Source organism: Saccopteryx leptura, chromosome 3 (assembly GCF_036850995.1).
Source record: "Saccopteryx leptura isolate mSacLep1 chromosome 3, mSacLep1_pri_phased_curated, whole genome shotgun sequence".
In the NCBI taxonomy this organism is placed as follows: domain Eukaryota; kingdom Metazoa; phylum Chordata; class Mammalia; order Chiroptera; family Emballonuridae; genus Saccopteryx; species Saccopteryx leptura.
This window is the reverse complement of record NC_089505.1, coordinates 106,509,051-106,796,082: the sequence shown is the minus strand read 5'-3', so window position 1 is coordinate 106,796,082 and position 287,032 is coordinate 106,509,051. Positions and strand designations below refer to the sequence as shown.

Here is a 287,032-nt window from a genome sequence, read left to right as displayed (position 1 = left end):
CTACATGATTCCATACATTGGTGGAACATAAAAACAAGACTAAGAGACATGGACAAGAGTGTGGTGGTTACCAGGGGTGGGGGGAGGGAGGATGCAGGAGGGAAGGAGGGAGAGGGTTAGGGGGAGGGAGAGGGGCACAAAGAAAACTAGATAGAAGGTGACGGAGGACAATCTGACTTTGGGTGATGGGTATGCAACATAATTGAATGACAAGACAACCTGGACATGTTGTCTTTGAATATATGTACCCTGATTTATTAATGTCACCCCATTAACATTAATAAAAATTAAAAAAAAAGAAATAAGGTAAAACAAAAACATTCCTGTACAAAGCAGAGGCTGAGAAAATGCGTTGCTGCAGACCCACATGACAAGAAATATTACAGGAAATTCTTTAGGCTGAGGTAAAATGATCTGAGATAAAGGCACAGACTTTCGGGAAGTAATAAAGGGCACTTGAAAAGGCAAACATGTGGGTAAACATAAAACAATTGACTAATAAAACAATAATAAAAATGTCTTACAGGGTTTATAACATGGAAATGAAATATACAATAATAGTTCAAAAGGTGAAAGAGTAAATGGAGTTAAACTGTTGTCTCCTGCAGCGTTAAAACAACAGCAAACATATAATCAGTCTGTAATACTGTGATATGGACTGCAGGTTTGTATTCTTACCGCAATTCCGATGTAGCCTTTGGGAAGTAAAGGGGGATAAATGGTGATGGAAGGAGACTTGACATGGGGTGGTGAGCACACAATATACAAGTGATGCATTATAGAATCGCACACCTGAAACCTATATAATTTTATTAACCATTGTCACCTTAGTAAATTCAACTTAAAAAATTTAAAAAGCATATAAACTGGTAAGCCACAGACTTAGAACAAATATCCACAGCCTGACATGTAGTGGTGCAGTGGATAAACTGTTGTTGACCTGGAATGCTGAGGTCGTCAGTTCAAAACCCCAGGCTTGCTTGGTCAAGGCATATATGAGAAGCAACTACTACAAGTTGATGCTTCCTGCTCCTTCCCCCCTTCTCTCTCTAAAATCAATAAATAAAATCTTAAAAAAATTTTTTTTTTATTTTTCTGAAGTTAGAAGTGGGGAGACAGACAGACTCCCACATGTGCCCGACCAGGATCCACCTAGCATGCCCACCAGGGGGGCAATATTTTGCCCATCTGGGGCGTTGCTCCTTTGTGGCAAGAGCCATTCTAGCACCTGAGGTGAAGGCAATGGAGCCATCCCCAGTACCCAGGCCAACTTTGCTCCAATGGAGCCTTGGCTGCGGGAGGGGAAGAAAGAGACAGAGAGGAAGGAGAGGGGGAGGGGTGGAGAAGCAGATGGGCACTTCTCCTGTGTGTCCTGGCTGAGAATCAAACCCAGGACTTCCACACACTTGGCCAACACTCTACTGCTGAGCCAACCAGCCAGGGCCAATAAAATCTTTTTTAAAAAGAAAATATATACACAGTAATTATTTATATGTAACAAAGAACTTGCATTCAGAGTATATAAACAACTAATGCAACATTTTAAAGACAAACAATCCAATTAGAAATGGGCAAAAGGTTTGCGGTAGACTTACGCTGGTGGCACCCAGTGAGCTATGCCTCCCTGTACTCATGCCCTTGTGTAGTCCCTCCCTCACTGACTCTGGACTTGGACACATGATTTATCTTGGCCTGTGGGGCACTAGCTACCATAATCCAAGAAGATAAGCTCTTGCATATTGAGTTTTTTCTTCAAATGCTCCATCTTGGGACTCTGAGCCACCATGTAAAGTGATCTGGCTACTTCCGCGGGGAACCTGCAGAGAAATCTAGGTGGCCGGCCTCCCGCTATTCCAGCCATCCCTGCTGAGCACCAGACATGTGTATTAAGCAGTCCCTGATTTCAGCCCCAGCTTAGCTGCCGGGTGACTGTAGCCAACATTATATGGAGCAAAAGAACTGCCCAGATAGCCTAGTTCAGAGTTCAGAATAGTGAACTCTGAATAAATGGTTTTGTTTTAAGCCACTAATTTTTGCGGTGGTTTGCTACACAGTAATAGATAGTTGAAATAAGACTCGGAGAGACATTTCACAGAAGAAGATATGCAAATGACCAATAAGCGCATGAACCAGTGTTTAACATCATTAGTTGTTAAGAAACTTCAAATTAAAATCACAATGGCCTGACCTGTGGTGGTGTAGTGGATAGACTAGAGTGTCCACCTAAAATGCTGAGGTCCCTGGTTCGAAATCCCAGGATTGCCCACTTGAGCACAAGGTTGTAGGCTTGAGCATAGGACCATAGATATGATCCCAAGATCACTGGCTTGAGCCCAAAGTTTGCTGGCATGAAGCCCAAGGTTGTTGGCTTAAATCCCAAAGTCGCTGGCTTGAGCCCAAGGTCACTGGCTTGAGCAAGGGGTCACTGGTTCGGCTTGAGATGCTCCAGTCAAGGCACAGATGAGAAAGCAATCAATAAACAACTAAAGTGACACAACTATGAGTTGATGCTTCTCATCTCTCTCCCTTCTTGTCTGTTTCTCTTTCTCTCTTAAAAAAAAATCAACAAAACTTAAATAATAGTCTTGTGGGGGGGGGGGATACATTTTAAAACATAATAAATAAAGCCACAATGAAATAGCATTTTGTACTACCAGAATAGCTAAAATAAAGTTAACAATGTTAAATATTGGTGAGGATTTAGACCAAGTGGAACTTTCATTGCTGGTGGGAGCCTGAATAAGTACATCACTTCACAAAACTGTTTAACAGCTTCTTTTGTTAATTAAAAAATTTTCATTTATTGATTTTAGAGTGAGAAAGAGAAACATTGATTTTGTTGTTCCACTTAGTATTTATGCATGCATTGGTTGATTCTTGTATGTGCCCTGGCTGGGGATCAAACCCACAACCCTGGGTCGTATGGGGGCAATGCTCCAACTGAGCTATCAGGCTAAGGCTTTTAACAGCTTCTTAGAAAGTTGAATGTTTACCTAAACGGTGTTGGTGCAGTGGATAGAGACTTGAACCGGAGCACCAAAGTTGTCAATTCAAAACCTGGCCAAGGCCAACTAAGTGGAGCACTGAGTTGATTGCTTCTCTCTTTCTCTCTCTCTCTTTCTCTCTCCCCTCTCCCCCTAAAAGTCAAACACTCCTATATTTATCCAATACATGACTGAGACAGAAAATATACAAGATGAGAGAGAGAAAACACAAAAATGTGAGTAACCTAAAGATGAATACACATCACCTATAAAATTAAAAATGGAGAAAAATAGAAATTGGATTAAACCTCGAGGTTTGCCCAACCAGGCAGTGGTGTAGTGGATAGAGCGTCGGACTGGGATGCGGAGGACCCAGGTTCAAGACCCCGAGGTCGCCAGCTTGAGCGCAGGCTCATCTGGTTTGAGCAAAGCTCACCAGCTTGAACCCAAGGTTGCTGGCTTGTGCAAGGGGTCACTTGGTCTGCTGAAGGCCCACGGTCAAGGCACATATGAGAAAGCAATCAATGAACAACTAAGGTGTCACCACGAAAAACTGATGATTGATGCTGCTCACCTCTCTCCATTCCTGTCTGTCTGTCCCTCCTGTCTGTCCCTCTCTCTGTAAAAAATAAATAAATAAATAACAAAAATAAAACAAAAACAGCCCTGGCTGGCTAGCTCTCAGTTGGTTAGAGCATCGTCCCAGTACACCAAGGTTGCAAGTTCTATCACCGGTCAGGGCATATACAGTACTATAATCAACCAATGTATGCATAAATAAGTGGAGCGAGAAATCATTGTTTCTCTCTCCCTTCCTCTCTCTCTCTCTAAAATCAATCAATAAAATAAAATAAATCAACCAAAAAAAATGAGGGTCAGCATGATGGTCGCTGTTGGTGGTGAAGGGCAAAAAAGGGTATGATTGGGTGGGGCAGGTGGAGAGTTTCTGGGGTGAGATTTAGCCTCAGATACGGGTGCTTGCTTTGTTATGGTTCAATAATCTGTACATTTGCTTTATGTGGCTTTCTGTATTTTGGGTTGTTTTTAACCATACATTTTTTTTTAATCATCTAGATGATTAATATGCATATTCCTAGGCTTTAACTCCCAACGATTCTAACTCAGTGTACCTGAATGAGGCTTCTCAAACTACCCTGTTTAAGGAACTCCCAGATGGCTTGAGCAGGCAGTGAAGCAATGAATAGAGCGTCGACCTGGGACACTAAGGACTCAGGTTTGGAACCCCGAGTTCACCAACTTGAGTACAGGGTCGCCAGCTTGAGTGTGGGATCATAGACATGATCTGATGATCACTGGCTTGACCCCCAAGGTCACTGGTTTGAGCAAGGGGTCACTGGCTTGCCTGGAGCCCTCCCCCCGCCCACCCCAGCCCCGTCAAGACACATATGAGAAAGCAATCAATGAACAACTAAAGTGCCACAACAAGTTGATGCTTCTCATCTGTCTTTCTTCCCTGTCTGTCTCTCTCTCGCTAAAAAAACATAACTTCCAGATGTTTTTAGGCAGTGTCCTAAGATGCATGTTGAGAAACGTTGGTGGGAGTATCAGGAAGCCTGCGGAGGATTTCACAGAGGGATGACAGGTGAGTTTTCACTTTAGAAGGAACTCTCCGACAGTGTGGAGGATGACGCAGAGGAACTGGAGGCTGACTCATAGGTCAGAAGAGATGAGAAAGATCTGGCCATTAGAGCAGTGGCTGTAGGGAGGGGATGAGACAGTCAAGAAATGTTACAACTTTGAAAATCCTTTTCACGTTCCTAACTGATTTTATCTTTGGGACTTTAGTATGAGATATCAGAATTCCAAAAAATTCTCAGGAACTACTGGAAACATACGTTATTCTGAAGTGTTCCTAACACTTTGATGTGTTTTGAAAAAATAATGATTGACTATGATAATAAACGGTGAACATTCTTTTGTAAGAGAGTTATACTAAACATTTAAAAAGTTTTCTGTTTTAAAAATAATAATAAATGCATGGTTTATTATTATTACAAGACAATATAATATGACAAGATATCTTTCAATAACGTAAAAATGATCTCTACTTTATAAATGACATTTGATAACAAAAATCATTAAGAAGGGAAAACATTAACTCAAAGTAAAGTCCAAATTAAAATGATTTAAAAATGAATTGATAACATCACAAATGTTTATTATTTAAAAGTTATTCTTTTTTTTTTTTTTACAGAGGCAGAGATAGACGGGGACAGACAGAAAGGAACGGAGAGAGATGAGAAGCATCAATCATCAGTTTCTCATTGCGCCTTGCGACTTCTTAGTTGTTCATTGATTGCTTTCTCATATGTGCCTTGACCGTGGGCCTTCAGCAGACCGAGTAACCCCCTGCTGGAGCCAGCGACCTTGGGTCCTTCCACATCCTAGTTCGACACTCCATCCACTGCGCCACCACCTGGTCAGGCAAAAGTTATTCTTAAAATGAAAATTTAAAACACATAAAGTATTAATTGTCCTTGGTCTTTGTTTTTAAAATAAATATTTCAGACTGAGAAAAACTTATCTCATTTTGCATTGATGCTGGTCAAATTAAGAGTGTGTCCAAACATATCTTCAAGTTATTTCCTATAACCTTCCTTTTTTGCATGATGAAATATTTTGCTTTACAAAAAACTGTAGCCTATAGCAATTTTTTTCCTTTTTTACAAATGAGAGGAAGGGGGATAGAGAGGCAGACTCCCACATGTGCCCCGACTGGGATCCACCTGGCAACCCCCATCTAGGGCCGATGCTCTGCCCATCTAGGGCCATGCTTACAACCAAGCTATTTTTAGCACCTGAGGTAGAGGTTCCAGGGAGCCATCCTCAGCGCCCAGGACCAATGTGCTTGAACTAATTGAGCCATGGCTGCAGGAAAAGACAGAGAGAGAGAGAAGGAGGAGGTGGAGGGGTGGAGAAGTAGATAGTTGTTTCTCCTGTGTGCCTTGACTGGTAATTGAACCCAGGACATCCGGACACCGGGCCAATGCTCTACCACTGAGCCAACCGGCCAAGGCTTATAGCAAATATTCAAATGCTGGAAAATGCCAGTATCAACTTCACGTAAATGAATCAGGAGGCTTTGCTAAAATTATAAATGGCAAAGTTTTATTCCAGGATCTTAGAATTTGTGAATCAGAAACACTACCAGGTAACATCCAGAGTGTTCAAAAGAAAAGAGAAACATTGAGAGTTCTCATCGTAAATCGTAAGCTCTTGAGAAGAATCAGTCTTGCACTCTCCACCTCTAGATTAGTCTGCGATGATAATCTTCCACATGACCAGTGGTCTGGATAATGGATCTCCTGCAGTGTGGACACGGGAACATTCTTTCCTAAGTTCTTCATTCTTTCCTAAGTGCTGTTATAAGAATTTACATAGTTCTAGGCATTGACGCACAACTGAGAAACTCAACAGCTAAGTCCTCAGGCTAGTTAAAGTAAAATAAAACCTGTTCCTCGTGCCTCAGTCTGTTTGATCTGAACCAGTTTTTTGGCTTCCCTATACAGACCCCATTTTCAGCCAGGGTAGCCGCGATGACTTCATCTTGTCCGGCTCACTCCTTCCTCACCAGCTAACATCATTGGGTAGTAGTGGAGTAACATGCCAAAAATTGCCAATTTAGGGACTTATTTTGCTCCTAAAACCTATTATTTCTTGGAACACCACTCATAAAACTTACATAAAGCATACACATTCTGTGCGTGCAAATTTATAAATAGTCACTTTATCTGCAAAGTGGCTCACCTTTAGCAGTAGACAGGGCCACAAACACACACTGATAACATGGCCACAGCTACAAGTAAGACTGATTACAATTCTCTCCTGTATGTGCCTGTCCTGGGTCCAGGAAACGCCGACCTTGACCTTTAACTCCATGTGCCAGTATTTTTCTGCTCTAGCTTTTGATATGTCAGCGGGTTCCTTCAAACCAGGAATATCTTCTATGTTGATCGTGAAGCTTTAATTTTCACAGGAAAATCATCACAGTTTTTCCTACCCCCAGAGGTTGTTATCACACAAGCCAAGAGAGGAGAGAGCTTGCAGGACAAAGTGGTCAGCTGTGTGAGTAAGGTGGGGGCCGAGAGGTGTTGTGGACTAACTGAGAGAAGGTCAATGGCATGACCTTCCCGGGAGAACACTCTACTCTGCCCTCTACACCTTCTCCGCGGACAGCTAGGGAATCAGAGGGCTCCCCCTGCCTGGAGCCTGCTCAGACCTTTCAGAGCCTCGGGGTCTTTGCAGTGTTGTCCGGAGATATCTGTCCATAACCCTTCCAGCCATTAGGTCTCAACTTAAATGTCATCTCCCCACCATCCTCTCCACTCACTCTCTCTTTTAATTCCTTCACAGCATCCATCCAATCTCTCATTATCTGGTTTGTTTACTTGTTTAGCATCTGTCCTCTTTCCACTTCCCCATGAGGAATGGCAGCTCCAGAACAGCAATGGTTTCCTCTGTCTTATTTCCTGTTGACACACTGTTAAGTCTTCAATGAATATTTATTAAGTGAGTGAGCAGTTAAATGGATGGGGCAAACAAATGCAGGTGGTATTTTGAAGTCACCTCTCTGAACTTTCATCTCCTCCTTTGTCAAAGGGGGACGAGAACTACTCTACTCTCTATGCATTGTTGGCCTCAGACAGGATCCTTAGCAAGCAAATCCAGGTTCTCTTTGGGTGCAACACTGATAGTGACCAGTGGGTGGCAGCAAGACATTATGATTGATTGGATCATGACCAAAACTTGGGCCACCTAGAGCACAACTCACCTGAGGCTTAACTCCCAACAGCCAAGCTTATTTGTTTTCACCATCTGAAATGCAAGGCTTTCTATTGATTGTTTGATTGATTGAATTTATTAGGATGACATTGGTTAATAAAATTATATAGGTTGAAATGCAAGATTTTCTTAAACACAGTGCCCATGCCCAGGCTGCCTGGAAGGGAAAACACTAAACTGACATTTGAACTCAAACCCCTGCTTGGCCACTTAATGGCTGCATGACCCAGGGTCGTTATGTACTCACGGGATCATTATGAGACTCCAGGAGATAAAGAAACAAGGACAACAGGTGCAGTGAAGAAAAGGCTTTGAGAGCCTCAGGGGGCTCCAAGCTTTGGGGTAGCCTGCCATAAGTGGAGCCTTACGTGCTGAGACACCCATGAATTCCTCACACTGAAACAGTCTCCTACTCCCTTGACCCCACCCCCACCCACCGCACCCATTCTGCACCTGTGCCCAGCAGCTGAATATGGCTGAAGGAAAAACACCACATGACCAGCTTTACTCTTAATTGACTCCTGCAAGCCTTGAGTGGGCACGTGGGCTGGCAATGCGACCCCATTTTACTGGTCCATTTAGTCTTCCACTCTTGTGATTGTCCTGTCTCTGGGAAAACAAGCCTGTCCTTAAAACATCACGACCCCTTCAGCCTCCTCCCTCTTAGCCATGATCTTGTTTCTTCTTTCCTTGAGAAGAGAAACAACCAGAAGAGAGCCTCACATTCTCCCACCAACATGTGCCGTCTGTGTGCCCTGCCTTCCTCCTGTACCGGGAGGCACTGTCCCAGCTCCCATGTGGGGCACACCTTCCCTTCACACACTGGACACCAACGTCTCCCACCCATCCAAGAATTCTGCTTTTGGGACTCTTTCTTCCTTCATCTGCATCTTAATCATTCTCTCTAGTAATCAACCCCATGATCTACAAACAAGTCCTAATACTTCTTCTCTTAAAATAACCTCATAAGCCTACAAGAACATCTTTCAGCCACCCTCTTGATTCCCCTCCATCTACAGCACAGCTCCCCAGGAGAGGAGCCCCTGCTCCACACCCCCCACCCCTCCCCACCATCCTCTCTGGACTGCACTTCTAACAACCTTCCTTGGCACTGAAACCCTCTGGTGAAGATAACCAATGCCTCCACTTTCCCAATTCCATTCTTAGACTTTCCTTCTTAAAATGTTTCTTCTCTTAGTTTTTGTGACTTGGGTCATCTCTATGGACTCATACTTACTGGCTAAACTGGGCAGGCCCGGGGATGTACTAAGATCCATCCAGTGGGGTGATGTCACGTTCATAGCTCTCTCCCATGTTCATACCTATCTCCCATGTTCATATCTCACCTCTGCCCCAAATCAGCTGCTCATGTCTGGCTCCATTGGCAATCAAATAGGCTTCTCAAACCTGCCTTGTCCGAACTGAGCTCTTGATTTGAACCCCCTAAGCTTTGGAGCCGTTCCTTACTCCTCTCTGCTCATATTCTACATCTAACCCCTCAGCAAATTCTCTTGACTCAATCTGTACAGCCTGGTCCTTCTCACCACCAGTATTTGTGCAGGTCGGCTGGAGCCTCTCAAGTTCTCTATGCATTCACTTAATGCACTCATCTGCTCAATCCCTCCAGGACCTCCCCTCCCCCTCAGAACCACCAAAGACCTGAGTCACTAGGAGACTTGAGGATGTCAGCCCCTGGACCGTCCTCCATCCTCATCTTCCAATACCTCTCACTCACTCTGCTCACCCGCACAGGTCCCCTTGCCTCTTTTGGACTCTCTGTTTGTTTTTTTTTTAATTTTATTTATTTATTTATTTTTTACAGAGACAGAGAGTGAGTCAGAGAGAGGGATAGACAGGGACAGACAGACAGGAACAGAGAGAGATGAGAAGCATCAATCATTAGTTCTTTATTGTGCGTTGCAACACCTCAGTTGTTCATTGAATGCCCTCCCATATGTGCTTTGACCGCGGGCCTTCAGCAGACCAAGTAACCCCCTGCTGGAGCCAGGGGCCTTGGGTTCAAGCTGGTGGGCTTTTTGCTCAAACCAGATGAGCCCGCGCTCAAGCTGGCGACCTCAGGGTCTCGAACCTGGGTCCTCTGCATCCCAGTCTGATGCTCTATCCACTGCACCACTGCCTGGTCAGGCTGGACTCCCTGTTTTTAATGCTGGCGCTCTCTGACCCAGGTGACCCACAGGTCTCTGCTCACATGCCAAGCCCTCAGAGAGGCCTCCCTGCCCCTCCACCTAAAACAGCACTGCCCTCTATCTTCCCTATCCCCTGGCCCTGTTTTAATTTTTCCTCATAATACTTGCAGCTTCCACTTTATTTAGTCACTTATTTATATGTTTCCTCCTGCTCTATCTTTTCCCAGCTGGAAGGTAAGCTCCACGAGCATGGGTTGTTGCCCATCTTGTTCATGTGTCACCTAGGCCTAGAACAGTGACACACACAGACTAGAACTTCACATTTTATCTTATGACTAGATGGACAGTCAGATGGATGGATGATGGATGATGGATGATGGATGGATGATGGATGATGGATGATGGATGATGGATGGATGGATGGATGGATGGATGGATGGATGGATGGATGGATGATGGATGGATGGGTGGATGAATGGATGGATGGATGATGGTTGGATGGATGGATGAGTGGATGTGCAGACAAATCCCACAGGATAGCACTTATATGGCAAAACATAAAACACACCAACAGCTCTTGCATCGGAATGAAACTTTGTACTTGGACCTCCAGGCACCTCTGAAGGGGTAAGGGTAGATATTTCCATGCCAAATTTTTAAGGTCTGGGAGTAGAGGAATGAGTAATACATGAGCTGAAGGCTCTGTGAGTCCTCCGGCTTCCTAGGTGGCTGCAGCTCACCACATCTCCTCAGATGTCCTTCGGGAGAAATCAATAGCCCACAGATGCTAGAAGATTCCTCTGTCTTGGTTGAGTTGTGGAGGCAGCAGCAATATTGGTGGATGGGGAGAAATGTTTGCAGAAACTGGGGATCAAGGAAGTCTCATCAGGTAAAGCTTAAAAAGGACACAGGACACAGGAGGTGAGTGGTTTTGATCCCTGAGGCCCACCCCACCTTCGCTGGCTCTAAACACATGACTGGTCATTATAATGTGTTCTACCCCCACCTCTGCAAATGTCCTTCCCTGTAGGACAGCGGTTCTCAACCTGTGGGTTGCGACCCTGGTGGGGTCGCCTAAAGCCATCGGAAAATACATAATGCATATCAGGTATTTTACATTCCGAATCATAACTGTAGCAAAATTACAGTTATGAAGTAGCCACCAAAATTATTTTTTGGTTTGGGGTCACCGCAACATGAGGAACTGTATTGCAGGGTCACGGCATTAGAAAGGTTGAGAACCACTGCTGTAGGACATTCTCTTTTCAAGCTCATAACTTCTTATATATCGTTTTTAAAGTTGTAGAGAGCTTGGGAGACACACAGTAGTGTCTGTCCTACTCTAGAGAGGGCTATATCCATATCGTACTCAAGGCCAGGTCAGGCAGGCGGATGCCTGGCCCATTAGTTGTGTGGTCAGATGCTGTGCATGCTCCCTGCCGACACCCAGGCCTGGGAGGGTCTCTGAGCAGGAAGGGCCCAGCATCAGGAGCAGCCGGAGACAGGGCTCTGGACATGAATGGACCTTGAATGAGGATTTGCACTGTGTGACTTAAGCCCCTCAACAACCCTGCGAGTGGGTACTAACATCACCCTCACTCCTCAGATGGAAGAACTGAGGCTCCGACCACACTGCCAGTCTGTGGTGGAGCCTGGTTTCACGGCAGGCCTATCTGATTTCAAATCCAGTGTTCTCACCACTAGAGTGCATGTGGTGGTGGTGGGGGGGGGAGGCATAGATCATGTAAACCTTTCTTGAACATTGCAGGCTCACTAACTGGATGAAAGGAAAGAAAGGAATGTCAGGTAGTGGCCAGTTCAAGTGACTTCTCATCCCAGGATATGGCTTTCAGGGGACGCTTGTTGTCATAATGCCCGTTTCTCAGCCCTCCCCCGTGCCAGGGCACGGGTGACGAGGAGCAGGGAGAGTGGGGTCGGCTGCCCAGAGGAGCCAGCTGGGAATTCAGACGTACTTTGGGAGAAAAACCAGTTTTGAATTTGAAAAGTTGCCTCGCCATTTCAAAGGTACCCTGTGTCAGTTTTCCCTGCCCCGCCCTGCCCCGAGTTCTCCCACGTGGGCGCACCCAGGTGTGCGAAGTCCTCCATGCCACCACGATCCAGCTTAAGGCGCTGCCTCCAGCAGGCTCCTGTGGGAAGGTTGTAACTGTAAAGGTGTGTTCTAGAGCCTTCTCCACCATGTTGGGGAGTGAACCCTAGGTTAGACAGACAGGAGACCCTTGGGCAGAGGCTGTGAGGGAGACTGAGGCTGGTAGGAGAGCGGCATCTGCTGAGGGAACCAGAAAGCAGCCAGAAAATGTCACGGCAGAGTGGGAGCATGGCTGTGGGGCTAGGGTCAGCCTGGGCCACAGTGCTTCCTGCTGCTGTCCACAGGCAGGCGCCTATGCTTTAAAGATCTCGTGTCCACCCAGGTGGGCTGCCTTGGACTTACCTGGTGGGGGCAGTTACAGGGTCAACCCCACAGGCAGTCTCAAAGGTCAGTCAGACCTTTGCTGGGGCAGTGGGGGGAGTATGGTATTTCCTGGGCCCGGGACCCCAGAGCTTAGCCACCAGTTCCTTGTGCCAAGCTCAGATCCTGGTGAGTGTGCCTCCCATGCCACCTAGACACCTGAGCTCTGGTCCTATGGTGTAGTAGATGGAGGCAGGCAGGAAGCCATTGAAGGTGGAGCTCATGACCGAACTATAGGCACCCATGGAGGGGAAGATGAGCCAGTCTCCCACGTCCAGCTCGGGCAGCAGCACCTCCTCCTTGAAGAGCTTGTCCATGGCATCACACGTGGGGCCGTACAGGGTGCAGGGGAAGAGGGGCAGCTTCGAGCTCAGCTTCTGCAGGAACACAAGGGTGGGGACTCAGAGAGGAGAGATTCCGCCCTCACCCTGTCCTCCCCGCCCACACCCTAGGTCAGCAGAGCACCCCAAGGCCGCGGTGGGAAGGCACCGGCAAGGACACTGTCAGTCACCCACACCAACCAGTTACTGAGCAGTCCCTATGGGCCAGACATTATTCCTGGCCCTGCACTCATGGAGTGTATATCATTCAAGTGACCCATTTTAGCCCTGCTAATTCACAAGGCCAGATACAGATGGGGCCTCAGTTTCCCATCTATAAAACAGGAAGAGTTTAGCCAATAATCACTCAAAATATTAGGCTTCAAACTAGGCTGCCCATTGGAATCATCTGAGGAGTTCTAACCACGAACTGATGACAGACCCAATTCCCAAGAAGTTCTCATTTCAGTCGTCTGGGGCTTGGCCTAGTCATCAGGGTCTCTGTAAGCTTCCCAGATGATTCTATTGTGAAGCAATGTTGGACAATTTCTGTTTCCTAGGTCTCCTGCATCTCCAGTAGTCAAGGATTCTGGTAACACACACACAGTGCATGCAGGGAGATCACACGGAAACCCAGGGCCAAACAGATGTGCACACACCCCCACAAAGAACCATGTACCTGTACACCCACCTACCTGCACAGGTGTAAGTCAGCATGCTCACACAAAAAACGCAGGCACACAGATGTGCACGTGGAAATACAAGCAGGCACACCTGTGCACAACCTGTGCATGCACGCGGTATGACAATCTACAAAGCCATCCATTATCTAAGACCTTGTGCCTCTCCACCTCGCAGAGGGACCCCTGCCTCACAGGGAAAGGGGGCTGAACTCAGTGTTATCAGGGTCTGGAGGTGCCAGAGCCACACAAATTCCCCTTACCTTCACCACAATTGGCATCCTGGGGACAAGGTCCCTAATGACGTGGCGAAAGCTGCCGTAGTGGCCCTCGTTAAGATAGTACAACAGTTTCTGGTGGCCTCCTAGGAGCGGGGAGAGAGCAGGACAAGCGTGTGCTCATCCAGGTCTCATTACTGACCATCAACACTGCGCGCAGTTCCCTCGGGAGTGGCCCAGACCCTCTGCCCAGCACTGGATAACCCCTGTGTCCTGTTCCAGAAGCCTTCCCTGATCATACGCAAGGTTGTGCCTGTTCTCTGGGCTCCCACTGCCCTTCTACCCAACCCCTACCCATCAGAGCGCTGCTGCTGCTGCTGCTGCTACTAATAATAGTGTAACTGACATACCATGATTTACGGCCTGGGCATTGTTCCAACCTGTCTGCATGTATTACATTATTTAATCCTCCTAATGATACTCTGAATAGGGGCAATGAACACAACTGTACAGTTGAGGAAACTGAGTCTTGCTCAGCAATCCTGGGAGGTAGTTCTGGCTCATTCCCATTTTACAGGTAAAGATCTTGAGGCTCAGAGAGAGGAAGTGACTTTATCACAAGGCAGCAAAGCTAGTTTGTGGCACAGCCAAGCCCAGGTCTGTCTGACTGAAGCGCTGATGCCCTCATATTTGTAGACATGCCAAGCAGAGCTGAGCACTAAGCCTCAGGGCTGTCATGACTAGCTCCCGTGACCAACTGACTGGCTTAGGGACACCTGCGGCTGTGGATGCGGGAGGCAGGATCAGTGGTGGCAGCTGAGAGAGAGCAGAAGACAGGGGGTGGCCGACAGCAGAGCGGAGATGGTGGAGGGCAGACCCAGGGAGATAAAAATCAATATTCCGAAAGATCTGGACATCTAAATGCCCAAGTGTTATGAAATGCCCCTAATATTCACAGAAATCAATTTAAAAGATTAAAGAAATCAAGGTCCTAAGGACAGGCTAAAAGTGGTTGTTTAGAAACGGGCTTGGTAGTAGTTTGTTTCCAAAGGATCTGGGGTCGTAGGTGATCCCAGCTTAATGTGCATCAGGAGCATAAAAGTTTGCACCTGTTAGAAAAAGCTTGCTTGAAAATGTTGAGGTGTATACCACCAGCACAGGGGCATCTGTGCCCTCCTGAGCTGTACTCTGTGACTTCCCCTCCAGAAACAGATTATAAATTTATCGTCTGCTCAGGAAGAATTAAGACCCTCCTTGTCTCCCTCCCAGTCTATTTGAGAAAAACAAAATAATGACACTAACAGGTTCTTTTCTGTAGTTAATTCTAAACTTGTTTTCCTGCCAATGAGGAACCCTGGGGTGGAACCCAGGCCCTCTGCCCATTCTCTACCCCAGGGGCTGGGGACACCCCTCTCTGGACAGTGCCCTCCCTGCCCAGTGCTGGCCCACCCACCAGGCTCCAGCACAGCTTTCTTGGCAATGATGTTGACAGCGGCCATGCAGACAGATGCTGCATAGAAGGAGCCAGGCTCCGCAATGACTTCAACGCCAGTCCCCTCAGGGAAGTCCTGGGCCAGCGCAGCATTGATCGCTCTCGCCATCTGCAGGGACAGACCCCAAACCCTCTGAGGCCAATTCCTAGCCAAGGTCTTTACCTGCATCATCTCTCTTCATTCCCATGACATCACTGTGGGAAGGTATCATCATCCCCATTTTATTGGGGAGAAAACAGGTAGAAAGTGTGGCTTAGAGAGGGGCAGTTTTCCAAGGGCACAGAGGAAGTATATAGGCTGTAGTACCCTGAGAGTCTGAACTTGGATCTATTGAAATTAATACATGATCAGCAAAGAAGGACTGTTCCCTGGGTGTGGGGATATAGTAAATAAATGTCTCTTTGACTGTAGCTTAACCAGGGATAGTAACTAACATGTCTAAAGAAGGACACAGATCACTCCTGGGCTTCGGCACTAAAAAAGAACAAAAGAGAGAATGAGAGAGAAGGAAAGAAAGAAAGACACAGAGCCATACACACTCGCAGTTGCATATGTGCACAAGTCACTTACATAGAGTCAGAGAACTCTCAACAAAAACAAACCCAGCTACCTGCAGGCACATGACTCAGTTCCAGGAGCCCCCTGTACACAAACATATACTCTGTCCGCTAAACCCAGGCTGGGCTACCCGGACTCCCTTTTCTTCTCCCCTCTTACCTCTTCAAACTCAGGCTCAGAGCCCTCCATTCCGGGGAAGCCCCCTCCAATATCCAGGAGGCTCATGTCGTGCCCGACCCCACGGCCCATCTCGAACACACGGTGGCAGTCGGTGATGGCCTTTGTGAAGTCGTGGGGAGTCTGGCAGCCCGAGCCCACGTGGAAGCTGAACGCATGTCGAGTGACAGGTGGGGAATCACACAAGGAAATGCAAGGGTCTGGAGGAAAGTCTACACGTTCGGAAACCCCCACACAGGTAAACTGTGGAACCAGTGCAGACACAGACACTGTGACATGAGTGCCTACACTGGAGCTCGTGGGCACCCACAGGAGCCCGCAACCTTGGCTGTACACGTCAGGATCCCAGAGACACACATCCCACGTGGCCCTCCTTGAGTTGGAGCTCTCCTAGTTTGCAGTGGTCAGCTCTCTTAGCTGGCCCCTCCCAAAGCCTCGTGGCAGAGGCTCACCTTCTTCTCACCTGACAAAGCATGTGATCAAAACCTGGGGTCCCAGAGCTGCCCAGCAGGGAGGGCTGAGGATGCAATTAGGAGCAGGTAGGGTGAGGTGAGTGAGGCCCTCTCCTCAGGTGCAAAATGTAAGGGGGCACCGAAACACTAAGGAGTCAAGATTAGTAACATTTATGCAATATTTTTAACACAGGAAATTGATACCAAAATGTCCATGATGAGGCCCTGGCCGGTTGGCTCAGTGGTAGAGCGTCGGCCTGGCGTGTAGAAGTCCCGGGTTCGATTCCCGGCCAGGGCACACGGAGAAGTGCCCATCTGCTTCTCCACCCCTCCCCCTCTCCTTCCTCTCTGTCTCTCTCTTCCCCTCCCGCAGCCAAGGCTCCATTGGAGCAAAGATGGCCCGGGCATTGGGATGGCTCTGGTCGCAGAAGAGCGACGCCCCGGAGGGGCAGAGCATCGCCCCCTGGTGGGCAGAGTGTCGCCCCCTGGTGGGCGTGCCGGGTGGATCCTGGTCGGGCCTATGCGGGAGTCTGTCTGACTGTCTCTCCCCGTTTCCAGCTTCAGAAAAATACAAAAAAAAAAAAAAAAAAAAAAAAAAAAAAAAAAAAAAATATATATATATATATATATCCATGATGAATGAAATACATAAACTTTAAATAAAGACAAGATAGGTAATAGTAAGTGGACCACGAGGCAAAAGGAAAAAATAAAAAATGCCAATCCTGTCTTGATTTAAAATTTCGGTATTTTCTCATCATAAACTTTTTCTAAATTAATTTTTATTTTTAAAAATAATATATTAAAGGCCCTGGCCGGTTGACTCAGTGGTAGAGCATTGGCCTGGCGTGCAGGAGTCCAGGGTTCGATTCCCAGCCAGGGCACACAGGAGAAGCGCCCATCAGCTTCTCCACACCCCCCTCTCCTTCCTCTCTGTCTCTCTCTTCCCCTCCCACAGCCAAGGCTCCATTGGAGCAAAGATGGCCCGGGCGCTGAGGATGGCTCTGTGGCCTCTGCCTCAGGTACTAGAATGGCTCTGGTTGCAGCAGAGTGATGCTCCAGATGGGCAGAGCATCGCCCCCTGGTGGGCATGCCGGGTGGATCCCGGTCGGGCGCATGCGGGAGTCTGTCTGACTGCCTCCCTGTTTCCAACTTCAGAAAAATACAAAAAATAAATAAATAAATAAATAATAATAATATATTAAAATACTATCTAGAGTACAAAGTTTTTTGGTATCTCCTTAAAAGTTGTACCCAAGACCAGTGCCTGGCTGCCCCACCCAGACCCAAGAACACCCAGCCCCTCTGCTGAGGACACATGAAGCCTCAGGAGGCCCAGAGGGCCCATGCTGACCAGAGGCCACTCAGTGAGTCAAAGGCTGTGGACAGATGGTGCAGACCAGGACCCTGCCCCGCAGGGAATGTCAGTGCTCTTACCTGACTCCGACCACAGCCAGCCCCAGGTCTTGGGCAGACTGCAGCAAATGCTCACACATTTCCAGTCTGGCGCCAAACTTGGTGCTTAGGGGGCAGATGCTCTTGCTGTCCTCGGTCCATAGCCGGAGGACCAGCCTGGGACAGAAGTAGGAGGGATTCTTAGGCACTAAAGCCCTGGGGCCTGGATGCTTTACTCCCATCCAACCTCCCTCCACCCTCCTGCCCACCCTTGCCTCATTCTGCTGAACTGTCCAGCCACGAATCCCAAAAAGGAAACACATCACTACCCACAGACTTCTGCCCAGCAAGGAAAAGCAGGAAAAGGATAAAATTATAAATCTACCTTCTGACCCTGTTACAGGATCAGAGATGCTAAGCAACTTTCCCGAGACCACACAGATTTGACAGATGAACGTGAGCTCTGGTCTCCCTGACTTTAAGGTGAGTGCTTTTTCCACGAGGTTGCCTGACTCCAGAAGAATCCCTCCCCTGGTGGGCAGAGCTTCGCCCCTGGTGGGCGGAGCTTCGCCCCTGGTGGGCGGAGCTTCGCCCCTGGTGGGCAGAGCTTCGCCCCTGGTGGGCTTGCCGGGTGGATCCCGGTCGGGTGCATGCCGGAGTCTGACTGTCTCTCCCTGTTTCCAGCTTCAGAAAAATACAAAAAAAAAAAAAAGTGATGGCCTACCTCATGATGCCAGGCTCTGCCCAGTGTCTATGTAGACATGAGTAATGTGTATTTGACAGCAATGGACACCAGGGAAGGCATTGAACCACCTGACCCAAAATCTTGTACTTTGCTGTGAGCCTCTTCCCATCACTGCATGTAACAGCTTTTACCTCATTGCTGAGGCCCACGTCCATCTGTCTGAGCTGCGGGCTTGCTATCCCTTATTCCACCTGCTCCTACTTGCCTGCAACTCTGATGGTCTCACCTGGCCCCAGGGTGGTGCTGGGCCACCTTGGTCAACTCCTCCTCGCTGTCAAAGGTCAGGAGTTGTACCCCGAGACAGGCAGCATACCGGATGCTCGAGACAGGCTTACAGGGGTGGGCGTAGATGATGCGTGAGGGGGCCACTCCCAGGCCCAGCACCTGCTCCAGCTCCACCTGCCGACGGCGACAGCCAGAATAGAGAGGCTACTCTTTTGGGATGAGAGCCATGCTGATAAGGGGCTGACCTAAACTGAACCCCCACAGTGCAACTGGCATGGTGCTGGGCACATGTTGTGCTATTTAAGCTTCCAGGCGACACTAAGAAAAGTTTAACTGGCCCCATTTTAAAGATGAAGAAATTGAGACTCAGGTGAAATAGCTGGGCCAAGACAGAACGGGGTCTGTGGCTTAAAGTATGTTCCACACCAGCTCAGGCTGACTGCACTTGTCACGTAGACCAGCGGGATGTTGACCGCTCCTACTCTCTTCATTTGTTCCTTCACAGACAACTGAGCACCATGCATATCAGCCACTGTTTAGGGGTTGCTGTCGCCACTTCAGGACCCCTGGCAATTGGCTTTTATCCACCCAAGAAGTGTCAGGCCGATGAATGAGGCCACCGGCAGCAGGCCCAGGCTCACCTGGCTGGCGCAGTCGAAGCCAGTGCCCAGAGTGGCCAAGACACGCAACACCCAAGGGCTGCTGTTGCACTTCACTGCATAAAAGGGTGAGACCCTGGGCAGGGCCTGGCAGAAGGCCTGATGGCGGCTGGCCAGCACACCCAGGTCGGTCACCATGAAGGGGTCGCGGTGGTCCTGCCAAGGAGGGGAGGGAAGGAGGAAGGCTGGGTATCGCGTTGCTCCATTGAATCCTCACAGGATCTCCATGAGGTAGGTACTATCATTATTGCTAGTTTAGGAAAGAGGAAACCAAGGCTCTGAAATATGAGTCTCTTCGTCAGGGTCATATAGCAAGTACCTGGCAAAGAGGGGGTTTGAACCCTGGTCTTCTAACTCTTCCAACAGGAAGACAAGAGGGCAACAAGCCTTGTAGACTAAAATGGGGGCCAGGACAGCTCCAACCCTCAGCCAGACAGCTTGGCACAGGGTGAAATCCCAAGTGATGGTGGGGGGCTGGAAGGGGACAGAGAACTACTCCATGACCAGCACAGAACACAGCTATTCAGGGAGATCTAGTCTACTGACTTATAAAACACAAAGTTTCATTTTGTGCCCACCTAACGAGGGTCCGAGACTCACCCTCTCCACTCCCCCCCCTTCCCCCTGCCCCTCCCCTCCCTTTCCCTCTGCCTCCATACCGAGTCTGAGAGCTCCTGGATCTTCTTCAAAACCACCTCCCTGGCAGATTGCCCCGGCCTCAGGGTGATGATATCCTTCAGCAACAAACTTCCCGGGGGTCCTCTGTTCTCCTTCGGGTCCCCTAGGGTGGTGCTCATCCCTGACAGTCCACCAGAGCCCTCTCCCAGCATCCTGGAAAGGGCTTGCTCTGAGGACTCTCCTCCTCCCTCTTCCCTCCTCCCAGCTTGCCGGCCCATGGAACCAGGGTTCCTCAGCCAGTAAGGCCTCGGCCCTCCCATTCAGCCACATAGAGCTTCACAGAGCCTTGTGAACCTTCCCATCTGTAGGATGGACCGCTGGCCAGGTCCAGCCTGCTTCAGAGACCTAGTGAGGGACCAGGCAAGATGCTCAAACGCGCACCTATAACAGTGGTTGGCCTCCTCTTCCAGGCTCCACCACACACGTTCCCACTCACAGATGAGAAAAGTGACCCACAGAAAGGATAAATGCAGAGTCTAAGGTCTTTAGACTGTAGGGCTAGCTAGCACCTAGACAATAATGTAGTCCAATATCCCACTTCACACACATGGACAAGCGACCCAGAGAGAGAAGAAAAGACTTGTCCAAGGTCACCAGGTGGTCAGTCGCAGAGCTGGGACTGGATGGAATGTGGCTGCCACTACCTGCTCAGCCAAAACTCCCCAGGCCCTGGGTCACCCAGACAACAGGCCCACGGGTGAAGTCAGACTCCTGTTATAAGTGAACATCAGTGATGATCAGAGTAGAGGGACCCCAGAAACAGTCATCGACCCTTCCCACCTCAAAGATGGAAAAACCGTGGTGCCCAGAGGTCTGCCGATGTATCCGCAAAGCTGGAGCGGAGCTGGAAGTGAAACCGCAGACTCCAGAGACGGGCTGCGCACGACCTGGTCCCTCCCGCTCTGTGTCTCTGCCCTCCGCTGCGCGTATAAATGTCTTGCTGGGAGTTTCTCTGATTGGAAAAGTGAGCCTCTTGAGTCACTTGGTGTCCTGTCACATCCCCCCCCCCACGCCTTCTCCCCACCCTTTCTCCCCATATGAGTGGCTGAGATTTCACTCTGTAATCTGCTGGCCCACCCAGGATCAAGCCACCCACCACCTTGGGGCAACCCCGCCTCTGGGAGGTCATTGTTGCCTCCTGCAGGCTTACACCGCACCTCTGTGATGACCCAGAGCCTCCTCTTTCTTTTTCTGGAAGGAAGAGCAGCAAGACTCTCCTCTGCCAGCCCTGCCTGGCGTGCTTCCTCCCACCTTCCCCATCCGACCACCAGCCTCGGGCTCTGGGGGTTTGAAAGTTCGGGAAGAGGCAACAGAAAGTACCTGCATCGGAACATGGGACAAATCTATGAATTGGTACAAGTCTCTTAACCTCCAGGGGCCTCTTAAATTCCATTTCTAGAATAATGGGGGGGGGGATGAGCCAGATATGGCCTTCTGGTTTGTGATGCCAAACAAGATGATAGAGCCCATGGCTTTTATAGAGACCCACACCAACACCTGCCCCGGTAGGACTTCTCTGCATGTTTCTAAGTCTTTGGGCAGATGGCCTCACCTCTGGGAGCCTCTGTTTCATCATCTTCCAGATGGTGGGTAATGTCCACAACACCTCAACAGGTGGTTGGGAGGATAAAATAAGATGAAACAAAACAATACCTGTGAAGAGTTTAGCAACATGCCAGTAAATCATAGCACTCAGATTAGTGACAACAACAATGGCCTGTGTTACCAAACCCTATATAAGTGTCAAGCACTATGACAAGTACTCTATGTGGGTAACTCACTTGGTCTAAGGTGATAGGTTCTACCCAGGGCCAGGTACATAATCTGTGGGACCTAGGCCAAACTGAACCTGTGCTAGACTGGTAACCCCCGGGGAATCGCAACCTTGGCACCAGGATGAGCTCAGCATCTGGATTAAGGGTGGACAAGAAGCTCTTCCTGAGTCACTTGCCTGATGCACTATGGAGCTGCCAGCCCAGGGTGGGGACAGCTGCCACTCTGCCCTGCCCTAAGCTGTGGGGCCACATGCCTGTCTCCAACTTTTTGACATCAGGCAAATCCATATACTTAGAGCTGATCCAGCCCAGATATGCACAAAGCAGGGGTCCAACCTGGAAACACCCTCCCCAGACTCCCAAGTCAGGATAAGTCACTGACCCCACGTGAGTGAGTCTCAGCTACTTAATGTTGAAAAGAAGCCAGACCCAACATAATGTTATGTAATACTTTAAGACTTTATTTATATAAAATTCAAAAATAAGCAAAGTAATCTATGCTGACGGTAGCCAAAGGGTCAAGACTTCTGATGCCTAACCGGTGGTGGCCCTCAGGATAGAGCGTCGACCCAGAACACTGAGGCTGGTTCAAAAGTCTGAGGTCACCAGCTTGAGCACGGGGTCTGTGGCTTCAGCACGGATTATTAACATGATCCCAAGACCACTGGCTTAGATCCAAGGTCGCTGGCTTGAGCAAGGGGTCACTGGCTTGGCTTGAGCTCCCTAGTCAAGGTGTGTATGAGAAGTAATCAATGAAAACAAAAGTGAAGCAACTACAAGTTGATTCTTTTCACTCTCTTTCCTCCCTCTCTCTCCCTTCCTTGTCTCTCTCTCTCTCTCTCAAAAAAAAAAACAACAACAAACAAAACAAGCCTAACCAGGTGGTGGCGCAGTGGATAGAGCATCGGACTGGATGCAATGGACCCAGGTTGGAGACCCCGAGGTCGCCAGCTTGAGCACGGGCTCATCTGGTGTGAGCAAAGCTTCACTAGCTTGGACCCAAGGTCGCTGGCTCAAGCAAGGGGTCACTCAGTCTGCTGAAGGCCCACGGTCAAGGCACATATGAGAAAGCAATCAATGAACAACTAAGGTGTCGCAACGAAAAACTAATGATTGATGCTTCTCATCTCTCTGCGTTCCTGTCTGTCCCTGTCTCTGAATCCTGCTCTATCTCTGTAAAAAAAAAAAAAAGAGTTTAAAACAAAACAAAACTTCTGAGTAGGAGTTATTGACTGAGAGGAGGTATGAGGGAGCCTTCTGGGGTGCTGGAAATATTTTACATCTTGTTCTGGGCAGTGGTAATACCAAATTTATGTGTATGCATAGCTTCATCTTTTTACATATACATATAGTCATGTGTGTATATATACAGTATATATATCTACTCAACTGTACACTTACAGAAAGTATATATAGCTGTATCAGATTTCTGGTCTCACATGAAAGTTGAAGGATTGACTTTGAAAGACAGCATCCTAAGAATTGTAATGAAGACATACGGGAAGTTTCAGAAATCTCAGAGTATCTTAAACCCACAAAATCCTTTTTATCAGCATAACTAACCTTTTATCCTTGACTGATGAGGCTATTTCCAACTGTCTAAAGATATCTGTTATAAACTTTGCCAGAGGTATAAGCAGTAGCCACTCTCTTCACAGAACACCGCACCCTTGTTGCCTTGGGTTATTTAACAGAACCCCCCCCCTACTCTGGGCACCCCAATTACCAAGTCAAATGATAGGGGTGCAGGGGTGGAAAAAAATTGTTTTTTTCCCATCTTTTCTTCTCTGCTTCCCCCATTTTAGCTTTAGATAGTTATAAACAGAATAGGTAACTGATTAATCAAATATATATCAACTTGATAATGAGATCTCATTACAGTCAACAGTTGATCAAGCAAAAACAAAGGGATGTTGAACCCGCCATCATCAGGAATTCGGAGACTAATTGAAACGTACACCGGAGTGAGACACACAACAGTGGCATGCCGACCCTTGCCTGGCCAGTTTTGAGATTCTCTTCAGTGGACCCCAGGCTGTGCTGACCATCCTGTCCCAGGAAGAAACATATCAAGACCCTCAGGACCACAAACTTCCAAGTCCTGCCACCAGGACTCCCTTTGTGTCCCCTCCCACATTCCCCCTATATAAACTGGCTTTGAACAAGTTTAAGGTAAAGAGGAGATTAGGATTTTTACCTGTCACCTTCCCAGATGCTGGTTTCTGATACTGAACAGAAGTGCACTTATAATCCAATCCCTGTCTCTGTTTTTTAGCTGAGCCGTGACAGGCAGCACGAGCCCCAGACTTGGCTGACCTCTGGTTTCAAAACTAGCGGGGAAAACTGATATGCCAATATAATCTAAAGGTTTTAATTAACTCACCTTAACAAAACCTGTAGAATCTGCCTGACCTGTGGTGGCGCAGTGGATAAATCGTCGACCCAGAATGCTGAGGTCTCCGGTTCAAAACCCTGGGCTTGCCCGGTCAAGGCACATATGGGAGTTGATGCTTCCTGCTCCTCCCCACTTTCTCTCTCTCTCTCTCTCTCTCTCACTCTCTTTCCTCTCTAAAATGAATAAATAAATAAAAAAAAATTAAAAAAAAAAAACAGCTGTAGAATCTGAGTGAGAATAAAGTCTGAAGGTGTTAGACTCAAAAGGGAGGACTATCATTGAAGGTCAGACCGATTTTTCCATCTGGGCTCTTACCCATACTCTGCCATCCAGGTGCTGGCTCAAACATCTGCGAGTGGTTCTAAATGTTTGCTCTAATGATTAGCTGAATCCAAACTCAGTGGCAGCATGAATGCCATAAACTCCCTGGTTTCATACAGAGGAAGGAATCCAGAGATTTAGAAAGAATATTCAAACAGCTCGCTCACCACCTAACCACAGCATTCAGAAAACACAGCTTCTCCAAAGACTGGGAAATGCACTGAAAGCCACATCAGGAAAAGGAGCACTAGTATCTTTGAAAACACTCTATGAACCAGAGATAAAGAAGGGAAATTGTGCCCCTTTAAATGGACTCTCTGGTTTCAACGGGAAAGATGAGATGATGTCCTGGAACACTGTAGAGGCCAAGTAACAGCACTTTGTCCCAGAAGTTATACGGTTACCACAGTGGACAGCCGGCCCTGGTGGAATCAGAATGGGTAGGTTTGTAGGACTCAACAGTGTGGCCAATGGACCAGAGGCTCTCTAGGACAAAAAACAGATGTTCAGCCTACTGAGATCACATCTGATCTGTTTAACGCAACAGGAAACTGTAGGTATACCCAATGACTTTTAAAAAAATAGGCAAGCCTGACCAGGCGGTGGCGCAGTGGATAGAGCGTCGAACTGGGATGCGGAGGACCCAGGTTCAAGACCCCGAGGTCACCAGCTTGAGCGCAGGCTCATCTGGTTTGAGCAAAAAAGCTCACCAGCTTGGACCCAAGGTTGCTGGCTTGAGCAAGGGGTTACTCGGTCTGCTGAAGGCCCGCGGTCAAGGCACATATGAGAAAGCAATCAATGAACACTAAGGTGTTGCAATGCACAACGAAAAACTAGTAATTGATGCTTCTCGTCTCTCTGTTTCTGTCTGTCTGTCCCTATCTATCCCTCTCTCTGACTCTCTCTCTGTTTCTGTAAAAAATAAATAAATAAACAAACAATAAAAAATAAATAAATAAAAATAATAGGCAAAAGACAAGAACAATATTTTGTATAGTCAAACAAAGTAAGGACCGATTATTAATTTAACCAAAATTGTGATAAAATATATCAGGAGAACAGAAGAAAACAGAAAGATATAAAAGAACTAGAATTCATTCTCAGTGAGTATACGATCTTTAAAACAATAAATCCTGAAATGGCATCACAAGGTAAATACCACAAAGACCCTGCCAGAATTTAATGTGATCCCTCTGGGGCAAAGCCAAGAGGAGGGGGGTACTCAGGAGTCTGGTGTGTTTATTTTTTGTTGTTGTTCATTTTTAGAAATTAAATGTAATGGGGTCACATTGATCAATAAAAGTATTAGATAGGTTTCAGTTAAAATGTTTCTTGTTTTTTGCTTTTGTTTGTTTTGAGAGAGAGAGATGAGAAGCGTCAACTCATAGTTGCAGCACTTTAGTTGTTCACTGATTGCTCCTCATATGTGCCTTGACCAAGGATCAGACCAAGCAACCTTGGATTCAAGTCGAGCCAGGGACCTCAGGAGTCTCTTTTTGATGAACCCGAACCATATCAGGCATCATTCAGATTTGAAAGTCTTAAAAAGTTAAATGTTAAAAAATTATAAATGTCTTACAGAGGTTTGCTCTCCTTACAATTCCACTTTCCCCGGGGCAGCCAGCCCTGCAGACACCTGTAGCATGTGCTCACAATATCCCACTGTTGGACAACTTCTCAGTGAAGGGGTAGACTTCAGCCTAAACCTGGAGATAGACTTCAGCATCATTAAAAACAAGAGGACAGACTTCATGTGTCTCCTATAATGCAGTAGGGACTTGCAAATCACCACCCATAAAGGAATCTTTAGCTCTAGCTTCTAGTTTACAGAAAATATGAGAAGTAAAAAAAGGAAGTTGTACTACACCAGAAAACAACATGAGGAAGCAATCAGCCATATGTGTTTTGTGGGTTTTTTATTTGTTGTTTTTCCTTTTTATTGAATTTATTAGGGTGACACCGGTTAACAAAGTTAGCCATATTTGAAATGTAAAATCTCTACAGGATAATTGACCCAGTTTCTTCTGCAAGTCAGCAACATTGAGAAAAAATACAGGAAAGGGGACTAACATGTCAAGACAGAGTTAAAGAGAATTAGAATTCACAAAACAAAATACTATGAACGAGCTTTATTTAAATTCTGTCTCTAAGAAACCAACTATAGAAAAACATTTTCTTAGACAAGGAAATTTTAATGGGGATTAGGTGTTAAATTATATCAAGCAATTTTAAATCTTGGGTGTGATAACGACATTATGATTATGTAAGAAAATATTCTTTGTTGAAACACACCGGAAATTATTTAGAATGAATGACATCTTTAATTTACTTTTAAATGCTTTAGCAAAAAATAAACTAAACTGTATGTGGGAAGAGCGCATAGATGAAATAAGTCTGACAAACGGTTACAGTTGTCCAAAACATGATGGATTGTGAAAATTTTTATATCTTCTACTTTTGTAGATGTTTGAAAATCTTCATAATAAAGAGTTTTAAATCAACAGACAAGATAAAGGTTAATATTTTGTAAAAGATTTCTTTAAATTCATTGAGAGGAGAGAGAGAGAGAGAGAGAGAGAGAGAGAGAGAGAGAGAAGGGGAAGGAAAAGGAAGCATCAACTCCCATATGTGCCTCGACAGGCAAGCCCAAGGTTTCAAACCAATGACCTCAGTGTTCCAGGTCGAGGTTTTATCCACTGCACCATCACAGGTCAAGCTAAAAAGACATTTGCAAACAAACTAAAGCCGTAATAGTTCATCACCAGCAGACCTCACAGTAAAGAAAAGAAAGAAAATAAAGGTATCTTTCAGGCAGAAACAAAATGACCCCAGGTGAAAAGTCAAGATGCAAAAAACGATGGCGAGGCCCTGGCAGGGTGGCTCAGCTGGTCAGAGCGTCGTTCCCACACCCACAGGTTGCCCATGCGAGAATCAGTCAGTGATGGCCCCAATAAGTGGAACAGATTGATGTTTCTCTCTCTTCCTTCCTCTCTCTCTCTCACAAATCAATAAATAAAAATTATAAAAAAATGTTTTTAAAAATGAAGATAGGCCCTGGCCAGTTGGCTCAGTAGTAGAGCGTCGGCCTGGCGTGTGGAAGTCCCAGGTTCGATTCCCAGCCAGGGCACACAGGAGAAGCACCCATCTGCTTCTCCACCCCTCCCCCCTCTTTCCTCTCTGTCTCTCTTCCCCTTCCACAGCCGAGGCTCCATTGGATTAAAAAGATGGCCCGGACGCTGGGGATGGCTCCTTGGCCTCTGCCCCAGGCGCTAGAGTGGCTCTGGTCTCAACAGAGCGACGCCCCGGATGGGCAGAGCATCGCCCCCTGGTGGGCGTGCCAGGTGGATCCCAGTCGGGTGCATGCGGGAGTCTGTCTGACTGCCTCCCTGTTTCCAGCTTCAGAAAAAAAAAAAAAAAAATGAAGATAAATGAAAGTGGTAAATCTAAATTAATGTGGACTTTTAAATTTCATCATCCTGACCAGGCGGTGGCGCAGTAGATAGAGCATCAACCTGGTATGCTGAGGACTCAGGTTCCAAACCTCAGAGGTTGCCGGCTTGAGCATGGGCTCATAGACATGACCCCATGGTCGCTGGCTTGGAGCCCAAGGCTGCTCATTTGAGCCCAAGGTCACTGGCTTGAACACGGGGTCACTGGCTCAGCTGGAACTCTGCAGTCAAGGCACATATGAGAAAGCAATCAAGGAACAACTAAGGTGCTGCAACTATGAGTTGATGCTTCTCATCTCTCTCTCTTCCTGTCTCCCTGTCTCTCTGTCTCTGCCTCTGTCTCTCTCTCTCGTGTGTTCGTGCATGCACGCGCTAAAAAAATAAAATTCTCCCAAAGTGTGCAGACAAGTTTGAGAACTATTACCCCAGGTAATGAAGAGTGTGGAGCAATTATCTGCTGATTTCATCATGTCTTTCATTACAATTTTTTTTAGTTGTATATCTGTTATTATTTTCATTTAAGTTTTTGAGAAGGCAAGGAAAAAAAGCAAATTAAAGGTAAAAATGAATGCACTGCAAAGAGAAAAATCCCCATTCCCCACAGCAGCCCTTCAGAAATCTGCAGACAAGGCTCACATCACCCAGCCAGCTCTCCTTGGGGCCAAGTGCCTCCACACCCCACCCTCCCATCGCCCTGCCTGGGAGGATATGAAACATGCCCAAAGTCATAAAGAGAGAAGGTGTCACAGTCCAGAGTCACACTCCTTTGACAGACAGCAGGACAGAGACGCCCTCAGGACGAGGGCTGTAAATTCCCTATAAATGCTATGATGTCATCCCATGAGATGACCTTTCAAGGAGGCTGCAAACAAAGCCCTCCCAGAGGGATCGTCCCACACTGCCCCTGCCTAGAACATCCCACTGAAGCAGAGCTTGCTCACCCGCAGGCAGGACTTGTGTCCTGGCCTTTCTGGGGCATGTACCTGCAGATTTCAGTATCACTAAACACGAGGTATTACAACTTTGCACCAGAGCGTGGGGTGCAGGGTCAGGTGGAGAGAGATGAATGGAGTTGGCTTTAGCAGCCCCAAGTCTGTGTACCCCATCAAAGATGTACACAGTCACCGGGCAGTGGGAGGTAGGGTATTATTGTCTCTGTTTCATGAATGAGGATATTGAAGTTCAAGTTTTTAGATGACTTGCCCACGGTTCTGCAACTGCTGTGGAGTGGAGTGGGGAAGCCAGATTGCCAAGGTTTGAGCCAGCTCTGCTGTCAATCCGAGTAAGTACTCAACCTTTCTGTGCCTCTGTCAAATGGGGGCACTAACAGATGTTACTGCTTAAGGCTGTTCTGAGGATCAGATGAGCCAATACACATAAAGGGCCAAGGACATGGCCTGGCTTCATGGCTATCTCTCTGTAATTAACTCCCTTCCATCTCAGGAAGGTCAACAGATGCCTCTGGGATGGGTGTTCAGAGACAGCGTGAGCTGCCCTAGCCTTTGAGAAGCAGAAGCAGCCCTCGTTTACAATCTGGGGAGAACAGAGAAGATGCCTGCCTTGCATATGATCTCCCTTTACACAGCGAGATAAAATCAGCTCTGCAAGTCACAGAGGAGACAGAAAATAAACCCCAGATCACTGTCCTGAAAGAGTGTGGACTGAAACAGGCTAAAATAGTTTGCAGAAACTCCTCTGGTACAAAATCCTGAGCAGAGCAGCCTCCAGGTTAGGGCCACTTGGCTAGCCAGGGCTCATGTCATGGTCAGGTGAGGCCAAGGTCAGGGAGGAGGAAGTCTTGCTGCTGGCAATGCTTTTATGACCTAGCCATGTGTCAAGGACATGGGAAGTTATAGCCATTCTCATCCTGAGACAACCACGGCCTGCCCACGGTGACAACCCAAAGTGACACAGCTATGAATGGCAAAGCAGGATTTAAACCCAGCCTGACACCAGAACTTATTCTGTTGAGAGGCAGAGAGTGGGGATGGCCGGAGCTTCGGTGTTGGACCTTGGGCTCGAGTCCCTCTACCAAGTGGTGGGATTCAGCTGGTTCGCATCAGTTCGGCAGAACCAATACCTAATTTTTTGTTGAGTTCAGTGAACTGATTGTTAAAATGGCACTTGTAATCAGGGTTCTCTCTAAGGTGGGCGCCTGGGCAACCGCCCAATATGCAAATCACAAATTTACACAAATCACAAATTTTCTTACTCTTCTTTAATGTTCATCTGTGCAACAGTGTATTTATTCTAAGTGCCCGTAGTAATGTTCATTCCGTCCAGAGGTGAAAAAATTGCAAGTGAGGACGTCAATCAAGAAGCAATACAGCCCTGGCTGGTTGGCTCAGCGGTAGAGCATCGGCCTGGCGTGCAGGGGACCCGGGTTCGATTCCCGACCAGGGCACATAGGAGAAATGCCCATTTGCTTCTCCACCCCCCCCTCCTTCCTCTCTGTCTCTCTCTTCTCCTCCGCAGCCAAGGCTCCATTGGAGCAAAGATGGCCAGGGCGCTGGGGATGGCTCCTTGGCCTCTGCCCCAGGTGCTAGAGTGGCTCTGGTCGAGGCAGAGCTACGCCCCGGAGGGGCAGAGCATTGCCCCTTGGTGGGCAGAGCGTCGCCCCTGGTGGGCGTGCCGGGTGGATCCCGGTCGGGCGCATGCGGGAGTCTGTCTGACTGTCTCTCCTCATTTCCAGCTTCAGAAGAAAAAAGAAAAAAAAAAAGAAGCAATACAAAAATATCTTAAATAACAGTTTTATTGTTTTTTGTCAGGTATTATTTAATATTTTTTAATTAGTATTTTAAAACTTTCTTAGAACATAATCTAGTTCTGTGTACCTCTTTTATTGTTCTTATTTAAGTATTAAATGTGCGAAATAATAACTACCTTTCGATATATCGTCTTTTTATACTTAAAATGGTCATTAGGGCAGAGAACGGGTTGCTAAATTATTTGAATCCCACCACTGTTTCTACCCCTTTCAGTTGTATGATCTTGGCCCTCCCTGAAGATAGTCTTTGAATTTAAAACTACAGCATCTCTTTTTCTTTCACAGCAAAGTAGCTCTCCCTCTCTTATGTATTTATTTATTTATTTTGGTTCATGAAAATAGCACATGCTCATTGTGATAAATTTAAACAATACAGAAAATTAAAAGAGAGCAAGTAAAAAGCCCCTGAAAACCCCTCCCCAATAAAAACCCTGCATGTATCTATTTATGAATCTAACAAACCCAGATACTTAATTATTTCTTCACTAGGATTGCACTCTGTATTATATATATATATAATATATATATATTATATATATATAAATGTTGGCCTTTTGTTTAATAAAACAGGATCATATTAAAAATATACATTTCTTTGTGTCTTGCTATTCTTACAAGTACAGCAAGACAATTCCTCCAAATCAACAGATCTAGCTCTGACTTATCATTTTAATGGCTGCATAATATTCCACAGTGAGATCTACAATTTAGCTATGAACTCTTTCTCTCTAGATGGGCATGTATTTTGTCTCAAGCTTTTTGTTTGTTTGTTTATTTGTTTATCATGAACAGTGCTGCCAACAACGTTTTGTACTAAAACCCTCCCACGGGTGTGTTTTCACTTCTGTAGAGTAGGGTTGTTAGACCCCAGAGTGCGAACAGTTGTAATTTTAATAAATATTGCCAAATTGCTTTGGCAAATAAATATTTCCAGATTGTCTCCCTCTCCCTCTCCAAGGGGTCTCACTTTAAACATTTTTTTGCTGATGTGATGGAGGAGCAGTCAGCTCTCACCTCAAAAATTGGTCCAAACTTGCCCAGACCTGCCTCTGTCAGCTGAGTCTGTACTGAACTGAGTCCAATCAGAGAAAAACAGTTCAAACAGGTTCAAGCCAAATCAATATGGGATAAGGCAGTTCAAGTTTTAAAATCCTTTCAAATCTTAAAAGTCTCCTCCTGGTTTCCTAAAAAGCCACCGCTTGAATAATCAGCTCATGTTCCCACCACCTGGGCTTTGGGCAGCCTTACTCACGTGGGCTCCGTCCAACACATTCTGCAGCATCAGAGATCTACTGAAAGATACAGCACTGCTTTTGTTCGTTCTTTGTTCTTTGGGTTATAAGAAAACCACCTGCATACTCACACTCAAAAGAGATTTCTTGGCAAGAAAGTGGGGCATCTCAGAGAATCCAGGAGAAACAACCAAGAACTGGAAAGATGTCAGGAGCTGAGGTGGTCGCCTCTCTGATTTGTATCTTTATTCTGGCTTTACTTTGAAGTGGAAACCAAAGCCCAGGTGGGAAAATGGCTTGTTCAGGGCCGATAGTCCATTAGGAGTCCGTTAGGCGCGGTGCCACATCAGGGATAGGGGGTCCTCAGTGTAGGGGCCCCTGAGGTCAGAAGCTGATGTTGACTGGTGGGCTCTGGCTGTGACGAGTGCGCTGACCGACCAGGAAGTTCTCTGGTCGATAGTGGCTCAACTGCAGGCCTACAGCGACCTCCTTTCCTCCTGCGTCCCCTGGAGCCTTGAGAGGTTTTGTGAGGTCTAAAGCAATACAGTTTGCCTGACCTGTGGTGGCACAGTGGATAAAGCATTGACCTGGAATGCTGAGGTCGCTGGTTCAAAACTCCGGACTTGCCTGGTCAAGGCACATACGTGATACTTATGAGGTAATACTTCCTGCTCCTCCCTTCCCCTTTTCTCTTTCTCTCTGTCTTCTTTCTAAAAATCAATAAATAAAATCTTTTAAAAATACATATAGTTTGGGAAGGGGGAAATGCAAAATTTCTAATACAAAAATTGCTGTGAGGCCATCCGTGGGCTTCAAATGGGACTTAACAGTGAGTGACAGCCCTGGAGGTTTAGTTTTCATTCGCTTCATGATCTGCCTGCCTCCGGTCTACAAGCAGCAAGCAGCAGGGTCTGGAAGAAGGCCTTGGCATTCTGTGCTCGCTGCTGCCCCCTGGAGGCTAGTCCCTGGTTTCAGGGCGGAGCCTCAGGCTCCCGGGAAAGAACCCTGCGCTCATGTCTGAGGGAGGCTAGGGGAATGTGAGACAGCGTAGTTGCCGAGAGGCTTGACTGTCCCAGCCTGTGTGACCAGAGCTCAGGAGAGAAACTGGAGTCACTGGAGGAGAATGGATTCCTGATGAGGGGGAGCAGTCACTGGGCAGCCCTGGTCTGAGACATCAGCTCCAGCCTCACAGTCTGAAAACTCTCCAGGCCTTAGAGCAGGGGTCCCCAAACTACGGCCCACGGGCCACATGCGGCCCCCTGAGGCCATTTATCCGGCCCCCGCTGCACTTCCGGAAGGGGCACCTCTTTCATTGGTGGTCAATGAAAGGAGCACATTGACCATCTCATTAGCCAAAAGCAGGCCCATAGTTCCCATTGAAATACTGGTCAGTTTCTTGATTTAAATTTACTTGTTTTTTATTTTAAATATTGTATTTGTTCCCGTTTTGTTTTTTTACTTTAAAATAAGATATGTGCAGTGTGCATAGGGATTTGTTCATAGTTTTTTTTATAGTCCGGCCCTCCAACGGTCTGAGGGACAGTGAACTGGCCCCCTGTGTAAAAAGTTTGGGGACCCCTGCCTTAGAGCCTACGCAGCGGCTCTCTCCTCTGTCTTGAGAGCTTTCTCCAGCCCTGCCAAAGGATAACATGTGAGAAGTGGGGTGGGGAGCTTGAATCTGCAGGTCTGTTCCCACAAGACGTTCTCCCTCCGCTCTGCTCCCCATGCTGTTCTCAGGAGCATCTCATACCTCCCCACCTGACCCAGGCGACCCTCACCTCTTACCAGCACTGGAGCAATGCCTTTTCCCAGCACGCAAAGCCAGCTTTTTACCCATCACACCCTGTACTTCTCCACACTTCTCCTTCAGCACAATGTAACAATTTATTTCTACCAATTCTATTTTCTAAGAGATTGAACGGGGTTGATCACGGTGCACTGTTTCTTTGTGCGTTTTGTAATTTGGGATTGTGAACTCAGCTCTATCAGTGGGTTGAGAGTGTGAGTTTCCAGTAGGTTTTATTTGCTTCTGCCAGGCGCCCATCCCCAGGTTAGGACCAGCCACAGACCACTTTGTAGGCTGATTTCTCAATTTAAGGGTTTCTCAAACCACAAAGAAAATGTAAGTTCAAATTCTAAACCTTTAGCAGGGTTGGCCTGTGATTGTGAAATCTCAAAGAAGAATTTTTTTCATTTTCCAATTCAGAGCAAAAGTCGAGATGAACAAGCTTCCTTCCCTGGTATCCGTTCTTCCCCCTGCCCACTGTCTATCTGAGGTTGTGGCTCTACAGTGGTTTTGAATTCCTGTGGGAAGTCTCAGATCCAAATACCTAGCTCCTTCTAGCCAGGCATCTCATATCTAATATCCAGATGGCTATGAAAAGCCAAGCCACTTGGTTATCACCTGGGAAGCCCCAGCACAGGGTCCAGCATATAGTAGGTGCTTAATAAATCCTTCCTGACAGACATGCATCTGAAATGAGACTTTTGTTCGGTGCTCACTATGCTTGCCGTACAGGCTGTCATTGGTTTGTCTCATCCATCTGAGGAGGAATGCACTGTCACATCGTCACTTTACAGATGAGGAAACAGGCTCAGAAAACCCAAGCCCCTTGCCTAGAAACTTCATGTAAGTTTTCTTCTCTGCGCTGTAATTCTGCTCATCACCAAACTTTCAGAAACGGCCTGTAAACCGCCATGGTGTGATCTGAGCAGTGATGGGATTCAGCTGGTTTGCAATGGTTTGGTACAACCAATACCTAGTTTTTTTGTTGATTTTGGCAAACTGGTTGTTAAAATGGCACTTGTGATCAGTGTTCTCTCTAAGGTGGGCGGCTGCCCAATGTGGAAATCACAAATTTACATTCCTTACTCTTTTTTTTTTTTTTTTTTTTTGTATATTTCTGAAGCTGGAAACGGGGAGAGACAATCAGACAGACTCCCGCATGCGCCTGACCGGGATCCACCCGGCACGCCCACCAGGGGCGAAGCTCTGCCCACCAGGGGGCGATGCTCTGCCCCTCTGGGGCGTCGCTCTGCCGCGACCAGAGCCACTCTAGCGCCTGGGGCAGAGGCCAAGGAGCCATCCCCAGCGCCCGGGCCATCTTTGCTCCAATGGAGCCTTGGCTGCGGGAGGGGAAGAGAGAGACAGAGAGGAAGGAGGGGGATGGGGGGTGGAGAAGCAAATGGGCGCTTCTCCTATGTGCCCTGGCCGGGAATCGAACCTGGGTCCCCCGCACGCCAGTCCGACGCTCTACCGCTGAGCCAACCGGCCAGGGCCTCCTTACTCTTTTTTAACTTTCACCTGTGCAACACCATAGTCTAAGCACCCGTAGTAATGTTCATTCCGTCCACAGGTGAAAAAAGTTGCAAGTGAGGATGCCAATCAAGAAGCAGTATGAAAATATCTTAAATAACAGGTTTTTTTGGTCAGGTGTTATTTAATATGTTTTCATTAATATTCTAAAACTTTCTTATAACATAATCTAGTTTTGTATACCTCTCTTATTGTTCTTATTTAAGTATTAAATGTGTGAAATAATAAACTATCTTTCAGTATATTGTCTTTATATACTTAAAACGGTCATTAGGGCAGAGAACCGGTTGTTAAATTATTTGAGTCCCACCACTGGACCTGAGCTATACCCTGGGATGGTGGGGAGACCTGGAGTGATGGAGTGCAGGAAACCAGGGCAGCCCTGAGCAGCCCAGAGGAGGCAGTTAGGAGACGTGGGCTGAGGGGTGCTCTTGCTGAGCCCAGAGCCACAGGGTCCAGCTGAGGAGAGCGGGCAGGGGGCAGGTGAAAGCAAAGCACACCATCTTCCTCTCTGCACTCTCAGAATACTTCTGTGGGCAGATGTGTAGCTTTTCCTAACCAAGCAATTTCCAGTTCTCTGAGATACTAAAGGGACATCCAACATTGAACTACAAATGAACTCAACTATCTAGCTGGAGATAACCTCAGATCCCACAGATTAAGGACTTAATCCCACAAGAGCCCCCACCTCTTGACCCTAACTTTAAGATCCTCAATCACAAGTCTAGGTTGTCACCTGTGTTTCTGTCACAAAACTCAATAAAACAATTTACTTACAAGATTACCAGTTTTTTGGCCCTGGCCGGTTGGCTCAGTGGTAGAGCGTCGGCCTGGCGTGCGGAGGTCCCAGGTTCGATTCCCGGCCGGGGCACACAGGAGAAGCGCCCATCTGCTTCTCCACCCCTCCCCCTCTCCTTCCTCTCTGTCTCTCTCTTCCCCTCCCGCAGCCGAGGCTCCATTGGAGCAGAGGATGGCCCGGGCGCTGGGGATGGCTCCTTGGCCTCTGCCTGGGGCACTGGAGTGGCTCTGGTCGAGAGAGAGCAAAGCCCCGGATGGGCGGAGCGTCGCCCCTGGTGGGCGTGCCGGGTGGATCCCGGTCGGGCGCATGCGGGAGTCTGACTGCCCCCCCCCCCATTTCCAGCTTCGCGGGGGGGGGGGGGGGGATAAATAAATAAATAGAAAGATTACCAGTTTTTTATACAAGGATCCAGCTTCGGGGGGGGGGGGGGGATAAATAAATAAATAGAAAGATTACCAGTTTTTTATACAAGGATCCAACTCACCAACAGGCAGATGGAAGAGGTGCACCCCTCCACCCCCCCCAATAACCTGGAAGCTCTCCTAGCCCCTTCAGTTAGGGTGTTTTAGGGGGGGCTTCATTATGTTAGCATGGTTGATTAAATCACTGGCAGTGAGTGATTAACTCAATCTCTGAGCCCCTCTTCTCTGCCAGGAAGCGGGGGGGGGGGTGTCTCAAGGTTCTAACCCGCTTAGCCCTGGCCGGTTGGCTCAGCGGTAGAGCGTCAGCCTGGCGTGCGGGGGACCCGGGTTCGATTCCTGGCCAGGGCACATAGGAGAAGCGCCCATTTGCTTCTCCACCCCCCCCCTTCCTCTCTGTCTCTCTCTTCCCCTCCCGCAGCCAAGGCTCCATTGGAGCAAAGATGGCCCAGGCGCTGGGGATGGCTCCTTGGCCTCTGCCCCAGGTGCTAGAGTGGCTCTGGTTGCAGCAGAGCGACGCCCCGGAGGGGCAGAGCATTGCCCCCTGGTGGGCAGAGCATCGCCCCTGGTGGGCGTGCCGGGTGGATCCCGGTCGGGCGCATTCAGGAGTCTGTCTGACTGTCTCTCCCCATTTCCAGCTTCAGAAAAATACACACACACACACACACACACACACAAAGATTCTAACCCGCTTATCAGTGGTTGGTTCCCTGGCAACCAGCTACTACCTCATTAGCATGCAACCATCCCATCTTATTAGCACACAGAGAACATATCACTTTGATAATTCCAAAGGTTTTAGGAGTTGTGTGCCAAAAACAGGACAGAGACCAAATAGCTATTTCTTCTTTCTGTTTTCTTTTCAATCTATTTCTCGTTATGTCACAGGAGAGAGAACATGGGATGGCCACTCCTCCTCGATTCCCGATATTTTCTTAAGGATGGAAACCTAGATAAAAAGAAAAGAATGGGCCCTGGCCAGGTAGCTCAGTTGGTTAGGGCATTATCCCCACACGCAAAGGTTGTGGGTTTGATCCCCAGTCAGGGCACATACAGAATCAACCAATGAATGCATAAATAAGTAGAACAACAAATTGATGCTTCTCTCTCTCTCAATAACAAGAAAAGAAGTTCCCATGATTCAGGTGATAAATTACTTTGAATAATAAAAAGCAAAAGTCACCTTGTGTAGTGTTTGTCACAGGCTGGTTAGGCCTGGGTGCCCTGTGAGTTACACATACTGAAACCTGCCCCTCCTTTCCAGGCTAAGAAAATTCGCTGAAATCTGGATCTGGTTGACATGTCCCCAAAGCCTACTCCTACCCTGTGTGTCAAGCCGTACTCTGAACTCCTCATACACTCAAGCATGTGGGGGTAACCGAGACCATGTAGCAGACAAGGACTTTATGTTCTGAGATGGAATGAACTTCAGGAGAGGTTGTTGGACTCCTCCAACTCCTCTGTTACCCCAATCCGCCCTTTGTTCCCCAGGTGTCCAGGGGAAATTCCCTCTTAGCACCAGGGAACCTGGGAATGTCCGGGGACCTGGTTGAATCCAACAGCAGCAGGGACATGGACAATCAGGCTCAGCTCACACACAGGCCTGGCACGCTGTGACCTCCCTGACCGCAGGGACCATCCACAAGGCCTTGGTCAGCTCACCTCCTTAAACTTACCCCCTTTCCTAGCCCTTGTGGATGAAAAAAAAGGAGGCTCTATGGAAAAGTAGCCTCACAGGGTGACCTGATCATAAATTTCTAACTGGGCAGGTTCTGGTGGGTAGTCAGTCAGGCCCCAGGCCTATAACTTCCTTAGTGAGAGGTTTTTAAGCTCCACCCATTTTTGTGTGTAAATTAAACACACTTTTGAGATGTCAGACAGAATATTCCTCAAAGGAATAACTTTAAGAAGGTGCATAATCTTACTATTTTGTAATCTGATCCCCACATTCCTTTATCCCATCCTCAGGTAATCCTCCTTAATTCCAAATGCATAAAAGAAGCTGCAAAAATGTTCTCTGGAGCATCTGAAATCTTGCTCCCTGACACTGTCACCAGTTTGGCTCAAATAAACTTATAAAAATTCTCTCCAGGTTTGGACGTTTCTTACATCAACACCTTCCACTCCCGGGAAACCTCCTCCTATATCCAGGAGGCTCATGTCACGCCCCATCCCACGGCCCATCTTGAATGAGCAGCAATGGCCTGCATGAGACTCTGGTCATCTGGCAGTCAGAGCTCACATGGAAGCTGATCTGCTTGGTGGCAGAGAAGTGGGTCTAGCTGTATGACTTTGGACCAGTCTTTCTTTCCTCCAGTTTGCCAAGTGGCCCTTCTTTCATGCCCTTTCTCCCTGGTATAGCAGAGAACATAATCCCATGTGTTCAAAATCACCTTGGTTTACTACTCACTAACTGTGTAGTAAGGGCAAGTTATTTGAGTGCTCTGAACCTCAGTTTCCTCATCTGGAAAATGGGCCCTCGAGGGGCAGTGATGAAGATGGAGTGGAATAATATATGTACAGTGCCTCATGATTACTGCATGTATCTGTATTTGCATCTCTGATCGTAGGATCATCTCTATCAGATTATGGTGGCTTGGAGACAGGGACCACATCTACATTTCTGGGTCCCCACTGATGCACATTAGTATAAAAAAAGACTTGGCACTGAAACTTGCTTCAGTAAATATTTGTAGAATACACAAATAAATGGCTGTCACAACTAGTACATGTGAGATCTAGGATGTAGATGAAGGTCTGTCTGCCTGCCTTAGTCTAAGGGCTGTTCCTGAAGAGAAAAATCAATGGGGCTGAGCTGACAGCCCAGACACAGAGCTCAGAACAAAAGAAGTTAACACATCACTAATCACCCAAAACAAACAAACAAACAAGAGAAATTGATAGAACAAATGGTGTTGGGACAACAGATGAGTGATTGGGAAAATGAAATATGTTTGGAATCTCATTTCACACCAAAATAAATGTGACATGATTTAGAGTTAAATACAGAAAGGGGTAAAAGTGGGTTTACAGCTGTTTGTATGAAAAATAACACAATAATCAATGAATAATAATACAAGAATAAATTCTGTGTGTTGTGTACTTATAACTGTAAACCTACTTTTGCCGCCTGACCAGGCGATGGCGCAGTGGATAGAGCATTGGACTGGGATGCAGAGGACCCGGGTTCGCGACCCCGAGGTCGCTGGCTTGAGCGCGGGCTCATCTGGTTTGAGCAAAAAAGCCCACCAGCTTGGGCCCAAGGTTGCTGGCTCCAGCAAGGGGTCACTTGGTCTGCTGAGGGCCCACGGTCAAGGCGCATGTGAGAAAGCAATCAATGAACAACTAAGGTGCTGCAACGCGCAGTGAAAAACTAATGATTGATGCTTCTAGTCTCTCTCCATTCCTGTCTGTCTGTCCCTGTCTATCCCTCTCTCTGACTCACTCTCTGACTCTGTAAAAAATAAATTAATTAAACCTACTTTTGCCATACCATTGTATATGTTTTTAAACAAGCTATAGGATATATTCTAAAGTATAGAATTGATTATATGGCCTATCTTTGGGGGATGACATTTTACTCTTAAATGTGACAAAAGAGATCACAGGGTGAAAAATCAACAAATTTGATGGCTCTGGTTTATAAATTATAGACATTTGTAAATGCAGAACTTGGTTCTTTCTGGGTCAGGAGAGCTGCGAGGTGGCGCTGACCTGGGCAAGGGTATCAGGGAGGGCAGGATGACTTGAGCAAGTTGCTGCCCTTTCAGGTTTTGCCTCCTCAACTCTCACACCCAAGAAGCAGTATTATGCAAAGATTAAGGTTTTCCTCTGAATTCCAGCTCCTTGTCAAATTATTTTACCTTTCTGATCCTCCATTTCCTCGTCTGCAAAACGGAAATCCTATTAGTATATGACACTAAGGCTGTTTAAAGGATTGAATGAGATCATCCAAATAAAGATCTGAGCTCTGTGGATTGTTTCTGTGTCATAACCTGGCCCCTCTTGACACCACAGGGTAAGTACTCGGCAGATGGCTCTGACAGCTATGCCTCTCCCAGAGGGCTGTGCAGAGGTCAGGTGAGCCCGTTACTCTCGGCACAGGCTGCCTGATTATATTCTCATTTCTCCTGGAGCAGTGCTGTGAATAAAGAAACAAGTTTGAACTATGAGCGGAATTAGAATGCAAAGTGTGACTTTGGTCAACAGCTGGGGTTAGATTCTGTTAGACCCTGGAGTGGCTATGTGAACAAATGCCAAGATAGCTCAGATTTTTTGTAACTGTGCTGTTAAGGTCATGAAGCTTCAGGCATCGTGCCCACTTTCTTTTGCCTTAAATATATTAAAATTATCAGGTTTGTAGTAAGTCTAGAATCAAAGAAAGATAAATCAAGCCCAACATTTCTGTGTTTCCCATGGTTGGGTTAATGAATATTAATGAAACTCCTACTATGCATTGCATTGCATGATTTCACCATTTCTTTTAATCCTCATAACAACCTCATGAAGTACTAATTATCATCTCTATTTATGGAAGAGGAACCAGAGGCTCACAGATCTTTTTTTTTTTTCAAGTATTCTCAAGGCTCTCAGTAAGTGGCTGAGCTGGGATTCAAACAGAGGTCCGTTTGATCCCAGAGCTGAGGTTTTTGTCACTCCTAGTTAATGAACTCACTGAATTGTCACAGCAACACTGCAAAGTGAATATTATATCTGCTTTACAGATGGAAATTTGAAGGTCAGAGACGGGCAGGACCTCATCCAAATCAAATGGCTTCCGGAACTCAGAAGTCATCTCAAAGAATGACCTCAGATCTGAGTTTCATGGAAGCCAAGCCAAACTGCTCTGCCCAGGTGGCTGTTACACGGTCCCCTCCTCCGCAGTGACAGAGCGGGACACTGAGACTCAAGCAGGATCCCACAGAAAGGTGGTGAGCAGTGGCCGTCCAGTAGGAGGGGGCTCAGTAGACGGGACCCTCTCTCACACACAAACACACATGCACGCACGGTCTCCCTGGGCCGGCCCCGCACTCACCACATGGTAGATCGCCAGGGCGGTGGTGGCCATGCGCACGTTGAAGCAGCAGCAAGTCTGGCGGATGGCCGTGCTGGAAGCCATGGTGCTGCTGTCCCCTCCTCCGAGGCACTGAGGGGGAAGAAGCCCGGTCCTGGAGCAGGACAGAAAAGGGGAAGCTGCCGGCTGCCCTCCTCACTTCCTTTCTGCCCCGCAGACAGGCAGGAGCAAGGTCTTCACAAGTGGGGCGGGGCAGCTGGGAAGGGCCCGAGCACCACAGCGGGCCCCCTGCCACTGCCAGAAGGGGCTTCCCGGGAGGGCAGACCCTCACACCGTCAGCACCTACCTACCGTGTGCCAGGGCTGGGGTTAAGCAGTGTCACAGTACTGCCTACTGGACGCTCACCACCGCCCTTGGAAGCAGGGATTGTTACCAAACCATGTCCAGATAGAGAAACAGAGGTCCAGAGAGATCAAGACGTCCACCCAGCCTGACCAGGCGGTGGCGCAGTGGATAGAGCGTCGGACTGGGATGCGGAAGGACCCAGGTTCAAGACCCCAGGGTTGCCAGCTTGAGCGCGGGCTCATCTAGCTTGAGCAAAAAGCTCACTAGCGTGGACCCAAGGTCACTGACTCGAGCAGGGGTTACTTGGTCTGCTGTAGCCCCACGGTCAAGGCACATAATGAGAAAGCAGTCAATGAACAACTGATGATTGATGCTTCTCATCTCTCTCCGTTCCTGTCTGTCTGTCCCTATCTATCCCTCTCTCTGTCTCTGTCCCTGAAGAAAAAAAAAAAAAAAAAGACGTCCACCCAAAATCACACAGTAGTTAGTGCTAGTCGCAGGATTCAAACCCAGGAAGGGTTGTTCTGAAAAAAAGTCCATTGGAGAAAAGCAAGAGGTCAGAGAGGTGACGGCTTCTTATGGCTGAGTTGTGGGGTAGTCAAGTTCATGCATGGCAAGTCTGTATGCATGTATCTTTGCTTTTTGGTCCTATAACTGATGATTCTTTGCTATTGACTATTCTTTAGTTAGAGTATGTCACTGAAAAAATTCTTTCTGCAATTGACATGAAATGATATTGTGTGAGGGCTCCCTCTACTGGCCTCCCTACTCCATTTTAGCTGTTTCCTTTTATTAATTTTCACACCCTACAAGATGTAACCCAGTCTATGTCTTCCCCCTCTCCCAGTTATTCATACTGTCCTGTCTGCTCTTCTCCAAATAGTCCAAATCCCTTACAGCTTCAGGGCCTCTGCACTTGCTTGAAATTCTCTTCCCCATTTCCATGGCTGCTTCTCCTTCAGATCTCAGCTCAAATATCAACCCATCAAAGAAGCTTCCCCTAACCACCCTTACTTCTGTAGAAATCTTTCCAACTCTCCATTCCTTTATGTTCTATTGTCTTACTGTTTTGCATGATCTGAAATTACCTTATTTATTAATTTGTTGACCTATTTAATATGTTTCACCTTATTGTTCACTAAGCTTCTACTCCAACCCATCACATGAATGGCTATAATCTCCAGCACCAAGAAGATGTGAATACATGTTGAGAGGATGTGAATACAATCCAGACTTTGGGAGGATAAACTTTGGTCAGATGTTGGATGTCAGTCTAGCTTAGAGGTCAAGACACCTGAGCTAAAACCTGAAGGATTTAGGTGTGGAGAACAGAAAACACTACCCTAGCTGGTTTAAACAGGAAGAAATGTGTTGCAGTGTTATGTGTTATAAATAATCTGAAGACCTGAAAGAAACAAATGTGTTTTTTTTTTTATTCAGTGAGAAGAGGGGAGGCAGAGAGAGACTCCTGCATGCACATCAACCAGGATCCACAGGGCAAGCCCACTAGGGGGCGATGCTCTGCTCATCTGGGGCATTGCTCCATTGCTCAGCAACTGAGCTCTTCTTAGCACCTGCGGCAAGGCCATGGAGCCATCCTCAGCGCCCAGAGCCAACTCACTCAAATCAAGCCACGGCATCAGGAGAAGAGAGAGTGAGAGAGAAGCAAGAGGGGGAGGGGTGGAGAAGCAGATGGGTGCTTCTCCTGTGTGCTCTGACTGGGAATCAAACCTGGTACATCCATGTGTCGGGCCGGCGCTCTATCACTGAGCCAACCGGCCAGGGCTTGAAAGAAACAAATTTAAGGTTGAGCTTTCCAGAGTAACTCCTCAAATCACCACAGAAGAGGGCTACCATGGAAGCTGCCCCTGGCTCTAAACCCTCACCACCCCTGCAGAAGCTAGGAGGAGCAGGGAGGCCCTGTGGCTGCCACTGCAGAGCCACATCTGCCCCAATCCAGAGGCACCGCCAGTAGATCCACTGCCAGCCCCACCTCTTACCTTCCTGAACCTGGTGCCCACACCCTGGGCAGAAACACATACCTTCCAAAGGTCATGTAAGTTCCTCCAATTGGCTGAACCTAAGTCACACCCAGAACTGTAAGGAAGTCTGGGAAATATGAGTTCAGCTTTCCAGACCCAGGCAGGCCCAGAGAGGAGGGGTGAATGGATGTGGAGCGGCCTTCCATTGTATGCATCACTACGTGCATGCATGTGTGTGCTTGTGTGCACACATGTCTGTTCATGCATATGTATGTACTGTGTACATATTGTCATGTCTCTGCATTTGTGCTTGTGGACCATATGTGTGCATGCTTGTGTGCATATGTGCACATGTATGATGGGGGGAAGCTGGGAGAGTAATAGGCCATCAAGACCAGAGAAGGGGGAATTATCAAAAAGAGTATCACAGGCTGACCAGGTGGTGGCACAGTAGTTAGAGTGTCAATCTGGGATGCTGAGGACCCAGGTTCAAAACCCTGAGGTTGCTGGCTTGAGCACAGGCTCACCAGCTTGAGCAGAGGGTTGGTGACTTGAGTGTGGGATCATGGACATGACCCCATGGTCATTGGCTTGAGCTCAAAGGTCACTGGTTTGAAGCCCAAGGTCGCTGGCTTGAGCCCAAGGTCACTGGCTTGAGCAAGGGGTCACTAGCTTGCCTGGAGCACCCTGGTCAGGGCAGATATGTGAAGCAATCGATGAACAACTAAAGTGATGCGACTACGGGTTGATGTTTCTCATTTTTCTCCCCCTTCCTGTCTCTTACTCTTGGAAAAAAAAACAAAAAGAAAGGAAAAAAAAAAGCATCACAGATACTTCCTCTGTGAGGACCTGGACCAGAGCTCTGAGGGCCATTGGGCCAAGGTGGGAAAATGGGCTCTACCTGTCCAACAGTCTAATGTCACTCCTTTATTTTCCTAATGGGAAAAGCAAGGCCTGAGGAATTATGTCTCCTGCCCAAGCTCACACTGCAAGTCATGACTTTGTCTTAAAACCCAGCCAGGTCCCCCAAGGGTAAGGTTCATGTTTTCCACATGGTGGGTGACCAGGCTTCCAGGGAGGAATTCACGTGAGGGATCCTCACTGGGCGCCCAGCCGTCTGCTCGCTCAACAGGACCTGCTGCTGGTCTTTCAGCAGCCGGCCCCGTGCACTTCAGTGATGACAAACATTTACAGAAGCCTGCTCTGCCAGGCAGTGTGGCCGGTGGGAAGTGGATGAACACATAGGTATGTTTCCTCCCCTCTAGTAAATAATATCAACAGAGTTAGGAGCCCAACACAAGGGATGGGGCACTGAGGGGACATCCTGTTGTCAGTAAGGAAATTGAGACTCAAAGAGGATCCCTGACCTGGCCAAGGTTACACAGCCGATAAGTGGTTGAGCCCAGAATTTTGACCCATTATATTTGAATCCAAACCTATGCTTTTAGAATACAGGAGGCAGAACAGCAGAGAGCATGGACTTAGGTGTCCCCCAGACCTGTGCCCAAACCCTAGACTCAGCCCCTTACTGGCTATGTGCCATGGTGAGCTAACGGCCTCTCCTCGCGTGCTGTTCTCATACATGAAATGAGGCCAGACTATTTCTTCCCTGGGGAGAGGTGGGGTGCCCCAGCCACCCTATACTTCTCATTGGTGCCGGCTGCCCCGCTCTCCTGTTCAAACGCTGTCCCCTCTGCCTTGAGCACTCCTCCTGACCTGGGTGACTCCCGCCCACTCTCCAGGATCTGTCCTGACTCCTGGCCTGTGTCAGGTGCCTTCTTGGTGCGGCCTCCACCACTGCACCAACCATGACCCAGGACTCCTTCCACCCAAAAAACCCCAGTCACATTAATACCTATTTGTCATACTCACAAACGGAAGGGGTGTATGGCCTGTGGTCCGTCGTCACAACATCAAGTCAAGACCAGGCTCTGGGGCCCCAGCCAAGGGCCTGCCCGCCACCCTCCTCCCCCTGCACATCACTGTGTGCTTTGGGGGATGGGCAAGCAGTGTCATCGGAGCCCTACAACACCCGGGGGGAGGGGGGGGCCTGACATTTCCCCCCATCTGATGAATGAGGAGCCAGGGCCCAGAGGAACGGAGGACGCGACCAGAGTCCCATAGGGGCCCACGGTCTCCGTGGTTCAGTGGGGTCCAGGCCAGCTTGGCTACTCCTGAGCACGCTCTTCCCCATTCCCCGTGGCACCTGGCCCACAGCAGGTGCCAATGACCATGCAGAGGGCAGGAGAGAATGACAAGTTGCCCAGCAGGATGCTGGAGGCAGGCCAGAGGTGGACAGGACCTCAGGGACACCGGTAAGACGGCCCTCTCAGCACCCTGCCCAGCGCCACCCACCCACCCAGACTCCAGCCTCCCCACTCCTCACGTGAGCGCTGCTCTAGGCCTCCCTTCTCAGACCCCCAGAGTCTCTTTATTCAAAGCACTTCCTTCCTTTATAGCCCCCGCCCCCAGGTTCCCCCTGACCCAGAGGACACACGCTCAGGCCCCTTGTTAGTCCCTCAGCCCTGACAGTCCGTTCCCAGCCCCCACACTGGCCCCGGATGGGATAGGGGCTGCACTCAGGGTAGGGGGCAGAGAACAAGGGAGGCACACGCTCTGGCTTCTTTATTGGGCAAAGCCTTAGAGACTCGGTAAGGCACGGAGTCTAGGAAGGGGTCGGGCACCGCAGGGATACAGTCAGGAACCCCAGCGCCCAGTGCTGGGCATCCCATCATGGCAAGTGCTCCCGCTCTCTAAGCGGCTCTGAGCATTTCTCTCCTTCAGGTCCCTCTCCTGGGAAGCCTGGAAACCAGAGGCCCTTTTTTCCCCAAGAAGGTGAGTGTGGGTGACTGGGGGCAAGAGCAAGGAAGAGGAAGCCCCGTGGTCTGGGGGCTGCAGAGGGCGGGACTCAGGTGTGAGCCTGTGCTCCTCATCCTTGAAGGCACTGAGAATAAGGCACCCAGCTCCGGGGCATGTGCTGGAGGCAGGGTGGGGGTCAGCCTGGCTGAGTGTCACTGAGCCCCGCCGTGTGAGGTGGGCAGGCTGCAGGGGGCTGTCTCAGCTGAAGTCACGGTTGGGCAGGAGGAGGGGGGCCACCAGGGTCCACAGGTAGAGGAGCAGCCCGGCCCAGCTGGCGCAGATCTTCACCCACACGGCGGTCCAGGTGCTGATCATCTTCCGGGTCTCATTGGGCCTAGAACACACCATCATCCCAGTGAGCCTGGCCCCCTGTCCTGTGACCTCAGTCCTGGCTCTGACCTTAGGATCCAAGTTGTGACCCCTGACTTCAACTTTGGCTCTTATTCTATAACTCTTGTCCCCATCTCTGGCGTTTTTGACACTTGGCCTTAAGACTCTAGACATAGCTCTTAACCTTGTACCACCTACCTGACCCTGACCTCAGGCCTAGATTATTGTACTGTGACCTGACTCCTGGTCCCTGACTTTGGAACCCTGGAGCTGCAGACCTTAGTCCTGACCTCTAACCTTGACTCAGACCCTCAATCCTAAAACCCCATTCCTGACCCCTGACCTTATGACCACGGTTCTGATATCGGACCTCAATTCTGACCCTTTAGCCTGTGACCACAGTCCTGGTCCCTGACCTTGTTACTCTGATCTTAGCCCCTTGACCTGGCAGTTTTAATCCTGGCTTTATGTCCTCCTAACCCCAATTTTAATCAAATGACCAAACTTTGGACTTTCTGTGGCCTCAATCCCAACTCCTGATTTCATGACTCCTATTCCTAACCCTGCAACTTGGATTCTGACCTCCACACCCTAATCCTAACCCTCCAACCATAAATCCCAGATCTGACTCCATAACCCAAATCACCACGCCTGATCTGTAGGCCCAGTCTGCCCAGCACAGGCCCAGCCCCACCTCCTGTGATCCCCACTTTGTAGGCCCTTGGTGAAGGCACCAGGAGCTGGGTAGTCTAAGGCACTTGCAGGGAAACTGGGTCACGGAGGGGGCAGGCTCCATGGAGGCTCCTAGCTAGACACCACTAAGCCCAAGCCTTGAGCAGGCATCAGGAAAACCCCAGTGAGAGGCCAGCAGAGAGGAGATGTGTGGCATACCCCTCAGGCACTGCAGGCTCCATCCATGCCCCTCCAGCTGCACGCACCTGTACCAGTTGGTGAGCGTCATCATGATGTACAGGGAGGCGAGCACCAGGCAGATGTGGAAGAAGGAGTAGCTGTAGGTGACGCCATCCTGCTCATTGTCAAAGGCTCGGCCCTGCTGCCGCTCCGTGGTCTCCGACAGGGGCGGGCACTCCTCAGTCCGCATCAGGCTGTTCACCTGCCGGTGATCCGAGGAGCGCAGACTGCAGGGGAGGGGGGAGGGGGCACTCAGGGCTGTCGCCACCGAGGTGGGCAGGTGTGTAGTGCCAGCGGGCCTCAGGAGCCACAGCACTGGTCATAACAATGGTCACGATGGTCCCAGAGCCTTGAGAGCCAGTGACCTGGGGTGGTTAGGTCCTGGGCCCAGGAGTTAAAAAACCGCTTTGACTTCCAACTCTACCCTCACTCCTTGTAGGAACTCGGGCAAGGGACTTAACCTCTCTGAGCCTCTGATTCCTGTTTATGTAAAATCAGGGTCAACATCCTGGCCAGTTAGCTCAGTTGGTTTTAGCACCATCCTGATACACCAGGGTTGTGGGTTCGATCCCCGGTCAGGGCACATACAAGAATCAACCTATGAATGCATCAATAAGTGGAACAGCAAACTGATGTTCCCCCCCCTTCTCCCCCTTCCTCTAAAAAAAATCAATAAAATTAAAAAAAAAAAATTACAGAGTTGTTGGGAGGATTAAATGCAATAACGACGTGAAGTCCCTGCACTGTGCCCGAAACAGAGTGTAAACCAGATAAGCCATCAAATGGTTATTCATTGGCCACCCCACTAACACGCTGAGCGCCGAGCACTGCGAAGCGCCACACCAGGCACTGCATTTCTTAATAATGTTAATAATTAACAACATTCGTTTGCCATTAAGTTTTGTTTTCTTTTTACTAGTTTTAGGTAAGTGGTTTTATCAATTACTTCCCCTTTCTTCATGTTTATAATTTTAAAAATAATAATAATGATTTTTCAGTCATCGCTTGTCTATAAGGGAGGTCTTGATGTTTATAGCAGTTAACAGGTTAAGACACATACACAGTTTTGAAAATACAACTTATATTTTGAAAAACAAAAAAAGTCAAAGGAGACCTGGATTCTAGCCCAACTCCGTCAAATTGAGGTCACCGCCTTGCTGAGCTGCCGCTGACCGCACTCACCATAACACTGTGACCACGTGAGCCCACATCGGGCTGGAAGCCACCACTCGTGCTCCCTGCCCTCCTGGCTGCTTCTGCTTCTTTGCTTCCTGTGTTTTAAGAGCTAAGAACACACAGCCCCCCTGGGCTCTCAGAGGTGCTGCCCAGTGACACCGGGCCAGGGCGGTGTGAGTCTGCAGAGCACCAGGAAGCACAGGGTCCTGGTGAGCTGGGGAGGGATATGTGCCCAAGCCCCACGGCCGCTGGTGCCCACAGACTGGGACAAGTGGCCGCTCAACACTGCGTCCCAGCTTCCCCCAAAGTGGAGGTGATACGGGCCTTTCCAGGTTGGAAAAGGAATCAAAGTGACAGAGATGAGAGATGACTGGAAATTGTCCAGACTTGACCTGGAGAAAATGCTTTGAAAAAGGCCCAAACAAAACGGAATGGGGAACAGCCTCAGAATGTTCTCGCCGGGGGTGGGAGGCAGGTGTGGCACTGCCGGAGGGGCCGGGCAGAGGCTCCCTCCAGGGACTGAAGGGCAGACAGAGTGGCAACATGGAGTCTGCCAGGGTCAGTGTAAATAAAGTGACACTGGAGTCTGCCATCAGTGAGCTCACAAATACCACTCACGGCCACCTGCTGCTCAGTAATTTGCAATAAGAGCAAACACTGACTTGCCAAGTTCTTTTCTAACTGCCTTATACATAGTAAGTCACCTATAATCCTACAACAGTCCAATGAGGTAGGTACTATTTTTCTCCCTATTTTACAGATAAGGAAACTGAGGCACAGGAAGGTTAAGTCACTTTTCTGAGATCACATTGCTAGTAAGTGGCCGTGTTGGGTTCAAGCACAGGCAGTCTGGCTCCAGAGTTCACACTGATAAGCACTTGCTCAGATGGCCCCCGTTGTTGAGAGAGAGGCCAGATAATCAAGTTACTCCTGTAGGTACCCTGACCAGAGTCGAACTGGTAACCTCCACACTTAGGACAATGCTCCAACCAACGGTGCCATCCAGCCAGGGCTTCTAAAATGCCCCTTTAAAAAAGTTGTCATGTGATCTTAAGTATGAGCTGCTTTCTCTCAGGTGAGATGGTGGGGTCCCAGCCACCCTGGGCATTGGAGGTTATCACCCTCCTTTCACCGAGAAGGAAACTGAAGCTCAGAAATGTGAAGCCACTTACCCAAGGCCACACAGCAGGTGAGTGACGGAGCCTGGACCCCTTGACCCCAGCCCATGCTTTTTCCCTGACCCCACAGTTGCCTGCGCCCAACGTGGCTGGGCACACAGCAGCCCAGTATGCAGGAAAGAGCCCTGGGCCCGGAGGCCGGGTTCAGCCCCGCCTCGGCTGCCCAGTCACACCGTGCCCTCTGAGGGACGCAGTTTCCCCACCAGCACAATGCAAGAGCTGGACATGCTGCTCCCAGCCTGGTGTCTTGGCTCCCACTTCTTCCCCTCAGTTCCGGCTCTGGGCCCCCAGTCACGATTCCACCCCAGGAACCAGACCCCGCCGTACCTGATGAAGAAGGTGCACAGGATGAAGACGATGAGGCCCACGATGCTTGGGGCGTCCCACCACTGGGTCACGTAGCCTTCAGGGCCTGCCAGGATTGTCCGGTTGTCAATGTTGGTCAGCAGGTGGGGGTTGCATTCCTGGTCTGGGGATAGAAGCACAGTCACCCTCAGCCCATGCAGGCCAGATCTGAGGAGCCAGTTAGCCCTGAAGATGGGCAGAGAGCCAACTCAAATAGACGGACAAACACTCCATCCACCACCCAAGTCCCAGTGACAGATAGCACTTAGCAGACAAAACAACAGAGACAGCTCCAGAGCAGACAGGGTCCTCCCACTTCCCTGAAAGACTAAGCCTCAGAATGGGCTGGGGCTGGGATGTTCCTGTCACCTGTGAGGATCCCCAGCCCCCCCAAGGACTCCTACTAGCCAATGAACAAGACCAGGCCTCCTCCACCCCAGGCCTGTACTCACCCGGGACATTGGACAGGGCCAACCAGGTGACAAACATGGTATAGAGCGTGACGGCCGAAGCCTGCAGCAGACCCGAGTTGGGCTGGGCTTCCTGGTAAGAGCAATCCATCAGTATGAGCCCTGACAGACCTGGGGACACCCCACCCCCACTCAGCACACCCAACCAGGGGACCTCAGAAATCCCCACCACCCTCATGCCATTCTCCCCATGCCCTTTGGAAAAACACACCACCCAGGCCACCCATGGCCCACCTACCCCACCCCAAAGTGGAGTCCTAATTCTTTCTCCTAACAGATTACCCCCTTGCTCCCCTGTTGAACCCTTCAGGGATGGCATACCTCACACTCTGAATTAAAGCCTTCCTTGGTTTGTCCCTCCTTCATTTCCACCTGCCCCCCACCGCACTGTCATGCTCCTCCCTGCAGACTATGCTCCAGCCACAGTGGTCTCCTTACTGTCCATGGAATGTGCTGGACCCTGTCCCACCCCAGGGCCTTTGTACTTGCTGCGCCCTCTCCCTGACATGTTCCTTTCCATATCTCTGCACAGATGCCCCTCTTTAGCTTTCAGGTCTCAGCTCCAACAGAACTCCCAACAAGGCCCTGAAAACCCTGCCTATAGCAGCCCTGGCCCCAACTACCTTTTAATTCACACCCTCTTTTCTTTCCCACTTAGCACCCATCTATGCCCTGGCCGGGAATTGAACCCGGGACTTCTGCACGCCAGGCCGGCGCTCCACCACTGAGCCAACTGGCCAGGGCCTAAAACTACCTTACTTTGCTTGGTCTGTTGACTATTCTCCCCCATCCTTCACCACATGTACTTGAAAATACGGATCTAAACTCTGTAATTAACAGCATAAGCTCTGAACCTGTCTGCCTGGGTTCAAGTCTAGCTCCACCCATATAGCCATGTGACCTTAGGCAAGTCTCTTTAGTCCTCTAAGCCTCTAGGCAAGTCTCATTTCCTCCTCTGCAAAATGGGAATGATGTTGGTACAAGGACTAAATGACATTATAGCTGTCATTAACTGTTAGCAATTATAATTATTCTTCTTGTTCTTCCTCACAGCTGTATCCTCAACAACTAGAGGGGTGCCTGGTACCCAGTAAGTGCCCAAGAGGTATTTGCTGCAGGAATACTAATTGCTGTGTGACCTGGGAGAGAGGCATCAGCTTCTATGGGCTTTAATTTTCTCAATTGGGAAATAGAGGCTCTGACCAGAAGGGAGGGTCCCAAACTTTCTGCTAAAGACCCCCTCTCAAAGACTACATGATGGTGGCGTGGCACAGTGGATAGAGCATCAACTTGGGACACTGAGGTCACAGGTTCAAAACCCTGAGATTGCCAGCTTAAGTGCAGGCTTGCCAGCTTGAGCACAGGATCATCAACATGATCCCAAGGTCTCTGGCTTAAGCCCAAAGGTCACTGGCTTGAGCCCAAGGTTGCTGGTTTGAGCAAGGGGTCACTGGTTCGTTTGAGCCCCCTGGTCAAGGCACATGAGAAGCAATCAATAAACAACTAAAGTGACGCAACTACGAGTTGACGCTTCTCATCTCTCTCTTCCTTTTCCCTCTCTTTCTCAAAAAAAAAAAAAAAAGACACACCGCCCCCCTGCAAAGACTACCTGTTACCTTTGAAACCCCTGGTGGGCTGAGATCCCAAACTGGGAAGTACCACTGGCCTCAAAAGGCTTTCTTTCTGAAGAACAGATAATTACTTGGGAGCCCTACCTATTATCTCAAATAGTCTGGGATTAGAAACTGTGGAATTGCATCTCCTAATACCACTTCTTAAGGTGTCTAAGAATCTTAATAACAATAGCCAATGTCTGACGGATATCTATATGCCAGGCACATTATATATTTGTGAAATGTTCCAATGTGATCTCTATCCTGAGACTGACTCCAAATAGTAGGTATTATTCTCCCTGTTTTACATTTGAGATGAGAAAGACATAGAGAGGTTATTAATGTACCTTCCCAAGGACACCCAGCATGTAGATGCATGGGCCAAGACTAATCCATGCAGGCTGACCTGGGAGCCCACCCTCCTAGTCCAAGCCTCGGTGACTAGCAGCTCTGTGTCAGGTCTCCAGGTTCTCACAAGACATTGCACACACCAACAGGCCTAGTTTCAGGCCGGGCAGAGGCTGGCAAGCTCACCTGGATCTTGGGCAGGACGGAGATGATGGAGACACAGACACAGAGAACGAGGTTGAGGCTGATGAAGACCTTGCCCTCGTAGCAGGCACTGGGCTGGGTATAGTAGATGAAGAGCAGGGTCACGGCCGCAACCGACAGCGAGTAGAAGAGGAAGGTGAAGAAGAAAAGGCCTGGGCAGGAGGGCAGCAAGCAGGGGCGTCAGGAGGCACAGGGACCCCCACTCCCTCAAGGGGGCTTACTGGGCAATCCTGTCTTAGGCCTTAGCTTTATCATCCAAGGAATAACATCGGTGTCTCCTAAACTTCCATCATTCACCTTTTGTGAGTTTTTGCCCCAGCCTGAACTAAAATGATTCACTTTCCATAGATAAGGTAACCATAAAAATGAACACAATGAATCCAAAACAAGTTGTTTAAAAAGTGAACTAGCTGCGTGGTGATCTGCAGAAGCCCTGCTCTGTCGGGGGACCAGCAAGTTTACAGAGGTGTGAAAACCAGGCCCGAACCTCAGTGAGCCTTTTTTCTTTTTCTTTTTCTTTTTAATGGACTCAGAAGAACCAAAAGAGAATTGAACAGAGGCCCTTTCCACCACCGGGGTTTCAACGATCAAGTGTCATGTGAAGTTTGGTTTGGGCTGGCTGTGCCCGGCCCGGCCCGTTCTATGGGAGCCGCAGCCGCTGAACTAGACCCCTCCAGGCCTCTCCAGTCCCTCTCCTCCAATCCCTTGCTGTCGCCCCTGCCCCATACACCCCCTTCCCTCCATCTGTCCTTGACGGTTCAATTCCTGCACTAAGGCACGAGGCTGCTTGAGATGCCCTCCAGGCTTGCAACAAGCTTCAGTCCCCTGGCTTCCTCGGGTAGACCCGCCGCCCAGGCGCAGCAGCCTGCCGGTGGCACTGACCTGCGTACCAGGCCCGGGAGTCGCACTCCTCGGCCTTGCCCAGCCACTGCTGGTTCCAGGAGTGTGCAAAGTCGATGAGAAGCACCAGCTGGATGAGGATGAAGAGGAAGGAGCCCACGACACCAAAGTAGAACCAGACTGGTTGGGGAGAGGGGAGTGAGGAGAGCCCGTCTGGCCACAGGGCAGAAGCCTGGGCGCCAGGGCTCCTGGCCCAGCGGGCTCCCTGGGATTCCTGGGGCGGGCACACTCTCGCGGGCTTCCTCTCACACACACATTTATTCAGTCACCGATCATTTGTGCCACGCCAGGCATTAGGGATACAGAAAAAGCAAAGTCCCTGCCCTCAGGGAGCCCTGGCCATGCGCAGAGGTAGTGTGGCAGGGAATGGGTCCAGTTGGTCAGGGAGGCAGGCTCCCTCTGTTCCCTCCCCCACCCTGCAGCTGCCCTAACGCCCTATGGCCAAGCACCAGAGCCCTGTCCGCTGACCAGGCGCTGAGGACCCAGGGCAAAGGGCAGCCCCCGCAGCGTTCCTCTCTCTGGACACCCAGCTTCCCTCCTGGTAGCCCCAACCCTCCCCACCAAGACCGCCTACTGTTGGAGAAGGATTCATCAGGGATGTAGAAGGCGCCCACGGTGATGCCCAAAAAGACCAGGAACTTGAAGAACCAAAACCTGTGGGGGAGGTGATTAGGACAAACAAGAGCTAGGAAGGGGTCCAGGAGCAGGCCTCACTCCAGAACCTCACCCCCAAAGGGCGGGTGCTGGGGGAGGTGCAGAGGGGCTTTCCGACGTCTGAGGGGCATGGACAGTCTGTCCTGGACTTAGAAAAATCCCCAAGGGGCAGAGGAAAGGACTAAGAAGGGGTAAAGGTGGACACCTGGGTTCTGTCCCCACCAGTTGTGTCACTAAATGCTGTGTGGCCTTAGCAAATTGTTGTCTTTTATTTGCTGAGCTTTATTTCCTCATCTGAGAATGGAAAACTAAGGCAGCTGACCTCTGTGGTGGGCCCCCTGGCTTCTCGGCTCCTGAGTGTGAGGGCGGGGTCTGGAGCTGTCTGGAGACGGTCAGGGGAGGGTCTGAGTGCAGGCGGGGCCCCTCCCTCACCCGTTCTGGATGGCAGCCCTGGGGTCCCGGCTGCTGCGCACGCAGACCATGAGCAGGGCGAAGAGGAAGAAAAAGGCTGCCATGGCGAAGCACATGCGGTACACGGCGCGGTAGCCAAGCAGGGAGCCACAGTCGATGTGGCTCTGCAGGACGGGCCCCTCCTCGCACTCCCAGGTCCAGGGCAGCTGTGGAGGCAGACAGAGCAGCTTGCCGGCCCTGCCCCACCCGGAGCCCGATTCTGCCCAGGCTGCCAGGAAAGAGGCTCTCCCAGCGGGGCTGGACCAGGACAGGAGCCCGAGCCTTCCGCCTCCATCCCCACCGCTGCCCCCTCTGGGGCTGAAGTCCTAGGAGCGCCCCCACCCCAGGCAGACGGTTTAGTCACACCTTGTTACTCTGTTTATTTCCCTGTCATCACGCCCACAGCCTCAGGAACACATGGCACTGTCTAAAGCAGGATTTCCCAAAGTGTTCTCACCCCCTATACCAGGCTCCCTTGAGATTCTTGGGGAAAACTGAGGTTCTCTTTTATTTTAATTGAACTTATTCAGGTGATATTGGTTTGCAAAATAAAATAAAATAAATGCAGGTTTCAAGTGTACAACTCAATAAACATCATCTGTACATGGTATCATGTGCCCATCACCCCAAGCAAAGTTTCTCTCGGTCCCCAAACCCCCTTTGCCCACCTTCACCTACTCCCCCTTTCCTTCTGGCTGTCACCACACTGATGTCTGTGTCTACGTGTTTTATGTATATGTTTTTTGGCTAATCCCTTCACTTTCTTTCATCCATCCTCCAAACCACCTCCCCAAACTGAGATTCTGAGGCCCGTCTCCTACAGAACTGGAGTCTCTAAGGTGGGATCCGAGCCTGCATTTCCAGCACTCTCCCCGGGGGATTCACACCTTTATACCCACTAAAATGTCACAACCACTGGCCTAAATGTCCCACTGGGTCTATGCCGGGCCACGAAACACTTAGAGGAAGGGAAGACTTGAAACCCCCATACTGGGTTTGCACATTAAAGAGGGGAGAGCTTGTGTGGGCCAGCGTCTTAGGGCAATAATGATTAATATGATTTTCCAAGGAGACCTTGGTTTACGAGAACTGAGAATCCCCATGCAAGGCTCAAACTCTCCTCCCTGCTTAAAGAAACACGTGGGAACACTCCTGCCCACTTCTTGGTCAGCTGGGACTCGGGGCCTGAGCCCCTTAGCAGCTGAGCCTGTACCAGGCGCCTGGTCCCACAGGCCGCTCCCTCGGCATCCCCGCCCCCCACCCCCCAAGGCTACTCACGTTGTGGAGCTGACTCTCTACATCAGGACTCAGCAAGATGATGGACACCAGCACCCCCAGGAAGAGGAAGAACGTGAAGATGAGGCGGGTGATGGTGGAGTTGCGGCTGGAGGGGCAGCAGCCACACAGGATGCAGGGGGCAGAGCCGCAGAGGCAGGACGCCTGCAGGGACAGCAGGGGCGGCACCCTCACTCTCTGCCTCCTCTCCCCTCCACGCCCAAGCAGCCAGCACCCACCACCGCCCGTTCCATGTCTCCAAATGTGCACCGAGCTGGCCTCTACAGCACCAGCCAAGGGTGATCTCACTTAATGTTCGAGCCTGAGGGAGAGGCTGAGGAAACCAAGCTTGGAAGAGGCTGGGGCACACATGGCCACACAGCCGGCAAGGAAAAGAACTCAGATTCAAACCTGGATCTATCTCAGGTGTTACCGCGGGTCACACTGTTTCTTACTCAGGGAGAGGGAGAGTAGTAAAAAAAATAAAATAAAAATTTAAATATCCAGAAGGCTAGCTCCAGCACTGACTGGCTGTGTGACCCTATACACTCATTCAACCTGTCTGAACCTCAGTTTTCTTTTCTATAAAACAGGAATCAGAAGGGTACCTACTTCTTGCACGGCAACTCTAAGAATGAAATAGTAGAAGTTTTAAATTGTAACCTCCTCAGACTCCCTTTCTTCTTCCTTGCTTCACCTTCTCCATAAAACTTACTATCATCAGTTAAGATTCATATTTTAGCCTGACCGTTGGTAACACAGTGGATAGAACATCGCCCTGGGATGCTGAGGTCCCAGGTTTGAAACCCTAAGGTCATCGGCTTGAGTGCGGGCTCATTCAACTTGAGCATGGGGTCACTCACTGGCTTGAGCGTGAGATCATCATTATGATCCCATGGTCACTGGCGTGAGCCCAAAGGTCGCTGGCTTGAGCCCAAAGGTCACTGGCTTGAAGCTCAAGGTTGCTGGCTTGACCAAGGAGTCACTGGCTCAGCTGGAGCTCCCTGGTCAAGCCACATGAGAAGCAATCAATGAACAACTAAAGTGCTTAAAATGCATCACCTTGTAGTTGCTTCTTATCATTTCTCTTCCTTCCTGCTTCTCTGTCTCTCTCTCAAAAAAAAAATTTATATTTTACTTATGTTTGCTTCCTCCCATTTCTAGCATGTAAGCTCCACTAGGGTGGGAATTCTTGTCTCTTTTGCTCACTATGTTATTCCCAGAAATTGAAACAGTGCTCGCACATAGTAGGAGCTCAGTGACTGCTGAATGAATGGGAAATGTTTGGTGTAGTACCAGACACATGTTAAGACCTCAGGGAAGAGTAAGCTTATGATAAACACCTGGTGAATAACTGGAATGAGGAATTGTGAGCGGCTGGGATTTCCCGCTCTGGGGCTGCACTGGTTTTGGACAGCAGTGGCGGTCCAACCCTTTCCCTGGCTGGGCTCCTCTGCCCAAGCTGGTATCAGCCCTTCCCAATCTGGGGCTGACTGAAATCATTTAGGGGCTGGTGATGCCACACCATTCATAGCTGGCACCCCGAAAAAAGCCTCGCTCCTTTGGGAGCTGCATCTACCAGCCCAGCCTGTGAGGAGATAGACCCACATCCATATACGTACTGCTGGTTAACAGAGTATCCTCCCCCAAGCAGCCTCCACTCCTCACCAGGTATTTAGGAGTCTAGAGAGCAGAGTCTAGAAAGGCACAGGCCTGCCCTCGTGGAGTTTCCTAGGGCCAGAAAGACACTCAACAAATCATTACACCCATCACGGTAAGTGCTAAGAAGAAAAAGTGCAGCCCTGGCCGGATAGTTTGGTTGGTTAGAGCATCACCCTGATATGCAAAGGTCGTGGGTTTGGTCCCCAGTCAGGGCACATACAGGAGGAACAGTTGACATTTCTGTCTTGCTCTCTCTCTCCCTTCCTTTCTCTCTAAAATCAATCGTGTTGGTTTTTATAAGTGCTTGCTGCCATGAGTAACAAGGGTACACTTTCCTGACTAAGGAAAGGAAGAGTGTTCCAGACAGAGGGAACAGGGCCTGAGCTGGCTCTGGGCAGCCAGGGGTTGGGCGATGGAGGAACAAAAAGAAGGACCTTGTAGCCAGAACTTCATGACAGGCGGTGAGTGGTGAGTGGTGAGTGACGAGGTCGGCCAGGCTGGCAGGGCCTGGCAGCCCTGTGCTGGCCCCTGGTGTTTGTCCTAATAGCAGTGGCATCCACTAGGGGTGTGAAGCAAAGGAGGAGCCGGAACAGCCTTATGCTGAATGGTCAGCTTTGTGGAAAACAGGCTGAAAGGGGACCTTGCTCTTCTGAGACCCAGCCTTCTGCTCTCTGGACTGGTCACAAGGCATATGGCATACTCTGCTTGAGGGGTACCTGCCTTCCCGGCTTCCCTTCTCTCTCCCCCGACTGGAAATACCCCTGCAAGTGCTCCTTCTCACTCAACTCTCCCCTGCAAAGCCAAGGACATGAATGCTAAATGAAATGCTTGCAGGATGAAATTCTCCCTCGTGGTCCCAATCATGAGTTTACCTGTCCGGCAACCTGTGCTTGTGTCATGCAGCCCCACCCCAAGCCCTGACTGCTATCCAAGGACACCTGTTGGGGCTGAGGGGATAGGCAAAGGCCAGAAAAGTGTTTTGTAAACCACACAGAGCACTCTCTCTGGTTATCAGAGAGAGCCGGCTGTTAGTTCCTGTTCTGCAGATGAGGAAATTGAGATCAGGAAGGTTAAAAAAACTTGCCAGAAGTCGCACAGCAAGGGGACAGCAGTGCTGAGATTCAACTAATAATAATGACAGCTTTCCTTGATGCCTGACCTGTGGTGACACAGTGGATAAAGCATCCACTTGGAATGCTGAGGTCACTGGTTCGAAACCCTGGGCTTGCCTGGTCAAGGCACACACAGGCACATATGAGAAGCAACTACTACAAGTTGATGCTTCCCGCTCCTCCCTGCTCCCCTTCTATATCTCTCTCTCCTCTCTCTAAAACTCAATTTTTAAAAAGTTACCTAGTTCCAGGTACTGTGGTAAGCACCTTACCTACATTAAGCCTCACTGACACTGTGATACAAGCGTGTTATAACCTCCCACTTACAGATGGGGAAACAGACTCAGAGCGGCAACACAGCCAGTCACACAGCAAGTACGCTGAGGAGCTGGGATTCAGCAGAGGTCAGGCTGCGCGAAGGCTTCACTAACTCATGATGGCAGTCTGGTTTAATTTCAAAAGACTCCAGCATTCACAAAGAAAACCAGTTAGAAGGTGACGGAAGACAACTGGACTTTGGGTGATGGGAATGCAGCATAATCAAATGTCAAAATAACCTAGAGATGTTTTCTCTGAACATATGTACCCTGATTTATCAATGTCACCCTGTTGGGCAGATAAAATGTATTATGCTCACTTTGTTAAAGTGGCGCTGCCCACGTGGAGGCCGTTGCCCAGGTGATATTAATGTGTGTCTCTGGGCAGGCAGAATCCTTGTAGCCTGGGGCATGGTTTTGGGATTAAGCCTTTCCCACCCTTTTTGATGCAGGGCGGTACAATCCAATCATGCCTCAGAGAAGTGACTTTGTATTAGAGACTTCCCTATTTTGTATATTGGATTAAGAGTTTGGATTTCTACACTATAAAATGGGGACGGAGCGGGAGCTTGCGCTCTTGGTTCCTGGGATGATTAGCATGAGAGAGCAGAGGGAGCAGAACAGAGAGCAGAAAGAGGCCATGTGGCCAGGAGAACCAGCCAAGATGGCAGAGTGCTGAGTGAGATGCCAGTTTGTGCAGAGTTTGTATCTGGGATAAGGAAGGAGATGGGGAACTGAGGAGAATAAGGTTGGTGAGCTAGAAACCTTTGATTCTAGGAAACTCGGATAAGTCAGTAGCTTTGTGAGCACTGAATATGAGTGGGTTTTGGAGCCCAGTGTGTGTTTTTTGCTTGCCCATAGGGTGCAAGCTAGGATTAAAGACTATGGCCCATCAGCTTTTGGCTCCGTTGTTTCTTTACCGACTGTCCGAATCCAATGCGAACCTGCATGAGCCAGGAGGCTGCTTTGAAAGTGGCCCTGGCTCTGACTCCTGGCTTTACACACCCATTAAAATTAATTAAAAAAAAAAAGACTCCAGCGTTGAAAACAATCCTGTCGATGCCAGAGAAAACCAAGGGAGACCCACAGGCACGGACCTCAGGAACCAGGTGTCCAAGTGCGCGGGGGAGGGCCCAGCTCCGGCTTATTACCAGAGCAGTTTGAGACTTTGGATGCAAGAAGAGCTGCCCTGCTGCAGACAGGGAGCCTGGCCTTGCAATTCACCCTGGTTTTTAGAGATGAAAATCCACGTGTTCCTGACACCTGAAACCTCAGGAATGCCAAGGGCCTAGCCAGTAGCCAGAAAGACTAGGTCAGTGAGAGAAGGAGAGACGCCAGTCCCCCCCCCCCCCACACACACACACACTCCTTGCTACTTCCTGGAACAGTCCTGGAACGTTCATTCTGACAGTCCCTCCTACTAGAACCTCTTCCTACAGAAGGACCAGCCATGGGAGGAAGGGCAGATGAGCGAGCGCACACCTGTACACTCGAAAGTCCCTTGTGGCACTGCTTACACCAGAGAAACAGTAGGGAGAAACTGTAAATAAATGCCTAGCAATCCATCATGGTATTTCTTAAGAGGGACATCACTGCTAAATGGAGTAGATAGGGAGGGAACACTTAAATGGATATATGTAACTAAATACAATTAAATTATCCCCAATACAGTTGGTTTTATTATTTAAAAATAAAAATTTTCAATAAAGTAAAAAAACAAACACTAAAACAGGCACAAACACTTTAGGTTTTATGAGCTTATTAGAATCTCAAGAGACTGCAAATGACCTAAATGCCCAGGGGCCAGTGGTGGCCCATTTACTCCATGGATGTTATAGAGGCAGGAAAGGAGAAAGTCACCAAGCTATAGAACAAACTGGACTAATGCTTACGATGCAATGGGAAAGGACGACTATAAAACTTCACCCTCTGGGATTACCTTTCCTCCACCAAGTGCCCTCAGGGGAAAGGCAGCAACGGAAAAGCACCGGAATAATACTAGCCTTAGCAGTAGTCCAGTTCTCTGAACGGAGAACTCAGAACTTAGGAAGCCCTGGGTCTTAGAATCTTCCAGCTGCAAGGCTGCTTGGCATTCAACCAGTCCAGACTCTCTAATGCAGAACCACCAGTAAGGCAGCCGGCTATCCTCTGCTGCTTGCACCCTGTCAATGACCAGCTGCCTAGCTGGTCACGACTCTCTCTCCGGATAGTCATACCTGGTATGGCATGGTGGAAAATGGCTGTCACTGAGTCATTCACACTCTCCTGGTTATCACTGGAGACAGGGAAATAGGTTCTCAGACCATTCCTGCGGCACTGGGTGGGTGGGGTCAGCAGCTGAGGGCTGGGGCCACAGTTTAAAGCAGTTTTGTCTAAAATAAACTGGGCCTGACCAGGCGGTGGTGCAGTGGATAGAGCATCGGACTGGGATGTGGAGGATCCAGGTTCGAGAACCCCGAGGTCGCCAGCTTGAGCGCAGGCTCATCTGGTTTGAGCAAAGCTCATCAGCTTGGACCCAAGGTCACTGGCTCAAGCAAGGGGTCACTCGGTCTGCTGAAGGCCCGCGGTCAAGGCACATATGAGAAATCAATCAATGAACAACTAAGGTGTCGCAATGAAAAACTGATGCTTCTCATCTCTCTCCCTTCCTGTCTGTCCCTATCTGTCCCTCTCTCTGACTCTCTCTGTCTCTCTCACAAGAAAAAATAAATAAATAAAATAAAATAAACTGGCTCTCCATTTCTGAGTATTACTCAAAAGGACTGAAAGCAGGGACTTGGACATATATCTGTACCCCCATATTCGTAGCAGCATTATTTACAATAGCCAAAAGGTAGAAGCAACCCAAGCATCCACTGACTATTGAATATGGTAAATACATACAATGAAATATTATTCAGCCTTAAAAAGGAATAAAATTCTTGCCCTGGCAAAGTAGCTCAGTTGGTTAGAGCATTGTCCAGAAACACAGAGGTTGCAGGTTTGATCCCCCGTCAGGACACATACAGGAACAGACTGATGCCCTCTCTCTCTCTCCCTTCCTCTCTCTCTAAATCAATAAAGTAGACATTAAAAAATAAGTTTAAAAAAGGAATCAAATTCTCACACATGATACAACATGGATGAACCTTGAGGACATTATGCTAAATCAAGTAAGTCAATCACAAAAATATAAATCCCATATGATTCCACTTACATGAGGTACCTCAAGAAGTCAAATTTCTGGAGACAGAAAGTAGAAGGGGGTAACCAGGGGCTGAGGGGAGGAGATGAGGAATTCCTATTTCATGGGTAAGGAGTGTCAGTTTGGGGGAAGATGAAAAAGTTCTGGAGATGGATGGTGGTGACAGTTGCACAACATGAATGTACTTAATAATGCCACTTCATATGTTAAAATGGTACATTTCATGTTATGTATATTTTACTATAGTAAAAATAAGGAGGGGGCAGGGGGGTTTCAAGGAAGAGTAGTAAGTTAGTTAAGAGAGGAAGGGAGCCCTGGCCGGTTGGCTCAGTGGTAGAGTGTCAGCCTGGCGTGCAGGAGTCCCGGGTTTGATTCCCGGCCAGGGCAAACAGGAGAAGCGCCCATCTGCTTCTCCACCCCTCCCCTTCTCCTTCCTCTCTGTCTCTCTCTTCCCCTCCCACAGCCAAGGCTCCACTGGAGCAAAGTTTGCCCGGGCGCTGAGGATGGCTCTGTGGCCTCTGCCTCAGGCATTAGAATGGCTCTGGTTGCAGCAGAGCGACGCCCCAAGATGGGCAGAGCATCGCCCCCTGGTGGGCATGCCGGGTGGATCCCGGTCGGGTGCATGCGGGAGTCTGTCTGACTGCCTCCCTGTTTCCAACTTCGGAAAAATACAAAAAAAAAGAGAGAGGAAGGGAAAAGTATTCCCACCAAGGGACTAACAAGCAAAGCTCAGAGGAACATTGTATTTTAAGGTAGCTGGACAATAAAAGAAGCTAGGACGGTGACAGAAGTGATGGCCCTGGTCCCCGCAGGCCATGGAGTCTGGATTTTATCCTGAAGGCAAGGGGGGACCATTGCTAAAGAAGAGCTGCATCACACTTGCATTTCAGAAATACTGCTTGGTCACAGAATGGAGGACAGATCAAGGGAGTGAGTGGAGCTCAGTATCCTTGGGAACAGGGGGAGAGAGTCAGGGGTTGTTCTTACTAACGCAGGGAACTGATACCAAGGAGAAGTCAGATTCTAGAATTCTCACTGTGTGCTTTAGCCAATCTCCTGACAATACCACTCATTGAGACTAACATCAATAGGGCTGTATTTGTTAGATATCCATTTTAATATATATTACGTTTCTTAAAATAAATTACAAGTTTCTTGAAGACTTAAAAAAAAGTTAAAATAGTAAATTTTACGTTATATCTATCTTGCCATAATTAAACAAAAAACTGGCGCCAGCAAGGGTGTAATGCACTTTGGAGAATGCATGAGCAACTCCATCACTGGCTGAGCCAGCTAGAACTAGACACTCTGCAGGGAGAAGAGGTCAGCCCCAAAACACGCAAGCACAGTGACGTCCCCTGTGCAGTGCTAAGAATAGAGGGCCTATAGAGTCTTGGCTCGGCCTCCAACTTGCAGTATGACTGTAGACAAGACTCTTTTCCCTTCTGTAGGACTCAGTTTCTTCTTTCATAAAATGGACTCCTGGGTAGAAGAGGAAAGTGGCTCAGAGCCCAGGCTCTACAGTCAGACAGCCCTGAGTTCTACCGGCTTCACCACTTCCTTGCATGTGGACTAGAACAACTTACCACTCAGGGGTGTTTACAGAGTGGCCACTGCCTGCCAGCTTCATGCTAAAGCTGTTGGCATGTTCGGCTCAGTCCCATTTAATCCTCACAATATGCTGAGAGGCAGGTACCATTGTTTTCTCCACTTTACAGACAAGAAGAGAGAGGAAGTGACTGCTCACAGTCACATAGCTGAGAAGAGGCCAAGCCAGGACCTGAGTCCAACCAATCTGACCCAAAGGTCTTTTGTACTCCCTCGCATATAGAAGGCTCACCCTAAATATGTATTTGCTCATATACATATTACCATGTGCTGGCTTGCCTGGTGATTCCCACGCCTGTGGGCCCCTTCTTACTGCCTCCTGGCCAGGACTCACCTTCAGCCCAGTACAAATGCTGACCAAGAGAACCCAGCTGGCAGATGCAAACACCTGATGCTAGAAGAGCACAAAGGTCTTCCCCACCAACCCATGTTCCCTGCTAAGGATGCCTGAAAACGCCCCACTGGAACTCTACTTCTGTGGGCAAATCTCCACTGAAACAGGTTGTTACTGGTGTCCAATAGCAACCACCTGCACCATGTAACACTGTGTGGCAGAATAGACATAACATAAAACTTACTATTGTAACAGGGTATTTTTTTTTGTCTTCAAGGGGCTTGTAATTTAAGAAATACGATCTATATTAAAATGGGTATCTAACAAATACAGCCCTAACGAAACCAAACTCAATGAGTGGTATTGTCAGAAGGAATAAATATCAGCAAAAGCACACAGTGAGAATTCCAGAATCTGACTCTTCCTTGGTATCAGTTCTCTGGATTCATCTTCCCTCTCTGCTGCAGTCTGCTCATCTGAGATGGGAATAATATTAACTGCCTCATAGGGGTCATTGTGAGGAGTCAATGAAGGGATACATTGAGTGAAAGCGCTCACTACAGTGCTGGGCCTGGGCCACCACTGGGCAGCTCTGGGCGGTGAGTGTGAGGATGTAGTAAATGGTGGTTATTGTTGGTATCATTATCTGTAATAGGATAACTATGTCACAGGGCTGAGGGGGAACCAATGAAATGGCACAGGTTAAGGGCTCAGCACAGTGCCTGGTATGCAGTAGGTACACAATAAATGTCAGAAGTCAGAACCCCCAGGGGAGGCCACTAAAAGGAGGTCCCTTGCAGATATTAGATACTCACTAAATGAAACTTAATCCTATCCTGGGCCAGCCTTGTCCCTCAGGTACCCAGGATGTGGGAAGAAGCCTGGATTACAGAATCAGATTCCAATCCTGACTGCCATTCCCGTCCTTTCATGTGCAACTTTAGGCAAGTCAGCTACCCTCTCTGTGCTGTAGTTTCCTCATCCACACTGAGGGTTTGAGCCATCTTGTCAGGTGCCTTCTGGTCCCAGCATGGTAGGAATTGATGACTCAGAGACCAGCACTTGGCTCCAGAAGAAATTCTCCGCCTACCTTTCCAAGACAATAATAACCATAGCTCTCATTTAGAGCACTATCTGCCAGTCATTGGGCGGGGCACTTTTTAATCTTTCCAACATTATGAGGGACGCAGATGGGGCAACAGACGCACAGGAAATTGGTAGGTCTCCACTCAACATCCCCTACCCCCAGGCTAGCCCAGCCAGATGGAAATCCGGTCAACTCTGAGAAAAGTCTCCCTCCCCAACCAGCAAGCAAACTCTTCCTGGCCATAGCCTTGATTTCATTGGACAGGGAGGGATCTGGGACCAGTTCTTGATTCCTCCTCCTGCACACACACACACACTTCACAGATGGGGAAATGGAGGCCCAGAGAACAAGAGACAAAAGGCTGTCCAGGGACCCACTCTACAGCCTCTCTGTTCAGATATCATTCTCAAAAAAATGGCTGTAAAGTAAATCTCTAGATCCCCCAGCTCCCACCCCTACACTTCATCCTAACACACACACACATCAGGGACAAAGGAAAAGCAAGTCCCCAGATTCAGCAGCCAGGAGACCCCCCCTTCTTCTCTGCTCCTCTTTGTGTGGGGCAGAGGGGGCGGGGCTGCCTGAATGAACCTCAGATTTAATGAGGGGAAAAGGAAAAGGAAAAGAAGGCGCCTCTCAGCTGGGGTCTGGCTGAAGCTCCTCCCCTATGCTGGCTGCCCACCGGGGCCCTAAGCCTAAGCGACCAGGTAGTCCCACCTCTCACACACCCTAACCTCCGCCAATTCTTGGGTCTTCCAACCGAGAGTTGGGCCCGGCGGCAACCCTAACAGACCTCACTCAAGGGCGTTTTAGAAAGGCAGACAGGGGCTTCCTCCCACTCCCCACTTTGGCTCTGAGGCCCAGAGAGGAAGGATCTGTGGCTCCTTGGAGAAGTGCCCAAGAGTTAGCCTGACTGAATGAGGCAGAGACAAGGATGCAGAGAGACAGACTGGACAGGCGGACAGGCGGACCGACACCGAAATGTGGATAGACAATGAGATGGAGAAGCCACAGACAGACAAAGAAAGTCGGACAAACGAACGGACAGATATCAGACAAATACAAATGGACAGTCTGGGGCAAACAAACTGATGGAGAGATTGCCAGAGGGACAGAAGAACCCATGACGAAAAGGGGCAGGGACCAGGCAGGCTACACAAAGAGTCAGAGCTTCAGGGAGAGAGACAAGAGAAAGGCGCACCTCGAGGACGGCTCCAAGTTGGGCGCGGTGGGGCTGCAACGCCCTCAGCCTCCGCCTCGGGCCTCAGTCTCCCCAATTCCCGGGAGGAGCGCCCGCCGAAGGCGCTCCAGCTCCCCGCCCCGAGTGCCCCAACCGCTCCCACACGGTAACCCGAGCCCGGGACAGCAGCTGTCCCCGGCGCCCGAGGCCAGCGCTGGGGTTGGGGGTTGGGGTGGAGGGAGAGAACCGAGTGACAGGGGACCGAGGGGCGAGGAGGTGAAGTGCGGGCCCAGAAAGACAAGTTTGGAGGAAGGGAAATGAAGAAACTGTTTGGAGGAAGAAGACGGGACAAAAGTGAGCAGGCGGCGCGCGGCGGGCGCCGGGATGGGGACTCACGCAGCTGAGCAGGGAGCAGGCGCCCAGACAGGCCCCCATGACGGCGGCGGCGGCGGCTCGGACGCGGGGCGCGGGGCGCGGCAGAGGGGCGCGGGCCGGGGGATCCGGTCGGGCTTCGGGTGCCCTGGCCTGGCCCCGCCCCGGGCCCCAGTGGCCCCGCCCCGGCCCCGCCCCACCTGCCACAGCCGCTCGCCGTTTTCCGGCGTCGCTTGGCGCGCCTCCCGGGACTTACCTAGGGCAGGTGCGCGGGGCGGAACCTGTGGGGAAAGTGGGTGGAGCAGTGGTTCCGGCAGATGCGCTAGCCAGCAACAGGACCTGATTCTGGCGGGGGCTGGCGTGCTGGTCCCAAGAGAGGGTTTCGAAATCCTGATGTCTGGGTTCGAGTCCCAACAAGGCCACAATGTGACCTCACAACACTGTCCCTCTGAAGGGGTCAGAAGCCGAGAGGTGGTCACTCCTAACTCCTCTGTGCTTGGCGCCGAGCCTCTGCCCAGTACATAGGTGTTGAAGGATGAACGATATGATAAAGAACCAGACAAGTCACTTCACCTCTCTGAGCCTGTTCCTTCATCCGAACAGTTAGGAAACATACCTCTCAGGGCTATTACAACACATAATAGATGCTTAACAAATGTGAGCTCCCCGTTGTCCTGGTTCACCTAAGACCCGGGCCTTGCACTTTCAGCTGCCCTCCCCTTCATCCTCCTGTTCCTCCAGTTCTACTAACTCCTTGAAGCCACATGCTACACGCGGCTCAGAGCCACCATGTTCAGTGGCTCATCCCTCCGCAGGATGCCCAAACCCTGGCCTCCAGCTAAGAAGGTCAGAAAGAGTGGATGGGTCACATTCCTGGCAGACTGTCCAGTCCCAAAGGGGTAGGTGGGAGAGATCCAGGAACAGGCTCTGTAATTACTCAAGGTTCACCCTTCAGCCCTCTCCTCACTCAACTCCAGACAGAAAAATGTTAGAAAAGGAGATCTAGCTGCCACGCCAATGGCCCCAGGGGTAAAGGTCGGGCCTGACTGCATTCATGGGTAATTCATGGGTAATTCATGGGGACAAGGCTAAGCCATTAACTGTGCCAGGTCTGTCCCGCAAATTCTCCCCACACTTTTCCCTCCTCCATGCTTGTGCCCACATGATATCCTTCTCTATGAAAGTTCTTTTCCTCCTTATCCCTATTTCTGCCCTTTGAAGCCTTGCTCACATCTCGTATCTTCTCCGTGAAGAGAACCAGCACCACCACTCCAGACTTCCACATGGCCCCATGAGGAGTGAACGTTTCTTCAACTTCCCAGGATTTCTACAACATAAGTCTCCGTGATGGGCTCACAAACAACGCCTTACCACAAGTCTGAAGCATGTACCAACTGTTTCCCCTACACGGTCCCTTCAAGCCCCACAATAACCCTGAAAATAGATTCACCCCCCACCTCACCCCAATTTATAGATAAGAAAACTGAGACTCAAAGAAGTAAAGTTGTATGCCTACATGTAAAGTGAGCACTGAATAAATACTGTGATTGTGAGGTTGCTGTTGTTGTTGGTTAGGCTCACACAGCTCAGAGGGGCAGAGCTAGAAGACTACCTGGCCTGTCCTTGATCTCAAACCCAAGGCCTTTCCCTGTCTTGTGGCCTGTCTTGGAAAGCAGAGTTGACAATATCCAGTCCACTTCTTTTTCTGTTCCAATAATATGAGCAGTCCTTCCCTAGTCCGAGGCCCTTAGGGAAATTTGAGCTGCCCAGGGACTGTGACTCACTTCTGACACTAAGGCAGTACATGTTTGCTGAATGAATGAATGACTGAACTTTTCCCACAAGTCCAGTTTCCTCATCCCGCTGTGACTGACTGACCCTCAAATAGTCCGTGCAAGGTCCTCTTCCACCCAGTAGTCTTCTATGCCTGGAATGCCACCAAGCAGGCTTCTCACAGCCTGCCACCCCAGAATTAGCTCCTTTTGACACTTCTGCCCCAAGGGCTAAATTTTCCATCTCTCAACCCCTCCCTTTCCCATGAGCGGGTCCAGAAGAAAGCGCCTAAGACCAAGCAAAGTGACACTTGAGACTGGTTCTGTCACAGCTTCTCAAACCCTCTGCCATCCTGGGGACCACTTCACCTCTCTGTACCTCTATCCCCTCCTCTGGAATGGGGGTGGTTATCCTGCCTGATCTCGCAGAGTAGTTGTGAGCATTGAGGAAGCATGTAAGACCTAGGGAGTTATCTGAAAGGAGTGAGGGATTAACTGGACATCAAGTGTAAAGAAGATAGCCCCCTCTCCTGACCAGGCAGTGGCGCAGTGAATAGTGTCAACCTGGATGCTGAGAACCCAGGCTTCTAACCACAAGGTCACCAGCTTGAGTGTGAAATCACTGGCTTGAGTGTGGGGTCACTGGTACAGCTGGAGCCCCCCGGTCAAGGCACAGATGAGAAAGCAATCAATGAACATCTAAGGAGCTGCAACTATGAGTTGATACTCTCATCTCTCTCCCTTCTTGTCTGAATGTCTGTCTGTCTGTCTCTCTCTCTCTCTCTCTCTTGTGCGCGCGCGCAAAAAATTAAATAAATAAATAAATAAATAAATAAATAAAAAGACAGCTTCTCTTTAGAAATTTTCCAGAGTGAGGTACTGCCATTGTCCTGGCCTCACTCTGACCAAGACCGAGGTGACAGGCTCTCACGTCCCCCCACCTTGTGTCACCCTACGTGGAGGAGCCAACCGGTTCTGCAGTCACTCACTCTGTCGTCTTGTCCTGGTGACTCAGCCTCTTTCAGCCTCACGCTTCTCATCTGTAAAATGGAGAAAATTGTTTTTGCTCCAGATATCGCAAGGGGACTTTCGGGGAGATGAAATGAGGTGGTAAAGAAGCTTCATTTCTCTGTGTCCTGACCAGCTTTTCTCCCAGCCTTGGACCTCCTGCATGGGACCAGAATCCCTGTCTCTCAAACCTCTAAAGGCGAGATCACAGTCATTAGCTGTGCATTCTTAGAAAATCAGCCTCTCTGAGCCTCACTGAGGGTTGAGAATGAGGACACCACAGCTCTTCCAACCATGCATTGCCACACAAATGGTGTCCATTGAGAAAAACACACAGATGTCACCTGGTCTGTCCCCCTGTGCTCATCACCCAGCCCAGACAGATGCTCAGCTCTCCAGGACCCAAAGGAAGCAGGCTCTGGCTTCTTGGGCCAGTCGCTCCAAGGGTTCTTTAATCTGCTCTCATTGGGCCTCAGTTTTCAAATCTGCAGTATAGGAACAAGCCCCTGCTTAAGCCACCAGTGACCCCCAATAACCCCAACCCATTCTCACCCCATCCCTTCTCACCATCCTCCCGTCCATGGGGATTCAGATGCACTCTGGCTTTGAGCCTCCTGTCCCCGGGGCCTCACTCTCTGCACTGGCCTCCACTTCCCCCTTCTGATGCATTTACAGAGCAGGGCTGAAGCTATCCCTTATGAATATGCATGTGGGATAATGAGGGCTTGGGATTGCAGGAGCATCTGAGAGAGGCATTCACAAAGGCACAATCCACTCCTACCCACTTTCTCCATACACAGCCCCCCACCAAGGCTGCCCTCCTTCCCAAAATGTGCATGGGAATTTGGAGCAAAGATAATAAGAATATCCACAGGAACCATTTTTAAGTGCTGACAACATGCCAGGCATCCTGCTAAGAGCATCTTCTGTAAGGTGCTTTTAAGGTGAGAACTATTTTCCCCACTGAACAGATAAAGTTGATGCTCCAAGAAGTGAGGTAACTCACACATACACCCCATGTAAAGCATGCACAGTGGTTACATGCACAGCAAGGATGGAACCCAGGTTTTGTTGGACTCCAGAGCTGGTACTCTGAACCTCTGCCGCCCAGATACACAGGACCCTGCCTGGAGTCCTGAGCACAGGGTCATGGGGCTGCACCTGAACCCCACACTCAAGCAGATGATCTCACTGTGCTCTTAGGTGACCAAAGCTTTGGGAAAGGACCCAGGTCCTGGAATTGACTTCACCTGGAGAATAGAATGTCAGGCAGACAGCTGTGTGCACACAATGCATGTTCACACATGGGCAGACACACGCCTGAAGTATATGTGAGCATAGATGCACGCACAGTATGTGTGTGCGTGGATGTAAGCATGTGTGAAGGGGTGTCCCTGAGCGTGCCCGGTGCACGCACCATTGTGCTGCTTTTATTCCTTTCACAATCAACACTTAGACCCACTGTGTGCCAGGTGCTGCGGATGGGGTGTGAACAAGACCGACACAGCCCCTGCCCTCCTCAAGTGACAGTTTGATGGGCTTTGTGCCCATGTGCAGTAACACTCTGAAAGGAATCTTTGTGGGAGGTTTTCTTGGTGGGACATGCTAGGAGGACAGGAGACTGTGGTGGAAATGACAAAGGCGGGACAGGTGGGGTGGGGAGCTGCAGGGGAGCCCTGGTGCTTAGTCAGAAATGAGGGGTGCAGAGAAAGCCAGGATCTGGCACGGGTTCCACAGGGGTCACAGGGTTAAGTGTTTAAGAGGACTCTGGATGCTCTCTCACAGACATTAAGGGTCTGCCATGAATGCACATGTGGGCGCTGTGTGTGTGTGTGTGCACGAGTGATTCTGTGTGGCGTTTGCACATGTGGGTCTGTGTGGGTGGAGCAGTCATGTAATTTGGGGACATGGATGAGTCATATGTGGTGTGTGCACCTGGGGGTTTTGCATGTAGATGTGTGTGTGAGTGTGTCTGCAGCAGGGCCTGTTACTGTAGGGGAGTAGGTTGAGAGAAGATAGTGTCATCTGGCCCAGGCCTCACAATCATAAGCCTCAAAAATGCTTCCAAAAATGAGTAGATGGCTGGAAGGACAGATAGATGAATAGATGGGTGAGTGGATTTGAATGCATTGATGGACAGAAGGAAAGAGAGCTGGAATGAGAGATACTTATGTTATAAAGCAAATATCACAAAACATTCATCGTAGATTCCAGGCGGTGAGGATATGGGTGTTCACTGTACAATTCTTTCAACCGTTCTGAGTGCTTGAAATTTTTCATAGTAAAATGTTAAGAAACAATGTCAACTCAAAGGAGACTGGATGTCTAGACCCAAAGACCCCTGCTCAGGATGGAAAGAATAGAAAGCCCATCGTGCAAGTTTAAATTTATATCCCATTGCCAAGCACACAGCACTCTGAACTCATATTTGTTATAATTCATGTAATTATCCTCTGAATCCCTCAATTGCATTGCTTTGTTTGTGAGTGCGTGTGTTAAAGATGTTAATTTTTAAAATAAAAACATATAAAAACAACACAATTATGAGTTTTCTTCATTTTTAAGTCCTGGGAGCCTCAAAAAACAGAACTGGCGTGGGCCTCTCTTGACCCATGAGAGTCCCTGCTGTGTGAGGTGTGTGTGTGTGTGTATGCACGTATGTGCACCTATAGGGATGTGTGCTCATGTGGGTGCTCACCAGTGTTCAAGCCCACCCCGGGAGCTCAGCCTCCTCCAAGTGGCCATACGGCCAGCACTCTTCCGGGGATGAGATGACATCTTAAGGCTGAGGAAAGGCAGCCATCAGCCCCAGGGCAGCCTTGCAGGTCAAGAACTCTGTTAATCCGAGGCTTGGACACGCTCAGGCCAAGCGGCGTCCCTGGGCCAGCGGCGGGAGTGTGGGCGGCTGAAACTGAGGCGTTTCCTGGGGGAAGGTGGGGCAAAGGCAGGGTGTGCAGAGCCTTCCCGCAGCCCTGCGGCTCTTTCCTTCCTCCTGTAGGCGCATCACCACCTGTCTGGCCACTCCTTCTGCCCTGCCCCGTGCCTGTAGGCCCAAGCTGTCAGCAACCCCTCATTGTACAGATGGGGAAACTGAGACCTAGAGAGAGGGGAGCTGCCCAAACCACACAGTAAGTCAGCATCCGATCCAGCCCAGGTTCTATTCTGTCCCCACTGCCTGCCACCTGTGACTGCAGAAGGAGTCCAGGCCCAGCAGACCCAGTGGGTGAGGCCCCAGACTGCCTTCCTGCCTGTGTGAGTTACACACAAGATCCAGGAGGCCACATGGGCACCAGAAACAGCACATGGCTAGCAGGCAGCACCTGGCTCTTCTCCGCTCTGCCCTAGATCCTGTCAGAGAGACCCTGGACAGCTCCCTGTCCCTCTCAGGGCCTCACTTTCTCCATTTGTAAAATATATGAGGTGAACTACAGCTGTGGCCTTCACATAATATTCTGGAACAGAGCCCCCATGCAACCACAAGAGTTGCTGCCCTGGTCGATGTAGGGGAGGCGGGTCATCTCTGTCTTCTCGGCCTCCTCATCTGCCCTCCACCGAGAAGCTTCCCAAAGAGACTCCCACCCAATCGCAGACCCCTGGATAAGTACCAGGCTTCGACACAGAACCAGGGCCTAAGTCTGGCTGCATGGTCCCAGTCAAGGCTTTCCAAGCCTCAGTCTACTCCCCTGTAAAATGGGGGTAATAATGCCAACCTCACAGGGCTGTGTGAGGTTAAACGAGAGAATTCATGTCCAATGCTTGACACTTGATAAGTGCATTAAAACTTCAGGGAACAGTTGCTGTAATCAGTAGTTAACGCCAGAGAAGAACCACATGTGGGCCCGCTGGCTTCCCTATGACTCGCATCCATTGTTTCAGACCCCAAAGCCAGCGCATTTCGGCAGCTGCTAACCCAGATTCCTCAGTCTGTCTCAGCTGCTGTAGAACAGCTGGGCATGCGGAGGCTCTTCCGGAGGCCAGCCCCGGGGATGGGAAGCACAGGGATCCCTGTAATCAGAAGGAGCCTCAGAGCAGGGCCTGTTTCATCAGGACAACCAAGCCCCCAGCAAGCCATCATTAGCTTCCCACACCTGCCTCGCCCCAGCCTTGGCCTGGCTGCTGAAGCCCCAGAGAGAAGGAGAACAGGCAGCAGGGATTTAGCCAAAGCCTTTCATTCCCAGGGCTGCAGGGTTCGGGCTACACAAGCAGAAGGGAGAGGCTGCCGGAAGCCAGGGTCCCCACCCCCAGGCAGCTATCAGCCCCACGAAGGACAGAAACATTGGCATTGAGAATTCTACAGTGGTAGAGCTGAAGAAAGCTCAAAAACCACTCAATGTGTGTGTGTGTGTGTGTGTGTGTGTGTGTGTGTGTGTGTATCCGTGCAATGGAATATTACTCAGCCTTAAAAAGGAAAGAGATTCTGATGCATGCTACAACATGGATGAACCTCGAAGATATTATGCTCAGTGAAATAAGCCAGACACAAAAGAACAAATACAGTACCGTGTGATTCACTTAGATGAGGGTTTTAGAATAGTAAAATCCATAGAAACAGATGTAGAATGGAGGTTATTAAAAACAAACAAACAAACCCTCACAAGTAGTGTCTCTTCTTGTTTAACAAATGGGAATTGAGGTCAAGACAGGGGAAGGGGCTTACCCAGTGCACACAATGGGTGTGCTCCTTCCCAAGCACGCCCCACCCCTCCCGCAGGCTCCCCAGCTGCTGCAGCGGACTCCCAACTGGACACAAGCTTCCAGCTGGTTCTTTGGCACATCTACCTCCAGACTTTTATTTGTCTTTTGAAAAAAAAACTTTACTCTGAGTTTTATTTCTCCCAATTATACAAAATCGTACCTGTTCCATGAGAGGGGGACCACAGGATCCCATATCCCAGATTTGTGTCTGGTAGGGCATCGCACAGGTGGAGTACATGAATTTTAGGAAATTACAAAAACACAGGAATGTTTTAAAAAATATTAAGAGAAATCACCCAAGGATTCCGACCCTTAACAGCTCTGATATATGTTATTCTAATCTATTTGAACACTTAAACACTTTTCAGAAAACAGTCTGGACTCACACTATATGGCTAGTTCTGTGTCCCATCTTTTTCATGTAACATCTGACTATGAGCAATTTTTGTGCCATTAAAACTTAATTCTGCCAGTGGACACCCTCCACTCGAAAGCTACCTTCTTAGCAAGTCCTGGGACCGCTCGGTATCAGTTTATTTTCATCATGACATTTGTTACTATCTGAAATTATCGTATTCCTTTATCCATTCACTAATGTACTGTCTGTCTGGTTATTAAACTATCCACAAGGTGGCTTAACCTCTGGGACAGTAGCAACCAATCACCACTCACTGGTACCCACCATATCCTCGCCTCCCAAAAACATTCATGTACTGAATGCCAGGCGTAGTCCTAGGCTCTGGGAATAAAATGGACAAAAACCCTGGCCCTTATAGAACTTATGTTCTAGTGGGGAATGAATGAATGAATGAATGAATGAATGAATGAATGAATTTACCTCCTGTTGTTTGAATTTAGGTCAGTGCTCCTTAAACATTTCCCCTGCAGTACTTCTAATGGGCTGTAAGTAGAAAATCCCTTTAAATTCTCATATTTTATCATTAAAATAAATGTAAAGTTTGCATTCTATGCAAGGTGACCAACTTGTCTTGTCTTGCCTGGGACTTTTCTGATTTTAGCATGAAAAGTCTCCTTCCCCCCAAAAACCATCAGTTTCAGGCAAGCAGGGACAGTTGGTTACCCTAATTCTATGCCACACTATATCTATGATTTTTTAAAAAACAGTTTTTATTGCCCTGGCTGGGTGGCTCAGTGGATAAAACATCTTCCCAGTGCAGAGAGGTTGTGAGTTCAATCCCCAGTCAGGACACATAGAAGCAATCAATGAATGCATAACTAAATGGAACAACTAAGTGGAACAATGAGTTGATGCTTCTCCCTCCCCTTCTCTCCCTTCTTCTCTCCTAAATCAATGGGAAAAAATTTTAATTAGCCTGACCTGTGGTGGCGCAGTGGATAAACCGTCGACCTGGAAATGCTGAGGTCGCCGGTTCAAAACCCTGGGCTTGCCAGGTCAAGGCACATATGGGAGTTGATGCTTCCAGCTCCTCTCCCCCTTCTCTCTCTCTATCTCTCCTCTCTAAAATGAATAAATAAAATTTAAAATTTTTTTTTAAAAATTTTTTAATTAAAAAATAGCTTTATTGGCCTGACCGGGCGGTGGCACATTGGTAGAGCATCGGACTGGAATGCGGAAGACCCAGGTTCGAAATCCCGAGGTCGCCAGCTTGAGCGCGGGCTCATCTGATTTGAGCAAAGCTCACCAGCTTGGACCCAAGGTCGCTGGCTCGAGCAAGGGGTTACTCGGTCTGCTGAAGGCCCACGGTCAAGGCACATATCAGAAAACAATCAATGAACAACTAAGGTGTCGCAACGAAAAACTGATGATTGATGCTTCTCATCTCTCTCCGTTCCTGTCTCTCCCTATCTATCCCTCTCTCTGACTCTGTCTCGGTAAAATAAATAAATAAATAAATTTCATTATAAAGATTTACAACTTAAAAAAAAAAGAAGTAAAAAATAGCTTTATTGAAATACATTTCACATACCATAAAATTCACCTATTTTAAAGTGTACAATTTAGTGGATTTTAGAACATGCATAAGGTTGGGCAATCACTGTCACCACCTAATAACAGAACATTTGCAGCAGCCCCATTAAGCAGCCACTCCCTGTATTGTAGAATTGCACACTTGAAGCCTGTATAATTTTAATTTCATTAACCAATGTCATTCCAATAAATTCAATTAAAAAATTTTTTTTTGAAAAAGCAGTCATCACCTGACCTGTGGTGGCGCAATGGATAAAACGTCGACCTGGAATGCTGAGGTCACTGGTTTGAAGCCCTAGGCTTACCCATCCAAGGCACATACAACAAGCAATCAATGAACAATAAAATTGAAGCAGCTATGAGTTGATACTTCTCGCTCTCCCATCCCACCGTCTCCTCTCTCTGTAAAGTCAATAAATAAAATCTTAAAAAGAAAAACAAACAACAAAAAAAACTAGTTCCAGAATCCCATATGGTATAGAATTCCACATGTTAAAAAATATATAGCCTGGCCAGGCGGTGGCGCAGTGGATGGAGCGTCGGACTGGGATGCGGAGGACCCAGGTTTGAGACCCCAGGGTCGCTGGCTTGGGCACGGGCTCATCTGGTTTGAGCAGAGCTCACCAGCTTAGCTTGAGTGGGGGTAGAGAGGGTGGGGTCACTCGGTCTGCTGAGGGCCCACGGTCAGGGCACATGTGGGAAGGCGATCAGTGAGCAACTAAGGTGTCACAATGAAAAACTAATGATTGATGTTTCTCATCTCTCTCCCTTCCTGTCTGTCTGTCCGTCTGTCCCTCTCTCTGACTCTCTCTGTCTCTGTTAGAAAAAAAATAAAAGTAAAAAAAATTTTTTTAATTAAAAAAGCAATCTTTCTCCATTCCCCTCCCCGACAAGCCCTAGCAACAACTAATATGCTTTCTGTATCTATGAATTTACCTGTTCTACACATTTTATATAATGTAATCATACAGTGTGTGACATTTTGTGTTATCTTTCACTTAACATATTTTAAGGCTCATCTATATCATAGATGTATCAGTGCTTCATTCCATTGCCAAATAATATTTTATTATGTAAATATAGCACATTTTGTTTCTTCATTCATCCGTTGAAAGACACTGAAGTTGGCAGTTTGTGGACATCTCCTCCTCCTGAATGCCTCCCAGACTCACACGGCACCACACAGGTCTGATGAAATCACTTCTTTACAGGGACAATTTCATGGGCGTGTGACCTCTGCAGAAGGGCCCTGTACTAAGGAACTGCCTTCGGTTAGTTTGATACTCTGCTGTCACTCTGCTGTTTTAAAATTCTTAACAATTTTTTAACAGGGGATCTTGCATTTTTATTTTGCATGGGGATCTGCCAATTATGTAGTTGATCTTGCTTGTTTACCTTCTGCCTCTCACACAGGGTAATGCAATCCTCGACCTCAGGGTCTGTTCTCCCCCCACCCCCGTGCTCCCAGGGCCTGGTGAAGTCCAATGAATGAATGCCCAAAATGTATAAAGGAAATGAATGAATAGATAAAAAGGAAGGAAGGAAAGGAGGGAAGGAGGGATGGATGGAGAGAGAAAGCAAGGAAGACAGAAAGAAAAATGAAAAGAAATTAGTCTGTCTACCTTGAAGAATAAGGTAGGAAGAATTTCCAATGTTAACAAAAGTTGAAAGGACAGTCCAAGCAAAGGGAGCAGCTTGGGCAAAGACACCCATCAGTGCAAATTCCTTATGGACAGGACCAAGAGACGCTGGGAAATGTGGTGCATTCGCCTCAGCTAAACCCCCACCCAGCATCTGGGAGAAGTGGGAGGGGTGGGAGGGGCAATGCCTGGTCTCTGGAAGGAGCTGGCACAGAGAGAAAGCCCGAGAATCCAGAAGAGGAGGTGCTAATTAGTGCCCTGACAGGGGCCTCTCCTGTCAGAGGTTGGGAGAGATTAAGCCAGGAAGTTAAGAGGAACCAATGGGACAGTTTGGATCAGAGTCAGGCCATCAAAGTTGGGTGACCTCAATGATGTCAGTCAAAGTGCCTTTGCCACCACTGGGCCAGATCCCAGGACCTCTGACTCAGAGGTCAGCACTTCTGGTCCTTCACTCCCACACACCCTTGGTCCCTTTCCCCTGCTTCACCCTCCCCCCAAGCTGGATAGTCACCAGGGGACCAGTGATAACTTAGAAGAGGCCCAGAAGGGGATGCCCCAGCTGCCCGCAGGTTCAGAGAGATAATGACATTTTGGAGTTTATAGGCATAGGGCTTGGCCCTGCCCAGCTCAAAGGAAGAGACCCAGATGTCTACAAACCTCTCGCGGAGTTTTATTATATTGCCAATCAGGGCACCTCGACTCCTTCACTCACGTCCTACCGCTCTCCCTCCTTCATTCCCGCCCTCCTACCCATGGCAGCTTTCTTTCCAGTCCTTGGTAAAACAGGTTCGTTCTTGTCTCAGAGCCTTTTCACTTGCTGTACTCACTGCCTGCAATGCTCATCCCCCAGATCTAGGCATGGCTGATTCTTATTATTAGGCATGTCTTGGCTCAGACACCAGCTCCCGAGCCAGGGAATTCTGTAAGTGTCCTCTTGAGCTGGATGCAAAGCCAACCCTCTTTACCCTATGACCTTGGTTTCTTCTTCTTCTTCTTATTCTTATTTGAGAGGAAGGGAAGCAGACAGATTCCCGCATGTGCCCCAACCAGGATCCACCGGTAAGCCCACTAGGGGGGCGATACTCTGCCCATCTGGGACATTGCTCCATTGCTCAGCAACTGAGCTCCTCTTAGTGCTGGAGGCAGAGGCCATGGAGACAGCCTCAGCACCCAGGGCCAACTCACTCCAATTGAGCCATGGCTGCAGGAGGGGAAGAGAGAGAGAGGAGGGGGCAAGAGGGGGAGGGGTGGAGAAACAGATGGGAGCTTCTCCTGTCTGCCCTGAACAGTGATCAAACCCAGGACATTCACATGCCAGCCGATGCTCTACCACTAAGCAAACCAGCCAGGGCAACCCCATGGCCTTGTTTAATTCTCAGAATGCCTGGGTCAGATTTCTACCCCTATTATCAACTAGCTTGGGCAAGTCATGGAAGCTCTCTGTGCCTTCACTTCCTCACCTATAAAATGGGGATAATAGCAGCACTATGTCATGTCATTGGAAGGAGTAAATGAAGTGAGACAGGACCTGGCACAGAGTAGAGCTCCATAAATGGTAGCCATTATGCCCATCCCTGTCTGCATCCTCCAGCTCCTCTTGAGAGAAGAACTCATGTCTGCTTGCTCAGAGCTGCGACCTCAAGGCCTACAACGATGCTTGGCACACAGAAGGCCTCCCAGAAATATGTATTGACATAATTGATCTGTTTGTGTGTCTCTTGGTATTTTGACCTTTTCCTTCTATTCCCCCTCCCAATACAAGCAGATGGTCTCTAGGCAGACTAGAGGTCTCCCCAGGCTGGAAGGGAAAGGGATGAAGTTAGTGGTGAGGGCCCTGTGGATGGCAGCCAGAGCCCAAAGGGGGACCTACCAAAATGACCCCAAACCACAGTGTGACCCCCAACTCAGCAGAATGATATTTGTGGCCTTTAGTATAACCCAGAAGTGGAGAGAGATGGCCCCGCAAGGGCCACTCAAAGCAAAAGAAACAATAGCGTCACCAAAGTGATCCACGTGGACACATGACTGGGAAACACATGGGACCCCTCCCAAGCCTTAGCTCTATATAAATTCATCTCCCACCCCAACTTACACACAACCCCGGATTGAAGAAAAAAACAAGTTCTATGCGTTACACCCGGGAGTCATGGCCTGGAGAGCATACATTATTTTTGTTCACCACATGACCTCTCTGAGCCTCAGTTCTGTATCTCCATTTCACCTCTCTCCCAGGATGCTGGCGCAGGTTTTAGTCCTAGCAAAAAGCTCCCAAGGCCCTGGCCAGTTGGCTCAGCGGTGGAACGTCAGCCTGGTGTGCAGGAGTCCAGGTTCGATTCCCGGCCAAGACACACAGAAGAGGCGCCCATCTGCTTCTCCACCCCTCCCCCTCTCCTTCCTCTCTGTCTCTCTCTTCCCCTCCCGCAGCCGAGGCTCCATTGGAGCAAGGATGGCCCGGGCGCTGGGGATGGCTCTGTGGCCTCTGCCTCAGGCGCTAGAATGGCTCTGGATGCAACAGAGCGACGCCCCGGATGGGCAGAACATCGCCCCCTGGTGGGCATGCCGGGTGGATCCCGGTCGGGCCCATGCGGGAGTCTGTCTGACTGCCTCCCCGTTTCCAGCTTCGGAAAAATGAAAAAAAAAAAAAAAGTTAAAAAGCTCCCAAGGATTTGGCGTGCCATCTCATTTAATCTTCCACGCCCCGTGAGATAAGGATTCTATCATCTCTGCTTTACAGATAAGGAAACTGACGCACAAAGAGCCGTGAACCTGGTCTGAGGCTAAGCAGCTGACTGGAGCCCACCTTGGGTAACCCCAGTCCCAGCCTCTTCTCCATGCAAACAAAGCAGGTAAGCGGAGAATGCAAAAACGATTCCATAACCACAAAGACCTGTGCTGATGACAGGGGGCGGCGGGGAAAATGGGGGCCCCTGGTCAGAGCAGGGATGAGGTAGGGTATGGGTCAGCACTGGCTGGTGTCCCAGGGAGAGGTGCGATGCCATGCTAGCCAGGGGTGAGGCTCAGAACAGCCTAACCCAGGAGGTCCTCCACTGAGAGCTGTAGATCCTGAAGGGACGGAGAAGCCGTGATCTCAGGCCACGTTCAGCCACCCAAGGACAGCTGCACTTACCTGAGGAGTGTCAGGAGGCTCGGGTCAAGTGCCAGCTCTGCCTCTGGCTCTCAAGGTGACCTCAGCAAGTTCCTTTCTTCCTAGGGCCCGGGATTTTCTGTCTGACCCAAGTAAAGGTAAACCAAGGCTGGAGGCTCAGTGAGCTGACCACTCTCCTATGTGGCTCTTTAGTGCCCCCTCGTGGGCCAATTGGTGCATTCCTCCACCGGCTCTGAGACAGGACCCCCGCAATCGCCCTTCTCCTGTGTGTTGACCCCACCTTGTGAGTACACCAAGGAGGCACCACAAGCCTTCAGGCCTCATGAGAAGGGGGGGTGGTCCTGAGGAGATCTGGGTTTGCCAAGAGAATTTCTGGCCCCCTCACTTGCTGAGTTTGTGCTCAGCTTCCTCTCTCTAGGCATGTTTCCCTGACTCTAATAAGGGAGTTAATAGGATGAATCTTGATCTTGGAGGCATAAAGCTTGGTTTCTCTCCTGTTCGTGAGCTGTGTGAGCTTAGGCAAGCACCTGCCCTTCCCTCAGCCTCAGTTTGCCCATCTGATGGGACCAAATGGCTTCAGACACCTCTGGCTCTGACTCAGGATTCCAAGTGGGAACTACACCTTTAATGAGATTAAGAGGAGGTGTAAGGAGCCCCAAGAGGAGCCTTCTTGAAGTAAAGACTGGGTCATAATCAGCTCATGGTGTTGAACACATATTCAGATTTTTAAATTTGATGTATTTATTGAGAAAACTCTCAGTGCTAGGAGGTGACATGTGATTAAGATGAAAAAGAATATAAAAGGCACTGCACTTTTTTAAAGATCTTATTTATGTATATATATTTTACAGAGAGAGGAAGGGGTGGGGGAGGAATGAGAAGTATCAGCTCATAGCTGCTTTACTTTATTAGTTGTTCGTTGACTGCTTGTTATATGTGCCTTGACCGGGCAAGCCCAGGGTTTCAAACCGGTGAGAACTCAGCACTCTAGGTCGACACTCTATCCACTACGCCACCACAGGCCAGGTGGCATTAGATTTTACAAAACTAAACAACTTTTCCTGTCATATTGACTTATGTGAAAATATTAATCAGTGAAAATTCTGCCTCGCCCTGGAGAAGAGGACAAGCAAGTTGTGATGTGGATGGAAAAACCTAACAAACAAGAAGGGCTGCCCTCAGGTGCCTGGAGTGAAAACAGCCAACCACTGACCATCATGAGTGGGGTGAGTCTCGGACACAGAGTCAGGCCAAGGGTCAGGATGTCTGTTGAGCACTTAATAATAAAAAATAACAATCTCACATTTTGATACGGAAGAATCAAAATGGTCATGCCAAACTAGCTATGTTGATGTGTCCTGCCCTTGAATTTGATAAAGTCATTGCTTCAAGTTTCTCCCTCTCCTCCCAGGCACAACCCTGCTCAAACTTTCCCAGAGCAAAGAACTTCACCACAGTCTCTCTGGTCAGGGTGTCTTTTGTTGACATTGTCCCATGGGATGCCTTGGGGTAGGGACAAGTCCAGCAGTGCTCCAGAGCTGGTTCACAGCAACTCACAAGAGCCAGTTGCTGAAGTTTCAGAAATTTTGCATACCAGTTGTTGAATAGTCATTGTTAAAAAAATTTTTTTAATTCATTTTTAGAGACAAAGGAGAGAGAAAGAAGGGGAAAAGAGCAGGAAGCATCAACTCCCATATGTGCCTTGACCAGGCAAGCCCAGGGTTTTGAACTGGCAACTCAGAGTTCCAGATTAACACTTTATCCACTGTGCCACCACAGGTCAGGCCAAAAATTAAATTGCATAAACTTACAATTAAATTATATTAAAATAAAGATAATACTCAAAACTCCAGTAATCTGCATCTACACTGCTCACAAAAATTAGGGGATATTTTATCACTTCATATTCATTTTGAAGTATCCCCTAATTTTTGTGAGCAGTATATTATATCTGTACGGTGGGACTTGGACATAGGGAGCGCTTCTGCACGTATCTTCCCAACTCTGTGTGCAGAACTTGACTTTTTATTGTTTTGTTGAGTTTCTAGACTAACAAAAGCGATGGACAAAATGTTAATATTGCAGACTAAGTGAAATGCTAAAGCTGAAAGAGGTTTTAGTTGAATGAATATACATATTTGTAGGAGAGTGAGAACTAGTGTAACAATAAATTGTGAATTAGATTTAATGGCAGTAAATGTACTGGGAAAAGAGTTAGTAAGCTGGAATGCAACTCCATTTTAAATTTTTGTTGAATTACAACCATACGTTGACCCCATGGATACAAGAATTTGGCAAAAACTAACAAAAGCATTTTGTGAAAACCAATTGGTTATATGAAATTTACAAATAAAAAATTCATACACTGTTATTTGTAAATTGTGTTCTACACATCCTTTATGTCAGCAGAATTTATAATAAACAGACGTACATCTCTAATGTAATACATTTGGATTTCTGAAGAACCAGTTGACAAACATCTGCCAGCACACCAAGAGACAAATCCAAGTTTAATAACCCTTTTCTAAGCAAAACTTTTCTTGGAAAAACCCTCTCCACTAGGCAAAGTATTTTCAGGACAAAGTGACAGATGACCTCATGCCTCCGTTGGGGACACTCCCAGTACTCAGTTCTGTGCTTTGGGACATGTCACTTTCAATAATGACAATAAAACCAACACATTCAGGGGCTTGGTGGTACTTCCTTTCCTTTGACGTTTTTCAGTTTGAGTGCCTTCAGTAAGGCTATTGACTGCAAGTAGCAGCAATTTCTTAGGCCAACTGAAACAAAACTAGTACTGATCCGAAGGATAAACGTATGGGAGGAAAAGCAGTCGTGGCCATCACCAGAAGCACGGCCAGCTCCTCTCCTCTTTTCCACGTATCATTTCATTGCTGATTTATTCTTCTCTTACCCAGTACACAGCTTCCTGCTTCTTCTTTTGTGCAAACAGCAGTGAAAGTGAAGGCAGCTGCTTAAGAGTCAACAGGTTTACCTGGCTTCTTAGGTCAGGGACCAGCAGGATCCACAATCCCCAGACTAAGGATCTGATTGGCCCGCTCGGAACAGGTAGGCATTCCTGGACCAATCAGTCACGGCCGGGCTGGAGGGGCGGGGTCACAGGATACAGATTATGGGCCACACCCAGTGTAGAGGGGCAACTCTGGGAGGAGGTTGGGCCTGAGCAGGACAGCGCTCCCCAGGTCTGTGATATTCAAAGAGATCACACACGAGGCCAGCTGGATGTCCAGGACTCATTGGCTGGGCGGGTTTTCTTCATTCTCATCAGTGACAAAGTCATAACCCAAATCCATGTGGACTATCCATTATCTAACCATGTCCACTGTCGCCAGTGAAAATTTCTTAATTATATATTTAATGTTTGTAAAAGATAAAGAAATGTGTCTCTCACTTAGATGTCTTCTAAATATTGAGATGATAATAAAAGACAATTGCCTCTATTACTGCAGTGTGGTGACCAGCCAGAGCCCCTGGGGCTGTCCGTGGGTCTCAGTCAAGGTGATGCTGCAACATAATCATCTTTATTTTTCATTTCACAAGCAGCCCTGAGTTGTCAGGGGCGGGCCCTGGGAACCACGGGTCCCCAGTGCCTGCCACACTCCTGGTACTGAGCCACTGCAACAACCGACAGAGGAGGCTCTCTGGAGTAGACACTCTGGGTTCAAATTCCAGCTCCCCTACTATCTATGTGATCTCAGACAAGTGATTTAACTTTTCTGTGCCTCAGTGTCCTTATCTGTAAAACAGGGATAAATTACAGTGCCAACCTCATGCCCTGGTGGGGACAGCTGGGCCTGCCCAGCAGGGAGGGGTCAATCTCCCCTCTTCCCAGACTAGGCTGTTCCCTGAACCTCTCCATCATGACTTCCCATGAGGGAAAGTTAGTCAGGAGTCCTGGTCCTGATTCTGGCTCTGCCTTCAACCCATTCTGGGACCCTGGACAATTGATTGCTCCTCTGGGTCTCAGTTTCCCCATTTGTAAACCAAAAAAAATTGGATGTTATGACCCCTAAGTTCCCTTCAGCACTGGTAACCTACCTAACAGTTTCTCCCTGCCTGCTCCACACAGCGGGACTCTGGCCCTGGGCCAGCTCCAGGCCCTGCTCTACTCTCTGATTCCAGACAGTCACTGACTCCTGGATCTGGGAGCATATTGTCCCTTTAGACAGATGGGGAAAGTGTGGCCCTGAGAGGGGCCAACACACCCCAACTTAGGAGTAGAGCCCAGGATCAAACAAAGTCCTCCTGCCAACCCCGCCCCACCCTAGCCCACCCCCTCCACACCTGATGCTGTGCCCACCATCACTGCCTCTTAACTACAGGCAGGATTCTGTCTCTCTTGGGAAACTCAGCACCCACAGCACAAGCTCCTCTCGCCTCCCCCAACTTTCCTCCAGTCACAAATGAGAAAGGGATATCACTGTGCTCGTCCCTCATTGTACCGATGGGGAAACTGAGACCTGGATTGGTGCAGTGGCTGCTCCAGACCACTTAGCCAGGTGGCCAGGAGCCTTCTGACTCCAAGTCCCATGGTTTCCCTCATTTCTCCTTTTATCCTTCTACTCCAAGCTGTGCTAAGCTCCCAGGGGCCCTGGAATCTGGGGGCCTGTGGTGGGACCACTGTTTCTTCATGGGTGGTGGGTGGTACCCAGTCCAGGAATAGAAGGGCAACTGGAGAGGGACTAGGCCTGTATGCCTGCTCTTTGCCACAGCTGCTTGGATACCATCCCCCCACCACCTTGCCCCCCTGCCCCCCTAGCCTGCTGCAGAAAGAAAGGCCAGGGTGGGGCGGCCAGGTCTGTGGAGGCCCAGAGATCCGTTCAAGCCCCAGGACCACACAAGTAGATTCCAGGCTGGCTTCCACTGGCACGGCTCCCTTTTATTTGTTTCACCTCCTGGACTTGCCCCTAAGAATGTGCTTGAAGACAGGATTCTCTGGTGTAAAAATAGTTCTCAAATCACAGCTCCCCCCACCCCCCATAATACTCAGATGGGGTAACGGCTCTAGAGGACAAGCTGTTTGTCGTAGGTCACAGACCAAGGCAAGGAGGGCTGCTTGCGGGAATCCAGTCTCCTGCCGCCCAGATGCATTGCCTTTTCCCCAAAGCTGCCTTTCAGGTCTTCCCCTGAGCAGGGCCAGAGTGGGGGCTTCATGAAGGCCTGGGCAGGGGGCTGACTCTGGGGTTCAACCAACAAACTCTGACAGCCAACCTGGGGGCCTATGCCATGCCCTGGGAAGGGAACAGAGTGGGGAGTTAGACACCGTGCCTGCCCTCGGCAAACTCCCCACTGGGGCCTGAATAGGAGAAGAATGGGTCTCTCCCAGTGCTGGGATTCAAATAGCTTAACAACCAGTTCTCTGCCCTAAGGACCGTTTTAAGTATAAAAAAAAACAACGATATGCTGAAAGGTAGCTTATTATTTCATGCATTTAATACTTAAATAAGAACAATAAAAAAGGTACACAAAACTCGATTATGTCATATGAGTTTTCAAATATTAAATAATACCTGACAAAAAACAGTAAAACTGTTATTTAAGATATTTCCATATTGCTTCTTGATTGGCGTCCTCATTTGCAATTTCTTTTCACCTGTGGACGGAATGAACATTACTACGGGGGCTTAGAATACGCTGTTGCGCAAATGAACATTCAAAAAGAGCGAGGAATATTAGTTTGTGATTTCTACATTGGGTAGCTGCCAGGCGCCAACCTTAGAAAGAACCCTGATGACAAGTACCATTTTAACAACTGGTTTGCTGAACTCAACAAAAAGTTAGGTATCAGTTCTGCTGAACTGGAGCGAACCGGCTGAATTCCACCACTGGTCTCTCCAAATCTAACTCTAGACACCTCCTCCTGCCCTTTAAGCTTCTTGTTTCCCCCGCCAATGAGCCCTCAATCTTACCACTCTGCCTTTTTCCTGAAGTTGCTGTATCTCCCCCCTCCTCCCACCCTAATCTTTCTGGGCTCTTCTCCTCTCTTTCCCAAGTTAGCTCTATCTCATCCTAACAGCCTGGGAAAATGCCAGATGAGGAAGACAGGACAGGGCAAGTGGCTTAGCAGGACGGTGATGCTGCCCCTCCCCCGGAGGGGTGGGCTGTCATCTTCTGCCACCCATCCCTCCCTGGCGCTCAGCCCTGCAGGTGCAGCACCATTCCAGAGCCAGGACTAACACCTAATTTTTTTTTAAAAAAATTTATTTATTGATTTTAGTGAGAGAGGAAGGGTGAGAGAAATAGAAACATCAATATGTTCCCGTATGCGCCCTGACCAGGGATTGAACTGGCAACCTCTGTACTTTGGGAGGATGCTCTAACCAGCCGAGCTATTCGGCCAGGGTCTAACACCCAATCTTTGCAGTCACGTGGAGGAAGACGGGAAAAATTATCTCCAGCTTCCACACAGGAAGACCCAGATTGAGAGATGGGCAATGGTGGCTGGAGGCCTGGGGTCACACAGCCGTTATCAGTCTGAGCTTGGCTTCAAGTACCCTTGACTCAAAACTAACCTCCCCTTACTGCTCCTGGGAGAGCTACTGTCCTGTGAGAGAAAGGGGTTGTGGGCTGCGCTGCCTCTGAAACGTCTAGGTCCGGGGATGTCTTTCCTCAGGCCGCTTATTCTTGAGTTTCCTCTAAAATCAACCTTTCTTTGCCCAGGACCCCCATGCCCTGCTCCCAGCACCTTCCGCCTCAGCTAAACCCTTGGTTTAAGGGATGGGGGCTGAATAGTCCCGGCTGCCCTACCCATGCTCCAGCCCTCATATGGGTGCCCCAGCTCTGCCAGCGACTCAGGTAGTCACTGTCCCCAGCACACCCCCTTCTCTTGGAAAACAAAGACAGCTCTGGGCCTCAATATATGCCAGGCTCTCCTCTAAGACTTGCTGTGTTAGCTCACTGTACTCTCAGGTGAGGCCACGGAGGCATGGAGAGGGTAAGTGACCTGCCCACGTAACCGGTAAGTGGTAAGGCAGGACTTAAACTCAGGAAATCCGATTTCAGAGAGAGACTGTTAACCACTGTGTCAGAGACCTCCGCGCTCTCCTCTTTTCTAGACTAACAGGCAGCCCCAAATGATGACCATGTTTCCCAACCTCACTTGCAGCTAGATGTGGCTGTGTGCCGAGAGAGAGGAGGTGTGTACAGCTGCCAGGTCACGCCTTTGATTAGGACAGGTGAGCCCCTCCCCTGTTCCCCACTTCTGGCTGCAGGCATGGGCGAGCAGGCTGGGACAGCTGCCACAGCCTCCTAACCGGTTTCCAGTCCAGCCTCCACACAGCGGCCAGAGAACTCTTTCCATAACGTGAGTCAGATCACGGTGTTCCCCTGCCCCAAGCCCTCAGTGACTCCACATTGCCTTCAAAGATGGGCAAGGTCTTTTCTTGTCTGGTCCTAAACTACCTTCCCAGTCTCCTCCCTTGCCACTTTTATCCTCTGTCCTCATCCCAGATCAATCGTCAGGAAAATCGCATCTTTCCTTAACAATCCTTTCTTCCTCTGCCTTCCCAACTCCTCTTCCCACACCTGGCAGACTGCTAGGTATCCTCTGAGACCCAGCCCAAAGTGGTATCTCCTGTGTGCATTCTTTCCTGACCCTGCTAGCAGACTGAGCTGCTCTGTCCTCTGGTCCTCCATGGTCCGTGTATAGCCCTCTGGGATGGTGACAGCCTATCTGTACTGTCATGGTCTGGAGACGCATCCATCTCCCATCTTTATAAGGGTGAAACCAAGTCTGGGTTATCTGTTGGTTGTCAGTACCCTGCACGGGCCCAGGCACCAAGCCAGCAGCAGTTAAGTTCAGTGAGTGATAGATAGAGAATGAATGTAAGTGTGTGTGAGTGCGTGTATGTTTCCTGGGTTGGCTGGAGGTCCAGGCAAAGGAGACAGGGAGGACATCTAGAAATAGCCTCTTCCCGGGCCCGAGACCAGACCTGCTGCCCAGATAAACTGGCCCTGAGGAGGACGTGGGCAGAGACGGAGGTGTGGTTCAGGCAGCTGTGACCCTGATGCCCTCTGGGGTCAGCTAGCCAAGGCAGATGAGTCCTGCCTGACTTGGCAGCCAGTCCTGGCAGTCAATCCTCAATGACCTCAGTGACCAGGGAGTATTTCAGGCTGGGGCTGAGTGTCACCTGCTCCCTTGGCCCCACAGCTTATAGGGCAAAGGGGAGGCTGCCAGTCTACCCACTGAGGAGGGGGCAGGGACAATGGAAAAGTTTGTTCTCTCTCCTTTCCGGCCCCACCTCATTCTCTTCCCCACTTGGAAGTTCTCTCCCTGAACTACCAAATGCCAAAGTTTTAAGGTTTAAAAGGACCATCTGGCCCAAACCCTTCTATGGAGATGGGACCAGTGACAGGAAGCAACTGGCCCGAGGTGCAGAGCAAGGCAGGCCGAAGATGATCACAGGGAAAGGCAATGTGGAACAGCGAGTGGTAAGCCATGCAAGATCTAGAGCCAGTCTTCCTGGGTCTAAATCCTGGTTCCCATCAATAAATTGGGGATGGGGACAGTAGTGCCTACCTCACTGTCACTGTCAGGATTGTAGGAGTTGTGAGACAGAAAGCTGCCAAGTCTAGCCCAGCACTTGGTAGGGGCTGTATTGATGAAAGCATTCCTTTTCTGTACCACACGGTGCAGCTTACAAAGCTTCTCAATGCCTGCGATCTCATTCGTCCCTTCTGACAACCCCGAGAGGTACATCGCTATCCCCTTCACACAGAGGAGGAGATAGGCAGAGAGACTGACTGGCCGAGTTCACGCAGCTGGTATCAGGTCTCTCAACTAGCCTGCCCGGGGTCTTTCCAGCTCCTCCTGCCTGCCAACGACAGCTCATACACTGGATCCTCAAATGGAGACGGGGGCCAGAGAACCAAATGGAGAGCCGGCACTTGGGTCCTGATGTCGTCCTGAGCTCCTCTTATCCCTACACTGGATGACTCCATTGCAGAGAGGACAACATTACCCATCTGACATCATCCCAGCTTGACTCAGATCTCATTCTGCTGATCTCTTGGTCTTCCCACCTCCCACCCCTAGAAGGGAAAATCTCTCACCATAGGCTCCAGTCCTAGTTATCCCGGTCCTTCCTGTAAATGACTCCTTTCTTTTCCTATCTAGTGCTTCTGTTTACTACAGTGCCCAGGGGTGCTTCCCCCCACAGACCCCCAGCCACCCCCCATACCACAGGCCCCTGAAACAGCTCAAGCCAGGCCAACAGCCTTGGCTCTGCACCTGCTTCCTGGAACACACCTGGCCCCAGACTCCTGAGGCCGAGATCCACTCCCTGCCAGGCCCCTGCAGGCCTGCCAACTCGCCTCACCTAAAGACACACAGTGGCCACCTGTCCCCACCAACCAGGCTCACCAGGTCTCCTGGAAATGCCTCAATCTTTCCAGAATCTGGAGTAGGCTGCTGCTGAATGAAATGCACTCTGGGGAGTGACCATTGAATGATTTGTTCCAATCATAGTTTAGTTTAATATTATTTGTATCCTTGCACAGGCAAATTTTTCATTTAATGTCAAAGTTTTTTTGTTTTTTTTTTTTTAATTTTTATTTATTTATTTATTCATTTTAGAGAGGAGAGAGAGAGGGAGAGAGAGAGACAGGGGGGAGGAGCTGGAAGCATCAACTCCCATATGTGCCTTGACCAGGCAAGCCCAGGGTTTCGAACCTGCGACCTCAGCATTTCCAGGTCGACGCTTTATCCACTGCGCCACCACAAGTCAGGCCAAATTTTTCATTTGATAGAGCAGTAGTTTGGGAACGGAGCAAGAGGCAGCCCCAAGTCTAGGACTTGGTTTGAATACTTCCTGGGAACAATCCTGTCCCCAGAGCTCTCATTGAGAGCTTGTTTGGAGATTTTAGCAGGGGAGCGCAGCTACCTGTATACCGTCAACTGAAGACCAGTCCTCTCCTCTATCTGAGAAGGCTGTCCTCTTCACACAGGGAGCAGTGAGGAAGGGGACACCTGCCTAGCCAGCCGGATCAGCCGAATCAACCCTGGCGATCAATGGGGTGACAGATACTGCAGCCAGATCGCCCTTGCATCCTGAGAGCTTCCATTGAGACTCAGGCTACACCTATGTGCCCAGAAAGGCAGCTCTCACCTGGGACTACTTGGGGCCTCACCGCACACCGGAAATGGCCCAGTCTCACAGCCCACATGGAGGACTGAAAAAGAGGACATGAGAAAGGATACTTTGTCAGGAGGAAAGCTGAGAATAGTAGCAGAATTTTCAAACAGAAAAAATACTGAAGAGGACAAGTGGCTTTCTTTGCTCTAGAAACTGTCCACTCTACAAATCCATGTGTTGGGTAAACCAAAAAAAAATTTTTTTGACAGAGATAGAGAGAGAGTCAGAGAGAGGAACAGCTAGGGGCAGACAGACAGGAAGGGAGAAGAAAGAGAAGCATCAATTTTTCGTTGCAACTCCTTAGTTGTTCATTGATTGCTTTCTCATACATGCCTGGGGGGGGGGGGCCATAGCAGAGCAAGTGACCCCTTGCTCAAGCCAGTGACCTTGGGCTCAAGCTAGCAACCATGGGGTCATTCATGTCTATGATCTCATGCTCAAGCCAACAACCCCACGCTCAAGCTGGTGAGCCTGCGCTCAACCCAGCGACCTTGGGGTTTCAAACCTGGGTCCTCTGCGTCCCAGTCTGATGCTCTATCCACTGCACCACCGCCTGGTCAGGCAAACAAATATTTTTTTAAGTTTGTTCATTTGTAGTGGGGCAGCGCCATGTGTGTACAGTCTATGGAAGGCTGCGGGTGCTTGCCCTCAGGGCGGCAGATTGCGCATTGCGGATTGCCTTCCTGCCTCTGTGGGAGGGGGCTGGAGGGGCGATTGTTTGCTGGAGAAGGGTTTTTTCCCCAGCCTGTTTTGCTGGGGAGTGCTGAGGCTGGTGGGGGCCTGTGAGGTGCTTGGGAACCCTGAGAGAAAGGGAAGCGGTCTTCCCTGCCTGTTTGCTCCTCCATCATTATGAGACTCTAATAAACAGAATGGCTCACCATCCTCTGGCTCCACAGTTCCTTTACCTTCTGCCTGAATCCAATAAGCACCTGCATTGCCACCATGGCAGTGGCCACCGACCTTACACCAAGGTCCGGGTTCAATCTCCAGACAGGGCACATACAAGAATCAACCAATGAATATATAAATAAGTAGAACAACAAATAGATGTTTCTCTCTTGACTGGGTTGCTCAGTGGATAGAGCATCATCTCAGCATGCTGTGGATGCAGGTTCAATCCCCAGTCTGGGAATGTAGGAGAAGCAATCAATGAGTGCACAAATAAATGGAACAACTCAGTGGAACAATGAGTGGATCCTTCTCTTTCTCTCCTCTGCCCTTTCCCTCTCTTCTTCTCTTTCTCAAATCAATGGGAAAAAAAAATTTTAAATAGACTAAATAAACCTGACCCAGTGGTGGCACAGTAGATTAGAGCATAGGCCTAGGACACTGAGGACTCAGGATCAAAACCCCAAGGTCGGCCTGACCTGTGTGGCGCAGTGGATAAAGCGTCGACCTGGAAATGCTGAGGTCGCCGGTTCGAAACCCTGGGCTTGCCTGGTCAAGGCACATATGGGAGTTGATGCTTCCAGCTCCTCCCCCCTTCTCTCTCTCTGTCTCTCCTCTCTCTCTCTCTGTCTCTCCCTCTCCTCTCTAAAATGAATAAATAAAAAAATTAAAAAACAAAAACAAAAAGGCCCTGGCCAGTTGGCTCAGCGGTAGAGCGTCGGCCTGGCGTGCAGGGGACCTGGGTTCGATTCCCGGCCAGGGCACATGGGAGAGGCGCCCATTTGCTTCTCCACCCCCACCCCTCCTTCCTCTCTGTCTCTCTCTTCCCCTCCCGCAGCCGAGGCTCCATTGGAGCAAAAGATGGCCCGGGCGCTGGGGATGGCTCCTTGGCCTCTGCCCCAGGCGCTGGAGTGGCTCTGGTCATGGCGGAGCGATGCCCCGGAGGGGCAGAGCATCGCCCCCTGGTGGGCAGAGCGCCGCCCCTGGTGGGCGTGCCGGGTGGATCCCGGTCGGGCGCATGCGGGAGTCTGTCTGACTGTCTCTCCCCGTTTCCAGCTTCAGAAAAATGCAAAAAAAAAACAAAAAAACCCCACAAAAACCCAAGGTCGCCGGCTTGAGCGTGGGTTCACTGGCTTGAGCACAGGTTTGCCTGCTTAAGCATGAGATCATAGATATGACCCCATGGTTGCTGGCTTGAGCCCAAAGGTTGCTGGCTTGAAGCCCAAGGTCGTTGGCTTGAAGCCCAAGGTCACTGGCTTGAGCAAGGAGTCACTGGCTCAGCTGGAGCCCCCTGGTCAAGTTACATATGTGAAAGTAATCAATAAACAACTAATGTGCCACAACCATGAACTGATGCTTCTCATCTCTCTCCTTTCTTGTCTGTCTCTACATGTCTATCTCTTTTGCAAAAAAAAAGAAAAAAATGACTAAAAAATGTTAACTAAAGAAGTAATGGCTAGGGAGGAAGAGTATTCTAGGTAAACAGCAAGTGAGAAACATGGTGCCCCTACAAGTACTAAAGGTTGTAGTGACCTATAGAGGTGGGCCAGAGCCAGAGGGCCATGGGGCAGGGGGTGGGGGTTTTAGGCTGATGGCCATGGACAGGAGGCTGACAAGAGAAACAACTAACCTTTGTATTGCATGCCCAGGCTTACCTTACCTTATCTTCCAGAGGCCTTGGTAGGTCCCATGGGTATTTTGCAGATAAAATTAAGACTCAGAGAGAGATAGTGATTTGCCCAAAGACACAGCTGGTATGGAAGTAACAGAGGCAGACTAAAACCCAAATGAGTCTTACTCCAGGGCGAGGCCCTAAAGCCAGAGAGATGAATAGATCATTCATTCATTCATTCAACATCCATTTATGCCTACTTTCGGCCAGGTACTCTTCTTTTTTTTATTTTTATTTTTTTTATATTTTGTATTTTTCTGAAGCTGGAAATGGGGAGAGACAGTCAGACAGACTCCTGCATGCGCCCAACCGGGATCCACCCGGCACGCCCACCAGGGGGCGATGCTCTGCCCCTCCGGGGCGTCGCTCTTCCAAGACCAGAGCCACTCTAGCACCTGGGGCAGAGGCCAAGGAGCCATCCCCAGCGCCCGGGCCATCTTTGCTCCAATGGAGCCTCACTGCGGGAGGGGAAGAGAGAGACAGAGAGGAAGGAGAGGGGGAGGGGTGGAGAAGCAGATGGGCGCTTCTCCTGTGTGCCCTGGCCGGGAATCGAACCCGGGACTTCTGCATGCCAGGCCGACGCTCTACCACTGAGCAAACCGGCCAGGGCCACCAGGTACTCTTCTTGAAGCAGGATTTCAGTAATAAACTAGACCAGTGGTCAGCAAACTCATTAGTCAACAGAGCCAAATATCAACAGTACAACGATTGATATTTCTTTTGAGAGCCAAATTTTTTAAACTTAAACTATATAGGTAGGTACATAGTTATTAACTTAATTAGGGTACTCCTAAGCTGGCCTTTGAGTCACACTCAAGGGCCCAAAGAGCCGCATCGTGGCCACAGTTTGCCGACCACTGAACTAGACCACTGAAACAGATAAGACAAAGCTAAAGAGTTTGGGCTTTATTCTGTCAGCAACAGGAGGTCAGCTGGTTTCCAGAAGGTAGCGGTGACTGTCCCTCCACCCTGAGCTGCAGCCCCTCCTCCCAGAGCAGGGAGAGCCATTGTTTTCTTTCCAGGGAGCATTCAGCCTCAGGCAGCAGCTTCTGGGAAGCCAGGCAGTGTTGCGCACACCTTTATCTTTCACCATCTTTTGTCCTCTCAGACCCACAGTATCTAGAACTCTTGGGGAACTAGGAAGCGACTTCCTAGTGGCAGCAAGAACACTCCATTCCACCCACAGTGGCTGCAGTCCCCCTGCATTGTGAGCTCAGGGAGGTGTGGACAGAAAAGGGGTTCTCTTGAAGTAATCTCACAGGGTGATCTGATCATAAATTCCAAACTGAGCAAGTCATGTGGGTAGTCACACCCCATATCTTTGCCTTAAGCAAGCCCTGTCCATTGCTAGTGTGCATCTAGGTTAATGCCTCTTTGAAATGCCCCCTTCCAGACTCCTTTTTTGTTTAATTTATTTTTTTGTGACAGAGATAGAAACAGAGAGAGGGACAAATAGGGACAGACAGAAAGGGAGAAAGATGAGAAGCATCAATTCTTTCTTGTGGCACCTTAGTTGTTCATTGATTGCTTTCTCATATGTGCCTTGATGAGTGTGGGGGGGGTTTTATAGCAGAGCGAGTGACCCTTGCTCAAGCCAGTGACCTTGGGCTCAAGCTGATGAGCCTTGCTCTAACCAGATGAACCCGCGCTCAAGCTGGCGACCTCGGGGTTTCAAACCTGGGTCCTCCACGTCCCAGTCCAATGCTCTATCCACTGTTCCACCGCCTGGTCAGGCCAGACTCCTCATTTTAATGCATAATCACCCTCTCAGACCCCTATTTCCATTTTTTTAAAAAAATTATTATTTGTTGATTTGAGAAAGGAGAGAAAAGAGGGAGGACCAACTCATAGTAGTTGCTTCTCATATGTGCCTTGACCAAGCAAGCCCAGGGTTTCAAACCAATGACCTCAGCATTCCAGGTTGATGCTTTATTTTTTTTAATTTATTATTATTATTATTATTATTTGCATTTTTCTGAAGCTGGAAACGGGGAGGCAGTCAGACAGATTCCCGCATGTGCCTGACCGGGATCCATCCAGCATGCCCACCAGGGGTTGATGCTCTGCCCCTCTGGGGCATCACTCTGTTGCATCTAGAGCCATTCTAGCGCCTGAGGCAGAGGCCACAGAGCCATCCTCAGCGCCCGGGCAAACTTTGCTCCAATGGAACCTTGGCTGTGGGAGGAGGAGAGACAGAGAGGAAGGAGAGGGGGAGGGGTGGAGAAGCAGATGGGCGCTTCTCCTGTGTGCCCTGGCCGGGAATCGAACCTGGGACTCCTGCACGCCAGGCCGACGCTCTACCACTGAGCCAACCGCCAGGGGCCCAGGTTGATGCTTTATCCACTGCGCCACCACAGGTCAGGCAGACCCCTATTTCTAAAGCATGACAACCTTCAAGAAAGCACACAATCTGCCTGACCAGGAAGTGGCGTAGTGGATAGAGCATCAGACTGGGATGCGGAGGACCCAGGTTTGAGACCCCGAGGTCGCCAGCTTGAGTGCGGGCTCATCTGGCTTGAGCAAAAAGCTCACCAGCTTGGACCCAAGGTCACTGGCTCGAGCAAGGGGTTACTCAGTCTGCTGAAGGCCTGCGGTCAAGGCACATATGAGAAAGCAATCAAGGAACATCTAAGGTGTCGCAACAAAAAACTGATGATTGATGCTTCTCATCTCTCTCTGTCCCTGTCTGTCTGTCCCTATCTATCCCTCTCTCTGACTCTCTCTCTGTCCCTGTAAAAAAAAAAAGAAAGAAAGCACATAATCTTGACTATTTTGTGATCCCATTCCCTCCTTCTTTCTCCCACCTCTATGTAATCTTCCTTATGTTCCCTCCTTAATCTCAAATGCACAAAAGAAGCTTCAAACTTATTCTCCAAAAGCATTTATCTCAGTCTGCTGAAATCTTGCTTCTAGGAGTAGCCTCTATTTGGCACAAGTAAATTTTTGTAAAAATTCTCTGTAGGTTTGGACATTTCTTACATTGAGAGAGGGCAGGGGCCATGGCTCTCCTGTTTATGCTGGATTGCCACTGTGCCCAGCACAGTGCCTGGGCATAGGAGGTGCTCCACTAAGATTGGTGGAATGCATAAATTATTTAAAGAGAGAGAAAGGGAGAGAGGACGATACTCCTCTGCAGTATCTGAAGGCACTCAATGACCTCAGTGGGGAGGAGACTTACTTAGCTCATTCTGTGCACCGCTGGGACAAATGCCCTGGGAAGGAGAGCCAAAAGGGAGGAGGAGGGTTGCCATTCTTGAGTATTAGTGTATGTTAGGCTTAGTGTATGTTATCTCTTTTCATCCTCATAACAGCCCAGAGAAGTAAACGGCCTTCCTCCATCTGGAAGGAAAGGAGACTCAGAAGGGGGAAGGGACTTGCTTGGGTCTGTCGCTAGTAAGTGGCATGCTTGGATTTAGAACCAGGCCTCATTCCAAAGATACTGCTTCTGAATACACCATGTACCAAGGGAAGATCTGGAGGATGTGGAGAAAGCTGACGATTCTGTGGCAGGCAGACACACAGAGCTCCACCACCAAAACCAATCAAAGAGAAAAATTCCCAGTACTTGCCAGAGGGGTGGGGGTGGTCAGCATTCACAGTCTCAGGCCCTGAAGGGGCAAAGGGGGTCTTCCATGTCCCTGGGTCAGTGGAGCCTCCAGCTCAGATTCTTTGGCCTTTATATCTGGCATCTCTTCCTGTGCCAGCAGCACATCCCCCAGTGGAGGCATCCAGATGGCAGGGAGGGTCCAGGGAACAGCTGAAGATGCTGAGTAGGCCTCTCTCCCCCCTCCCTATGGCCCCATGGATCACCCGGTGCTGCCGGCCCATCTCATTGGCTCTCTCCTGGTTACTCATCTCTCCTCTTCTCCATCTTCCCAGCCTGTGGTTGCCATGGAAATGGAGAACAGTGACATCACTTTAGGGCAAGGGCTGGGAAGATGCTGCTCTTGGCAGGGATTGGTTTTGCTGCCTGCCAGATGTTACATCCACATCTGGACCTGCCAAAGACAAGAATCGGGGACAGGGCTCATATTCCCTACCCTTGTCCCTCTTTCCCCAAATGTAGTGAGCATAACAGGGCAAGAAGGATACAGGTAACCGGAGGGATGAGAAGACTGTACATACTTAAAAAGGAAGATGAGTACCAGGTGGAAAGGAGATAAGGTGTGGCTTAGGAGTCAACTTTGGTGACTCAGGTCAGCGTGTGGTGGGGAGAAGGGGGTAGGACAGCAAGAATAGTGGGTCTCAGGTTTGTCTAGAGTTCCTCAAAGCACCACGCTGTCAAACACAGACAGGGCCCAAAAGAGGAGCAAAAAGATTTTCTGGCAGTATCCCCCTCAATCATCCCAGAGGTCTCTATAGCCCCTTCCTCACAGCTGCAGCAGTTTCTAATTCTCTCTCAGAAGTAAGAAAACTGAGGATCAGGAAAGCAAAGCCGTCTGCCTTGGGTGGCCCAGCAGGTGACAGAGCTGTGACCACAGCCTTAGGACTCCTGTACTATCCATGGAGGTAACAACAGCAGCAGCAGCAGCAGCAGCAGCGCAGGAGTGAACATAACTTTTAAGTCTACCGTGCTCAGTATTTTAAAGGCATCGTCTCATCTGATCCCCAAACACCTCTACGAGATAGTCATCAGCTCCATGTTCAAGATGAAATGGAGACTTGGAGTGGCTTAAGTGAACTGCCCACAGCCAAAGAGCTAGAACCCAGTGGAATCAGAATTGAACAGAGACCTCCTGCCAGCCTCAGCTCTCCACCCCTGCCGTATAAAGACATGTAGGGAGACAGCGCTGGTCCCTGTGTCTCCAGCCGCTCTGAGGGAAGATGCCCTGTGTCTAAAGGCTGTGACCTTGACTTAGAAATCATAGCACTCCTCCTCCCTGGGCACCTGCTCTGGCAGTGAGGTCACCAAGGCTCCATGCCCAGCCCTGAGGCCTGTCCCTGCAGCTTTGGCAGAAATAGGGCCCCTCGTCTTCTGGCAAGTGGACCTATCCAAAATAACTGAGACCTTGAGGGGGAGAGGGCTCTTCCTCTCTGGCCTCCTTCCCAGACAAGGAAAGGGAAGTAGGGGCAGATGTTCTCCATGAAACAGAGGCCCAACGAGGGGGGTGGGGTCCTGCCACACTGTAAATGTGTGGAAGAGCTGGCAGGCGCCCAAGACTACTGGGCCTGCAGCTCCTGCATGTCCCCCCAGGTGGACCTGTGCTGGCTGAAGTTGTTAGGCACCACTCCCTTAGGCTGGGCCTCCTTCTATCAGGAATTTCCTTACACCTCCAGGTCTCTCGGAAGTCTCCCCTGAGCCCCCAGAGCAGGCCAGGCTTCTCCTTAAAGCCACCGCATTAGTTTTGTGTCTGCGCACCCAAAGGTGAGCTCTGTGACTGTGTGTCTTATTCATGGTTGTCTCTCCAGAACCTAGCCCAGGACCTGGCACAAAGTAGGCGCTTTAACAACCAAAATGAGTGGCTCCTCTTAAGCTTTCGTTTGCTCCTCTGTAAAACAAGAATAATATCTACATCATGGACTTTGTTTTCAAAGTTCAGTGAGACAATGTACTCAATGCCCTCAGCATGCCATAAACATCAATATAACATAGGTCTTGTTAACGGTGCTTGTGAACTGTAAAGTGTCAAACAACCACGCAGCATTCTCCTTAAATGAGGTGCCTGCTTGTAGGTGTGCCGAGGTCAGAGAAGGGCAGCAGGTGGAGGTTCCAGCAGTCAGGCAGGTGAGGGACAGAATTTCTGAAGAAGGCTGAGTGGGAGAAGGACCGCAGCATTTGCCCCGAGCTGTGCGTCGAGGTCAGAAAAGCCTGGAGCATTGGCAGAGTGAACCGGGAGCTGGACTGTTGGGTGGAAAGGCGCGCGCAGGACATTCCTCAGGGAGGGGCGAGCACGTGTGGGGCGGGCATGGCGGGTCGGGCCAGGCTGTCGCCGCCGGAGCAGGCGGAGGGCACGGAGATGGCTCAGCCACCGATGGTGCCCTGGTGACTCTCCCCGCCACTGGGCAGTGGGGAGTGGTAGGAGAGCGCGGGTTCCAGAGTCAGCTAGACCAGGCTTGCATCCTGGGCTGCAATTCACTCATTTCCTGCGACCTTGTCAGTTCCCCTCTTAGTCTCCTCACCTGTAAAATGAGGAGCAAGATGCGTGCGCCGCGAAGAGTCAGCCTGAGCTTTCCCTTCGTAGGCACCAGACCCAGGGCAAGTTTCTTTCCTCCTCTAGTCCTCATCTCTGCTCTAACTCCAAGCTAGGGAGGAACTGGGGGGTGGAAGACGTCCGTGGCGCGCGCCCCACCTCGCGGGCACCGTGCCCCTAACAGCTTCCTCCTCAGATTCCAAAGAAGGCGTTGAGGCCGGGGAAGGGAGCCGGTACTGCCAGCCCGGGCCAGGGACTCGGAGGCCAGGCACCCGCGCTGACGCAGGCAAGCCTGGCGCCACTGGCTGCCCCCTCCGCTTCAGCATGCTGGGGGATGGGCGGACAGCCCCTGAGGGGAGAGCTGCCAGCCCGGGGCTTCCTATTTCGGGAGGAGGGGGTGTGGGCCACGCCTCGTCACGTGATGCAGGAGTTATTTAAAGCGGCAGCGCGGGCTGGGAGCCTCGGATCCCGAGTCTTTCAGCGCCGGCTTTCTCGCTTCTTTTTTCCTCAGCCTAGCCCAGCCTCACCATGGTGGACGCCTTCGCAGGCACCTGGAAGCTAGTGGACAGCAAGAATTTCGATGACTACATGAAGTCAATCGGTGAGCAGAGCTGGGGATGCTGGGCTGGGGAGGGGCTGGCTGTTAGCCCAGCCCGCGCCGCGCTCGGTCCTGGCTGGTACCCTGCACGCCTGCCTGCTGCATCCCTCCTGGTCAAGACTGGGGAGTAAGGGATCGCGGAGAAGGTGACAGCCTGGATTAGGCATGCGAGGCTTTTTGGGAGGGGGCGCTCATGGTCTGAACCTGGCGTGCGGGATTCCCAGGTATTGAGGCTCAAGGAAGCAGATATGCCAGTTGATGTGGGGGTTGAGAAGTTCCTTCAAGGAAGAGGGGTCTGTGTTCTGGAAGGTTTGGATAAAAAGAGCATTGATCGAAGGGGTGGGAGGCCAGCTAGGGGAGGAAAAGAACAGGAGCACGAATGGTTTAGGAATTGGAAATTGTGAACACAGAAAGGAAATGGTGTGGGTAGGGAGCGCAGTACGGCCTACAAAAATAGGGAATTCCCAGGAAGGGGAAGATGGAAGAGTGGGTAACCCAGGCAGTGGGATATGAGGAGGTGAGACAGAAACCCACATGGCCATAACTTCTGCTTCTCCTTGTTGGGGTCAGGAAAAGGATTTCCCCTAACCTAGAGGATGCCCTTTCTCACCAGCCAGTCTCTGACTGTCCTGCAGTGGTGTGTAACCAGGCTTTAATCTTGTCATTGAGCCAGTGGTAAGGTAGGGTAAGAGGCCCCAGCAGCAGCTATAACCCAAGGCTTAGCCACTCACTGGGGAGTTGTCTGGTGGGAAAAGCCATTGGACTTCAGGGTGCAGCAAAGGATCTTGGAGCAAGGCCAAGACCTGTTAAAGGCAGGGAGAGGCTTAGGAGGGTGTGGTGTTGGGATGTAGAAGGGTAGAAATTCAAAGAATATTATCAGTGAGATCCTTGGAGATCCCCATACCTTGCTTAGTTCAATAGATGGAGAAACAGACCCAGAGAAAGTAGAAACTTGTCACAAAAATTCCACAGCAGAGCAGAAAACCTAGATTTCTAGATCTGCAACCTAGATCAGTTTTCCATGTGGGTCCTATGGGTGGGAGTGGTTGGGACCGCTCATCTACTGACCTCAACCCTTCCCCTCCTGGTATGTGCTTCAATGGAGAGGGTAACACCATGACCTGAAAACCCCCAACTACGAGATTATCCTTCATCTCCAGGCTGGGAGACAGGGAAAACTGGAATGTTGTTTGTGGCTAAGCAATGTTCCATGCCTTCGTTCCAGGGAAGGCGGGCTGGGTTATGGCAGATACCAAAGAAAGGGGGAAATAGCTGTTCCAGGCACCTCTGACCTCTGTTCCTAACCCATTCCTGAAGTAGGGACTGCAAGTGTTGGCTCTTGAGGGCTGCCTTAATGCTGGGCACCATGTTCAGCAGCTCCTGAGCCCCTGTTGGGAAAGTTGGAATACCCAGGGTTAGTTCCTCCTCCCACACCTCCCACAGCAGACATTCAACTGAAAACCTGGTCCCTGAAGTGACTGCTACATCCTTACCACAGCTGCTCCCTTATTTTGCCCCAACTTGGGCTAGGGGGCAGAGTCCATCCAACTTGCTTTTCTCATTGTACTGATAGACTGAGGCCCATCGGGGAGAAAGACTTCTCTTTAGCTCTCAGTAAATAGATTTAACTTCATTTCTAAGTAAAACCTACCTCTTCCCAAGTCTTCTAAATTCTGTCCGCCCAGTCATTCTCAGTTCCTCCTGGCTTAGTCCCTTCCGCCCTCTCCAGAGGATTCCTTCCTCAAACACTCCACCCTTCCAGGTAGGTCCTATGCAAACAGAACCTGTATAGTGATAAGGCCCAGCTCTATAAGGCCCAGCTCTCTGCTGAGTGGAACTGGCCTGACTCACTGACAGCAGGGGGTGAGGCCAAAGTCCCTAACTGGCCAGGCCGGGTGGGCCAGCTGCAGGGTAGCTGCAGAGGCTGTGCCCATTGGTTTGCCCAAGGGCTCTCAGGGGGGCAAAGAGGCCCAGCCTAGATAGTGCCATTGATCACAGGAGGCAGAAGGGCCTAGGAGGAATAGAAAACTGTTTTGGGGCCCTGGCCAGTTGGCTCAGTGGTAGAGCGTCAGCCTGGCGTGCAGGAGTCCCGGGTTCGATTCCCAGCCAGGGCACACAGGAGAAGCGCCCATCTGCTTCTCCACCCCTCCCCCTCTCCTTCCTCTCTGTCTCTCTCTTCCCCTCCCGCAGCCAAGGCTCCATTGGAGCAAAGTTGGCCCGGGCGCTGAGGATGGCTCCGTGGCCTCTGCCTCAGGCGCTAGAATGGCTCTGATTGTGGCAGAGCGACGCCCCAAGGTGGGCAGAGCATCGCCCCCTGGTGGGTGTGCCGGGTGGATCCCTGACTGCCTCCCTGACTGCCTCCCCTGTTTCCAACTTCAGAGAAATACAAACCCCCCCCCAAAAAAAAAAAAAAAAAAAAAAACAAACCACAAAACTGTTTTGGAGCCTTAGATTTAAATCCAGGTCAATTCCTTACTCTTTGACTTTGGGCAAATCACTTCACTCTCCAAGTCTGTTTTGTAAAATGTGGATAATAAAACCCACCGTCAGGAGCACTAAAGTACAATAACCCATGGAAGGCGTGGGCTAAGTGCCTAGCTGCCAACAAGCTCTAGTGGCCAGACACATTTGAGGACATTACACACACCACCTCGCCACACTGGGCTGTCCCTGCCTTGCCTCTGCCCTCAACATAGACTGCTGTGGGCAGAGGGGCCAGGCAGTGATGGTGGGAGGTTGGAGACAAAAGGAGAGATCACAGGGACACACTTTAGACTTTGCCTAAGAGCTTTGTTCCACACTCTTGCAGTTTGGGTACCTTGGGCTTTGCCCAGCACCGAGGGAAGCCATGCTTGGGTCAGGAGGGGTGTCCCTCTAGGGCCTTGAGCTGGGAGCCAGGAAACCTACAATCAAGTCCTAGCCCTACCACTTTAGGCCTCTCCTAAATCTGTACAATGAGACAGACATGCCCTTCTGCCTAACTCCTAGATCTCTGGGATAGGAGGCTTTGAAAATGTCTCAGTGCCATATATGGGGGACAAAAATACTACTGCATCTCTGGGTAAAACTTCCAAAGATGGGACACTCTTATCCCAAAGCCTTGGAAGGCAAAGTCCACGTTTCTTTCTTTAGCCTGCAGCTTGCAAGCTGCTTAGGTGCCAGGTAAGGGAGCCTGTGCTCCAGCCTTGCTGAGCATTTGAGCTCTGCAGTCACAACTCAGATTTGTGACCCTAGGCTTCTGCTCTCAGATTTTGCATCTGTAAAGTGGAGATAATAAATCAACCCTTCAGGAAGACTGGAAGAATTGAATGAGATAACACATGTATACTTCTTACCACAAATAAAGCACTTAATAACATTCTAATTTCAGCTCTGGCACCGACTTGCTGTGGCATGCCTGTCCCTTAAGTTTTCATCTATCCAATGGGATCAGTAGTATCTCTTCAGCACATAAGACTGAATTTAAAATGGCCATGCAAAATCTTGGAAAGTTCTCATTCCTTTCTGATATCCAGCCCAAGTTGTTCATTGAGTTTCTTGTACCCTGCCTCTGTGTGGGCTTATATACACAAAACCCTCTCTCTGCCCTCAGGTGTGGGTTTTGCTACCAGGCAGGTGGCTAATATGACCAAGCCTACCACAATCATCGAAGTAAACGGGGACACTATCACCTTAAAAACACAAAGCACCTTCAAGAACACAGAGATCAAATTTAAGCTGGGAGTGGAGTTTGATGAGACAACCGCAGATGACAGGAAGGTCAAGGTGAGTCAAGGAATGGGACGTGGGGAATGGAGGACATGGAGACCCTGAAGGGGAATACGCTGTTAGTGTTGCTTCCTGTTGTACCGAGGGGTAGAGTGTAATGGGGAATTGAAATGAATAAGGGCCATAAAGCCTGTACAGTGATGGAATGTTCCCGTGCTAACTGCATGTTATTCCTGTCCCCTGGTTTTCCTCCATTCCTGGGAAGCATCTACCAGCTGCCTCTGAGAGTAGGCTGCACAGAGCCAGGATGTTCTTCTGACCTCAGTATCTACTCCAGCTCTAGCTGGGTGACCTTGTGCGTGGCATGTGATAACTCTTGGTTTCTTTCCCCTTCCATGGATGGGGAAGTGGTGTGGCCATAGCTGTTATACCTCAAGTGCTTTAGGAAAGATGCCCAGATGTCAGGCCCTCCACTGAGTTAGCAGGTCATCCTGGTCTTCAGCAGTAACAGAGGCAGCTGCGGACAAGAAGTTGAGACCTACTCAGACGCTTCCTCTCCTCCAACTTCCACCTTCCAGGCTTAGACAATGACCCTGAGGAAGCATTTCCTTTTTTTTGAGAGAGAGAGAAGGGGAAGAAATGGGAAGCATCCACTCATAGTAGTTGCTTCTTATATGTGCCTTGACCGGGAAAGCTCAGGGTTTCAAACCAGCAACCTCAGCATTCCAGGTCGACACTATCCACTGCGCCACCACAGGTCAGGCTGAGGAAGCATTTCCCGTGCTGCCATCCACAGGCAGGACAAGCTATGATCTGGACAGGGCATTGTCTTGGGTATTTGTAGTGTCTTCTAAGCCTTAGTTTACCTCCTCCCAGGGAGGGAGAGGACAGCTATTCCCCAGTTCTCCCTTGGGCTAGGCATGGAAGAGAGAAAACTAAGGGGCTTTGACCTCTATAGGGTGTCCCTACAGTGGTAACCCCCACCAGACCCTATCATTCAGCTATTTCCTCTTCCTCAGCTGGTCCTAGGAAGAACAGGGGAGGGTCTGGTCTCTTCTTTGTGGAGGAAGCTGGAGCCCAGCCCAGGATCACACAGGAGGCAGGCAGGAGAGCTGGGATGATGCCCAAGGATGGCAACCTACCTGGGAGAGAGGTGGCTGACCCTACCACATGCCTGTACCTCCTTGAGTTAGCCCACCTTCTTGAGGGACAAGAAGCCCAACTAAACACAGCATTCATTCTCTGGGATGCCTGGTTAAAAATAATTTGCTCTGAGTGGGCAAACACTAAGAGAACAGGAATAAGGGGTTAGGTAGTGGTTAGGCTGCCCCCTGCCCCCTACCCAACCCCAAACACGTGTACACGTACCCTTCTCAGATTCTTCTACTGAACTTGCTGTCAGGGTCCCTTCGTCTGGCCTCGAGCTCCCAAATTCCTAGAGGAGACCTGGGAGAGGTGCCAAGTGAGAACCAGCTGATGCAGGCTGGTAGCACCCAGAAGACCATGTGGGCATTTGGCCAGGGCTGTGGAACACTCCAAGGGCACCCAGTCCTAGGACCTGGCAGTTGCTGCCCGCGTGTCAGCTGAAGGGGTCACATGATGTGGTGTGGACCAAGAAGAGGGGCAGGAAGTCTAATTTTCTAATACTCTTAATCCCAAAGGGTCTTTTAGACATCATGTATGATCACCACTAGGCCAGAGTCTCAGGACTCTCCTTCTCACCAGTCTTTCCCAGGGATATATGTACATGCCCCTTACATCTTAGGGGCACTGGGGCTGTGGCATCACAGTACAGGATAAATGCCAGTCAACACTGGTGCCGCTTCTCAGAGCCAGACTGTCTGGCTCTATTACATTGCCTGCCTCTTCCAACATGCCCAACACCTGAAGGCCCCTCCCCCAGCCAGGCAGCAGTGGAGCAGAGACTGATGGTGAGCCAGACATCCTGCAGGGCTAGGTTGGATGTGGGCTGCCTGAGCTCTGGGCCTAGCAGCATGATTAGTTTGGGCCAGAGGCTGAGGCCTCCGTGGCCCAGTGACCAGGCCCCATGCTGTCCCTCAATCCTGGCTCAAATCACAGCTCAGGCCTCTACCCTCTTTCCACAGTCCCTTGTAAAGCTGGATGGAGGCAAACTTGTTCACCTGCAGAAATGGGACGGCCAGGAAACAACACTTGTGCGAGAGCTCGTTGATGGAAAACTCATCCTGGTAAGGACAACTCTCGTGAATAGCTGCCCCTTCAGCCAAGCCTGCTGTAGAAAGCCAAGGTTTTCCCCTGGTGACACTGGAATCTGGGGCCATGGAGGGTGAACAGGTCAGGGTGGTGTTAGGTGGGGATCGTTTCTGTAGTGCTTTGGGCTCACATCTCAGGCCTAGGTTCAAATCTCAGCTTACAGACTGTGTGACTTTGGACAAGTCACCTGCAAGTCCAACTGTAAACATAGGCTCTGATAACACAACTCGGTAGGCTGCTGGGAAGTCTGAATGAGACTGTGGACACAGAGCACAAAGCATTACTGACATGGGAGGAAGATGGCAGGTGCGCACAGCTGTTCCTCCGGGGTTGCGGCCCTGTCTCACCCAGGGGTGTGGAAAGCAGGGCCAGATCTGACCCCAGTCCGTAGGAAAGGCTCCTGTTCCTGTCACAGAATTCCCTCCTCCCTCTCCTCCCTACGCCTGTACTGCCACATGTGAAGCCTTCCGGCACTGACAGGCTGGTGACTTGTGGGACACTGACTGACAGACGTTACAGTCCTTTCCACCTCATTCCAGCCCCGCCTCCTCTGTCCTTCTCACACCTGGCCTCTAGTGCAAGTTCCTGAATACAGCCTGGGTAGGAAGTGATGACCAGGCTAGCAGCTCTGTCTGTTTAGAAACAAATTTGGGGACTTGGAAAATGTAGACCGAACACCACCAGATCCAGGGGCAAAGGGGTGTCAGCTACCCGTGGTCTCTACCTCCTAAGGCCGCTGGGCCTCAGGTTTCCATGTCAGCATCTTCACGGCAGACCTTGGGTCAGCGTAACCTGCTCGCCACAGTCTTGCACTCACACAGAGCAGGGGTCCCTGTAGAGCTAAAACTGAGGTGCCTGCCCTGGGGAGAAATGTGGTACACAGGACCAAATGCTCATTGGGCAGTCAGCTGGGTGAGAACATGATGCCAGGCTGGATGGTAGTGGCTCAGGGCTCTGACCGGGGACCTCCCCAAGTTAGGGAAGGAAAGGGGAGGTAGTGGCTTGCATAGTCCTTCTCTAAGAGTCCCTGGATATTTGTATTCACCTATTTGTCTACTGTGTGCTAGGCACCATCTTGGGCATTAAGGATGAAGGGAGAAGAATGGTGCAAGGGGAAGAGAAACTCTGGAATCTTGACCAAGATACTTCTTCTCTCAAAATTCATTTTCCTAAATCTCTAAAAGAGGGATTATATGCATAATTTAAAGATTTGGTATAAGTATCAGAAAAAAAAATAGATGTAAAGTACTTGGCACATAGTAGGTAGTCAGTAAGTGAAGATTATACTGGGAAGAAGGTAGAGAGCTCTCCCCATCAGAATGGAGTGCTCCCAATATGCCTGTGCTCGCACCCTGCCCTAACCAGACTCTCTTTCCTTCCAGACACTCACCCATGGCAGTGCAGTTAGCACTCGCACTTACGAGAAGGAGGCATGACCTGCCCACCCTTTCACTGTCTGCTCCTCTGCCAACTGGCTACCCCCGGACTCAGTACCAGACTGCCTCATTTTTCCTCTGGAGTTTTGTATGAATCAGCTTGGCTGGGGAAATTCTTCTGGGGTCAGGTGCACCATCCTGAATACAGTTCCAGTTCCCATTGTGTTTGCTTTTTTAATTGCATCCAAAGGGTGCTCTGAGGTTAATAAAGCAGAGCCACTTGCCTTTTTGCCTTTGGTGACATAACTCTGGGAGTCTTTTTCCCTGTGTCAGAGAGTGACACAAACACCCACCTGAAGGTCACTCAAGAAGAAGCACTGGACGAGACTGAAATGACCAGTCTCGGGGGACAAATGGTAGCTGACCACCTTATGCATACAATAATACAACTGTACTCACACCTTCCTCTCCATGGCCAAATGAGCTAGTCCAACCTGGAACAATGATCAGTGGCAGGGCTTCTCCAGGCTTGGCCGCTGAACTATCACCTCTGGCCCATCTGTACTGAATGCCCTTGGGCCTGGACTTGCTCTTCTCTGCAATGCTGTGGTCTCTCTTTCTAGAATGCAGGTTCAGGACAAAGAATCCAGGCTTATGCCATGATGGTAGGAGAAAATGCCCATCAGCCAAGATGATTACTGAGCTCCCATCTATGCCCAGGGCATCACTCACAGTTACAGATTCTCACTGCTTCTCTAATCAGCTCTGGGACAAGAGGTCATCTGATTATTACAGAAGGGAGGGCTTAAAAGTGATCTAGGAAGGCTGCGACCTGCTAGTACATCTGACTCTGCACCTCAGCTGGGCCTCTCTCCACTGTCTAAGGTGACATATTAAATGTTTTTCTGTCGACGCATGTAGACGTGGTGACCTTTAAGTCTGTAAGTTACCTGGGAAGAGGCATTACAGCAATAAGAACTTTCAGTAAGTTTAAAACCAAACACGCTTCCATTTAGTGCCAGGAATTTAAGCAGAAACATGAAATATAACCGATTAACTCACAGTAGTAAACACAAAGCAATGATCTTGGCTTGAAGTGTCGTTTCGTGATCTGGCAGAATGTCACACACAAGCTCAGTCACTGCAAACAATGGTTTTTGGCTGTCACTTCTAGCATAGTAGAATCACGTTAGGGGGAATGGAAAAAGTGAGCACCACTTTTTACCATGTTCTCCCTCAGATGCCAGTCTCCCTCCACCTGCCCTGTGTTGGATGCAACAGAGATCACCCACAAATTAGCACAGGGTAAACCAACAGGGAGAGGACAATCTCTCAGTTCTCCAACTACAGCCAGACTCACCTCCACAGCAGTAACTGTGGCTCTAGCCTGGACTCCTGGACAGGAATCAGGTTCTGGCAGTGGCAGCTGGAGAGGGTAATAGGACCTCCTACCGAATGAAGGAAGTTGTATGAATGGATGGGTAAGCTGCAGGGGTCACTTGCAAATGGACCAGGAGTAACAAGGAAACAACTCGTTCAGGCAGATGCCTTTGATATCTAACTCCCAAACCTGCCTGCTGCACGAGGGAAAGCCATCTCCCATGGGAGACAAGTCATGGGGTGGGAGGCCATAATCACTACCGAGTCTGTCTAGGAGCCAGGGCCGCAAGGAGTCCTGGCTCCTCCTCTCAGCCACCCCCTCTACTCTGCACTCTCACTCCTTGTGCTTCTTCTTGTGCTTCTTCTTCTTCTTCTTCTTCTTTGCTGCCTTGCTGTCTTTTGATGAGCGCCTTGCCCTCTTGCCTGAATCACTCTCAGAGTCTGAGCTGTCAGAGTCAGATGACTTCCTGTCTCTATGTTTCTTTTTCTTCTTTTCCTGAAAAGAAAATTTAAAAACTCAACATTGTATGTGTGTATTTGCTTTAGAAAAATCATGACAATCAATAGGGGACCACTTAATAAATTATAAAACAAAAAGAATTAAATCTTCAAGCATTAACAAGAAAAAAGCACAAAGCAAGTAAAAGGATGAAGTCTCACATAATAGTATATATCCTAGTGAGTTTAACATGTGTAACTTCTAAGCACGCATACCATACAATGTGTATGTATACATATATTTACATATACTTGTACATATCTTTTAAAATGTATTCATTGATTTTAGAGAGAGAGGAAGGGAGAGAGACAGAAACATTAATCTGTTCCTGTATGTGTCCTGACTGGGGACCAAACCTGCAACCTTTATTGGCTGGCACGCTAACCAACCAAGCCAGCCGGCCAGGGCCTATACCTGTTCATATTTAAAAATACACAGGAAACAATGGAAGGGACACAAAGTGGTAACAAGTATAACTTTGGGAATGTATTAAATAAGGAAAGACGGGTTTTCTCACTTTTTTACTTCACATAATTCAGTCCAGCCCTGACCAGGTACCTCAGTTAGTGTTGTCCCGATTCACCAGGTTGTGGGTTTGATCCCTGGTCAAGGCAGAGAGAAGAATCAACCATTGAATGCATAAATAAGTAGAACAAATTTATGTTTCTCTCTCTTTCCCATCTCTCTCTAAAATAATTTTTTAAAGTTCTGTTCAATTTTATTATTCAACGTTTATTTATTGGTTTTAGTGAGAGAGGAGGGAGAAAAAGAAATAGGAACGTTGATCTGTTCCTGTGTGTGCCCTGACCAGGGAAACCTCTGTGTTTCGGGACAATGCTCCAACTAACCAAGTTATCCAGCCAGGGCCAGTTTGATTTGTTAAAATAAGCATTCATTACTTTTCTTTTTCTTTTTTTAGGTGAGAGGGGGGGAAGATAGTATGTGCCATCAATTAATAAGGCTCTACCTACTGCCTTTGAATATTTATCATTTCTAACCTTCACAACCCTAAGAGGTTTTATTAATAAAAAAGTTCAGAAAGAACTTCCTCAAAATTACCCACTACACCATGCTGTCAGAGTAACAGTACAAAATCATACAAAGGATGGGAGGCAGATTCCTAGGCTTCTGTGGGATGCTCTGGGCAGTTTTCAAGTTTTGCATAAACACCCTTGAATTATAATTGTCTATATTACTTTGGTAAAGTTTCTAAGAAGAAGGAGAAATTATGGGAAGAGAAAGAAACATCAGAGAAGCAGAGAGAGTGAGGCTCCTGCTCCTATAAAGCTTTCCAACCAGCATCCTGAAAGCTGCAAGTTTGTCTGAGTGATGCACCAGGCAGGTCATAGAAGCTGGCTGTGAGAAATGGTGGACAGAACACCAAACCAGGTGTTAGACACAGACTGGAGTTCTGGCTTTGCCACTTATTATTCTGTAACCTTGGGCATGTTATTTCACCTTGCCAAGTTGCCTCAAATGTAAAACAGATAAGAATAGCAAAAAGAGATAGAGGTAAGTCACATGGCTGTGATTAAGATTTAACAAGATAGTATCCGTGGCTGGAGAAGGTGAAGTCACTTGCCTCAGGACGTGGATCACAGGACTGGCACTCTCCTGACTCTTCCTCTGTAGCTCACAGCCCCTCTTCCTATACAGTGTTGGCAGGCCTCATGGTATGATGATCAGAACAACAATTTTGAAATAGGACAGAAGTTCAGATTCTAACTATACCACTTACTCACTGTGTGACTTGGAACAAGAGACTTATTAACGTTTTTGAACATTACTTTTCAGTAAATTGCAAATAAATATCTACTTCAAAAGATGCTATGAGTACTAAACAAGGTAAATTCTAAACATCATGCCTGATACAGGGTAGACACTTAGGGGTAGCCAGAAGTATTTTATTATTCTCTCATTCCAGAGAACTCCCAGAATGTTCTGACACTCTGGCTACGTATCTATGGCAGATGAGTCAAAGTTTTGAGAGGAGATTAAACCAAAATTTTTTCTTGGAGTCTAATGGAATATAGAGAGAAGAAGCTTCCCAGGCCCCTATTACCAAGCTATAGTAACCATAACTGGAAGAAGCTGAGAGTTGGCAAGTCAATGGTTTGGCTTCTGGTACTGCACCTTCCTATGTGGCAAGATCATGGAAGCCCATCATAAGCTGTATGGGCCTGGGAGTGTCACCAGGTTCTACCCCTTCAGTAAGGCAGCATCCTGGGGAAGTAAATCAGCAAATGCAGTCTGTCACTATTGCCCCCAAGTCTGGCTCAGCCTGGAAAAATAAATGAGGAAAGAGGAATAATTCTTTCTTATATTCAACTAGCTCTCTAGTTTATTAAGCTCTCTGCATCCCTTATCTTATAATAACAATTTGGTAAGGTCAAAATTCAGGAATCATTAGTCCCATTTTACAAATGAGAAAACTGCAACTCAGAAGTAAAGTGAGTTGAGCCACACTACCGTGATGAGACTGTGGTACTTTCTTACTCCAAGTCTGGTATTACTTCCACTTTGCTCTCTCTCAAAGATGCAGAAGAAGGAAAGAGAAAAACAAATCATTTGAGAACCCGGGCATGCTGAGATGTGTACTTTACTTAGCAAGGAAGACTACCAGACCTCAATCTTGATGCAAAACCTCTTTTGCAACCAATGTAAAGAAATCTAGTCCTCCAGCAGATGGCATCATTTTCATTGTGTGTCTAACATTGAGCTAGAGAACAAAGAATCACTTCAGAAGTTGTAGTTCAAAATGAAAGTTGGGAGCTGAGGTGGAAGAAGTTGGACAGCCAGAAGTAAAACTAGCTGCTGGCCGCTCAACTGCATCAGGGAGGAAATAGAGAAGACAAAGGGTAGGCCCTGGCCGGTTGGCTCAGCGGTAGAGCCTTGGCCTGGCGTGCGGGGGACCCGGGTTCGATTCCCGGCCAGGGCACACAGGAGAAGCGCCCATTTGCTTCTCCACCCCCCCTCCTTCCTCTCTGTCTCTCTCTTCCCCTCTCGCAGCCAAGGCTCCATTGGAGCAAAGATGGCCCGGGCGCTGGGGATGGCTCCTTGGCCTCTGCCCCAGGCGCTAGAGTAGCTCTGTTCGCAGCAGAGCGACGCCCTGGAGGGGCAGAGCGTCGCCCACGTGCCAGGTGGATCCGGTCGGGCGCATGCGGGAGTCTGTCTGACTGTCTCTCCCCGTTTCCAGCTTCAGAAAAATCCAAAAAAAAAAAAAAAAAATTAAAAATAAATAAATAAATAAAAGACAAAGGGTAAAGAAATGACCCAGGGGGCGAGCCCTTGGCAGACAGGCCAGGAGGGGCATGGGAAAGAAACCATTGCTCAAAGCTGTTCTCTAGGAAAGGCACAGATCCCAAGCACGTAGACTGACCCACCCATTTTTCTCTACAGTTCTGCAACAGCAGAGCAGCAGCCCAGCGTAAGAGAAAAATAAAACCAAACACTGAGAAAAGGGAATAATGGCAGCCAACATTTATTGAGTACAGGGGGTCCTCGGGTTACTACAGTCTTGACATACATTTTGAGTTTATGACACTCACTCTCATAAAAACTTTAAAAAATTGAGACATGAACATTTCAGCTTATGCTGTTAGCATCGTACCTACGGACTACATGGGTGAACTAGTGCGTAGGCAAGCTAGTTTGGTTGTGCGCGGTGGCGGAAGAATGCGCAGTGACGTGACATATGAGTGAGGCGTTGGCACCCCCCAGTATGCCTACCTATGCCATTTTGGACTATTAAAAGCACAAATGTTCCTTCTGTTTGTGTCAGGGTGTGTTATGACTTATACCCAAATTCGCGTTACATCACTGTCGTAGGAACAGAACTGTGTTGTAACCGAGGCCCCCTGTATTTCCTTTTCTACATGCTAAGCTAGGCACTTCTCACACATTCCTCATCTAAGCTTCACAGGAAATCTATTAAGTGGGTATAATTATCCCTATGTTTTCAGGAAAGAAAATTACAACTTCAGAGAGGGTGACTGAGATTAAAGTGACTTGCCCAAGTGGCAGAACCTGTATTTGACTCAGGCTGGTCACAGCGTGAATGTTCTTTTCAGCCCTGTCTAGATTATAGGCAGTATCTAACTTAGCACTTCCCAATTAAAAGGCACTAATGTGGCCAGAAATCAAGCAAGCAAGCATTTATTATTTTTATTTAATCTTAAGAATTATTCTTGAGAAATCATTGATTATTTGTTCAAGAGAATTTTGTTTATTTATTTATTTATTACAGAGACAGAGTCAGAGAGAGGTATAGATAGGGACAGACAGACAGGAACGAAGAGAAAGAGAAGCATCAATTATCAGTTTTTCGTTGCAACACCTTAGTTGTTCATTGATTGCTTTCTCATGTGTGCCTTGACTGTGGGCCTTCAGCAGACCGAGTAACCCCTTGCTCAAGCCAGCGACCTTGGGTCCAAGCTGGTGAGCTTTGCTCAAACCAGATGAGCCAGCGCTCAAATTGGCGACCTCAGGGTCTTGAACCTGGGTCCTTGGCATCCCAGTCCGATGCTCTATCCACTGCGCCATCACCTGGTCAGGTGAGAAAATTTGACTCTCAAATTGATTTTCTAGAGTAAACTTTTGGTAAATAGGCTAGAAGGTGATCCTGGATAGAAATGGCCTATAAAAGGCAACAGCTTATCATAAACTGGAAAAGGTAAGACCGGAAGAAAAAGTTTTATTAATCTCACATTTTAATTAATTAATTAAATTCACAAATGTTTACTGAACTTTACTCCCTACAAAACACTTTAGAGACTCATAATTACATACAGTGTTGCTTAGGAGATGAGAACACACAGATTTTTTAATAGAATTCACATAAACAGAGAGTAATGTTTGCATTAGTAGGAGATGCAAAATAAACACAGTTACTGAGTGGAATCTGGCACCATTTCTCCAAACCTAAGCCAACCTAACCGGGCAAGGGAAGTAATAACTCCTTATAATCATATGGTACACTTAGTAAATACTTATTGAGCACCTTCTATGAGCCAGAAATACCTAATAATTAATTTGTCTTTTCATAAATTAGGGACCAGGAGCCTTCAAGAAACAAATGATTTAATCAAGGAGAAAGACTAATTAAGATACTAGGCAGTGCATGGAAGTTATGTAAGAGAAGTACAAAAAACAGGCCACTGACACAAGGGAAAGAAATCAGTTATATCCAGGGAACTTGAGGACGGCTTCATTGAGGATATGGAAGTGTTGCGTTCTCAAAGGATGAATATGGCTTTGGCAGGTAGACGGGTGGTGGTAGTGCTGATGGAAGACGGGAAGCGAGAGCCTTCCAACCAAAGGAGACCGAATGTGGCAAATGCTTGAAAGATCTTTCGAGTGACAAATTATCCTGTGTGGCTTATTATGCACTGGATCCCATCTCTTCTCTTTTACTCAGTGTTGGTCCAGGAATTGTCCCCTCTCTTTTGCATTAATTTCCCCCTCTTTACTGGCTCATTCCCAAATAATAAACAAACAAAACCTTCCTGAACAACTATTTTAACCAGGTTGTTACCCCATCACCATTCTACCAAAACAGCTCTTGTCAAAGTTATCAATGACCTTCACAAGGCCAAATCCATGGTCAATTCTTGGGCCTCATTTAATTGATGAGTTGCATTTGACACAGCCCATTTCTCACTTCACTTCCACCACATTCTCTCACTTTTCCACTGACTTCCCTGGCTGTTCCTTTTCGGTCTTCTCTGCTGGTTTATCCTCCCTCATCGCCATATTTAAAAGTTGAAACTCTCTGTGGCTCAAGTCCTCACACTCCTTCTCTTCCCTATATTTACTCTCCAGGTGATCTTATATATGAACTTAAATACCATCTATATGTAGATGACTCAAAATTTATGTCACTTTTTTTTTAAACTGAAGTATAATTGATTTACAGTGTTACATTTGTTTCAGATGTACAATATAGTGATTGAATATTTATATACATTATAAAATTATAACTATGATAAGTCTAGTTACCTTCTGTCACCATACAAAGTTGTTCCATTATTATTGACTATATTTCTTCTATTTTATAACTCTGACCTGGGCCTCTCCTTTAACTCTAAACTATACATTTAACTGCCTACTCTTCACTCCATGTGGACATCTGACAGGCATCAACTCCTATGCCCTGCTCCTCCCAAACCTACACCCCTCCAGCTTTCTTTCCCATCTTCATAGATAGCATCTCAAAGTAAACCCCACCCCCATACTTGCTTCTACAATCCTTTTCCTTTTAACTCAAATCTTTCAGTCAGTCATCTTTATTGTTCTCTTTCCTGCCTCACATCCAATCACTCAACAAGTCCTGTCAGCTTCAAAATAGAGCCACACTTCAATTCCCTTTTCAACACCCCTACCACTACCATTCTAGCCTAAGCCATCACCTCACCTGAATTATTAACACTGGCCATCAATTGCTCCCACCCTTGCTTTCTGACCATCTAGTTTACATATAGCAGCCAAAATAATTCTCTTAAAAGGTAAGTTAGAGTCTGACCAGGCGGTGACACAGTGGATACGGTGTCAGACTGAGATGCGGAGGACCCAGATATGAAAACCCGAGGTCACCGGCTTGAGTGCAGGCTCATCCAGCTTGAGCGTGGGATCACAGACATGACCCTATGGTCGCTGGCTTGAAGCCCAAGGTTGCTATAGCCCCCCCCCCCCCCATCAAGGCACATAGGCGAAAACAATCAATGAGCAACTAAGGAGACTAAGGAGCTGCAACAAAGGATTGATGCTTCTCATCTCTCTCCTTCTTGTCTGTCTCTATCTATCCCTCTCTCTGTCATAAACACACACACACAAAAAGGTAACTTAGACTAAGTCTTCCTTCTAGTCAAAAACTCTAATGACATCCATCTCACTGGAAGTGAAAGTTGAAGTCCTCATATTCTCCTAGAGCAGGGGTCCCCAAACTTTTTACACAGGGGGCCAGTTCACTGTCCCTCAGACTGTTGGAGGACCGGACTATAAAAAAAAACTATGAACAAATCCCTATGCACACTGCACATATCTTATTTTAAAGTAAAAAAACGAAACGGGAACAAATACAATATTTAAAATAAAGAACAAGTAAATTTAAATCAACAAACTGACCAGTATTTCAATGGGAACTATGCTCCTCTCACTGACCACCAATGAAAGTGCGGCGGGGCCGGATAAATAAATGGCCTCAGGGGGCCGGCCGCATGCGGCCCGCATGCTGTAGTTTGGGGACCCCTGTCCTAGAGTTTCCTCTAACTTCCTCTTTTCTCATTCACTTCACTCCAGCTATGCTCCAGCTACACCTTACTGTTCCTTAAACACGCCAAGCTCACTTGAACATCTGGCTGTTGTACTTGCTGAAATGCTCTCTTCACTTATGAACAGCTTGCTTTCTCACTTCCTTCAAATATCCACTCAAATGACACTTTATGAGAAAGGCCTGCCCTTACCCACCCTATCTAAAATGTCACGTCATCTATCTCTCCTGCCCCCATTCCAGTACTCCCGATCTCTCATAACCAAATTAATTTTTCTCCATAAAACTTATCACTACTTGACATATTAGTATTATTTTGTATTTGGTTTACCAGTTTACCCTCTGTGACCCAATAAGTATATAGGTACGTGGAGATTGGGATTGTACCTGTTTTGTTCACTATTGTACCTGCAGTGACTAGAACAGAGCTGGGCACACAGTAAACACTATTTTAATGATTCAGGTTGGAATTCAGTGAGTGTGGGAAGGGACTGTGAGAGATGACACTGGGAAGTTGGACAGACTGTGAAGAATCTTAAAGGAACAAGACTTTATTCTACAAAAGAGGAATCACTGAAGGCTTTTGCACAGACACTGGACAACTCTCTGTGCTCGAGCAAAATGGGCTCAGGACTGCCAATCTCTCTCAGCTAGGCACCAGAAGTGGCTCTGGAAAGAGCCAGCACTGTAGCCAAGAGATGACATTCCTATTTCTGTTCTTCTAATTATAGTTCAGCAGAAAGTAATTATAGTAGTCACATCAAAAGAAAAAAATTATATTCTGGATCAAATATACCTAACTTCACTATAATCAGTGGTCAGCCTGATCCCCAAGGCACATGCCTCCTCATAATATAGCACTGCTTCAGAAAGACACATGACAGCATATGGTAAGTGAAAGAAGCCAGCAAAGCCCAGACCACAGGTTCACGGAAAAATGATCCAGGGCTTCACTTCAGAAACCTCTACTCCTATTTTGCCAACCACTTCCTATTCCATTTCCATTTGCAACACAGTTTCCTCTTGTTCTAATTATACCCAACAAAAATGACTTACAATTTTCAGACACTGGAACAAAAACTGTCATGGTACCAAATCTGTACATAGAACTAAACTAAATGCATACTCTAGAGTTTTGGGCAAGGGCATATATTCAATACATGTATAGTTAATAAAAAAAGTTGAGGGGCTCAGGGCTAGAAGATCTCTCACTCCTGCCCCTGCTCCCTTCATTATCACCTACCAGCAGCAGTGGAGTCACTCCCTATTACTCTCCAAACCGAGGGCAGGTCTCACTGAGCAATGGAACCTGAGGAGCTCCAGAGAGCAGAGATTTTTGGATTCTATCTATTCAAAGGTAGCTAGCGCATGCCTATTATGTGCCAAGCATTATTTGGACTTTCTTTATCCTGGGCCATTTCCTGGTCCCGCAACATGCCTAGCAACTTCTCCTGCCTTTGAGGCTTTATGTTAGGCATCCCCTTCCACCAGACTGCAGAAACAAGTAGGACATGAAACCCTTATGTGAAGAAACAAGGATGAAAATCTAGTAGCCCATTCCTTCTGATTCCAGTTCTGTATGGCCCACCCATACTTCACTTCCTATCGTTGGATTTCTATGATTTCTATGAGGTCCAATAACCCTTTAGAGTAGGGGTCCCCAAACTATGGCCCGCGGGCCGCATGCGGCCCCCTGAGGCCATTTATCCGGCCCCCGCCGCACTTCTGGAAGGGGCACCTCTTTCATTGGTGGTCAGTGAGAGGAGCATAGTTCCCATTGAAATACTGGTAAGTTTGTTGATTTAAATTTACTTGTTCTTTATTTTAAATATTGTATTTGTTCCCGTTTTGTTTTTTTTACTTTAAAATAAGATATGTGCAGTGTGCATAGGGATTTGTTCATAGTTTTTTTTATAGTCCGGCCCTCCAACGGTCTGAGGGACAGTGAACTGGCCCCCTGTGTAAAAAGTTTGGGGACCCCTGCTTTAGAGTGTCTGTCCTATGCCACCAGATATACTTTGGCTGTTTTTCATTCTCCCTGTGCTTGAGTGTAGGTGCTATATACAACCTTTATTTCATTGTAAGTCAGTTGTCCATCATATATGCCTTCCACACACTAGGAATTCCTGCTACCCACAATCCTATTTGGCAACATGGGATGTGGAAGCAAATTCCTTCAGACGAACCTACTTGGTTCCACATCTGGCTCCCAGAGTCAACTCATGCTGGGAACAGGTATCCGAATCTGCCACTCTTACACACTCCAAAACATCCATCTCAGGGAGAAGTTCTTACTGTTAAGGAAAGCCTAGCTCATGCTGGAATCAAAGATTTAGTGGATAAAAGAAAACAGGGGCTTAAAATCTTGATTTACGGTTGTAAACAGAATTAGGGCAAAAGATAACAAGGGTAGCTGCTGATGGCGCAAAACTAGCAAGAAAAGTGCCTTATTTGTCCTGATAACTCAGGCACCTAACACAATACACAACAGATTCGTATGAAGCATACAAGTAAATAAATAATTGAAAAGCTAAATGAATTAGTGAAGTGTGGTAAAACTGTGAAATAATACCTGCTTTGACTATCTTACAGAATTATATAAGGATAAAACAAATTAAAAATATGAAAATATTTTATAAATTGTAAATGCTAAACAAAGATAAGGCATAAAAGATAATGACAAGATTAAAAATATAAGGTGAAAAGATAACGCTAGATGATATCTTGGGAGAAAGAGTACAAATCAGAATCCTAGAACATTTTTTAAATAAAGTGAACTCATGAGTCAGAAGTTCACATACATGCAGGCATTTTTTTTTTTTTTTGTATTTTTCTGAAGCTGGAAACGGGGAGAGACAGTCAGACAGACTCCCGCATGCGCCCCACCGGGATCCACCCGGCACTCCCACCAGGGGCGACGCTCTGCCCACCAGGGGGCGATGCTCTGCCCCTCCAGGGCGTCGCTCTGCCACGACCAGAGCCACTCTAGCGCCTGGGGCAGAGGCCAAGGAGCCATCCCCAGCGCCTGGGCCATCTTTGCTCCAATGGAGCCTTGGCTGCGGGAGGGGAAGAGAGAGACAGAGAGGAAGAAGGGGGTGGGGGGTGGAGAAGCAAATGGGCGCTTCTCCTATGTGCCCTGGCCGGAAATCGAACCTGGGTCCCCCGCACGCCAGGCCAATGCTCTACCGCTGAGCCAACCGGCCAGGGCCATGCAGGCATTTTAAAAAATAATTAAGTTATGATGATTATTACTGCCATTGTTCATGGACCATTCTTCTACTAAGTGAAGAGTGATGGAGGGTAGGATAATGACTAAGCAGCTCATAAGAGATTTATACCTAGCAGATGCTTAATAATTATTTTGGTAAACTGAAATATGTATCTGAAAGCAGTTAGAAACAAAGCAATAATGAACTGTACCAAGTGTGTTAAGCAATGCAAAAACAACTTAATCAAAGACCCACAAAAGTGAGATATCCACAGAATCACTTTAGGTTACCATTTAGATTCTAAAAGGTTAAGAGAAAGAAAAATCCCTGGAATATATAAATAGAATCACAGTTAAAAATCTAGTTCTACTAAAGAAGTAAAATCACCTGTTTGCAGACATGATCTTATACACGGAAAACCCTAAAGATTCCACAAGAAAAACCTGTTAGAACTAATAAATAAATTCAGCAAAGCTGCAGGATTCAAAATCTATAGCCCCAACCAAATCAGTTGCATTTCTATACATGAACAATGAACAATCCAAAAAGGATATTAAGAAAACAATTTCATTTACAAAGCATCAAAAAGAGTAAAATATACTTAGGAATAAACTTAATCAAGGAGGCAAAAAGACTTGTACTCTGAAAACTACAAAATGCTGCGGAATGAAAGACAATACAAATAAATGGAAAAACATCTGTGTTCATGAATTAGTTAAGATGTCAATAATGCACAAAGCAATCTATAGATTTGATATGGCCCTATCAAAATCCCAATGACACTTTTGCAGAAATAGAAAATACATCCTAAATTTCATATGGAACCTCAAGGGACTTCCAAATGCCAAAAATAATCTTAAAAAAAAAACCAAAAAAAAAGTTGGAGGACTCCCATTTCCCGATTTCAAAATTTACTACAAAGTAAGAATAATCAAAACAGTGTTGCACTAGCATAAAGACAGACATTAGATCAATGAAATAGAGAGCCAGAAATAAACCCAGGTATAAGATCAAATGATTTTTAACAAGGATATCAAGACCATTCAATAGGGAAAGAACAGTCTTTTCAACAGTGTCCTGGGAAAACTGGATAGCCACAGGTAAAAAATAAGAAGTTGGAACCTTATTTATTATCACACACACACACACACACACACACACACACACACACACCCAAGACAACAAAAAACCCTCAAAACAGATTAAAAAAAAAGAACTAAAAATGTAAAGAATTAAAACTACTATAACACTCTTTTTTTTTTTTTACAGAGAGAGAGAGAGAGAGAGGAACAGACAGACAAGAACACAGAGAGATGAGAAGTATCAATCATTAGTTTTTCGTGGCAACACCTTAGTTGTTTATTGATTGCTTTCTCACATGTGCCTTGACCATGGGGCTCCAGCAGAGCGAGTGACCCCTTGCTTGAGCCAGCGACCTTGGGTCCAAGCTGGTGAGCTTTGCTCAAACCATATGAGCCCATGCTCAAATTGGAGACCTCAGGGTCTTGAACCTGGGTCCTCCGCATCCCAGTCTGATGCTCTATCCACTGTGCCACCGCCTGGTCAGGCTACTACAACACTCTTAAGCTTTGCCTGACCAGGCGGTGGTGCAGTGGTTGGAGCGTCGTCAACTTGGAATGCTGAGGAGCCCCCAGGCCAAGGTCGCCAGCTTGAGCACTGGCTTACCAGCCTGAGCAGGGGGTTGCTGGCTTGAACGTGGGATCACTGACATGACCCCATGGTCACTGGCTTGAGCAAGGGGCTTGGCTGGAGCTCCCTAGTCAAGGTATGTATAAGCATGTATGAGAAACAATCAATGAACAACTACAAGTGCCACAATTACGAGTTGATGCTTCTCATCTTTCTTCCTCTCTGTCTCTGTTTCTTGCAAAAACAAACAAAAAAGAAAACACACTAAAGATCAGCACAATCCCATTTTGAAAATTAAGAAAACAAGTGAGAGCCCAAAGTTACATAGCTGGTAAGTAGCACTAAGGGCCTCAAAACCACATTTGATGGACTCCAAGGCAGTGTGAGGTACCTGTGGGATACCAGTTAGAGATGTGGAAGTCATCAAGGCAGCTAGTCTTAAAAAGGATGTGATCACCCAAGGAAGGAACTTTCAGATTAACAAATTATTATTAATATACTTGGCTAATTCCTATAATGTTAAAATAGGCCTTTCTCTTCACCTATAAAATGAAGATAATGCCTGACCTGTGGTGGCGCAGTGGATAAAGCTTCGACCTGGAACGCTGAGGTCGCTGGTTCAAAACCCTGGGCTTGCCTGGTCAAGGCACATATGGGAGTTGATGCTTTCTGCTCCTCCTCTTTTTCTCTCTCTCCCTCTCTTTCTTTCTTTCTTTCTTTCTTTCTTTCTTTCTTTCTTTCTTTCTTTCTTTCTTTCTTTCTCTCTCTCTCTCTCTCTCTCTCTCTCTCCTCTCTAAGATGAATAAATAAAGTTAAAAAAAAAAAAAAGAACAGAAGCTCTACATTTAAAAAAATAAAAAATAAAATGAAGATAATACTTAATTTGTAGGTAACGCACACCTAGGGCAAGGACTTTATCAGTTTTTGTATTCCTAGGCTTATATGTCTGTAACAAGTTGACAGCAACAAAAGTTTGCTGAAGCGTTAAACAAAACAAAACAAAACAAAACAAAACCCCAAAACTTAGTAACTGGCCACATTTAGAAAAATACTACACAACACAAGAACCATATTTCCTGACCAAACTATAGCACAGTTTTTTCATTTCATGCACTGTTTTTCTGCACCACAATGTCTGTTTTATGAATTATTCTGCTGTAAGTAGTAGAAAGGAGAAAAATTCAGTGAGACAGACCCTCTTATCCACCGCTGGGTATAGATGAGGACCTTCCTGAAATGACAACTTGATAAAATGTATCAAGAGCCTTAAAACACTAAATCAGTGATCTTATCTAGGAATTTATCCAAAGAAAACAATAAGATACATGGCCAAAAATTTAGGTAGGAAGTTATCAAAATATCCAACAATAAAAAAATTATTAGCCCTGGCTGGTTGGCTCAGTGGTAGATTGTCAGCCTGGGTTTGATTCCCAGTCAGGGCACACTAGAAAAGCACCTCTCTGCTTCTCTACCCTCCCCCCGCTCCCCTCCCACTTCTCTCTCTCTCTCTCTCTCTCTCTCTCTCTCTCTCTTCCCCTCCTGCAGCCATGGCTTGATTGAAGTAAGTTGGCCCCAGGCACTGAGGATAGCTCATGGCCCCCACCTCAGGCACTAAGAACAGTTTGGTTGCTGAGAGCAATGGAACAACGCCCCAGATGGGCAGAGCATCGCCCCTTGGTGGGCTTGCCAGGTGGATCCCAGTCAGGGTGCATGCAGGAGTCTGTCTCTGCCTCCCCTCCTCTCACTGAATTAAAAAAAAAAGAAAGAAAAAGAAAAGAAAGAAAAATCATTAAATAAAACATCATACAGCCTGACAAGGCAGTGGCACAGTGGTTGGAGCGTTGGACACAGGTTTGAGACCCCGAGGTCTCCAGCTTGAGTGCGGGCTCATCTGGGTTCACCAGCTTGGACCTAAGGTTGCTGGCTCGAGCAAGGGATTACTCGGTCTGCTGAAGGCCCGCGGTCAGGGCACATATGAGAAAGCAATCAATGAACTAAGGTGTCAAAACAAAAAGCTGATGATTGATGCTTCTCATCTCTCTCGTTCCTGTCTGTCTGTCTCTATCTATCCCTCTCGCTGACTCTATCTCTGTCCCTGTATAAAAAAAGAAAAAATCATACAGCCAAAGGGTAGAATATCATATGCTGCTGTTAGGTTTTTGAAGAACACTTAAAGATACCAGAAAATGCTTTTGAAAAGTACAATGGAAAAAGAAGGATATAAATTATGCCTAATATGACCATAATTTTGTATTTATATATATATATGTAGTGTTATATGTATATGTGTCTGTAAATATATTACTACCTAAAAAGATTAGAATATACCAGATACTGTAAAAGTTTCCCTAGATGGTAAGATTACAGGAAGATCCTAATAAGCTTTATATTTTTTAGTATTTCTAACATATCTACAAAAAAAGTTCTTCATTTTTTTATACTTTATACTATCTATTTTCTTTTATTTTTATTTTTTATTTTTTTGACTGATTGAGAGTGAGCAAGAGAAGAAGGGAAGAAAAAGATGAGAAGCATCAACTCATAGTTACTTCACTTTAGTTTTTCACTGATTGCTTCTTATACGTGCCTTGCCCAGGGAGGGGGGCTACTCAAGCCAAGCCAGTGGCTTTGGGATCATGTCAATGATCTCTCACTCAAGCGGCCACCTTGGAGTTTCAAACTAGGGACCCCAGCATTCCGGGTCGATGCTCTATTCACTACGCCACCACTGGTTAAGTTCATTTTCACTTTAAAACAAAACAACAAAAAATATGACAAAATAAAAGCAAGAGAGTACTCACCTTCTTTCTTTTTCTAGAATTCTTAGTGGGGTCAGGCTTCTCAAACTCTGCTGACTTTGCCTCTTCCTTCTCCTCATCCTCATCAGGTATCAGAGAATATCTGGTCCCACCTGGTTGCATGAAACAATCCTTCGCAAAGTGGCCTGCAGAAGAGAGGTAGAAAAGGTAGAGAAGGAAGAAGTAGTCTTTCCACTCAGAACATGGATCTTCCCCAGTGGCTCCTGGAAGTGGCTAGCTGGTTCAGGAAGTATTACTAAGGTCATTCAGAGCAGCTATTGGATTCAGAGCAGATTTTCTGTCCCCTCAAGATGGCATTGCTTACTCAACCAGAGCCAGACTAGCAGCTGGCCCTAAACACTGCTGTGGAAACACTGGCACTGCTCTGGTAATGGCAGAAGATATGAGGATGCAGGCTGGTGCTGCCCTCTATTAGCAATAGAGCTTAATAATTTTTCAAGATTTGTAATTTATTCTTGACAACAAATGGCTGCTCCAGAGAGCAGAATGCTTCACAATAGGAGCCAAGTGGCGGGCCAAGGCCCTAAAGGAAGACAGCTCTTAGGCAGCTGGCAGGAAGGCAGCCCAAGCTAACACACAGAGACAGGCACAGTCACCCAGGGGCACTCAACAGTCAGACTGTCAGGTCTGCAAGGGCCTTAGAGATCATCAGATCCAGTAATGCATTTGCAGAGGACAGGAAGGCACAGAGTACAGAAGTAGCTCAGGAACGGCAGCAGAACTAAAACTTACCTGGGGGTCTTGTGCCTCCCTGACCTGCACTCTTTCTGCTGCATCAAAACCAACCACCTTTGGCCCAGCCTCTGCTCACTGGGCCAAAATCCATCTCTCACTATTCTTCTCTGCCTCAGGTAATAACCAGCTGTACACAGATGAAGGTAAGAAGCCCCCCCCCTCCCCGAGCCTGCAGTGCTATTGAGGGCCCCTTTATCAGATGCTACAGGGCTGGTTGTGTCTGAGCTTGCTGTAGATCCTATCTCAGGGACACAGAGAATTGGAAAAAATCATCAAAAGTAACACCTAAACTACTATGTAAGTCTGAGTCCAGAAGCTGGATGGTGCCTGGATGAGCAATGCAACATGGAGTTTTCTGAATATCTGGAATGCTCCCACAATTCCCTTGAGGAGGGAATTTTATTTTTTTATTTTCTCTTCCTCCCTCTACATTAGTAATAAATAGGGGTTTAAACACCACTACCTCAAGCAGGGCAAAAATATGCAGCAAAGCAATGTGGAAAAATCAACAAGGCTAGGGAAATGGAAGGCTAGGGAGAAGTGGTGACAAATTGAGGTCACTCTGAAAACGAGAAGTTGGCAATCCCTCTCATTATAGCTCAAATAAGGAAGTCAGGCTGAAAGAGCTCTTTAATATCTGAGTAAGACTAGAAGAAACCTGAGGAAACACAGCTAAAAGGAAATGACTAGCTTGTGTTCTTTATTACTAAAAGGATATTGTATTCAGAGCTCTGAAGTTAAAGAGATGAGCAAGAGTTTAACTTCGATCTTTATGGAATACATTTCTAAGTTGCTTAATTCTTGCAGCAGAATAATGGTTCTTGGAGATAAAACTTAAGAGTACTAATCATAATCCAACACTCTTACCTTACTGGCCTAGAACCAGGGGCCGTGCTTAAATAGGGCACCAGCTGCAGAGATGCAGGGAAAAGTGGTGATGATATATATAGTATCACTACCAGGGCCAGCAGTAGGGCTAGCATTCAGAGAAGGAAACAGAAAAAATAGCAAGCCATGAACTCTGATGTAAGTCTAGTAGGAATAACAGCATGAGGCCATCACTTGGCTTAAAGACAGGATGAATTAAACTCACTAGGCTGCTCATCCAGTAAAGGGTCCATCCACAAGGAGAGAAAGACTGAAGTGGTAGAGGCTTCACCTTACCTTTACAGCCACACTTCTTGCAGGTAGTGTTCAGGACAGCCTCGAGGGTGATCTTCTGCCCTGTGTAATCCTGGAAGGACCGCCTCCGCCTCTCTTCTTGCCTGTAACGAAAAGGATACTGTGACTGTTGGCCTTCTTAAAGATATGGCCAGAGATACTACAAGGTAATGGTGTATGTTGGTTTTTTGTTTTACTTTTGGCAGGTAGAAGGAAGAAAGAAGGAGAAGTGTTGGGCATAAGGTAATGGTGTGAAATATATAATTTTTTCATTCAGGACAAGGCTCTGAATAATTATAAATGAAATAACTTCATTTCACTGATACACAGGAAATAAAGATATAATTCCCACTTATTAAGTCCTCTACAAACCTCACAAGGTCATTCCTGGGTTTAAAAAACCTTCAAAGACTTCCTGGAAAGTCAAATCCAAATTCCTTACTTTGGTGCTCGAGTCCTTTTAGTCTGCCTCTAACCTACTTTTCCAGCGACATCTATACTTGTACAATATGTTCTAGTCAAACCAGACTATTTTACCTTCTCCAGATTTTACCTTCACTACTTTTGCTCATGCAGTTCTCTCTGAAATGCTCTGCTTCTCCTCTTCCCTCCCACCTCTCCGCCCCCAAACACTGCCAGGCTCAACTGCTCAACTCTCCTTCAAGTCTTCTTTCCTGAGCCGCTCAGCGAGAATTCACCTCTTTGCATTCCTGCAGCACTTTTAAATTTTTTTAAACTTTTGACCAAGGTATAATATACATAAAGAAAAGTGTTCATAGCATACAGCTTTACTGATTTTCACAATTTGAACATACCCAAGTAACCAGTACTCAGAAAAAGAAACAGAACATTATCAGTACCTCAGAAGTCCCTCTAGTTACTATGCCATCCCAATGGTAACCACTGTTCTCATTTCTAACAGCACAGATTAGTTTTACCTATTTTTTGTAAATTATATAAATGGAATCAGAGACTATAGACCCTTCTGTGTTCAGCTTTTTTAACTTGTTTGTGAGATCCATCCATATTGTTGTGTGTAGCTTATTCCAGTTTGCTGCATCTTCTTGCTGTTGATGTAAAGTAGTTGAATAATTTCTATATGAACAGTGCTCCTAAGAACTTTCTAGCACACATCTTTTAATGAATATATATATATATCCATGCATTTCTATTGGGAAAAAGCCTAGCCCCAGGTAGGAGTGGAACTACTAGGTTGCAGGGCATCAGCTTTAGTAGACACTTCCAGACAGTTTTCCATAGTTTTCTACAGTGATACTCCTATTAGCAGAGCCTGAGCGCCCCAGTTGTCTTAGCTCTTACTTTTCACTTTTACCTGCACAGAGAATATACTCAAAAAATGTTGAATTGAAGAGTATCACCTCGATCACTCACTCTTTCAAGCTCTAACTGTATCCTATATACACTTCAATCCCAGCACAGATCACACTTTATTGCACCATATATTTGTGTTTCTCCTCTAGATCATGAGCCTTTTTTACAATATTTTCCTTGTGACTGTTTTCCCGGCACCTTAGTCCAAGGTGTGGCAAGCAATAGCCAGTAATAAATGTTTGTTGAAATTCTTTTGCTCTTCACCTAAAGTGTTTTTCTTTTTAAAAAAGATGTTTTTTATTGATTGATGAGCAAGCAAGCGAGAGAGAGAGAAAGAAACATCAATATGCCATTGCACCCATTCAAGCATTCATTGGTTGACTCCTGCATGTGCCCTGACCAGGGATTGAACCTGCAACCCTGGTGTATGTGGACAATGTTCCAACCAACTAAGCCATCCAGCCAGGGCTAAAAATATATTTTATTTTTATTTATTAATTTATTTAGCAAGAGAGAAAGAGAAAGAAAGAGACAGGAAGGAAAAGATGAGAAGCATTAACTCGTAGTTGTGGCAACTCAGTTGTTCATTGATTGCTTTCTCATATGTGCCTTGACTGGGGGACCTCCAGCTGAGCCAGTGACCCCTTGCTCAAGCCAGTGACCTTGGGTTTCAAGTCAGCAACCACTGGGCTCAAGCCAACAACCATGGGATCATGTTGATGACCCCACACTCAAGCTGGAAACCCCGCAATCAAGCTGGTGAGCCTGCACTCAAGCTGGATGAACCCGCACTCAGGCCGGCAACCTTGGGGATTCAAATCTGGGACCTCAGCGTCCTGGGTTGAAACTCTATCCACTGTGCCACTACCAGTCAGGCTAAAATATATTTCATTTACCTGAATCTCTTTAACTTTAAATTTCGACTTCACCTAAGATTTTCCAACCATTTGCCAGGTCTCTACAGAATCCCGCAAAAACAAAGAACTACTTTGCCAAAACAGCCAAATTACCCAGAGAAATGCAGGATAACAATATTAAAGCAGAACAAAGCTGCCCACTTCACATTATCTTAGCCAACATTTTTATGGGACATGCAGGCTCAAGAGAGGAAATGGAAAGGACAAAGATATTCCATATTCTTATCCAGTTCATTCTTTAAAATATAACTCAAATATCAATCTTCTATAAAATGCTTCCTGCTACCACAGGCAGAGTTCATTACTCATTTTGTTCAATTTGTCTTCATTTTGCCTCACTCCTTGTGCCAAGTACAAGACTTCAAAGGTAAAGTCCATATCTTATTCTTTTCTATATCTAAGCAGAGGGCATATTGTCTAGCACAACATGTTCAAACAATGAAAGTGTTCTACAAAGCTATGCCTGTGCTATTTACTGTTATGTCTGCAGTTACTAAGCACTTCAAATGTAGTTAGTGATTGAGGAACTAGATATTAAATTTATTTAATTTCAATTAATTTACCTTTTTTTTTTTTTTTTTTGTATTTTTTTGAAGCTGGAAACGGGGAGAGACAGTCAGACAGACTCCCGCAGGCGCCCGACCGGGATCCACCGGCACGCCCACCAGGGGCAACGCTCTGCCCACCAGGGGGCGATGCTCTGCCCCTCCGGGGCGTCGCTCTGCTGCGACCAGAGCCACTCTAGCGCCTGGGGCAGAGGCCAAGGAGCCATCCCCAGCGCCCGGGCCATCTTTGCTCCAATGGAGCCTTGGCTGCGGGAGGGGAAGAGAGAGACAGAGAGGAAGGAGAGGGGGGTGGAGAAGCAAATGGGCACTTCTCCTATGTGCCCTGGCCGGGAATCGAACCCGGGTCCCCCGCACACCAGGCCGACGCTCTACCGCTGAGCCAACCGGCCAGGGCCCAATTAATTTACCTTTAAATACTGGTAGCCATGTGGAGGCTACTCAGTTGGACAATAAAGACAAGCATTGATTTAGATCCTGAAAATGTCTGCTCTAATCTCTAGCTTTTGCCCCAGAAGAATCTTATTCAAATGATTGGGGTCTGGTATGAGTCATGTGAGATGGTCCTTTCAAAGAGTGAAGCTTGAGTAACAAAAAACAAAGGCAAGGGGAGTGGAAAGGGAAATGGGGAGTTCCTTATCAACAGACATAAACTCTAAGCAAGATGAGCAAGCTCTAGAGATCTAATGTACAACATTTTACCTATAATCAACAGTACTGCATGGCACACTTAAACATTTGTTAAGTGCATAGCTCTTATATTAAGTGCTCTCACTATAATAACAGAAAATGTAAAAAAAGAAAAATGGCAGGATCTTAAAGACATAACTTGAGCAATCACAAATTCAATAGCTTTCAGATGTCCTTATTTGTAGAGCTGCGTTTCAAGTGGTTGTGAGTTGCAGCTTAAGCAAAACCTCATTAAAATTTATTCCAATACTCTGTATGTAGATTCTAATATACTACAAGTCAAATCATACTTTGCACATAACAAATATGTCATTCACCACATGTCTCCCTTTCTGTCCTCACTGCCATCGTGCTATTTTAGGCTTCATTACATTTCACCAAAATAGCAATAATCCCTTCACTGGTCTCCCTGCCTCCAATTTTCCTCTTCCAATCCATACAGCACACATAGTTGAATTAATCTTTCTTTTTTCAGTTCAGCTAATAAGTTGAACCGGTGTTAGTACTAGTGATATGGGTAAGTATATTAAAATGATAGGACCTGATCCTTTTCCTCAAGAAGCTTATAGTCTAGCAGCAGAGGGAGACATATAAACTGATAATAGTGTGGTGAATCATAAATGCTCTTTTTTAAAGACTATGATATGCTGTCTAACTTAATTAGAAATTGACTTTAGCCCCTTTGCATTTGCAGAATCACTTATTAGATGACCTTGTTAATTCCTTGGGGCCTGAGGAGATGAAATATAAGAGGACGATATTTTGATGGAAAACGAAAGGCAGCTAACAAACAGGTGCTAGACAGCATGAAGACAGTGAGCATAACAGAGTAAGGCCAGAGAACGGGGTACCTGGAGGGAAGAGTCTGATCAGGAGCCTCTCCCACTCAAAGGCTTGAAACAAATTCACATTCTCTGACTGATTTACAAAGCTCTCCACAATTTTACCCCCAATGTATCTTTCAAGGCTTACATTCTACCCTCTTCTTTCCTTAAACAAGATTCCTGAATGTTCCATGTGCTATTCTGCCTCATGTCTTTCACCAGACCATTTCTTCTACATGGAATAGCATTCCTTCCCCTGCTGCCTGACAAAAAGCTTATCCATTCTTCAAGACTCAATGCTGCTGCTTCTCTGATCATCAAGGCCTTAAATCAACTCCTCCTCTTCAAGCTAATTCCTAGAACCCTTTTTAAAAACCATTCTTTTAGCATTTATTATTTGTTGCCTTGTAGTCAAGTTATTTGCATAATTATGTCATTACACTACACAATAATGTCCTACGGCAGAAACTCTGATATTGCCATTATGCCTCAAACACAGAATATGAACCCAAAAAACACTTGTTGAATAAAAGAATAAATGGATGCACTAACTAAATGACTGTTACACATCACGCACTACGGGAGATAAGAAGTGGCCCCTGTTCTCCTGGGCCATTCTTTCAAAAGAAGATAATCTCAGATATTAAAAGAAAAACAAAGAGATTTTAGAACAATAACTACAAGTAGATATTGTAAGTTAAGTTTCTACTATAGACTAGACAATATGCTAGGTTCTTTACAAACAAGATTTTATTGTAATCATTCTATCATTTCTGGGATGTAGGTGTCATTATCTCCATTTTATAGTGAAGAAGTTATGGTTCAGAGAGGGTAGGTAATCTGCTCAAAGTCATATACAGTACCACTTTGGGGCAGAACTAGGACCCTCTTTGATTCAAGTCTGACTCTAAAAGCTGTTATCATTCTACTATGCCACGACTCTTTCCTGAAAGCAGCTCTAGAAGCAGTCTACAACAAAAGTTCCTCTTCAGCCATTTGGTTATTACTAGAAACAGACTATGTATGGAAACATGTACAGCATAAACCCAGGGAGTCCTTTCCCTTCTCTACCATTGTTTTAAGAAAGGTAGCTCTTTTACCTTACTTTGTATTTTACCCATATGAGGGTGCTTTGGAAAATTTCACTGCTTTTTAATAACTCTGAATAGCTTAGAATTATTTGAAGTAGAAACAATTTATCTCAATGCAATTGGTAAATACCAGAATTAAATAACATGTCTAAGCTGTTATAAAAGATTTCTACTGTAAATGGAAAGTGTTTTGTCAATAATCAGCCCTACAAACATGTCAATAGAGTCTAAACTACAGAAATACGAAAAACTCTGTAAGTCATACGTAACAGCTAGAAGTACCATGTGGTGAAAGGGCAATAGCTTTAATGTCAGGGAGACCAAGATTAAAGATCCTAACCCACTATAATTTGCTATGTAACCATAGGCAAGTTGTTACCAAGCATCAAGCCAGAAACTAGGGATATAAAGTAAAATAGAACACCTACTTTCACAGGTTGTTACGAGAATTAAATGCATTAATATTGCATAATACCTGGCACATACTATGTATTCTAACTTCCCTTCCTTTTAAGTAAAATTCCTTCATATCCACAGTGATTTCACTGAGAATAAATGTGGGGTTTGCCTGACCTACAGTGGCACAGTGAACAAAGTGTTGACCTGGAACACTGAGGTCGCCAGTTTGAAACCCCAGGCCTGCCCAGTCAAGGCACATACAGGAAGCAGCTGCTATGAGTCTGATGCTTCCTGCTCCTCACCCACTTCTCTCTGTCTCTCTTTCCTCTCTCTAAAATCAATAAATAAAATCTTTAAAAAAATTTATTTAAATGAATAAATAGCCTGACCTGTGGTGGTGCAGTGCATAAAGCATTGACCTGGAATGCTGAGGTTGCCAGTTCAAATCCTTGGCTTGCCTAAGGCACATATGAGAAGCTACTGCTACGGGTTGAAGCTCCCGCTCCTCCCTCCCTTCTTTCTCTCTATCCTCTCTCTAAAAACAAACAAACAAACAAATGTGGGGTTTCCAAACTCTTCACCATCAAGATCCCACTCAAATAACATTTACTTTTTTTTCTTGTTTTTTAAAATTAATCAATAACATAACAGCCACTGAGAGTTACCTGCTTAGTATGAGCTAAATTTGCATGATATTTTTACCATCAAAAGCAACAAAATAATGTCATGGTTAACCTGAGGATAAATGTATGATTTTGGCTGGCTTTTTGAAACTGGAAACAGTTCATAAACCCCCAAGATTCCTTTTCAAGCGATTTTAAGGATCTAGCAATGCCTAGTTAGAAATCGCTGGTGTATATTTTCTCAAAGAAATACTTTGAGACAGATGGTAAATTCCCTGTATTACCAGACATTATCCTACATAATTAGAAAATCTTCCACTCCTAAATTAAAGGTCAGAAGAACCAATGAAAGAAGGTGGTATATTCAGAATACAGTTATCTTAAAATACAAGCATCTAAACCTCACATCTAAACCTCACTGGAACTGCTGCTCCTGATTACCTTACCCTTCCATTAGAGCTCTACCTTTTTCAGTCCCAGTGCTAGGAGAGAGGCAAATAGCAGGTACTTCATGAATGCTGTTGGCTCACCGGTTAATGGGCAGAAGCAGAAAAAGAGTAAGAATAAGGGGAAGGAAACAAAACCAGCAATGGAGCATTTCAAGTATCTTTAAGGTTATATAACTCATTAATATAACAATCTATAAATGGCAGGGTTCCCAGGTCAGCCTGATTCACTAGCAGTGGTCGGCAAACTCATTAGTCAACAGAGCCAAATATCAACAGTACAATGATTAAAATTTCTTTTGAGAGACAAATTTTTTAAACTTAACCTATATAGGTAGGTACATTGTTATTAACTTAATTAGGGTACTCCTAAGCTGGCCAAAGAGCCACACTCAAGGGGCCAAAGAGCCGCATGTGGCTCACGAGCCGTGGTTTGCCGACCACTGAACTACAGTATTCTCTGGTTTAAGAGTAGAATTTTAGTCTTTCCGAACCTTTACCTACTCAATGATAACGTTGTTGGGGTCGAGGTCCTTCCCAGTCCCTTGGTTGACAACTTTCATGGAGAGGGATACTTTTATTCTATCATTTTTTATCTGAAAAAGATAAAAGCAAAGTCACCAAAGTTTACAGTACATCATTTAGACTTCTGGTCTAGGATTATCTAAGAATCCAACTTTTTTCATTATATTTCCTTTTCCTTTGGGTCTCAGCTCACACACCACCTCGTTCTTGACTACTTTACCTAAATTTATCACTCATATTATTTGAATCCATTACAGTACTTACCATAATTTATAATTATTTTTAATTTATATAAGCTCTATAACAGCTGGAGTCATCTGTGTCTGGTTTGCCCTTGTATCCCTCAAACCTAGTGCATATTAAGCTCTCAAATACTGTTGAATAATATTTTTTCAGGCCTGTCTCCCCTGCCACCCTCTGGCAGAAGAGCAGGCCTCAGTGCATGTACATATTTCTCCTGTGGTCTGCCCACACCCACAGCCCACATGCCCTCAAGCGAGATATTAACAGGGTCCTTCGGAGCTTTCTCACTTCCCTAATGGTGCATTGTGCCAGGTATTAGGAAAAATGACTGTAAATTCTATGCTCTTTTTGCTTTGGTTCAAACTGAAGAGTACCTGGCAAGAATTCTTTAAAGTTTATGAGAAAACTATTAAAGACTAGTCCCATAGATTGTTTCCTTTTCTCCTTTTAGTTCTTTAAATTTTTTTGTTGTTGTTGTTTTGTTTTTCTTCATATCCACCATTTGGGTAGACTTCAGGGAGGGAATTTTTTTTCTTTTTTAGTTGATTTGAGAAGGTGGGAGGGGGAAAGAGAGAGAGAGAGACAGACAGACAGAGACAGATAGGAAGATAGATCTGTTCCTGTACGTGCCCTGACCTGGGATCGAACCAGCAACCTCTGTGCTCTGAAACAACGTTCTAACCCCATAATGGCAAACCTTTTTATAAAAACCACCCACTTTTGCAGTGCTGGTCAACCTGGTCCCTCCCGCCCACTAGTGGGCATTTCAGCTTTCATGGTGGGCAGTAGAAGAGTAACCAAATGGCACCACGATTGGCCCACCTTGAAAGCTGGACAGCTAGTACTTGTTGCACTACACCCCTTGTATTTCACACCATTCCTTTTGAGTTTGCAGGAGAGGCAGCCAGAAGGTTTAAACTAAGGTTAGACTATGATGGCAGGATTCAAAATAAGGTTCTCAACCACAGTAAACATATACACACTCACCACCATGAAATACAAAAAAAAAAAAAAAAAAAACCCAGCTTTTCCTAATCCTTTCTAACCAGACAGAAGTTGCACAGAACTTTACCTCACGACCAATAAGCTTCACCCATACTTTGTCTCCAACATCTACTATCTCAGAGGGCTTATCCACACGACAGGATGACATGTGAGTTCGATGAACCAGACCTGGGGAAAAGAAAAATAAATAAAATAAAGCACAAGATGTGTCTGGTATTATACTCTATGTCTGCTATATATACTCTACATAAGAAGGTAACAGTAAGATGCGAGTTGGGGATTCACTGAAAAAAATGTTCATTAATTTAAAATTGCAAATTAAAACGATTTGAGATCATTTTTTATACCTAATAACTAACAAGTAATCTTTTTTCAAATTATAAGAGAAAGTTTACAGAGGTGGTAGGGGTGAGCCAGCTTGGTATGAGCTCAGGAAACAAGTCACAGATGCAGAAGGAGGGCCCTTGGAGCTTAGATGAGAGACAGGCAAAGGGAACGCCCCAGGGGGAAGAGGAGGGGAGGGAAAGGCAAGGGCACGCTTCCCAGAGGCAGAGCAGATGAGCAGTCCCTAACAAATATTCTTTAAAATAATGCTTAATGTTAGGAAAATGTTATACAATAACTATATTATACTTATATAATATGGTAAAAATACAAGTTGGTAAAAATTTTTAGAGCAAAGGGCATAAAGATGATTATACCTTTGATGCAAAAATATCATCATTGAAATTTTTCCAAAAGAAAAAACCTCATAGGGGCAAAATCTCATGGGCATTATAAAAATACTGGCAGTATTATTACCTACAAAGGTTAAAAATTAAAATTAAAAAATAATCTAAATTACCAATAATTGAAAAATAGCTTGGTAAACTGGTAAATCTATCAAAAGCAAGAGTAAGCAGCTATTTAAGTGACAGTTACAGAAGATAAGTATGATAGATGTTAACTGAAAAAGAAATATAAATAAGGTACAATTTTTAACCTATTAACTTAGCAAAATATTTAGGAAATAATACCAAAAGTTGATAAGAGTATAGTAAAATAAGAAATATTACTAAGGCTGCCCTGGCCGGTTGGCTCAGTGGTAGAGCGTCGGCCTGGCATGCAGAGGTCCTGGGTTCGATTCCTGGCCAGGACACACAGAAGAAGCGCCCATTTGCTTCTCCACCCCTCCCCCTCTCCTTCCTCTCTGTCTCTCTCTTCCCCTCCCGCAGCGAGGCTCCATTGGAGCAAAGATGGCCCGGGCGCTGGGGATGGCTCCTTGGCCGCTGCCCCAGGCACTAGAGTGGCTCTGGTCGCAGCAAAGCAACGCCCAGGAGGGGCAGAGCATCGCCCCCTGGTGGGCAGAGCGTTGCCCCTGGTGGGTGTGCCAGGTGGATCCCGGTTGGGCGCATGCGGGAGTCTGTCTGACTGTCTCTCCCCGTTTCCAGCTTCAGAAAAATAAAAAAAATTAAAAAAAAGAAATATTACTAAGGCTAGTATAAATTTTCAGAAATCATTTAGCAACGGCTATCAAAAGGAATAAAATATTTAATAAAATTAATTTTAGAAGAATTAAAATATATAATAACTATTAAATAACTTAATAATGACACTTAATAAAATATTTATAACATATCTGCCAAGGTCCTTTCCTAGGAGAATACCTTCATTACATTCTAAAGTAATCTGGTCAGTCCGCGTAATTGGGTTGGAGCTGATCAAACCCCCAACCGTGGACACATGACACAGGCTTAGTCAGTCAATGTACTTTACCTCCTGGCCACAGTAATTGATTGGTTCAAAGACAGACAGACACAGGACACCAGCTAAACCAAATCATCTTTCTCAAGATTTGTCAGGATTATAAACCACAAGAAGTTACCAATGCCCATCTTTACCACCAGGTGGCAAGAGTCAGCCAGAGGAAAGCAAAGAAGAGCATCAGCAATCAAGAGACAAAGCCTTGAAGGTGTAAATAAAACTTGCTGGAAGCTGTGTTTATCCTGCACTCCCAGCAAAATTCACAAAACAGTCTGAAGGGGCGGTGGTGCAGTGGATGGAGAGTCGGACTGGGATGCGGAGGGCCCAGGTTCAAGACCCCAAGCTCACCAGCTTGAGCGCAGGCTCATCTGGCTTGAGCAAAAAAAAAGCTCACCAGCTTGGACCCAGGGTCGCTGGCTGGAGCAGGGGGTTACTCGGCCTGCTAAAGGCCTGCGGTCAAGGCACATATGAGAAAGCAATCCATGAACAGCTAGGGTGTCGCAACAAAAAACTGATGATTGATGCTTCTCATCTCTCTCCGTTCCTGTCTGTCTGTCCCTATCTATCCCTCTTCTCTGACTCTCTCTGTCTCTGTAAAAAGAAAAAAGAAAATAAATAAAAAATAAATAAAAATTCACAAAACATTTCTCAATTGTTTATGTCCCTGCACCAAGAGTTCTGACTAGTAGTTAATTTGATATACAATCACTTACGGAACTCTGTCCTAAGAAAATAATCTTATTGTACATAGAAAAAGCTATATGCATCTGGGAAAACAATCTACGTCAAAATATGCAAGGTAGGAGGGGCACAAAGAAAACCAGTTAGGTGATGGAATACAATTGGACTTTGGGTGATGAGAATGCAGCATAATCAAATGTCAAAATAACCTAGAGATGTTTTCTCTGAACATATGTACCCTGATTTATCAATGTCACCCAATTAAAATTAACAAAAAAAATATGCAAGGTAATTTTAAGAAAGAAAAAATTAAAAACAACCTACTATCTAGCAATAGTGTAATAGTTAAATGAACTATAGTATAGCCACTTGATAGTCCATTAAAAACGATGTTCAAAGGATTAAATAAGGCCCTGGCCAGTTGGCTCAGTGGTGGAGCGTCGGCCTGGCGTGCAGGAATCCCAGGTTCGATTCCTGGCCAGGGCACACAGGAGAAGCACCCATCTGCTTCTCCACCCCTCCCCCTCTCCTTCCTCTCTGTCTCTCTCTTCCCCTCCCGCAGCCGAGGCTCCATTGGAGCAAAAGATGGCCCGGGCACTGGGGATGGCTCCTTGGCCTCTGCCCCAGGCGCTGGAGTGGCTCTGGTAGCGACAGAGCGACGCCCCAGAGGGGCAGAGCGTCACCCCCTGGTGGGCGTGCCGGGTGGATCCTGCACTCCCAGCAATGCGGGAGTCTGTCTGACTGTCTCTCCCCGTTTCTAGCTTCGGAGGAATGCAAAAAAAAACAAACCAAAAAAACCCCCAACCATTTCTAATATTAAAAAAAAAAAAGATTAAATAAAAATATGTCAATGATTCAGTTTTAGTCCATCTTTATTAAATGCCTACTATGTGCCAAGAACTACAGGCAATTAGCATTTTTCCATGTAAATAACAAAATACAATGCAAAATTGTATAATGTGATCATAAATGCTTAAAATAGATTTTTATTTTTATAATTTCATTTAAAAATTAAATTTAACAGGGTGACATTGATCAATGAGTACACAGGTTTCAGGTAAACATTCCTATAGCATTTGAACTGTTGATTGTGTTTGTGTACCCATCATTTTCCATCACATTTGTCCTTCTTGCTTAACACAGATTTTCAAAAATTACAAAGAAATGATCCAAAATGTTAAACAAGGGTACAGGATTGCAGATTTTTTTTCTTTTGCTTATTTTCAAATGTTTTATTAATCATAGAGAAAACTACATCTATTCTGAGGAAATCAAATATAATTAATAATTATTTTAAATGAATATATACCAGGAATCAAACTAAGAAAAAAAAACTGATAAAGCAAACAAAGATTTATATTTAAAATAATCGTCCTCCCTTAGGGTTCTTGGCAAAATTATTAACATTTATTGCCCAGTCAAGGCACACACAAGCAACAAGCAAGCAGTGAACAATTGAAGTGAAGCAGCTATGACTGACACTTCTCGCTGTCCACAACCCTTTGTTAAATCAATAAATAAAATCTTTTAAAAATAAAATAAAATAAATGAAAGATGGAGAAATGTTTATAAGTCATTAAGTATAAAAACTGAGAAAAGTGAATGTATAATCTTAATCTCAATGTTAAACTTTATGTGGATATGTAATTATAAAGAAACACACTAAGCCTGTCCGGTAGTGGCACAGTGGGTAGAGCATAGAGCTGGGATACTGAGGTCCCAGGTTCAAAACACTGAGGTTGCTAGCTTGAGTGCAGGCTCATCAGGCTTGGGTGCAGGATCATCAATGTGATCCCAAGGTTGCTGGCTTGAACAAGGGGTCGCTGGCTTGAGCAAGGGGTCACTGGCATGGCTTGAGCCCCCCAGTCAAGGCACATATGAGAAGTGATCAATGAACAACTAAAATGATGCAACTACGAGTTGATGCTTCTCATCTCTCTTCCTTCCTCTCTCTTTCAAAAAAAACACAAAAAACAGAATACCAAAATGCTATCAGTGCCTATCTCTGTGTGGTCGCTTATTCCCCTTATTTTTTCATAAGCATGCAATCATAATGTAAAATGATATGTACACATTGATTGAAATTATGTAAAATTATGTCTCATATGGACACAGACAAAAGGAAATATAAAAATAGGTATACTAGAGTGTAGGAGTTTTATAATAAGGCATTAATGGCTTATTACCAAAAGGCCTTGGTTTATAGGGTCCAGCGCTCAGTTTTTAATGCAAAAGTCAGGTGCACAGCTATACATCTAAGTCTGTAGCTCAGAGGAGGCATGTGAAATGGAGATGTAAGTGGAAGAGTCTTTCAGCATGTAGATGCTTATATACTAAAATATATTAACCAGCCTGACCAGGCGGTGGCGCAGTGGATAGAGCGTTGGACTCGGATGCCAAGGACCCAGGTTCGAGACCCCGAGGTCGCCAGCTTGAGCGCGGGCTCACCTGGTTTGAGCAAAAGCTCACGAGCTTAAACCGAAGGTCTCTGGTTCGAGCAAGGGGTTACTCGGTCTGCTGAAGGTCCGCGGTCAAGGCACATATGAGAAAGCAACCAATGAACAACTAAGGTGTTGCAATGCACAACAAAAACTAATGATTGATGCTTCTCATCTCTCCGTTCCTGTCTGTCTGTCCCTGTCTAGCCCTCTCTCTGACTGTCCCTCTGTCTCTGTAAAAAAAAAAAAAGAAATTAAAAAATATATATATATTAACCAGATTGTCAGTTTAGTGATTGGTTCAAGGACAGACACGTTCACCAACTTAGTACTGTACCTAGCTAAATCTCTCTGAGCAGGCTGCCAGTCTCTAAAACTTGCCTTTTCTACTTACTACAATTGTTTTGAGAAACAAATAAGATTATAGATGTGAAAGAGATACTCCAAAAATGTTCAACAAATGCCTAGCAACATATGAAGAAAACTTAAAGCATTATATATTATATAGATAGATTATACTACTATTTCCTTTCCATGTGCCATAACTAGAAAACTCACAATGTTAGCCTTAGAGAGTAACTTGCCCTCCCCCAAATCCTAAGACCAAAGGTCAAGTGACTTGCCTAGGGTCACAGGTAAAATTTGGGGAAGACCTGGTTCCATAAGTGAACCCAAGAAGCTATACCCCAACCCTCCCTCCAAGTCAGAAAGCACCATTCTTCTGAGGTAAGGCCTGCTAAAAATCAACTGTCATTGCTTGTCTGTATTCATATCACTAAACAAAAACAAACCTTCTGCCTAAAATGTAGAGCCCGTAATTAGGATGTGGTGGGGGTGATAGCAAAGACAATGTAATGGGAAGGCTGAATTTCATGTTATAGGTTCCCACCTTGCTTCCGACAGCCTGGAATTTTGATAAAGGCTCCATAATCTGTCACCATAGCAACCTACAAAGACAAAAAAAAGAGAAAAAAATCAATGTCACAGAAATGAGACTCTCTTCTGTAACAGTTAACCTAGTCTTCCTGAATTTCCACTTGATATTGACTGCCTGTCTATCTGCTGCAAAACTGCCTAACAGTAATGTTCTGTCAAACATTCTTTCTATTCTTTTAAAAATTTACACTGACAGGCATGTGTGAACCCATTAAAAACACTAGTGAGATTGGACTATTGTCAGATGGTATGACAGTACCTAGGAATGCCTACATCCCATGCCTATTAAAATCTCAGGCCCTGGCCAGTTTGGCTCAGTGGTAGAATATCAGCCTGGCATATGGATGGCCCAATTCAATTCCTGGTCAGGGCACACAGAAGAAGCACCCATCTGCTTCTTTACCTCTCCTCTTCTTCTTCTTCTTTCTTTTCTTTCTTCTTTCTTCTTTCTTCTTTCTTCTTTCTTCTTTCTTCTTTCTTCTTTCTTCTTTCTTCTTTCTTCTTTTTCTTCTTCTTCTTCTTCTTCTTCTTCTTCTTCTTCTTCTTCTTCTTCTCTCTCTCTCTCTCTCTCTCTCTCTCTCTCTTGCTCTTCCCCAACTGCAGCCATGGCTTGACTAGAGCGAGTTGGCCCCGGGTGCTAAGAATGGCTCCATGGCCTCTACCTTGGCACTGAGAATAGCTTGGTTGCTGAGCAACAGAGCAAAGCCCCAGATGGGCAGAGCATCACTCCCTAGTGGGCTTGCCAGTTGGATCCCAGTTGGGATGCATGCGGGAGTCTCTCTCTGCCTCCCCTCCTCTCACCAAATTAAAAAAAAAAAAAGAGATCTCCAGAGAAGTATATGAATAAAAGGAATAAAGAGCAGAAAATCAGGTACTAAAGTTACATTTTATACTAGCTGGACTGAGACCTCCAATCTCAATACAGAGAACTTTAAAATTTGGGAAAGATGATGTAGGACACACCCCTTTTTCCTAAACTTCAAATCAAACCAGACCAGCCTGGGCCTTGTGGCTATTTTGGTTGAAGCGTCATCCTGATATGCCAAAGTTGTGGATTTGATCCCTGATTGGGGCATATGCAAGAGTCAGCCAATGAATGCATGAATGGGTAGAACAACAAAAATTGATGCTTCTCTCTCTCTCTCTCTAAAATCAATCAATAAATTTTTTTTAAAATCAAAGCAGACCACATAGCCTGCTCTAGTTTACTTTAAACCAGAGTGTGAGTTATATCAAGATAATCAGAGAAAAAGCCAATACATAGATATCTGACAGAAACTGAAAAGATACAATAAGAGAGAGAAAGAGTTGCCCTGAAGTCTTATACAGTCCTAAAATGGAGGGAATAGATGTTTGACCAGTCTGTATGTACTATGTAATATGTAACAGTAATAAAAGGCCCCGATCCCTGGCCAGATAAATCATTACTCCTGACTACCTCTCTCTCCTCCCCTCTCTTCTCTAGCCCACCCCCCTCACCTATGGATTGGGATTAAAGTTGTCACTACATACGATGTTTATCGTAAATTCATTATTATTTTCATAAAGTGTTCAATACAATCTTACATATATAAACTTTACTCTTTGCAGTGAGTTTAATTAGTTGTTCACTGTTTCAGCTTCACCACAGCTACAAGGGGATGTAATAAGATTACCCCTGCTGTACTGTTATTTATTAATATATACTGAATACCCACTACATGTAAAACACTATTCCAAGTGCTTTACATAATCCTCATGACAACACAGGATTTGGTACTATTATTATGCTCATCTGATAGGTGACAAAACTGATGCATTGGAGAAACAAAGCAATCTGACCAATATTCAAAGCTAGTGAGTAGCAGTGCCATGACCCAAACCCAGAGAATTCCAACTACACTAGAGCTGCTCATGGGTTCTCTTTAACCACAAATTTCTAGCAGGCAAAAGCAACATGACAGTTGGTATCTGCTCCTGGCAACAACTTTAGGAAGCATAAATGGTGGGTTCCCATGTTGCAGATGAGGTGAAACAGCATAGGTATAAAAAGAGCACAGGCTTTGGAGTGAAAGATGTGACTTCTAATCCTAGCTCTCCCACTTCTTACCCATGGGATCTTGGACACAATTGCCTTTCAGGGCCTAAGTCCCCATTGAACTCACCTCGCTTCTGCAGATAACAAGTGATGATGTACGAAAAGCGCCAGGCACTGGTATCTGGCACCCAACGTACATTTAATAAATGTTCGATTTTAATAACTTACAGTCCAAGACACTGAAGCACAGAAAGTAGTGACTACTGAAAAGGCATACAACTAACTTATATACAAGGTAGGCATAGATCCTAGGTCCCTTGACTCCTACATAGTCCAGTGCCTCCTACTTCACCAAATAGCATCATTACTCACTTAAATGTTAGGATAAAAATAGATTTTAATTTCCATTCTCATTTGTTAATGAGGATATTGAGACAGAGCACTTGAACCAACTCTCCAAGACAGAGGATTATAAATGGGTTAAGAACCAAAAGTTCGGCCCTGGCCGGTTGGCTCAGTGGTAGAACGTCGGCCTGGTGTGCAGAAGTCCCGGGTTTGATTCCCAGCCAAGGCACACAGGAGAAGCGCCCATTTGCTTCTCCACCCCTCCCCCTCTCCTTCCTCTCTGTCTCTCTCTTCCCCTCCCGCAGCCAAGGCTCCATTGGAGCAAAGATGGCCTGGGCGCTGGGGATGGCTCCTTGGCCTCTGCCCCAGGCACTAGAGTGGCTCTGGTCGCAACAGAGCGACGCCCCGGAGGGGCAGAGCATCGCCCCCTGGTGGGCACAGCATCGCCCCTAGTGGGCGTGCTAAATTCACAAAGCAATTTGTTTTCTGGAAGACAGGACCACATAGATAAAAAAGATGACTTTAAATTTTTAATTATAATAAAAGTCCCTTCTTTCTGAACCAACCAAAGGCATTTTGGCTCCAGGGTTCTAAAAAGAGGGCAAAGATGTCTCATATTGTGTAACAACATTATTGTAACAACATTATTAAAAGATATAACAATCTAATAAACTTAAAAGTAGCATCTGGAAATTGAAGCCCAAATCACATTGCTGTTGTAAATTAAGACAATCTCACTTTTCAATCCTGAAGCTCCAGTGTCACATTATGATCTTTTGAGGAAATATTTTAACAGACCTTAATTTGGCCTCTCCCAAAAGGAAAGGTTAATGTGCTCCAGAATGGATGCACTCAACTACTCAGTTAGGAAGAGGCATTCGTGACTATTTCCAGCACCAGGTGTTTCCATCACTGTGTCTCCCAGGGTACAGTCACAGTTAAAATGAACAGAACAGCACCTGCTGTAGATGATCACAGTCTGCCCTTGTGTCCCCAGATTTAGTCAAACAGCTCAGGGGGAAAAAAATTCAGTAATTAATTATCTCAACTAAACTCGGGGCTTGGCTAAAATGAATCTACCATCTTCAGATTAGAGGTTGCTTTACCCTTGAAACTAGTTATCTCCATAAAGTATATGAGAAAATGAGGCTCAAAGACATAAGTTACTTCTGCAAAGTCACAAAGTTAGAAGGTAGCATGGCCAGGCAGAGAACAAAAGGATTTTTCCTTTCAGACCAATGCAATTTCTACCTTACCAACAGTAATCTCCCCACAGCATTTATTTTCAAACACAAGGAAAGTTAATTTACAAAGCCACAGAGATAGGAAAAGTGAGCCAGCTGGGCTGCATGGGCTCAGGAAATAGTTCAAGGCAAAAGAAGGGCCCTTACTGCTTAGGAGGAAGAAAGAGAGCAAAAGTACAGGTCTTGAGGGGAAAATAGAGGAAAGACACCTGTGTGCTCTGAGCACACACCCTGGGAAGAAGAGAGGGGGAAGGCCAAACCCCAATTGCCAGTGCTATGCCTGTATCCCCAACCATGCTTAACGGACAAGAGAAAGGTGAATACTGGCCTCTCAGCTATTTGGTCACTGGGCCCCTCAGCTCTTCTCAGCCCGCTAAAGGGAAGAACTGCTAGAATATGAACTGCACCACCAATTTCTTCAATGATAACAGGACCTAAGAGACTTGGGACCAATTTAAATCAAATGTTTACTGAGTACCTATATGCAAGGTGCCATGTCACGGACTTTGAAATAAAAACAACTTAAAAGCCTGACCAGTGATGGCACAGTGGATTAAGTGTCAACCCGGAATGCTGAGGTGGCCAGTTCGAAGCCCTGAGGTCTCTGGTTCTGAGTGCAGACTCATCAGTGCAGGGTTGCTGGCTTGAGCAGAGGACAATCCCAAAACTCGCCAACTTAAGCCCAAAGGTCACTGGCTTGAGAAGGGGACACTGGCTCAGCTCCAGTCAAGGTATGTACAAAAAACAATCAATGCACAACTAAAGTGAAAGGAACTATCATATATGTTGATGCTTTTCACCCTCTCTCCCTTCCTGTCTCTCTCTCAAAAAAATAAAGACACCCAGCCTATATTAAAATGAATTTGAAGTAGCTGCCAAGATACATGAGACAACCATGACCTCTGATCTCCAGTAACTCACTCTTGGGACATACACATATATAAGTAACAATACAAGACAGACTATAATTAATGTCATCATAGGGAACAAATGACTGTGGAATAACCACATTTACCATCTAGCTTCCTCCTATACCTCAATTCGGTCAAGAGTTCTCAGGTGGGTCTTTCAGTTTCTCCAATGCATTTATGTACAGTTAAACAATCCCAGCTACAGTGGAGCAGAAAGTAGACGTGGAGAGAGAACTTTAAAATCCCAGCTTCACCATTCATTAACCATTTGGACATTACCTAACTTCTGAGAATAGTTTCCTTACCCATAAATAGAGTTAACAATTTCTTTGAAGAGAGTAAATTACAGAATGTGTGAAAGTGCTGATTTATATTAGGCTTGCAATTTTTTTTTTAATTTTAATGTAACCAGATTTTCTTTATAAATATTAGGCACTCATAGCCCTAGCCGGATAGCTCAGTTGGTTAGAGCCTTGTCCCAAAGTGCAGAGGTTGCTGGTTCGATTCCTGGCTAGGCACATACAGGAACAGATGTTCCTGTCTCTTTCCTGCTCTCTCCTTTCCCCTCTCTAAAATCAATAAAATAAACTATATATATATAATCTAACAAACACTCATTAAATGTTTGTTGGATCAATAATTTGAAAAATTTTACTTCCAATTTATCATGAAATTTCTCTATCCTTAATTCCAGTCACTTCTAAACCATCATTTTTCAAAATGTGCTCCTGAAATACTAAGCTAGAACAATAATAAAGTTCTCTTGCTACATTATCTAGCCCATCCATCCTGATAGTAAGATATAAAACCTACACTAATACATCCTTATCTTATATAAGAATAAAAAGCTATAGGTCAGGAGCCACTTGATTAGAAATCTGAGTCAGTCTGTGGAGGGCAGAGAATTCTTTCTTTTGTGCAATACCTGACAATCAGGGCTTCATGATCAGAAAAATCAATTTCATCTCCAATGTTACCACTTCCTTTTCCTGAGCCTTGTTACTTTGATCTATAGGAGTTCTACAGGCCTTAAAAGACAAAGGTTCTAGCCTGACTAGGCGGTGGCGCAGTGGATAGAGAGTTGGACTGGGACGCAGAGGACCCAGGTTCCAGACCCCAAGGTCGCCAGCTTGAGCCCAAGGTCGCTGGCTCGAGCAAGGGGTCACTTGCTCTGCTATAGCCCCCGGGTCAAGGCACATATGAGAAAACAATCAATGAACAACTAAGGTGCCGCAACAAAGAATTGATGCTTCTCGTCTCTCTCCCTTCTTGTCTGTCTGTTCCTATCTGTCCCTCTCTCTGACTCTCTCTCTCTGTCACAAAAAAAAAAAAGACAAAGGCTCTAAGAGCAGAACTGTTTACTATCTGTTAGAATTTATCACCCTTGACTGTTATATTACAAGTTGGGATCAACTTAACAGAAGCTAAGAGCCACAGTTATCTATAAACAACTGAGTCACAAAATGTGTCTTCAAAGGCTTCACATTATTAGCAGGTAAAAAACATTTGTTTTACCACAAAAAAAAAACAAAGTAAATATCAATGCTTTAAAAATGATATAGTTAAGCCTGACCAGGCAGTGGCACAGTGGACAGAATGTCGGACTGGGATGCAGAAAACCCAGGTTCGAAACCCCAAGGTCGCCGGCTTGAGCACAGGCTCACCAGCTTGAGCGTCACCAACTTGAAGCCCAAGGTCGCTGGCTTGAGCAAGGGGTCACTCACTCTGCTGTAGCCGCCTGGTCAAGGTACATATGAGAAAGCAATCAATGAACTAAGGTGCCACAACGAAGAATTGATGTTTCTCTTCTCTCTCCCTTCCTGTCTGTCTGTCCCTATCTGTCCCTCTAACTCTGTCAAAAAAAAAAATATATATATACAGTTAATACTATAGGCTCTCATTAGACTTTGAAAACAGTTTTTTGGCTGTATTTCTGCTTCAAAAGAGGGGAGATGATGTTAATGAATTACTGCCATGTCTCCGGCACTGTATTTTTATAGATGACAGCTTATTTAACCATCATGGCAATCCTATGGAAGTAGTTCTCTTAATTTAATAAATAAGAAAGCTTAGACTCAAACGTTTAAGTGACGGTATCAAGGATCACACAGTAAGTAAAAGAGCTAGGGCTGGAATCCAGGTTTTGTCTTGTTCAAAAGCCTCTACTCCAAAAACAAATAAAATGCTTTCCTCCTCAAAGTTTGTTCATTCATTTATTCATTCATTCAGTAATCAAAGATATATTGAGAACCTATTATTTTCTACCCACATACCTAGGATTAAGATAGACAACGCTGAACAAAAGAGGCAGAGCTCCTCATGGAGCTTAGTGTCATGTGAAGAAGAGAGACATCAAACAATGGCACAAATAAATGCAGGATGAGTTTATTTACTTATGGTGAAAAAAGATCTGAGGAAATGACATTAGATCTAAGACCCAAAAGAAAGAGAAGTTAGTGGGAAAGTAGGGTTAGAAGCAACAATATGTGCAAAAGTCCTGAGAAGGAAGGAAGCTTAGAATGTTCACAGAGTAAGGAAGACAGTGGCTGGGGAACAAGTAGAGTAGGACAAAACAACACTGTCAGATTAGATAAGGGCTAAGTCACGCAAGGGTCATGAAATCAAGTTTGAATGTATTCAAGTATAATGAGAAACTTAGAAAAGTTGTGAGAAAGCTACATAGTCCAATCTTTTTAAAATGATATTTTGGCCATGATACAGAGAACAGATTAGAGAGGAATGACAACAGAAGTAGAGATCCCAGTAAGGGCCAAAGAAGAGATGAAGAGCTTGAATTAATGAGGTGCCACACAGAGCGAAGCCCCGGTGGGGCAGAGCATCGCCCCCTGCTGGGCAGAGCGTCACCCCTGGTGGGCGTGCCGGGTGGATCCCAGTCGGGTGCATGCGGGAGTCTGTCTGACTGTCTCTCCCCGTTTCCAGCTTCAGAAAAATACAAAAATACAAAAAAAAAAAAAAATTAGGTGCCACAATAAAAAAGTATACAGACCACAGATATATCTAGGAGGTAGAAATGATAGGACTTGCTAATGAACTGAAAAGGAGGGAAAATCAAAATCAAATCAAGAGGAAATATCAAAAATGATGCCAATTTTTAGCACAGGTACCTGAATAGACAGTAGTTCCATTTCCTGATAAGGAAAAGACTAGGACAGATTTGATAAGAAAATAAAAAATTCAGTTTAAAACATAAACCAGAGGTGCTATAAGATATCCAAATGAAGATGTCAAGTTTACAGCCAGAAGTCTGGAGCATAGAAGGGTACAGGTGCTAGCCACATGCTCCACTAGCCCTTTCCATTTAAACGGTAATGCTCAAGATATTCTCAAGCGGACAGGTGCTCCAAACCCACCTGCTTTCACCTCAAAATATACTTAACAAACGGTAAGTTTTCAAAGCCAAAAGAATATACCTCTCCTTGGAAAATAGTGTATAGAGCAGGCAAGTTCTCCATGGTCTCGGGTCTTCCTGAATTCATCCTTAATGTCCTATGGTTCCTCCATATCTCTTCTGCTAAAGCTAATTCAAGTGTCCTGTCACAAAGAAATAAAACAAACAATAATTTGAGAAACATGTGACTTAAGGAAGAAAAGTGTAGACAATCCAAAGCTAGCTGCTACAAAGTAATAACACAGATTTAACACCATGTACTTTTACTCAAACCTCTTTTGTCTACTTTAATTGTGGGGAGTTTTGGAAAATTTAATCTTATTTCTTTTTAATTTGATACTTACTCAAGGTTATTAGTTTACTGTTTTCATTTTTATTTTAGTGAGAGAAAAAGAGAGAGACAGGAAGGGAGAGAAATGAGAAACATCAACTCGTAGTTACAGCACTTTAGTTGTTCACTGATTGCTTCTAATACATGCCTTGACCAGGGCTCCAACTGAGCCAGTAACGCCTTGCTCAATCAAGCCAGAGACCTTGGGCTTCAAGCCAGCAACCAGGGGATCATGTCGATGATCCCACACTCAAGCCAGCAACCCCATGCTTAAGCTGGTGAGCCTGCGCTCAAGCCAGATGAGCCTGCACTCAAGCCAGTGACCTCGAGGTTTCAAACCTGGGACCTCGGCATCCCAGGTCGATGTTCTATCCACTGTGCCACCACTAGTCAGGCTGTTTCTTGGTTTTTTTTAATTGCTATTGTTGGTATTCTTTTGCCAAGAGAAGGTTTTAGGGATAAATGTATATGGATCTTTTTAAAAAAAGAAACAATAATAGTAAAAAAAAAAAGCCAACAACTATCAAGCACTTACCATGTCCAGGCACTGTGCTAACTAAGTAAGCACTCAACATGCAATATCTCACTGAATCTTCAAAAGTCTCAAGATGTAGGTTCTAATATTATCATATTATATAGATGAGAAAACCAAGGCTTCCAGAAGGCAAATTTCTATGCCTATGTCAAAAAGCCAGGAAATGGTGGAGTCAAACTATTGCTGTCACCAGAGTCCACGCTTTTAATCATTATTTTAGGTGTTAAATTTAAAGGGGCTTCAAAAGACAAATAGCTTACTTTTCTCCTGATAAAATTAAAAATACACATGCTCCTTTTAAAAGTTCAATTTTTACCCTGGCTGGTTAGCTCAGTGGTAGAGCGTCGGCCTGGTGTGCAGAAGTCCCGGGTTCGATTCCTGGCCAGGGCACACAGGAGAAGCGCCCATCTGCTTCTCCACCCCTCCCCCTCTCCTTCCTCTCTGTCTCTCTCTTCCCCTCCCGCAGCCAAGGCTCCATTGGAGCAAAGCTGGCCCCGGCGCTGGGGATGGCTCCATGGCCTCTGCCTCAGGCGCTAGAATGGCTCTGGTCGCAACAGAGCAACGCCCCAGATGGGCAGAGCATCGCCCCCTGGTGGGCATGCCGGGTGGATCCCGGTTGGGCGCGTGTGGGTGTCTATCTGACTGTCTCCCCGTTTCCAGCTTCAGAAAAGTACAAAAAAAAAAAAAAAAAAAGTTCAAAATTTAATTTAATTGTTTATATCTCTTTTATGTTCAGTGGTCTTTTAATGGAATCATGAAATCATTAATTGCCATTTTCTTAATAAATTTTAGCAATTCTTACATATATACATATACACCCATATCTTTTTTTAATGCTTACATTATAACTCATTGTTTTTTATACCAAATTTATGTAACTATTGATATTTATGAATCATGTTAAAATACAGATTACAATTCTGAGGTGATGCCTTTACAGTTCCAACAAGCTGCCAAGTGATACTGATGCTGCCTTAGTAACAAGTCTTATTGCCTTGGAGTTGAATGGAACCTTCCTTAGAGGTACTCTTGTTCAGCCTACTGGGTTGTTGCTCTTTTTTATTTCAAAAGATATTTTATTTGAGTAATGCATATTCAATATGAAAAATATGAATGCAGAAAAATAGAAAGAAAAATTTTAATCTCTATCACTCAAAGACAATATGTTAACTGTGAGGTCAGTTGGCAATGGGGGAAGATCACATAAGGAACCAGGTCCAGGACTTTGGCTGGAACCACCCACACCCATGTCCGCCAAAAGAAACTTCCCAGAAACACTTTGGAAAAGAACGATTGTCAGCCAATGATATTTCACCATGTCATATCAACCTGACCACCCTACCGACGCTATAAATTAGTTACTCCCCCCCCCCCAGTGGGAGAATCTGTGTGACTTCTCTGGCCCATCTCTCGGACCAGAGAACCTCATCTGGGATATGCTCTACTAAATAAAGCTTTTGTTATTCCACATTTGGTGGCTACGCCCTTTCTTCCTCAGTGGGGAAATACCTTACATTTGGTGCCGAAACCCGGGAAGAGCTTGAAGTCTGCAAGGGACAGCTCCGCTTCTCTCCCCTTCCCTTCTGAGGAAGAACAGGATCTCCGACCTCCCACTCACTTCGGCACGTGGTACAGTAAGTCCCCTGCCTCCAGCCTCCCCTCAGTTCTTTCCACGGAGACTCCCTGTCCATAATCACAGCTATTTCAGGGACCTCTTATTCCTTCCAAGTGTGTGTGTGCCTGTGGAGACGTCCCGGACACTCCTACTCTACCTGACTGTCCAGTGGCCAGAGCTTGAGTTGCGGGGCGCGAATTCTCATCTCTGACCACTCTGAGACTGGGGGGGGGGCAGCCATGGGGGCAAAGGAATCTAACCTGACTCTAAAACACCCCTGGGGTGCCTTATCCGGAATATCTCAAACATTGATCCCTCCCTAAAGAAGAAGAAACTAATATTCTTCTGCAATGTGGCCTGGCCACCACATACCCACTGGATAACCAGACCAGGTGGTCTCCTGAAGGGACTTTCGATTTTAACACCCTTACTGATTTATGGAACTATTGCCAAAAAACTGGGAAATGGTCAGAGATCCCTTATATTCAGGGCTCCTGGCATTTGCGCTCCCATCCTAATCTCTGTGCTGGCTGCTCTACAGCGCATGTCTTTTTTGGCCAGAGAAACCTCAGCTAAACCCTCCACTCCTGATCTTTCCTCCTTCACTGACCTCCAACTATCTCTCCCTTCTGCCCAACCCCCGGGGGTGCCCCTCTCTGGCCCCTCTGCGGACCTCTTCTGCTCAGGTCTCTTCCTTCCAGGAAGCCCCCTTCCCTGCCGGTCAGGAGCCCCTCCTTTCTCCGCTGTTCTTAAGCCCCTCCTCCATCAGGCCCTTCTCCACTGGACATTGGCCCTCACGCGGGTTTGCAGGGCTCCTGACCCCATGGCCCAACCCCGGTCTTCTTGCAGGAAGGCCTGGCCCTGTCCTGACTCCAGCTCCAGTGTTTCCGGCTGGATCTGGGTGCCAGGCTCCCCAGGAGCCCTTCTCCTCTTATTCTCAACCCAAGATCTGATGAACATGGCATTTAAGGTTTTTAATGGTCAGTAGAAACAGGCCAATGCTGCTCGCCAGGCCCGCGTGCAGCAGAAGGCGACACTTCAAACCCAGGTTCTTGTGGTAGCCCTGAGGCCGGCAGAGCAACAGGGGCAAGGCATAGAAGGTGCCCGACCCAAGTCCGGGCCGCAAAGAGGAACCCCGACAGGAGCTCGCTTTAAATACAGCAAAGAGGGTCACTGGGTCTGACAGTGCCCTGCCTGAGGCTGCCCACTAAGCCCTGCCCTGACTGCAAGCAGCCCAGTCACTGGCAGAGCAATTGCCCCCTTTGGGCAACAGGCTCTTCCTTGGCGCCTCTACATGGAGGACAAGTCACCCAAATGGGAGGCCAAGCCAGCCAGGCGGGCCCATTGCTCGAACTTCTCGGCCTCATGGACGACTGACGTGACCCGGACTCAGAGACCCCCATCACCCTCGCTGAGCCCAGAGTAACACTGCAGGTAGCAGGTAAGTCCATCTCATTTCTTGTGGACATGGGGGCTACCTTTTCTGTTTTGCCATCACACTCTGGACTTCTAGTTCCCTCACAGGTCTCGATTATAGGAATGGATGGGACCCTGTCCTTTCCTCTTCCCACACCACCCAACATGCAGTTCCCCTTTTCGCACTTGTTCTTAGTTATGCCCTCATGCCCTGTACCCCTTCTGGGACGGGACATTCTACAAAGTCTTGAAGCCACTATCCAGCTGACAGCATCTTCCCACCTACTCCTACTACTCTTGACTGAAGGCTCCCCCACTACTACAGATCACCCTAACCTGGTCACACCCCGTATTCCACCAGATATTGCCAACCCTCAATTCTGGGACACTTCTACCCCTGTGGTAGCAACTCACCACCCACTTGTACACATCCACTTGAAGAATTCTTCCCAATTCCCATCTAGACCCCAATTCCCTATTTCAGCAAGTCACCACCAGGGCCTTAAACCAATAATTACCCGCCTCTTAAACCAAGACTTACTCATCCCCATGGACTCTCCCTGCAATACCCCCCCCCATCCTTCCTGTTCAAAAACCTTCAGGGGCTTATCGCCTCCTACAAGACTTACACCTAATCAACAAGGCAGTAGATCCCCTTCATCCAGTAGTCCCTAATCCCTACACATTACTATCACACATTCCCTCAGACACCACTCACTTCACGGTCCTAGACCTCAAGGATGCCTTCTTTACCATTCCTCTACATCAGTGGTAGTCAACCTGGTCCCTACCACCCTCTAGTAGGCATTGCAGCTTTTATGGTGGGCGGTAGTAGAGCAACCAAAGTATAAATAGATAGATTTAACTATAGTAAGTGGTTTTATAAAGATTTATTCTGCCAAACTTAGTGAAAATCTGACATAAAGTACTTGGTAAGTAATTATTATTATATGCTTTAACTTGCTGTAACCCTGCTTTATAAATTTTATAAAGTAAAGTTACTTCCCTACTTTATAAATCACCATTACTGTGGAACTGGTGGGTGGTCAGAAAATTTACTACTAACAGAGATACAAAAGTGGGTGGTAGGTATAAAAAGGTTGACTACCCCTGCCTTACATTAACAATTCTATGAATATTCCAAACCACATTTTCCAGAGCTCTTCCTTTTTACGTTGCTGTGGATTTTTTAACTGAATTTATTGGGATGACATTGGTTCACAAAACCATACAGACTTCAAGTGTACAACCCAATAAACATCATCTGCACAATGCATCATGTGCCCATCACTACAAGTAAAGTCTCTTTCTATTCCTATTCTCCCACCTTTGCCCACCTTCACCTACCCACCCCCAGTCCCCTTTCCCTCTGGCTGTCACCACACTGCTGTCCGCGTCTCTGTGTTATAGGTACTGTACATGTTTTTCTGCTTAATCCCTTCACCTTCTTTCATCCAGCTCTCCAAACCCCTACTCCCTGACAACTGTCAATCTGTTCCCTGTATCCATGCCTGTTTCTATCTTGTTCATCCGTTTATTAGATTCCACATATAAATGAGATATATAGTATTTGTCTTTCTTTTACTGGCTTATTTCACTTAGCATAATAATCTCCAGGTCCATCCATGCTGTTGTAAAAGGTAAAATTTCTGTTTGTTCTTTTTTTCTTTACAGCCAAGTAGTATTCCATTGTGTACCACAGCTTTATAATCTACTCATCTCGTCTACTGATGGGCACTTGGGTAATTCCCATATCTTGCCTATTATAAATAACACTGCAATGAACAAAGAGGTATATATATTCTTTTGAATTAACATTTCAAATTTCTTTGGATATACTCCTAGAAGTGGAATCGCTAGGTCAGAAGGCAGTTCCATTTTTAAGTTTCTGAAAAAACTCCATACTGTTTTCCAGGGACTGCACCAATATGCATTCCGACTGTGGATGTTGTAGACCCTCGGGTGGTGGGTAGGTATCCCTGTGACGAGGTAGGGGTAGGGCGGCGGCGGGGATGGTGCAGTAGCCATGCGGGCCCACGCGAAGTCGCCCTGGCCGGCCTCCCGGTTGTAGGCGGGCGGCCCCTCACCTACAACAGTTCATGAGGGTAAGTCCTTTTTCTCCACATCCTGGCCAGCACTTGTCTTTTGTTGATTTTTTGATGATAGCCATTCTGACAGGTGTGAGCTGATATTTCATTGTGGTTTTAATTTGCATCTCTCCAATAAGTTACGTTGAGCATTTTTTCATGTCTATTGGCCATACGTATGTCCGCTTTGGAAAGGTGTCCATTCAGGTTCTTTGCCTATTTTTTAATTGTATTGTTTGGGTTTTTTTGGTGTTGAGTTTTATAAGTTCTTTATATATTTTGGATATTAGCCCCTTATCAGATGTATTATTGGCAAATATGTTGTCCCATTTAGTGGGTGCCTTTTTCAATTTGATGGTTTCTTTTATTATGCAAAAGATTTTTAGTTTGATGTAGTCATGTAATTTTTTTTTCTTTGCTTCCCTTGCCCAAGGAGGACATATCAGCAAAAATATCGCTATGAGAAATGTCTAAAGTTTTACTGCCTATGTTTTCTTCTAGGATTTCTATGGTTTTATTAATTACATTTAAGACATATCCATTTTGAGTTTATTCTTATGTATGGTGTAAGTTGGTGGTCTAGTTTAATTTTTTTGCACTTATCTTTCCAATTTTCCCAACACTATTTACTGAAGATTCTCCTTACACCTACCCCATATGTTCTTGCCTCCTTTGTCAATTATTAATTGACCATAAAGGTGTGCATTTATTTCTGTGCTCTCTATTCTGTTACATTGCCTGTTGTTATAGCAATACCATGTTGTTGTTGTTTCTCTTTTTTTTTTTTTTTACTTTTCTGAAGCTGGAAATGGGGAGAGACAGTCAGACAGACTCCCCATGCGCCCGACCGGGATCCACCTGGCACGCCCACCAGGGACGATGCTCTGCCCACCAGGGGGCGATGCTCTGCCCCTATGGGGCGTCGCTCTGCCGAGACCAGAGCCACTCTAGCGCCTGGGGCAGAGGCCAAGGAGTCATCCCCAGCGCCCGGGTCATCTTTGCTCCAATGGAGCCTTGGCTGCGGGAGGGGAAGAGAGAGACAGAGAGGAAGGAGGGGGTGGGGGTGGAGAAGCAAATGGGTGCTTCTCCTATGTGCCCTGGCCGGGAATCGAACCCGGGTCCCCCGCATGCCAGGCCGATGCTCTACCGCTGAGCCAACCAGCCAGAGCCAATACCATGTTGTTTTGATTATGACAGATTTGTAGTATAGTTTAATATCAGGCAGTGTGATCCCTACAGCTTTGTTTTTCTTTCTCAAAATAGCTGAGACTATTTGGGGTCTTTTGTGGTTCCATAAAACTTTTTGGAATATTTGTTCTATACCTGTGAGATATGCCATTGGTATTTTAACAGGAATTATGTTGAACCTGTAGATTGCTTTGGGTAGCATGGACATTTTAATGACATTAATTTTTCCTATCCACGAATGCAGTATATGCTTCCAGTTATTTGTATCTTCCTCAATTTCTTTCTTCAGTATCTTATCATTTTCTGAGTACAGGTCTTTTACCTCCTCGGTTAAGTTTATTCCTATGTAGCTTATTTTTGTTTGTTGCAATGGTCAATGGGATTGTCTTCTTAATTGCTCTTTCTGATAGTTCATCATTGGTGCAGAAAAATGCCATTGATGCCTTGCCTGTGGTGGTGCAATGGATTCAATTGTTGACCTGTAATGCTGAGGTCATTGGTTTAAAACCCTGAGCTTGCCTGGTCAAGGCACATATGACAAGCAATCAGTCAACAACTAAAGTGAAACAATTGAGTTGATACTTCTCGCTCCATTCTTCCCCCCCCCCCCCCGTAAAATCAATAAATAAAATCTTTTTAAACAATGCAACTGATTTGTGAATATTAATTTTTGTATGCTGCTACTTTGCCAAATTCATTTATTAGATCTAGTAGTTTTTTGGTGGACTCTAGGATTTTCTATATATGGTATCATGTCATCTGCACATAATGACAATTTTACTTCCTTCTTTCCAACTTAGATGCCTTTTCTATCTTTTTATTGTCCAACTGCTATTGCTAGTACTTCTAGCACTTGGTTGAACAGAGTGGTAAAAGCAAACATCCCTGTCTTATTCCTGATCTAAAGGGAAAGAAACACTTTTAGTTTTTGTCTATTGAGTACTATGTTGGCTGTGGGTTTGTCATATATGGCCTTTACTATGTTGAGGTATGATCCTTCTATTCCCATTTTGCTGATTTTTTATTGTAAATGGGTGCTGAATTTTATCAAATGCTTTTTCTGCATCTACTGATATGATACTGTGATTTTTATCCTTCATTTTGTTTATGTCATATATCATGTTTATTGATTTGCAAATATTGTACCAACCTTGCATCCCTGGAATAAATCTCACTTGATCATGGTACATGACCTTTTTAATGCATTGCTGGATTCAGTTTGCTAAAATCCTGAGATTTTTAGCATCTGTGTTCATCAGGGATATTGACCTATAATTTTCTTTCTTTGTAGGGTCTTTATCTGGTTTTTTGGAATTAAGATAATGCCAGCCTCATAAAAAGAAGTTGGAATCTTTTGTCATCTTGAATTTTCTGAAACAGTTTGACAAGGACAGATGTTAGTTCTTTGAATGTTTGGTAAAATTTGCCTGTGAAGCCATTTGCTCCAGGACTTTTGTTTGCTGGGAGTTTTTTGATTACTGCTTCAATTTTACTAGTTGTAATCAGTCTCTTCAGATTTTCTGATTCTTCCTGATTCAGTTTTAGAAGATGGTATGTTTCTAGGAATTTGTCTGATTTGTTGGCATATACTGTAGCTGTTCATAGTATTTTCTTACACTCATTTGTATTTCTGTGATGTCAGTTATTTCTTTTCTTTCATTTCTGATTTTATCAATTTGGGTCCTCTTTTTTTCTTGATAAGTCTGGTTAAAGGTTCATCAATCCTGTTTATCTTTTCATTGGTTTCATTGATCTTTTAGGTTTTTTTTTAGTCTCTGTGTCATTTATTTCCACTCTGATCTTTATTACTTCCTTCCTTCTACTTATTCTGGCTTTGTTTGTTATTCTTTTGCAAGTTCTTTAGGTGTAGGGTTAGATTATTTTCTTGCTTCTTTGAAAGGTAGGTCTGTAATGCTAAGAACTTTTTTCTCAGGACTTCTTTCACTGTGTCCCATAGATTTTGGGTTGTTATGTGTTCATTTTCATTTGTTTCCAGGTAACTTTTATTCCTTCTTTGATCTCACTGTGAACCCATTCATTGTTTAATAACATGTTATTTAGCATGTGTTTGAATGTTTCTCAGGTTTTTAAAATTGTAATTAATATCTAATTTCATACCATGTGGTCAGAGAAGATACTTGATGATTTCAATATCTTGAACTTAATTTTTATTTTGTGTCCTAACATACAGTCTCTCTTTGAGAATGTTCTATGTGCTCTTCAAAAGAATGTATAGTATACTCTGCTGCTTCAAGATAAAATCAGTCTCCTGGTTTGGAACAGAGAGGAAACTAGCAATCTAGTGGCTCTCAACCGTGTCCCTTTACTCTACTGGGTAAATCACTGCTACATAAAAATTAAGCTAACAGTACTGTCCTCAGCTCTTTTTTCCTCCCCATTACACTTGACATCATTAAGACTAGAAACTGTTTCCCTAGGTTTTTTCCATCTCTCTGTCTCTCTCTCTCTCTGCCTCTGTCACAAAAAGAAAAAGAAAAAAAGAAAACAAAACAAAAAAATGGATTCATAAAATATGAAAGCTGAAAGGAATTATGGAGATTATTCAATTCATTATTCCTATTTAACTAAAAATAAATTAACAGAGATCAAGCCATGCTGGTACTAAATGCCAAGACTAGTACTTACTCTACTATCCTACATTGTTCTTTCAGTCAATAATCCTGAAGGTCCCTTCCTAGTCCTCTAATAAAAATTGCTAATATTTGAATACTTACTATTTGCCATGTATTAACCTAAAAGCTTTACATGTTTTAACTAATTTAATTCCCTTTTGACCACCTTATATAAGATAGGAAATTTTCATTGCCATTTTACAGATAAAGAAACTAAGACACAGAAGCTAAGTAACTTCTCAAAATCACAAAACTATAAATGATACAGATGACATTGAAATCCTATTTACAAACTTTTTTTCTTCCCATTTTAGACTATGATTCTTCTGAATATGCCCTTATTTTGAATATCAGCATATCCTTCAAATCTCCAGTGCCTAGACCAATGTAAACCACATATAAATTCATAACTGTCTACTCAAATACAGAAGTACTTATTTTACCCCATTCTAAATTATTAAATTCATCAATTCAGCACATTTATTAAGTTTATATATCAGGCCCTTTGCTAGCACTTCAAAAACCTCCTTTCAATCCTTAAAACAATTGTACAAATAGGTATCCCTGTATATACGAATGAAGTTACTTGTCTCTTTCATAGCTAGAAAGAGACAAGCTTATGTTGTTCCAAAGGCCATTTATACTTACCACTAAACCATCAACACAGTCCCTGTCCTCATATACTTCATAGTCAGGTAGGGATAATAGTGACCAATTACAATGCAGTATGATCAGAGCTAAAATAGTGAGGTTGAAATTACTAAGGAAACAAAAAAGAGAAGAGCTGGGGGAAGCAGGGAAGTTTAAAAGGTGAAACTTTTCATTAATAATAAATGGAGCCTGACTGGGCGGTGGCGCAGTGGATAGAGCGTTGAACTGGGATGCGGAAGACCCAGGTTCGAGACCCTGAGGTCGCCAGCTTGAGCACGGGCTCATCTGGATAGAGCAAAAGCTCACCAGCTTGGACACAAGGTCGCTGGTTACTCGGTCTGCTGAAGGCCTGTGGTCAAGGCACATATGAGAAAGCAATCAATGAACAACTAAGGTGTTGCAACGAAAAACTGATGATTGATGCTTCTCATCTCTCTCGCTGTTCCTGTCTGTCTTTCCCTGTCTATCCCTCTCTCTGACTCTCTCTCTGTCTCGGTAAAAAAATAAAATAATAATAATAATAATAAATGGAAGTTCTCGCCTGACCAGGTGGTGATACAGTGGACAGAACGTTGAACTGGGATGCTGAGGACCAAGGTTTGAAACCCCAAGGTCAGCCCTGGCTGGTTGGCTCAGTGGTAGTCAACCCAGTGTGTGGATTTCCCGGGTTCAATTCCCAGTCAGGGCACACAGGAGAAGCACCCATCTGCTTCTCCACTCCTCCCCCTTATTTCTCATTCTCTCTCTCTCTCTCTCTCTCTCTATCTCTATTCGCCTCCTGCAGCCATAGCTTGACTGGAGTGAGTTGGCCCCAGGTGCTGAGGATGGCTCCATGGCCTTCACCTCAGGCACTAAAGAGAGCTCAGTTGCTGAGCAACAGAGCAACACCCCAGATGGGCTTGCCAGGTGGATCCCGGCCAGGGCATAAGTGTGAGTCTGTTTCTGCCTCCCCTCCTCTCACTGAATTAAGGAAGGAAGGAAGGAAGGAAGGAAAGAAAGAAGGGGAGGGAGAGGAGGGGAGGGGAGGAAAGAGGGAGGGGAGGGAGGGGAGGGAGGGGAGGGAGGGGAAGGAGGAGAAGGAGGGAGGGGGGAAGGAAGGAAGGAGGGAAGGAAGGAGGGAGGGAGGAAGGGAGGGAGGAAGGGAAGGGAAGGGAAGGGAAGGGAAGGGAAGGGAAGGAAGGAAGGAAGGAAGGAAGGAATCACTGGCTTAGCTGGAGCTCCTGACCCCCCCCAACCCTGGCATATATGAGAAAGCAATCAATGAACAACTAAAGTGATGCAACTACAAGCTGATGCTTCTCATGTCTCTCTCCCTCACTTGAAAAAAAAAAGAATAAATGGAAATCCTCTAGCAGAGAATACTGCTCTTTTACCTCACTAGAACACTGATCTATTGTCTATTTTCTTCCAAACTATCAGTCCTCTCCATTTTCTTCACTTTCCTCCCTATCCAGCTTAGATTCCATAGTATATCATCCAAGCAATACTGTGATCTCCTTTAATTTTGTCTTTATAGTTTACCTATATGACAAAATTCTTATATTGGTGGAGTACAGTTGTAAGCATCAGAAGCCAATCTAACTAAGTAAAGCAGAAAGAAACATATTGCTAGGCATTATGTGGCTTAAAAAATTATTAAAAGGGCTATCAAAGCAAGCTCTGGCGGAACTTCCAGGAACTGCTAATCCAGAAAGCAACAGTCTTTGCCACAATCAAGAAAGTCGTGGCTATATTTACAGAAAGTCACTAAACCAGAAAGCTGTTGAATAAAGAAACTCACTGCCTCTGCTATGATATCTGCCAGCAAAACTGGATGCCTCTCACCCTCCTCTCCACACTTAACTCAGTTCCACATCCAATTCCCATCTCAGGTGCAAAGGAGTCCTAGAAATCATTTTTAGTGTCCCATAAATTTCAGTAAGAGAAGGCACATTAGAGATGGGAATGTTCATTAAGCAAACCAAATCCACAGTTCTTGCCATAAATGGGTATGCTTTCTCCAGGATGGCACAAAATAGCCTGATATTGCTGGGGGGGGGGGGGAATATGATGTCCAACCTCAAATGGGTTCTTAATTCTGTAATGTCTACATTTTCTCTGGTGAACTCATTCTCCCACACTCTATGATGATTTCCAAATCTTCTGCAATCTTCTCAAATCTCTGACCTCTCAATCTAAGTATATGATTCCACCTCCTACTTTACAGAGAAAATAAGCTATGAGAAAAAAAAACCTCATTTTACCAATACCAGATATACAAACAACCTATATCTATTGCCTTCATGTCCTTCCTTTCTGTTAAATGGAAAAAAGTGTTCATCTTCCTAAGGCTACTCCCTCCCTTTAACTATACTTTGGATCTCATCCAATTTCATGTTCTCAGAATGCTACCAATGCCCCAATTTCTCTCTTGTATATTCAATTTTTTCACCACTCTTTCGACTGGATCTTCGGTGACCTCTCACCTCCTTTAGCTCCCATGTCTTCTCCTCTTCTTTACAATCACATGTATGGAAAATACTTAGACTCACTGCCTCTACTTCCTTGCCTTAATCTTTGTCTCACATCTGGTTTCTGGCCCATCACACCAATAAAATAACTCTCACTAAGGATACCATGAACTCCATGATAATAAAACCAATACATTTTCTTTTTCAATTTTCATGTTATTTAAATTCCATGAGTTTCTGACACAGACCATTTCCTAGCTTCTGAGACAGCATTCCTCTGATCCTGCTCTCTAGCTCTTTCTTCTCTCTCTCCGATAGGTGCATGCTCCTATTCTTGGCCATTAAATGTTGGAACTACTCAAGGTTCTGACTTAGGTGATCTTACTCACACCCAGGGCTCAATTACCACCAAACACAAATTATTCCCAATTTTGTATTTCCAACAAAAATCTCTTTTCTGACTTCCAAAGCCTATTTCAAACTGCCTCCTGGATGTCAGTATGACTCCTTCCTTCTCCTGCCCAAAAAAAAGAATCACCCCCATTGCCATAAGCCAGAAACCTAGGAGTTACATTGAAGCCCTCTCTTTTCATTTCCTGAACCCATCCACCACCAAGTCCTACTGATCTTACCTCCCACATATCTCTAGAATCTGTCCAACTCTCCGCAGTTCCACCAATACCTCAGTCCTGTCAACAGCTCTCACCTAAGTGCATCTATCTCTCGGCCATCTAGTCACACTACTGAGCCTCTGAGGGATCAAGCCCTCTCCCCCACCACACAATTCACTCCCATCAAAAATAAACCAACAACAACAACAAAACTCAGGAGTCTTCCAGTAAAAGCTACAAAGTTTTGCAAGGTCGGATCTCTACCGCCTCCAGCTTCATCTTGTACCATACTCCCCCTCATTTTCTTTGTAATGGACACACTGGCCTCTGTGCTTTTCTGTCATTTTCCTTCCTTTATCACAGGCCTCTGCACACGTTACTGTATATGGAGTAGTCTGCCTTCCTCTCTTCAACCCCTCCCCCCATCAGAATTCTTCCTTCAGTATCAGTTCAGCATCTTTTCCTCAGAGGAGCCTTCCTGCTTATTTCAGGCATTCAACACACCCGGTGCCTCTCCTGGGTACCACTTATTTTACATTCCTTAGTGACATATTTTGTTCAACACTTGTTTTCCCCACCAGGCTCGAACCCTTGAGGTCCGCGACCACGTCTGGTTCACAATGCATTCTTAATAAATATCAGTTGTACCATTAAGGAGAAGGCCTCGTTCACAGGTACGAGTCCAAATTTCTCAATAAGACTGTGCTCTGCAGAGGCAGGCGTCGGACATTTCCTTCGTCTCTGTCTTTCACAGGGACATAGAGCAGTCCCTAGAAAAAGATCGGCAGAAACAAGTGGGCCTCCTCAGACAGGGCCCTAGTGCAGGTAGAGGGAAAGGCCTTTTCTCCTGGAGCAGAGGGACGGGGGTAGTGGCACAGGGCTGGACACGGCAGGCGATCGCTGAAGTCCGCCGTCGAGGGCCCCCGGCAACCACAGAGACCCCAGAGCTCTGCTCGAGAAAGAGAACCCAGGTTACCGCATCCCCAAGCTGGGATGTCTGGGACCGCCCTTGCCCTCTGTAATAAATACTTCAGCTGAGAAGGGCCAGGCTCACACCACACAACCGAGGCACCACCTCCAGATTCCGCAGTTGCCCGCCCCCGACCTGCCCCATACTCACTCAGCGTCAGCTCCAGGTCTCCGGACCGCCGCAGCATTGCGCGAAAAGCCAAAACCCAGTCAGCGCGCTTCCACCCACAAGACACAGCGTGACCAGGCGGGACTCCAGCTCCATCCACCAATCCCGGAATCGTACTCCCGTGGCGTCGGAAAAGAACTGGCCAATAACAGGAGATCATCCAGGGGGCGTTGCAGAGGGGAGTATTGGGAGCCGATTGGTTTCTCCAAGCCGGAAGTTCTAGGGGAAGGACTAAGTCGGAACCAATCGTGTGGTGCCTGAGGGTGTCGGCGCGGTCCGTGGCAGCGTTGGGGACAGTGGCTACCGCCATGATAGAACAACAGAAGCGTAAGGGTCCAGAGTTGCCGGTGGTTCCTGTCAAGAGGCAGCGACATGAGTTACTATTGGGAGCGGCGGGGTCGGGCCCCGGAGCGGGACAGCAGCAGGCGGCTCCGGGAGCTTTGCTGCAAGCGGTGAGTGAAGTAGCCCGCGGCCTTCGGCCCTCAGTTCATCTTCCTCCTCTGAGCGCTGCACCGGGTAATCCCGCACCGGCCCTTTCCCCGCACTGCGCGACGGAACGGAAATCTCTGCCTGTAGTTAAGGCAGAAAACCTCTGTAAAAGCAGCCGATACCCTGCGGAAGTGGCGTTAGAATTAAATTGAAGGATAAGCTCCACGTAGAGGCTGGGGTTTTCGCATTCTAAATCTTCCAGGAATTCGGCATGGAATAAACATTCAGAAAAGTTTGGAGTGTGGGTGGATGGATGATGAATGAATGGATAAATTAGAGAGAGAAGGAAGAAGATTAACGATACTGGCTCGCTTTGGGATTTTGGGCAAGTTGCTTTTTCATTTCTTTGCACTGTCATTAAAACAGCTGAAAAATAGTTAACATTCATTAAGCCCTTGTATTAAGGTTTTTTATTTAACATTGACTATTAATGTAGAGTAGAGTATTTATTTGTTGTTCCACTTAGTTGTGCGTTCACTGGTCGCTTTTTATGTGTGCGCTGACGGGGAATCGAACCCACAAGCTTGCTGTTTCCCGACCATGCTCTAACCGACTGAGTAACTGGTCAGGGCCTCTAAGTGCCCTTTTTTTTTTTTCTTTTTTATGAAAACTCCATTTATCTTGGTACCAACCTTAGAGTTAGGAACTGTTGTCCCATTTTGCAGATGGGAAAGCAAACTCTAGTAGTGATAGAAACAGATTTTAAACCTAGAACTTATGTTCTTTTCTACATTTCTTGTAAGATAGAGGTAGTGATCACCCTTCTGCGCTATTAGGCTCAGATAAAGAAATAGTGCCCTCGCTCTCAACTCCTCAAGTCAGCAAATCTGGCTGGCACTGTTTTCAAAATATATCTACAGTTGCTACCAATTCTACCACTTCCATCACTAGCTCCTGATCTAAGCTATGACAATGCTCACAAAAATTAGGGGATCGAGAAATGTGCAGCCCTGGCCGGTTGGCTCAGTGGTAGAACGTCAGCCTGGCGTGCAGGAGTCCCCGATTCCCCCGCCAAGGCACACAGGAGAAGCACCCATCTGCTTCTCCACCCTCCCCCTCTCCTTCCTCTCTGTCTCTCTCTTCTCCTCCCGCAGCCAAGGCTCCATTGGAGCAAAGTTGGCCCGGGCGCTGAGGATGGCTCCGTGGCCTCAGGCGCTAGAATGGCTCTGATTGCAACAGAGCAAAGCCCCAGATGGGCAGAGCATCGCCCCCTGGTGGGCATGCAGGGTGGATCCGGGTAGGGTGCATGCGGGAGTCTGTCTGACTGCCTCCCCGTTTCCAACTTCAGAAAAATACAAAAAAAAAAAAAAAAAAGAAAGAAAGAAACGTGCAGACACTCCAGTACTTTCAGCCTTCTGTATAGTGGGGTTTTTTGTTTTGTTTTGTTTTGTTTTTTTAACAGAGAGAGGGATAGACAGACAGGAACGAAGAGAGATGAGAAGCATCAATCATCAATTTTTTGTTGTTGTTGTGACACCTTAAGATAGAGTTGTTCATTGATTGCTTTCTCATATGTGCCCTGATTGGGGGGGGGGGGGGTAGGCTACAGCCTACTGAGTAACCCCTTGCTCAAGCCAGCAACCTTGGGTCCAAGCTGGTGAGCTTTGCTCAAACCAGATGAGCCCGCACTCAAGCTGGCGACCTCGGACTCTCGAACCTGGGTCCTCTGCATCCCAGTCCAATGCTCTGTCCACTGTGCCACCGCCTGGTCAGACTGTATAGTGCATTTTCACCAATGAAATAAAAGTTGGGTTTGCATAATCAAACAACTTTCTTTGATTTGTCATTTCTTTTCTGATATTCTTGTGTAATTTAAAAAATCAAATGCTTTTTTTTATCACTTCATATTCATTATGAGATATCCCCTAATTTTTGTGAGCAGTGTATTATTTCACTGTAAAACTCAAATTTAAGAACCTTTTGGCCTTTTTGGCTTTACTTCTCTGGTCTATCAATTTTCTGTTGCTCACAATTGATCCAGTCACACTGGTTTCCATGCTCTTGCCTGAAAGCCTTTGCATTTGCTGCTCCCTCTACTACATAGAATACTCTTCCAAATGATCATATCATATGGTTGACACAATGAGCTCCTCCAAATCTTTGCTCAAATATCACTTTTTCAGTGAGGGTTTTCCTGATCCCCTTTAAATTACGATACCCCATACTCACTAGCCTACATTGCTGCTTTTTTTCTTCTTCATAGCATATACCACCATCTATATGTTTTACTTGTTTTCTCTCCCTTCTTTTCTCCTTGATTCCCACTAAAACACAAACTTCATTTATTTTCCCAGTGCCTAGAACAGTGCCTGGCTCATAGTCTTTTTATAATAAGTTAATAAGCAAGAAACTACTGAAGAGATTTGGGGATTATTGATAATGTACTTGTTCATTTATCTGACAAGTAAGAATATTAGCCCAGGTTCCTGTGTATTGCCTAAACCTAGATTTAATGTCAAGACCATAATCAAAAGGACTCCCCAAATAATTGTACCCTACAAGGTTGTTGGGAAGCTCAGTTCAATCATTTATTCATTAAAGGAGCTAGAGATATAGTGTTGAATGACACAGGCAGGATCTCTTCACTCACAGAGTTTCTCTTCTAGTGAGGTAAAAGAAAATATGTAAACAAATACCTAAGGAAGGTAAAAGTAAGTAATAAGTGCTGTGAGGAGATACAGAGGGGAGGTTGGGGGCTGCTTGGGTTTGAATGATCAAGGAAAGACTTGCTGAACAGAGCACATTTGAAAGGAGCCAAACACAAGACAAATCTAGGGGAAGGAAATTTCTGTCAGGGGCAAGAAGTGTAAAAATCTTGAGGCCAGGCCTGACCAGGTGGTGACGCAGTGGATAAGAGTGTCGGACTGGGACCCGGAGGACCCAGGTTCAAAACCCCAAGGTCATCAGCTTGAGCACAGGCTCATCTGGTTTGAGCAGGCCTCACCAGCTTAAGCCTAAGGTCACTTCTGGAGCCCCCCCCCCCCCCCATCAAGGCACATATGAGAAAGCAATCAATGAACAACTAACGTGCCACAGTGAAGAATTGATGCTTCTCATCTCTCTTCTTCCTGTCTGTCGCTATCTGTCCCTCTTTCTGTCTGTCACACACAAAAAAAATCTTGAGGCCAGAATGAGTTTAGCATGTTTGAGGAATTAAAGGTTGGGTATGGGACAGGAGCAGAGTGAGGGAGGACGAAATACAGTGTCTATAAAGTCATGGTGCACTTTTGACCGGTCACAGGAAAGCAACAAAAGACGATAGAAATGTGAAATCTGCACCAAATAAAAGGAAAACCCTCCCAGTTTCTGTAGGATGATGTGGCAGCATGTGTGCATACGCAGATGTTGATGTAACACCGTGTATACAGCGGAGCAGCCCACGGCCATGCCAGTCGAGATGTGGACGGTACAGAGGAAAGTTCAGTGTGTTCTGTGGCTCGCTAAATTCGAATCCGTGACCAAAGTGCAACATGAATATTGGCACATTTATAACAAAGCGCCACCACATAGGAATAACATTACTCGGTGGGATAAGCAGTTGAAGGAAACCGGCAGTTTGGTGGAGAAACCCCATTTTAGTAGGCCATCAGTCAGTGACGAGTCTGTAGAGGCTATACGGGATAGCTACCTAAGGAGCCCTAAAAAATCTGTGTGAGCCTACATCGAACTGCACTGAATAGGTATGAAACTGGGCGAGTTTTCCTTTTATTTGGTGCAGATTTCACATTTCTATCGTCTTTTGTTGCTTTCCTTTGACAGGTCAAAAGTGCACCATGACTTTACAGACACACTGTATTAGTGTAACAGGCAGACACTGGAAGCTTCAGCAGGAGAGTATCAGGTTGGAGGCATAGTTATGTGAGAAGAGTTGCAGTTCTCTAAATCAGAATTCCATTGAGTCAGTTTTCCTTTCCTTGTCTTTTCCCTCTGTTCCCACTCCCCAATATTTCATCTTCCTTTGCTGGTATCCAATGACTACCCTGTGTGTCTCTTTTGTTTAGGGTCCTCCAAGATGTTCCTCTCTTCAAGCTCCAATCATGCTTCTCTCAGGACATGAAGGAGAAGTGTACTGCTGCAAGTTTCACCCCAATGGATCCACTTTAGCCTCTGCAGGATTTGACAGACTGATATGTAAGGCATAGTTTTTGAATTTGGAGTAATTATTCTCTGCCAAATAGTGGTGTGTTTTTTTGTTTGTTTTTTTTATTTTTCTGAAGTTGGAAACGGGGAGGCAGTCAGACAGACTCCCGCATGCGCCTGACCGGGATCCACTCGGCACGCCCACCAGGGGGTGATGCACTGTTGCAACCAGAGCCATTCTAGCACCTGAGGCAGAGGCCATGGAGCCATCCTCAGCGCCCGGGCAAACTTTGCTCCAATGGAGCCTTGGCTGCAGGAGGGGAAGAGAGAGACAGAGAGGAAGGAGAGGGGGAGGGGTGGAGAAGCAGATAGGTGCTTCTCCTGTGTGCCCTGGCCGGGAATCAAACCCGGGACTCCTGCACGTCAGGCTGACACTCTACCACTATGGCCAGGGCCATAGTGGTTATTTTTTAAAACCTTTGATGCCGTGGGAGGTATCAGTCTTAGTTAGTCACATAATAAATTATATGACTAACATGTTAAAATAGGCTCATGAAAATGCTCAATGATCTTGGTTGTAGAACTTGGTGTCCACGTGGTAAATACAGAGGAACTATGTTACTAGTTGGAAAGTGAGTTGATCTAGTTTGAGAATATCTTCCTCATGGAGGTAAATCTTCACCTGATTTAGCAAGAGAATTCTAGGAGTAATGAGGAAAGAGGTAACTTCTTTTCCCCAAAGGTGAGAGGCTCTCCTCTTCGTTCACTCCCAGAATCTTAGCCATATGGCAGGAAGGTTGGGAGGTCTTAAAGTGGCAACTCACTTGGATAATCTGCCTGTACATTATTAGGATCTGCTACCAGATTCTCAGCTACTAGTCAGGAACATCCATTTTTCAGAAATAAGTAGAAAAAATTCACTTTGGGGGAGTCATGAGGAAAAATGAGAAAGGTAACAATACCCTTTGGCTTTTTCTTCTGGCATCATTTGCTGCATTGTGAGGTGAAATGAGTCCTGTGGCTCTTTGCTTATAACTCTGTACCTCAGGGTGGGTGATAACTGTTTTGATTTAGGTGTTCCAGTTCTATGAACTTTCTAGTGGCCAAGCATCTGGCTGGCGTAGGTATCTTTTCAAAACATCCTTGAATTATTGCTATGCTTCATTTTATCAGCGGGAAAAAAAGTAATAATAATAACTACTGTGTACATGTAGCTTATTATATAGAGAGGTGCTGCTTAATAATTCTCATTAATCTTGACTCCTAGAGCAAGCTCTCTGAGGATAGGAACTTTGTCTATTCATTTACTTTATTTGACCCTAGCACCTGGCATCTTATTGGTATTTACTGCATGTGGGTTGAGTAAATGTAATTAAAAGTGTTTGCCATGTGACCTTCAAATCATTTGCAGCTTCCTAGGTTTTCCATAAGTGCTGACATTTTGCAGGCTGCTTATATTCATAGGAGGCGAGCAAGTGTCAACTTTTTAAATATAGGAAAAAAACTAAAGATTTTAAAAATTATTTTCATTAACTATTTTACCTTACAATATGTGAAAATACTACATTATTTTTGTTACAGTGTCAGGAAAATTTGTCCACCTATTGGAACCAGTAGTATTCCAAGGGAGCATCATAAATCATAAGCATCCTTTCCATGGCCAGTAGTAAATTTCTGTTTACCTTGTCATGCTCACTGAACCCCTGTCTTCCTAACAGTGTTGTGGAATGTCTATGGTGACTGTGATAACTATGCAACATTGAAGGGACACAGTGGAGCAGTGATGGAACTGCATTATAACACAGATGGCAGGTAAGTATTCTGCACAGTGAAATGACAGCTGCTTCTTATACTAATTCTTCTTGGCATCCGTGCACACTTCATCCTTGAGTTGTCTCTCTCAGGAGACCATGCTATCAAAAACTGCTGCATTTGGGCAATTGCTTTATTTAATCACTGTCACTCCAAGAAAGGTGTTTATTATTTCATGTAAGCATTTATAAATATATCATCTCTATCATCTAACATATCAACATCTCAGAGAAATTTGTTTTCTTTCTCAAGACAAAACAAAATAATTTTTATATGTAGAAATTATTTTTATTATAGAAGTAATAAAATATTATTTTTAGAAACTCAAAAAAAACCCCAGAACAATGAAAAAATATCCCATATTCCTAGCAATCTGAAGATGTTAATACTACGATATATTTTTTCAAGCCTTTTTTCTACTCAAAATATTTGGTTTTTATATAAATGTTAGAGCTACATTTACAATCTTGCCTGCTGCTCTTTTCCATTAATGTTATTCACCTAATGTACCTGTTTGTTGTAATAATACTGTTTATCATAAACATTTTAATATAATTTTAGAAGAACTATAGCGAAAATAGAAATGTGTTTATACAAAGGTAATAAATCCCCATTAGGTTTCTCTGTAAACATTGATTGTTTTATACCTTAGGGTTCCCTGATTAGCCTTGTATACACTTTTTTTTGGGGGGGGGAGAAACATCGATTTGTTGTTTCACTTATTTATTAATTGGTATAAAAGTATGTGCCCTGACTGGGAATTGAGCCCACAACCTTGGCATATAGGGATGACACTAACCAACTGACCAGCCAGGGCACACTTTTTCTATTAATATTTGAGGAAAGAAAGCCTTATAAAATAATTATAACTTAGAAATTATCCTCAGAGACAAAATAAATTCTTCGATTTTTAGAGAAATGGTCAGAATTGCTGAGCCACTGGGTTAGGAATTGCTACTCTCTCTCTTCTGCAGCAAGAAGTGACTAAACATTTCCAAGTAGGAGGATGTCTTATGTATAAAGTGTGGTTTATCACAAAGGAGAAAAAGATTGAGAAAACTGTATTAAATATATATATCTAGCCCTGGCCAGTTGGCTCAGGCCAGTTGGCCTGGCGTGTGGAAGTCCTGGGTTCATTTCCTGGTTAGGGCACACAGGAGAAGCAACTAGACCATCTGCTTCTATACCATTTCTCTCCCCCCCCCCAGCTCCTCCCACAGCCATGGCTCTAATGAGCAAGTTAGCCCCAGGCTCTCAGGAGGGCTCCATGGCCTCTTCTCAGGTGCTAAAATAGCTCGGTTGCTGAGTAACAGAACAGTGGCCCCAGATGGACTGGACATCAGCCCCCGACCGGTGTTGCTGGGTGGATCCCAGTCGGGGCACATATGGTAGTCTGTCTTTCTGCCTCCCTGCCTCTTGCTTGATTTAAAAGAAAAATATATTCAATATATATCTTGGGAAATGACAGAAGGATAATTTTTTTTACTAGGGTATACCTTATAACTGGGGTCTAAAGCACCAGTAGGATTTTGGTAGGTAAGGTGAGACAGGCATTCCACCATCAGGTGAGTTTGGCACATTTTGGTAAGTAGGAAAGATAGATTGCTGGTGTATTCACTTAATTCTTTTTTTGTTCTTTTACCTTCTAGTATGCTCTTCTCAGCATCTACAGATAAAACTGTGGCAGTGTGGGATAGTGAAACAGGCGAGAGGGTTAAGAGGCTAAAGGGACATACTTCCTTTGTGAATTCCTGTTATCCAGCCAGGCGAGGCCCCCAGCTTGTCTGCACTGGCAGTGATGATGGTACAGTGAAGGTGAGTGTTGTTTCTCTGAGTGTTGCAGCTTCTAAGGTGACATACTGTAAACCTTATCTTAATTTACTTTCCTCATCACAACTTGGTTTTAGCAGACATTTCCCAAAACAGACACTTTACATATCCTATGGAATAATATTAGAACCAAATCAAATCACTGTGATTTGAAATAAAATACATTGCCTGAATTGGATTCTTGGCTTAGCTGTTACTTAGTTATGTGATCTTAGTTTACTTTTCTTATCCTCAGTTTTTCAATCTTTATTTATTTATTTTTCCCCCAAAGTTAGAAGCGGGGAGGTAGTCAGACAGACTCCCGCATGTGCCTGACCGGGATCCACCCAGCATGCCCACCAGGGGCGATGCTCTGTTGTGGCTGGAGCCATTCTAGTGCCTGAGGCAGAGGCCATAGAGCCATCCTTAGCGCCTGGGCCAACTTTGCTCCAATGGAGCCTCAGCTGCGGGAGGGGAAGAGAGAAACAGAGAGGAAGGAGAGGGGGAGGGGTGGAGAAGCATTTGGGCGCTTCTCCTGTGTGCCCTGACCAGGAATCGAACCCGGGATTTCCACATGCCAGGCCGATGCTCTACCACTGAGCCAACCGGCCAGGGCCAGTTTTTCAATCTTTAGAATGGTAACAGTAATATATGTGTCTTATAAGGATGTCATGAAATTAGTGTATAAAAAAGTCAGTACATGGGTTAGTAATACAATTTGGAATCCTAAAGGTCATTCAGTCCAGTGATTTCCGACCTATGTGCATATCAGAATCACCCAAAAAACTGTTTAAAAAAAATACCAAATTCTGATTTACTAGGTCTGAAATGAGATTTTCTTTTTAATTGAAACTTTCATTTTAGAGCAGTTTTAGGTTCAGACAAAATTGAAAGGAAAGTACAGAGATTTCCCACATACCCACTGTCCCACTAGTCAGAGCCTCCCTCACCAGAGTGATAGATCTGTACGATTGATGAACCTACATTGACAAATAATTTCCCAAACCTATAGTTTATATTAGGGTTCAGTTTTAGTGCATTCAGTGGGTTTGGACAAATGTATTCATCTCTGGTATTATGTAGAGTATTTTCATTGCCCTAAAAATTCTCTGTGCTCTGCCTATTCATCCCTTCTAAGCCCTGGCAACCACTGATCATTTTACTATTTCCATAATTTTGTCTTTTCCAGAGTATCGTAGTTAGAACCATATGATATGTAGGTTTTTCAGATAGGCTTCTTTCTCTTAGTAATATGCATTTAAGATTCTCCTATATCTTTTCACGGCTTGATAGTTTGTTGTTTTTTTCTACAGAGAGAGAGAGTCAGAGAGAGGGATAGACAGGGACAGACAGACAGGAACAAAGAGATGAGAAGCATCATTAGTTTTTCGTTGTGCATTGCAACACCTTAATTGTTCATTGATTGCCTTCTCATACGCGCCTTGACCTCGGGCCTTCAGCAGACCAAGTAACCCCTTGCTCGAGCCAGTGACCTTGGGCTCAAGCTGGTGAGCTTTCTGCTCAAACCAGATGAGCCCTCGCTCAAACTGGCGACCTCGGGGTTTTGAACCTGGGTCTTCCGCATCCCAGTCGGACGCTCTATCCACTGCGCCACTGCCCAGTTAGGCGATATTCATTTTTTTCAGTGCTGAATAATTTCCCATTATTTATGTATTCGCCTACTGGAGGACATCTTGGTTGCTTCTAAGAAATGGCAGTTATGAACAAAGCTGCTATAAACATTTGTTTGTGGGCTTTGTGGACCTATATTTTCAGCTCCTGTGGGTAAAAGTCAAGGAGTACAGTTGCTGGAACATATGATAAAAGTATGGTTGTAAGAAGCTGCCAATCTGTCTTCCAAAGTGACTACTCTTGCATTCCCATCAGCAATGAGTGAGAGTCCTTTTTGCTCCACATCCTCATCAGCATTTGGTGTTCACTTCGTAGTATCTCATTGTTGGTTTAATTTGAATTTCCGTGATAACTTATGATGTGGAGTATATCTTTTCATATGCTTACTTGTCTTATGTACATCTTTTTAGAAGTGTCTCTTAAGTCCTTTAGCTCATTTTTTATATTAGGTTGTTATCATTGAGTTTTAAGAGTTTGTATACTTTGGATAACAGTCCTTTATCAGATGTATCTTTTGCAACTATTTTCTCCCAGTCTGTGGCTTGTCTTCTCATTCTCTTGATATTGTCTTTTGTAGGGCAGAAGTTTTTAGTTTTTAGGGAAGTCTAGCCTGTCAATTATTTCTTTCATTGTATAGTATTAAAAAGTCATTGCCATACCCAAAGTCCCCTAGGTTTTCTCCCATGGTACATTCTAGGAGTTCATATTTTATGTTTTACAATTTGGTCTGTGATCTATTTTGAATTAATTTTTGTGAAGGCTGTAAGGTGTTTAGATTCATTTTTTTGACATGTAGATGTCTAGTTGTTACAGCACTATTTGTTGAAGGAACTATCTTTGCTCCATTGTATTGCCATTGCTCCTTTATCGAAGATCAGTTGGCTCTTTATGGCGTCTATTTCTGGGCTCTATTCTTTTCCACTGATCTGTTTGTCTGTTTTTCACCAATACCACACTGTCTTGATTCCTGTAGTTTTATAGTAAGTCTTAAAGTCAAGTAGTGTGTCAGTCCTCCAACTTTGTTGTTCTCCTTCAATATTGCCATGACAGTTGGGGTCTTTGTCTCTCCAAATAAACTTTAGAATTGGTTAGTTGTGTTCTACAAATAACTGCTGGAATTTTGAGTTGAATTGCATTTAGTCAATAGATCACATTGGGAAGAACTGACATCTTAACAGTATCGAATCTTTTGGTCCATGAACGTGAAATATCTCTCCATTTATTTAGTTCTTTGACTGCAAAGTTTTGAAGTTTTCCTCATATAGATTTTGTACATATTTTGTTAAATTTATACCTAAGTATTTCTTTTTTTTTGGATTCTAATGTAAGTGGTATTGTGTTTTTAAGGATCAGAATTTTTTTTATTTTTATTTTATTTTTTGTATTTTTCTGAAGTTGGAAACAGGGAGGCAGTCAGACAGACTCCTGCATGCACCCAACCGGGATCCACCCAGCATGCCCACCAGGGGGCAATGCTCTGCCCATCTGGGGCGTTGCTCTGTTGCAACCAGAGTCATTCTAGCGCCTGAGGCAGAGGCCACAGAGCCATCCTCAGCGCCTGGGCCAACTTTGCTCCAATGGAGCTTTGGCTGCGGGAGGGGAAGAGAGAGACAGAGAGGAAGGAGAGGGGGAGGGTGGAGAAGCAGATGGGCGCTTCTCCTGTGTGCCCTGGCCAGGAATCGAACCTGGGACTCCAGCACACCAGGCCAACGCTCTACCACTGAGCCAACCGGCCAGGGCAGAATTTTTTTTTTTTAAGGTGAGAGGAGGGGAGTTAGTGAGGCAGACTCCCACATGCGCCCCATCAAGGATCCACCTGGCAACCTTGTATGGGGCCAGTGCTCAAGTACTGAGCTATTTTTAATGCTTGAGCCTGATACACTTGGACCAACCAAGCTACCGCCCAGGACCATGGTTGAACCAGTCAAGCCACTGGCTGCGGTAGGTGAAGAGGGAGAAAAAGGGAGAGGGAGCGGGAAAGAGGCAGATGGTCGCTTCTGGGTGCCCTGACTGGGAATCAAACCCAGAATGTTCATACACTGGGCCGATGTGCTATCTACAGAGCCACTAGCCAGGGTCAGAACCAGAATTTTAAGTATGTTCTTCACATGATTTAATGTAACAGATCTGACATTGTGGGAGCCATTGATCTCATTCAGAATCTTCATTTTACAATGAGGAAAATGAAACCCAGAAGCAGTAGCTTCATTTTTTTTAACATGTTTATTAAGAAAGTTTACTTTTTATTTAATGTTTATTAATTTTAGAAGGAAGAAGGGAAAAAGTGAGAGACAGACAAGTACATCGATCTGTTCCTCTATGTGCCCTGACCAGGGATCAAAGCAGTAATCTCTGAGCTTTGGGACAGTGCTCTAACCAACCAAGCTATCTGGTCAGGGCAAGAGGAGCTTATTTCAAGGGCACAGAAAAGTACACTGCTTTATGGTACCCACCCTTTTTTTTTTTTTTGGCACTCATTTTGGACTCTGGCATTTAATTACTTAAACAGGGAGGGACTTCAACTGAAATACCACACTAAACTTGTGATTGTTGCTTCTTTAAATGAATTTTCTTTTTCTTTTCTTTTTTTCATAATTAAGCGTGCTTGCACTGATACTCTGAATTATCTGCTTTGAGGTATTTTTCTACTAAATGGTTTTTATAATAAACCCAGTCATTTGGAGCCTCTTGATTCTTGACTAGGAGAGTCTGGCTTAGGAATGGTTCCAAAAGCCAGAGCTCTTAACTTGGGTGTATTATACTTGGAGAGTCATGAGGGTAGCTGATCTGATAATTGGCATTTCAAAAGGGGGTTAGAGATAAGAATGCCATAATGAATTTTGTTAAACATTTGTTGACAGCCTGCTGTAATAAACATCTAGAAACTTAACTTCGTTTATTCCACCTTTCCTTCCTTTGCCTTTCTCTCTCTTTCACTTTGTCTTCTTTATCTCTGTCCTAACATTTATCTTCCTGTCTCCTTAGCTTACTTGTTTTCTACAACCCTCTATTGTGAATGTGTCTTTTCTAGCCTCCTTTTGGTTTCTTCTCTCCCTTAATTAAACGTGATTGAAGTAATACTTGAACTTTATTTTTTTTTAAACATTTTTTTAAACTTTTTTTTAATTCATTTTAGAGAGGAGAGGGAGAGAGAGAGAGAGGAGAGACAGAGAGAGAGAAGGGGGGAGGAGCTAGAAGCATCAACTCCCATATGTGCCTTGACCAGGCAAGCCCAGGGTTTCGAACCGGCGACCTCAGCATTTCCAGGTTGACGCTTTATCCACTGTGCCACCACAGGTCAGGCTACTTTAACTTTATTACTCAAGGTAACATTTTTTTTAAATATGCAATATGTCACATTACCTAAAAGTAACTGCTTTTTAACCAGTTCCTTAATTTTAAATTTCAACATGTTTATAATTAATGCTTCATTGAACACCCTTTAATATAGGCCTTTTACTTCTCAAGTTGGAATGCTTTGGTGTTACTAGGTTTATAAATATAGGAATTTAATAAACTCTTAACCTACGGGGCAAAAACAGCATGTTGCTTTTTACTTGGGAGAGTTCTGATAGAAAGTGAAGATTTCAGTAACTTGCATTTTTAGTCTAGAAGTGGTATGCTGGGCATTATCTATACCAGTAGTTTTCAAGCTGTTTTTTAGCCATTCATTCTTCTAATAAAGCAGTCAAGTGAAATCATGTGTATGTGTATAAGTGTGAGTGTGTAAATTGCTCCTTTCACAAATAATTCAGTTCTGGCATCATTATGTAGACAAAGCAAGGAAGGAGTTTGGGTAGAGGGGGCGTGGGCCAGAGTGGTGCAAAGTAGCATGTTGGAGCCAAGTGAGGTGAGGAGAGCAGAGAATCCACACAGGACAGGGCAGTCCAGTGTAGGGCAATGGAGACTGAGCAGAGTAAGGAGGGAATCCATGCAACAAAGTGTAAGTAGCCCAGTGTGGGGAATTGGAGGGTGAGGAAGTGGGTGCTGCTTAGCATGGAGAATCCATGCCCGAGTGGGGTAAGAATTATCTGTACGTTGATGGTGGAGACAATGGAGGTGTCAGAGCTTGAACTGAGGGTGCCCACGCAGGGTGGGAACAATTCAGGTAGGGAGTCAGACTGAGCATATGAAAATGGCATCCCTGGGGAAGAGCAGCCTAGAGAGAGGTTCTCAGTTTGAGCAGAGTGAAGAGGGTGTTTGTTCACATGAAGGATGACACAAATGGGGTGAGAAGGGGGTCCACATAGAGTCATCTGAGAATGGGAATCCAGTTCAAGCAGGAAAAGGAGGACATCCATGCAGGGCAAAGGTAGGAGAGGATATGGGAAGTTGGTTACATACAGGAAGCTTGATCAAATAAGATAAAATAATATAATGGGAGACAGATTTCTCACTCTCAGCGAAAAGAGTTACCAATACTGAAAGAGAGAAAACTAAAATGCATCTTATGTTGTTGGTGTCCAATTAGAAGCATCAAGTGCATGACATTCAATATATGAACAGAAAGGTCTAGAAAAAAAAATAGATGGTAGATATAGGTGTACACCTATGTATACGTATATTTTCTAACTGTCCACTGATGGTTTAGGAATAACACTCCAATAGCAATGAGCATGTCTACTGTCCAGGTCTTGGCCTTTAGACGCCCATTTCCATTAAAAGGAATCAGGCTTCCTTATTTCAGTACTGGGCAGGGAAAATACTAGATGAGCCTTGAACATCTTATGCAAGAAAATTTGTCAAAAGAACATCTTAGTCAAATCATCAAATTGAACTTTATTAGTAATAGGACAAATCAAAATTGTGAGTCACTCAGTAGAGTACAAGGAAAATGCAGCATCACTTCAGTGATATTTCTGGCCAAAGATGCATAACTTGAATCTAATCATGAGTAAACATCAGATAAACCCAAATTGAAGGACATTCTTCAAAATAACTGCCCATAATTTTGATGTGTCAAGAACATGAAACTCAAGGAAAGTTTGAAAAACTTAGGATGAAGGAGACTAAAGAACCATGACAGCTAAATTGCACACGATTTTGAAGTGAATCCTTTTGCAGTAAAAGACATTATTTGGACAAGTGGTGAATGAAACTAGAATGACATCTGAAGATCAGATGGCACTAATGTATCAGTGTTAATTTCTTAATTCTGATAGTTGTACTGATATTGTATGGGAGAACATTTTTGTAGGATAAACATTTAAGTATTGTATTTAGAAGTGATTGGTGGTGCGTCATGTTAGCAACTCTTAAATGATTTTGGCAAAAAAAAAATTCTCTTCCAACTTTTTTGTAAGTTGGTAAATATTTCAAAATAAAATAATTTTTAATGATTATCTTGAACTAAAATTTTAAAATAGTTTAATCAGATTTACCATAGTTTTTAGATAACGATTGGCTTGACCTGAGTAGAGACTGTCTAAGACAAAGATTTAGTAAGTCTGGTAAAATATGGGGTGGCCAGATTATCAAGGCGTTCATTGATTTCTAAACTAAGAGATTTGGACTTTACAAGCAGGGGCTAGCTGTCAGGTCTCTGGAAGAGAAGTGAAGCACTTTTTTTAGACCATTTATATGAATAACAACAACCTAAACCTTTTTAACCATGAAACTACTTACAGTCCTAACTCATGAGAATTGGGATGAAGAGGTATCTTAGAAAACTCAGACTCGTTTACCATAGGATTGAATTGAAACCCATGGCCTTTACTAAGATTTTGTGGCTGACTCATTTCTTTTTTGATAGTCCTTTAAAAGCTGGAACAGTCACACCAAAGGCTTTCTCTTTTTCTTTTAATTTTTTTTAATTTTATTTTAGAGGGGGGGGGGGAGAGAGAGAGAAAGAGAAGGGGGAGGAGCAGGAAGCATCAACTCTCATATGTGCCTTGACCAGGCAAGCCAGGGTTTTGAACCGGCAACCTCAATGTTTCCAGGTTGACGCTTTATCCACTGCGCCACCACAGGTCAGGCCAAAGGCTTTCTCTTTTGAATGAAATGACTTACACTCCTAACACATTTCTTCATGGTTCATCTTCTCAAATCTCAATCATTTATATAAACATCTGTAGATCCTCTTTATTATCCCCACTTTAAAACTGGAATCCAGGGGTAGTCAACCTTTTTATACCTACCGCCCACTTTTGTATCTCTGTTAGTAGTAAAATTTTCTAACTGCCCATCGGTTCCACAGTAATGGTGATTTATAAAGTAGGGAAGTAACTTTACTGTATAAAATTTATAAAGCAGAGTTATAGCAAGTTAAAGCATATAATAATAATTACTTACCAAGTACTTTATATTGGGTTTCTGCTAAGTTTGGCAGAATAAATCTTTATAAAACAACTTACTGTAGTTAAATCTATCTTTTTATTTATACTTTGGTTGCTCCGCTACCGCCCACCATGAAAGCTGGAATGCCCACTAGTGGGCGGTAGGGACCAGGTTGACTACCACTGCTGTAGTCCCATGTTTTATTACAAGTATTTTTTTTAACAGAACCAAATTGTAGAGTATGGGGTTCTAGACTGTTATACCTAATCTTCATCTTCCTTCCTCACCCATTATTAATAAATCAAGCACCCATTAAAAATAAATGCTTGGCCTGAACAGGCAGTGGCGCAGTGGATAGAGCGTCGGACTGGGATGCGGAGGATCCAGGTTCGAAACCCTGAGGTCGCCAGCTTGAGTGTGGGCTCATCTGGTTTGAGCAAAAGCTCACCAGCTTGGATCCAAGGTCTCTGGCTCGAGCAAGGAGTTACTAGGTCTGCTGAAGACACACGGTCAAGGCACATAAGAGAAAACAATCAATGAACAACTAAGGTGTCGCAACAAAAAACTGATGATTGATGCTTCTCGTCTCTCTCCGTTCCTGTCTATCCCTCTCTCTGACTCTCTCTGTTTCTGTAAAATAAATAAATAAATGTTTGCCTAACCAGTGGTAGCACAGTGGATAGAGCATTGATCTGGGAAACTAAGGTCTCAGGTTGAAAACCCTGAGGTCACTGGCCTGAGTGCAGATTCATCGGCTTGAGCACAGGTTCACCAGCTTGAGTGTGGGATCATCAACATGATCTTATGGTTATTGGCTTGAGCCCAGAGATTGCTTCTTAAAGCTCAAGGTCACTGGCTTGTGCAAAGGGTCACTGGCTTGGCTGGATGCCCCCCCCCTCCCCCCGCCATCAAGGCACATATGAAAAGCAATCAGTGCCTGACCGGGCGGTGGCCCAATGGATAGAGCATCGGACTGGGATGCGGAGGACCCAGGTTTGAGACCCCGAGGTCGCCAACTTGAGCATGGGCTCATCTGGCTTGAGCAGAGCTCACCAGCTTGGACCCAAGGCCGCTGGCTCGAGCAAGGGGTTACTCAGTCCGCTGAAGTCCCACGGTCAAGGCACATACGAGAAAGCAATCAATGAACAACTAAAGTGCCACAACGAAAAACTGATGATTGACGCTTATCTCTCTTCGTTCCTGTCTGTCTGTCCCTCTCTCTGACTCACTCTGTCTCTAAAAAAAAAAGAAAATCAGTGAACAACTAAAGTGACGCAACTACTAGTTGATGCTTCTCATCTTTCTCCTCTCTCTCTCTCTTACTCTCTTCCCCTCCCCCTCAATTAAAAAAAATAAATGTTTAACTTTAAAATAAGTATATATGATTTTGGTAATTGTAAGAAATTAACACACATTCTAATACTTTTAAGTTAATATAATATTAATAGACTCAGAGACATTTCTAAATTCTAGTCCTTTGCCCTTGACTTGCTTGGTGTTCTATAAGTCAGCTTTTTCTTTGAGCTTAAGTTTCCTCATCTATGAAAGTTGGAGTTAAACAAGATAGTGTAAGCACAGTAACTTCTAAACATTTTTAGTCACAATCCACTTTAAGAAATACCTTTTATACTGTGGCCCAGTATGTATCTCCCTCAACATGTCTATTCAATATGTCATTCTGTCATATCTTCTTTTCTATCACTTTTTTATTGATTGATTTTACAGAGAGAGAGGTGGAAGGGAGCAAGAAGTATCAACTCATAGTTGCTTCACTTAGTTGATCATTGACTGCTTGTTGTATATGCCATGACTGAGCAAGCCCGGGTTTCGAACCAGTGACCTCAACATTCCAGGTCGATGCCCTATCCACTGTGTCACCACAGGCCAGGCTCATTCTTTTAAATTGAGGTAAAATTCACATAAAGTTTACCATTTTTACTATTTTTAAAAGTGTACAATTTAGTGGCTTTTAGTACATTCACAATGGTGTGCAGCTATCACCACAATCCAATACTAGAACATTTTAATCACCCCCAAAAGTAAACCCATACATATTATACAATCAGTACTTTCCCCTACTTTCTAGCCCCTGGCTACCACTGATCTACTTCCTGTCTCTGGAGTTGCCTATTCTGGACTTTTCACATATATACAAGTTTTTGTTTGAAGACCTGTTTTTGTTTTTCCTGGGCATATACCTAGGAGTGGGATTGCTGGGCTATATGGTAATTCTATGTTTAACATTTTGAGAAATGTCCAAAGTTTTTCATAGCAGCCACTTTATTTTATAGTCTCACCAGCAATGTATAAGTGTTCTAATTTCTCTCCATCTTGGCCAATACTTGATATTTTCTGTGTGGGTTTATTATTATTGTTATTGTTATTACTATTATCACCCTAGTGAGTGTGAGGTGATACCTAATTATTGTTTTTATTTGCATTTCCCAAATGATTTGTCATGTTAAGCATCTTTTCATGGACCTATTGGTCATTATTACATCTTCTGAAAAGAAATGCTTATTTACTTAATCAAGTCCTTGGCCCCATTTATTAACTGGGCCCTTTGTATTTCTATTACTGAGTAATAAGAGTTCTTTATTCTGGATACTAGACCTTTATCAGATATATGATTTGAAAATATGATCGCCCATCGCTAGTTATCGTCTCATTTTCTTGATTCTATCCTTTGAAATAAACATAAAAAATAGTTTATTTTTATGAAGTCTAATTTACCTATTTTTTCTTTTGTCACATGTGCTTTTGGTGTCATATCTATAATTCATTTATCCATAGGCAGGAAGATTTACCCCGTGTTTTCTTTTAAGAATTTTGTAGTGTTAGCTTTTACATTTAGGTGAAGTTATGTTTTACATATAGTGTGAGCTAAGAGTCTATCTAGCTTCATTCTTTTGCATGTGGTTATCCAGTTGTCCCACACCATTTATTGAAAAGACTGTTCATTTCTTCTGTATGGTCCATAATTTTTCACTTTTCATGCCTCATAATTTTTTTGTTGAAAACCAGACATTTAAATATTATAATGTGGTAACTCTAGAAATTAAATTCTCCTCAAGGTTTGTTGTTGCTGCTGCATGTGGCTATTGTTTGTTTAGTGCATTTTCTGATATAATTTTGTAAAGTTGTATATGACCACTGAAGTCTCTTTTTCATTATCATAGTGGTTTGCTAATGGTTCAGCAGAGATTTCCTTAATCACCTGGGGAAAAAGAAACTCTCCTAGTCTTGGCAGATTGGCTGTGCGTATGTGTTGGGGCCTATCTTCACCTCTCAGACAGGCTGTGTACAACTCTGCATTAACCTTCACTCCCTGCTTGTACAGAGCCTGAAGGTGAGAGTGTAGGGCCTTCTCAGGTTTTTTTGAGCATGTGCCTGCCATGGGCATGCAAATGACCTTCTAGAGTTCCAGGAATGGGTCAGAGTTTCCCAAAACCTCCCTTGTTTTTCAGGTTGTCTCATTCCCCCACCTATCTTCCCCAGGAAAGGTGGTTGTCTTTTGTTTGCCCCAACTGTTACCCCATGCCTTAGTCAGGAAAGGCTAATGCATTTGCCTGGAAATGCCTTGGACAAATATCTCTACCCTGGGAGAGTCCCAGGTGAAGCAAAGTAAAGGAGAATCCTTTGAGTTCATCCTTCAGGGAGCCATTAGGCAGGTAAAAACAACCACAATTATTTCAGAATAAGCAGTAAGGTTCATTCTGTTCCCTCCTGTACTAGGAATCTATACAAGGAATATAGGCTGTTATCATCAAAGGTATTGCTGAGGTAGGGGATGGAACCCAGAGTAAGTTAAAACACTACAGAGCTCATGCCTGACCAGGCAGTGGCACAGTGGATGGAGCATCGGACTGGGACACAGAGGACCCAGGTTCGAAACCCCGAGTTGCCAGCTTGGACATGGGCTCACCAGCTTGAGTTCGGGATTGCTGGCTTGAGTATGGGATCATGGGCATGACCCTGTGGTCGCTGGTTTTAAGGAGTCACTCGCTCTGCTCTAGCCCCTCGGTCAGGGCACATATGAGACAGCGGTCAATGAACAACTAAGGTGCTACAATGAAGAATTGATTCTTATCTCCTTTCCTGTCTGTTCCTATCCTCCTTTCGGTCTCTGTGCCTGTCGCCAAAATAATAATAATAATAACAAACAAAACACTACAGAACTCTTTCTAAGAATCAGGTGGTGTTTTCTCATTTAGAGTTTGCCTGGTTGCTGTAAACTTTTGATTACTTCCTAGAGTTCTGATAAAGTTGGTTCCGCTAATTTTTTTGCTAGGTAATTCTCTGCTTTTGTACAGAGACAATCTTTTAGCATTCCCTATTCTGCATTTTTAGCTGCTCTAACTTCCTCTCTCTACATACATGTTTTTAAATGTAAGTTGCAGTCTACTAATAAGGTAGGATCTACTGTTTTGTTTTGTTTTTTAATTTTTTTTATTATTCATTTTAGAGAGGAGAGAGAGAGAGAAAGACAGGGGGGAGGAGCTGGAAGCATCAACTCCCATATGTGCCTTGACCAGGCAAGCCCAGGGTTTCGAACCGGGGACCTCAGCATTTCCAGGTCGACGCTTTATCCACTGCGCCACCACAGGTCAGGCAGGATCTACTGTTTGAAACACTGGTCTAATATCCTTGCTATGGTAAGGACATATGAACTAATCAAGTAGAGGATTTCCACCCTAAGGGCATGTTGATTAACTATATATATTTAAATTTTAACAAAGGACTCTGAAAATATAACCAAAGCAATTTCTTTCACCAACCTTCATACACACTGGTAAAAGTGTGGATACTTCTCACCTTGTCAGTAGGATACCCAGAGAAGTTTCTGAATGGGGCTCCTATAAGAGATGGGTTCACCTCCACACAGTCCTCGGACTAAGGGATGTACTATGCAGTTACTTCCTAGAGGGCTCTTACTATAGACTCTCCTGTTCTTCTGTTTCAGCTTTGGGACATCCGAAAGAAAGCAGCCATCCAGACCTTTCAAAATACCTACCAGGTGTTAGCTGTGACCTTCAATGACACAAGTGACCAAATTATTTCTGGTGGAATAGACAATGATATCAAGGTATGTTTGGTGCTTACGTTGCATTCCCTTTCACTATCTATACACAGAGAGGTGAATCTTTTTAAACCTCTGAGATTGTGGTAGCTTGCACTTAATACCAATGTAAAGAAAGGTAGTAATTTAGATCTTGTTTTCTTTCCTATTCTCACTGACTTTCTAAATCAAAGATTGCTGGTATAAATGCTGTTGGGGACCCGTTAGTTAATATGAATGAAGTCCCTATAATGGTGACTCGGTGAAAATTCAGAGTGCATTTCCTGCCTAAGATGTGCAAAACCTGGCACAGTGGCTAGAGCCTCGACCTGGATTGCTGAGGACCCAGGTTCAAACCCAAGGTCACTGGCTTGATTGCGGGCTTGCCAGCTTGAGTGTGGCATCATCAACATGGTCCCAGGGTTGCTAGCTTGAGCCCAAGGTTGCTGGCTTGAACAAGGGGTCACTGGCTGGGCTTGAGCCCCCTAGTCAAGGCACATATGAGAAAGCAATCAGTGAACAACTAAAGTGACTCAACTATGAGTTGATGTTTCTCATCTTTCTCTCTTCCTGCCCCTCTCTCAAAAGAAAGACATGTAAAACGTTTTTTTATAAAAACTTTTTTTTAGGCCCTGGCCAGTTGGCTCAGCGGTAGAGCGTCGGCCTGGCGTGCGGGGGACCCAGGTTTGATTCCCGGCCAGGGCACATAGGAGAGGCACCCATTTGCTTCTCCCCCCCCTCCCCCCCCTCCTTCCTCTTTGTCTCTCTCTTCCCCTCCCACAGCCAAGGCTCCATTGGAGCAAAGATGGCCCAGGCGCTGGGGATGGCTCCTTGGCCTCTGCCCCAGGCGCTAGAGTGGCTCTGGTCGCGGCAGAGCGACGCCCCGGTGGGGCAGAGCATCGCCCCTGGTGGGCATGCCGGGTGGATCCCGGTCGGGCGCATGTGGGAGTCTGTCTGACTGTCTCTCCCCGTTTCCAGCTTCAGAAAGAAAGAAAAAAAAAAAAAACTTTTTTTTAACTGTTGGCCTAATGAGATAGCAATGAATTAATTAGGGTGATTCTCTTCCTCAATCTCTCAATGTATCTTTTTTATTTTGAGACTATGGAAAGGAAGTTGTAGGCTCTAGAGAGTCTGTAAGAATGAGAGGAGGTAATGATGGAGAAAGGGGCAATAGACTGAATGGCAGGACAGCATAACTGAAGCATTCAAGACTTGGGTTCTAGCCTGATTAGGCGGTGGTGCAGTGAGTGTTGGACTGAGACATGAAGGACCTAGATTCAAAACCCCGAGGTCTCCAACTTGAGCGCAGGTTCATCAGCTTGAGCGCTGGGTCACTGCCTTGAGCATGGGATTATACATGACCCCATGGTCACTGGCTTGAGCAAGGGGTCACTCACTCTGCTGTAGTCCCCCCTCCTCCCAGTCAAGGCATATATGAGAAAGCAATCAATGAACAACTAAGGTGCTGCAACGAAAAATTGATGCTTCTCATCTCTCTCCCTTCCTGTCTGTCTCTCTCTCTCTCTCTCTCTCTCTCTCTCTCTCTCTCACACACACACACACACACACACGCACACACACACCAGACGGCTTGGGTTCTACTTCCAGTTCCACCATTTTCTAGTATTTTGTGACTTCAAGCAAGTCCTTTTAATATCTTTAAGCCTTCATTTTTTTCATGTGTACATCAGGAGTAGTAATAACAAATCTTCCTCAGGGTTGTGAGAATTTTCTTCAACTCTGCATTCTCTTGTTGCTGCTCTGTCCATCTTCCCCTTCCTAACTAAGCTTCTTGAAATGTGACAATGGTGGTAATGATAATAATATCATCCTTTAACACTTGCATAGTGCTTACTTGGTGTCAGGCATTGTTCTTAGAGATTTATATTATTAATTCATTTAATTAATAATTCACAACAACCCTATGAAGTAAGTATATTAATGCTGTTTTATAGATGAAGAAACCGAGCCAAGAGAGACAGCAACTTAACCCAAGGGTATATAGCTAATAGCGATCGAACCTCAGAGAGTTTGGTTCCAGAGTCATGCTCTTAATACCTCCCTGAAGACTTTTTCGCATTTACTGTCTTTTAATTTCTCCCTTCCTTTCATTCCTTAACTCTGTACCTCCTTATCACTCTTTCATAGTTTGGCTTCTGCCTCCATTGTTTATTTGTCACTGTTCTCTTCAAGGTACCAGTGATCTCTAAACTCAGTAAATCCGTTTAGTCTCTTTTTTTCTTACTGACAACATACTCTTCTACCCCTCTAGCATATTTAAATATCTCTGAACCATTCCCTGTGTGCATTATTTTTGTTTTTATTTATTTATTTATTTTATTTATTTATTTATTTATTTATTTATTTTATGTGAGAGGCAGGGAGGCAGAGACAGACTCACACATGTACATGACTGGGATCCACCCAGCCAGCTCCCTAAGGGCAATGCTCTGCCCATCTGGGGCAGCTGCTCTGTTGCTGGGCAACGAGCTATTTTAGTGCCTGAGGTGAAGCCACAGAGCCATCCTCAGCACCCAAGGTCAACTTGCTCAAAATGAGCCATGGCTGAAGGAGGGAGGGGTAGAGAAACAGTTGGTCGTTCCTCCTGTGTGCCCTGACCAGGAATTGACTCTGGGACTTCTACACGCCGGACCGATGTCTGCTGCTAAGCCAGTGGGCCAGGGCCAGTGTGCATTGTTTAAATACCATTCTTCATGGTTATTTCCTAGGCGTTCTTTTCACTATGTATCTTTTCCCTGGAAAATTCTTACCCACTGCCAGGACTTGGTCATCTGTATGCTGATGACTCTATTCCCAGACTAGATCTTTAGCTTTAGACCCCTGTGTGCAACCAGCTACTCAGCATCCCCCACTTGGATGTGTCATAAGTACTTCAAAATTCACCATTTCAAAAATTCAATTTCCTGTCCCTTTTCTACCATAAAAATACATGGAAAATATAGAATTAGAACATGGGAACTTAATTAGATCAGCTTAATAGCTAATGCAGTATTTCCCAGAGTGAGGTTTGGGAGCCCACTAGCATTAGAATCACCAGAGGCCTTCTTATACACATGAAAATAGGTTAGTGTCATTAAGTTATGACAATTTTTGTACTTTTAAAGTTATTACTAATATAAGTGTTAGTGTTAGTATTTAAAATTTTTTTTTGATTTCTTATTTTTTTTATTTAAATTTATTGCATTTACATAGATTCAAGTGTCCCACCGAATACATCCTCCCGCACCCCCGAATTCCACTCAACATCCTTCCTGCCCCCTCCCCCAACACCCTCTCCACTTTCCTCCAGGATTTGCTGTCCTGCTCTCTGTAACGCTGTTATGTATATATAATTTCACCAAGCTCTTTCCCTTCTCTGATCTCATCCTCTCATCTCCTTTCCCTCTGTCCGCTTGCCCACTGGTCCCTTTGATCCCTCCTCTGCCTCTATTCTGTTCCTCAGTTCACATTGTTCATTGGATTCCTCATATGAGTGAAGTCATATAATATTTTTATTTCTTGTCTGGCTTATGTCACTTAACATAATAGTTTCCAGGTCCATCCCTGTTGTTGCAAAAGGTATTTTCTTCTTTTTCATAGCCCCATAGTACTCCATGTGTATATGTAGTACAACTTTTTAATCCACTTGTCCACTGAAGGACACTTGGGCTGTATCCAGATCTTCATTATTGTAAACAATGCTGCCATAAACATGGGAGTGCATTTCTTCTTTTGAACCAGTGATTTGGTGTCCTTGGAATATATTCCTAAAAGTGGGATGGCTGGGTCAAAAGGCAGTTCCATTTTTAATTTTTTGAGGAATCTCCATACCATTTTCCACAGTGGTTGCACCAGTCTGCATTCCCACCAGCAGTGCAGGATTCCCTTTATTCCACATCCTAGTCAGCACTTATTATGTTTTGTTTTGTTGATGTGTCATTCTGACTGGTGTGAGGTGATATTTCATTGTGGTTTTAATTTGCATTTCTCTAATGATTAGTGATGTTGAACATTTTTTCTTTTGCCTATTGGCCATCTGAATGTCCTCTTTGAAGTGTCTATTCATTTCTTTTGCCCATTTTTGATTCGATTATGTTCCTTGATTTCTCTTATCAATGTTTTATAATTTTCTGAGTGCAAGTCTTTAACCTCCTTGGATAAATTTACAGCCAGATACTTTCTTTGTTGTTGTTGCAGTAGTGAAGGGGATTGTTTTCTTAATTTCTCTTTTGGACACTTCATTGTTGGTGTATAAAAATGCCACTGGTTTTTGAATATTAATGTTATATCTTGCCACCTTGCTGAATTCATTTATTAGGTCCAGTAGTTATTTTACTGAGACTTCAGGGTTTTTTATGTACAATATCATATCATCAGCAAATAATGATAGTTTTACTTCTTCTTTTTCAATTTGGATGCATTTCTAAAATCTTAAATCTACATTCCTCTTTACTCTTGTTCTGTTTACAACAGGACCGTTAACACTTCTTACATCATTGGTTTGGTTGTAATAAATTCCTTGAGGGTTTTTTTTTTTATTTTTGTACAGGAAGCTTTTTATTTCTCCTTCTATTTTAAACGATAGCCTTGATGGATAAAGAAGTCTTGGCCTGACCTGTGGTGGCGCAGTGGATCAAGCATCGACCTAGAACACTGAGGTCGCTGGTTCAAAACCCTGGGCTTGCCTGGTCAAGGCACATATGGGAGTTGATGCTTCCTGCTCCTCCCCCACTCCTCTCTCTCTCTCTCTCTCTCATCTCTAAAATGAATAAATAAAAAATAATAATAATTAAAAAAAACAAAAAAAGCCTGACCTGTGGTGGCACAGTGGATAAAGTGTCGACCTGGAAATGCTGAGGTTGCCGGTTCGAAACCCTGGGCTTGCTTGGTCAAGGCACATATGGGAGTTGATGCTTCCAGCTCCTCCCCACCTTCTCTCTCTGTCTCTCTCTCCTCTCTCTCTCCCTCTCTGTCTCTCTCTCTCCATTTCTCTCTCCTCTCTAAAATGAATAAATAAAAAAAATTAAAAAAAAAAAAAAAAGAAGTCTTGGTTGTAGGAAATTGTTCTGCATTGATTTGAATATCTCTTGCCATTCCCTTCTTGCCTCAAGTGTTTTTGTTGAGAAGTCGGATGACATCCTTTTGGGGTCTCCTTTGTAAGTGATTGACTGCTTTTCTCTTGCAGCTTTTAGTATTCTTTCTTTATTTCTTAGCTTTGGTTTTGTAATTATGATGTGTCTTCAGTTAGGTTTATTTGGGTTCCTTTTTAATGGGATTCTCTGTGCTTCTTGAACTTGTGTGACTTTTTCCTGCATCAATTCCGGGACATTTTCAGCTATGATTTCTTCAATCAGGTTCTCTATCCCTTGTTCTTTCTCTTCTCCTTTAGGAACCCCTATGATGCAGATGTTGTTTCTCTTCCTATTGTAACAGAACTCTCTTAGAGTTTTCTCAGACATTTTGATCCTCTTTTTCTTTTGCTGTTCTGCTTCCGTGCTTTTGCTTATCTTGTCCTCTAAATTGCTGATTCGATCCTCTTTTTCATCCCACCTGCTTTTCATTCCTTCTAGTGTAGTCTTCATTTCTGATATTGTGTTTATCATTTCTGCCTGATCCTTTTTGATGCCAGATAGCTCATTGTTTAGGTGCTCATGTTGTCTATCTATGGTTGCTCTAAGATCTTTGAGCATCTTCACAATCATTATTCTAAACTCTGCATCTGGCATCTTAGTTATTTCCATTTCATTCCATTCTTTTTCTGGGGATTCCTCTAGTTGATTCATTTGAATTGCACTTCTCTGTCTTCCCATTTTGTCTCGATATAGACTGCTCCTTCAAATATGTTGTTTGTGTAGCTGAGTATAGGGTTGGTGTTGTCTGACTCCAGCTTTCAGTTGTGTAATTTCTAAATCTTCCTGGGATAGCTTCAGCTGTTTGTAATCCGCTGTGGGCTACTTGTGTGCTGCTACTGCTCTTTTTGCTGTTTGTGGCAACGTTGTCTTTGCCTTAGCTGGGTCAGGTGTGAGGAGCCTTTCCTTAAGATACCACTCTAACTATGGTTGTTAGGTCTTGAGCTGATGCTCTGTATCTGGCCGCTGGATGTATACCAGCCCTGGAACTCACAGGCCGGAAACTGGCGAAGACCAATGGGAATCACCGCTTTTGACTGGCCCTCAGCAACCTTCTTGGAGCTACAGGCGATCCAGAATCATTTTCTCCTCATCTGACACCCGATCCTCCAAGTCGGCCATCTTGGGCTGCTCTGGCTCAGCCCCAGTATTTAAATTTATATACAGTGAAATCAACTTTTTTTAGTGTATAGTTCTATGAATTTTAATGCTTGTATAGATTTGTGTAACTCTACAACAGGGTATAGAACAATTTTCATCACCTCCCAAAATTTCCCAGTGCTCCCTTCTGTCAAACCTTCTCCACATCCCTAATCCCTACCAGCCACTGAACTGTTCTTTGTCCTATGGGTCCTTTTCTAGAACATGTGATAAATGGAATTGTGTCATATGTAACATTTGGTATCAGTCTTGAGCACTTGTTTGGCAAATCACTATACTCCCACACTGCATTCAGAGGTGATCCTAAAAGAGCTTGGTTTTTGTTTGCTTCATAGTCTCTTAGCTAGCTCCACCTATTCTAAGAAAGGGGGAACAAATAGGAAATCGAAGCCCCTTTTAAAATCTGAGGGGAACAAGTTTTCTGTGTGTTTATGAACAAGTGTGCTGTTCCTGCCAACCTCTTGGGATTGTCTTTCTGGGTCTAGAGTTGGAGAGTTGGGAAAATGAGTAAAAGAAGACAGTGCCTCTGCTTGATGGCTTAAAGGTCCTGCTGCAGTCCTTGGGCACTTCTTCTAATCTTGAGCTCTAGAGTGGAGTTTAGTTGATAGGTTTTTTTGTTATTGTTGTTTTTAATGTAGTAGGTGAGGGGTTAGAATAGATCCTTACTGATTTCCCAGCTCTCATCCTTTCAGTTATCTGGGTCAGAAGGATTTTTATGGAATGCAAACCTGACCAACTTTTTTCACTACTTTGAACCCTTCTGTGGCTCCCAAGGGAGGAAGATAAAATCCAAGCCAGGCATTGAAAACCTTGCATGGTCTGGCTTCTGCCTGCCTACCTACATCTCAGGCATTGTCTGTTGCTTTTCTTTGCCAAGTTCCCTATAGTTCCACGATTTCTTCATGCTTTTCTGCTTTCACACATTATTTTTGCCTGGAAATACCCTTCTACTTTTTCTAAGTGAAAAATATTCTTTCTTCTTTCACACCCTTCCCAAGTACTTCATTCTCTGTGAGACCTTCTGTTTCTCACTCCGATCCTGTGCCGTAAGAGAGCTCAACCCTCTGCCCTCTTTGCTGTTGCACCTTGTACAGGCCTCTCACACCACTTCTTTACATGTCTGTTTTCTCTACTGGGCTGAAGATTCTTTGAGAGCAGGGAATACGTCTTCTTTCTTTTTTTTCATCTTCATGTGCCTGCCACTAATGAGATGCCCAGACATTCAATGAACAGTTGATTAGGAATTTGCAAAATATTTTGCTTAAATAAGTGCCCTGTTCACTCTGTCACAAATCTTAAATACATTTTGGCCCTGAACAAACACCTTGTGCAGGCCTTAAGGAGGGAAGTCTGGAAATAGCACCCAAATGCTATGAGAGATGACGGTTTGCGTTCTTGCTTAGCTGTTACAAAGCTAAAGATTTCAACAGTGCCTTCTCCCCCTTTTTTTTTAAATGAAAGGAGGAGAGATAGTGAGACAGACTCCTGCAGGCACCCCAGTGGGATCCCTGGCAGCCCCGCCCCCCTTTGTCTGGGGCATGCTTGAATCACACTCAGTGCCTGAGGCCAATGCTCAAACCCTTGAAGCCACTGGCTGAGAGAACAGGAGAGAGTGAAACGAAAGAGGGAGGGGAAGAGAAGAAGTTGGTCACTTCTCATGTGTGCCCTGACTGGGGATCAAACCCTGGATGTCCACATGCTGGACCAACGCACTATCCACTGAGCCAGTCAGCCAAGGCCAACAGTCCTTCTATGAAGAAGAGAAGCAATGGCTTGAATTTAAAAATGCCAGCCATTTCAAGTTTTCCTGATTGTTGAGCCAGCATACATCTTTACAAAAAAACTGTATGTAAAGCGTGTTGGATTCCACACATGAATGAGCTATTGATGGGCAAGTGGAGTTGTCTGCCTTGGGTATTGCTTTGACATTAAACACTGAACTCCTTTCTGGATGAGGAAAGTGCCTTGCTTAAAGAGACAGCAATTTTTCTTTTCATTTAGAAACACTACCTGGCAATATTAAAACAATTTTGGAGGAAATTTTTTATAATACCGATGACCTTAACAAAATTGCTATTCTTTTTCTATTTGATATTCCAGACCATTTCTGTTAACTTTAATATATTTTCACATAGTTACAGTCTCTGTAAATATAAATACTGTTTTGTATTTTCTATATTTGCTTAATAGCTCACTATGTAAACAATTTTACACTTGGTCTTCAGAGTTATTTTTAGGAGCTGCTTAATGATAGCTACCAGTTATTCAGGGCCTTCTGTGTGATAGACATGTGTATGCTAAGCATTCTATTTGTCATTCTCATAACACCATGAAAAGTAAATATTATTCCCATCTTACAGACCAGAAACAGGCTCAGGAAAAGTTAGTGACCAATAACACGTAACTCTTAAATAGCAAAGACTGGTTCAGTCTGACCCTAAATTCTTTCCACCCTGCTATCCTACCTCTTACATAAGGACACAGTGTTACAATGTATTTATGAGCCATAACTTAATGAACCATGTATTTTTTCTGTTGGACATTAGGTTATTTTTGGCTGAAATGTTTCTGTTACCTTGCCTACCCAGGCAACAGTGAATATGCTCTTTTTTTTTTTTTTTTTGTATTTTTCCAAAGTTAGAAGCTGGGAGGCAGTCAGACTCCTGCATGTGCCCAACCGGGATCCACCTGGCATGCCCACCAGGGGGCGATGCTCTGTCCATCTGGGTCTTTGCTCCAGTGGAGCCTTGGCTGCAGGAGGGGAAGAGAGAGACAGAGAGGAAGGAGAGGGGGAAGGGTGAAGCAGATGGATGCCTCTCCTGTGTGCCCTGACCAGTAATTGAACCCGGGACTTCCACCCTTTGGGCTGATGCTCTACTACTGAGCCAACCAGCCAGGGCCAAATATGCATTTTTTAAAACTAAATGTGCTGTTCCATAGCGTGTGTGTGTGTGTGTGTGTGTGTGTGTGTGTGTGTGTGTGTGGCTTCCCTCCTTCCTTCCTTCTCTCCCTCCCTCCCCCTTCCTCTCTCTAAAATCAATAAATTTTTTAAAAGTTTTAAAATTTAAGCTTCTCTATCTTTGCATATTACCTTGTTATATACATTTCACATGCAATCATAATGTCTTTTATACATAACCTATTTACTTGTTTTATATATTTATAATAGTTTATTTTTAATTGCTAAGAATCATAGTTTAAGTGTTTTAAGTGCTACTTAGGGCCAAGGATAGGTAGCTCAATTGGTTAGAGTATTGTTCTGATATGCCAAGATTGTGGGTTCAATTCCTGGTCAGGGCACATACAAGAATCAACCAATGAATGCATAAAATAGAACAACAAATCAGTGTTCTTCACTTCCTCCCTTTCTCTCTTTCTCTCCTTTTCCCTTTCTCTCTCTCTCTCTCCCTCTGCCTCCCCTTTCTCTCTAAAATCAATAAATAAAAATTTTTTAATGAAATAAATAGCCCTGGCCAGATAGCTCAGTTGGTTGGAATGTCATCCCAAAGCACAGAGGTTGCCAGTTCAATCCTGGGTCAGGGCACATACAGGAACAGATTGATGTTACTGTCTCTCTTGTCACTCTCTCCCCGCCTCTCTCTAAAAATAAAAAAATAAAGTAAAATAAATGCTAGTTTTTTAAGTTCTAATTTATTTTTTTATGATTTGAAAATAACCTCTATAAATTTCATTATTTTTTGTTAAACTTTATCTTAATGTAAAGCCAGTATCCAAGGCCAGCATCACAGCCGCCTGGCCCATGCAGGTTCGCATTGGATTCGGACAGTCGGTAAAGAAACAACGGAGCCAAAAACTGATGGGCCATCATCTTTAATCCTAGCTTGCACCCGGCGGGCAAGTAAAAACACACACTGGGCTCCAAAACCCACTCATTCTGTGCTCACAAAGCTACTGACTTATCTGAGTTTCCTAGAATCAAAGGTTTCTAGCTCACCAGACTTATTCACCTCTGTTCCCCATCTCTTTCCTTCTCTCTGCACAAACTGGCTTCTCCTTCAGCACTCTGCCATCTTGGCTGCTTCTCCAGGCCTCCTCCACGTGGCCTTTCTCTGCTCTCTAATGCTAATCTCAGGAACCAAGAGAGCAAACTTCCATTCTGCCCCCATTTTATAGTGTAGAAATCAAAACCTTTAATCCAATATACAAAATAGGGAAGTCTCTAATACAAAGTCACTTATCTGGGGCATGATGGGATTGTACCACCCCACATCAAAAAGGCTTAGTCCTAAAACCAAGCCCCGGGCTACAAGGATCCTGTCTGCCCACAGCCCGCCCCTAACACACATTAATATCACCTGGGCGACAGGCTTCCATGTGGGCAGCACCATCTTTAACAAAGTGAGCATAATATATTTTATCTGCCCAACACTTAATATTTGACATTTGTTTGTAGCTGTCTAGTCAAATGTAGTAATTGTGATTTCATTTTTAGAAAGAGAAAAGTTTTTTCCTCTTGGATAGAAATTTTATATATATTTATTTTTTTCAATTTTTTTTTTTTTTTTTTTTTTCATTTTTCTGAAGCTGGAAACAGGGAGAGATAGTCAGACAGACTCCTGCATGCGCCCGACCGGGATCCACCCGGCACGCCCACCAGGGGTGAGGCTCTGCCCATCCTGGGCGTCGCCATGTTGCGACCAGAGCCACTCTAGCGCCTGAGGCAGAGGCCACAGAGCCATCCCCAGCGCCCGGGCCATCTTTGCTCCAATGGAGCCTTGGCTGCGGGAGGGAAAGAGAGAGACAGAGAGGAAAGCGCGGCGGAGGGGTGGAGAAGCAAATGGGCGCTTCTCCTGTGTGCCCTGGCCGGGAATCGAACCCGGGTCCTCCGCACGCTAGGCCGACGCTCTACCACTGAGCCAACCGGCCAGGGCTATTTTTTCAAATTTATTGAGGTGACAAATCTATATTTTGTGATAACGTAATTCTTGATCCAGACCCAGACTAAGAAGGGATAACAATTCCTTTGGGTAATTGACTTGTTAGTAATTCTATTTCTTTGTTATTCATTTGAGTTTTGAAAGCACCTTTTTGTTTTGCAGGTCTGGGACCTGCGCCAAAACAAGCTCACCTACACTATGAGAGGCCATGCTGATTCAGTGACTGGCTTGAGTTTAAGTTCTGAAGGCTCTTACCTTCTGTCCAATGCAATGGATAATACAGGTAACTTTGGAAAGGAAAGCAATCCAAATGCCCAGTCACTGCGACCCTAAACAAAATGAGCATTGGATGCTAGAATTGTGTGTTGGTATAAATGAGGGTGCAAGGAAAAAGTCAGGACAGTTCTCAGATTTTCTCCAGGGCAATTAGGAGAGCTCGTAATAGAAAAAGCTTCAGAAGATATGGTCAAGAAGTGAGGGTTCTAGTCCCGGATCTGCCATCTAATTCCAGAGCAACTTTGCACATAACATCTCTCCTCTCTGAGCATCAGTTTCTACACAGTGAAAAAAGGAGGGCTGGACTTTACTTTTAAGGCCCATTTTTGCTCAGGTAGGCTTGAATCCAAGGTTATGGATTCCAGTGGGATATAAGAAACTTGATAATTCATTTATTTAAAAAGATAAGAGTCTAGAGATCTATCCAAGGCAGTTCTCAGGCATTTTCAGAGGGCACACCAACCTTGGATGATCTACAGACCTATGAATCTCAGTGTGCTCTTTCTGCCAGTGTCTTCCTTCCCCGCTCCAAACTCTTGGTGTGACAAGAAATCCTCGCTAAAACAGCTCAACATTCTGAATTTCCACAAACACACGCTCTTGTCTTATCTGCTTGTTTTTGAGATGTAGGGTGGGAAGATGGGTATAGCAGAAAAGGAGGGTGGCTTGTTGGATTACGTGCTTACTACTGTATTTTTGGAACTGCTCCTCTGGTATACAAGTTCATAGGCTCATCAAGAGCTAAAGTGTTTTCACTGACATTTTATAATGAAACAGTGCCTAACACTCAAAGTGTGTTCAATAAATATTTGTTGAATAAATGAACATTTTTTACCTCTGACTAGATTGTCGGCTCTGTAGCAGACTTTTGTCTTTTTATGCCTCTGACTTCAAGGATTGTTGTTGTTTTGGGGGGTTTTTACACTCAAAATTTCAGGTATAGTCACTGCTCACTGTGGGATTGACACATATATCCTGATTTGGGTGGATTTGCCATTGACTAATTCTAGCATTATTCATAGTAAGGAAATATAAGATTCCCTAAATGGTTATTAAAATTTAAAAAAAAAATTGTTATGGCTATATAATAAAATTACAAATTTTTATTTTTATTTATTGCCTCTGATCTTTTAGAGACCTTTATATCATCTTACTTTATCCTTAAAATAGTCTTGCTAATAAAAAGAGAAAAAGAACAAATGGTATTCTCTTTTTACAAAGAAAACCAAAAAAAGACTCTTGCAGTTTACCTGATACTACCCATAATATATTGTAGAGCTAAAATTAGAACCAAAGTTCACTTTTCTGATTCTTGGTACGGTGCTCTTTTGTTTTAAATATTTGACCTTATTCAAGTTTAGATTGTTGGGTGCCCCTTTGTGCAAAATTAGAAAAGATTAGTCCTCAGCTTGATTTTTATGGATTGACTGTCACAGTAATCAGTGATGGTTAGATAGTCATATCATAGCTCTGCTAGATGTGACTCTTTGGAATGGCAGAGGAGTCATTTGCAAAATGTTTTGTTGAAATTAGTGTCACACCCAACTACTCTGTTGCAGTTCCCCAGCAGTGTGTTTGACATTTTTCCTTTCTATCCCCTCAGCTTTCCTCTGTGCCCCTAGGCCTAGTTAATGGCATTTAAATGCATTTTTATTCCTCTTGGAAAAAGAGCCTTACCAGGTAGCAATGTACCATGCCGACCTCCTTCCCCTAGGAAATAGCTGCTGTTGTTGACCCGATATGGATTTTAGCTGGGTTCTCAGGAGGCCTCTGGCTGATAATTGTTGTGCTTGTTTTATTTGAATTTGCAGTGCGGGTCTGGGATGTCCGGCCATTTGCTCCCAAAGAGAGATGTGTAAAGATATTTCAGGGAAATGTGCACAACTTTGAAAAGGTGAGCTCTGCACAGCAAAGCAGTGTCTGTTCATTTGATTCAAAGAAACGGTTACGGTGGTGCTAAGGTGCCGTATCTACATATACCAAATCATTATATGTTGTACACCTAAAAATAATGCAGTGTTATGTCAGTTTTGTCTCAGTTTAAATTAAGAAAGAAGAGATGGTGCTGAGGTTAGAGATCAGTAGCTCTACTAAGAAGACACTGCATTCTAGAAACACTGTTCTCCATCAAAACTGTTCTTGCCAGAAATAAAAGTAATACAAGGATAGGGTAGAAGGCAGTCACACAGATCAGTGGTAATGGAACCAACCCTCCAATTTAGGACTTCCAGCTTCAACAAGACACTCCCATCCTTTTAATTCCTCGGTAACCTTGACCCTCTTAGGTTAGTATTCCAATGGGACCTAGGCTCCCATGGCTGTTACCCAAATGACCTCCCTCACCCTCCCAGGGACCAGTTGTTAGAGCCCTAAGAAAAGCATCTCTCTTCCTCAGTAAGCACCGTGGCCCAAGTTCTGATACACAGAAATTCTTTCTAAACTCTCAAACGCCAGGTCATCTTTTGAAAGCAGTTTTCCCCCAGATACTTTATTGATAATAGAGACTAATGGTTTTCTTTTGTGATCCCACTGAGATTCAGTTTCATTTTATAAATCAAATCTTATTTTTTGTTGAATTTGGTTTTTTCTTTTCCTTCAAGATAAACAGTTTTTAATGAGGATCAAGGTAAATGGAGTAGGGTGGGCAGCATTTGTAGGTAGAACAAAATTCTGTTGTCAGGTCCACTAATTTACTATAAATTAAGCATTTTCTACAGTTGGTTGGGGTTTTTTTGTTTTTGGGGGGTTTTTTGTATTTTTTTGAAGTTGGAAACGAGGAGGCAGTCAGACTCCCGCATGCACCCGACCGGGATCCACCCGGCATGCCCACCAGGGGGCGATGCTCTGTTGCAACCAGAGCCATTCTAGGGCCTGAGGCAGAGGCCACAGAGCCATCCCCAGCTCCCAGGGCCAACTTTGCTCCAATGGAGCCTCAGCTGCGGGAGGGGAAGAGAGAGACAGAGAGGAAGGAGAGGGGGAGGGGTGGAGAAGCAGATGGGCGCTTCTCCTGTGTGCCCTGGCTGGGAATTGAACCTGGGACTCCTGCACGCCAGGCCGACGCTCCACCACTGAGCCAACCGGCCAGGGCTTCTACAGTTGGTTTTTATATAGTGTAAAATTATAAAGTGTGCTGTCTTGGGCCACAGAATATAAAATAATTGCTGATCATCTTTCTGGGGAGAATAATTAAAACTCTACTTAAGAAATGTACAGTCAGTGATTCTATAGTCTAATAAAGAGGGGTTTGGTGCATTACTGTATTCATTGGATTCCTGCGTATTCATCATTTTAGAATCTTCTGAGATGTTCTTGGTCACCTGATGGAAGCAAGATAGCAGCTGGCTCAGCCGACAGGTGAGGATTACTGGGCGTATGCTAAAGAATGATGGAACTATGCAGGTATCTTCTCATGTTTAATACATTAGATGCAGATACTAAGCTAGAGTAGACATCGAATTATAGCTATACTCAGAGATGATGCCATGTGCGCTATGTAGAGTTTAAAGATCATGTCAGACAAACCCATCATTTCTGTCAGATTCTTTGGATACATTTTAGACCTGGGTTGTAAAGAATTTCTTTGATTCTGTTGCATTCCCTTTGCCATCATAATATATACAATTCAGACTCATAATCTGACTGCAGTTTTTTTTCATCAGAGTCTTCTGCTGTGATTTAGTTTATTTATTTATTTAGGTTTTATTTATTGATTTTGGAGAGAGAGAGAAAGGGGGGAGGAGCAGGAAGCATCAACTAGTAGTTGCTTCTCATTTATGTTTGATCGGGCAGGATTTTTAACCAGTGTCCTCAGCATTCCAGGTTGATGCCATACTGTGCCACCACAGGTCAGGCGTGATTCAGTCTTTTTAAATATATATTGTGTTCTCTCCTCACCCACCATCACCACAAGACTTCACCCACGTGGAACTTTACCTGTTCTACATCCCTTGTGTCTCCAGGCTTCTCATGTATCCTCTTCTTCATTCAAACTCCTGTATCTTTCTAGTAATCACCTCTTTCTTTAATGCCTGTAAACTTTTCCTGGCCCTCTCTCTCTCTCTTACCTCTCAGGCATAACTAATCTCTCTTTGTTTTGTGCCGTAGTCACACTTTTTACACCTCACTTTTTTTTTTTTTTTAGAATTTTTAATTTTTTTTTAAAGATTTTATTTATTCATTATAGAGAGGGGGGGAGAGAGAGAGAGAGAAGGGGAGGAGCAAGAAGCATCAACTCCCATATGTGTCTTGACCAGGCAAGCCTGGGGTTTTGAACCAGCAACCTCAGCATTTCCAGGTTGACACTTGATCCACTGCGCCACCACAGGTCAGGCCAACACCTCACTTTTATTAAAATTTGTCACAGCTTACAGTCAGACAAACAGTGGGGCGCCCCCAATATATTATTTGCTCCTAAAGGCCAGGGAATGAGTCTCAGTCATCTCTGAACCCAGGGCTGTGTTTTACCCACTCCAAGCACTTAGAATATGATATGAATAAATTCCTAGCTTAAGGATGGCAGTCAGATTTTACCATGCATATACTGACCTATCCTTGGGAAGGAGTCAGGTGGAACAGGGATGTCCAGGGGTCGAGGCCGTCGGGCCACAGTTGTAGGATGGCAGAGAATGAGGAAGCCCTTTGGTGCCTCACTCTGGGTTTAGTTCCCATCTTTCTCCCCCTTTAGAGATTTTGCGTAACCCTGCTGAAACAGGCGCCTTCTATAAACATGAAGCCTTTTCTTGGCTGGCTTGGGCTTAAACGTATTCTGGGGTCTTCTCCCATTCCGGGCCCTAGCACAGCCGTACTGAAGCCTCACTTGGTCTATCCCACACCTTTCTATTTGTGCACATACCTAAAGAGTCCAGAGTTTGCTTATTTTTTTTCCCATGACAAGTTTAATGCCAAGAAAAATGAACAAGTATTCGGCTATTTTCTGAGGGGCGGGGTCCAGGTGAAACTCACATTGATGGCTTGAGTCCTGGTGATTTAGAGAGCTGCCCTAAAGAAGGAATTTAAGAGATTTTCAGTTGTCAGGTTACTAAAGAAGGTCTGGAGCAGGTCCACAGCATAAGGTGTCTTTCATTCTGACAGAGTGAGAACCATTCTAAGTATTCTTACATTATTTTTAGCAGAGATACTGTGTCTTTCCTATGTAGTCAAGCTTTTAAATGATATTTGCCTAAGCTTTTTTTCTGAACAGTTCATTTGTACTTTGACCCTGATTTTCAATGTCCTCTCTTCCCTCTCTCCCTCCCCACTGTTTCTTTAAACCTTACATGTGGAAGCATGGCTCTAGTCTGGGGGGGTCTGCCTGTCTACCTGCTGGGGGTTGGCCAGATTTCACAGGCCTCCTCACCAATTAGCCCGAAGTCAGCAAGCAAGCTCTGTTACATAAAGAGCCTGGTTCCTGCTGGTTGTTGCCATGCTAAAGTAAGGAGAGGACATGGAACCTCTCTAAATTTAACATCTAATTGGCAGCCATGGAGAGTGAGGCCTTGAACTAAAACTGTGGAGACCTGGGGTTCTGCTGGCTTTTATATACCTGGGAAATGTAACCTTCTCAGAAAACTGTTCAGCCAGGCCTGGATCTGGCACAGTTTCCCTCTCCACTTGCAAATCACCAACCTCACGTTTCGACTAGAAACCCTTCAAAAGTTCTACCACAGGCTATGGGAAGATTGGCCAGTCTTTCTGCGATGAGTGCTTTATTCAGCCACTTGATGTCATGTGGTTCTATTTTATCTTTTTTCATTGAATTTATTGGGTGGCACTGGTTCATGTGATTCTGTTTTGATAATGAATGTATCTGTCATAGCAATAGCTATCATTGATTATGTTTGCCAGGTATTTAGCATACATTGTCTTATTATTGCTCTCATCCAAGCTGTGACATAGTATTGTCTGCATCCTACAGCCTAAAGACAGAGCTGCTCAGAGAAGTGAAATAAATAATTGTTTAAGGTTACATAGCTATTAAATAGTTGCATTGAGACTTCAGCCCGGGTCTTTCTGACTGCAGAGGGCATACATTTTTTCACCATGCCACATCACCCTTAGCTGCAATAACGAGGACAGTTATTTGTGCATGGAGGGAACAAGACAGTAGGGATAGCACGAGCATCAGAGCCGGAGAGTCTGTGGACAGATGGGGTTCCTGCTTCTTGTCCATCTTGCTTAGGACTTTTAGTTAGTTCCTATGGAGCCTAGCTCTTGAGAACTAAATGGAATAATTACGAAGCTCTTGTTTATTTGTATTTTAGACTAAAAGTGTTTAATGTCACATCAGAACTAGGCATTTATAAAGGGTGCTTGAGGTATTGAACAAACAAAATGTGTAAATAATTTGTATAACCTGTTTGAAAACCATGAGCCCTTTAAATTTACCAACAGATTATTTCTGCGTGGTCATATGAAGATAATATCTCTTTATCTTACCTTCAGCTTAAAACTTCTTTTTTAGTGTGGGGGGACACAGTGTTTGAGGGTGGTAAGAGAAAGAAGAATACTGGAGTATATTAAAAGTTCTAATTTTAGTTCTGCCACTGACGAACTGTGTCACATTAAAAAGTCACTGTATTATACTTTTGTTGTCTGTAAAATGAGTTTAGACTAGCTGTTAACTGTTGGCCCCTTCCCATGTTAGAATTGAGTATTCTTTCTGCCCATGAATTCAGTGCAAAATTTGGATCCTGTTTATATAGCACAAATTTCCCATTCCTTCTCTGGCTCTGTGATTTGAATATTATACTACAAATTCAGGTGCCTCTACAACCTAAGCTCCCAACCTACCATGAATTGGGTAAAGACATTCCTGGATACATGTGATGTTACCTACAGCCTAATTATATGGGGTGATGTTTGAGGAACATTTCTCTATGGTGTCTGTAGGGAAATTTGTCTTTCTTCTCCATGTTCTTTCCTATTTCATAAGTTTGTGTTTGAAAATTCCAGTAATGCTTATATTTTTTACTATTCCTATTTATTCACTCCATCGCTCAAGGGCAGGTTTATGCCATATTCAAAATCTGTATTCCTGATTTCTAGAAGTCAGAATACAGTCTAATAAATACAGAGTGATTAAATATATTGTTGCTTCCATTTCCTTAAAAAGCCATGCTTCCACCCTACTCTCAGCTCTGAAAGGCTTTAGCTTTGTTCTCTGTGATACCTTGCAGGTTCGTGTATGTGTGGGATACCACAAGCAGGAGGATTTTGTATAAGCTGCCCGGCCACGCTGGCTCCATCAATGAAGTGGCTTTCCACCCCGACGAGCCCATCAGTAAGTCTGTCCTGGCTGTGGGGAAAGGGAAACTGGGAATCTCCCAAAGGAGCCCTGAGAATGCAGAGTCAGAGTTTGGACGTCTGTTTGCTGTGAATGTCCATGCAGGTGTTCTTTATGGGTACCATTGACAATCTCGCCATTGTTCTAAGGGGTGAGGGTAGGAGCAGTGTTTCATCTTCTCAGTCTCAGAGGGAGCATGGTTACTCTAGTTCTTTTGAGTTACTTGCTTCAAGTCTGTTTCAATGAAGTATTTGAATTAAAGAATGATATTTCTTTGGATAGTTTTTAAATGTTTGTTTTATTGATTTTAGAGAGAGGAAGGGAAAGATAGACAGAAACGGGAACATCAGTCTGTTTCTGTTTGTGCTTTGACCAGCAATGCCTGCACTTCCGGACGATGCTAACCAACCAATCTATCTGGCCAGGGCAAAAATGATATTTCTTAATATTCAGATTTAAATTATAACTTAACTCACATTTTATTTGCTACCCAGTCATTTTGTAAACTAAGTAATGGGCCTTGAATTTAAGGAGAAAATGTAACTTTTTCTAGTGCTAATAAGCACATTTCCAAAATGACTAGCACAGATACTGACTTCTTTTCTAGAATGACTGGAAAGGTATTTTTCTTAGGGTTTGACTGACAAGAGACATCAGGATTTAGAGCCTGATCATGTATCCATAATACCATTCACCCTCATGGTTTTGAGAGGGCGTGGATTGAAAAGCAAGGCTACAGTTTGCTGTGAATGGTGTTCAGGAAGAGGGGAATTTAAGCTAAATCCAGTTGCTCTTGTTATACCAAAAATTGGCTCTTGAAATAGAGCTCTTGAGTGCAAGACTCCTTGACCTTCCATTATTGCCGTTACCCTTCTCTATTCTCTTGCCCTAGTTCTCTCAGCATCCAGTGACAAGAGACTGTACATGGGGGAGATTCAGTGAAGATAAGAGATTGAAGACTCCAAGGCTGCTTGACCTCAGACAGCACCAGTGGCATCAAATGATGCCCAGGCCAGCGTCCTCCCTTCAGATGAAGATCAAAAAACTAGCAGGAGGTGGCCATATTCCAACAGCCACGTGTGTATCATTTCATCAGGATGAGTAAGGCAAGCTGACGTTGGCTCTCAAAACCACCTGCCAGACTTCAGGGACTGTTTAGTTTTTTCTTCTTCACTTTTTTTATTTTTTTATTTTATTTTTTCTAAAAAAGAAGTTTCTTCAAAGGGGCAGACATTGGTTGGTGTGTTTCCTATTATCTAATCCAAGCTGAAGACAGGGAATGTGACTGAAATTTGTTGGGGATTTTTTTTTTTAATTCAGTAACTGGCTTGTATATTTTCTTTTCTGTGTCCCTCTGAGTCATTTTGTATTAAAAGCCAAATAGATGCCTTTTTACAAGAGCCGTGTAGATTGGATTTATTACTGTCCTTTCTTTGATGCATGGTCACTGTAAAGCTGAGCAGGACGTGATGTGGACTGGTGATGCAGTCCAGTTAAACTTCTGGCGACTGCAGTGTTCGGGGCTTTTTTTCCCCTTCTGTGTGTTTTTAGATTTATTCACTCCCATGAAAGTGACAGAGAATAATTGTCAGTAACAAATACAGCTCTCCTCTTAGAAACATAGCAGTAAAGAGGTGATAACTAAGGTCTGAAAGCACCTTGTTTACTTTTACATGATTTTAATGAACAAGATCTGTGTCTACTCTGCCTCCTGCCAAAAAAACAAACAGAAAGCACACAGAAGAACACCACTTTTCTGAGCAGTGTGATTCCTACACTCAGGGTTCCTGCATTGGGCAGATTTGGGGCACTCTCAGCTGGCAGAAATGACACAGGCTGGAAGGCTGCATCGAATCCAACTCAAATGTAATATGAGAAAGTTTAGTATAACTGGGCCATGACACTGAGACTTCTCTATGATCCTGCTTACTTGTCTCTCTTTCTTAAATCGACAGTGGTATTAAGAAATGCTGTTAATTGTCTTCTGCCCCCAAGACAGGGTACTGTCTCTCTGAATCACTGGGAGACTGTGCCAAGCACACAAAGCTGCACTGATGGATTCCATCTGACACTGGGGAGTGGAATGTGTCCTTTCTGAATCTCCTATCTCAACACAGAAGTCTTCATGCTGCCAACCTCTTCTAAATATGTTTGCTTTTATACTTTTAGCTCACACACCTGAATCATCTGCGTATCTTAAGTTATAAGAGAGAGAAGATGGTTTTAATTGAGCACATGTTCAATATTTAACTCATTAATGAAGAAACCAGCAAGATGGTAAAGCTGTCAAATCAATTACTTTTAATACAGGGGATGAAATTTTAATACGTACCACTGGGGAGAGCCGTTTAGTGTGCCTGGGAGAGTTGAGGAAGTTTTACAGATTATGTTATTATGCTTAGATCAGGACTGAAAAAATGAGGGGCGCTTTGCCAGGTGGACAAAGAACATGCACATTGAACCTCAGTGTCGTTAGACCGGGAACAGCAGTTAGTAAAGTTGCAGGCTTAAGTTGGAGCCGAATCCTGCAGAGCTTGTACTCCATGAACTTGATCTTCCAGGTTAAGGTTTCCTCGAGTATATTCCACAAAGTACTGTTTCCCAGCTGTGTTGGAAACGAGCATAGAGATGCCATGCTCAAATAAACTTGGAAAAGCCCGGGTTAAATAAAGTGTAACAGGTTTCTTTACTGCAGAACTGCTTACAGCCTTTACTCTACAGACTATAGTAGGATCTTTGAAGGCAGTGGTGACTCAACTTTCAGGCCTGAGCAGTAATTATCTATATGGTTATGCCTTTAACCAAGAAAGGTTTGGCCAAAGATGTTTGCAAGCTGCTCTTCACACCTCTCACACTATCACAGGTCACTCCCGAGGTCACATACCTCACACTCAGTCCAGTACCCTCCGCTCACCCACCTCTTACGACTTGGAGTAAAACAAGGCTTCACCCTTGACACTGCACTTTTTAAAGCCCCCAGATCCCTCAAGTTGGCTAGTGATTGGGTAGAGTGAGGGCCCTGGAGCCTGCAAGGGCTTTCCTCTAACCTTAGCCTCTTCACTCCTCCCAACTGCCTTCAAGGGCTGGGTAGAGGCCATTAGCACCACTTAGAATTTGAAGGAAATAGAGACCCTAGCCTGGGGAATAAAGATTTGAGTATAAAATATCCCCAGAGGGTGCAAATTGTATTCTCACTCTGGGAGAGAGAGATTGCTCCCGAATGAGTAATGGCATCTCTGGTTTTCAGTTAATTTCCTTTTATGACTTCCACAGTCTCTAGCACTTAATACTATTGGCATTTAAAAGAGCCAAATCTCCCCTCCACCCCCACAGAGTGGTTGAGTTTTATGGACTGAATTGCCAGGGAGGTGGATTTGGACAGGTCAGGGCTTTTGTCAGAGTTGCTTCTTCACAGTGACACTACAATACGGTTACTTGCCCTAACATCTGCTGTTTGTTACTATCTCAAGGTGTGTGCATGGGAAACTGAGGTGTGAAAGAGCTGTGAGCAATTTGGGGCTTCAGGCAGTTGAGCCTGAGGGAAGAGCTGTCAGGCCAGTTGAGTTAGGACGGGAAGACTCCTTCCCAGCAAGTAGGGCTTGACAGCTGTGTCCCAGAACAGAGCGAGGGGCCAGACTTTAAAGAGCCCCTATTCCTGTGGGACCAAATGAAGCCAAGTCAGTTTTGAGCCTTCCCTCTGGTCATTTGTCTCCATATCCTAGAGCCATAATAATCTTTTTCCAAAAAAGCTCAGGGTGGGCACCCACCAGCTCTGCGTCCAGCCCTGAGCTGTCCCAAACTCCCCTCCTCGCCTCTAGGCTTCCCCTTCTTCCTTTGCCTCTGAAACCCACTTCAACTTTTCTTTAACTTATGTCCTCTACAGCAGTCGTTCTTAACTGGGCGATTTTGACCCCCAAGGGACATCTGTCCATGTCTGGAGACATTTTTGATTGTCACACCTGGAGAGAGATGTTGTGCCCATTAGTGGGTAGAGACCAAAGGTGCTCAAAGAATTAGCTGCTCCCGAATGCCGTTAGTGCTGCTGTTGAGAAATTCTGCTCGGGAACAGGGGTTCTCAAAGTGTGGTCTCTGGAACAGCAGCAGCAGCACCTCGAAACTTACTAGAGATGCATATTTTAGAGCCCCCCACACACACATCCTCCAGGTGATTTTTTTTTTATCCAGGTGATTTTGATGCAAGTTTGAGAACCACTGCTCTTCAGACTCAAAGTTTGCATCTTTCATAGGATAACCACAGAGACTCCTCCTGTTTACTACCATATGTATTTAGCTGTACTTTTTGGCTTAGTGCTATGTGCATTATCTCACTGATTGTCACATATGGGTCAACAGGTTCACCCAAGATCCACCAGTTGGTAAGTGGCAAAGCCAGGATATAAACCCAGGTAGAGCTCTTCTCACCACGATGTAGGACTTGGAGACTTCTAGCCTTAGAATGCGCATAGGATCACCTTGGGAACCTTTGAAACTCCAGGTGCTTAGATCATACCCCAGACCAATTAAGTCAGAATTCCTGGGGTGAAAATCAGTCTATTTTAAAGCTTCCTTAAGTGCTAACAATGCGCGATCCAGGTTGAGGGCAGTATAAAGCTAAGCTGATATCCCCTACACCCCTTGGCTATCAAGGAAACCACTGCGCTCCATCACAGGTTCTGTGTGAGCTTAAGAATACTTCTCCCAAAGCCCATGGCTGAGCTAAAACTTAGGAGCCTGACAAGAGAGCAGCAGCTGTCACTGTGGTCAACTATATATACCTGGTGGGTCTGTGGGGTTTTGTGTAGAAAAAAGATCACTGCCCCGCGGTAGGGCGCGGGAAATGTGGCATATGGAAGACCCACTCCCCGGCGCCACTCGTGGGGGGCCCAAGTCCTTCTGATCGAGGGCCCCCCCCAAAAAAAAAAGATCACTGATCTTCCTTCAAAGCCCCAAGTATGACATCCAAAGGTGCTAGGATTGGAAAAGACCTTAGGTCAGGGGTCTCAAACTCAACTCAGCATGTGGGCCGCAGAGCAAGATCACAGCCTTTCGGCGGGCCACACTAGGTCTACAAAAGGCAACTGTTACGCAACACTTTTCTCACTGCAGTTGAAAACAAAAGTCAGTACAACAAGCACAATCGTACATGCAGTTTACTCAGTGTCACAAAACGACCAGAAACTGTAGTTCGCATCACAACTGCTGTTAACTAAGCTAATATCTAGCTAGGATGCTAGAGAAATGAAAAATAGAAGTAGGCCCCTAGGCTTACTTAATTTTATCCAAAATATTTTGAACTTCGTGGATTAGTCTGCGGGCCGCACAAAATTGTTCAGCGGGCCGAGGGTTTGAGACTCCTGCCTTAGGTCATCTACTCCAACCTGCTTTTACAGAAGGGAGACTGAGCATCGATACAGTTTCCCAAGGTCACGTGCATGTGAGTTAGTGGTTTTGCTTATTCACCATCCCTCTGTGGCAGGCCCTGTGCTGGGCTCTGAGAACACAGAAATGACAGTTCTCACCTCTTCGGGGCTCATAGGGTAGAACGGTGGCAAGAAAAACAAAAGTCAGGGCTTCTCAAGCTTTAATGTCCTTAATGGCAGAAGAGAATGAACTGGAGCAGGAAAGACTCCTGAAATTAATAACTTGGAAATTTTACCATGAATTTGTAAAATGTATGATTCCCTCTCTCCCCAACTTTATTGTGAAGTATCCCAAACATACATATTTCAAACAATTCTCTGTATACAGAACTATACAACAATTTGACTTAACGATTTTTTTTACTTTACAGTGGTACAAAAGCAATACACATTTAGTGGAAACTATACTTCAGATTTTGAGTTTCGATCTTTGCCTGGCCTAGCGCTATGCGGTATGATTCTCTCAAGATGCTGGGCAGGGCAGCGAGCCGCAGCTCCCAGCCAGGCACATGATTACGAGGGCGAACAACTGACACTCCACAGTGTAGTATTAAATGCATTTTTTACTTGTGATATTTTCTTTTTTTTTTAAGATTTTACTTACTGATTTTTAGAGAGAGAGAGAGTGATGGAGGGGAACGGAGTGGGAAGCATCAACTCGTAGTAGTTGCTTCTGGTATGTGCCTTGACCAGGCAAGCCCAGGGTTTTGAACCAGCAATCTCAAAATTCCAGGTCAATGCTTTATCCACTGCGCCACCACAGGTCAGGCCACTAGTGATATTTTCACCTTACAAAGATAAGTCAAGAAGCATCTGTAGGTTCCACCTAGATTCAATAAACACTAGCTCACACGCACACATATATATATAATTTTCAATGACTTGAAATTACAATGGTGACATAATTCCTTACTAATAATATTTCAGCAGATATTTCCTAAGACCATTCTCTTTTGTAACGGCAACACCATTACCACACCTAAGGAAATTAACAGCGATTTCATAAAACCATCTTAATGATCATATTAAAATTTCCTCAGTATCAAAAATGTCTTTTATAGCTTTTTTTTCAATCTGGAATCAATCAAGTTTTATGCATTTGGCTATTCTGTCTCTCTGGTGTCTCTTAATCTAAAATAGCCCCCCTACCTTTTTTTTTTCTGAGTGAAATTGAGTGTTTAAATGAATGTGGCTTTGTGTGCTGCTTCATAAAATAGTTGTGCTTGTTTTACATTAATAAATGTTTTAAATCACTGAGCACCAGGTAGAATAGACACTCCAGGAAAATGTTCCACATTTATTTGTGCTTTGTGTCTTGTCATGTACAACATGTTTTAGTAACATATAAATAAGCAATTCAAATATGATGGAATACATACTTTCTGAGGTATCCCTATAAACTAGGAGGCAGTGCCGGAGGAGCAATTGGAGAAAATTTTACTAAGGAAATGACACAGTGAATCTAAGAGAGGATTGAAAATTGGGGAGAAGAGAGGAAGCTGGGAGGAGGTAAGAAGAGTCTAGATTGTGGGAAAAACATGGATGTTCCCTGGCTGGGTAGCTCAGTTAGTTGGAGTGTTGTCCTGATACACCAAGGTTGTGGGTTCGGTTGCTGGCCAGGGCACATGCAAGAGTCAACCAACGAATGCATAAATAAGTGGAACAATAAATCAATGTTTCTCTCTCAAATCAATTTAAAATTTTTAAATTGATTATAAAATTATAAAATTATAAAAAGAAAAGAAATTACTTGGAACAGTGCCTGGCACATAATACTTAGTGTTAGCAATTGTGATATAATACAAAAATATATTTGGTCTATATTTCCATTCCTGGTCCAGAGTTCCTAAAACTCTTGGAGTGTCCTCAGTGACAGGAGTGTCTCTTGTTATTCATAAGTCCCTTTTGATCACAACTGAGTGTGTTCTAATGAGGTGACTTGGAATGGGACCCCAGATAAACTCAGGAGCAGCTGGTCACCAGAAAAACCATGTCATTAGAGTGGAAACTCAGCCTGGAGATTGAGCTTTATAAAAACTCTTGAGCAATGAGATCGAGAGCAGCTTCTAGGTTGGTGAACCTGCTGGGAGGGGGGCTCATCCCAAACTTTACAAGGACAGAAGCACCCAGGACCTTCCCAAACCTTGCTCTGTGTACCTCTTCTGTTCATTTGTATCTTTTATAATAAACCAGTTAACATAAACAAAGTACCTTCCTGCATTCTGTGAACTCTTCACAAGCAAATTATGGAACCTAAAGAAGGGGTTGTGGGAACCCTTGATTTATAGCTGATCAGAAGTAGGGTTGGCCGGAGACTGGCATCTAAAGTGGAGGCAGTCTTGCCTGACCAGGCAGTGGCACAGTGGATAGAGTGTCAAACTGGGACGCAGAGGACCCAGGTTCGAAACCCCAAGGTTGCCAGTTTGAGCATGGGCTCATCTGGTTTAAGCAAGACTCACCAGCTTGGACCCAAGGTTGCTGGCTTGAGCAAGGGCTTACTCGGTCTGCTGTAGCCCCCTGGTCAAGGCACATATGAAAAAATAATCACTGAGAAACTAAGGTGCCACAACAAAGAATTGATGCTTCTCATCTCTCTCCATTCCTGTATGTCTGTTCTTCTCTGTCTCTGTCACCAAAAATTAATTAATTAATTAATTAAAAGTGGAGGCAGTCTTGTGGGACTGAACCTTTAAGCTGTGGCTCTATGCTAACTCCAAGTAGTTAGCATCAGAATTGAATTGAATTGTTGGACAACCAGCTGGTGTTGAAGAATTGGTTGGCTTCAGAAAGCACTCAGAAACTATAATTAGTGAGCATGTTCAGTCCTCTAACTTGGAAGAAGGAGAAATCAGTTTAACATTTGGGCCATCTTAGGAGTGAACTTTCTCAGAGGCTTTCAGTGTTTTAACCCACAGAGGGACTAAGATCAAACACTGATTAGCCTTGGTTTAGGCCAAGGGAGAAACTTATTAACACCCCATTCATCACTTCAGCAGCTTCTACTGTGCCTCTTTAGGGCTGACCATGACTCTGCCTTCCCACTCAGGAAGTGTGGATATGTTCTGAATCATCTCTGTCCTGTATTACTGAATTCTGCTTCATTTTCCCCACAACCTTTCCCTAGTTGAGGGGTTAGTCATCCTTCACGTCACCTAGTGCAAGCCCCTCCTGGTGTCATCCCCAGCTCCTAACCCCCTCCCACTTCCTGCCAAAGACGATGATTCCATCTGTGCCTTGAATTAGCTCCCCCCCCCCCTTAGAGCCCCTGACTTTCAGGTGGTATAGAGGGCATGAGACACACTGGGGCCTGAGGATCGGAAGATCATTCATTTACCACATACTTGCTGACTCCTGACATGATTCAAACCCTGTGGAATATAGAGATAGTTTATAACATCGTCACTGTCCTCATAGAGTTCACACTCTATTGGGGGAAATAAAGTCAGACAAGTACAGTAAGTCTCAGTAAAGGCTGTAATAAAGGGATCACAGACCACATGTGAGCCCAAGGGAAGGGCACTTCCTCCAGATCACAGTGTTAAGGAAGGCCTCCGGGAAGAAGTGACAGTTGAGCTGAGATTTGGAATTTAAATAGGAATTCTTCAGGCAAGAATTTGGATGGGACTTGCAGTTTAGACAGAAAGAAGACAAGGCAAAGTATGGTGTGTGCTTGATTCATCAGAGCAAGACTTGTAGTAGGTGGTAATGACCCAGGGGCAGAAGCTAGTTCTGCTAAGGTCAGACAGGTCATCCCTGGTCCCATAGAATAGACATTAAGCATGAGTCAGCCAGGCCTCAAACAGGTGTCACAGGCATGACATGATAGACCCAAAAACCTGGCAAGGGCTTGTCACAGCCCCAGCAGAACCCACTGTTATTACAAGGATTAAATGAGATAATGTATGTTAAGTACCTGACTTGGAGAGAGCTCCTAATAAATGGTAGCTATTATTATTAGTGTTATTGAATTATATTTATAGCCTCACAGAGGCTCTACCTGGAAGAGGCCCCGACGAGGATCTAGTAGAGCACAGCTACATCCTTTGTGGGCTGGTTGTTACTCTTTTATGGGAAATGGACTCTTTGGAGAATCTGATGAAAGCTATGGACCATCTCCCCAGAAAAAGGCACATCTGCTCAGGTGAAGTTTTGCATATTATCTCAGAGACTTCACAGTCTCCTGGAAAGCCTGTCTAGTCATAGAACCTGGATGGACACAGCTGTGACTCACACAAGCATAGCTGAGAAAAGTTCCCACTATCATCTCAGTTTGTATTCCAAGTAAAAACCTCAACACAGGTTGTTTTAATTCCATGAGTATCCCGTGTGCTTTAAAATACCAAGTGGCATGCTTAGGAATGGGTGGAGGAGGGAGAGCAGTGAAGAGACCATTTTAACAGTCCAGGGAGAAGACAGGGCTGGCTTTAGTCACGCAAGGCCCTCCCAGTATTTGATTTAATGCTCTGCTGTGTCATCATCTTTAATTTTTTAACAAGAAGCTTTGCATTTTTATTTTACACTGAACCCCACAAATCAAGTAGCCAGTCCTAGGAATAGATGATAATGCATTTGAGTGCTTACTGTGTAAGCAGCTTACAAGCGGCAGTATGAGACTGGATCCCAGGCTGTTTTGGTCCAAACAGTGGTCTTAAATCTGTATTATGCTGCCTCTCCTTCCCTCCTGTTGTCTCTCCGTATCAATGTCATTTCCTCCAGAGCCTGGTCTCCAAACCTGAATTATGCCCCTTTCTCTCTTTTACTCCTTATTATCCTTTAAGGCACTCATCAGAATTTGTCATTATGTATTTATTTGTGTTTTCTTGTTTTAATGATAGTTTCTTACTAGACTGTTCTCTCAGTGAATGCAAAGATTGGTGCATCCCCTTATACCCAGAGGAGAGCCTGGCACATAGTAGGTATTTCATAGATACTAGCTGCAAGGTACAGTTCACAGGAGGTAATGACAGGTCAGATAAGATGGAGAAGCCTGGAGGGAGAATGAGGGATTCCCACCTGAGTGATGCTAATCACCAAGATGACTACAAGAAGTAAGGTGTGAGGCGGGGATGATTAAATGGGTTAAATGGATGTGTTTGAAAGGTGAGTGCTTTTGGGGGGCATCCTGGAGAAGGCAGTCAGTCATCTTCCCGCAAAGCCCTTCCTGACTTCCTTGCCCACTGCAGCCTGGGTTAGGGGCTGGTCATACTCCCCTGGGCAGATCTGCTCTTGGGAGCCTGACCGGGAAGCTCAGTGGGTTCTGGGACAGCAAGGCTCATCTCTGGATTCCAGGGCTCCCAGGGGTGTGTATGCAAGTCCGGGCTCAATCAATGCCAGTAGGAGAAAAGAGAGAAGGAATAAAAACGTGACCAGGCATTCAGGAGGGAAATGGGGATGAGGAGCAGATCTGGGAACTGTAGTGGAAATAGAGGACCATGGTTTGGACCCCCAAAACCCTAAAGACAGGATGGACAAGGGTTCCTCCAGCACACTCAGGAAGCTGGGCACAAACAGAGCTAAGTGCTTTGTTCGCATAAATGCATTTCATCTTCGTGGCAACACTGAAGTAGAACTTGTATTATTCCTCTTTTAAGAAAACTGAGGCCCAGAGAGGTGACATGATTTGCCCAAGGTCACACAGAGAGTGAGCCAGGGGGGGAGTCTGGGTTTGACCCAGGGCTGTCACCCACCCTCCAAGTGGGCACTCTTTCTACTTCATTCCCTGCCTCTCCCCCAACTCTCCACTTCCCTACCCGTTCCCACCTCCCCTCGGCTCCCGCGGCCGCCCCGCCCCACCTTCCCCTCCACTCCCTCCCTCCCTCTCGGTGGTGGCGGCGGCAGCGGTGGAGCCACGTGGTGGGGCCGGGAAGCCGCGGCCGCGGAGGTACCGGGCGGCTGCCCCAGCTGGGCAGTGCTGCTCTGCGCCGCGCTGCGCTCGGTGCCTGAGCTCCCCGCCAGCCGCCCCGGGGCAGGCGGCGCGCCTGGCGGCCGGCCGGTCAGACAAAGAAGGCGCGGCAGAGCCAGCGCGCGGGTGGACCGACCATGGACTCAGAGAGCAGGCGGCCCACCCTAGCCCTGAGGACCCGGCGCTCCGGGGCCCGGCCCTAAACACCCGGCCCCGCTGCCCGGGGCGCCCAGCGGGAAGAACGCGGAGTCCGCGCGGTGCGGAGGAGGCGGCGGCCGCCGAGCTAGTGGGGCGCCGCGGCAGCGGACGGCCCGCGCGGCCCCTGGAGCCATGGGCAAGTGCAGCGGGCGCTGCACGCTTGTCGCCTTCTGTTGCCTGCAGCTGGTGAGCGCCGCGGCCGGAGCAGGGTGGGGCGCGGCAGGGCGGGGTCCCGGGGCGTGCGGGTGGGATGCTGTGTCTCTGCGTGTGTGCCTGATGAGAGTGCCCGGGCGGGGGTGGCCTGGAGTCACAGAGTGGACGGGCGGAGTCTGCTCCTGCTGGCCGTGCTCTTTGTGTGCGCTTCTCGCCCGGCGCTCCCCAGTCCCGGAGTGCGCCCTGTGCGCGCGTCCCCGGCCCGCCCCGCGCCTGGGGCTCCACGCGTCTGGCCCACACCGTACAGAGACCTCCTGCTGGGAGGTGCGCTGTGGGACTGTGGCTGGCTAGGCTGGGGGTGTGTCCGGGGCTCGTTTGTGGATGTGTTGAGGTCCTTGCCGTGTGTTTTCCTCTAGATCACTCGTTTGCATGGGTCTGCCTTCCTCTGGGTTTCTGCCTCTGGTCTCCGCCCCTGTGAGCGTTTCTCACAGTCTCTGCTCCTGTGTGTGTGTCTCTCTCTCCGGGTCTCTCTTTGGTATGTCTCTAGATCTCTGACCATTTCTGGTTCAAGTTCATCTGTGTATGTTGGGATCTTGTTGGGACCTTAGACTTTAAGAATTGTTCACTCCTTTGTGCTGTTTCTGCCTCCCTTTACCCTCTGGGTGGGCCTGGGAAGGGAAAGCCATCTCCCTGGAAAGGGTCAAAAGGAGCTGCCAGGTACTTACTGGACCAGTCTAACAAACAGGGTGCTGACCTCCCCCTGCTTTGGCTGTGGCCATTGTGGCCATGAGTGTTCCATCAGTCATCAGTTCCACCAGAGCATCAGGGGCGAGAACAGGCAGAGCGGCTCCTCTGCCTGGGCTGGCACTGATGGAGGTGGGGGTACTTGGGTGCTCTGGGGAGGATGGGAGCATCTGAGGACACCATGTCTCACCCCAGCTTAGGAGCTCAGGTTCTTATCTCAGGGAGGCTAGTGGAGTCAATTCAGGAGCTGAAGGGGACCAACTCTGTCCTTCAGTTCAGGCTCTGGCAGCTGCATTTGGGAAGGTGGTTAAGGAGAGGCCAGGGTCTCCTGCCTACCCTAGAACTGAGGCCCAACAACAAGGGGTTCTTGAAGCTGTGCTGCTCCTCTGGATAGAGATGCATGGGGACCTCTGTGGGCAGAACTCAAGCCTGAGTGAGAGTTCTTCCTGCCTCTGTGATCTAAGTCTCCACTTTGCCTGCACCGTCGCCCCTTCTCCGCCACAGGAGCGTCAGTAATATAGGGTCGAGCTTGGAGCCTGGCTGTGCAGACCTCCTCATTCACCTTGCTTCTCACCTCTTGGGGACACCAGCCCCAAACTTGTCATCCACAGACCTGCCCTCTTGGGCAGTGGTAAAAACAGCCCAGCCTAGAAGGTTGTAGCCCTGCTACCAGCTGTGGCCGGCAGGCCAGTGACTTCCCTCACTGGGCCCCCTTGGTCTGCCTATCTGTAAACTGCTCATCCTTGCAGGGTGCAGAAATTAATTAAGATCAGGTAGAATGGAAACTCTAGAAGGGCAGAAATGATCTGTTTTGTTCCCTGCTAAATCCCCAGCAGCTGGAACAGTGCCTGGCACTCCATTAATATTTGTAAAATAAATGAATGAATCTGTTATTTTGGCAACTCCTGGCTGACAGTAGAAACACCCTTCTTTATCTACTTTGAGGAACATAAAATGCCAAGAAGTGCTGAACTTTTCAGAGGGTTCTTTTTTCTGTTTGCTCATTTTTAAAATTTAAACTAGGACTTTTTATTAGAAAAGTAATTTTTACACATTTGTAAAAATGAATAAATTAATAATCAAACAGAGTGGAAGGTAAAGGTAAGTTTCCTTCTATGCTCAGTTCCGCACCCCAAAGCTAAGCAATTTTTAAAATTTTATTTCTTGATTCTAGAGAGAGAGAAAGGGAAAGGGAGAAACATCAATTATGTTCCACTTATTTATGTATTTATTGGTTGATTCCTGCTTGTGCCCTGACCAGGGGATCGAACCCACAATCTTGGCATATTTTGGCAATGCTCTAACCAACTGAGCTACCAGGCCAAGGCCAAAGCTAAGCACTATTCATAGCTTGTCCCATGCCCATTCTGTTCATGAATAGCAATAATAGCTACTAGGTGCTGGCTACCCTTGTAAGCACTTTTCCATGTATTAACTCATGAATTCCTTATAATGACCCTATAAAGAAACTTGCCCGAAGTTCTACAGTTAGGAGCCAGGCTTTGCAGCCGGGCAGCTGACCAGTGACCTCTGTTGTCTTCTTAATTATATAAATAAAATAAGTAGTTCTGGCTCTGATTAAGTTGGGGTCCTTTAGGATGGGAGCACATTACAGAAGCTGTGCTCTCTCTATAAAGAGATGAAGAAGGTGGGTGGAGCCTGACCTGTGGTGGCGCAGTGGATAAAGCATTGACCTGGAATGCTGAAGGTGGGTGGAGGTAGTCTCTCCTTGCCTCCCGTTCACTTGCTTCCATAGCTCTCACCAGCTAAGCTAAACCTATCCTTCCACAAAGAGGGTTCACCAGCATAAGGGGTTCATTCTGAAGTTAAACATGACCTGGCTGGGACTCTGAATCTTCTAATGTCTTGGCTTGGGCAACTTGTGAGGGTTACATGAGATAATTTGGAGAGGTGCTTCGGACAAGAGACTTGAAAGTTGGTCTTTTGGCTCTGTTGCTCTGTCTGGGCTGATGGCACAGTGGGTCCCTTCAGTTGTCACCCCCAGGGGTCTCTGCTACCTGGCAGCTTCTGTAATGTGCTCCCAGATGCTGGAATTCACTAGCCTGACATCATCCCAGAGAGAAGGGAGACTGTTTTCTCATCCAATGGAAAGGGGCAGAGAAGGAAGCGGCTGCTGTTTCTCAGCTGAAAACTTTACAAGAGGAACTGTGTCTTTTTCCTTTTTTGAGTGGGGTTCGATCATTACAATAAAACAGGCCAGTTCCAAGTATTCTCCTGCAGTTGGGGTCGACTTGCTTCTGGTGAGGGAGTAGGGTGTGAGGGTGTACAGTAAAGGAGGAGAAGCAGGTGGGGGCTGTACCATTCAGGTGGACAAGTATAGGGTCAAGGCTCTGGAGATTGACAGGTCAGACCTGGGTTTGAGTCCTGACTGTCACTTTCTAGCTGTGTGATCTTAGGCAAGTTGCTTACCCTTGCTGAGTGTTTTGTCATCTGTTAGCGATAATACAAACAGTTCCCAATTCTTAGGGTTGTTGTGAGGATTAAATGCATGAACTTAGCAGTATGCCAGGCTTGGAGTGAGATCAGTAAACTATGGCTCTTACTGTTGTTATCTTAATGATGCTTACCACAGACTGCTTTCCTGGGGCTGTCACCCAAACATCCAGGTGCCCCCTGCCCTCTCCCTTTGTGGGAAGCAGTGAGTATTGGGTTCTGAACTGAGAAGCAGGAGGCCTGGATTCAAGCCCAGCTCTGCCACTGACATCCTGTGAACTTGGACAAGTCTTTTCCCCACTGTAAGCCTCGGTTTTTCCATTTGTAAAATGAGAAGAATCATTATTTGGTGTCTTTAGGGCCCTTCCGGTTCTGCCCATCCGGGTCTCTGGGATGAAGTTTGGGCTGGCCTGGAGGTTTCGGTGCATCTCAACCCAGTTCCATTCTGTAGAATATCTTGGGTCCCTTGCCTTCCTGGCTCCTGCTTGATAGATCATCTTGACATTATTATTGCTATTCACTCCCTAATTTTTCTGTTTTCCTTTTCCTTCCCCTGTCCAGACCCCGCCCTTCTTTTCTAGTCTACCTCCTTCCTGAAACCTTACGGGCCACTCTGTTCTTCCCGTAAGAGGATGAACCGAGGAGATTTGCCCAAGGGAGCCATCATCACTTTCTTCATCATTGCCATCATTACTCCCATTTCTGGAGTCCTGTGCTAAGCACTTTATATGCATTACCTCATTTAACCAAATGAGCTTACATATGTAAAGTGCTTGGCAAAGTGCCTGGTACATGTTAAATGATCGATAAATGTTAGCTATTTCACTATTTTTATCCTTCTTATTGTTATTCCACACAATGGGAAAGACGGGATTATCCCCTTTTTCAGGTGAGGATATTGAGGCTCAGAGAGGTGACAAGGTTTACCCGTGATCACTAAGCTAGTCGGTGACAGAATCAGGATGCGTGCACTCTCCTGCCGGAACAGAGCCACCCTCTCCTCCCGGTGCCACTCTGCTGCTCCCATCTGAGCCGTGTGTGACCTCAGACAGGTCCGTTCATTGCTTCAAGCCTCAGTTTCCTCATCTGAAAATGCAAATGATAGTATATCAATAAGATCATGCGCGTGCCTGGCACTGTGAGCCAGTGAGTGCTCACTGCTGTGATTGTTCTTGTCCCAGCTCTGTGTGACCTTGGACACATGCATTCACTCCTCTGGACCCCAGTTTCTTCCTCTGTCAAAAAGTCATCCCTACCTCTCAGAGTTGTACAAAGGGCTTACCCAGGCACCTTATACATAGTAGGTACTAAGAAAAACGTCAGTTTCATTCTCTTCCCTTTTGGATTGCTCTTTACTTTCTGGAAGGTGGTGGGCGAAGGAGGAAATATATATTTCGCTTCCTGCTGAGCTGCGCGTAATGGTGTGAAACGTGGTCAACCTGATTGATGTCGTTATTAGCGATAGTGATAGTGGAGATGGAGGGAGACAGCTGGGGGGGGGCGTGTTCCGAAGCAGCTGCCTCTGCAAGCTCACTGCTTCCTCGGAAGTGTCTGGTCTGCTCTGGGGGCTTCAGGTCCTTGAGCCAGGCTTCAGAGGCCGGAGCACGGAATTGTCCAGGCCACTGACGCCTTCGGACAGGTGGGGGCTGGGGCGATTGACTCCCTTTTGCAGAAGAACAGACTGAGGCCAAACAGCTCTCAAGACCCTTATGATGTTGGAAGAGCAAGGTGGAGTGAAGAAGGGGACCTCTGTGGGACTGGGGGATGGCTCTGCTCCTGTTCCTTTGCAAGGGTAGGTGATTTTTAGATAAGCTCCCCATAATGGCAGCTGCTCTGAAATCTGGCACAGGGGTTAGGAGCAACAAATCTTGGGTCAGACAGACATTGTTGCCTTGCTTTGTGACTTCCAGAAAGTCCCTTACCCTCTCTGAGTCTCTGGCTCTCTCCTATAAAGGAGAACAGCAGTCCCTACCCCATGGCAGTTTGGGGGATTCCGTGAGACAGTGCCCGCATAGCACAGTGCCTGGTCATAGGGATGCGCTCTTATTTGCCTTGAGGCTTGGACAAGTCACTTCTGCCCCCATCTCTGCCGGGATTAGAGATTTAGTGATCACAGCCATGCCCATAAACTCTTCAAGTCTTAGTTTCTTTATATGGAAAATGTATATAGTTTAGTGGGAAATGACAACAACAATAATAATAATAAACAACTTTCTTTTTTGTTTGGTGTCTGCTATGAACCAAGCACTACATTAAGCACTTTTTATACCTGTCCCTTGTTACTGTCTGGCTTATTCATGGCCACATATACAGGAGGGACAGAATGAGGCTTCAAACCCAGGTCTAGGACTCCTAGCTCCTACCTGCGTGCCCACTGTTCCCCCTGTAAGATCATGGGGATGCTGGATGTGGAAACTGGAGAAACCTAAATTCTTCCTCACTCATTAGGGGTTGTTACTAAATACCAGATATTCTTTTTTCTTCCTCTTCTTTTCCAAGTGAAAGGAGGGGAGATAGACAGACACCCACATGTGCCCCAACCAGGATCCACCCCCATCTGGTGCCAGTGCTCTGCCCATCTGGGGCCGTGCTTGCAACCAAGCTATTTTTTAGCTCCTGAGGCGGAGGTCCATGGAGCCATCCTCAGTGCCTGGGGCCGATGCACTTGAACCATTCTAGCCATGGCTGTGGGAGGAGAAGAGAGAGAGAAAGAGAGAAGAGGGAGAAGGAGGGGTGGAGAAGCAGATGGTCGCTTTTACTGTTACCCTGACTGGGAATCAAACCTGGGACATCCACACGCTGGATACCACTGAGCCAGCCGGCCAGGGAAATACCGGATATTCTGTGCTACTTGTCCAACCAAATGTTCCAACAATGCCCCACCCCTACCCCGTCCCCATGTCTGCTCATCCCGAGGCCTATGTTGGTTTTAAGAAAATTATGATGCAGGTTGAGAAAAAATTACTCAAGAAAGAAATTAACCTGTATTAAAGCCTTACTAGCCCTCATAACAACTCTATGAGGTAGGGAGGATTTTTAGACCCATTTACTGGTGGGCATACTGAGGCTCAGAAGAATGAAGTGACTTGTTACCAAGGAAACAAGACACAGTCTAGGACTGAGATAAGTGATCCAGGGGGAAGGTTTTGAGGACAATTATAAAATCTAAACCAAGCTCTCTTGGTCTCTTCATCAGAGGCTCTTCTTTCCTCTAGTTTCAGGGAGGGGTGGGTGCTGGGAGAGCAGGCTGAGACCAGAGATGTGTTTTTTCAAAGCTAGTTGCAGGCCACAGGGCGTGGAGCTGTCTTTGGTCTGGACAGTCCCAGTCCCAGTATCCTTGGCCTCCCTCCCCACTTGATCTGGGAGGGGAAAGGGATAGTGATTCGAAAACTGAGGGATAGGCTCAGGTAGCAAAGCAAGCTGCCCAGAGCCCCATGTTTCTGCCAGCAAGCACCAGGGTTTCAGAAGAACTGTAACTGTGGTTGAGGTGTTTATGGGGTGCCCTGGCCCCCTTACCCCTGCCTCTCAAAGCAGCTGGCGAATCCTGGGTCAGGGACATTAACTGGGAAGAGCTTGAGCTTTGGGGTCAGGCTGGGTTTGAGTTCCATCTCTGCCTCTTTGTAGCTGGGTGACCTTCGATAAGACACTTAACATCTCTGGGCCTGACCAGGCGGTGGCTCAGTGGATAGAGCGTCGGACTGGGATGCCGAGGACCCAGGTTCGAGACCCCAAGGTCGCCAGCTTGAGTGCGGGCTCATCTGGTTTGAACAAAAATCTCACCAGCTTGGACCCAAGGTTACTGGCTCAAGCAAGGGGTTACTCAGTCTGCTGAAGGCCCGCAGTCAAGGCACATATGAGAAAGCAATCAATGAACAACTAAGGTGTCACAATGCACAATGAAAAACTAATGATTGATGCTTCTCATCTCTCCATTCCTGTCTGTCTGTCCCTGTCTATCCCTCTCTCTGACTCTCTCTCTGTCTCTGTAAAAAATTAAATTAAATTAAAAAAAAAAAACAAAAAAAAAAACACATCTCTGAGCTTCCACCTGCATTTCTCGAAATCAGGATAGTAGTAATCTGCCTCAAAGAGTTGTCAGAGATTCCTCTGAGGTAAGATAAGTTGAGTAGGAGCTCACAAAGGGTTGATACTCTTGAGTGGCCCAGAAATGAGAAAGCAGGTTCTATGAATCTGAATACTGTGGGATAGGAAATGGGATATGTCCCCTTTTTCAACCAGTGGAAGGCCCAAGTTGAAGTGGCAAGTTCAGCTAAATCTTGTGGCCTTGGCCTTGACTGTCCCTTAGTCTTTCCTTCTGGACTATAGGGACTATAGGGAGGGTGCTCTGAGATAATACAGGGAGAGCTCTGGGCACGGAGCCCGGCGCTCACTCAGGAGGAATCAGAGAGAAAGGCTTGACCCTCTGTGTGGCCCCTGTAAAGGGAGAAGGTTGGACTCTAGCTCTGAGTCATCACTGAGAACTGCTGCCCCAGGGCCCACCTTGCTGCAGGAGCGGTGACTGATGGGAATATCAGGCTCTGGGGAGAGCAGGAGACCCCTGCCTTTGAGGGCCTGCTCCAGGCTCTACACCTGGGTGTCATCAGGTTGTCAGGGACTCAGGTGACATCCTCTTTCCTCTTTCTGTTTGGATGAGTGTTTATACTGTCCCCATCCCAAATGGCCACACAGCATGTTTGGTTGTAACACAGTCCCAGACCATAGGCAGGGGTCCCCAAACTTTTTACACAGGGGGGGGGGCCAGTTCACTGTCCCTCAGACCGTTGGAGGGCCGCCATATACAGTGGTCCTCTCACTGACCACCAATGAAAGAGGTGCCCCTTCCGGAAGTGCGATGGGGGCCGGATAAATGGCCTCAGGGGGCCGTATGCGGCCCGAGGGCCGTAGTTTGGGGATGCCTGCCATAGAGGTTCTGACCCATCACTAACCCCTGGTCACCACAGGTGAGCTTCTTGAACTCCAGAAAAACTAAATACCATTGGGTCAGGGAGTAAGAATTGCCACCAGCTAACCTTACCCAGAGTTGCATTCACCAAATATTTATGAAGAGCCTGGCTGGTTAGCTCAGTTAGAGTGTCATTCCAAAATACCAAGGTTATAGGTTCGATCCCCGGTCAGGGGAAGCAGCCAGTGAATATGCAACTAAGTGGAACAACAAATGGATGCCTCTCTCACTCTCTCTCTCTCTCTCCCTCCCTCATCTCCCCTCTCTCCCTCATCCCCTTTCTCCTTCCCTCTTTCTGTCTCTCTAAAATCAATTTTAAAAAATTTTAAAAATATTTAAGAACACCACACAAAGTGCTCGGCACACTCCTAAGTGCTGATTCACCTTATGGTACAAAATGTGTCCTCAGCTGCAAGCCAGAATTCCACGGTTCTCATCCTTACTTGCTGTGCAACTTTGAGCTGGCCCTGCCTCTCTCTGAGCCTTGTTTTCTCCAGTCTGTGACACTGGGGGATGGAGGAGAGAGTGCTGCAGTGGCTTTCAAACTACAGTGGCAAGCTGACAATCAAAGGTAGTAAGTTCCTTGTCCCTGGAAGTAATTAAGAATTTATATATGGATTGAACAACCACTTGGATGCATAATGGAGCTAATGATGATCTAGGTCCCTTGGAGTCACCAGATGTGGTTCTGGGTCCTGAGAGGACAGTGCTAATAACACAAAATGGTATCTAGTACAAATAATTAAAATTGTGAGTGTTTTTGTGCTCTTCCTATGTACTTTTGCCTTAAGCATGCTCCACCTCCCACCCCCACCCCAAGTCACAGAACCTGGCATAGGAAATAGGGGAAATGGGAGTTTATAGACACTTTCCCTTGTGACCACTCTGGCTACCCCTTACCCTAGAAGAGGGATTTTCAGGGTAGGGATGGTTCCTAAACCTCTTTCTGGGGGGCTGGGGGGTAGGTTCTGCAGCCCCATCCTGAACCAGAGATGTGGGTTTTCAATTACACAATTAAATGCACAATTAGGCATAATTACCAATGTTCAGAGCCTGAGACTGCTCATAATAGGCGTGTAATCTACTGCAGCCTCTGTTTATACTACTCAGTGTGCTCCCTAATGATGCCAGGATGCCTTCACACTGCACACTGTTGCCATGGAGATGAGCCCGCCACCACCATGCAGGGCTGACAAATGGTGTTCCGGTCCGGGTCCCTGGATTGTTCTTGAGGCCTCTGCAGTCAACTCTGGAGTGGAGGGGCCAGCCAGGTGGGCCAGGAAGATGGGTCAGTCCTCCTTGGCCTCTAACACACCTCACTGGAGTGAACCAGCCTTGGAGATGCTAGGGAGGACAGGAGAGGGGAGCTTCAGCCTCCCTCACCTCCTAGAGTCCTCAGGCCTTGGGTAGGGTGGTCCAGGTGCCGTGAAAGGTCTTGTGGTCCGTCATCCATGCAAGCTGAGGTCTGGACCAGGGGGCCCTGCATACAGCTGGCTCCCATAGCTGGGTCCACCATGAACTGGCTCTGGGACCTCAGACCAGTCCTCACACCTCTTGCAGGGGTCGGGAACCTTTTTGGCTGAGAGAGCCATGAACACCACATATTTTAAAATGTAATTCCATGAGAGCCATACAACGACCATGTACCTTACATATTATCCAATAAAAATTTGGTGTTGTCCCGGAGAACAGCTGTGATTGGTTCCAGCCACCCGCAACCATGAACATGAGCAGTAGGAAATGAATGGATTGTAATACATGAGAATGTTCTGTATTTTTAACGTTATTGTTTTTCTTTATTAAAGATTTGTCTGCGATCTGGCTTGCGAGCCATAGGTTCCCGACCCTTTTCTTAGGGGCTCTGTTTACCTGTATGTGAAATGAATTGCAGGGTCTCTGCACATGGTGTAGTCCAATAGAGGAGATTTATCAAGCGCTTACGGCACACTGCATACTGCTGTAACGGCTTCACCTGTCCTGGCGCATTCAGCCTCACCACTGCCTCTGTGTGGTGGACACGGCTTTACAGAAGCCGAGCCTGAGGCAGCGCCGGAGCTGGGGTGCAAACCCCGGGTGGCCTGGCTCGTGCCCCCCTTCTAACCTCTAACATATGGCTTCACACATATCATTTTTTATTTCTTTTTTTTGTATTTTTCCCAAGTTAAAAGCGGGGAAGCAGTCAAACAGACTCCCGCATGCGCCCGACTGGGATCCACCCGCATGCCCACCAGGGGGCGATGCTCTGCCCATCTGGGGCGTCGCTCTGCTGCATCCAGAGCCACTCTAGCGCCTGAGGCAGAGGCCATGGAGCCATCCTCAGCGCCCAGGCCAACTTTGCTCCAATGGAGCCTTGGCTGTGGGAGGGGAAGAGAGAGACAGAGAGGAAGGAGAGGGGGAGGGGTGGAGAAGCAGATGGGCGCTTCTCCTGTGTGCCTGACGGGGAATCAAACCCAAGACTTCCACATACTGGGCCGACGCTCTACTGCCCAAACATGTCATCTTATCTCCCTCTCTCAGCAGCCCCAGAGGTGGACTGTGGTCATCCCTATTTCCTAGATGACGGCTCTGAGGCTCAGAGAACTGAAGTCATTTGACAAAAGTCACACAGCAAGGCAGTGTCAGCGCAGGTTCTGGCTGATGCCCAAAACAGGATTCCCAACTGGTGTCTTTAGTGGAAGTCATGAAGGGGTGGAAAGGTTGCCTTCCATAATCACATACCAAGGCTCCCACATTATCCTACCTGGCCTAGCTCTAGCCACTGAGGAAGCAGGGAGTCCTAGAGTCCCTCAGACCCAGCACTTGGCTTTGACCTTGAAGGAAATTTTTACCTCATTCTAACTCCGTCAGCCCACCTTTACCTTGGTCATTAGAAACAGAGCCTGTTATTACAGTCACTTTTTTTCTACATTTCACTGTTACTCAGCATGTTGTTATGGATCCCTACTATGTGCTGGCTCTAGGGGATGGGTCAGACACAGTGGAGAAGCAAGACTGGAGTACAGAGGCTTCAGGGTCAGATGGGCCTGAGTTCAGATTCTGCCACTTAATACATGATTTTGGACAAGCTGCTTGACCCACGCCTTCGTTTCTTCGTCTGTAATGAAGGCACTGGTATTGCAGGATTGTTGACAATATTAGCAATCACAGCCACCACTTGCCAAACGCTTACTATATGCCAGGCACTTGGCTAAGCCATTATACGCCCTGGGTGAACCTTCATCACATATAGTCAGTCATTCCCATTTAACAGATGAAGCAACTGAGGCTCGAGAAGCTCAAGTGCCTTGCCCAGGGCTTCACAGCTGGTGAGTGGCAGAGCAGGCATCGGCACCCAGAGCCCCTGCCCTTCCCCACCAGGTGTCCCGCCTGCATGTGGATGTATGTGGGTGTTCCTCCTGCCACTTCCCTGGAGCCCCCAGCTGCTTGGCCATTTCTTCTTACAGAATGAGGCATCTGGGTGAAAGAGCAATCTGAAGGTGAGGGTGCAGTGCCCACCTGGCCCAGCTCAGGGTTCTGTCTGGCTGGGTGATCCCTGTTGACATCTGAATTCGGGGTTTTCTGAGAGGGGGCTGTCAGACATTACCTTCACCCCCAATCTATGCAGCCGGGAAAACTAGAATTTTCCCAGGACCACAGTGTAAGTCAGTAGCAGAGGTGGAACTGGGATACTTTTTGTTACCTGTGTTTTACTTCCCCATACACACACACACACACACACACACACACACACACACACACCAGTCCTTTGGAGAGAGGTGTGATATGTATGTTCGTGTGTTTCTATGAATGTATACAAAACCGCGCACAACTCTGTGCCTAAGCATTTGTGCAGCAGACACTGGCACGCAGAGATTTGTGGATCAATAAACATCCCTTCCCGCTTCCTCCCTCTTCATTTATTCATGAACTCTGAACTCCTTGGCTCCAGAGAAACTGCCTGGAAGAAAGCAATTAGAGCATAATTAGAACCACTCCTATTATCAACTTTCAGCGGGAGGCAAAGGGGGGCTGTTAGGGTGTGGGGGTGGCCCGGGGAGTTCCCTCCGGCCCCAACTCCTCCAGCTGCCCATTCAGCTTCTGCTCGCCCTCTGGAGCTCAGCCTCCCTGGAGTCCTGGGCACCTGTCCACCTTAAGCAGAGAATAAGGACCTCATCCCCAGAGGCATTCAAGCACTTGCTAAGGCTAGGGAGGAGGGCTTTCTGCCACGCATACTAAGTTAGAGTAGATGATTTCCAGGTCCCTTCCATACTGAGCTTCTTGGGTGCCCCCTGCCAGGGCCTGGGCCGGGCATTGCAGGAAAACTATGAAGCTCATGGCTCCTGCTTTCTAGAAAACATCCCAGTATCAGGTTGTAGTGAATGAAGATTACAATGACAATAGGAAATGTAAATTACCAGGAGGAGGCAATTTACCAAACAGGACTCCGTTCATGGCCAGATGATTAGTAGTAATAATTACAGTACTCACAGCCAATGTTTATGGAGTGTTTCTGACCCGATAGCCACTGATCTTCACTGCCAGATGTCCCACCAGCAGAGGGAGGTCACCCGGGAACCACATTCCTCCCTTCTCCCTGAGAAAGAGGAAGTCAAAGACGCAGGGAGGTGTCAGGCACTGTTTCTCACTTCAGATGTGCATTTCCTCACTTAATCGTGCAGTAACCCTAGGAGGTAGATGCTAATATTATCTCCGATGTACAGTTGAGGAAACTGAGACCCAGGAAGCAACAAAGCCTGCCCAAGATTACACGGTGTTGGTGTAGGACTCAAGCCCAGGCCTTTTGGCCTCTAGAATCCTTGTGCTTTGTGCTCTACCGGGTTTGAGAGAGAAGTTTGCTTTCCTTTGAACTTCAATTTGGACTTGAGTGGTTCTGAGCTTCCTTATTGGGCCATTCTTTATCCGTGTCCTGGTTGAAGGTAACACAGTGAATCCTCTTGTTCCTCTTTTTCTCACTCTGTCAGCTGAAGAGAGAGCGGCAGAGCCCTGCAGCTGATCTGGGTCACCACCCTGGACAGGAGGCACTGCCCCCAGAACCAGTGCTGGCAAAGTGAAAACCTGGCAGATGAGGGTTTCGGGCCTCTTGAGAGAGGGTCACCATGGATACAGGAGCCCCTGCTGTAACCAAGGAGACAGCTCCCCCAGCCCTTAGGCTGTGACAAGGAAGGTGTGGCTTCATGATGGGAAACTGCCACCTGGGGCTCAAATGGGCTGAGGAGGGGATGAAGAGCCAGACGCAGTCAGAGGAGGACTGGGGGGTCAGTGGGGCTCCCTCCTGGGAATGGGGATAGGGTGCCAGGAACAACCAGGCTGCCTTCTTCCCTTACCCTATCCCACCTGAGGGGAGGTTGCCATGATAACCAGTTCCCCTCCACTGACCCTTTCTCCCAGTGGCAGGTGGTTACTCTGGCAACAGACCCCATGCCCAGCAGGGGTCTCTGACTTCCCAGTAGCCCCTTCCCTCACACGTGAAGATAGATTGTTCTGCCACACACAGCAGCTCTGCCCTGGGGAGGCGAAAGTCTCTGTGGGGCCAACTTTCGGACATGGGCCTTTTACCAGCCCATCACCAGACTGACGGCCCAGTGATCGCAATACGGTGCCATTCTGATGTTCTGATCTCCACCCTCCCTCACCACGTGCCAAACTCCCCTTTACAACCCGTCTGTGGATCCTCCTTGCCTTCAGGAGGAAGTTCACCTGGGGCTGGGGGTGGGAGGTTGCAAACTAGAGCATCAGCTCTAGTTTGTAGCATCAGCATCAGCTACAGCAGTGGCAGTCAACCTGGTCCCTACCGCCCACTAGTGGGTGTTCCAGCTTTCATGGTGGGCGGTAGCGGAGCAACCCAAGTATAAATAAAAAGATAGATTTAACTATAGTAAGTTGTTTTATAAAGATTTATTCTAGCCTGACCTGCAGTGGTGCAGTGGATAAAGCCTCGACCTGAAACGCTGAGGTCGCTGGTTCAAAACCCTGAGCTTGCCTGGTCAAGGCACATATGGAAGTTGATGCTTCCTGCTGCTCCTCCCCTTCTCTCTCTCTCGCTCTCGCTCTCGCTCTCGCTCTCTCTCCTCTCTAAAATGAATAAATAAATAAATAATAATAAAAAAGATTTATTCTACCAAACTTAGCGAAAATCCGACATAAAGTACTTGGTAAGTAATTATTATTATATGCTTTAACTTGCTGTAACTCTGCTTTATAAATTTTATAAAGTACTTCCCTACTTTATAAATCACCATTACTGTGGAACTGGTGGGCAGTTAGAAAATGTTACTGCTAACAGAGATACAAAAGTGGGCGGTAGGTATAAAAAGGTTGACTAACCCTGAGCTACAGGGCTTATTAAAATATACGTGTTTGGTCCACGCCCTAAGTTTACAATTTAGTAGGTCTGAGTTGAGATCTGAGAATTGCATTTCTAACAGGTTGCCAGGTGTTGCTGATGCTGCTGGTCTGGGGATCGTACACTGAGAATTAATGGTCTAACCATTGGGACATCGAGCTGTCTGGCTGGCCTGCCAACCCTAACACTTACCACCTCCAGTCCCTGAGCCCGGGCCACAGTGGTGTAAACACACCAGCTGCACCTCACACCTCAGTGCCTTTGTATGTGCCATCTGGCCTCTGGAAGTTCTTTCCCCTCTCTAAAGCTAGCTACTCATTTGCTCTTTGGAGCCTCTCTGTACTCCTGCAGCCCTGTCACACAGTGATGTCTCCCTTTAGGCTCTGGCCACACCTTGCCCCCACCGCCTCCCTTTCTGCAGGCACTACACTGTTGGAATTCGTTTCTGTTTCCACGTGGAATCCCTCTCCCTAGACCGAGCTCTGTGAGCCTGGAGAGGCATCTGAGCCACCTGGACCCCAGAGCCTGGCCCTCAGAAGGTCCCTTGGTGAATGTGTGATGATTAAATGAAGGTGGGAGCAGACAGAAAGCCCGGGTGAATAGTCATAAGCCTCAGCTACTCAGCCAGTCAGATATTCGTGGTTACTTACTCTGGGCCAGGCACTGTGCTAGGTGCTGGGTGCTCAGTGTTGTGGGAGGCACAGCCCCTGCCTGTGGGCTCAGGTGCTGTCAGAGATTGGGTTGGGATATAGCCAATACTGTACAGGAGAAGATGGTGACGGAGCTGCATGCTACAGAGAGGGCTCCTTAGAGATGGTGGTCAGTGCGGAGTTGCACAGTCTGCAAACAAAGCACGAACCTTTGCGCCGACTCTATTGCATTTACTCCTCACTGCAACCCTGCCAGGCAGAAACTGCCATCCCTGTTTTACAGATGAGTAAATGGGGCCCAAGAGGAGAATTCACTGGGCCACAGTCACAGCAGGCACGTGGCAGAGCTGTGGCTTGCTGGGATTCTGACACTGAATCCCAAGCTCATTCCATCCCCCTGTGCTGCCTCAGAGGCCAGGCACCTGTGTGGCCTGAGACTCTGTTCTGGGAACAGGTGTCCAGTGAGGATTTATCAGCTTACTCATAACAGACACCGGAGCCCCTGTCTGCTCACCCCAAGCTTGCTGCCAGGCCTTCTCCCCGGGACAGCCTCTGTGGCTGGTGTGTGCAGCCCCAGGCTCCAGGGACAAAAGGGGACTGCGACGAGGGAGAGGGCCAAGTGGGGATGTTGCCTGCATGTGTGTCCTGACCTGTGTATGAGGCCCCTGCCCACAGGGAAGCCAGAGTGGGAACGCTGCTTAGAGCTGGAAGATGGGACTGATTTCCAGCACAGAATTCGAAGGAGTCAGAGAAATTTAAATTCACACCCTGGTCTTCCAGACCATTATGTCTAGGTAAGAAGCTAGAACGTATTTTATTTGTTTAAGAGTTTGTTAGCTTGGTTTGTAACAAATATGTAGACACTCTTGCCTCAGTCCTGAAGAGCCCCAGTGTTAGAGAAAGGGGTCTGGGCTTGGTGTAGGGTGCAGGCAGAGGCTCCCAGGGGCCTGATTTGCCTCTGAGGATCCCAGCTGCTCCAGCCTGTCACTGCCTGTCTGTTGTCAGCAGCCCCATGTGCCATCTGAGCAGGCTGCTGTCCTTAAACTCCTGCTAGCTGTCATCCCCAAGGTATTATCCCACAGGGTTCCCCCGCCAAAGAGAGAGGCTGTATGGGGCCCGTCCTGGGCTTCACACCATGGCTGTCAACTGTGACAGGCTGGGCTGGTTGGCTGCGCCGGGCCTGATGGGACAGGATGGGGTTGGGGGAAGGGAGGGAGGCATGGTGTATCCAGCCCTGCACCTGGCAATGCTGAGACACTCTGTTCCTGCTACTTCTTAGGAGTGTAGCAGTCAAGTTGCTCAGCCTCTCTGAGCTGGAGTTTTTCATCTGTAAAATGCCTCTTAGGGCTACTGAGCAAACTCAATGAGAGAATCCACGAAAAACACTCAGCACAGCACCTGGCACTTAGCCAATGCTTAAGACACAGGAGCTGCTGTAATTACGGCTAACAGGAATCACGATCAGGCTCTTGGAGGAGGGTGCATGTAGAAGGTGCAGTCATGACTATTTGCGGAGTGGGAAGCTCCTGGGCAGAGGATCCTGGACTTCAAAACCAGGAGGGTCCCCAGAGAACATCTCTCCAACCCTTTGTTTGAACAGACAGGTAGAGAGACCCAGGGAGGGAGTGGGTCTTAATGGGTCCGATCTGATATCTGGCATCGGGCCCTTCGTGAATGGCTGATACCATTCTGGAAAGGGTCACAGTTGGGGGTGTGATTCCAGACAAAAATACCCTGAGAAAAAATAAACACCCCCGGGTGCGTGGGAGTGGCCTGCTCCTCTGCTCAGTCCTGGGCTGCCATGGGCAGGGGTCTGCAGCTAGAGCCGCTCCCCATGGTCTCAATGTTCCCAGGCAGAGCTGGTGAGAGAGCAGTGGCGAAGGGGCCCATCAGTTCAGGAGGTGTCACTGAGTTAAGTTATAATGCCACACATATTCCCAGAAGATGGGGCTTGAACCCCACTCTGACACCTGGCAACCTCAAGAAAGGTCTCGCCGTCTCCCTCTGGAAAATGGGGACACCACTCCCTTAGCAAGATGGTAAGTCTGTCCCTCATGGACACGGGGCAGAAGACCTGTCCAGACCACTGTCAGCTGTGTGACTTTGGGCACCTCTCTTCCTTATGCTTCAATTTGCCGTGTGCGAAGCCAGGATGATCTCAGTCTCTACCTGGCGTGTTTTCTGCTGTGAGGATTAAATCAATCAACGCCTGCTAAGCATTCAAGAGATACTTGGCATATAATAAGTGTTAGCTATTATCTCTTTGTGTCATTCCGGGGGATAAAATAAAATGACACCTGGAAAGTGCTGTGCTCAGCATATGCACATAGTAGGCACTTAGGGACCGTTTCTTCCTTCTCCTTCCTCCTGTGAACCCCAGGCCCTTCTTCCACACACACCTCTCCCCCCAGCAGGCTCTGGCCCTGGGCCAGGCCAGATTGCAGGAGGCAGCTCCCCTCCCTCTTCTCAGCTCCTCTGCCCTCCCTTTAGCCTCAGCCAGCCTGGGGGCTGGGGGCTAGGTCAAACCCACCTGGGCTTGCCACAGCCCTGCCCCCTCTCCAGCTCTGAGATCTCAGGCTGTGCTCCCCTCTCTAGAACAAGGGTGGTGACCCATCCTCCCTTGGAGCTGAAGGCTAAATGAGATGGCGCACGCAAAGCACTTGGCACAAAGCCCAATACAGTAAGCACGCACAAAATATTAGCGTTCGTTATTAACACCAGTGCTAAAGATCAGAGCCAGGCATTTTGAAGGGAAATGCTTCAGCTCAGTCCTCTGGGGTAACCCCTTAGGGGCCAGGGCTGGACCCTGCATGGAGCCTCTCCTGTACCCCTTCTTACTGCCCGGGCTCTCACAGGTCTCAAATGAACCCTCCCCTGGCCCTCTTTTGGGCTGGACCAGAACAGAGCACCCCTACCCCCCAGAACTGGTAGATTACCAGGAAAGGAAGAAGGGACAGGTTGGAGGGAGGACACTCCTTTCATTTATTTATTCCTGTGTGCCGCAGATGAATCGGAGCAGGAGACCTGTGCAAACAAGCAGACCCTCACCATGCGGTAGGGCGGCGCAAAGGAAGGAAGTATTCCAGGCTGGCAACCCCCCCATCTCCTCTCTGAACCTTAGTGTCTTTATCTGTCCAGCGAGGCTAATAATCCCACTCATGGTGGTGGCATAGATCACAGACTGAGCTGGGAAGGCCTGTTGAGATGTTGGTAGCTGCTGTGGCTCTCTGCTGGATGGAGAATTAGGGAAGCCGGGGAGCTGGGATGCGAGCCAATGCTGGGAGATAATGGAAGGGGAATCCGGAAGACCCCGGGGAGGGCTTCTGACGCCCACCACTGTTGCTAGGCAGACTTCCCCACCTGGCCTTTAGTCAGGTGGGAAGTCAGAAGTGATTGCTGTTGCCATAGCAGTGAGACTGGTTTTCATCGGTATTTTCTTCCTGGGAGCTTCAGTACAGGTGCCACTAAATAATCAGGGAATCGCATTCTTTTTCCTCTCTTTCTATTAGGTTACATCAAGAGTGGCTCAGCCCAGAGAAGTGACCTCCCAACTCCTTTCCAGATGTTGACTGGGAGCACTTCACTCGATTTTTCTGTATGATACTTCATGTGTGTGTGTGTCCCCACCGCCTTTCTCTCTCTCTCTCTTCTCTCCAAAATCAATAAATAAAATCTTAAATAAATAAATAACATCAAACCCATTAGCAATTACTCCCCTCCTGCCAGCTCTTGGCTACCACTAATCTACTTTCTGTCTCTGGATTTGCCTATTCTATATGGGTGGAATTATATAATATGTGGTCCGTGGTGACTAGCTTCTGTCACTTACCATCATGTTTTTAAGATTCGTTCACTGTAGCATGTACCAGTACTTTATTTCTTTTTATGGGTGAATAATATTCCACGTGTGGAAATATTACAGTTTGTTTATCCATTAATCATTAAGTGAATGAATATTTGGGTTGTTTCCACTTTGGGGCCACTGTGGATAATGCTGCTATGAACTTCCTGTAGAAGTTCTGTGTAAACACTGTTTTCAGTTCTCGAGTGTATCCCTAGGAATGAAATTGCTGGGCCATATGATAACTGTGTTTAATTTTTTGAGGAACCAGACTGTTTCCCACAGTGGCTGCACCATTTTATATTCCCACCAGCAGTGTATGAGGGTTCCACTTTCTCTGCATCCTCGCCTGAATTTGTCATTATCCGTCTTTTTTATTTTGGCTATCCTTGGTGTAAAGTAGTATCTGTGATTTTGATTTGCATTTTCCTAATATTTAATGATGTTGAGCAGCTGTTCATGTGCTTATTGGCCATTTGTATATCTTCTTTGGAGAAATGTCTTTTCAAATCCTTTGCTCATTTTGGGGGGGTTACTTGTCATTTTATTGTTGAATAGTAAGAGTTCTTCTATATTCTGGATTCTAGACGCTTATCACATCTATGATTTGCAAATATTTTCTCCCGTTCTGTGAGTTGATGCCTCACTTTCTCAACAGTGTCCTTTGATGTTCAGAAGTTTTTGATTTTGATGATGTCCAATTATCTAGTTTTTCTTTGGCTACTGGTACTTTTGGTCTCATATCTTAGGCATACCTATTGATCATTCAGATTTACACCTGTGGTTTCATCTAAGAGTTTTATAGTTTTAGGTCTTATATTAGGTCTGTGATCCATATTCAGTTAGTGCTTGTCTGTGGTGTGAGGTAGGAGTCTAACTTCATTCTTTTGCATATGGATCTCTAGGCTTCCCAGCACAATTTGTTGACAGGATGGTGCTTTCTCCATTGGGTGGTTTTGGCACAAGACCATTGGAATGGTCAATTAACTCTAAATATATGGATTTATTTTTGGACTCTCAATTCTATTCCATTAATCTATGCATTTAACCTTATGTCAATACCTCACTGCCTTTTAAAAATTTTTTTCATTTATTGATTTTAGAGAAAAAGAAGAGATGGAAACATCGATCCATTTCTGTATCTACCCTGACCGGGGATTGAACCAGCAACCTTTGCATACTGGGACGACACTTGACCCAACCAAGCTAGCTGGCTAGAGCTAAATAACACACTGCCTTGATTACTGTAGTGTCATTGTGAGTTTTGAAAGCAAGAAGTATAAGTTTTCCAGCTTTGTTCTTTTTCAGGATTACTTTGGCTATTCTGGGTCCCTTGCATTTCCATATGAATTTTAGGACCTGCTTATCCATTTCTACAAAGAAAAAAAAATGTAGTTAGAATTTGGACAGAGATTGCGTTGAATCTATAAGATCAAGCTGGGAGCATCGCCATCTTAACAATATCAAGTCTTCCAATTCATGGACACTGGGTGTCTTTCCATTTATTTAATTTCTTTCAACATTTTATATAGTTTTCAGTGTACAAATCTTTCACCACCTTGGTTAAGTTTATCCTAAAGGTCCTGGCCGGTTGGTTCAGTGATAGAGCGTCAGCCTGGTGTGCAGGAGTCCCAGGTTCTATTCCTGGCCAGGGCACACAGGAGAAGCGCCTATCTACTTCTCCACCCCTCTCCCTCTCCTTGCTCTCTGTCTCTCTCTTCCCCTCCCACAGCCAGGGCTCTACTGGAGCAGGGTTTGCCCGGGCGCTGAGGATGGCTCTGTGGCCTCTGCCTCAGGCGCTAGGATGGCTCTGGATGCAACAGAGCAATGCCCCAGATGGGCAGAGCATCGCCCCTGGTGGGCATGCTGAGTGGATCCCGGTCGGGAGCATGCAGGAGTCTGTCTGCCTGCCTCCCCATTTCCAGCTTTGGAAAAATGCAAAAAAAATATATATATATATCCAAGTACCTTAGTCTTTTAGATGCTATTTTAAGTGAAATTTTCTTAATTCAGTTTTGGATTATTCATTGCTAATGTATAGAAATACAACTAATTTTTGTGTATTGATCTTGGATCTTGCAACCTTGTTGATCTTAGTAGCTTTAAGTTTTTTATAAATTCTTTAGTCTAAAAAAAAAATTCTTTAGTTTTCTATATACAAGATCATGTCATCTGCACAGAGATCTAGTTTTATTCTTCCTTTTCAATCCAGATGCCTTTGATTGGCTTCTTTTTCTAGCCTAATTGTCCTGGCTAGAACCTTCAATGCGACGTTGAATAAAAATGAGGAGAACAGACATTTTTGTCTTCTTTCTGAACCTAGGGGGAATACTTCCAGACTTTTACCATTAAGTATCATGTTAGCTGTAGGGTTGTGTTTTTTTTTTTACTTTTATTTATGGATTTTACAAAGAGAGGCGGGTGGGGCAGCAAGAAGTATAGTTGCTTCAGTTTAGTTGTTCACTGCTTGCTTGTTGCTTCTCACATGTATGTGCCTTGACCGGGCAAACCCAGGGTTTTGAACTGGCAGCCTCAGTGTTCCAGGTCGACACTCTGTCCAGGTCGAGACAGGATTCATGCCACTACACCACCACAGGCCAGACAGCTGTTAGTTTTTCATACGTGCTGTTAACCAGGTTGAAAAAATTCCGGTCTGTTCTCATTTTGTTGAGTGTTTATATCATGAAAAGGGCTGTGTCTGTTTTTGCTTTTGCTCAGCACTCTATCTCCAATGGCTTATATTGTGACTGACATTCAACAAATGAGGCAAAAATAAAGGTCTAATAATGGCCAATAGAGCCATTCTTCTCAAGACCCTCCTACAGTGTGATTCCAGCTGTCCATGTCCCTGACCTCAGGCTGGGATCCTTTCTCCTCACTCATTCCTCTTAGCCTTTCCCTGGCTTGGACTTAAGTTCTAGTATAAATTATCCCCATTTCAGATGAGAAAGCAGCCTCAGTCCTGCTGAGTGGCTTACTAGTCGTGTGGCCTGTAAGTAGTGGAGACAGGATTCATGCCGAGTCTGACAGCATCTCAGATCGCAGTTCCTGTACCTGCCAGGTTGGAGGGAGGAGGACATTAAGCCGCAGGATACAGATACCAGGCATCTGTGCAGAGTGTCGACTCTATATCCCGATTCCTGGGGAAATGTACTAAAGAGGAGGCTCTATTTCAGAGTAGAATGCTGGATGCGTATTCTTTTAAGATAAAACAGATTCACAGAAGAGTCCTCCCTTGTCGCTGTTGGGGATGCTCAGGTGGGAAGGAGGAGGGGCCTGAACATTGCTGTGCTGCTACTCTCGGCCCAGTTGGAACAGGAAGACTGGGCCCTGGGGGTCCCCCCTGTGAGGGCAAAGCTGATGGTTCCTGGATCTCAGTCATTCTGCTGGAGCCACCCTTGACACAGGAGGCAAGAAGGATAGGGATTACAATTCCCATTTTACAGATGAGGAAACAGAGGCCCTAGAAGTTCATACAATTTTTCCTAGGTTGCCGCAACGTAACTGTGGGTCAGACAGGCTGTCCCAGGCTCACACCAGAGCCCGTAAGGAAAAGGCGGAGTCAGCAGGAGGCATGGAAGTCAGGAGTGTTTGGTATGCAGCATCTTGTCTGGTGTCTGGGGGAGTGCCTCCGCTATAGGCAAGGGATGGCCGCTATCCAAGGGCCTGGAGAAGGAAAGTGTGAGACCCACTACTGATAGGGGACCGTAGCTGAAGGAAGTGTGAGGTGACCGCTGGAAAGGGGGGACCTCACCTGAAGAGGTAGGGGTGACATGAGGTCTGGAGACCCCGCCACGTATCACTGGGTGGGTGGCTGCCTCCCTCATCCTCGCCTCTGTGGGCTTTGCAGAAGCTGCAGAGACAGAGGCCATCAGTGCCTTTCCTGGGCAGGGAAGAGCCAGGTCCTAGAGGAGGACACAGTCCCTGGGACACTGGTACCAGTCACTCTGCTTTCCTGCTATTTATGAGGGAAGCCCTTTCCTTCAGAAACCTTTGAAATCCTTAATGACAGTATCCTTCACTTATGACTTACGACTGTCCCCTTTGCCAGGAGAAATGGTTAGGATCAAAGGAAACTTTCTACAGATGCATGCTGGGGTCTCTCTCTGTGCCCTGCCACCTGTGTGTCTGGGTTTAGGTCCCCAACGTAGGCGAGCAGGAGTGAGCAGTCCCATCCATTCAGGTCCTCCATGGCAGGAACTCATGTGTACTGAGGGCTCCTCCCCTTTCTCCTGGTCCCCAAAGCTGGAGGGAACAAGAGAGGAACAGCTTAGAAACCCCAGGGGATACCTCTTCACACCCAGCAGGTCGGCCACCATCAACAAAGCAGAAACGACCCATGTTGGAGGATAAGGAGAAATGGGAACCCTGGTGTCCTGCTGGTGAGAAGGTGTGGAGGGTTCCAGAATAACCCCACACAGAATTGCTGAATGAGCCAGGGTTCCATTTCCAGTGGACAGGTGAGAGATATTTGTGTCACGCAGCATTTTCCCAACCATCAAAAGGTGGAGACAAGTTACAATAATTAGAGGAATAGAATTTGATAGAAAGGACTTTAGCACTGTGCCTGGCAACTACACTTATTCCTGTTATTACTTGTTATTGTAATGTAAATATTTATTAAGGATAAATGATGTCTAAAAAATCTTCAATAAAAATTTGTTTCTCTGTTTAAAAAAGAAAAGAAGCCTGACCAGGCAGTGGCGCAGTGGATAGAGTGTCGGACTGGGATGCAGAGGACCCAGGTTCAAGACCCTGAGGTCGCCAGCTTGAGTGCGGGCTCATCTGGTTTGAGCAAAAGCCCACCAGCTTGAACCCAAGGTCACTGGCTCCAGCAAGGGGTTACTCGGTCTGCTGAAGGCCCACGGTCAAGGCACATATGAGAAAGCAATCAATGAACAACTAAGGTGTCGGAACGCGCAATGAAAAACTAATGATTGATGCTTCTCATCTCTCTCCGTTCCTGTCTGTCTGTCCCTGTCTATCCCTCTCTCTGACTCACTCTTCTGTCTCTGTAAAAAAATAAATAAATAAATAAAAAGAAAAAAAGAAAAAAAGAAAAGAAAAGGCTGGACTGGCGTGAGAGAGCCCAGGTCAGCCTCAGGGGAGCTTTCTGAGGGGCCCTGAGGCCCAGGACCACTGTGCCCTGACATGAGTGGTTTCCATGGTGCCGTGAAGCCATCAGGCGGCCCTGCTTCAGGAGATAGCAAAAGGGCCACAGGAAGGACTCTGTTCTGTCTCATTAGCAGGGAAGAAAGGCCTCCAGAAGAAAATGAAAGAAACCTTCCCCAAAGGAAGCAAGCCGGGAGTGAGGAAGCCTCATGGGTGGCTGAGCTAGGTTAGAACCAAGTCTCCAGGAGCACGGGATGGAGAGTGGCATGGGGCGTGGCGGGGGACTGGACTGAGTTGATGGAAAAATGGCGTTTGTGCCCTGGCCGGATGGCTCAGTTGGTTAGAGTATTGTCCTGAAGCACCGAGGTTGGCCTTTTGATCCTCAGTCAGGGCTCATACAGGAACATATTAATGTTCCTGTCTCTCTCTTTCTCTCTTCCTCACTAAAGTAAATAAATAATAAAAAATATATATATATATATATATATATTTTTTTTTTTTTTTTAAGAAAAAGGAAGAAAGAAAGGCACTTGTCAGGTGCCCTTCTATGCCAAGTGCCATATTTTGCATCCTTTAACACCAATTCCAAAAGGTAAGTTTTCATATTTTCCTTGTTAGATGAGGAAACTGAGGCTTTGGGGGTTAGACACTGACTGGAGGCCACATGGCTAGTGAATGAAGGGTTTGAGCAGAGCACATCTCAGTGTCATCGGTGTCCTTAGCAGATTCACTGGGAGAGTTGCCAGTTTCAGCAGTCAGGGAGTCAGGCATGGTGGGGACACTGTGGGGGCCCAGCAGCCATTTGTGGACCAGAAGAGCTAGTGGGGAAATGTGGAGTGGTGGGGGGCGGGCTTCAGAGCCCAAAGGTCTGTGTTTGAATCCTGCCTCTGCCCCGTCCCTGCTGTGCGACCTAAGGTCTATTACTTGGCTCCCTAGGCCTCCGGTTCCACAAAGGGAAATAATAGAGCTGAGAGGAGTAAATGCAGAGGACATCAGGCAGCCTGTACAGGGCAGGCTCAGTGCCAGTCCCCAACGGAAGTCCTCGCTCTCTGGGCTTGGGCAACACTGACACTGAAGTCCATCGCGTGTGCCCCAGTGAAGGGGGGTGCCGTGAATGCTTGGTGGGTGAATAAGGAGAGAAAGGGCAGAGCCAGGGGTCGGGGGTGGGGTGGGGTGGGGTGGGGGGAGCCCTACCTGGTCACAAAGGGGCCTGCACACCAAAGATAACTGTAGTTTGTTCTTTAGAACATGAGTCCTCTGTGGGGGGACTCAGGCCCAGGACCTTCACTGTGGTCACATCATCACAGCTAACATGGCTTTTTACCTATGGCTCTAGGCCAGGCAGTGTTCTGAGCATTTTACACATACGGGGATGCTCAGGTTATGACAGTCTCAACATACAATGTTTTGAGTTTACGACGCTCACTCCCATAAAAACTAAAAAAAAATTTGAGATGTGTTTCAGCTTACACCATTAGCGCCATACTTACGGACTATGTGGGCAGACTAGTTCGATTGCGTGTGGCAGAAGAATACACAGTAACGCAGTGTTTGTGTTTTTATGTTCTAGCTTATGATTTTACAGCTGTGTTAGAATAGGTTATGACTTAGGATAGGGTGTGCTTCCACTCACACCAAAATTTGGGTTATGTTACTGTCATAGGAATGGAACTGTGTCGTAACCCAAGGACCCCCCTATATTCCTTCATTTAGGCCTCACAACAACCCCATGAGATAGGTCCTGTTATCATTAATCCCATTTTATAGGTAGAGAAGTTAAAGCACAGGGAGGTTAAGTGATTTGCTGAAGGTCACACAGCTAATGTGCTAAAAGTTGCATTCAAGCCCAGATAGCCTGGCTCCTTGGCGACACTATTAACCACTATACTGTACAGCTTCTCAGGGAACAAACACCAAGAATCTGACCTTGGTATGAAACAAAAGGCTTAATAATTATCCTAATAACAGTTAAAAAGCACTTTAGAGTGTATAAATTGCTTTCATGGTTGTGATCTTATTTGATCTCTAATTGCTCTGTGAAGAAGACAGAACATTATTATCCCATTTTGCCAGTGAGAAATTAAGATGCCAGAGAAGGACAATGACTTGTCCAATTAACGATAATTTACTGAGCACTTACTATATGCATGCACATGACCTCACTGAATCCTCACATAACCCCAAGTACTATTAGTAGTTGTATTCCCATTTTATAGATGAGGAAACTGAGACTTCAGGAAATTACTTTCCCAGACCCCAACGTGTTTAAGTGAGAGCTGGGACTCCACCCCCGGTCTGCCAGAGCATGAGCTGATAACTACTAGGCTCAGACGGCAGTCCCACGCTGGGCAAATGTTAACACCCAATTGTTTTTGTCTATTTTCTGCTTTTACCCACCCTAATTCCATCCTTATATCCACTCCTGAACCTCTCAATGCCTCCTTAATTAATTCTTGCCTAAGTGTCTGCTCCATTAAGATGCTTTCTGCCAGGAGTTTTTGGCTTAATTATATGGTGTCATTTGTGGTACTTAATGGGGGGATCTGATTAATCACCTTTATATTTCTCCAAACGTCCATTTGTCTGTAGTTGGCGTCTCCTGAGAGAGCCTGGTTTTTGCTGGGTTTTCTCCGCCTGGATTCTCTTCCCTCCAACCCTGTCTGAAATGCTCCCCTTAGAGGATGCCCTTTTCCTGGGCCTTCTCTGCCCACTCCAGAGCCTGCTTGAACTCTCAGCCTCTGGGGATGCCCCAAGAATTTGGACATGGGGATATGAGCAGAGGTAGAGTGAGCATTGCCAAGAAGGTGGGAGAATGGGGCCCTGAGCAAGGAAAGCTTCAGCATCTCCCCCTGATGGCCCACCTCCAGTCTGTCCTCCACTCCCCCAAACCCCCCAGGCAGAGAAAATCGTGGCTGAAATGCCCAGCTTCCGTGTCCCTCTGCTCAAACCACCCCTGGCTCCCAGAAGCCAGTGGGATAAAGCTCTGGGTCTGAGCCCCAGCCAGGAGTCTTCCCCAGCCGGCTACCCCTCACATCATTCATTTAGAGACACCTCCAGACCCCCAAGTCGTCCATACTATCCCACATCTGGGCTGACCAACTTGTCCCAGCTTGCCTAGGACTTTTGGACTTTATCCTTTAAAGCAGTGGTTCTCAAAGTGTGTGCCAGGGTGCACTGGTGCGCCCTAGGAGATTTCCAAGTGCACCCTATGGTATTCCAGAGAAATATGTGTCTGTTGGGGACCAAAAAACCAACAGGGTTTTTGGAGTTTAGATTTTTGGGGGACAGAGGTGTGGGGAATTGGCTGTAAGCTGACAGTCTGCCTAACCCCCCACCTCACTTGCCTGATTAGGTTGCAAAAGGCTGTTAAGCTGTGGTGCTGGATTGTTTATACTACCCTCCATGTTCCCCGGAAAGACTGGAGCCAAGTTTCTTCTATCCTTTGTTTGGTGTAAAGTTACGATGATATGTATGGTGGGGATTTTCTACACACAACACAATTAAGAGTAAAAAGAGAGGAATTCTTCAATGTATTGATGAGGAAATGAGAGTTAACCTTTTAAATATATGCCCAAAGCCTGACCTGTGGTGGCGCAGTGGATAAAGCATCGACCTGGAAATGCTGAGGTCGCCGGTTCAAAACCCTGGGCTTGCCTAGTCAAGGCACATATGGGAGTTGATGCTTCCTGCTCCTCCCCCTTCTCTCTCTCTGTTTCTCTCTCTCTCTCCTCTCTAAAAATGAATAAATAAAATTAAAAAAATAAAAATAAAAAATAAATATATGCCCAAACATTGAAGAAATCGCTAGGACACATCGGGCTCATGTTTCTCATAAACATAGGAATAAAAAAACTTAACACATTCGGGCCGGGACCTGCCGAATTTACTAAATCTTACTAAGAATGTACCTATATATAAAAAGATAACTTTTTTGTCATATTTAAAAATTTCTTAACCCCCCTTTTCTACGAATTCTAAAAAGCATAACTCAAAAAATGTAACATAAAAATGTTTTTTAATGTCAGAATAAATTTAATTTTGTCGTATTTATTTCATTTAATTACCATAAAAGCACACTTGGACTTTATATTTTTTATTTAATATTTGACTTAATTATTATAACATATTTCTCAGAAACTTGTATATAGTGCACCTACAATTATTTGTAGGATTTTAAATTTGCCTTAACTTCAAAAAGTTTGAGAACCACTGCTTTAAAGTGATGCACCCCAAAAGACTCCCCAGTCCCAGGCAAACCAGGACAGTTGGTCACCTTGCTCACACCTCAGGGTTTTGTCCATGCTCATTTGTTCCCCGTTAATTTCTTCTTTATTTTGTCTCCATGTAAAGAGTATTACTTCTCAATGTAAAACCTTACAAAAATATCTCTAGTTGACTCTCAAAGACACCCCCCAATCTTATTCTCCAGAGTAAACCATTTGATAATTCCCTCTTTTTCCTTCTTTGCACAAAAATAGGACTGTGCTGCTCAGGAGGCTCTGCAGCCTGCCCCTCGCTCGCCCAGCTTGGCCCTCTTTTCGCACCCCGTTGTGTTGTAACGGCTGCGTTGTGTTCCACCGTTTGGAGGCGCCGTCATCGATTGCGGGTCCTGCTGAAGGACAGTCAGAATGTTTCCAGTGTTTCATTATTCTAATTGGGCCAAGGCCAAATCTAAACATCACCTCCTCTGTAAACCTTTCCTTGATCTTCCATGTGATCTCAGGTTTTTTTCTCATTACTGTCATTACTGTAATAATATATATATATAGTTAACATTATGGAGCGCTTATTGTGTCAGGCACGTGACATATATTATCTCATTTAATTTTTACACCAGCTCTGGGAATTGTGGAAACCGTTATCCACATTGTACAGATGGGAAGGCTGAGGCTCACCTGGCTGATAAACCCAAGCAGTCTGACTCCAGAGCGCCCCCATTGCCCTAAATGCCCTCATGGTCCCAAGGATGCACTAGAGTGGGTGTGGGTCAGATGCCCACCCCCTGGCTCTACAAAGAAGAGGGATGAAAGGCCAAAGCAGGAGGCCTCCAGTTTCCAATTCATTTCCTGCCAGAATCCAAAAGTTAGTGGGGGGAGGGCCTGATAGGAGGAGGTGCACATAGTAACCCAGCCCCGAGGTACAGGCTCTACCATGCTCCTGGCTTTTCTGGGCCGGTGCAGGGGTCTGCCTACAGGCAGAACACAAGGAGCTCCATGAGTGGAGACTGGGAGCTGGTAGGGGCAGGGCAGGGCTGTGCTTGGGAGTGGTGGAGAAGAACCCTCCATTCTCTCAACACCTCCGTAAAGCAGGCGTCCTATCCCCATTCTACGGAGGAGAAGACTGAGTTACAGAGGGTCACTGGTGTGAAGGCCCTCCTCGGCACTGCCCACGCTGCCTTCCACTTTGCTTCCTGTGGATTTGGACCAGATGGTGCATGAGGGGATAAGCCCTATGAAATGGAGGGGCCCTTTGATTTTTTTTTTTTTTTTTTTTTTTGGACTGACCTTGATATTATCCTGGTCTGCTAGGCCCAGGGTTTATGCAAATTAATGTCTTTATATGCTAATTAGACCGTTGCCAATCCCCTCTTCCTAATGAAGCTACCAGTTCAGAGACGCAGTGAGTGGGATAGATCTTCTCTAAAGAGGCCTGAGGAGCCTCCCAGCTGAGGATGGGTCAGCAGTCACTGGAGTGGAGTTGCCATGGAGACTGAGGCCAAGCCCTAGTGGTTGCCTCCTGACAGGACCCAAGCTGGCCAGATCAGCCCTCTGAGACAGTCCTGAGCCTCCTTAACAGCTTCAAGCTGGTCTCGCAGGGCTAATTACCCTGAAGGTGGTGGCCAGCTGCTCCCTGGCTCCGCAGGCCCTACTGAGGTACAGGGCTGGGCCACAGCAGGAGGGTGAGGACAGACAGATGGCAGTCTAGGGGTTTGGGGGAGTGGGGAGCAAGACTATAATGGGTGAGATTCCCAAACGCCAGGTCTCAGGGAGCCCTGTGGGAGGGAAGAGTGAGGATGTGGCCCCAAACTGACTGTTGGAGCCTCAGCTCTTCTGTGTGTCCCTGGCGAGCCCCTTCACTTCTCTGGGCCTTGTCTATCAGTGGGGCAGGATTAAGAGATGTGCTGTGAGTATGAAGTATGAGGGGTAATATACAGTAGGTTCTCAATAAATGATTCTACAATTCCTAGACCCAGTGAGAGAGAGTATTAATCTCCTTCGGGAAGAATTGGTTTTGTTTCCTATGAAGAACGTTGCCTCTTCTGCTTCCCCTGCTGTCTGGACTGGGGCAGTGTCCTAGAATCCGCACAGAGGAGAGAGCAGGCAGGACTGCTCTCATCCTTGAGGACAGGAGCTGGGCTGTCTCCTCACCACTGACTGCTCAGCACTCAGCACACAAAAGGCACTCGAGAACTATTTGTAGAATGGATGAATGAACAGATGTGAAGTACGCAGAACAGTGTCTGGCACTAATTGGAGATTAATAAATGTTAGCTGTTACATCACTGCCCACGGAAGGCTGGGCTGGGTGACTCACGACAGGCCCCAGAGCCAGAATAGGCTCTGCCCCACTTTACTCTCCCTCCCCGTGCCCCTGTCTCTGGAGAGATGGCTGGCGGGTGGGAAAAGCCGTGGGTGTAGAGACAAGGACTCAGATCTTGGTTCTGACACCTTGTGTGTGTGATTTCAGGGGACTCAGGTGACAGCTCTGAGCCCGCCCCTATAAAAGGGGAACCTTTGTATTCAGTGGCACTAGGGCTGTGGGGAGAGGGCACCCTTGGCTGGTAGAATCTAGAGGGGGCTGGTGGTGGGTGTGGATTTAGTCAGCGGGGAAGCAGAGCTGCGGTGACTCAAGCGGAACCTGGGAACGGGCCATCGTACCAGGGAGTGGCAGAACAGCTTCTGGAGGAAAGGGCCATCAGCTCTCAGCAGAGGTCACAGGACCCCAAGGTCAGTCCCCTACCAGCAGGCAGGCTACAGCACCACCAGGCTGACAGTGAAGTGGAACTAAGAGGCCCCATGGTACACTGAGGCCCAAGGGGAAAACCCACCCAGCGGCCCACACACATTCATGTCAGAGGAGGGGGCCTCAGATCGTGAGCTCCTAGCATGTCTTTGAAGACATGGACTAAGCAATGAATCAACATTTTAAACCTTTTTTTCAAAAAAAAATGACTTTGTTGTAAAAAAATTTTCAGAAATACAGAAGTGTATATTTAAAAGTAACAGTCTCCCCATCTCCCCATTGCCACTTCTGAGAGAGAACTCAGAACCGTGTGTTGTGTTTCCCTGGCTCTCAACTTCGCACTTACAGTCATACACATTTTGTATCTCTCTCATGCTCTTTTTCAGCTTTTTTTTTTTTTTTTAACACAAATGGAATCATATTGTTCTGTGGCTTATATATTTATTTATTATTTTTTCCACTTAACGGTTATTGCTTGGCCATTTTTCAGCAGCATCCAGGACTGGGACAAAGTGTGTGTGTGTGTGTGTGTGTGTGTGTGTGTGTGTGTGTGTGTGTGTGTGTGTGTGTGTGTGTGTGTGTGTGTGTGTGTGTGTGTGTGTGTGTGTGTGTGGTGTGTTGGGGGAGAGGAAGGAGTCCCCACACATCACCACACATAGTAAATGGGGAACCTGGCAGCAAAGCCCCCATCATCAGCTCCCAGAGGACTGTGGGATCTGTCTTGCTGAAGGAGGAAGCACAACTCGTTCATGGCCACATGCCCTGCACAGGGCCTGGCACATAGTAGGTGCTCAAGAAACATTTGTTCGATGAATTTAGTCCCCACAAAGCCCATTCCCTGGGCCTGACAAAGACTACCTGGTCTCCATGACTGTACTCCTTTTAATCTCTTTTTAGGTGTTTATTTCAATGCATGCTCAGATGGCATTGACCCCAGATGGACCCTGGAGATGGCAGAGCTCAGGGAGAGTGCGAAGACCCTGTCCTTAGACAAGTCACTGCCTTTCTGCTGTCAGTTTGCTCACCTCCCTAATGAGGGGGTTGGACCAGCAGATCTCCAGGGGTCCTTTCAGCTCTGCCATCTGTGGCTTCAATCCCACTCCCTCATTTCACGGATGAGGGGCTGAGTCAAGTTTAATTTTGTCAGCTGCCTCAGAAACCCATTAGAAGAAGGAGGGGCTGGAGTTTGGGGATGCAGAAAAGGCTGTTACCATACACGGAGCACCGACTGTGTACCAGGCATCAGGCTAAAAGCTTTACATGCACAGTCTGGATCCTTAGGGCATTTTCCTAGGCTCAGAGAGGGTGAGTAACTTGCCCAAGGTCACACCAGGACTGAGCTAGGGGTGGAACTCAGGTCCACCAGATCCCAAACAGGGAACTCTTCCCAACTCAGCCTTCTGTGAACTAAAATCAGTAAAAGAGACAGCATCAGGCTGGATCAAACCATTCTCCGGAAACTTCAGAGGCCTCTGCCTCATCGTTTCTCAGACAGTCTGACTTCTGTGCCTAAGACCCGTGGCAACATGACTGAAATTTTGGCCAGGAAAGTAGTTGACTCGCAGAATAGGCTGGCAAGGGCTTGGGCACAAGAGACTTCTGCTGGGTTTTTGAGGCCCCAATCCCATCTCCCTCCCTGCCCTTTCTTTCCCCCAGCCAGCTTTTTGGAGCTTCAGTGGGCCCATCTCCATTATTCCTTCCTTGCCCCCTACTCTCCAGCCCCCACCTGGTGTTGGGCTCCTGGGGCTGGCGGTCTAGACAGACAAGGGCATCCTACTGAGAACAGAGGCAGCCCTGACTCAAGGCTGCAGGTTCCCATGGCAACTGCATCCCCCTCAGCTGGTAGCTACCCGATAAATAAATAATCCGGGTGGGGGTGGGGAGCTAAGGGCAGGGGGAGGGGCAGCAGGGGAGCCTCCTGGAGGCTTCACTCTGGAAAGAGAGGGGTGAGTTAGCCTTGAAGTTGGGGGGAGGCTGGCATTGCAATGGCCAGGTGAAAGAAGGCAGTGGAGGGAGAAACGTGGCCAGATGTGTAAGAGATTCCGCAGATCTAAGAGCCAGAACTGGATGACAGGTGGGGCATGGAGGTGAGGGAGCAGGAGAGAGACCAGGACTTAAAGTTGAGCTTTCTAGTTCATGCAGCCTGGACACATCATGGGGACCAGAAACACTGGAAACAGTCCAGGTTTGGGCGTGTTAAGTTCACGATGAGCCATGCAATGGGTAGTTGGTTCTAAAGGGGCTGGAGTCTGAAACATGAACAGGTAGTCACTGAAGCTTGGGTAGACGTGAATTTGCCAGGACAAATGGAGCATGAAGAAGGGCTGGATATAGCCCTGAGGTTCTTTGGTATTTACGGGCTGAGTGCACGGGAGGATGGGCCGCACTGGAATCAGGGGTGGCCAGGAGGGTGGAGAATGAGTTTAACTTCGCACCTACAGTGTGCTGACATGGCCGTGCCACCAGACGTACAGCAGGGGACATCTCAGGCAGAAGTCCCTGCTCTCGTGGAGTTTGCCTTCTAATGCAGGAGATGGACAGTAAATGGGGAGTGGGTAGGAGGGTAGTCAGTGATAAGTGCCATAGAAATAGTAAAACAGGTGAGGAAGCAGGGAGTTCTGCATGGAGTATAATTTTCAATAATACTGATTCTTTTCACAGCCGTATGAGGAAGGTGTTTTGGGTTTTTTTTTCAGGGACAGAGAGAGAGTCAGAGAGAGGGATAGATAGGGACAGACAGACAGGAACAGAGAGAAATGAGAAGCCTCAATCATCAGTTTTTTGTTGCGACACCTTAGTTGTTCATTGATTGCTTTCTCATATGTGCCTTGACCACAGGCCTTCAGCAGACCGAGTAACCCCTTGCTCGAGCCAGTGACCTTGGGTCCAAGCTGGTGAGCTTTTTGCTCAAGCCAGATGAGCCCGCGCTCAAGCTGGCGACCTCGGGGTCTCGAACCTGGGTCCTCCGCATCCCAGTCCAATGCTCTATCCATTGCGCCACCGCTTAGTCAGGCGAGGAAGGTATTATGAATCATTTCCATTTTGTTGGTGAGTAAACTGAGGCACAGGGAGGTCAAGTGACTTGCCTTAACAGTTGTATAAACACCAGTGATACCAAGATTCTAACCCAGGCTCTACTCCTAACCACTGGACCAGATTGTAGGAGGACGTGGGCAGAGGAGCAGGTGGCAGGACGGCCATGGAGACCTTTGAACGAGAGTGCTGAGATAGAAAAGGCATTAGCAATAAGGGGTGACGGACCATGTTTTTCTTTTTAATGGGAAAGGCTTCAGCATGTTTAGGAGCCAGTGGAAAGGATCCTAGACAGGGAGAGATTGAGTTTACAGGAGAGAAGTGACCATGGATGTTTTGAGCACCTGAGTAGACACATGATGGAGTTCGGAGTGCAGGAGGAGGAATTGGCCTTGGGTAGGAGGAGGGTCAGTGTCTCTAATATAGCAGGTTGGGAAGTAGGAGACAGGTCCTCCCAAGAGGGTTGAGGACAGTGAGAAGATCTGAAACAGTCCCTGGGGAGAGTGAGTTCCCCGGAGAAACCCAGTCGGGTGTGGGACAGCATCCGGGCACTTTGTGAGGCCAACAATTACAGGTCTACAGTGGACCCATCCTACCTTCCTGGAGTGACCTCCTCCAGCGGTGCTTGGCTGCTTTGCAAGCAGAAAAAACTATTCCCTGGATGTAGCTAGGTGTGGGCTTTTCCTGACACGTGTGATGAAAAGGCAGAGAAGTGTGAGTCTGGGTTGCAGGCAAAACTGATGTTAAAGTGAGGGATCATGGGAGCCCCGCAGGCCGAGTTGGGATGTGAACTGGGGAATGGGGTAGAGTAGAAGGGGGGCCTGGGACCTGATGCACCAGACGGGCTCACCACTGTGAGGGGTGTTGGGAAGGCAGCTGGGGGGTCTGAGTGGGGCTGTTGAGTTGGTGACCTTGGAGGCAGGGCAGTTACAGTTGATAACACAATCCAAAGGGTGATGGTGGATGAGGAGGAATGGAGGGAAAGGTCAGGGGAGAGAAGTTCACGAGACTGAGAGGTTGGGAGTCTGGATGATGTGGCCCCAGATGTCAAAGTCAGCCAGAATGATTTGTGGATGTGACTCACTTTTAAAGAAGGGGCAAGACCCGGAGGCCAGTGAATGAGGAGGCCAGCAATAGAAGAGGCTGACATAGCCACAGGGCTGCACAGTTCTACGAGCAGCTTGGGGACCCCAGAGGATGACAACCTCACCTTCGGGCCTGAGGAACATGGAGTAAGATACGAGAAACAGAGTCATTTAAGAAGAGTGCAGATGAGGTAGCGCTCTTGGGTACAACATGTAAGGGATTAGGCGGGGGACCCTTCAAGGAAGGACCTGAGGCTATATGACACTCGTGGAAAGGGGACAGGGTGGCAGCACAAAACCTTGTGGAGATGAGAGGAAGCAGCACAAAACCTTGTGGAGATTAAAGGTAGAGAGAACTGTTGGGCAGGTGTGTGGGGCTACTCTGTGGGTCAGATCCAGAAAGGCTTGTTCTCATCTGTCACTCTGGAACTATGTCCTGGGGACCTATCTTGCTTGTCTGGGATACTGCTTGTCTGGGGATTTTTTAGACTCCGAGACCACAGGAATTACCCCAGACTCTCTGGGCTGCATTGATGACAGAGTGACTCAACCAGATTTATTTATATATATATATATATATATATATATATATATATATATATATATATATATATATATATATACATATATATATTGTTTTGTTTTGTTTTTTTGTATTTTTCTGAAGTTGGAAACGGGGAGGCAGTCAGACAGACTCCCGCATGCGCCCGACCGGGATCCACCCGGCATGCCTACCAGGGGGCGATGCTCTGCCCATCTGGGGTGTTGCTCTGCCGCAATCAGAGCCATTCTAGCGCCTGAGGCAGGGGCCACAGAGCCATTCTCAGCGCCCAGGCCAACCTCACTCCAGTGGAGCCTTGGCTGCGAGAGGGGAAGAGAGAGACAGAGAGGAAGGAGAGGGGGAGGGGTGGAGAAGCAGATGGGCGCTTCTCCTGTGTGTCCTGGCCAGGAATTGAACCCGGGACTCCCACACGCCAGGCCGACGCTCTACCACTGAGCCAACCAGCCAGGGCCAGATTTATATTTTTAATAAAGGCACTCGACAGGGTTGGTGGCCAGCCTCCTTCTGCCAGAAGCCCAGGGAGGAGGCTGTATCTGTTGCCCACAGAAGTTTCTGCACCAGCCCACTCAGGAGAGAGACTCAAGAAGTTAGCTTGACTTGACTTGCAGGCTGACTAGATAAAAATACCTCCAAAGTCGGTTTTGTCTCTCAATACACATGCACTTGAACTATTTGCATAGGAGCTGGTTTCTGTCGTCTCCACACTGTTCCTCTCATCGAAGTAAAAAAGGCTCACCAAGGCCGGTTACAGTTTATAATCATCACAGCCCTCAGATATTGTTTCTAAGTTGGTGTGACCAGATGAGAAAGATAGTCCTCATATTTTGTTCTTATCTGTATTTGTTAATTAACTGTACACTACTGCAGCACAAGCAGGAGTTTTGGAATATTTGAATATTTATAAGACAATGAATCTCAATTTTAAATATATATATTAAATATATTATATTAAATAGATATATTAAGTGTGTGTGTGTATGTATGTGTATATATATATTTGAATCTACCTTATTTCCCCATGTATAAGATGAACCCATTTTCTGATAAATTTAGGGTTTAAAAACTGAGTACATCTTATACAGTGATTGCATTTCCTGCTTTTTCACACTTGTCCTTTTTTCAAATTTTGGGTCCCAAAATTAAGGGGCATCTTATACATGGGGTAGTACGGTATCTCTGCACTTACCACTGGAGGAAGAGATGGCATTATTTGAGCCTGGGTTATAATGCTGACTACGCTGGTTTGTAACTGTTCGATTTTCCATCCATCTCTTCTGCGAGGCTCTGAGTTCCCAAAGGGCAGGGACCACAACTTAGTCACATCTGCATCCCAGTGCTAGCACAGGGCCTGACACAGACTAAAAGTTCTGTGATTAAATAACATGGATCCTGGATGAATGAGGGCGTGTCAGATGTCGGAAGGATGGATAAATGGATGTGCATGGGGTGTAGAAAAATGAGAGAGCGGGTGCAGTGTGTGGAGATGGAGGGATGGCTGAGAGTGACAAGAACAGCTGTTGCTCCATATTCAATGGAAAGAGAGATTGTGACAGTCAAGAAGTCTTCCTAGAAAGGGAGTGAATTAGGCTGTTACTTCAAATACCAAGGAAGATTTGGATATAGGAAAAGGGAAATAAATGAAAGTGGGACTTCAACTGTTATTTCAACCACTTGTGGGCAGGAGTTGACCTGGAATAAAAGATTGAGCCTGACCCTAGCAAACCTTCAATACCAAACTAAGAAGCTTCAAACTATTAAGTCTTCTACTAATTAACCACTATTTATTAAGTTTAATTGTCTGTTAGCTTATGTGATGTTTCCATATCCTCACAACAACTTCTCAGGGGAGGATTATCTCTTTTTTTATTTTATTTTATTTTTTTTATTTCTCCGAAGCTGGAAACGGGGAGAGACAGCCAGACAGACTCCCGCATGCACCCGACCGGGATCCACCCGGCACGCCCACCAGGGGCGATGCTCTGCCCCTCCGGGGCGTTGCTCTGCGGCGACCAGAGCCACTCCAGCGCCTGGGGCAGAGGCCAAGGAGCCATCCCCAGCGCCCGGGCCATCCCTGCTCCAATGGAGCCTCGGCTGCGGGAGGGGAAGAGAGAGACAGAGAGGAAGGAGGGGGGGGTGGAGAAGCAAATGGGCGCCTCTCCCGTGTGCCCCGGCCGGGAATCGAACCCGGGTCCCCCCCCCGCCAGGCCGACGCTCAACCGCTGAGCCAAGCGGCCAGGGCCAGATTATCTTTTCTATTTATAGTTGAAGAAAAAATCTGAGAGGGTAAGTAATTTGCCCTAAGTCACACAGCAGAGCTGCTATTTGAACATGAGTTTTAGTGACGCCAAAGCTGCTGCTTCTTTTTTTCTTGGTGGGGGGGACTATTTCTTGCTGCTCACTCTATCAGTGAGGTCCCTGAGAACACAGAAGAGAGTTGAGCAGGGCTGGGGTGAGGATGGGGGTTATTTCATGTTATCTAGGTAGGCACGTCCAGGCAGGGTGTCTCCCAGCTACACTATGAGCCTGGGCAACTCTTTGACAGCCCTCTCTCCTCTGGTGTCAACCTCCTTGCCAGGACCAGGTGCCAGCTGAGTTGAGAGTATCAAGCTGGACCCCAAACCACCAGGGATCCCTAAAGCCTAGCAGAGTCAGGGTGGAAAGGAGAAAAGAAGTGATGCAGGGGCTTTTGGTGGGGGGGCAGCCTGGGGAGTTTCTCCCCCAAGATCAGCAGGCCATTGGAGTCAAACCCAGAAGGGCCCTTAGGGTAAATATAGTCCAGTGGCCTCTATGTATAGAAGAGAAGCAGGAGACCCAGCAGGAAGGTGGCCTACCCAAGGTCACCTGTAGTCAGTGTCAGAATCTCAATCAGAGCCATGCCTCTTAACTCCCAGGCCACTGCCAACTAGTAAAGGTTGTGTGTTGGTGCCAAGATGAGACAGGTGGCAGAGAAAGGTAGAATGGTTGCCTGGCTCTGCCACCAACCTGCTGTGTGACCTTGGGCAAGTCACTTCCCCCATGGTCTCTTTCTCCAAACTGAGGTAATGATCTCAGCCCTGTCTTTCTGCCAAGGAGTAGCAAGTGAGAGATGAACTTGGAATGCACTTTACAATCTGCAGAGCCCTCAGAGGGGCGTCACCAATCAGAGGCAGGCTGGCGCCAGGTGGGTGGGTGCCAGGGTTGAGCCCGCAGCTTCCTGGGTCTCTGCCCAGCCTTGCCATCTGTGTGGTAGCATCAGCTCTACCTCTTCCTGCCTCCCTGCCAGGAAAAAAGCTTCTGGGATCTCTCCACTTTATCAGAATCTTCCCTCTCTCCAGCCAAACCCTCTTTTCTCCCCTTCTACTCTAGTCAGGACTCTTGGTTGCAAGTGACAGAAATCCCAAGTATAGGGAGGGACAGTTAGTTTTAAGTCTGGCTGGATCGTCAGACCTAAACCAATGTCACCAGGAACACTCTCCCTGCTTGTTCATCTTCCTTCCTCACTCTCTCTCTGTCCCTTTAGCTCTGGTGACTCAGGAGCAGGGCACACTGTGAACGTGAGTCCCTGAACAGATGACTGTTTGGGATTATTTGGTTAGGCCTAGGTCACAAGCCCACTATGGAAGTTAGAAGTGGGCCCAGCCCCACTCAACCCACATGGACTGAGTGTCTGGGAGGCAGGCAGCTTCCAAAACAAAGAGATGGGTTCTGTCACCAAAAGAAGGGATGTTGGTCAATCAATATTTTTATTTATTTTATTTTTTTACAGAGACAGAGAGAGAGAGTGAGGGATAGACAGGGACAGACAGACAGGAACGGAGAGATGAGAAGCATCAATCATTAGTTTCTCGTTGCGCATTGCGACACCTTAGTTGTTCACTGATTGCTTTCTCAAATGTGCCTTGACCATAGGCCTTCAGCAGACCGAGTAACCCTTTGCTTGAGCCAGCGACCTTGGGTCCAAGCTGGTGAATTTTTGCTCAAACCAGATGAGCCCATGACCTCAAGGTCTCGAACCTGGGTCTTCCGATTCCCAGTCTGACGCTCTATCCGCTGCGCCACCGCCTGGTCAGGCTGGTCAATCAATATTGGTAAGTACCGTCCTGATCTGTGGTGGTGCAGTGGATAAAGCATTGACCTGGGAACACAGGTTGCCAGTTCAAAACCCTGGGCTTGCCTGGTCAAGGCACATATGGGAGTTGATGCTTCCTGCTCCTCCTCGCATCTCTTTCCCTTCTCTGTCTATCTTTCTCTCTCTCTTCTAAAATGAATAAATAAAAATATTTTATATATATGTGTGTGTGTGTGTGTGTATATATATATATATATATATATATATATATATATATATATATATGCACCCTTGGCACTTCTGTTCCTAATTGTATAGCTGAAAAATTGAACGAGGGGCTACTGAAATGGGAGTGGTGGTTGTGTCCTGTATCATAGCTTTTGCTGCAGAACGAATCACTTCAAAATAGAGTAGTTTAAAAGAACCATTTGATTCAGCTCATGATTCTGTGGATCAGCTGAGACTATCTTCTGGTCTGGGCTACATGTCTGGTCAGCTGCTGGGTTGGCTGGCGTCAGAATGAGCGAGTACGCCTCACTCTGACGGTTGCTGGCCATTAGCTGGGGTGCTTCGGTGCCCTCCATCTGGCCTCTCACCCTCCAGCAGGTCAGCTCGGGCTCTCTCACAAGGCCCTCTCTGTGTTGCAAGTGAACAAGCTCTAGTACACAAACATTTTTCAAGCCTTTGCTTGCTTTGCATTTGCTTAAGTCTCACTGGACAAAGCAAGTCACATGACCAAGCACAGAGTTAGTGTGGGAGGGCACTGTATGGAAATAGCAAGAAGAATTTGATGCTAATTTTGCAATCTACTACAGCTCCCTCAGGGAAGGGGAGTAAAAAAAAAAATCACTTTCTTGTGGCCCATGAATCCTGTAGTCCAGGGTAACCTCCAGGTAGGGCCTTAGAAGAGATGACTCAGACCCAGGGGCTTCCTGGGGCCCCCAGAGCCAGGGCTCAGCCCTTGGGCCAGGCTGGGGGAGGAGTCTGTATCCTGACCCCACCAACTGAGAGCCCTCAATAAGGAAAGTGCAAGTGGGGAGGGCCTCTTGGCAAAGAGGCAGGTGCTCTGAACCCTGGTTCCCATCTCTCTGCAGCCCACCCCAGAGGTCATAATCAGGGTTCCGTTCTCCACAGACTTGCCCCCACATCCCAGCATCCCTTTGGTAGTGCAGGGCTGGGATGGACCTAAGATTTGTGCAATGAGGCCATAATGCCTCATCACCATAATAACTGATGTCACCTCTTCCACAAGGTCAAGAAGGAGTCCCCGTCCTTTCCTTTTAGGAGGTGGCTGTGGCTTCAGTCTGTTTTTTTCCCCACAGGTGGCTGCACTGGAGCGGCAGATCTTTGACTTCCTGGGCTACCAGTGGGCTCCTATCTTGGCCAACTTCCTGCACATCATGGCGGTCATCCTGGGCATCTTTGGCACAGTGCAGTACCGTTCCCGGTACCTCATTCTGGTATGGCTTACTTGGCCCCTCCCCAGCCAAGCCCTCTTCTGCACCCCCACCTATCTCCCCCCACTCCTCTAGCCAGAACTGCCCCCCACCCTGGGCACCCATCCCCTGCTCTGTCCTGCCTCCAGCTGTGTTGGTATGAATGCCCAAATCCCAATGCTTCTTGGTTCAGCAGAGGCAAGGTATTTTCCCTAAAGAATTTCCTAGGGAAAATCCAAACATTAACATATATCATTTAGTGGGTACCTATCGTGTGTCAGGCACTCTGCTCAAAGCTTCACATGCTTTATTGGACCTTTACGACAACTCTGTGAGGTATATTGTACCATTTTCATTTTCCAGATGAGGAAGTGAGTCTCAGAAAGGTTACGATGCGTCCTAAGGTCACATAGCTAATAAGTGGCGGAGCCAGGCCTAGAGCATCAGATCCAGAGTGGAGGCTCCTGCTGCATCACCACGCTGCCTCAGAAAGCCAGTGGGAGGAAGGGGCCTTGTCTTGTTTAGTTTCTCAGGTTGCTTCAGGAAAGCTTGGCTTTTGTCCCTTGGTGCTCATCAAGAATATGGTTGAGCCAGACCAGTGGTGGCACAATGGATAAAGCATTGATCTGGGATGCTGAGGTCAGTGGCTTGAGTGCAGGCTCATCTGTCTTGAGTACAGGCTCACCAGCTTGAGCGCGGGGTTGCTGGCTTGAGCGTGGGATCATAGACATGACCCCATGGTCTCGGGCTTGAACTCAAGGTTGCTGGCGGGAGCAAGGAAGGGGTCACTGGCTCAGCTTGAGCCCCCAGTCAAGGCACATATGAGAAGCAATCAATGAACAACTAAAGTGACAGAACTATAAGTTGATGCTTCTCATCTCTCTCTACTCCTCTCTCTCTTAAAAAAAATAAAATAAAAAAATAAATTAAAAAAAAATAAAAAGATGATTGAGAGTGGCTTTGAGGCAATGCATGTGTAGCCATCCCAAGAGTGGACTGTGTCCCTGGTTCCTTCCTCTTGCTTCCTTTTTCTAAGCCCCGGTCCTTGATTGTCTCTCTCAAATTACTGTTTTCAGTAGTTCACCTTTGTCCCCTGCTCTTCTTCAGAGACCCATTCACATACTCGCCTGAGGGAAAGGCTTTGGGTAGATGTACTACGGAACTGCTTGACACCTATAATAACAATGACTTGCAATGTTCTGCTACTACCAGAGCCCACTAGCAGTCATTCAAGGGTTTCTCCCCACCTCCCACCAGCTCAGCTCCCAGGAGCCAGGTGAACAAGGCCCTTCTAGTGTTTTCTCTCATCTGAGCAAGATATGAGAACCTTTCCCTCCATTTCTCAGGAAGCCCCAGACACCAGTGTAAACAGCCACGCCGGCCAGGTGGCGGCCACTAGACTTGTAGGCAGAGGGCTTGGATGAGAAGAGCCAGCTCCTCTCCAGCTCTTTGCTATGTCCTGTGGCTGTTGTTCTCTGCCGAATGGCTAGGAGTAGCTACCCAAGGACTTGGGTTTGAGTACCAGTGCTACCTCTTCCTAGCTGTGTGATTTCAAAAAACAAAACAAAACAACAAACACCCTCTCTAGGCCTTAAATTATTTGTCTCTGAAGAGAAGACAGTGCTGGGCCCTGGCCAGTTGGCTCAGCGGTGGAGCATTGACCTGGCGTGTGGAAGCCTTGGGTTTGATTCCCAGTCAGGGCACACAGGAGAAGTGTCCATCTGCTTCTCCACCCTTCCCCCTCTCCTTCCTCTCTGTCTCTCTCTTCCTCTCCAGCAGCCAAAGCTCCATTGGAGCACAGTTGGCCCAGGTGCTGAGGATGGCTCCATGGCCTCCGCCTCAGGCACTAGAATGGCTCCAGCGCAAGGGAGCAACACCCCAGCTGGGCAGAGCAACGCCCCCTGGTGGGCATGCCGGGTGGATCCCAGTCGGGTGCATGCGGGAGTCTGTCTGACTGCCTCTCTACTTCTAACTATGAAAAAATACGAGAGAGAGAGAGAGAAGACAGTGCCTTCCCGGCAGGGCTGTTGTAAAGACTGAATAGGTATAAAAATGATTTGTAAACTATTCTCAGTGCTCCGTGAATGAGGTATTGCCATACCTTTCCCTGCAATGATCTCCTCAGAACATTAGCTCTGTCTTCATGGCCATGACCCAAACCCACTGCCCCAGTTCCCACCCTGACCCCACCTCTGCTTTCCCTAGTATGCAGCCTGGCTGGTGCTTTGGGTTGGCTGGAATGCATTTATCATCTGTTTCTACCTGGAGGTTGGACAGCTGTCGCAGGTAAGCCTCAGGCCTGGCTGAGCCAGAGGGCAGAGCCTGAGCTTTCCCACCCCATCCTAAAGGCTCCCAGGGTGGTGTAGGTCTGGGGCATCATCTCTTGAAGAATCTCCCTTTAAACACCTAAATAATCTGTTCCCACCTCCCACCCCATTTTTGTATGGCCCCCTCTCCACTTCTCAGACACAAATGATGATGGAGCAGATAAGGGTGAAGATCAGTCTGTGTGATGGGCTGGGGTCCCAGTTGATAACAGGCTCAGTAGGAACCAACAGTATTTGGTGGCCCAGAAAACTACTCTTAGGCCCTATACATGTTCAGGCCAAAAGAGTTGAAAATCCCATGTATTTTGTACTGTTTAGACCACAAAGATTTGAGTCCAGTGCTGATCAATATTTTTCAGAAGAGAAAGAGATTAGATAGAGTTTGTTTGGGAAACACTGAACAGACCACGTCACATGGAAAAGCATCAAGGAAAATAGGAGTATTTACCTTCAAGAAGACTAAGCCCAGAGGTCACAGCTTCTATTGTTAGATATTAAAAAGGCAACAGATATGAATAAGAACATTTGGCTTTGTAGTTTAACCCTACTTGATTCAAATCCCAGCTCTAATATTTTCTAGCTGTGTGACCTTGGGCAAGTGTCTTACCCTCTCTGAGCTTCAGTTCTTTTCTATCTATCTAGTAAGTTCGAATAAGAGCAATTCCATTTTCCTTTGGTTGCTGAGTGGATAAATGAGATTACACAGCTCAGTGCTTGGCACCTGTCAGCACGCAGTGAGTATTTGTTAGGGGCCTGTATGAGTGAATGGATTGATGGACACATGGATGCCCATGATGTATAAAATTTCTGATCTAGACCAGCCTCTTCTCCATTTCAAATGGGGAGACTGAGGACCAAAGAGGAAAGAGATTTGCCTGGGGTCACACATAGGGAGAGCGTTGGAAAAGCTGAATGGGCCATGAAAGGACCTGTATAGAAGATTTCACCAATGGCTGGAAAATTGTACCTGGTTACTTTTAATGTTCTTTTCAGCCGTAAAATTCTGGGGTTCCGGTGGGTCAGTATCGGCCCCTTCTGTAGCTTATGGAAGAATGTGGTCATCAAGTGTCACCTACTGGCCAAATGTAGAGCTGCAGGCACAGACCCTTTTCTGCCATCCCTCAAACCCTCCACAAATCAAGTCAGAGAAGGAGGCTGCTATACTAATCCAGATGTGAAATAGGCTTTATATACAGTCTCCTGGGATCTGGGGAAGGTTCCCCCACCCCAGCTCAGTATCCTAGGCCCCTCCAACCCCAGGACCGGGACTTCATCATGACCTTCAACACATCCCTGCACCGCTCCTGGTGGATGGAGAACGGGCCAGGCTGCCTGGTGACACCTGTCCTGAACTCCCGCCTGGCCCTGGAGGACCACCATGTCATCTCTGTCACTGGCTGCCTGCTTGACTATCCCTACATTGAAGCCCTCAGCAGTGCCCTGCAGATCTTCCTGGCTGTGAGTCCTTCTGTCCCCCCACCTCACACACTCCCAAAAGCGAAGTCTGCAAACCCCTTTGTTTAGCTCTAGTTAAGAAGGGCTGAACCTAGGTCTTCCAGCCTGCCTGTGCTTCTGCCTGGCTCTGTTTCTGTATCCTGTACCTCCTCCCTTTACCCCTGCCCTACTCCCCATTCAGGGAGTGAGCAGGTTTATTGCTGTGCCATGTTGGGACAAGCTCCAACCAACTGAGCTACCTGCCCAGAGCCATGAGCACATATAATGAATAAGATGAGGCATCCTACCATGAGTCAGTCCTGGTTTAAATCTCCAATATACCCACTATGTGACCTTGGACACGTCACTTGCCATCTCCAAGCTTGTTTCCTTACTTAAAAAAAAAAAAAGAATGACAATATCAACCAAAAGGAGTCATAAGAATACAGTAAGGATTACTGTAGTTCCCATTTCTAGAAGGGCCAGTCTTGCCCTAGGCACTTTACATATACAAAGTCACATAATTCTCTTTCCTCTCAACAAGCCAGTGAGGTATTGCCCAGATCCAACTGGGGAAACTGAGGCTCAAAGAGGTAAAAGAATTACTTGTCCAGAGTCGCACTCCCAGAATGGAGACTGGAACAGGCATGTTCGGCTTTAAGGCTCAGTCATTAACTTGAAGTCAGTATGGGTTTGCCTTTATCCTAGCACACCCTGTCCCTCCAGTGCTGTTAGGCAGGGACGTGCAGAGGGTGGAGGAAGAGTTTTCCTTTCCCCGTTCCCTTCCTCCCTCAGCTGTTCGGCTTTGTGTTCGCCTGCTACGTGAGCAAAGTGTTTCTGGAGGAGGAGGACAGCTGTAAGTGTGCGGCACCCCAGGGGAAGCGGGAAAACCTGGCCGCAGGCCACCCGACGCCTTCAGCACCTTGGACAGGGGCCCGAGCGGTTTCGGTGGGAGGGGGCCCTGGGCCCGCCCCTATTGGGTGAAGAAGAGGCATCAAGGGTGGGTTTGCATAACCAGCCCATTTTGGGCTGAGGCCCAGACGTCCAGGTGCCCGGTCCACGGCCCCAGCACCCCCCCCACACACACACACACACCTATCCACCCCTCCTAGGCCCTTCCCCTTGGAAGGGCTCCACAAGGCTGGCCCCTCTCAAGCACCGCCCACCCTCCCACGTTTTCCTCCACTTCAGTGGTTCAGTCCTGCCCTCCACCCCCACCCCCATGAGCCTTCTCCCTTGAGGATGCCCATCCCTCCCAAGTTCTCCATCTTCTTAGGGCCGGTCCTGACCGAGGTCCTCCGCGTTCCCGCTGGCGTAGGCTCAACCCTCAGGATCTGGCAGCAAAGCCCCGCCCCTAAGGCCCTGGACGTGGTCTGCCCCTAGATTCTTCCCTTTCAAAACCCAGCCTCCTGTAACTTGCCTGCCACAGGCCATTCCTAACCACATGCCACTTCCCCTTCTGCAGTTGACTTCATCGGTGGCTTTGACTCCTACGGATACCAGGCGCCCCAGAAGACATCGCATTTACAACTGCAGCCTCTGTACACGTGGGTTATGGCGCCGAGCAGGGTGGGGTGGGGGACCCGGGTGTTAGTGTGGGGAGAAAAGAGGGGGAGGGGAGGAAAGAGCAGCCGTATCCCTCTGCTCCCCTATTTTCGGGGTCCACTTTTCTAACCTGCCTTTGTTTCTTGCAGGTCTGGGTAGCTCCTGCCCCGCGCCCACCCCCGTGTCGAGTGCTTTGTGGCGACTGACAGCTGCTGCCACGAGCTCGGGTCAAGATGACAGGCGCGCCCCCTGGCGACTGACGGGCCTACTGCAGCTTGCGCGCTTGATCTGGGTCTGCATCAGAATTGGACTTGGCCCTTCACAGCCTGGACTTCAGGGGTGGGGCAGGGTGGGATGAGGGAGGGGAATCTTGGGGTTTGTATTTTTTTTATCTTAGCCTTGGCGTGCGCTGGGGCCTGCCTCCCTTCTCCAGCCTCTCCCTTTCAGCCTTCAGCCAGCATCCTGTCCACTGTCCAGAGAGTAAAGGCAGGATGGACAGATTCACGCCATCTCACCACACTCATTCACCAGCTCTGGGGAAAGTTACTGTGAAGTAGGAACAGGAGTCCTGGGTTCTAATCGCAGCTCCATCACTGACTCTGTGTGACATCTGGCAAGGCCCTTGCCCTCTCTGGTCCTCAGTTTTCCCACCTCAAACTATTGAAATAATCCCTTAGCAGATGGAGCTCTTTCTAGTTTTCTCATTTGACTCTCAGTTCCCTGGGTTAGGCTATTATAATTCCCATTTTGCAGATAAAGAAACTGAGGCCCAGAGATGTGAAGCAATTTGCTTCGAGACCACACAGTTAGGCTTTTGGTGGATGCAGGCCTCGAACACAGTGCACTTTCTGTAGTTTCCGCCTCCAAAACCCAGTGTCTGGTTTCTGAATTCCATTTTCAAACACCTTTCCAGCTTGGACACTCTAGAACCCGTGATCTACGCCACATTTACACATCACCGCCCCACTTGCCAATACCTCTCTTAAAGCAATATACCTGTTTTCTTGTTGGGAACCAGACGTATGGAGCCCAGAGCCCTGAATACAGCCTGACCCACAGGGAAGCCTTCCTAGACTCTGCTTCTGTCCACCCTTGGCAAACATTTCAGGTTCTCTCGAGGAAAGAGGATCCACAACTCAGTCACCATACCCCCTTCCAGGTCCCTGAAGCTGCTACACTCATGATCTCCTACCCCCTCAGCAACTCCACCAACCCCTGACAGCCCCATCCATCTTACCAGTTGGAAGACCTGTGGTTTAAGAGTGGAAGAGGGCTGGTCAGCCTGCCTGGTGACCACTGTTCACAGATCACTAGGGTTTATGGCCACTCCAATATCCAGGAGTTCTGAAGAGGCAGAATGGGAGTATGGGTTGTGATAGGTGGTCAGGAAGGCCAGTATCCTTTGAGAGCAAGTAGAGATGAGAGCTCATTCTCCCTACCTTCTCCCACAGACATCCCTGAATACCTGTGCCCTGGCTGTTGAGTCCAAGGGCAGGAGGATCAGGTCTCAGCTTCCCAGTCTGAAATAGGAGTGGCTCTGGGCAAGGAGGCATCAGGGAACTGGAGGGAATTGCAGATGGTTTGTAGGCCTGAGCCCGTCCATGGTGACCACTTTGTTCCATGCTCTTCACCTTCCAGTCTAGTATTCCCGACTGTCTAAGGCCAAAATATCCTGAGCTAAGATCCCAATTCCTCTGATCACCCCAGCACTGAGGTCCCAGATGGTCAGTCCAGTTAGCTGATGGGTGCAGCTCAAGATGGGGACATTTCCCTTTTAGGCCTGGCTGCTGCCCCTCCACTTGGCCAACACTTGCCTCCATCCCTCCCTTCTCCCACCCCCAGCCAGCTGTCATCTCACCTCGACTCTCCCAACCCCCTTTCTACTCAAGGGGTTTAGCCACTGGTGCTTTGAAGCCTTTTGGTTTTTTTATAAGACATTTTTTGCAAAAGGACCAAGTTCTCACTCGGACCTTGCAAGGCAGGGCATGTTCCCCTGGTTTCTGTGCAGATGGGTTGATTAAAGATGGTGTTTTCTTCTCTATCTTCCCGTCCTCCTGCCCTGTGAGTCAGCAGGGTTCCTGCATGAGGGTGGGCAGGGGTTGAGAGTCAATGTCATTGTCAATATTAAACATTTCTGGGGCACTGGCCTGGTGCCTCTAACTATCTGCATAGCTTTGGGCAGGGTTCTCCCGCTCTCCTGGTACATAAAATACAGAGGTGGGACTGAATCAGTGGGTTCCCAGGGCTTCCCATTCCCTTGTAGAGCTTTCTATTTTATTTTTCTGATTGAGTATGTTTTCAATTTATGCTTCCAAAATATTCTTTGCTTCTGGGCTCTCCCCTCTTCCTGACAATTCAGTTCCTGACTTGAAATGAACTGGCAGACAGTACTTAGAAAGAGATTCCTGTGCCCCACCTGGGGCACCCTGGATCCTTTCTGGAGATACACCAGAATTGATATTTTTGAATTCTTAAAAGTTTACTTACCTTTGTGAACAGGTAATATGTATATATGGTAGAGAATTCAGAAAGTGGCAGCAGGTTATGTTTTCTTATTTTATATATCTTTCCAAAAATAGTCAATTCTTTTTAAAAATTATATAAATATTTGTTTTTTCCTTCTTTCTATACAAATGGCAACATATTCTACTCACTCTTCAATTCCCTGATTCTTTTCATGTTCTAATTCTTGGAAATGTTCCCCCAATAATGCATGTGTGGCTGTCTCCTGTCCTTCTGCAGTGATTTGGTAGCATTGGGGGTTTTGTAGAGGTCCCCATGTGATTCTGATGCAGCTAGGGACTCAGAACCAGGGGTCCTACATAAGAATGCCCCAGGTCCATTGTGCAAACTTCTGTGTACTACTTCTGGTCGTGGAGTCCAGAGGAAAAGATATCACAGACATTGCCTATAAGGAGCTTATATGGTCTATAGGGGAGCCACAGGATGGGCAGGCCGAAGGATGAATGCTGATGGCAAGTGGTCAATAGTGAGGACAGTGTTGTGTGAAAGGCAACTGTCAATAGGAGCCCAGCAGTGAAGTGATCTGAGTATCCTGGACAGGGCCAACCGCATGAGCCACGCTGTGGAGGGAGGAGACCAACTGGTTGGAGGAAGCTTCCACGGGAAATGTATCTGGTTCCTATTGCTGTCATAAATTACCACAGCTTTCATGTCTTAATACCAGTTTATTATCGTACATAAGTTCAACATGGGTGTCACTGGGCTAAAATCAAGCTGTCTGGAGGCTGTAGGGCACAATCCATTCCCCGCCTCTTCTAGCTTCTAGAACAGGGGTCAGGAACCTATGGCTCGCGAGCCAGATGTGGCTCTTTTGATGGCTGCATCTGGCTCACAGACAAATCTTTAATAAAAAAAATAACGTTAAAAATATAAAACATTCTCATGTATTACAATCCATTCATTTCCTACCGCTCATGTTCATGGTTGCGGGTGGCTGGAGCCAATCACAGCTGTCCTCCAGGACAACACCAAATTTTTATTGGATAATGTGTAATGTACATGGGTTGTTGTATGGCTCTCACAGAATTACATTTTAAAATATGTGGCATTCATGGCTCTCTCGGCCAAAAAGTTTCCCGACCCCTGTTCTAGAGGCTGCCCTCACTTCTTGGCTCGTGGTCACCCTCCATTTTCAAAGCCAGCAATGTCGCGTCTCTGACCCTTCTGTGCACTCAGTGGCTGATTCATCACATTGCTCTCTAACAACAACCAGGAGAAGGTCTCCATTTTTAAGGTCTTGTGTCATCAGATTGGGCCCACTCACATAACCCAGGAAAAGCTCCCCTTCTCAACGCCCTTATTCACATTTGCAAAAGTACTTTTAAAAAGTTCTTTTTATTTATTCTTTTTTAGAGAGAGGGAGAAATATTGACCTGCTGTTCCACTTATTTATGCACTCATTGGTTGATTCTTATATGTGCCCTGATCAGGGACTGAACCCTCAATCTTGTATTAGGACAGCACTCCAACCAACTGAGATACCCAGCCAGGGCTGGAAAAGTCTCTTTTGCCATGTGACACATTCACAGGTTCCAGGGATTAGAACTATGGACAACTTTGGGGGTCATTATTCTGCCTTTCACGGGGAAGTGGTATCCAGGTTACAGCTTCCCTGAATATCAAAGCAGGGTGCATCAGCCTGATGTGACTACTGAGGGATTTTTAACAGAAGCTACCCAATTAGAGTTGTCCTTTAGAGAGAACTGGGAGTGCTGGAAAGGAGGGTTGGAGGAGGAAAGCCGGAATCAGTGTGTTCTTTCTGGAAGAAGCCTAGGGCTTCTCACTTCCCTGTGTAAATGTGCATTATTGGGGATATGTGTGTGACCATGAACTCTGTAAACTTGGGAGGGCTAGTAAAGTAACGAAGAGCATGGGAGGGAGAAGTCAAGGCATACCTGGGTCCCCATGTATCACTCTGAAACCCGTCAAGCTGGTCTTCCCACCAAGCCTGGTGAAGCTCCCCTAGCTCTGCCAGACCGTCTGCAATAACTGCTCAGTCATAGAGGTGCCCAAGGCATTCTTTATATAAATTCCCCAAGGTGCATTTGACAAGCACAATAGTCTACTGGGATTTATAGGCATACTAGTGTTTTCTTGAACATGTTGGAATCGGTTCTTGCAGTTTCTAAATAGATTAGAAGTGAGGGAGGGCCTGATGCCAAGACCTCGTTGACTTATATGATTCATTACTCCACAGGGTACTGGCCCACGCAGTGTTTCCAAACTGGCAGACATAAGAACCTCTTAAAATCCCAGTTTTTGAGCCTGATCTGACAGTCACTGAAACCCAGTTTCTGGGCAATGACAGGAATCTGCATGTTTTTCTTTTTCACAAGTGCCCCAGATAATCCGAGTTCGGGAAATGTCTGGTAAAGAGGCATGCAAACAGTTTTGAATTTTCCTTTACACCAATGTCATGGAGGCCCCAACAGTTTATGCCTGTCAGTTTCCTTACATCGGGGCTAGATTTTTATTTCCCCAAAGCTCAATTTCACTTGTTTCAGTTTTTTACATTTTTATTTATTGATTTTAGAGAGAGAGAAGCATTGACTTGTTATTCTACTTGTTTATGCATTCATTGCTTGATTCCTGTATGTGCCCTGAACAGGGTTTAAATCTACAACCTTGTTATAGCAGAATGATGCTCTAACCATCTGATCTAAGTGGCCAGGGCCACAGATTTTAATGAGTTAGGCATTTCAAACGTTGTGATCAACTCTTAAACTTAAACATTGACATAGTTTCACCACTAAGTTAGTTTGGGCAAAGGCAGTACCACACCTGCCTTTCCCTCTCAGCCTCAGTCACCTGGAGGAGGTGAGTTCAGCTCCAATTTGCCTCCATGGCCACCTGAGCTGGGGCCATGCCCTGCCCTAATTTTGTGTTCCAGTGACTCAGCAGTTCCCATCTCAGTAGGCCCTGGAATCAGAATGGGCAAGCCCAGGCATATCAAAACAGCAGAGAGAGCCCTGTGGGGGTGTACAATACCTAAATTCTACCTCTTCCTCTGCCCCGCCCACCTGGGACCTGGGGTAACTCCTCCCATCTCTAGCCTCAGTGCCTTCATTGGTGAAATGAGAGGGCTCAACTTCACATAATGACTTCTTTCCTACTGACATTCTGAGAAAAGACTTCAAATATTTATTAAGTACCTACTATGTGCCAAGAATTGGGGCTACAACTGTGAACAAAACAGAAAGTAATTCCTGCTCTATTGGAGGATATCTATTGGGAGGGAACATACATAAATACACAAGCAAGGCCCTGGCCGGTTGGCTCAGCGGTAGAGCGTTGGCCTGGCGTGCAGGGGACCCGGGTTCGATTCCCGGCCAGGGCACATAGGAGAAGCGCCCATTTGCTTCTCCAACCCCCCCCCCTTCCTCTCTGTCTCTCTCTTCCCCTCCCGCAGCCAAGGCTCCATTGGAGCAAAGATGGCCCGGGCGCTGGGGATGGCTCCTTGGCCTCTGCCCCAGGCGCTACAGTGGCTCTGGTCGCGGCAGAGCGATGCCCCGGAGGGGCAGAGCATCGCCCCCTGGTGGGCAGAGCTTCGCCCCTGGTGGCCGTGCCGGGTGGATCCCAGTCGGGAGCATGCGGGAGTCTGTCTGACTGTCTCTCCCTGTTTCCAGCTTCAGAAAAAGAAAAAAATAATAATAATTAAAAAAAAATACACAAGCAAAATCTGTAGTATATCAGCTCTGTGTCAGAGACTAAAACAGGACAGGGACGGGAGGGAGTACAGGATGGGAATCGATTCCAGGGTTTTTGTTTTGTTTTGTTTTTCTGTTTGTTTCTTTGTTGGTTTTATTGATTAGTGAGAGAGAAACAGAAACATCCATCTGTTCCTGTATGTGCCCTTACATCTGGCAACTTCTGCACATGGGAACGATGCTCTACCAACCGATCCTTCTGACAAGAGCTCAATTTTAGACTTCAATTGAACTGCAGGTCGGTTAGGGAAAGTCTCACTGAGAAGAATTTTTTTTTTTTACAGAGACAGAGGGACAAACAGGACAAAGAGATAGGAAGGGAGATGAGAAGCATCAGTTCTTCGTTGCAGCACTTTAGTTGTTTATTGATTGCTTTCTCATATGTGCCTTGACCAGGGGGCTACAGCAGAGCGAGTGACTCCTTGCTCAAGGCAGTGACCTTGAACTCAAGCCAGTGACCTTGGGCTTCAAGCCAGCAACCATGGGTCATGTCTATGATTCCACGCTCAAGCCAGCAACCCTGCACTCAAGCTGGTGAACCTATGCTCAAGCCGGTAACCTTGGGGTTTCAAACCTGGGTCCTCTGTGTCCTACTCCAATGCTCTATCCACTGTATCACCACCTGGTCAGGCAAGAAGAATTTTTGATAAAAGACCTGAAGAAGGTTAGGTAGAAAGCTAAGGAAACAGCAAGTGCAAAGGCCCTGAGGGGGGAGCACACTTGAATATTGCAGGGAAGCAAGGAGGCCAGCGTAGTTTAAAGCAAGGAAAGGGGAGAGCAGTAGGAGATAAAGTCAGTAGGAGATAAAGGGGAGGGGAAGGCATGTCAGACACTGTAAGGGCTCCAGCTTTTAATCTGAATGAGATGAGAAACCACTGAATGAACAGAACACCGTGCTGGGGAAAATCCATTTGGATACTATGTGGAGAATAGACTGTAGGAAATCAGGGCTGACAGAGGGAGACCAGTTCAGATGCCACCGGGGTAATCCAGGTGAAAGCTCTTGGTAGTTCCGTCAGGGTGGCAGCAGTGGAAGATGTGAGAAATATCTGGGTCCCTGTCTATTTCGTGGGCAGGACCAGCATGATTTCTTGGCAGATTGGATGTGGGATGTGAGTGAAAGACAACAGCCAAAAAAGACCCCGAGCTTAGACCAGGGCTGCAGATATATAAAGGCTTGTCTGGCCTGCAGACTCTACTTTCACTGTTGCTTACTCACGTGGCTGGTGACAGGAAGCCTGAGACCCTTTATACATAGATCTCTCCATTGGGCTGCTTGACCGTGCTCATGACATGGCAGCCAGCATGCCCAGATCGAGTGATAAGAATGAGAGAGAGAGGAAGACCTAATCTCAGAAGTCACACACCATCACATTCTGTCAGTTAGGAGTGAGTCACTAAATCCAATCCACACTGAAGGGGTTGGCAATTCATTGTGACCTTTTGAGGGAAAGATTGTTAAAAAAATTTGTGGACAGGCCTGACCTGTGGTGGCGCAGTGGATAAAGTGTCGACTTGGAACACTGAGGTCACCGGTTCAAAACCCCAGGCTTGCCTGGTCAAGGCACATATGGGAGTTGATGCTTCCTGCTCCTTCCCCCCCTTCTCTCTCTCCTCTCTCTCTAAAAATGAATAAATAAATAAATAATTTTAAAAAACAGCTTGGCCTGTGGTAGCACGGTGGATAAAACGTTGACCTGGAATATTGAGGTTGCCGGTTTGAAACCCTGGGCTTGTCTGGTCAAGGCACATATGGAAGTTGATGCTTCCTGCTCCTCCCCACTTCTCTCTCTCACACACACACTCTCTCTAAAAATGAATAAATAAAATCTAAAAAAAAATTTTTTTTAAACAAAAAAATTTGTGGACATACTTTAAAACCCTTACAGGGACTCTGATTACTGTTATAATGCTCATATTATTTTTATGAAACCAAACAGGTGCTGAGAAGAAATAGACTGTCAGTTTCCCTTCCACCACTCTTCCTTGTGACTTTCTGGCTTCAAAGCCTCAAAAGTTGGAACACAGGGGAAACGCAGATCTGATCTGTCCACTGGTGGACAGTGTAGAGCCTGGGACCTGGGAGACACTTGATAAATATTTACGGAAGAAGCCTGCTGGAGGACCTCATAGAATCAGACCCAGTGGGGTCATTCTGTGGATGTTTGTTGCTGCTTCCACATGTCTGTGTTCTGGTGCTGGAGTGCAAAGATACATCTGACCTAGCCCTGGTCCCTGGGGAGAGGCCTCAGACTGGATAGGGGGGACATTTAATACAAAAAAAATTTAATACCAAAAAACTATAATAGATGTCATAATGGCAGTATGGTCCCAGGATGAGGTAGAGAATCATGATGAAGGCAGAGGAGAAGAGGCCAATCTGGGAAGACTACATAGAAGAGGTGACAGTTGAACCAAGACTTGAAGAATCAAGAGCAGTGTATTTGGAAGACATGTGCAAAGAGAACAGAATTCCAGGCCAAAGATTAAAAAACAAAAAAAAAAATGAAAAAAAAATCCAGCTTGTTCAAAGGCATAGAAGTGTGAGAGAGCCTAACACTTTGGGGGAATTTCATATTTAGAAGGAACCTTGATATCATCTGAGGGAAACTGCAGTGCTGCCGGCATCTCCTACTAATAGTAACAGCCCACATTCTCAGGTTGCCTGCCACCTGCCAGCCATTACACTGAGCAATATGGATGGATTGTCAGATTGCACACTTGGTGTGAGACGAAGCACACCATCTCTATGGCAAGGACACAGAGGCTTTGAGGTATTTTCATACACTCTCCAGTCCTTCGGGAGTTTTTAAAATTTATCTGAGAGAGAAAGAGAAACACTAATTTGTTATTCATTGGTTGATTCTTGTATATGCCCTGACCAGGGATTGAACCTGCAACCTTGGCATATCAGGACAAGGCTCGAACCAACTGAGCTACCCAGCCAGGGCCACCACCAGACTAATTAAAGCAAAGGGTCAATAGAAAGGTAAGCACTACCTTGTGTTTCAACCCAACAAGCATTTAATTTAGTGAATATCAATCCAATACCGTTTGCCCAAAGAGCTCTGGTCAGAGGTAGCATGATCAGCACCCTCTTAGGACAGATGGTGGCTGCAGGGGCCAGCAGGAGGACCAACTCTCCCAGGTGGGGACTCAAGGTAGGCCTCCAGAGTGATCCAGAGGGCAGGTCATGGGGCTCTCTGAATCAGTTTTTCAAGCAGCATTATTCCCACTCTGGCTGGATAACTTGATTGGTTAGAGCACTGTCCCAATACACAAAGTTTATGGGTTGGATCCCCAGTCAGGGCACATAGAGGAACAGATCAACATTTTGCTCTCTGTCTTTCTTCCTCTCTCTCTAAAATCAATTATTATTTTAAAAAGAAACAAGAACAAAACAAAAACAACATTATCCCCATTTTGGATTAGATAATTCCTTGTATGGGGGGGGGGCACCGTGTGCACTATACAATGTTTAGCCACATTCCTGGGCCTCTACCCACAAGGTGCACTCTGCCTCCAGTAGTGACAGCCAAAAACATCTGGATGGTGCCAGATGTCTCTGCAGAGCAACACCACCGCCAGTAAGAGCTACTGCACTACAGAGAGGAAGGAAATTAAGTAAAGTCATCGACGGGGACAAGTGCGACTTTGGGTAAAGCACTTTACCTGGGCCTCATTTTTCTCATCTGTAAAATGGCATAACATTTTTTTTTAATTTTTTGAGAGAGAAAGAGGAAAAGAGAGAAGCATCAACTCATTGTTACACTTAGTTGTTACATTGATTGCTTCTCATATGTGCCCTGACCATGGGCTCAAATCAGTGACCCCTAGGATCGAACCAGCAACCTTGACACTCTGGGTCATTGCTCTATCCATTGCACCAACAGCCAGGGCTAAAATGGTATAACAATTCAAAGTGTTATTGTGACAATAAGAATGCCTATAAGATACCTGACATAGGAGGCCCCAAATAAATGTTAGTTCCTTTACAGAGTTAAGACAAAAATGACAGTCCTCAACTCCCAGCCTCACCACACCACGGGCCACTTCCAAGACTGTGATCTTGAGGCTCCAAACTTAGGCCTCCGTGTCCTCTGCCCATAAAATGGCATTAGAGTGGAGGGAGGAATGAAACTAAATCTGCGGCTTGCAACCTTTAAAATCACCACCCCCATCCAGGTCTTATTTTAGAAAACAGAGCACTGATTAATTATTAATTTGTTTCCTATTTGCCAAGGCAGCTGTCCTAGCTCCGTAGGGCAGGACTCACCACGTGACCTTCTGGAGAGTTGGCGATCCCAGCTCCGAACAGAGACTCTTTGTTGGCTTGAGCAACCTCTCCCCACTTACATATGGGATGGTCCTCTGGCATTCAGAAATATCACGGCTGCACAAGGACCCCATTCTGCCATCAGAGACTCCTAGATATCAAATTAAGAATCACAAGCCTGAGGGTGATTTGTAAGAGAGCAGGGACTCCTGAGCCCTCAATCAACATCAGCACCAAAGTCCTGTGGCTACGGTGCCAGGCACTAGGCTAGGGGCTTCCCATACACGGATGGCTCATTCACAGGTATTGTCACAGTCTCACAGAAAAGGAAACGGGTTCAAACAGTGATATCACCTACCAAGGACACTGACTTCCAAACTCACTCTCTACGTGAACACATCCTGTATGCCTCTGTGCCCACCTTCTTGGCACCCTGGCCTTGTGTTCAGGGAGAGTCCTAGGTGTGGCTGGGGGCCTGGGGAGATGATGGGAACTAAAGCCTGAGGGCCCAGCAGGGAGGTTGCTGCTGCCAGGAGGAAAAGAATCAATACTAATCACTCATGAACCCTTTCAACATTCCAGATTTACATAGCTCACTTAATCTTCACAGTGACCCTGTAAACGAGTGCTGCTCTGCTCCCATTTTATAGATGAGGAAACTGAGGCATAGAGAAATTAAAATTTCACAAGTGGTAAAGTCAGAAGACAACACCTGACTGTTGAGCACTTGGATGGACCCTTTTCTTCTTTTTTTAATTTTTAAACATTTATCGACTGACTTGATAAAGAGTGAGAGAGAGCCCTGGCCGGTTGGCTCAGCGGTAGAGCGTCGGCCTAGCGTGCGGAGCCCGGGTTCGATTCCGGCCAGGGCACACAGGAGAAGCGCCCATTTGCTTCTCCACCCCTCCGCCGCGCTTTCCTCTCTGTCTCTCTCTTCCCTTCCCGCAGCCAAGGCTCCATTGGAGCAAAGATGGCCCAGGCGCTGGGGATGGCTCTGTGGCCTCTGCCCCAGGCGCTAGAGTGGCTCTGGTCACAACATGGCGACGCCCAGGATGGGCAGAGCATCGCCCCCTGGTGGGCAGAGCGTCGCCCCATGGTGGGCGTGCCGGGTGGATCCCGGTCGGGCGCATGCGGGAGTCTGTCTGACTGTCTCTCCCTGTTTCCAGCTTCAGAAAAAATGAAAAAAAAAAAAAAAAAAGAGAGTGAGAGAGAGAGGAGGGGTTAGAGAGAGAGAGAGAGAGAGAAACATCAACTTGTTATTCCACTTAGTTCTGCATTCATTGGTTGCTTCTTGTCATATATGCCCTGACTGGAGATGGCACCCACGACCCTGGCATATCAGGACGATGCTCTAACCAGCTGAGCAACCGGCCAGTGCTGGACCCTTTTCATCAGTGATATCATTCATCTTCCGTACCAGATCCAGTAAAGGTAGAGCCCTTGTTTTCCAGTTGCTGTCTTTTCCTTGTTTTCACCATTTTAATCTCGTTCTTGAATATCTCACTCTAATTCCTTCCATCAGAACAGCAAGGAACGCGGCTGTTACAGCGACACCTGCTGGTTGGTGCTGCATCTGTGAGGCCTCCAGACATCTAGAGTGGGAGACCACCCCTCCCTGCCAGTCAGCCAGACTCCCTACCCAGGTCCCCCTGAGTCACTGTCTTTCTGAATGCCTGGCCACCCTGCTGCCCAGCGAGTGCTCTCCTTCTCTCCCTCCTTTCTTGGTCTCAGTTTCAGAGAGGTCCTAGGCTCTGGAGTTAGACAGACCAGGGTTTGTGTCCTGGCTCTACCACTTGGCAAAGTTATAATTTTTCAGATACTCAGTAGCTTCATTTGTAAAATGTCTCACCAGGCAGGGTTCTGTGAGAATCACAGGTGGTAGTAAATGTAAAATATGAAGAAGTGTGAGTCCCTTCCCCTAGCCTCTGGGCATTGTTGTCTGAGGGAGTGGAGAGGACACCTGGAGGAGGGAGGAATATTTGCACATAGGATTGTGTCCTCTCTGCCTGACTAGAGCCAGAGTGCAATACCGTTGCATTCAACTCCAGTCTCTGAACCTCGGAATCCCTGCCCTTCCCTGGCACCTCACCCCTCCTGAAAGATGACAGCTCTTGGATCACCCTAGATGGGGAAAGGAAACTTCAGGGTCCCAAGAAGAGGGCAGATGGGGAGTTGGAGTTGGGAGAAGTTCAAAGGGGAGATGAGAGGAGTGGGGATGAGCTAGGATAGTAGGAGTGACCAGGAAGGTGAGTTCTTGTCTCTGATTAAAAAGTCGCTTTAGGCAGGTTAGCCTGCTGCTCTGACCCTCAATATTTTTATCTGTAAAACGGCCCTAGTAATGTGTATCTTTGGCCTGTAAAGGTTAAGAGTAAGGACTTTGGAAATTGTAAAGGCTGTATAGGGGAAGAAATTATATTTTTGATGGCCTGATGCCTCCTTGCCAGACCACACTCTGGAGCACTCTGGAAGGACCCGAGACTCACTTCTGACCCCCTGAAATGGCTTACTGAGGCCTCCCTGGTCTGGGAAGCTCTGGGGGCTGCTTAGACTTTCCTGCCAGCCCCTGCCTCCTCCATTAACCTCTGCAGCCCCAGTCTGCCCTGCTGGGATGGCCATGGGCAAAGGGCCCCATCTCACTGTCACAGAACTTGGTCCTGAGAACCAGCCGCCATCTCCTGCCTTTTCTTCACCCTATGATCTGCTCACATCTTTGGCCTTTTCCGAGAGGTCCCAGGAAGTTTCTCTAAGCTTCCACTGTGACAAGCACTCCCATTGCCTATTGGAGAAAACAGCCCCTGAAGGGAAAGGAATTATTCCAGGTCTGGGGACAATCATGTCTCCCTCCCCAGTGTCCTGCAAGTACTGACCAGGGGTCTGATCTTATGGGCACACTTCTGTTGGGGGTGCACCTTAGGTAGCCAGTCCTGTTGGTGCTTAACAGGTTTGTTGAGTAAGTGAATGAGTGAGTGAATTAATGAAAGAAGAGCAGGGCAGGTACTTGGAACCCTGGAACTTTTTCACAATAGAGGAAATTAAAGCAAAATGAGGCAAAATGCCCATACCCACCTGACCAGGCGGTGGCGCAGTGGGTAGAGCGTTAGACGGGGATGCAGAGGACCCAGGTTCGAAACCCCAAGGTTGCCAGCTTGAGTGCGGGCTCATCTGGTTTGAGCAAAGCTCACCAACTTGGACCCAAGGTCGCTGGCTTGAGCAAGGGGTTACTCGGTCTGCTGAAGGCCCACGGTCAAGGCACATATGAGAAAGCAATCAATGAACAACTAAGGTGTCGCAACGAAAAACTGATGATTGATGCTTTTTATCTCTCTCCATTCCTGTCTGTCCCTATCTATCCCTCTCTCTGACTCTCTGACTCTGTAAAAAAAAAAAAAAAAGAAAGAAAAAGAAAAAAGCCCATTCACACAGCCAGGTCACACAGACACAGCCGAGACTGGATTCTAAAGTCCTTGCTCTCCCACTTGCAGAGATTCTGCTCTTCACCTGGGCCCTGAAGCGTTCCATGCTCTCCGTGGACACAGCAAGAATGCTGGCCTAATTCCCTGGGTGTTAGAGGACCTGAGCTCTCCACATCCCCACCCCCTTCTCCCTGGGAAAGGTACACAAGGCTTCTTCCTGACAGGGAGCACCTAAGCCCCCTCCCCAGGGTGCTGGTGACCACCCACTCAGCTCCATGCAGTCACCACCACCATGACATCTTCGAGGGCCTCTCACCCCTCTGACTTGGCCTGGCTACAATTCCATAGCTGGTGCTTTGTTTGCCGCAAGAGCACATCACTTTCTCACTCTAAGCGTCAGTTTTACCTATGTGAAATGTAGACCCATTATCCCCATGTGTAAAGAGCCATGCATCACTAAGCTCAATTTTTGTGTCATCAGTGTGAGGTCAATCAATACCTTCACTGTGAAGCCATGGACCTCCAACAGCCAGCCAGAGAAAGGTGAGGACAGGATGCCAGGGTGCAAACAGGCTCTCACTGCCTTCCATTTTCTTTTCTTTCTTTTTTTTTTATTTTATAAATTTTTTATTTATTTTATTTTTTTGACAGAGAGTGAGTCAGAGAGAGGGATAGACAGGGACAGACAGACAGGAATGGAGAGAGATGAGAAGCATCAATCATTAGTTTTTCATTGTGCGTTGCAACACCTTAGTTGTTCATTGATTGCTTTCTCATATGTACCTTGACTGCGGGCCTTCAGCAGGCCAAGTAACCCCTTGCTGGAGCCAGCGACCTTGGGTTCAAGCTGGTGACCTCGGGGTCTCAAACCTGAGTCTTCTGCATCCCAGTCCAATGCTCTATCCACTGCGCCACCACCTGGTCAGGCACTGCCTTCCATTTTCCACCAGAGTATCACTTGCCCGCCCTCCTGAGTCCTGGTGTTTGCCCAGCCAGCATCCTGAGTCTGGCTCCCCATGGGACTTGTTCCATCTGTTCCAGTTACCTGCTGCCGTTTAACAAACCAGCTCAAAACTTAGTAGCTTAAAACATTTTAATTCATCTTCCAATTTTGTGGATCAGGAATTTAGGCAGGGCTCAGCTGGGTCATTCTGCTCCATATGTTGGCAACCAGGGTCACTTGGCGATATTTAGTGGATAGTTAGTCTGGCCAGAGAGTCCAAGACATCCATGAGGTTTCACTCACATGCTTGGTGCCTGGGTAACATTAGCAAGAGGACAGCTCAGCTGGACCCCTCTCAGGATCTTCCCATATCATCTCAGACTTCAGTTTTAAGAGCTTCTGCCACTTACTAGCTTGTTAATATGGCCTGCTACAAAAGCTCTTCTGAGCCTCAGTTTTCTCAGCTGTAAAATGGTGATAATTCTGTATTACCTATTTTAGACGGTTGTTTTGTGGAATAAGGCAATGTGTATATGAAGTATTAGTACTGCTATGACAACAGTTCTTCCTAGTAAGTACAAAATACATTAGTTAGGTGAATGACAAGCCTTCGTCTTCATTTCCATTCTCTCAATCATTCTCCAAGCACCCTGTGAAACAAACTGGTCACTGTCATTTCACGAACAGTACACAGGACCCCCCTGCATGGGAAAGACTTGCTCCAGGACTGGCGGGGACCGACAGGCGGGGCTGCGGAGCAAGCTGAGAGAACTAGAGCCGCCAGGAGCCAACCCGACGCACAAACTCTGAGCCCCGCCTCACGCCACCTCCCAACCCCCCACTGCGCCCCGTCCCATATCCTCCCTTCCGCTCCCCCTTCATCCGGCCCCCCCCCCCCCTCCCGCCGCCCTATCTCCCGGGATAGAATCTCTCCTGGACTAGCCGATCCCGCCCCTTTCTCCCGGATTTCGGGCACCGCCCCCATCCCCACCCTTCCCCTCGCTGTCTCCGATGCTCCGGGGAACCCTCTCCCAGCCCCCGGGATCGGGCCCCACCCCTCACAACCACACACACACACACACACACACACACACACACACACACACACACACACACTCCTATCTCCCTCTCTCTCTCTCTCTCTCTCTCTCTCTCTCTCTCTCGGGCCCCACCCCTCACAACCACACACACACACACACACACCTACCTCTCTCTCTCTCTCTCTCTCTCTCTCTTTCTCTCTCTCTCTCTCTCTCTCTCTCTCTCTCTCACACTGGACTCCGCCGCTCCCCGCCCCCTCTCCCGACTTGAACCCCGCCCCACTCCCCCCACCCCCACCGGATAGGGCCCAGCCTCCTAATCCCACGGACTCTTTGTTCTAGAGCCGACCTGCCGCGGTCCTGGGAGCCGCTGACTCAGCCGAGTGGAGCCAGACTTGGCGCCCCTACCCTCACCCCCCTCTCTCTGGAGACCTGGAGGCTGGCGCCCGGGGAGGTGGGACGTGCGAGCTCACCAGCCCAGCCCTTCTTTTGTTCTGTAAAACATTCCTTTGCCCCAGCCTTTCCAACCTGGGAAGACTGCGGTTACGGTTTCAGGTTATGTTTCAGGAAACCGACACCAAATATATAGCCCTAAAACCTGGTTCCTGCCACGTCCTAGTTGTTGGCCTTGAGCTAGTCCTTTGACCTCCCTGACTCTGTTTCCTCACTTGTAAAATGGGAGCCAAAATGCTGATATCGAAGCATCATTGTAACATTAAGTGCAAAACACACACAAATATGAAAGCTGCAGGTATAAAGTGAACATTGTTAGTTCACCCTCCTCCATAATCCTACTTTTCAGGGATAATTTGTCTCTTCCTAAAGACTTAAATCTCACATTCTCCTTCCCTGATTTCTCCCATACAACCACAACCTGGTAGAGGTACGCTTGTCGAACTTTACAGAGAATGCAATAATTTTCTCTACTCAAATACTTTTTTAAAAAGTGAAGGTATAATTTTCGTTCAACGAAATAACACAGACAACTTAAAAATGTAGTTCCATGAGTTTTGACAAATGAAAACACCCTTGTAATTTATACCTTTATCAAGACTGAGAACATTTCCAGTGACATGTAAAGTTCACTGAGTTCCTTTTCAATGAGTTCAATGAATCCTACCTCCACCCCAGGCAACTACTGTTCCCATTTCTGTCACCCTACATAAATTTTGCTTGTTCTAGTATTTATATAAAGTAAAGAATGCAATACTTTTTTTTTAGTCTGGATTCTTTCATTCAGCATAATTGTCTTGAGAGATTCATCTATATCATTGCGTGTATTAGCAATTATTAAAAATTAAGTAGTATTCTGCCTGACCAGGCGGTGGCGCAGTGGATAGAGCGTCGGACTGGGATGTGTGGGACCCAGGTTCAAGACCCCAAGGTCGCCTGCTTGAGCACGGGCTCATCTGGTTTGAGCAAAGCTCACCAGCTTGGACCCAAGGTAGCTGGCTTGAGTAAGGGGTTACTCGGTCTGCTGAAGGCCCATGGTCAAGGCACATATGAGAAAGCAATCAATGAACAACTAAGGTGCCGCAAAGAAAAACTGATGCTTCTCATCTCTCTCCGTTCCTGTCTGTCGCTATCTATCCCTCTCTCTGACTCTCTCTCTGTCTCTGTCAAAAATAAATTAATTAATTAAGTAGTATTTCATTATATAACTATATCAGAATTTGTTTATCCATTTTTCTGTTCATGGACGTTTAGGTTGTTTGCAATTTGGGGCTAGTATAAAGCTATGAACATTCTCACACAAATCTTTTTTGTGGACATCACTTTTTATTTCTCTTGGATAAAAGAGTAGAATTGCTGGATCATAGAGTAGTAGCATGTTTAATTTTATAAGAAACTGCCAAAGAGGCCTGACTATTGGTGGCGCAGTGGATAACATATGGACCTGGAATGCTGTGGTTGCTGGTTCGAAACCCTGGGCTTGCCGGGTCAAGGCACATACAGGCATTCACGCTTCCTGCTCTTTCCCCATTTCTCACTCTTTCTCCTTTCTAAAATAAGCAAATAAAATCTTTAAAAATTAAAAAAACAAAGAAAGAAACTGCCAAAGAGTCTTCTAAAGTGGTTTTTTACATTCTCACCGGCAATGTGTGAGAATGCTAGCAGTTCCACATCCTCCTGAGCATTTGGTATTGCCAGGCTTCTTACTTTAGCCATTTTAATGGGTGAAGTGTATCTCCTTATGGCATTACTTTTAAAATAATGGATCAATATTAATTTTTATAATTTATTGATTTTTAGAGAAAGAAAGAGAAACATTGATCTGTTTCTGTATGTGCCCTGACTGGGGATCAAAACTGCAACATTTATGTTTTGGGACCACGCTCTAACCAACCGAACTATACAGCCAGGGCTGAATCAACACACACACGCACACGCACACATACACACACATATTTAAAATGATCAATACAGGTACACAATTCTAAAGATACAAAAGGCTATTCAGTAAAGAAGTGACCCAGGCCACACAGCTTTTCTCCCTAGATGGTATCAGCTTTTATGAGTGGCTTGCATGTCCATGACTCTTTTTCACTGTCATTTTTCTCCTAGAATATAAGCCCAGGAGGAGAGAGACCACCTATCTATTCAGAGCTGTGATCTGAGCTCCTCCTCAATGCTAATAAAAGCCCAATATATATTGTTGAATGAATGTCAGGCACTGTTCTAGACATCATATAACCTATTACATTATCACAGTTTAATTCAAGTGAGTAGCCGGGTCCCTATTGATGGAGCCCAGAACTGAGTGATATCAATAAAAATCAGTTAAATGACTGAATGTTGATAAAAGAGATCTCCAGGGGTTCTCTTGTAGGCAATGCAAACTGGCTTTTTTCTTTTCTTATTTTTTCCACAAACATTTCTTATGTTAGGCACTGTGCAAACACAGAAAATAGACACTGTTACTGTATTTTTGCTGCCCAGCATTACTTCACCCTCATTAACAGGACCTCAGTTTTTCTCTGGGGAACTGACTTCCTCCACTCAGCTTTCACTTCTATTAGCTCCAAGTGGACATGTGACTCGAGCTTAACCAATCAGTTCATCTCAGCCCCTTGGCAAACAGTAATTGGTTCAAGGATATGCCCAAGTGCAATTTCGGGCAGTGAAAGCCAGCCCTGAACTTATGTCCAAACTCTTGAACAAGAGAGATCTCTTTTTTCCTACTGAACTTGGAACTGTGAGGATGGAAGCCTGGGAGAGATGAGATCAAGGAAATTATGAATGAAGTTAGGGAGCAGGCCCCAGGGTGAGTTCCTGGTAGAAGGACCTCCTTCCCTCTCCCCCTCAAATGGGAAGCAAGCCAGGGCAGTAAAATGGGAGAGTCAAGAAGCAGGAGATGAGTTCAGGGGATCAGGCAAAGGCTAGTTTTTAGGGCCCTGGTGGACCACAGAAAGGGGTTTGGATTTTACTCCAAGAAATTATTGGAGATTTTGGGCAGAGGAATTACATGATTCACATGTTTAAAAGATTACTCTCTCTGTGAGATGAGACAGCGAGCAAGGGGTAGAGGTATAGAAAGAAGGGAAACCAGGTAAGAGGCTGTAACAGTCATTAACTTCACAGGGTAGTAGCTGTGGTGAAAAATAGAACAATTAACATGACTTGTTTGAGAATGGAGCCAGAACCAAAAAGCAGAGCCTCGAGAGTTGTTTTTTTCTGTTGTTGTTTTTGTGTGTGTGTATTTTTCTGAAGCTGGAAACGGGGAGGCAGTCAGACAGACTCCCGCATGTGCCCGACCAGGATCCACCCGGCATGCCCACCAGGGGGCGATGCTCTGCCCATCCGGGGCAGAGCCACTCTAGCGCCTGAGGCAGAGGCCACGGAGCCATCCCCAGCGCCAGGGCCATCTTTGCTCCCATCTTTGCTCCAATGGAGCCTTGGCTGTGGGAGGGGAAGAGAGAGACAGAGAGGAAGGAGAGGGGGAGGGGTGGAGAAGCAGATGGGCACTTCTCCTGTGTGCCCCGGTCGGGAATCGAACCTGGGACTCCTGCACGCCAGGCCGACGCTCTACCACTGAGCCAACCGGCCAGGGCCGAGAGTTGTTTTTGATGACATCATTTGAGCCTCTAGATCCAGTTATGCCTGAAGCTGTTTCTCCTGGCCTATTCAGTTATATAAGCCAATAAATTCTTTTTTGTAATTCAGAAGAGTTTGATTTTTGGACTCTGCCATTTGGAAATGAAATGCCTTATGTGCATTATTTCATTAATTCTTAAAACAAGTCTATAAGATTGCCATGATTATTAGCCCAATTTTGCAATTGAGAAAATTGAGGTTTAGAGAGGAAAAGTGAATTGCCCAGGGCCATACAGAGATTAAGTGATAGAGAATGGATTCAGACCACCCCACTTACTACCCCAAAACCTGTGCAATATACCCCATAAGACAACATGTGGTGCTCACTCCTGGGTACCACAGTGTTAAGGCAAAGAAGAGAATCCATACCATTCTGTGTCTCTCTCTGAGGAGAAAACATTTCCCAGAAGCCCTCCAGCAGAGCTCTCTCAGAACCCACTGAACAGAATTGGGTCCCAAGACCATTCTTGAGCCATCACTGTCTCGGGGATGGAATCGCCATGATTAGATTAGACAAGTCACCTGAGTGTGGAGAGGTGGGGAGTCACCACACCACCATGGAACAATTTAGTAAATAGGTGTCAAAGGCCTAGTAGGTGCTCAAATACAAATAGTTTCCTTCTCTTTCTGACTTGGACTGATACTGTGATTAGCTGATGTGTCTGAAGAAGTTCATGTCAGATAGCGGTTGCTCCGAGGATAACAAGGTTTATGGCAGAAACCTGCTGAAGGCTCTGTGGTTGGAAGAAACTGAGCTCCATTCAACCTAGATCAAATAAAAGAGGGCTTGTAGAAAAATTTGGGAAAACTATAGGAAGGAGCCCAGTCTTCACAGGAATTGCTGTGCTTTTTCTCTTCAAACAATTGCTGCTACTCACCGCCATCTTTTCTTCCCTAGACCACCCCAGTCATCTCCTAACTCTGCCTCCAGTCCCAAATGTTCTCTATATCCATTCCCCACACTGCAGTTGCAATAGTCTGTCTTATTTTTAAAAACGAACATGTTGGCCTGACCTGTGGTGGCGCAGTGGGATAAAGCGTTGACCTGGAAATGCTGAGGTCGCCGGTTCAAAACCCTGGGCTTGCCTGGTCAAGGCACATATGGGAGTTGATGCTTCCAGCTCCTCCCCCCTTCTCTCTCTCTGTCTCTCCTCTCTCTCTCTCTGTCTCTCCCTCTCCTCTCTAAAAAAAAATGAATAAAAAAAAAAAAGCCTTTAAAAACGAACATGTTACTTTATATGAATCATTTTATACTTAAAATTATTTTTTTCCTTTTCATAAACTATAATCCGCTTTTTGCTTCAACGCCCAGGAAGACAGAAGCACCAACTGAAAAGAGGTAAGAGACTTCTCTGGAAGATGCCCTTATTTGAGTTAAATAACTTGTCAGAATTTTCATAAGTTTTGGTGGAATTCTGTATCAGACCTGTGGAAGGCAATTTGCTAATGTCTTTTTAAAATTTTAATTGTATATAACCTTGGACCAAACAATTCTACTTATAAAAATCTGACATACAGATATACTTGTATGTATATACAAAAACATATTAAAAAAATATTGCAGTTTTGTTTGTTGTAGTAAAGATTAGGTGTAATCTAAATATCCGCCAATAAGAGAATGCGTAGTCACGTCTATTTGCCTGACCTATGGTGGTGCAGTGGATAAAGCATTGACCTGGAATGCTGAGGTCAATGATTCAAATCCCTGGGCTTGCCCAGTCAAGACATATATAGGAGCTGATGCTTCCTGCTCCTTTCTGCTTCTGTCTCTCTCTCTCCTCTCTAAAATGAATAAAGTCTTAAAAAATGACCTGTGGTGGCACAGTGGATAAAGTGTCGAACTGAAATGCTGAGGTCACTGGTTCGAAACCCTGGGCTTGCCCAGTCAAGGCACATACAGGAAGCAACTACTACCAGTTGATGCTTCCTGTTTCTCCCCCCCTCTTTAACTCTCACTTTCTCTCTCTCTCTCTCTCTCTCTCTCTCTCTCTCTCTTTCCTCTCTAAAAATCAATAAATAAAATCTAAAAAATATATAAAATTAAAAAGTAAATAAAATATGGTCTAAGTAATAAGGTCAGATCATGTAATACTAAGCAGTCATTGGTAAGAATAAGTATATCTCTTTTTTTAATGTTTATTTTATTTATTTTAGAGAGAGAGGAAGGGAGAGAGGGAGAAAGAGAGACTGGAACATTGATCTGTTCCTGTATGTGCCCTGACCGGGGATCAAACTCGCAACCTCTGAGCTTCAGGACGATGCTCCAACCAACTGAACCATCCTGCCAGGATGAGTACATCTAAATGTATTGCCATGGTGCCGTCTCCAAGACATGAAATAAGGTAACTGAGAAATTATATGCTACTATTAGTTTCATTTTTTCTTTTTAAAAAGAGGGTAGGACATATATCTTCATGCTTGTACATGCACAGAATATCTCTGGTAACAGTTCTGATGCCAAACCAAAATGGCTAGGGACAGACTACACAATTTTGTATTGAGGTTTTTGTTCAATCATGTGCACATATTAACTATTACAATTTTTTTTAATGGTTTAATGGACATTGTTGTTGGTCAATCCAGATTCTCTTGGACCCCTTTTATCATTTCTGTGTGCCCCTCTCCTGGTTTCACGGCTGGTGATTTAGCTTTTAATGGCCCACCCGGGAAAGCCTCCTTCAGAAGACTGGGCTCAGCGGCTGGCGCTGCTATGCCCTCCAGAGAGCTAGAAGTTCCTGGGGTTCAAAGTTCCAGCCCTTGCCCACACCCCACACCCACCCTGCTGGCGTGCTTTAGCCAGTGACTGATCAGAATGGAATGGAAGCCCAGCTCCCCTGCCTCAGACTCCAAACAGCTCAGTATTTCCACTCCGGAATTCCCGGTTGGATCAGGCAGTTGCTACTCCCTCCTCAGGATTTTGTCTGAAATAACATCCTTGTTTGCCCTTTCCTGTCCTGCTTCCCACACTCCCTTACCAGCGTCTCCTGGGAGCCCTACCTTAATAAATCACCTGTACCAGAATCTTCATCTTGTGGCCGGCTTCTGGAAAAACCAACTTGTTTATTTGCTTTTATCAAAACAGGACATCTTTATTTATTTGTTTGGTCGTTTGTTTAATTAAACAAGCAATACATTCACTTTCTAAAAAAAAAATTTCAATTTCTTTAAAACTGAGCACAAAAAGCGATGTTTAATTTCACCAAAGCCAAGTCCACTGCTACCTGGGAGGGCAAACTGTGCCACTAATTATACGGGTGTCCTTTTGGACTATGTGTTTTCACTCCGACTTGTGTTTTGTTTGCTTGTTTTTTTCATAACTGAGATAGCTCTGTGTGTTTCATTTGGCAAGCTGCCTTTTTTTCTTTAAGTGTCTGTTTTGAATGTTTTTCCATGTCAGCGCATCGAGAGACCTGTCTCCAGGGTGACCTTCCTAAGCTGCTTGTGACATCATGTTGTTCTCCTGCTTAGGGCCCTTAAAGAAATGCTTCTCACTGCACTTGGAATAAAATCCAAACCCCTGACCACAGCTACAGGTGTGGCTGATTTGGCCCCGCCCACCACTTCTGTTTCTTTTAAAATTTATTTATTAATTTTACAGAGGGAGGAGGCAGGGGGTGGGCAGGGAATGAGAAATAGTTGCTCCACTCTAGCTGTTCATTGGTTGCTTGTTGTATGTGACTTGACCAGGCAAGCCCAGGGTTTTGAACCAGTGACTTCAGCATTCCAGGTTGACACTAGATCCACTGTGCCACCACAGGTCAGGCATCACCACCACTTCTATTTCATCTCACACCCATCTCCTCTAGCTGAGTACACTGGACTCCTCTTAGTCACTTGAATGTGCCATACTCTCAGTTACTTCAGGGCCTTTGCATAACCCATTTTTTTCTTTCTAAAATATTCTTCCCCTCCCTCTTTGCCTAGCTAACTCTTGTCTTTGAAGTCCCAGCAGCTAAGCCTTCTCTGAGGCCCCAGGCTGGGTGACATCCCATGTCCTATCTCTTTACAGCATACTGCATTTTACCTTTGGGGCACTTATAAATAACTAATTAGTCTTATTAATTCTCATTGGTAACTATGCTTCTAATTAATGGATTAAATATTCACATGACTGACTATCATTTCATGTTTCTCTCTCCCACAGGAACGCAAACTTCACAAGGAAGGGCCCTCTTTTGTCTTGTTCATGCACATCCCTAGTGACCTGCACATTCCAAAGCAAGAAAGAGGCTTAACAAATGGCTGCTATCTAAGTGGCAGGAAGAACAGGAAAGGGGCGGTCAGGCAGCTTCTCCTTATTTCCGTCTCTCTGAGGCAGTGCTGTCTCTTGTCTCTGCCTTGCTCTCAGGCCTCCTGGGTTCGCTTCTCTCCAGACCAATGCCTACCACTCACAGTGAGTGGCTGACTCCCGTCATTTCAGCCTCCCCCCACAGTTTGGGCTTGCCCTTGAGCCGACCAGTTTTTTTTTGGTTGTTTGTTTATTTTATTGATTTTAGAGAGAGAGGAAAGGAGAGAGAGTGAGACAGGAACATCAATCTGTTCTCATATATGTCCTGACCGGGAATCAAAATGGCAACCTCCGTGGTTTGGGATGATGCTCTAATTAACCGAGCTGTACAGCCAGGGACAACCAGGGTCTTACCTCTCCAGCAGGACCTTTCTGTCCTGGAACCCACCACTAGGGATCCATCCCACCCAGCCACTCCCCTCTGGCCTCTGGCCAAGGCAGCAGTAGGAAAGTAGGGGAGTGCCAGCCCAGGCAGGCATGTCAGAGGGGGAAGTTGAATGTGGCAGAAAATGGAATTTTGTCGCACATGTAAAAGGAACTAAAAATAGAGTTTGTCAT

The 287,032-nt window shown here is 46.4% G+C and overlaps 6 protein-coding genes across 8 annotated transcripts; 3 read left to right on the top strand and 3 right to left on the bottom strand.

Moving 5' to 3' along the window:
- Positions 1–10,668: 10,668 nt before the first annotated feature.
- Positions 10,669–20,131, bottom strand: LOC136397581 (antizyme inhibitor 2-like). Its single transcript, XM_066372087.1, has 10 exons — positions 19,983–20,131; positions 19,306–19,479; positions 18,666–18,838; positions 17,737–17,871; positions 15,830–15,995; positions 15,073–15,220; positions 13,665–13,765; positions 12,561–12,778; positions 12,019–12,081; positions 10,669–10,798 (listed from the first exon to the last, which is right to left on the bottom strand). The coding sequence occupies exons 1-9, from the start codon at positions 20,118–20,120 to the stop codon at positions 12,057–12,059; spliced, it is 1,278 nt and encodes a 425-aa protein (XP_066228184.1). The 5' UTR covers positions 20,121–20,131; the 3' UTR covers positions 10,669–10,798; positions 12,019–12,056.
- Positions 20,132–46,425: 26,294 nt separating this feature from the next.
- On the bottom strand, positions 46,426–67,567 carry SERINC2 (serine incorporator 2). Its single transcript, XM_066375692.1, has 10 exons — positions 67,410–67,567; positions 56,533–56,694; positions 55,237–55,421; positions 54,725–54,804; positions 54,133–54,270; positions 53,233–53,402; positions 51,068–51,158; positions 50,598–50,739; positions 47,943–48,143; positions 46,426–47,008 (listed from the first exon to the last, which is right to left on the bottom strand). The coding sequence occupies exons 1-10, from the start codon at positions 67,446–67,448 to the stop codon at positions 46,873–46,875; spliced, it is 1,344 nt and encodes a 447-aa protein (XP_066231789.1). The 5' UTR covers positions 67,449–67,567; the 3' UTR covers positions 46,426–46,872.
- A 33,278-nt stretch (positions 67,568–100,845) lies between these two features.
- On the top strand, positions 100,846–108,605 carry FABP3 (fatty acid binding protein 3). Its single transcript, XM_066375691.1, has 4 exons — positions 100,846–101,003; positions 104,593–104,765; positions 106,814–106,915; positions 108,323–108,605. Exons 1-4 carry the CDS (start codon positions 100,931–100,933, stop codon positions 108,374–108,376), a joined length of 402 nt encoding a protein of 133 aa, XP_066231788.1. The 5' UTR covers positions 100,846–100,930; the 3' UTR covers positions 108,377–108,605.
- Positions 108,606–109,291: 686 nt separating this feature from the next.
- ZCCHC17 (zinc finger CCHC-type containing 17) lies at positions 109,292–164,146 on the bottom strand. The gene is made up of 8 exons (XM_066375690.1): positions 164,056–164,146; positions 149,441–149,561; positions 141,446–141,503; positions 135,762–135,862; positions 134,426–134,517; positions 127,040–127,140; positions 125,123–125,265; positions 109,292–110,192 (listed from the first exon to the last, which is right to left on the bottom strand). The coding sequence occupies exons 2-8, from the start codon at positions 149,504–149,506 to the stop codon at positions 110,031–110,033; spliced, it is 723 nt and encodes a 240-aa protein (XP_066231787.1). The 5' UTR covers positions 149,507–149,561; positions 164,056–164,146; the 3' UTR covers positions 109,292–110,030.
- Positions 164,147–164,336: 190 nt separating this feature from the next.
- On the top strand, positions 164,337–205,376 carry SNRNP40 (small nuclear ribonucleoprotein U5 subunit 40). Its single transcript, XM_066372086.1, has 10 exons — positions 164,337–164,525; positions 168,564–168,693; positions 170,361–170,454; positions 172,104–172,269; positions 185,135–185,257; positions 196,581–196,701; positions 198,506–198,588; positions 199,987–200,048; positions 203,870–203,973; positions 204,869–205,376. The coding sequence occupies exons 1-10, from the start codon at positions 164,382–164,384 to the stop codon at positions 204,916–204,918; spliced, it is 1,077 nt and encodes a 358-aa protein (XP_066228183.1). The 5' UTR covers positions 164,337–164,381; the 3' UTR covers positions 204,919–205,376.
- A 9,918-nt stretch (positions 205,377–215,294) lies between these two features.
- NKAIN1 (sodium/potassium transporting ATPase interacting 1) lies at positions 215,295–264,647 on the top strand. Of its 3 annotated transcripts, XM_066375688.1 has the most exons (7): positions 215,295–215,682; positions 256,770–256,907; positions 259,089–259,169; positions 260,471–260,668; positions 261,440–261,500; positions 262,110–262,191; positions 262,339–262,427. In XM_066375688.1, the coding sequence occupies exons 1-7, from the start codon at positions 215,629–215,631 to the stop codon at positions 262,346–262,348; spliced, it is 624 nt and encodes a 207-aa protein (XP_066231785.1). In that variant the 5' UTR covers positions 215,295–215,628; the 3' UTR covers positions 262,349–262,427. The 3 variants fall into 3 exon arrangements, with proteins under 3 accessions (XP_066231785.1, XP_066231783.1, XP_066231786.1); XM_066375686.1 differs by lacking the exon at positions 261,440–261,500 and having other exon boundaries at positions 262,339–264,647; XM_066375689.1 differs by lacking the exon at positions 260,471–260,668.
- The last annotated feature ends 22,385 nt before the right edge of the window (positions 264,648–287,032 follow it).

Bases quoted from the DNA above. Each gene is read 5' to 3' on its own strand.
- LOC136397581 (XM_066372087.1), bottom strand. From the start codon at position 20,120: ATGAGCACCACCCTAGGGGACCCGAAGGAGAACAGAGGACCCCCGGGA. The intron at 18,839-19,305 runs GTGAGCCTGGGC...CGCCGTCGGCAG, and splicing joins GCTTCGACTGCGCCAGCCAG to GTGGAGCTGGAGCAGGTGCT. The intron at 15,996-17,736 runs GTAAGAGCACTG...ACATGCGTTCAG, and splicing joins CTGGCTGTGGTCGGAGTCAG to CTTCCACGTGGGCTCGGGCT.
- SERINC2 (XM_066375692.1), bottom strand. From the start codon at position 67,448: ATGGGGGCCTGTCTGGGCGCCTGCTCCCTGCTCAGCTGC. The intron at 56,695-67,409 runs GTGAGTCCCCAT...CTGTCCCTGCAG, and splicing joins CCTGCTCCCTGCTCAGCTGC to GCGTCCTGCCTCTGCGGCTC. The intron at 54,271-54,724 runs GTAGGCGGTCTT...CTCCCCAACCAG, and splicing joins TGATGAATCCTTCTCCAACA to TCTGGTTCTACTTTGGTGTC.
- FABP3 (XM_066375691.1), top strand. From the start codon at position 100,931: ATGGTGGACGCCTTCGCAGGCACCTGGAAGCTAGTGGACAGCAAGAAT. The intron at 104,766-106,813 runs GTGAGTCAAGGA...CTCTTTCCACAG, and splicing joins CAGATGACAGGAAGGTCAAG to TCCCTTGTAAAGCTGGATGG. The intron at 106,916-108,322 runs GTAAGGACAACT...CTTTCCTTCCAG, and splicing joins TTGATGGAAAACTCATCCTG to ACACTCACCCATGGCAGTGC.
- ZCCHC17 (XM_066375690.1), bottom strand. From the start codon at position 149,506: ATGAATTCAGGAAGACCCGAGACCATGGAGAACTTGCCTGCTCTATAC. The intron at 135,863-141,445 runs GTGGGAACCTAT...TCTTTTCCCCAG, and splicing joins TCCAGGCTGTCGGAAGCAAG to GTCTGGTTCATCGAACTCAC. The intron at 125,266-127,039 runs GTAAGGTGAAGC...TCTCTTCTGCAG, and splicing joins CAAGAAGTGTGGCTGTAAAG to GCCACTTTGCGAAGGATTGT.
- SNRNP40 (XM_066372086.1), top strand. From the start codon at position 164,382: ATGATAGAACAACAGAAGCGTAAGGGTCCAGAGTTGCCGGTGGTTCCT. The intron at 172,270-185,134 runs GTGAGTGTTGTT...CTTCTGTTTCAG, and splicing joins GTGATGATGGTACAGTGAAG to CTTTGGGACATCCGAAAGAA. The intron at 185,258-196,580 runs GTATGTTTGGTG...TTTGTTTTGCAG, and splicing joins GAATAGACAATGATATCAAG to GTCTGGGACCTGCGCCAAAA.
- NKAIN1 (XM_066375686.1), top strand. From the start codon at position 215,629: ATGGGCAAGTGCAGCGGGCGCTGCACGCTTGTCGCCTTCTGTTGCCTG. The intron at 256,908-259,088 runs GTATGGCTTACT...TGCTTTCCCTAG, and splicing joins GTTCCCGGTACCTCATTCTG to TATGCAGCCTGGCTGGTGCT. The intron at 259,170-260,470 runs GTAAGCCTCAGG...CTCCAACCCCAG, and splicing joins AGGTTGGACAGCTGTCGCAG to GACCGGGACTTCATCATGAC.